General features: G+C 40.4%; 2 protein-coding genes across 2 annotated transcripts; both read right to left on the bottom strand.

Annotated features, from left to right (window-relative positions):
* Positions 1 to 10099: 10099 nt before the first annotated feature.
* On the bottom strand, positions 10100 to 38233 carry LMOD3 (leiomodin 3). Its single transcript, XM_063426796.1, has 4 exons — positions 37752 to 38233; positions 22160 to 23641; positions 10286 to 10367; positions 10100 to 10209 (listed from the first exon to the last, which is right to left on the bottom strand). The coding sequence occupies exons 1-3, from the start codon at positions 38043 to 38045 to the stop codon at positions 10341 to 10343; spliced, it is 1803 nt and encodes a 600-aa protein (XP_063282866.1). The 5' UTR covers positions 38046 to 38233; the 3' UTR covers positions 10100 to 10209; positions 10286 to 10340.
* A 31603-nt stretch (positions 38234 to 69836) lies between these two features.
* Positions 69837 to 258010, bottom strand: FRMD4B (FERM domain containing 4B). Its single transcript, XM_063426801.1, has 23 exons — positions 257849 to 258010; positions 236093 to 236158; positions 231415 to 231509; positions 228704 to 228796; positions 201363 to 201447; positions 184964 to 185020; positions 182486 to 182508; positions 137665 to 137748; positions 133491 to 133556; positions 130675 to 130732; positions 126005 to 126091; positions 85624 to 85700; positions 82793 to 82931; positions 82482 to 82614; positions 80713 to 80846; positions 80341 to 80460; positions 78248 to 78476; positions 77497 to 77550; positions 76988 to 77132; positions 75780 to 75899; positions 74295 to 75097; positions 71735 to 71867; positions 69837 to 70525 (listed from the first exon to the last, which is right to left on the bottom strand). The coding sequence occupies exons 1-23, from the start codon at positions 258008 to 258010 to the stop codon at positions 70402 to 70404; spliced, it is 3087 nt and encodes a 1028-aa protein (XP_063282871.1). The 3' UTR covers positions 69837 to 70401.
* Between the last annotated feature and the right edge of the window lie 30348 nt (positions 258011 to 288358).

Raw genomic sequence — 288358 nt, 5'->3', positions numbered from 1 at the left:
TAGTGGTGCCTTGCTGTACACTGAAGCCATATAGTTTAAACTATGGGCAAGCTAGATGACAATTTAAGGATGACTGAAGATCATGAGTTATCTTTTGATGATCTTGCTCATTGACTTCAATAGCTGTTTTGGAATTTAATCTCAAACCTAAAGGACACCCACGGTATTCCAAGCAATGCAAATTCCTACTTATGTTTTGAGATTACCCTGTTGTGTTCCAGTGTGTAAAATCAATGCATATTTAAATCAGTGGTGATACTCGAGACTTTTTTGAGACTTGTTTGTAACTCATCAAACACCAGATTAGATGGACAGATTTAGATCCATCAGACTACTTAATCCTTTGTGACTTTTCTTGTATTTGTTCTATAAGAGTACTGTGAGGTGCACACATTTTGATCTGGTCTGGTATCTTTCACTAGATAAAATTATCAAAAGACAGTTTTAAAGAACCAAAGGATGAAAAAAAAATAAATAAATAGAATCAAAAGACATTTTTTGAATATTTGAGAATAACATTGGTAATGACTCGATCTAAACCTCGTGGACGTGCAATTTACTGACAATATTCTGTGATTTAAAGGATCATTTGGATTTCTAGCTATGATGCATGTATAAATATACTCCTTGTGCAATATTTCACAGTTCTGTATAGAAGTTTTAGAGCTAAGTAAAGGCATATATTATTGAAATAAACCATGAAATGTAAAAAAAAAAAAAAAAAAAAAAATGGTGGTTGTAGCTTTGTTCTATCATGTTTTGGTCTTTCAATACATTCATTTTTTTAAAAACACTGTTGCAGATATTCTTATGAGGAAGGATTTTTAAAGCTATGAATTACAGGGCAACTTGAATTTATAAAAAAAAAAAAAAAAAGATACTGGTATATGTGTTACACTATCTCTCCCGTTTGTTTTTTTAATTTGGTGAATAGACTTAATTACTATTGTTCCCTTCCCATTTCGTGATGGAGAGCACCTCCTCTTAAAACATTATATATATATATATATATATATATATATATATATATATATATATATATATATGTGTGTGTGTGTGTAACTAGTGTTCAGTGGTGAGACACAAAAAACGAAGGTATTAAGTTATACACCCAATTTTTGTAAAATGACTCCAGTCAACCAGAAAGTTGGAGGGAGGTCACTCCAGGCCAATTTGATTGAGTTGATCAATTGGCTAAGTTTTATGGTTAATGTATTTGTCTGTTTTAAATTTTATGTAAACACATCGCTTTGGTTCTTGGGGGCTGTTCGCATGGAAGCAAAATAGTTAGAATGATAACAGTGAACACTCAGGGCCTTAACTTGACAGCAAAAAGATCATTGGTCTATATTTTTTTAGATAGGGAAAAAGAGATGTAGGCTACTTGCAAGAGACTCATTGGAGGGCTTAATATTAATATAAAGTGGGAAGAAGTTAGATTTCCAACTCTAATTTATGCGTCTATTAAAGATTTTTAAAAATGGAGGGTATCAATTATATTTTCTCGATCAATTAAACTCGATCTTATATACCAATATGCAGATCCAGAGGGAAGATACTTTATTATAGTATGTCAAATTAATGAAATTAAATACACATTGGTTAACGTGTATCTGCCAAATCTGTCGCCAGTGGTCACACTGAAAAAAAATTCTGGAACAAGTGTAACAAATAAAAACCGGCATTTGCCTCATTGCAGGTGATTTTAACTGTGTCCCGGACCCGAACAATAATAAGAAGTTAGCTAAAGATAAGACAATTAAACAAAATCTTCTTAAAATGTCCAAATCTCTTACTAGCACTATACATAAGTTTGACTATTTTGATGGTTGAAGATTATTAAATCCTGGTATACAAGAATTTATATATTTTCCACGAGTCCATTGCTCGCATTCAAGAATAAATATGGTTTGGGGTAATGCCTTGGCTGTTAATAATCTACAAAATGGCAAAATAATCGTAAATACATTTTCAGATCACAATATAGTTAAGTGGTCGATGAAAGACCAATGTTCAATTAATAATAATAATACTTGGAAAATTAATGATTCCCTACTATATAATTCTAAATATCTGGAGGTACTGGAAAATCAAATCAAATTATTCTTCAAGGAGAACAAGGCCAAGGACACTTTTCCATCGAATAATTGGTGTGCTTTCAAATCTATTATGAGAGGGAATCTGATTAATCTAAACTCACAGTATAAAAAAATATAACAAGTTAGATTTAGTGCCATTAGATAAGGCTTCATCTGAGAATAAATCTTCCTCCTCAAAGGTCAATTCAGACTTCCTGAGAAATATTCAAAATCTTATAAATCAGAAAATCTTGAAAAATAATGGAGAAATTAAAGATGAAATGTTACAGTATGGGTAATAGAGCAGATAGGATACTAACTCAGAGATTAAGGGATAAAGTAGCAGATAATAAAATTAAGAAAATTAGAAACAACATCAATGAGTTTTATATTCCAAAATCGATAGGCAAGTGCTTTAACTCATTTTGTAGTCCGTTATATGATCTGCTGCCTTCTAACAGTCAAAAAGATAATTCTTTGAATCACATAAAATTTCCGTCAATATCGGACATTCAAAGAAAACAGCTTAATGATCCAATCTTGTCTCAGGAGGTACTATAGGTGATAATTAAAAAAATGTAAAAAACTCCAGGTTTCAAATCTTTTTTTATAAAACATTTGCGAAAAATATAGCGGAACATATAGCAGGTATCTTTAATCATATTGAATTATCAGGTCGTTTCCTTCTGAAATGCCTACAGGAAATATTCTACCTATTGTAAAGCAGGACAAAGATCCTACTAGGGTAGAAAATCACAGACCTATTTCCTTGATAAACGGGGTTGTAAAGATATTGAAGGAAATGCTAAACAATATAATTGATTGAGATCAACTAGGCATTGTGCCGGGTAGAATGGCCTCAAATAACACCAGAAGAATTATTGACATAGTGGACCATGTGCATAGGAAAAAACTTCCACATGTACTTTTAGCAATAGACGCGGAGAAGGCGTTTGTCAGGGTCTGTTGGGAATTCCTAAGTAAGTTATTCATAAGATAAGAACTGTTGCCCAAACATATGCGAGGACTGGTTTAATTGACATAACGGTACAAGACAGGGTTGCCCGCTGTCTCCAATTCTATGTATAATAACTATGGAGGTACTAGTGATTCAAATCAGAAATAATACCCTTTTAAAAGAGGTCTCCATCCCTATTTAAATTGGAATCATTGAACAACCAAGTCCAATTCCAATAAAAAAATGTAAGCTTCACTTTATAGAGCACAAGGATTAGATCCACGGGACCAACGCAATTGTGAACTGTGGAATAAAAACACATGTGATATGGGTAATACCTGAGTGTCTAAGTCTAGGCAAAAACCAAGAACCAAGGCGTTGTGTATATTTGTCCTTTTTTAATTGTAATGTCTTGGGTTAAATATGTCTTAAACCCTTAAGGGGTCTGAATTTTATGAGACCGCATGGTAGCCCAGGAATGAGAATAACTCCCATAATGGCATTCCATTTGCAAAAGTAGACAACCCAAGGTATTGCAAATGGGGTATGTCCAGTCTTTTTTTTACTAACCACTTAGTCAGAAACACTGGCCAAAATTGGCGTTCAAATTAGTTTTTTTTTTTTTTGCATTTTTCACACACAAACAAATATTAACGCTAACTTTGGCCAGTGGTGTTTGTGGCTAAGTGGCTGATAAAAAGGACTGGACATACCCCATTTGCAATACCTTGGGTTGTCTACTATTGCAAATGGTATGCCTTCATGGGGTAATTTTCATTCCTGGGCTACCATACAGTCTCAAAGACAACATTTCAATCTGAAAAAACTGAGAAATGTAGCATGCTATATTTGACCCTGTAACTTCCCAAAACACCATAAAACCTGTATATAAGTGGTACTGTTTTACACGTGAGACATCGCTGAATACAAATATGTGTATTTTATTGCAGTAAAAGCAAACAGTATTATGATATGCACAGTTAAAATGTCATGCAGAACTAAAAAAATAAAAATTTCTTAATTTTTCACTTTTTTTTATATTTTATTCATAATAAATTATCTTTTATAGCTAAATATTTGATGTTAAATGAAAGTCCTATTTCTCCTTAATAAAATGATATATAATACGTGTGGGTGCACTTAATATGAAAGAGGTGAATTACGGTTGAACAGACATAGTAAAAGTAAAAGTTTTGTTTACGTTTTATTTTGATCAAAACGTGTACATTTGGCTCAGTCCTTAAGGGTTTACCCCTTCAGGACGGAGTCAATAGTTCACGTTCTGATCAAAACAAAATGTAAACAAAAACTGGAATTTGCGCTACGTGTCTGTTCAACCGTAATTCACCTCTTTCATATTATATGCACTCACACTTATTATATATCAGTTTGAGGTTTCAGGAGAAACAGGGCTTTCATTTCATATACATTATTTATATAAGAAACATAATTTATTATGAATAAAATAAAAAAAACTGTGAGAAATTGTAATTTAAAAAAAAATAAAAATGTGTAGTTCCGCCTCACATTTTAGCTGTAAATGTCATAATAAAAAAAGCACATATTTGGATTCAGCAAAGTCTAACGAGTACAACAGTAGCCCCCATTAACAGTTTTTACGGTGTTTTGGAAAGTTAAAGGGTCAAATATAGCACATTCCATTTTTCTGTTTTTTCACATTGAAATTTGCAAGATTAATAATGTTACTTTTGAGACCGTGTGGTAGCCCAGGAATGAGATTTGCCCCCATGATGGCATACCATGTGCAAAAGTAGATACCCCACTTGCAATACCTTGGGTAATGTCCAGTATTTTGTAGTAGCCACTTAGTCACAAACACTGGCCACAGTTAGCGTTCATATTTGTTTTTGTGTGAAAAAAGCTAAAAACTAATATTTGGCCAGTGTTTGTAACTAAGTGGCTACTAAAAATTACTGGACATACCCCTTTTGCAATACCTTGGGTTGTCTACTTTTGCAAATGGTATGTCATCATGGGGGTAATTCTTATTCCTGGACTACCATACGGTCTCAAAAGGCAACATAACCAATCTGGCAAATTTTAATGCGAAAAAAATGAAATGCAAGCCTTATATTTGACTCTCTAACTTTCCAAAACACAATAAAACCTGTACATGGGGGGCACTGTTTTACTCAGGAGACTTTGCTGAACACAAATATTAGTGTTTCAAAATGGTAACTTGTATTACAACAATAATATTGTCAGTAAAAGTGCCGTTCGTGTGTGAAAAATGCAAAAAAATTCACTTTTACTAAAAATATCATTGTTCTAATACAAGTTACCATTTTGAAACACTAATATTTGTGTTCAGCGAAGTCTCCCGAGTAAAACAGTACCCCCCATGTACAGGTTTTATGGTGTCTTGGAAAGTTACAGGGTTAAATATAGTGCTTGCAATTCAAATTCTCTGCACTTTTTGCCTGGGTTGTCAGGCATGTCAATCAAATTTTAACTAATTTAAATCACATAATTATGTTAAAATATTACTTAAATATACACGTAGAATTTTAATATATACATATATATGTATTTAAAGTCTATGTGTACACTTATGTAGTTATTTATGTAATTATATATATTTATCTGTATATATATATATATATATATATATATATATATAATACACATAACCGCAAATATATATATATATATATATATATATATATTTTTTTTTTTTTTTTTTTTTTTTTTTTGCGGTTATGTGTATTTTATATATAGGTAGAGAGATATAGAATGTCATTCTAAGTGTATTTTGTTACAATACAGTTAGAATGAAATTACATATGTATATATAATTTATTTAATTTAAAAAATATATATTTATTTATTGTAATTATACGTTTATATATGAATATAAAATATATATATAGATGTATTATATATATATATATATATATATCTTATATGTAACGTCATTCTAAGTGTATTTTAATACTAATATATGTACTTATATTAATATTAAAATACATTACGTATTACGTTACATAAATATAAGATTTATATATATATATTATATTTATATATAAATACATTTAATTAATTTTAAAACATATATTTTTTTTTTTTACACTACACACCAGACATTTCAGACAGTCCCCCTGCTGGCAGATCCACAGCCAGCTATAGGGGGCCATGTGATCGCTCTTTGAGAGCGATCATATGGCCCCTGGGGGCCTCATTTGCTGTGGGAGGACTGCCTGGGCTGTCAGGCAGCCGTCCAGAAGAGGATCGCGGCGGAGGTGAGTAAATAGGAGCTGCTGGGGCCTTAAGCCGTTACGGCATTCTATGCCTCCGCAACGGCTTTAAAGCCCATTTAATGCAGGACAGCATAGAATGGCTGAAAAAGTAAAGAATCAAGGTGTTGCAATGGCCCAGTCAAAGTCCAGACCTCAACCTGATTGTAATGCTGTGGCGGATCCTGAAGAGAGCTGAGCATAAACAAATGCCAGCAAACCTCAATGAACTGAAGCAACGTGTAACGAAGAGTGTTCCAAAATTCCTCCAGAACGATGTGAGAGACTGATCAAGTCAGACAGAAGACGATAATTTAAAGTTAATTCTGCTACAGGTGGGTCTACAAGATATTGAACTATAAGGTGTACTTAGTTTTTCACACATGGATTCTCCATTTTGGCTTTATTTTTGTTAAATAAATCATGACACTGTGTAATATGTCATGTGTTGTTCATCTGAGGCTGTATTTACCTTATTTGAAAACTTGCTAAGGGACAGATGTTATGCTCTGATATGTAAAACCATAGAATTTAATGTGGGTGTATTTTCTTTTTCCCATTACTCTATATGAGATTTTATACAATGGTATACATTCTAGATGGGTGACGATTCCCCTTTTAAGGATTAAATGTTCCCTTTGCCATCATTACAATTTAGTCACTAGATACAGATCTAGATATATTATTATGGAATGCCCTTTTTATTATGCTTTTAGAGCACCATTTAATCTTCCAGTTCTTATCCACGAGGGGTTTCATTTTAGAATGGAATCCTTATAGAACAGATGACTATGAGGTACAGACAGTCGTCGTCCTTTTGGAGTTAAAAAAATACAATTATACAGCATAGATATTTTATATCTAAATCTCTGCATTTGATTTGTACTCTACTGAGGTTTTATATCGTCCACCTGTTTACTGTCTACCTACAGGCGAACCCTCCAAGCTGTGCATCTGCAGTGTACTTTGAGTATGTATCCTTTTTTTCCGCCCTAGTTCATTATATAGCTAGTTAGATAATCTCATAATGTGGAAGAAATGCTTTTGACATTATGTAGACTTTAATTTTATACCCATGACACTTCAGTTCTGTGGGCGACAGGGTTAAATCCCAAATATTTTAATAGATATAATACTATTTTTTATTTCTTATCAACTCGGAAAATGCATCAGCAGATGAATGCATAGATTACAAATTTGTAGCAAATTAACTTCCTGGTCTGACATTAGGAAATATTACCTTTCAGGCAGCTCCTGTTTATTATCAGACTCTAGAATCTCTATGGTGCCTGGCACAGCTGTAGATCCGATTTTATACGTGCTATGTCTAGCTCAGTTCTTGGTAATCTGCCTGGAAGAATATTTTTAAGTAATTGCTTAATGAAAATGTTGAAATTGTCAGTGTTGTGATATTTTAACACGGAAAATATGTCTTTAATTGCCTAAAAGACTAAATAACATGGTTGAGTCAGGGATGTGAAAATGAATCAAGGGTATCATTGGGGGTGAGGAGAAATTGGGAATACTGCAAATTTTACTGTTTCAGAAATGTATTTTACAGCAAATTATAAAATCCACAGATTTTCTCTTTGTTAAGATAAACAAACAAAATGTCCCTTTAGTTATTTGGATATGTTGCAATACAATATGCTATTATATACTGTCTATCACTAATAAATTATTTACTAATATGCTATTATTTGCAGTATGCTATTATTTACTTAGATTTTAAAATATGTATATTAAACTTTACCTGCTACTAGTCTATGATTTTCAACATGTCAAGCCAAATGTCCTTCCTACAACTGTCAATATTATTTAAGTTGTAGGCAGGTGACAATCAACTTGCAAAGCTGAATGGAAAATCTCTAGTTAGTTTGAGATTCTGTTTTTGTTGTTGTCACTCCCCCCCTCACCCCCCACGCTCCCTCTCTACTTATCTACTGCTATGGTAAAATTCATACACAAAAATTGAGGGTTTTACCTTTCATTTCTAGTATCAATTACTTAAAAAATACTCCAGGACTCAGTGGTGGAACTAATGTATAGAGGGCCCTGGTGCAAGACATTTTTTGGGATCACATGTAGCGCAAGGATGGTTAAAATGTAGTATTGTTATTTGTATGCATTTGTGTGTAGTGTTGGCGGTTTAATGTAGGTGTGCATTTGTGTGTTGTGATGGAATGTGAATGCAGGTGTGTAATTTGTTGGTGTTTCAATGCCTGAATGCATTGCCATATACAAATACACTGCTACACACAGCTATACAAATATACTGACACACACACAGAGTGACAAAGATATGCATACAGACTGACACACATATAGATACACACGCATACTGACACACAGATATCCACATATTGACACAGATACACACACGGACACACAGATATACACAGATGCACATACACGTTAATACACACACATACTGACACAAATACACATATACAGTTATACACATACACACACTGATAGATACACATATACATACACACTGACAGATACATACACTTTGTGACCCATATACACACTCTGTGAACCACACAGTGACCCATACACACTCAGTGAACCCCCCTCTCTCACACACACACACACACACAGTGACCAATACACACACTTGGTGACCGACACACACATTGACCTATACATACACAATGACCCACCAACACACAGTGATACACACACACACAGTGATCCATACTTACACACACTCAGTGACCTACAAACACACAGTGACGCATGCAGTACCACCTTCAGTGAAGGACTATGCACATGTACCTTATGACATGCCACTCTGACCAGCACCGCAGAGGGGGAAACAAGTCAAACCTTAAGGGCCCTTGTGAAGGACAGTTGATGGGCCCCCCGGTGCTGTTTGTGCCGTCTCCTCCAGCCCGCATAGCTCTCTCTATTTAAACTGTGAGGCAGTGATCGTCTGTCACTCCCTCCCAACCTACCAAAGTGAAAGACCCAATAAGTCACGCTGTACAGTGCCCTAATTGTATGGACCACCCGATGGACCTGAGTGTGCGGCGGCGATAGTTCTGCCACTGCCAGAACTGATTCATATCAAGAAGTCTTTAGTCTTTGTAAGCCCAGGAGAAAAATCTTAAACCAGGAGAGTTAAGCTTCTAGCTCTCTTCCGTTTATAGTGGAGCTGGGGAGTGGTGCCCGGCAGACACCAGATAACAAGTCAAACCATTCTATAGGGCAAGTTGTAGTGGTTATGGTCCTTGGGATTTTTCTTTAAAATCACAGGAGGTGAGAATGCGGTGAGGTGTTGCTATCCTTATCCTTATGCATTCCTTCTTTGACCACATTGCTGTGCCAATCTATTTCTCTAATAGGGCATGTCACTATAGCCATACACACTCTCACTGTGGGACTCCACATTTTCTCTGAACTCAATCCATTTTCAAAGAGACCATCAACTTTATTTCCTCTGTATATATTTGTGTATCCGTATGTCATTGTACCCATGCACTCTCTCCATTATCTTATCACAGGGCTGCATTCTGACATTTATAAAAGTAATGCTGTCTGTAGTTTTATTCCTCCAGGCATGATTACATTTAAAGAAACCTTCAGAACTTGTATTCATAGTGGGGCAAATTTCGAAATGTGGAGCAATCACCATAGAAACCAATGGAATGTTTCTGCTGAGTCAACTATTTCACATGGCGATTGTTCCTCTAGAACTTTGCTGTACTTTGCAGTTGGCTACACTCATAAACCTACCCAAATGTATCATTTTTTTGTCCGATCTATTGAAACTCACCTCTTGAGAAAAACACTGGATGAGTCCATTAGTCTTTCAATACACAGAATTTATTTTTTGCTTTCATACAAATATGTGCTATTTTGATCCCATACAACTGCAACTACAATTTTCCATTTCTTCTCAGAAGTTATTTAACCCCTTAATGACACAACTTCTGGAATAAAAGGGAATCATGACAGAATATATCCGTCGTCTGTCCTTAAGGGGTTAAAAGTAATAATTGAACAGTCTCATTTTCAGAACTTATTTTATGTTCAGATTTCCTTTTACTCCAACTCTTTAGGTAACGGTACCTGTAAAAAAAAAAAAAATTACTATTAGTTTATGTATTTTCCACTGTGTTCTTCACAGTACGATAGATAGGGGAGAATATAGAAGAAATGAGAGATGCTACAAGTTTAAAAATTGTGACATTTTTCAGCTTGTGATTTTTCTCTAGTAGAGTTAAAGGGATACTTCAGGCAGTATAACAGTGTCATCTCTTTAAAGTGGTTATAGTGACCAGAGTTGCCTGGTGCCATATTCTGTTCAGTGTTAATATATTTTAAATATTTTAATGTTAACTTAGAACCCCCAGCAGCTCATAGTGCCTCCAGTGTTCCTTTAAGGATCAAAAACTCATCTAGATGAAAATACCGCTGGGCTCTCTTGCATTTTTTGAGCTGTACAAGTTAAAGTGTAAAATATGAAGACATTTTCTAAGTCACTTAACTATGGAATCTCTGACAAATTATACTTGATTTCAGCTTGTTTGGGCATTCAGCTGGGGAAGCCCAGGGATGTTTAGCAACCAGTGTGTGTCAGTCACCCTTAATCTCATAATTTGCACAAATCCTCTAGCAGCTATGTCCAAGATCAGGGCTTTGTGAATATACCTTTTAGTGTATACCACAATCACAGGGTTCGCAGCTGTGACTGTAGGCCACCACAACTTCAGGGCTGGTGCACCTCCGCACGGGCCTGAGGCCTGTGATTGCCCGGTGACTGGCAAGAGGGGAGAGCTATGCTGTGCTGTAACATTCCTCCCTGTCTCTGCATATAGCATGGTCTAACAGGAAGTACTCACTGTCAGACCTGGTACAACTCGGCCACGCAACGCACAGAGCCAGAAGGTACAGGAAGGGAGGAGTGAGGGAGGGAATGAGACAAATGGGGAGGCTGGGGGGAATAAGAAACATGAGGGGCGAGGGAGAGGGGATAAGATCCATGGAGGAGCTGGGGGGAGGGAATGAGACACATGGGGCAATTTTCGCACAGTGGCCCGATAGTTTCTAGTAACGCCTCTGATTGCATGTCCTTTAAACAAACCTGAAGAATTGAACAGAAATATAGGTTTTGAACCACTTTCTTTCTCAAGACAACTTGAGACCCTGTTCACCTTAAAATCTTGTCCTTCCCAAATGCATGTATACTTAAATTCACAATTATTTTGCATTGCATTGTCAAACAAATCCAAGCCCATAAACCCTACTTAGTTTCTTTTGTAGTTAAGTTTGGCATTTTCCACCCTGCAAATCAACCAATTTATTGTGTTACACTCTTTACCTCTCAGTATCAACAATGTAAAATACAATCCCCTTTCCTTCTCCCACACTTCATGGAAATGTTGTCAAACTTATTATTTTTTCATTATTAAGTGTTCTTGCAAAGCAAGACCACTTAATGTTATCTCACATATATATTATTAAGTGTTCTTGCATAGCAAGACCACTTAATGTTATCTCACATATATATTATTATTATTCTTATTATAGCCAAATTTTCCACCCTAACTCCTCCCACAGTTTTTACACTACATAGACAAAAATTTACCAAAACGTGCAGTTTGTTCCCGATCGGATTGCTATTACTTTGTGGAACATTTAGCCGAATGGTTCACGGAATATCGTCGTTCTTGTGGCGAAATTTGTCCCATAGGAATGAATGGCAAAGCTAGAGTGGGAGCTGGCAAAAGCTGAAAAATCAGGACATGATTTCTAAACTGCCACCACTCCCTCATTTTCAGGACCACCTACACAAATCTTAAGTCAAAACGTTCAGCTATCACTGCTGCCACTAAAAATGTCCACAGCTAAGCCATAGTCCTGATAGTTTTCACAATATGACCATTTGTTTGCAACTCACGCCGTCCATTGACATTTATTGAAACTCCACTCTGCAAAGCTCACATTTGAAGGGCAATTTCTAAACTGCGACTGTGCCTTCATTGTTAATATCTCAGAGACATACTATACATCAAAATGTAGGTCTGCGTCTTGTGATTCTCACAATATAAATCTATTCACTGTAGGATTTATAGTTTTTAAAATACAACCATTTGAAGATGGCAACCGCCAAAATACTCTGACCTGTGCCAGGATGCAGCAGCAAGTGATGTCATAGACAAAGCCTTTTCTACACCTGCTAATGTTTTTATAAATGTATGGTTTAATGTAACTGTGCAACAACGTTGCAATTAAATGTGCTATATAAATGATAACAGTTACTCTGCCCACTCCAGTTGTAGACTACTGGTGGAGGCAAGAACACTTCACACAATTTCCCCAGAAATTGTAGCTTTCCTAGTTATTAAGTGTTCTTGCATAGCAAGACCACTTACTGTTATCTCACATATATATTATTATTATTAAGTGTTCTTGCATAGCAAGACCACTTAATGTTATCTCACATATATATTATTATTATTATTATTAAGTGTTCTTGCATAGCAAGACCACTTAATGTTATCTCACATATATATTATTATTAAGTGTTCTTGCATAGCAAGACCACTTAATGTTATCTCACATATATATTATTATTATTATTCTTATTATAACCAAATTTGCCACCCTAACTCCTCCCACAGTTTTTACACTACATAGACAAAAATTTACCAAAACGTGCAGATTGTTCCCGATCGCGTTGCTATTACTTTGTGGAACGTTTCGCCGAATGGTTCTCGGAATATCGTCGTTCTTGTGGCAAAATTTTTCCCATAGGAATGAATGGCAAAGCTAGAGTGGGAGCTGGCAAAAGCTGAAAAATCAGGACATGATTTCTAAACTGCCACCACTCCCTCATTTTCAGGCCCACCTACACAAATCTTATATCAAAACGTTCAGCTATCCCTGCTGCCACTAGAAATGTCCACGGCTAAGCCATAGTCCTGATAGTTTTCACAATATGACCATTTGTTTGCAACTCACGCAGTCCATTGACATTCATTGAAACTCCACTCTGCAAAGCTCACATTTGAAGGGCAATTTCTAAACTGCGACTGTGCCTTCATTGTTAATATCTCAGAGACATACTATACATCAAAATGTAGGTCTGGGTCTTGTGATTCTCACAATATAAAGCTCTTCACTGTAGGATTTATAGTTTTAGAAATATGACCGTTTGAAGATGGCAACCGCAAAAATACTCTGACCTGTGCCAGGCTGCAGCAGCAAGTGATGTCATAGACAAAGCATTTTACACCTGCTCATTTTTTTATAACTGTATGTTTTAATGTAACTGTGAAGCACTTTGGGCAACAACATTGATATTAAATGTGCTATATCAATAAATAATAACAGTTACTCTGCCCACTCCAGTTGTAGACTACTGGTGGAGGCAAGAACACTTCACAATTTCCCCAGAAATTGTAGCTTTTCTAGTTATTATTATTAAGTGTTCTTGCATAGCAAGACCACTTAATGTTATCTCACATATATATTATTATTATTATTCTTATTATAGCCAAATTTGCCACCCTAACTCCTCCCACAGTTTTTACACTACATAGACAAAAATTTACCAAAACGTGCAGATTGTTCCCGATCGCGTTGCTATTACTTTGTGGAACGTTTCGCTGAATGGTTCTCGGAATATCGTCGTTCTTGTGGCGAAATTTGTCCCATAGGAATGAATGGCAAAGCTAGAGTGGGAGCTGGCAAAAGCTGAAAAATCAGGACATGATTTCTAAACTGCCACTACTCCCTCATTTTCAAGCCCACCTACACAAATCTTATATCAAAACGTCCAGCTATCCCTGCTGCCACTAAAAATGTCCACGGCTAAGCCATAGTCCTGATTGTTTTCGCAATATGACCATTTGTTTGCAACTCACGCAGTCCATTGACATTCATTGAAACGCCACTCTGCAAAGCTCACATTTGAAGGGCAATTTCTAAACTGCGACTGTGCCTTCCTTGTTAATATCTCAGAGACATACTATACATCAAAATGTAGGTCTTGGTCTTGTGATTCTCACAATATAAAGCTCTTCACTGTAGGATTTATAGTTTTTAAAATACGACCGTTTGAAGATGGCAACCGCAAAAATACTCTGACCTGTGCAAGGCTGCAGCAGCAAGTGATGTCATAGACAGGGCCATTTGCACCTGCTAATGTTTTTATAACTGTATGTTTTAATGTAACTGTGCAAGAACGTTGCAATTAAATGTGCTATATAAATAAATAATAACAGTTACTCCGCCCACTCCAGTTGTAGACTACTGGTGGAGGCAAGAACACTTCACACAATTTCCCCAGAAATTGTAGCTTTTCTAGTTATTCTTATTCTTATTATAGCCAAATTTGCCACCCTAACTCCTCCCACAGTTTTTACACTACATAGACAAAAATTTACCAAAACGTGCAGATTGTTCCCGATCGCGTTGCTATTACTTTGTGGAACGTTTCGCTGAATGGTTCTCGGAATATCGTCGTTCTTGTGGCAAAATTTGTCCCATAGGAATGAATGGCAAAGCTAGAGTGGGAGCTGGCAAAAGCTGAAAAATCAGGACATGATTTCTAAACTGCCACCACTCCCTCATTTTCAGGCCCACCTACACAAATCTTATATCAAAACGTTCAGCTATCCCTGCTGCCACTAAAAATGTCCACAGCTAAGTCGTATTCCTTATAGTTTTCACAATATGACTATTTGTTTGCAACTCACGCAGTCCATTGACATTCATTGAAACTCCAGTCTGCAAAGCTCACATTTGAAGGGCAATTTCTAAACTGCGACTGTGCCTTCCTTGTTAATATCTCAGAGACATACTATACATCAAAATGTAGGTCTGGGTCTTGTGATTCTCACAATATAAAGCTCTTCACTGTAGGATTTATAGTTTTAGAAATATGACCGTTTGAAGATGGCAACCGCAAAAATACTCTGACCTGTGCCAGGCTGCAGCAGCAAGTGATGTCATAGACAAAGCATTTTACACCTGCTCATTTTTTTATAACTGTATGTTTTAATGTAACTGTGAAGCACTTTGGGCAACAACATTGATATTAAATGTGCTATATCAATAAATAATAACAGTTACTCTGCCCACTCCAGTTGTAGACTACTGGTGGAGGCAAGAACACTTCACAATTTCCCCAGAAATTGTAGCTTTTCTAGTTATTATTATTAAGTGTTCTTGCATAGCAAGACCACTTAATGTTATCTCACATATATATTATTATTATTATTCTTATTATAGCCAAATTTGCCACCCTAACTCCTCCCACAGTTTTTACACTACATAGACAAAAATTTACCAAAACGTGCAGATTGTTCCCGATCGCGTTGCTATTACTTTGTGGAACGTTTCGCTGAATGGTTCTCGGAATATCGTCGTTCTTGTGGCGAAATTTGTCCCATAGGAATGAATGGCAAAGCTAGAGTGGGAGCTGGCAAAAGCTGAAAAATCAGGACATGATTTCTAAACTGCCACTACTCCCTCATTTTCAAGCCCACCTACACAAATCTTATATCAAAACGTCCAGCTATCCCTGCTGCCACTAAAAATGTCCACGGCTAAGCCATAGTCCTGATTGTTTTCGCAATATGACCATTTGTTTGCAACTCACGCAGTCCATTGACATTCATTGAAACGCCACTCTGCAAAGCTCACATTTGAAGGGCAATTTCTAAACTGCGACTGTGCCTTCCTTGTTAATATCTCAGAGACATACTATACATCAAAATGTAGGTCTTGGTCTTGTGATTCTCACAATATAAAGCTCTTCACTGTAGGATTTATAGTTTTTAAAATACGACCGTTTGAAGATGGCAACCGCAAAAATACTCTGACCTGTGCAAGGCTGCAGCAGCAAGTGATGTCATAGACAGGGCCATTTGCACCTGCTAATGTTTTTATAACTGTATGTTTTAATGTAACTGTGCAAGAACGTTGCAATTAAATGTGCTATATAAATAAATAATAACAGTTACTCCGCCCACTCCAGTTGTAGACTACTGGTGGAGGCAAGAACACTTCACACAATTTCCCCAGAAATTGTAGCTTTTCTAGTTATTCTTATTCTTATTATAGCCAAATTTGCCACCCTAACTCCTCCCACAGTTTTTACACTACATAGACAAAAATTTACCAAAACGTGCAGATTGTTCCCGATCGCGTTGCTATTACTTTGTGGAACGTTTCGCTGAATGGTTCTCGGAATATCGTCGTTCTTGTGGCAAAATTTGTCCCATAGGAATGAATGGCAAAGCTAGAGTGGGAGCTGGCAAAAGCTGAAAAATCAGGACATGATTTCTAAACTGCCACCACTCCCTCATTTTCAGGCCCACCTACACAAATCTTATATCAAAACGTTCAGCTATCCCTGCTGCCACTAAAAATGTCCACAGCTAAGTCGTATTCCTTATAGTTTTCACAATATGACTATTTGTTTGCAACTCACGCAGTCCATTGACATTCATTGAAACTCCAGTCTGCAAAGCTCACATTTGAAGGGCAATTTCTAAACTGCGACTGTGCCTTCATTGTTAATATCTCAGAGACATACTATACATCAAAATGTAGGTCTGGGTCTTGTGATTCTCACAATATAAAGCTCTTCACTGTAGGATTTATAGTTTTTAAAATACGACCGTTTGAAGATGGCAACCGCAAAAATACTCTGACCTGTGCAAGGCTGCAGCAGCAAGTGATGTCATAGACAGGGCCTTTTGCACCTGCTAATGGTTTCTATAACTGTATGTTTTAATGTAACTGTGAAGCACTTTGGGCAACAACGTTGCAATTAAATGTGCTATATAAATAAATAATAACTGTTACTCCGCCCACTCCAGTTGTAGACTACTGGTGGAGGCAAGAACACTTCACAATTTCCCCAGAAATTGTAGCTTTTCTAGTTATTATTCTTATTCTTATTATAGCCAAATTTGCCACCCTAACTCCTCCCACAGTTTTTACACTACATAGACAAAAATTTACCAAAACGTGCAGATTGTTCCCGATCGCGTTGCTATTACTTTGTGGAACGTTTCGCTGAATGGTTCTCGGAATATCGTCATTCTTGCGGCGAAATTTGTCCCATAGGAATGAATGGCAAACCTAGAGTGGGAGCTGGCAAAAGCTGAAAAATCAGGACATGATTACTAAACTGCCACTACTCCCTCATTTTCAAGCCCACCTACACAAATCTTATATCAAAACGTTCAGCTATCCCTGCTGCCACTAAAAATGTCCACGGCTAAGCCATAGTCCTGATTGTTTTCGCAATATGACCATTTGTTTGCAACTCACGCAGTCCATTGACATTCATTGAAACGCCACTCTGCAAAGCTCACATTTGAAGGGCAATTTCTAAACTGCGACTGTGCCTTCCTTGTTAATATCTCAGAGACATACTATACATCAAAATGTAGGTCTTGGTCTTGTGATTCTCACAATATAAAGCTCTTCACTGTAGGATTTATAGTTTTTAAAATACGACCGTTTGAAGATGGCAACCGCAAAAATACTCTGACCTGTGCAAGGCTGCAGCAGCAAGTGATGTCATAGACAGGGCCATTTGCACCTGCTAATGTTTTTATAACTGTATGTTTTAATGTAACTGTGCAAGAACGTTGCAATTAAATGTGCTATATAAATAAATAATAACAGTTACTCCGCCCACTCCAGTTGTAGACTACTGGTGGAGGCAAGAACACTTCACACAATTTCCCCAGAAATTGTAGCTTTTCTAGTTATTCTTATTCTTATTATAGCCAAATTTGCCACCCTAACTCCTCCCACAGTTTTTACACTACATAGACAAAAATTTACCAAAACGTGCAGATTGTTCCCGATCGCGTTGCTATTACTTTGTGGAACGTTTCGCTGAATGGTTCTCGGAATATCGTCGTTCTTGTGGCAAAATTTGTCCCATAGGAATGAATGGCAAAGCTAGAGTGGGAGCTGGCAAAAGCTGAAAAATCAGGACATGATTTCTAAACTGCCACCACTCCCTCATTTTCAGGCCCACCTACACAAATCTTATATCAAAACGTTCAGCTATCCCTGCTGCCACTAAAAATGTCCACAGCTAAGTCGTATTCCTTATAGTTTTCACAATATGACCATTTGTTTGCAACTCACGCAGTCCATTGACATTCATTGAAACTCCACTCTGCAAAGCTCACATTTGAAGGGCAATTTCTAAACTGCGACTGTGCCTTCATTGTTAATATCTCAGAGACATACTATACATCAAAATGTAGGTCTGGGTCTTGTGATTCTCACAATATAAAGCTCTTCACTGTAGGATTTATAGTTTTTAAAATACGACCGTTTGAAGATGGCAACCGCAAAAATACTCTGACCTGTGCAAGGCTGCAGCAGCAAGTGATGTCATAGACAGGGCCATTTGCACCTGCTAATGTTTTTATAACTGTATGTTTTAATGTAACTGTGCAACAACGTTGCAATTAAATGTGCTATATAAATAAATAATAACAGTTACTCCGCCCACTCCAGTTGTATACTACTGGTGGAGGCAAGAACACTTCACAATTTCCCCAGAAATTGTAGCTTTTCTAGTTATTATTATTATTCTTATTATAGCCAAATTTGCCACCCTAACTCCTCCCACAGTTTTTACCCTACATAGACAAAAATATACCAAAACGTGCAGATTGTTCCCGATCGGATTGCTATTACTTTGTGGAACGTTTCGGCGAATGGTTCTCGGAATATCGTTGTTCTTGTGGCGAAATGTGTCCCATAGGAATGAATGGCAAAGCTAGAGTGGGAGCTGGCAAAAGCTGAAAAATCAGGACATGATTTCTAAACTGCCACCACTCCCTCATTTTCAGGCCCACCTACACAAATCTTATATCAAAACGTTCAGCTATCCCTGCTGCCACTAAAAATGTCCACGGCTAAGCAATAGTCCTGATAGTTTTCACAATATGACCATTTGTTTGCAACTCACGCAGTCCATTGACATTCATTGAAACTCCACTCTGCAAAGCTCACATTTGAAGGGCAATTTCTAAACTGCGACTGTGCCTTCATTGTTAATATCTCAGAGACATACTATACATTAAAATGTAGGTCTGGGTCTTGTGATTCTCACAATATAAAGCTCTTCACTGTAGGTTTTATAGTTTTTAAAATACGACCGTTTGAAGATGGCAACCGCAAAAATACTCTGACCTGTGCCAGGCTGCAGCAGCAAGTGATGTCATAGACAGGGCCTTTTGCACCTGCTAATGTTTTTATAACTGTATGTTTTAATGTAACTGTGAAGCACTTTGGGCAACAACGTTGCAATTAAATGTGCTATATAAATAAATAATAACAGTTACTCCGCCCACTCCAGTTGTAGACTACTTGTGGAGGCAAGAACACTTCACACAATTGTTCCCGATCGGATTGCTATTACTTCTACTTTTGTGTAAGTGGGCCTGAAAATGAGGGAGTGGTGGCAGTTTAGAAATCATGTCCTGATTTTTCAGCTTTTGCCAGCTCCCACTCTAGCTTTGCCATTCATCAAAATGTTCAGCTATCCCTGCTGCCACTAAAAATGTCCACAGCTAAGCCATAGTCCTTATTGTTTTCACAATATGACCATTTGTTTGCAACTCACGCCTTCCATTGACATTCATTGAAACTCCACTCTGCAAAGCTGACATTTGAATGGCAATTTCTAAACTGCGACTGTGCCTTTATTGTTAATATCTCAGAGACATACTATGCATCAAAATGTAGGTCTGGGTCTTGTGATTCTCGCAATATAAAGCTCTTCACTGTAGGATTGATAGTTTTTAAAATACGACCGTTTGAAGATGGCAACCGCCAAAATACTCTGACCTGTGCCAGGCTGCAGCAGCAAGTGATGTCATAGACAAAGCCTTTTTCACACCTGCTAATGTTTTTATAAATGTATGTTTTAATGTAACTGTGCAACAACGTTGCAATTAAATGTGCTATATAAATAACAGTTACTCCGCCCACTCCAGTTGTAGACTACTGGTGGAGGCAAGAACACTTCACACAATTTCCCCAGAAATTGTAGCTTTTCTAGTTAATTTTGTTACAGGTGTAGTATAGTTGTGGGCAGTTGACAATAAGGTGACATACGCAATAAGATTCAGTATAGATATACATCAGCAGGGTATTTGAGCTATTTTTTTTTTTTTATTCTTTATTTTTTCTGTGCAAAGGTGGTTACAAGCATATCACAGGTGCCACAACAGCACTTATCATGTAAGCATCAGGGTTGTCACAGTGACATTGCCGGAAAATGCACATTTTTAGTTTGCAGGTTTAAGATAAGCTGGGTGTAGTAGGAACATCAAATTAACTGGTAACCGTTTGGTACATCACATTTAAAGCGAAACATTCTCATGACATGGAGCTGTAGTGCAGCGGGAATAGCGCTGGTGTGGGGGGTATTAGTGGTCGGCCTGAGCATTGGTAGTTTAGTCTGTAGGTCTGGGGTTTGATGGCCTACAGTGCCGGTTCTGGTGTGTTAGTGTCTATCCCCCTGATGTTGAGCCGTAGCGGGTGGCCTAATGTGCCCGTCTGCTGTATTCTATGTGACCCCTGTTACCCCTGGGGGGGATACTCAAATGAGCTTTATGTGAGTCGCCATAGGGTGTCCATGGCTACAGGTGCTAGTGCGGGTGCTCTATATCAGAAATATAAGCAAAAATAAAAGCAACAATCCGAAAGAAAGAGAGAAGGAGAACAAAAGCAAAAACAAACTGTCAACGACATGGTAGATTTATGAGTCCAGCAGATGCAGCAAGTGGTGCTGCTGAGGTATGGTGGTCTGGAAACCCGGAGATTTCGGAGCCGCCTCAGGTTTTGGCTGCTGATTTGGTTGCCGTCCCTGCTCCTCTGGGGACAAATGGGACCACCGTCGCGGGGTGATTTAATTTTGTTCCTATGTTATGGAACAAATATTATATTTTTTCATCAATATAAATATTTCAGACCTTGAATTTTATATTGAAAGATACATGATTACTCATCAGTGTCTAAAAAAAAGTTAGTCTCCCAATATGTCCAAACAAAGAAAAAATAATATAAAAAATAGCCATATTTGTTATTCCCTTTAGCATATATGCTTGGTCTTTGTATGAATTGTAATAAAAACATATCATCCTTTTTTAGTATCGCAAGATATGTCAGTGAAAGAGTTTAAAACTTAAATGTGACCAGGATCATAGATTTGAAACAGTGGTTGGAATATTTTGTACTGTAACAAATTGTTATTGTATCCTATAAATGGAGGGCGGTCCAACAGTTGATGAGTTATTCCATGTCACTAATGGTTACAATAGTAATAGGGAGATATGGTGGGTCTGTTAGTATTACACCCTGCCATGAGAAACAATAGGTTTATCTGGCCCGGGAAAAGTTTGATAAATTTCTACCTATTGTCTACCTTTACCGGCAGAGGAATGTGGAGTTCTTCCCTGGTGGTCTAGTAAAGGAGATTTGTCCCTTTGTTTCAAGAAGCAGTGCATAGACAGCAAAGGCACATATGACTTACCATTGCTTACAATCACTTCAATTTATAAAATTAATTAGACACCCAAGAGAGCAAGGCAGGCTTAAGTTCTCGTGGTGGCAGGTGGGTACTAATGCTCCCACCTGTTCTGTCTGCAAATATCCTTAATGAATGCTACACCTATTGATTATGTGGTGTTGAAATTCTTTGCTTTACAGTACAGATTTTAGTTACATGAATGGCACCCAGAAATTCTTTGCCTGACAACCACATCGATGAACTGTATTGATTATGATGAAGTTTAGAGTAAACCATTAATATATTATAGCTTGTGGAATAAGAAGAAAAAAGTAAAATTAAGTTTAATGCTCACCGCTTTAAGATATGCCACATTACTCTGACGGATATCTTTGAGAAGTTCATCTCTGGGAGTGAGATTTACAAGAGGAGGTGGACGATTCCTGGGCACGGGTTTAAGGGTCTTTATTACATCTTTGAGATTTGTTTTCTCAGACGTTTGCGAATTTTCTGATGTACTAGATTTGGGTCTTGCTCTTCTGAGTTGTATCATGTCTCGGAGGCTGGTTTTCTCCTCTTGCTCCCGTAACTTTTGAGCTATGGATTTGGTTTGTGGCTTCTTTAACTTCACAGCTTGGAAAGGTGGAGGCTGTGCAGGTTGACTCTGGCTTTCTGGGATCTTCATAGTATTTTCGTTATTTTTTCTTAGTCTTATACTTTGTAATACCGGAGGGTTTGGCTCCTCTGGAATTGTTTCCATTTGCGCACTGGGGAGAGGTCTACCTAACATCTCCCATAGTTCTGGTGGAATATCTACAAAACCATTCTCCAGCAAAGATATGATCTCTTCTTGATCTTGTTTCTGCTGTTTTTTTTGCACTTCCTTCCTCTTCTGCCTTTGTTTGTCTAAATTTCTGGTAAGCAAGTTGGTAACAACCATTCTAGGACCTGGTAGCTCAAAATGATATCCCATTTTCAAAAGAGTATGGTTGGCTTTCAAAAGTCTTGAAATCTCCATCTCTGCATGGTGGCCAAGCATGTGTCTTTGATTGTGGAATCTCAGCTCTGTTAAGTACTCATTAAACTGCAGACATCTTATGATGGCTATAATCCCTTTGCCTGAGATGAAGTTAGACTCAATATTTAATGTTGCAATGCTTCTATTTTCCCGCAACATGTTTGCCAGAGCAAATGCCACGCTGTCGTCTGCACCAACGTTTGTCATGCTGAACATTTTTACGTGCTTGTTTTTCTTCAGGGCATTGACGTAGTTAACTAGCATTTCCTTGGGTATATTCTCAATATTATTCAAATTGACTTCTTTTATGTCTGGGTTGTTTTCTCGTATGTTATGCAATGTCCTATCTAAATTGGTTTGATTACCTGATGGCCTTGCGCTCATCTTAATAAAGCTAGCATCAACTGCCAACTTCTTTGGGATATTCAATTTGGACACCTTCTCGACAGGCTTTTTATCATCACTTTTGTCAAGAGAATCTGAAATGTCATCTGCTATCTCAATTCCATTGGTGCTAGGCTCTGAGCATGGCTTTCTTGTGATTGTGTTAGAAGAGTCTTCATCCTCTATAGGGGCTGGAGGACTTTCACAGTTTTGCTCAAGAACTTCGGTATTACACGTGCTTTCTGGTTCCTGGTCTGAACTGTTGCTTGTTTGTGATATTTCTTGATCATCTTTGGTCTGATTTGTGATTGTTTCTTCTATCTGTTCTTCTTGCTCTTCAGTTTTATTGACCAGTAGTGTTTCTAGCACATCTTGTTTCTCTTCATTGTCTTCTTGGCTTATTGCTTGTTCTGTCTCGGCCTTTGCTATATTTCTCTGAAATTAAAAACAATACAAACAATAAAACATTTATACCGATTGTTTTAATATACTAGACAAACTTGTAATAAAATAAAAACAAAACAAAAACACCTAACAATGAGTTGTGGTCGACTTGCAAAATATAGGATGAAGTAGATAAACTGAGAAATATTCTAAGATCCACCAATGTGGAGATTTTTTTTTCCCTTCTCCCTTCTATTGCATATCAGTTGTACTTTATATCTGTTTGTTTAATGAATAGATGTCTTGGCAAACATTACAATCAGTGCCATTGCAAAGTCTATCTAATATTATGATTTGGGATAGAGAGCAATCAGATATTGTTCTGTTCTTATCGTACATCAATAATAACAATACTGGAATAGCACACATAGACTTCCTAAATTTAACTGTAATGGGGACATCTAAATAATTGACCACTAAAATAAATACAAAACAGTGAATGTTATTGGCTACCTGACAGATACCAGTGTGAACCACCCCTAATGGATTCAAAATGTCTCTCTTGGACAATTTATACAAATTAGAAAGTGTACACCCCTAGACTCTGATAAAGAGGCCCTACCCTGATTTATCACTTTTAAGAGAAAAGCTACCCACCGTTTGATTTACGTAAGGCTTATGTTAAGGTGGGAGGGAAGGATAGAAGATAACATATATTTCCAGATATTGATCCAGCAGCAACACTGAATACCATCTACATCATAAAGAGAAACGCCAAAACCATTCCAGTTATGTAAGGAGGAAAGTTCTAGCTCTTAAAATAATGGTAAAGAAATGGAGAAGAACATTGGTCCAGTGTTTGTAACTAGATTTAATTCTAAATATGAACATTTTAACATGTTAAAGACGGAGACAATTGTACTGACGAAGTTTTGACCAAAACATTTGGAATTGACCTGACATATATTGTTTTGCTCAAGAGAAACAGGGCTTCGTTTTCACATCAAATATTTATATATAGAACACTAATTAATATGAATAGACTATAAAAAAAGTCTGAGAAATAAAGAAATGTTATTTTTCAAGTTCTGCATGGCATATTAACTATGAATGTCATAATACTGTTAGCTTTTACTGTAAACATAAAACCCTGTAAACATAAAACACACATACAGGGAGTGCAGAATTATTAGGCAAGTTGTATTTTTGAGGATTAATTTTATTATTGAACAACAACCATGTTCTCAATGAACCCAAAAAACTCATTAATATCAAAGCTGAATATTTTTGGAAGTAGTTTTTAGTTTGTTTTTAGTTATAGCTATTTTAGGGGGATATCTGTGTGTGCAGGTGACTATTACTGTGCATAATTATTAGGCAACTTAACAAAAAACAAATATAAACCCATTTCAATTATTTATTTTTACCAGTGAAACCAATATAACATCTCAACATTCACAAATATACATTTCTGACATTCAAAAACATAACAAAAACAAATCAGTGACCAATATAGCCACCTTTCTTTGCAAGGACACTCAAAAGCCTGCCATCCATGGATTCTGTCAGTGTTTTGATCTGTTCACCATCAACATTGCGTGCAGCAGCAACCACAGCCTCCCAGACACTGTTCAGAGAGGTGTACTGTTTTCCCTCCTTGTAAATCTCACATTTGATGATGGACCACAGGTTCTCAATGGGGTTCAGATCAGGTGAACAAGGAGGCCATGTCATTAGATTTTCTTCTTTTATACCCTTTCTTGCCAGCCACGCTGTGGAGTACTTGGACGCGTGTGATGGAGCATTGTCCTGCATGAAAATCATGTTTTTCTTGAAGGATGCAGACTTCTTCCTGTGCCACTGCTTGAAGAAGGTGTCTTCCAGAAACTGGCAGTAGGATTGGGAGTTGAGCTTGACTCCATCCTCAACCCGAAAAGGCCCCACAAGCTCATCTTTGATGATACCAGCCCAAACCAGTACTCCACCTCCACCTTGCTGGCGTCTGAGTCGGACTGGAGCTCTCTGCCCTTTAGCAATCCAGCCACGGGTCCATCCATCTGGCCCATCAAGACTCACTCTCATTTCATCAGTCCATAAAACCTTCGAAAAATCAGTCTTGAGATATTTCTTGGCCCAGTCTTGACGTTTCAGCTTGTGTGTCTTGTTCAGTGGTGGTCGTCTTACCTTTCTTACCTTGGCCATGTCTCTGAGTATTGCACACCTTGTGCTTTTGGGCACTCCAGTGATGTTGCAGCTCTGAAATATGGCCAAACTGGTGGCAAGTGGCATATTGGCAGCTGCACCCTTGACTTTTCTCAGTTCATGGGCAGTTATTTTGCGCCTTGGTTTCTCCACACGCTTCTTGCGACCCTGTTGACTATTTTGAATGAAACGCTTGATTGTTCGATTATCACGCTTCAGAAGCTTTGCAATTTTAAAAGTGCTGCATCCCTCTGCAAGATATCTCACTATTTTTGACTTTTCTGAGCCTGTCAAGTCCTTCTTTTGACCCATTTTGCCAAAGGAAAGGAAGTTGCCTAATAATTATGCACACCTGATATAGGGTGTTGATGTCATTAGACCACACCCCTTCTCATTACAGAGATGCACATCACCTAATATGCTTAAATGGTAGTAGGCTTTCGAGCCTATACAGCTTGGAGTAAGACAACATGCATAAAGAGGATGATGTGGTCAAAATACTAATTTGCCTAATAATTCTGCACTCCCTGTATGTGTAGAGATTGGTGTTTTGGAAAGTTACAGGATCAAATAAAGAGCTTGCCAATTTCAGTTTTTACCAATTTAAATTTTCCAGATTGGTTTGCTGGGCCTATATTGCAATTGAGACAGTATAGCAACCCAGGAGTGAAAATTACCCCCATCATGACATACCATTTGCAAAAGTAGACAACCCAGGGTATTCAAATGGGGTATGTCCAGACCTTTTAAGAAATCAGTCACAAACTCATCTAAAGTTAGCATTCATATTTGGGGGGTTTTCACACAAAAACTGCCCTTTCAATGATGGTATCATCATCTCTATATGCTTTACTGCTCTAAGACACTTATATATGTGTTCAGCAATGTATCACGAGTAAAACAGTACCCCCATATACAGATTTTATGGGGTTTTGTAAAGTTACAGGATCAAATATAAAACTTGCTAATAAAATCCCCTGGTATTTCTGCCTGGGTTGTCAGGCAGGTCCCCAATATGTATTTGGTAAAATAATATACCTGTATATAAATAATATATAAAATTAATTTGAATCAATTATATATATATATATATATACTCTGCTCCTCGTGACCAGGGCCGGCCTTAGGGTTGTGCGAGCTGTGCGGCCGCACAGGACGTCATGGCAGCAGGTGGCACCATAAGACCGAGACAGCTCACACACTCCCTGGAATGACAGGTGTGAGGGGTGCTCAGAGCACTCCTGTAATGCTGGCTGCGCTGTGTAGCATGGCCGCGCAGCACCCGGGTGGAGGATTTCGGGTCTATCACAGAAGGCAAAGGAGGCGGAGCTAAGCTGCAGGTGGGGCGGAGCTAAATGGCCGAACCCTTGAAGGGAAGCAGGATAAGTCCCTGCTCTCTCCACTGTGCCCCTGCTCCCCCACGATCCAATGTGCCCCTGCTCACCCACCCTCCTCCACTGTGCCCCTGCTCTCTGACACTCCTTTACTGTGCCCCTGCTCCCCCACCTACCCACTGTGCCCCTGCTTCCCCACCCTCCTCCACTGTGCCCCTGCTCCCCACCTACCAATACACTACCCCTGCTCCCCCACCTACAACTACACTACCCCTTCTCCCCCACCCACCTCCACACTACCCTGCACCCCACTGTGCCCCTGCATTTCCTTCCAGCCCATAATGGAAAGCGGTAACTGTCTGTAACTGTGTGTGACTGCCTGCAAATGTGTGTACGACCAGGGGTCAAGTCCTGGGGAAAAAAGTGTGGGAACTCACCCAAGATCCACCCCCCATAAAAAAATTATACACTCGTATGCATATATAAACGCATGCACACACACACTTACTCACACACACTCATAGATGCACACACATACTCAGACACTCACAGACACACACACATACACTCACAGAAACACACAAATTATTCATATTTGTAACATTTACAAATGTCCACCCAGTCTCCCTATCTGGAGAGCTGACGTGGACCTATCCCTGGGGTCCAGTGGGGCTTCAATGAGGTGGGCGTCTGTCTACCTGTCAGACGTGGCGAGGGAGCTGGCACTGCCCGGGCTGTCTACTGCTGCCGGGAGCCGGAATATGATGTCATATTCCCGCTCCCGGCATCAGCAAATGGCATGCGAGCAGATCAGAGAGAACACAGCTCCCTCGCCACGTCTGACCGGTAGATAGCCTCCCGCATGGGGGGTCCATCCGGTGGCCATCAGGCCACCACTTGCCCCCCCATGACAGGGGGAACATGGGGTACATTTGGGTTAGTGTATGCGAGATTGACAGACTTCCTCGAGTCCAACTCTCTGCCAGACTCGCTTCAGTCTGGTTTCCGTGCTAAGCACTCTGTAGAAACGGGACTAACTAAAGTATCCAATGATCTATTCACTGCAAAATCTCGTGGTCACTACTCTATCCTAATTCTCCTTGACCTTTCTGCAGCTTTTGACACTGTTGATCATCAACAGCTTCTTCTCATCCTCCGCAATATCGGTCTACAAGATATTGCTCTCTCCTGGTGCTCCTCCTACCTCTCCCAGCGCTCTTTCAGTGTTTATTTCTCTGGTTCTGCTTCTTCTCCCCAACTCCTCTCTGTTGGTGTCCCCCAAGGTTCAGTCCTTGGCCCCCTACTGTTCTCCATCTATACTGCCTCCCTTGGTAAACTCATTAGCTCTTTTGGCTTCCAATATCATTTCTATGTGGATGACACGCAAATCTATCTGTCCTCTCCTGATCTCTCCCCGTCCCTCTTGACTACTGTCTCTGACTGCCTCTCTGCTATTTCTTACTGGATGGCTGCCCACTTACTTAAACTCAACTTGACCTAACTGAAATTATGGTCTTTCCTCTCTCAAGTGTTGCTACTCCTGTGTCTGTCTCCCTCCATGTCAACGGTGCTAACATCAGCTCCACCACACAAGCTCACTGCCTAGGTGCTCTCTTTGACTCCGACCTCTCCTTCACGCCTCATGTTCAGTCTATCGCCAAATCCTGCCGCTTCAATCTCAAAAACATTGCACGCATCCGACCCTACTTAATGCCAGATGCTACTAAGGTGTGGGTCTATTCCACTGTCCTTTCTCGCTTTGACTACTATAATCTGCTTCTCAGTGCTCCTTACGTGCTCCCAACGTGCTCCCAACTTGCATTGTTACAGACCATAATGAATGCGGCGGCGAGGCTCATTTTCCTGTTGCCTGCACCGCCCACGCCTCAATCTCTACATTGGCTTCCTGTAAGATATTAAAATTCTGGTTCGTGCTTTCAAATCTCTACATAATGCTGCTCCCACCTATCTATCCTCCCTAATACTCAAGTATGTCCCGTCTAGGCCCTTACGTTCTGCTGAAGACTTACGTCTATCTTCTGTCCATACTCCCACCGCTGATGCTCACCTTCAAGACTTCTCGAGGGCTGCACCGTTCCTGTGGAACTTACTTCCCTCCTCTGTTAGATGCTCTCCCAGTCTCCACTCCTTCAAAAAATCATTAAAAACCCCACTTCTTCATAAAAGCGTATCAATTAAACTGTTAATAGCGCCCAACTGATTCCTCTCTTGCAACTGTCATTAGTCTAATACTATCCTTACCTTTTGTGTCACTTTATCTCACTAGCTCTAGCATGTAAGCTCATTGAGCAGGGCTCAATGTTCCTGTGTGTCCAACTTGTCTGGTTACAATTACATGTTTGTTCGTCCACCCACTGTAAAGCGCTGCAGAATTTGTTGGAGCTATATAAATAATAACATAATAATAATAATGTTTATATTTTCTATACAAGTGTAGAAAAAACCTTAACACACAAAGTGCAAGTGAGGTGAGGTGTTTCAGTTGCTCTCTTAATAGGTGCGACTTCCCCAGTGTTTAAAAACCACTTAAAAAACACAAAGTTAAAATATAAAACAAAAACAGGGGGCGCTCCAAATAGTGAATCAAGGCAATAAAAATACTTATACAGACTGGTTCTTCAATTCATATGTACACCACCTAAATGTCAAAGACAATAGCACATAGCATAATACTGTATGGTGGAAAGAATTATTTAGAACAGTATGTCAATTGCCAACTCACAATCTGCAGAGCCACGTATAGTAGGCATTGAGAGCGGAGGTGTATTTCCTGAGACATCAGAGCATGCGATTATAGTCAGAGCCTACTATACGTGGCTCTGCAGATTGTGAGTTGGCAATTGACATACTGTTCTAAATAATTCTTTCCACCATACAGTATTATGCTATGTGCTATTGTCTTTGACATTTAGGTTGTTGTACATATGAATTGAAGAACCAGTCTGTATAAGTATTTTTATTGCCTTGATTCACTATTTGGAGCGCCCCCTATCTGTTTTTGTTTTATATTTTCTATACTTACCGGCTGCCTAAGTGACTTTATTGGCAACTCGTCAGCTCGCCTAAACTTCATTATTGTTGTCTGGTAAAAAGAGATTAAAGGGATACCATAGTGCCTGGAATAGACAGCTGTATTCCTCGCACTCTAACTCCCTGTGCTTCCTGCTCCTCCTCCACTGCGTCGGTGAATATAGCGTTAAACACCCTTTATTTACTTACTTGATCCCAGTACTGATGTCCCTTGGCACAGGTTCTCGGCTCCTATGGGGAAATAGCATGGGGAAAGAGCATGAGGATGTCCAGTGTCAGTTACCGGACCAAAAGTCTGGTAACATTCCGGAAGAGCCTCTAGTGGCCAATAGCAGTCTTAGTGCTGCAATGCACGCATTTTCTCTAAAACTGCAATGTTTTACATTTTACATTGTATCTAAGTGCCATCAGAAAAGTCAAGATACCCATTAATGTCCAACGATCACACCTTACACTGCTACTAATAAGAAACCAACCTTAACACCTGAGTCCTTCTAGCAATTCTTCTCCTGATACAATGCTGTACCTTCTATGGTAGAATGATGAGAAATCACAAGTCTATAAGGAGGATGTGTGTTGGAAGGGAAGGGATACGTTTATTCTGGTAGACCTTTGTGCTTTTCCAATGTGATTTCGTGGATGCATGTATATATTCATAGAATGTTGTAGGGTTTTTTTTTTGTGTTTTTTTCTATAGGTCCGTTAGAAGATGTACATTCCTACGGTGAAAGTCAAATATGTAAATACTATGCAAGTCTGCTAGTTAATATCAGATATTTCTCATGGTTTTTATAAGAATGTCCATGTTCACTGTCCACTCAACATGATACAATATTGTCCCTTTTCAGCATATATCTATTAGCCCCAAGCCCCTCCAGCCACTTTGATGTATTAATATTGACAAAATGGTTTACCAGGATCCTTGCCATGCTATTATTATTATTATTATTATTATTTTATTTATATAGCGCCAACAAATTCCGTAGCGCTGGACAATGGGCTATGTCCTACCATTTGTCACCAGCAGGAGTGATCTAGTTAGCTATCATATAAAGAACTTGGCCCTAATTCAAAGAGAGCACTGCCCATATCTGTGGTTGAACTTTCTATCACAATCTGATTCTGCATCAGAAACAGAGAGAGAACTTCCCTCACTGAGTGATCTGTAGTATTTTTGGAAAATCCCTCTGCTGAAATGGTTAAGGGGTACTAAGAGATACTTCGGGTTAGAGGACTTTGTATGTATTTATGGGTAGTAATGGCTTAAGGGTTGAGAAAGATAATATGCTTTGAACTGTAACATAATATTCTCAGACTGACACAGATGCTGTGAACTTTGTAACGCTCAATAACTTCCAATAAAATACATTTACCCAAATGTAACTTCCAACAAAAATACATTTACACAATAAAAAGTTTGTATCTGTTCTACATATATTATTAATATTATCATAATTTATATAGCACCACTATTCCTCAGCATGTTACGGTGTTAATGTTGGGTTTTATCAAGACAAATGTATTTATTAGTTGTTGGTTTTTTTTTTTTCATTTTTAAATGTTGTCTTATGTAATCAAATAAAACTGTCATGGTTATTTACCAAAATAAGAATTGACAAAAATTTTAAGTAATTACAAATTTAAGGCAGTTTTGGAATTGTAAGCGCAGTTGGCTAGGAGATTTTTTCTCCAATGTTTTGGCCTTGAAATTCACTTTGAGATTATGACAATTCCCACTTTAGTGAAAGGACCATGTGAGTGTTGTATTGGGTTACTGAATAACCTAATGAAAACAACACATGATGTAATAAACACATAGGACAATGATTTAAAGAGCATGAGGTCCCACAAACCATTTGTCTGAGCAAATGTTCCACTGGACATATGGTAACCAAACTAAACGGCATTCTACAAACTTGTACCCGGCTTTAACGTGTCTTTAGGAAATCAGTCCCACATAATAGCAAATTTGTGCAGTATTAAAAATCAAATTACAAAATGTTATTGCAAAATTACTGTTGCATTAGATTTTTTTTCTTCAAAATAGCTTATCATTATAAATGATAATTATTGTCTAAATTTTGCAATTTGATTTTTAAATTACTGCAATTCAGTGTTTTGCAAATGAACCCTAAAAAGATTTGCCAAATTGCAAATTTTAGTGCAAAGTTGCCAAATTAGGGAAATACACCAACTTTTCAGCCAGGCTTATTTGCAATTCCGGTGTCAATTCTACGTCATTTCCATTTTATTGAAAAAACCCTAATATTCTCCCATGCAAGTAACTGCAATATCTCATTATTATTCCAGTTCACAATTCGGTAATTAGTGTATTTATGTGCACTAATGACAGAGACAGCTGTACATATTTAATTACTGTTAGGACTGGATTACATTAGATACAGGATAGATTTAGGATTTTAGGAAAAAGGATTTTCCATTTTTTTTTTTTTACCGAGAAATTAACACTTTTTATCCAGCACTTTACATAAATCCCAGATTTGAAAGGGTTAATTTCAACATTGACTTTCTTTTCTTTTTTATGCTTTGAGGTTTATTCACTAAAGGTAATATGTATTGTAGCTCCAATGATACACCTTTCCAGGGCAATCAAGTTGCATGTCGTACTGAAAATATGGACTTTGTTCACTTCATTGAACAAAAAATGGACCAAGCGAACTTCTGAAATTTATTTGAAAGTAGTCCACAAAATTCAACTGAATGCTGTAAGTAAGGGACCAGATTATGGATATGGGCAACAGAACTACCTGTTTCAACAGAATTAGCCACTATCTGCCTGCATATTCCGTTCTACAGAACTTACACAAGTCGGTTGGCCCAAATCAGCAGACAGCCAGCCTATCTTAAAGGGGCACTCCAGACCCCTAAAGCATTTTCGCTTGCTGAAAAGCTTTATGTGTGAAGTGTGTCCTCTTTTTTTTCATTTTGCAAAAAGTGCAGATTTCAATAGAAATTTTAACTTTTTTCTGCCTGGAGATAATTGAGTTAATACAGTATCTGACCCAATTATCTCCCAGGAGGGGAGGGATTGTATGTTTGCATATGGGAGTGTCATGCCTTTAAACACTGTTGTAATTGGTCTGTGACCTTATACTATAGTTCCCCACAAGGTCCATGTAGGAGTAACCCTTGCATGGGGACTTGCATAAAAGGCCAATGTGGCTACTAATAAATCAGTCCACTTCACCCTCAACACGCAGCCTCGTCTTGTGATTGTAGGGAACAGCTATACCAGCTATAGCTGCTTCGGATTACTATACAGGCTATAATCACTAACTCTTGTAAGAGCTTTACAGCTATACCTTCTAGACTCTCTTGGAGAAGAGGCCTTCCCACTGGGAGCTGGATCCAGGAGTTTTGTCCAAGGTGGGAAGGGACGGCGAGACCCCAGCCAGGCTGCGGCAGCTAATGGGCTACAGTGCTTATGGTGTGTAGCGATTGGTGGAGGCACCCAGTCGGGGTGCCAGGCTGTCCGTCACAGGGTATATTTATTAAATAGGGATTTTTATTTATTTTGTATTTGGGGAGTGGAGTGTCCCTTTAATACAAGTTATCATTACAAACACATGTCATTGTCACCAGATTGACCCCTAAATTCTGGGGAGAAAAAGAAAAGGTTCATTTTGTAAAGAGTAAAACATTTAAAGTAATACATTTATAGTATATCAATTAATATAATCGAAAATGTATTATTATTTATTAAATGTATACTCTTTTTATAATTTCTTTATTATTATTTTCATCATTTGCCTCGTAGTTGCTTGCACTGATGGTGGGCAAATAATACAGAGGTTTGTAGAACAGGTGAATTTTTTTCCTTTTAATTTTAACATCGTGTTTCTTTAGAGTGAAGGTGGCTACAATTCTTCAGTGATAGATAAATATGGAATCCTTTTTTTTTTTTTTAATATAGGATTTGTGTATGACAATTGCTTATACTCGTATTTTGCTGATTGAGGTGCTTTTCTCTTAAGAAGCAAGGCTCTTTTTTTTATTTCGTAGTGGACATAGAATGCAATAGCATCATCTATACTAATTTGGTCCGAACAAATTACGATCTGTTTGCAATTCAACCCTTTTGTCTGAATTCAGAGAATTCTGTTGGCATACAATCTTAAAATATAAATATATGACATCGAAACATAAAATAGAATTGATGTTCCTGTCGCTAAAAGACCGATTACAAAGAAAAACAAAACACATTTCACAGGTATTTACTACACTGAGAACAGAACAAGGGATGGCAAACCTTTTGAGAATAGTTATTTTGGTTTAAAGGACCACTCTAGGCACCCAGACCACTTCAGCTTAATGAAGTGGTCTGGGTGCCAGGTCCTTCTAGGGTTAACCCATTTTTTCATAAACATAGCAGTTTCAGAGAAACTGCTATGTTTGTGAATGGGTTAAGCCTTCCCCTATTTCCTCTAGTGGCTGTCTCACTGACAGCTGCTAGAGGCGCTTGCGTGCTTCTCACTGTGAAAATCACAGTGAGAGCACGCAAGCGTCCATAGGAAAGCATTATGAATGCTTTCCTATGTGACCGGCTGAATGCGCGCGCAGCTCTTGCCGCGCGTGCGCATTCAGCCGACGGGGAGTCAGGAAAACGAGTATGTTTTCCTGGCACTAGAGTGGTCCTTTAATAGACAAAGTCAGGGCTTGCAGTAAATTAAAATCTGAATTGCAAAATATAGACCAAAATAGCCAAGCTGTAACATACAGCTCAGCTAAAGAATGTTTCCCAATCCGCTTTTATTGCTAAATATTTTTACCTCTGGCTTTGCAACAAGCCAGTGTTTAGTAAATAGCCATCCCAGTATATAACTTTTTTTTCTGAATATGAGAAAGGTGACACCAATTAAATAGAACATAGAATTAAATAGAACAACGAGAAAAGCTGTTTGTTTTTATGAGTTCTTCTGATGTCTTTAATTGCTTGTAAAATATTTTACAAGGTACATCTTTATTTGGCCATTAAGTGCTTGAAATAAAAATGAAGTTGGCGTATTGCAGTAGGAGTTGGGAATGTCCCAGTAAATGTAAAACTGAGCTGAAAATAAACATTAAAAGATGTGTTGGACAGATCTGACCTACTTTTGACAGCGTTCTTATTATTTTACCATAATTCATTGTTTAGTGAATAAACCCGATAATATATCAGCTCACAACCTTCTAGCACCTAAATTATTAAAATGGCCTACTTTAACCCTTTAAGTACACATGACATGTGTGACATGTCATGATTCCCTTTTATTCCAGAAGTTTGGTCATTAAGGGGTTAAGCTACATGCTCATGTTTAGCATAACTGGGGAAAATAGGACAAAAGAATTACACAGTTTTAGCTACAATTGTCAAACATTCATTCCCTTTCCAATTCATGAACTACAAAACAAACTAAATAAAACAGTTACCTTTAATTCATGGCAATGAGATCATTTATATATATATCAGACATTTTAACTCTTTGGATAATGAACGTCTGGGAGTCGTTACAAAGTAACACCCATTGGGGTTTATCAAGTAATCTCCAAATGGTAGGGAATTGAATGGCAAGATTTGGACAAAAATTGTTGATAGGCCCATCTGCCATAGTCACAGATTGGGCCACTATGAGGCGCAACCTGTTTCTTGTTTGTTTGTTTTTTGCTCACTATTAGGAACAACAAGTTTGTTGTTTTGTTTTTTTTCCCTCTAAATTAGGCGCAACCTATTTCTTGTTTTGTTTTCTTCTGTTCACTATTAGGTGCAACCTATTTCTTGTTTTTTTTTTCCTTTTCACTATTAGGCGCAACCTGTTTCTTGTTTTTTTTTTTTCTACATTATTTTTTGTGGATATTTCAGGGAGCTTCCTAATTGCCGGTGTGCTGCCACTGTCTCCTGCTTTTTGTTCAGTTACATAACACTTTTCAGTTGTTTTGGGTTTTTTCCTTCAGAGGTTGGGTGTTGTAGTCTACATTTTGCTGTTCAGATTTAAATTTGCTACAGTTTTGAGATTAGTTATTAAACCCCATTGTGTTTATGTTAATACTAGTAATTTTCTGATTACATTAATTTAATCAGCTCCAGCACCCCTCTAAAACTAGAATAAAGAAGGAACATTTAATGGCCTGTATGATTTTGTTTTGTTTTTTTACATGTGGTTGTGTTTGAATAACTTGGTCTATAGTGATGTCCCGAACTGTTCGCCGGGAACCGTTCGCCAGGAACCGTTCGCCGGCGAACATAGCGTGTTCGTGGCGAACGCGGCGGGCAAACATATGCGATGTTCGGTCCGCCCCTATTCGTCATCATTGAGTAAACTTTGACCCTGTACCTCACAGTCAGCAGACACATTCCAGCCAATCAGCAGCAGACCCTCCCTCCCAGACCCTCCCACCTCCATGACGAATAGGGGGCGGACCGACCATCGCATATGTTCGCCCGCCGCATTCGCCACGAACAAGCTATGTTCGCCGGCGAACGGTTCCCGGCGAACTGTTCGGGACATCACTATTGGTCTATCAATCACCCCAAGCAGTATCCAACATGTGATGTGAAACTATTTGCACGCATGTGTCATTCTAAGCACACCCATAGTGGTCTCATTTGCTTGTTGCTCCAAACCTCGGAAAGGCCCTATTGCTGATATTATTTATAGCAATTACTGTCTGTCTTGTTTTCGGCACTCTCCCCAGGTATGTTTGTATTATTGAATATATACTGTATTATTAAAGCACTTGAGTAATTATTAGGTACGTACTGGGTATATCCTCAATAAATCAGTAGTTGGAGATATATCTATCTATATGTAAACATCAGTAAATAAAAATAAACACGAAAACAACAATTGCGCAAAAATACAGAATCTAATTATTCTATAAAATGATTACGGTATATCTGCATACAAGTTTTAAAAGTGAACATCTTTATTGCACAGTTTCTGACATTCTCTATAAAACGATAAAAGTCACAGTATACAAATACATATTTCTAATTGTGTCCCATTTGCTTCCCATATAAAACCTACATATCTAACTATATCTTTAAGTAGGCATACTGACAGTCCAACAGCAAATGAAAATTCGGAGATGTCCAATAAAAAAGCAGTTCTGGCAATCTTAGTTAAAGACATTTATTTGAAATACCTAACACAAGTGGTTATCAGACATTCTTAAAGGACTTCTAATGGTAAATGACTTAATGCTAATCTCATTCTGTTTCAAAGAGGACATCAATAATAGCTGGACTTACGCTGGTTCTTGAGGACATTTGAGAACCTCTGTCACCGACCATATTCAGATGCAACTATACAACAGAAGCCAATGCTACATTTTATAGTGAACAAGTCTTTAACTTTAACTTGAACTTCAAGTCTTTAGACCTATGAAAATGAGCTAAAAGTAGTTAGTGTGCATTGAGCCACTGAATTTTAGTAATAACTTGTGACTTTTTAAATAATCCCACCTTACATCAAATATTGTTCTCCTTTGCATAATTCCTCTCTCTGTGTTTGTCACAGATCATCACAATCAATACAATTTACTTGTAATTTATAACATTTCCAGTTATTGCTTACCTCAGATGGTAATAGTGTTACGGGAACCCGTTCTTCTTCCAACATTCGAGTAGATTCCTTCTCCCAATGCAGATAACCAATAAGTGATCTATGATCAAACTGTCCCGTTGGCACTTTTTCCGTCTGGTCCTTCTGTATCATCCCAACAGGTACTTTCGGATCAGGTGCTAGGACCTCCATTTCACTCTGAAGCTCTCGAAGTTCTTCGGGAGACAATTTTGCCAAAATTTCATCTTCATCGATATCCTCAAACAATTCATCAAGGTCAGAAGAATCTTGGCTATGCTGAGACATTGTAGCAACTACAGTTTAATTGTTATGTTCAATATACAAGAGACCAGAAGCAAAAAGAACTAATGTGTACTGGCAGCAAACAATTTACCAGATGAGACAGATACAAAAGTCACTAGCTCTTCAGCTGATGCAGGATCTAAATTAAGCTGTGTGAAGCTCTGTAGAGAATTTATGGTCCTCTTGCCATGTTCTGTTTTCAGCAACTTGTGTCAGCTGTGCAAAGGCTTTTGACATTTGAGTACAGCTGGTTCCCCCTCCTCATTGTGTAATATTTTTGTCGTCATTTTCTAGAGGATTCAATCAATACACTGGCACCTGTAGAGCTTCCTGAGACTTCCAGAGCCATGTGTCACTATTTTACCAAAACCCAGATCAGGGGCCTTCGTAGTCCATCTTTAACAGAGAGAAACTAGGTGCATTTTAAGGTTTCATTTCACCCAGACCAAATCTATAAAATGAAAAACTAATTTAAAAAATATGCACATGTATTATTTTCACAATATGTTTTAAAAGCAAACAAGAATAACCTTGTAAGATGCTTTTCCTAATATTATGGAAAATAAAAAGATTTTAACCTACATGTGTCTACTGACTGATCCTTTAAACACAAAGTGCAAAATTCTAATTTTTCATCATGGAACTGAACGAGTTAGACCTGCTCTACCTTTTCTCCAAATCAGGGCTAAAAGTTCACTCATTCCTTCAGTCAGTATCATTGTGTACCAGCTCTGTAAGAATTTCCTTAAGTATGCAAGGTGGTCTGTTTCAACAAAACCTGGAATGCAGGAAAAGCAATTTCAAGAAAATCCTTGCAATGCTCCAAACCCACCTTGTTTGTTTAATATCATGCTCATATAATGTCATCGCTACATCGTTAGCATTTTGATACTGCATACCACACACTGTTAAATGTAAAAATGTGGTGAACACTGTAAAACACTCACACATGATAATAACTAAAAGAAACTTAAACATCAGTGCAGCTTGAGTTCTGAGCGGGGACCTACCGAAGGGCAGGCTATTTCAGTTGCTGTCCGTTCTCAGAATACTCTTGCGACCCGTTTTTTCACTCCATAAGTTTAAAGGGTAATCCAGACGTGGACCCCTTGCTCACGGTGCCTAGAGAGATATTAGCTATGCCTCACTGATGATGCCTAACAAGGCTGAAACGATCGTCTGGGGTTGCTGTATCTCTCGTGCAGAGAGAACTTGCTGGCATTTCGGATCTGGACTACCCGTATGGGTGGGACCAGTCTGATATGCTTCAGATATGTTCTCTCTGTAATGGCACAAGATGAGCTAAAACCAGCTTGAGTTCTGAGCGGGGACCTACCGAAGGGCAGGCTATTTCAGTTGCTGTCCGTTCTCAGAATACTCTTGCGACCCGTTTTTTCTCTCCATAAGTTTAAAGGGTAATCCAGACGTGGACCCCTTGCTCACGGTGCCTAGAGAGATATTAGCTATGCCTCACTGATGATGCCTAACAAGGCTGAAACGATCGTCTGGGGTTGCTGTATCTCTCGTGCAGAGAGAACTTGCTGGCATTTCGGATCTGGACTACCCGTATGGGTGGGACCAGTCTGATATGCTTCAGATATGTTCTCTCTGTAATGGCACAAGATGAGCTAAAACCAGCTTGAGTTCTGAGCGGGGACCTACCGAAGGGCAGGCTATTTCAGTTGCTGTCCGTTCTCAGAATACTCTTGCGACCCGTTTTTTCTCTCCATAAGTTTAAAGGGTAATCCAGACGTGGACCCCTTGCTCACGGTGCCTAGAGAGATATTAGCTATGCCTCACTGATGATGCCTAACAAGGCTGAAACGATCGTCTGGGGTTGCTGTATCTCTCGTGCAGAGAGAACTTGCTGGCATTTCGGATCTGGACTACCCGTATGGGTGGGACCAGTCTGATATGCTTCAGATATGTTCTCTCTGTAATGGCACAAGATGAGCTAAAACCAGCTTGAGTTCTGAGCGGGGACCTACCGAAGGGCAGGCTATTTCAGTTGCTGTCCGTTCTCAGAATACTCTTGCGACCCGTTTTTTCTCTCCATAAGTTTAAAGGGTAATCCAGACGTGGACCCCTTGCTCACGGTGCCTAGAGAGATATTAGCTATGCCTCACTGATGATGCCTATCAAGGCTGAAACGATCGTCTGGGGTTGCTGTATCTCTCGTGCAGAGAGAACTTGCTGGCATTTCGGATCTGGACTACCCGTATGGGTGGGACCAGTCTGATATGCTTCAGATATGTTCTCTCTGTAATGGCACAAGATGAGCTAAAACCAGCTTGAGTTCTGAGCGGGGACCTACCGAAGGGCAGGCTATTTCAGTTGCTGTCCGTTCTCAGAATACTCTTGCGACCCGTTTTTTCTCTCCATAAGTTTAAAGGGTAATCCAGACGTGGACCCCTTGATCACGGTGCCTAGAGAGATATTAGCTATGCCTCACTGATGATGCCTAACAAGGCTGAAACGATCGTCTGGGGTTGCTGTATCTCTCGTGCAGAGAGAACTTGCTGGCATTTCGGATCTGGACTACCCGTATGGGTGGGACCAGTCTGATATGCTTCAGATATGTTCTCTCTGTAATGGCACAAGATGAGCTAAAACCAGCTTGAGTTCTGAGCGGGGACCTACCGAAGGGCAGGCTATTTCAGTTGCTGTCCGTTCTCAGAATACTCTTGCGACCCGTTTTTTCTCTCCATAAGTTTAAAGGGTAATCCAGACGTGGACCCCTTGCTCATGGTGCCTAGAGAGATATTAGCTATGCCTCACTGATGATGCCTAACAAGGCTGAAACGATCGTCTGGGGTTGCTGTATCTCTCGTGCAGAGAGAACTTGCTGGCATTTCGGATCTGGACTACCCGTATGGGTGGGACCAGTCTGATATGCTTCAGATATGTTCTCTCTGTAATGGCACAAGATGAGCTAAAACCAGCTTGAGTTCTGAGCGGGGACCTACCGAAGGGCAGGCTATTTCAGTTGCTGTCCGTTCTCAGAATACTCTTGCGACCCGTTTTTTCTCTCCATAAGTTTAAAGGGTAATCCAGACGTGGACCCCTTGCTCACGGTGCCTAAAGAGATATTAGCTATGCCTCACTGATGATGCCTAACAAGGCTGAAACGATCGTCTGGGGTTGCTGTATCTCTCGTGCAGAGAGAACTTGCTGGCATTTCAGATCTGGACTACCCGTATGGGTGGGACCAGTCTGATATGCTTCAGATATGTTCTCTCTGTAATGGCACAAGATGAGCTAAAACCAGCTTGAGTTCTGAGCGGGGACCTACCGAAGGGCAGGCTATTTCAGTTGCTGTCCGTTCTCAGAATACTCTTGCGACCCGTTTTTTCTCTCCATCAGTGCATATTAATCGAGGACCAGTGATGGTCTCTCCCATCAGAATAATCTGTTCTTTTAGTATCCAGTTCCAACATGGAATGACCATATGAGTTAATGGATTATGACCAAACCAGGGCATTTAGGGGCAGAGCAACCCAGTATGAGGGGAATGGGGTCAGAGGGAGGGGGTGTCATGTAATCATCAATGACAAGCATGCCCCCCAAACAGGGTTTGCCAGTTTGATGCCATTCCAGCGCAGCCCATATGCAGAGTTGGATGGTGAAAATGCCTTTTGTTTGTTTAGAGCAATGCCAGTGAATTTAATGACACGCTTGCTCACTTTTTGCAGGTGACTGGTCTCTGGTTTCCTCAAATGTGAAATATCAGAGGGCAAACGAGGGATGGGGTCTTGTATCTATGTGTTTACATAGAGCTTGCATAGAGTGGCAAAATCCTTATAAGGGGATTCTGAACCCAGGTCCCATGGGGCTCTCATGGACTATTATATTATATTATATTATGTTTTTATTTTCTTTTTTTTCATCTGTCTTTTTTCTTTTCAATAGTTGTGCCTCAAGATTTAGAAGAAACAAGACATCTGATGTTATGTTTGGTATTTATTCATTTTGCAAATAAAATTTTCAAAATCTGCACTTTTTTAAACTAAGGATGTTACACCCCCCTAACTGTCAATCAGTTCTGTTACTTCATGGTAGTTTTGCTCTGTGGAGCTAAGTTCAAGAGGCCACAATTGTCCTGAGCACATTGGGAAGTCTGTGATTGGACAGTCACAAAAAGTCTGGACTGGGGAAGATGGGGAAGGCTTGCAAAGGCTTCCGATAAGAGATCTGCAATTTTTGCAATCTTTCTTTTAGATATACCGTTAAAAAAATACATAATTAAATGCATGATGTTTTCATTAGGGGTATGTTTACTAAGCATAAATTTCCAGTGGTGTGTTCCTTTAAAGCCTCCACCTGCCACCCATGTCCCTTCCTGTTTATTACTAGCACCCAAACCTGCTGATCACAGATTGGGGCAGTTCTCCCCCTTCATATTAGATAATTATAGCATCACACACTGGCCACGGGAAGGTGGGTAATTTGTCCCCCCACTAGTATTTATTTAGAATGATCCCCACTGTAGAGACATGGGGTAGACATCATGACCTCCCTGTTTGATTTTATTATACATTGCCTGGCCAAAAAAAAAGTCGCCACCAAATAAAAAGGTCCCACTCTAATATTTTGTTGGACCGCCTTTAGCTTTGATTATGGAACGCATTCGTTGTGGCAATGTTTCAATAAGCTTGTGCAATGTCACAAGATTTATTTCCGTCCAGTGTTGCAATAGTTTTTACCAAGATCTTGTATTGATGATGGGAGAATCGGACCACTGCGCAAAGCCTTCTCCAGCACATCCCAAAGATTCTCAGTGGGGTTAAGGTCTGCATTCAATCCATATGTAAAAATGATGTCTCATGCTCCCTGAACCACTCTTTCACAATTTGAGCCCGATGAATCCTGGCATTGTCATCTTGGAATATGCCCATGTCATCAGGGAAGAAAATAATCCATTGATGGAATAACCTGGTCTTTCAGTATATTCAGCTATTCACCTGACCTCATTCTTTGGGCACATAACATTGCTGAACTTAGACCTGACCAACTGCAGCAGCCCCAGATCATAGCACTCCCCCACAGGCTTGTACAGTAAGCACTAGGCATGATGGGTGCATCACTTCATCTGCCTCTCTTCTTAATCTGTTGCGCCCATCACTGGTGGTTCCCCACTATCCTTCCAGTTTTTGATAATGCGTCGGACAGTTCTTAACCCAATTTTTGTATTTTCTGCAATCTCCTTAGATGTTTTCTCTGCTTGATGCATGCCAGTGATTTGACCCTTCTCAAACAGACTAACATCTTTTCCATGACCACGGGATGTGTCTTTCGACATGGTTATTTAAGAAATGAGAAGCTACTCATTGCATCAGTTAGGGTTAAATAACTTGTTGCCAGCTGAAAGATAATCGCCCATGCAGTATCTATCCAATAGGAGGCTCTTACCTATTTGCTTAGTTAAATCCAGGTGGCGACTTTTTGTTTTTGGCCAGGCAGTGTATATAAGCCCCAGCGTGGAGGGCATGGGGTTTGGACAGGGATTTGTCCAGTTCCTGTTCTTTAAATAGAAGCCATCGCCTGATCCCCATTGGTGAGGGTATGGAGGTGTAAAGTAAAATTAACAACTAGCTACTGAGCAGCAGTAGCTGCCCAGTCACTAGTTTGTTTCTCACAGTAATCAGCCATTGGCTGCTCGCTGAGCAAGTCCCTTTCATGATATTCTTTTTATTCAAGCACCTTTAGAAAGGTTTTCCCACCTTGGAAGCTAAGTCTGCTCAGAGCCCTTGTAGGCTCATTTGGATTTTTTATTTTTTTTGCATGGTTTTCTGTAATCCGGCCTGGAGGCTGTCAATCAGCCTAGAGTGCATTTACACTTGTTTTTGAGTACATTACAGTCCTGCACTAATAAAGCTAGCATCACTGGAACACCAAATCACCAAGCTGTCTGACAGCCTACAGACACAGAAGACCACCAAGCAGAGTGCTGAATCATTCTCTGCATAACCCTAGTGCCCTTTGCGCAGTACAAGCATGTCTAATGATGTGCTCATGCTGTACTGGCTGATGCCAGGGCGGACAGTCAGGATCCTGTAGGATTGTCCCTCTGAAAGTGGGACTATTGGGACTCCTGAGTAGGGTTGGCCAAATGTTCTGCTGATTTAGAGGCTATCAGAATGCACAGGAAGCTCATAATGTTCCTTAAGGAAAATCTTGGTGTTTCTTGAATGAACGTAATGGACTTCCAGATTTACTCTGTACCAGTGATCAAACCTAGAAACTTTATTTTTGTATTACTTGTATCAGTTTATCATCCACTCATGCTTTTGAAAAATTTCCAGTTGTACAAATATCTTTTACTCCTTTAACTCGGCTACCAGTACTGCCATGATCTTTGTAATACTCAGAATTGGTAATACTACACTTGTCTTTGCATGACGACTTCCAACCACCTCATTTTCCTGTTTGGAACAAAGATGATATTGTGACATTTAGACCTGGTCCACCGACTTGCACGACTCACTGCAACTTTGTGCATAATGTTGGGGACATTCATGGGGGGTAATTCTCATTCCTGGGCTACCAAACGGTCTCAAAGGCAACATAACCAATGTGGCAAATTTAAATGTGAAAAAAAGGAAATTCAAGCCTTATATTTGTTTCAGTAGCTTTTAAAAACACCATACAACCTGGACATGGGGGGTACTGTTATACTTGGGAGACTTTGCTGAATACAAATATTAGTGTTTCAAAATAGTGAAACGTATCACAACAATTATATCGTCAGTGAAAGTACGATATGTGTGTGAAAAATGCATAAAACAGAATTTTTACTGACAACATTATCGTTGAGATATGTTTTACTGTTTTTAAACACTAATATTTGTGTTCAGTGAAGTCTCCCAAATAAAACAGTACCCCCCATGTACAGGTTTTATGGTGTCCTGGAATGTTACAGGTTAAATATAGGACTTGCGTGCCAAATTCTCTTGACTTTATGCCTGGGATGTCGGGCCGGTCCGTCCGATTGTAATTAATAAAATAACTTAATTATGTAAAAATATTACATAAATATATTTGTAGAATTTAAATATATAATTTTTTAATTATTTTTATTTATATATAGCTATATATGTGTGTGTATATATATATATAAATATATATATATATATATATATATAGAGAGAGAGAGAGAGAGAGATACAGATACATATATGTATTTACAATGTCATTCTAAATGTATTTTGAATTTAATATAAATGTTTAATAATATCAAAATAAAGTTAGAACAAATTAAAACCGGTATCCAATTTTTTCTAAATTTATTTTCATTATTTTTTAATTGTTTTCAATTTATGTATTGATTATTTTTATTATATATATATATATATATATATATATATATATAAAATTAATGTCATTCCGATTGTATTTTAATATTATATATAAGTATACATATATATATATATATATATATATATATATATATATATATATATATACAGTATATATATATATGTAAATGCACTTATTAATGATGTATGTATGTGTATAATTAATTAATATACATTTATATTAAATTCAAGATACATTTAGAATTACATTATAAATACATGTCTCTCTCTCTCTCTCTCTCTCTCTCTCTACATATATATACACCAACACTACATACAAACACACTGCTTTATTAAAATACCAATATTATATGTGCAGGGATCACTGGGGGGAGGCAAAAAAAATATTGTACCTGGACCCTATTTACATTAGTTCCACCCCTGCTTTTCAAATATTGAACATTGACAAATGGGCACAAAGAATTAAGAATCTTTTAAGACTATGGACAAGGGATATGTGGCCAAGATTTATTTGGTTTCTGTGACCCCTTTCTAACCCCTGGGACCTAGGTGGCTGCCTAATTTCATAATTTCACCTTATTGCTAACCCTGCTTGTTGCAGTCTGTCTTTGAATGGAATTTCTTCTATGATGTGCTTTGAGAGTAGCTTAAGAACTTCTATTTCAGGATGCTACAGAAATAGTGGACTGAATAGATTGAGAAATATGAAGGAGCGTGATCTGAACTCTCGTAACTGAGAACGATGGTTTGGATAACCCCTGTGTCTAGTGGAACTTCTCTAGATGTTTGAGAAATATTTTTGTTTCACTTATTGTCCATTGTATTTAGAATATTTTAGACTTTCCTTCATGGAACTTCCTAAATCTATCTCTATAATTGTTAGGGTAATTAGATGTACAGTTTTGCTTATTCTTGAGAAACAAAAGGACCTTCTACATTGTCTGTTAGAAGAGAAAAATCCCGTTCCCTCTCTTTCTCTTGGCATCTGCCATTGTTTGAGTAATTCATCCATGGAGCTTCCAATGACTTGAATGGAAATTCACATATAGCATCGCAGTTGATTCAGTTGATCATGACTTCAGCCATACTGCCCCACATCATGTTACAAAACATGTTTGTAGCAATTTGCATATTTTTAAGGATCTCTTCTGGTGCATTCACTGAATTGTTCGCTACCTCCAGTGGAGGGACTGCATCTTTTTGGCATAAATGGAAATTTTAGTATATTCTCATTCTCTTTGAAGTCATAGTTAGTTTTGCATGAATAAGCAAGGTGCTACATTTTTCCACTTTGGGGGTGAGTGGTCTGCCTGAACCATAACCACCTTAACCTCTTTCACTAACTTACCTATCCTCTTCGTGGTGGAGGATCTTTCAAGTTCTCCTTCCTCCGGTGAGGATCTTTTGAGTTTGTTATGGATTTAGATATGAATCAGATATGGAAACAGAGTTCGATCCAGAATTTGGATGCTTTCTTTTGCTGGAACTAGTGGTCTTGGTTTGGATAACTCCATGACAGCAGAATGAAAATCTACAAAAGTCTGCTTTAAATTTTCCTTTAGCCAGAAGGTGCCCACACCGTGCATGTGCAGTTGTAATAGGTGCACTTTTGGAAAGCAGAGCAACCCATACACAGCTTTACAATTTTAAATTCCATTCTGTATATGCAATGCTATGTATGCAAATCATTATCTGGAAGTGTCTTATCGACACTATACACTCCACTAAACCCACTAAGGAAAGCAAAAAGCAGAGGCAATGCACCCAACATGCCACCCAACTGTGGGAGGGTTTTAGTGCACCAAGAGAGATGCAACCCCTCCTCCTTGAATGCAAGAATGGCACTCCAAAAAACATAAAAAAGATATACCTATCAAGCTACTGGAAAGGCAAATATTGGAGGTCTTGGTGTTCTTATTTCGTTGTGTCATATTCCTAAAGGTAGTGAGTTCCAAGGCATGACTCGAGCTTCTAAACATTTTGTGCAGTCTTGTTAGTTGGTACCTGGTAGCTCTGAAGATGGATGCAGCTACCGATCTTTAAGTACTGTCACTCTATGTATGAAAGAAAACACAAAAGAGTAACACCCACAAAGTGGTGGTGAAAAAAAGAGAAAGTATATGGGAGCAATTTCAAGTAAGTTAATTTTTCCAAAAAAGGTTCACTTTAATGGCACGATTCAACCACATAATTTTTTTTAACAGGTTAGTTGATTACAGTAAATTTAGTTTTTTGAGGGTAGCTTTGGACATTTGGTGACTGCTATCAACTGACCTAATCAACTCTGTAGTTGAGCTTAGCCCTGGGATATTACGATGGAGAGAACAAGATAAAACCTTGGTAGGATGTTTACACTTTAAATATTGTTACTATAGTTTTGTGTTATTATTGCTGGTCTTAACTTTAAGGTAGGTGCCAACATCCATAAACCACGTACGGTTGTTCGAGGTAATGTTTATGCGTTTGTTGTGACGGCTGTTGTTTCCAAATGACTATCATCTCCAAGTGGAAGATCAGCTATAAACCTGTAAGTCCTAAGAGAATACTCCTCTTACTTTCACTTGAGAGTCATCTTACCCATTGCCCCCAGAGAGAAATATAATTTCACAGAAGTGCCTTGATATATTGGTATATTCCGTATTTCCAACTATTTTAATCAGTGGAACGAATAAAGTTAACTTTTTGCAGAAAATTGTTCCTTCTTCGAATATTAGAAATCTTTCAGTCTCATACCGTGTCTTGGTGACAGGACGAAATTATAAATAAAAGAACCGCGCACCTGTTGAGATAACACGATACCAGCTCCCCCAGGATTTACCCTGATACTGGAGCCCGGCGCATTTAAAGGTACAGACCTTCTGCTGGATTTAAAAAGGATTATGATTATCATGCAGTTTACTATAATGCAGGAGCATGAACTTTAAGGTTTTGGACAGCGCAACCAATAGCATTCATGATCCATGTCTAGTGTTCTGGGAACTAAATCTGTGACATTTAGAATGAATGTTATGACTGATACCGTGACCCACATGACTTGGCATGGAGTCATTTTCATTAAAGAAACAGTCATTCCAAAAATATCTATAGTAGAATTAATGAAACCTATATATATATATATATATAAATGTAACTTGTACCCATTTTTCCAACTTATATTGCACATTTGTTTCATACACAACACATCCTCTGAGTTGGCTATTTATTCTGGCTTTTCATGCTGAAAAAAACTGTATTCGCAGCTATACAAGCATTTGGCAATTACCCGTAGTGTTTCAGTAATTTACTTTTGGTTTTAACAACACATGAGATATTTGCATTGTTTCTTTAGTAATGGATTAGCCAATCAACACAACTACCATTTTAAGGCAAATGATCATGGGAATTGTTCTTCTATAGCTTGAGAACTGCAGGCTACCATGTAATGAACACAGGTTTGAAAAAATTATAATTTCTTTCATTTCCAGCATATCTGCACTTGGTGATTTAGCCTTAGTTGATGTGATTTGGTGGTTGTGGATTTTTAGATAGGGATATCTTCTGGTCTGGTAGGTTGTCTCACAAGCCAAGATTGAGATTGCGAAAGTTCTCAGGACACAGCTTGTTTATGCTTTTCTAGGGAAGAAACTTTATAGTCCACTATTAGTGATCATTATAGAACACGGTGTTATTTTCCTGATTACTTCTTTTGAGTTTTACCTAGTAGCCCTTTCCTAGCTATAATGTTCCCTAGTGGGATGATAGTAAATTATAGCTTTTACAGCTGGGGCTGTCTCTCAGTGATAGGCGTAGCAGTTGTTTTGTTTCTCTTTGACCATATCATTCTATAACTTTATAAGTAGGGCTGACTCACAATGTGTCAGGATTATAGTTGAGCCAGCATGCAGAATAGTATCACACCAAGGACTAAGGATAACGTCTTAACCGGACTTAACGTACCTGAGCATATTCAAAATACTTGCCGAGGTCAGGGACACAGAATGAGACACAACGATGAGGAAAGCCCAAAAGTCAAGGATACCAGAAAGGTATGTTTTGTTGCAACTACTTGTTTGTAGGACTGACAAACAAGTAGTTGCAACAAAACATGCTGGACATAGGGACAGAGGGTGTGAGGTGTATATGTATGTTTACTGATCAGCCACAACATGAAATCCACCTGAAAATATCATGTAGGTCCTCCTTGTGCTGTCAAAACAGCTCTGATGCATCGAGGCATGGACTCCAGAAGACCTCTGCATTTATCCTGTGGTATCTGGCACTAAGGTATTAGAAACAGATCATGCAAGTAGAGGGTCTGACATGGATTGGATTTGTTGTTTAAGCACACCCCACATATGCTAAATCAAATTGAGATCTGGGGAATTTGGAGGCCAGGGCAACACCTTGAACTCTTTTGTCATGTTTCACAAGCAATTCCTGAAATTTTTTTTGCAATGTGGAAGCATACAATAGTGGCTGAAAGAGGCCACTGGCATCAGGAAACACTATTGCTATGGAAGGTTGTACATGTTCTGCAACAATCTCTAGGTAGGTGATACACGTCAAAGCAACATCCACAAGAATGCCAGGACCCAAGGTTTCCCAGCAGACCTTTGCCCAGAGCATAACATTGCCTCCCCCAACCTGATTTCTTCCCATTGTGCATCCTGTTGCCATATCTTCCTCAGGTAAGTGATGCACAGGCACCAGTCCATCTACCTGATCTAAAAGAATATGTGATTCATCAGATCAGGCAACTTTCTTCCATTGCTCAAGCAAATTGCAATCCACTGTGTGTTCTGACACCTTTCTGTCATGGCCAGCATTACGTTTTTTAGCAATGTGAGCTACACTGGCTCTTCTGCGTGATCATACCAGATGGGCTAGTCTTCGCTCCCCACATGCATCAATGATCCTTGGGCACCATGACCCTGACCATTGTCCTTTCTTGCATCACTTTTCATAGGTACTAACCATTACATACTCGGAACACTTCACAAGACTTGCTATTTATGGAGATGATCTGACACCCATCATCTAGCCATCACTATCTGGCCCTTGCCAAAGTTAGTTGTTTCTCTTTGCTTGCCATTTTCACTACTTCCAACACATGAAATTAAACAACTGAATGTTCATTTGCTGCCTAATATATCCCACCCCTTGAGAGATGTTGTTTTAACAATATAATTAATGTTATTCACTTCATTGGTAATGTTGTGGCTGATTAGTGTACAGTATATGTATATATATATATATGTATATATGTGTGTAAATCTTTCTATCTATAGATAAATATATATAGATAGATTCAGGTATATAGATAAATATGTTTTTAATTTTTTACAGTTGTTTTTGACATATTAAGATATTACTTTACTCTGAGATTTCCACCCAAATGTCAAATAAAGGTATCAATAAATCAGTGACCAGATGTTAAGTTTAACTGAGTATTCTTACATAATTATAGCACTGACTTCCTGCAGCACTATCTGAGCTATTAAATGCAGACTGCTCCCTAATGTCACTAGAAGAGCCTTTAATGCTGGAAGGTGCACCTACTGTGCAATTACTATAAAGTTTTTTGTTTTTATAGTTCTTGATTGAAGGATTACATTTGTTAACCTGGGTGTTTTTTTTTGTTAGTTTTGTTTTTCATTTTTTTTTTATGTATAATTCATTATGCAGTCAACCTTTGCTACCTCTTCCAACCTGAAATGCTTCCCATCTTATGCCAAAATTACTGCTGATATCATAACTGTTGTATTTGGTTTTCCCATGGGCAGTAATTTATGGATACATACAAAATCTCACTAGCAGCCCCAAATGACATTTCAGAGAAAGACCAACAAACCGGCCACATTCTCCACTTGACATTGATCTACTGGTCTCATCCATTGGGGCACGTGGGAGAGGACCAAAGAATCATAGGTGGGGATAATACCACAACGCCTTATACATCGAGCAGTCAGCCTGCTCGATAAAATGTAAGTACATTTCTTATACTGTTTATCATCCTATGGTCTTAAAGCTACAGTGAACACTATATTGTTTCCATTTTTATCTTCTCAGTTTGGATTCCTATTACTGTCATAACATTTGAAGAATTTACCTACCACATATATCTATGTTTATGTTTTTCATTCACTACTGGAATCACAAGCACTTTACCGTCAAGAATTTCTGATTTTACCAAAGTCTGACTGTTCCCTTTCAAGTTCCCCTTTACATATCAAACTTCTACCCATTGGAGATAGCCTTTTTTATATTATTGTATTTGGACTATCTTATTTATAATATTTGTCCTTTTATACCTGGTATATTCTAGTTTAATTTCATTAAGGCGCAACCTTCTCTTCCTTCTCTTTACCTTTAGGGCAGACCTGCACAACTTGGCAGTAGGAAGGTGCCAAAACCAAAAATAAAATAGGCTAAACTTCTTCGGGCCGCAGATAGGTTTTTAGCGCCTCACTTTCAAAGTAAAGGCATAAAATCACATATAAAAATACAGATACATACTCATACACACTGACAGACATACAGATACACAGACAAATACACTGACAGGCAGACATACAGATACACATGGACACACATACAGATACCTACCACAAATAAGCAGACCTACAGATACACAGATACACACACACACACTTTCAGAAATACACACATACAGATTCATACATACTGACAAACAGACAGACATATAAATACACACACACACTGACATAAAGTTACACACCACAAATGAACAGAAATACAGATACACACACTGACAGACATACAGATACACAGACAGACAGACATACAGATACACACACAAACATGCAGACATACAGATACACACAATCAGACAGACACACAGACATACAGATACACACCGCACATGCACATACATACAGATACACACAGACTGACAGACATACAGATTTATACATACTGATTGTAACGGACCGTTTCAGCAGACAAGGGGTTAAAATCCGTTTAGGCGATATGCCCCTTTCTGAGAGACAGGCACAGCTACTGCAGAACACCAAACTCCAGAACTGGATACAAAATAGCACTCCAAACTGGAACCTCACGAATAGCTGCTAGCAGACGAACAGGAAAAGCAGACATCAGCTTACACTCCTAGCAATCAATCTCCAATAGCATACAGTGAATCCCCCCAAGGACGAGACAAGGCTCCGTGTTGAGGGTCAAGCAGTGGTCTGAGGTGCTGGAAGACCCAGCCTGGTTTTTATTACAAGTGTACACATACAGGCCACACCCAGGGGGCGGCATTAAAATAACCAATGACATAGATGTTACCTCCCACACATCCCCTCCCCTTAGTGTGACACATAATCCCATTATTCATACAGTTTAAAATATACTTTTTACACAATATTTATAACTTCAAAACCATACATCAAATTCACACAAAATTACATATCCACAATCAATCCATTCAGGGGAACAACATATTAAAAAATGGCATGGATCAGACCAGGGGTTCAAAAGTTAGTAAAGTATCTTTTAAAACTCCTAGCTTTCCAGCTCAGACCGGTTTAGACAGGTTTTACATAGGCCTCTATCCTGGAGACAAAGAGGAAAGTAATCCAATTATCCAGGGCTAGAAGCAGACTCCATTAACCACATGGTTACAGAAAGACATCAAACACTTTAAAATACAGAAAGTTACTTTTTATCCATAACACACAGACATTTCACATATCCCCAGATAGCTGGGATCTGAGCGCACAAAACTACCGAATAGCGCGCAGATCCTATTCACACAGTACAATTGCCATGGAGCTAAAGTCTTTCCCATAGTCTTTCATTATATGAATAGGCTCCATGGTATAGCTATCTGGGGTATCACATTCCCATAAAGTCTGGTCCATAGTCCAAAGGCAAGAGGCGGGCAATCAGCCCCCTCCAAGGACACGTGGCGAGGTCGGTTTTGCCACCCCCAAATGTAAGTTTTACAGGGCAATATAGTCCAGGGCCATAGTCGCAGGGGAGGAGGCAGGCAAGCAGGCCTCTCCAGGACAAAGTGGCGAAGGGCACTTCGTCACACTGATAGACAGACACATATACTCAAGATATACTATTTTATAGCGATCCTCCAGTTTCCTACCTTTGGGTGCTGGAGAGTGGCTTCACTCCCTGGGAGGAAGTGACTTAAGACACACACTTCCTCCCTGAATGCAGGAGTGGATCCAGAACCGAATCTCGGGAGGGGCATTTGGAGATTATTTACAGGGATAATCCTGCTCTCTGTAGTAGTTTTGGTTCCAGGAGTGCCATGGCACCCTCCCAGACTAAGTAGACAAACTATTTAAGAACAGTTTGACAATTTACCTAAGGTTTGCCGGATAGGGGCTGTAGTAGGGGATAGGGCCTGTAGTAGGGGATACAGGCAGTAATGTGTGTTTGCGAGGGATGCAATGTGTGTGTGTGATGGGTGAAGTGTGTGTGTGAGAGGTGCAGTTTCTGTGTGTAAAGAGTGCAGTGTGTATGAGGGGTGCAGTGTGTGAATAGAGGGCAGTTTGTGTGTATGTGGGTGTGGCTGTGAGAGATGCAGCCTGTGTATGGGGGGTGCAGTTTCTGTGTGTAAAGAGTGCAGTCTGTATGAGGGGGCAGTGTGTGTATAGAGGGTAGTTTGTGTATGGGGGCAGTGTGTGTGTGTGTGGGGGGGGGTTGTGTGGGTATGTGAGGTAGCAGTGTGTGTGTATGGAGGGTAGTGTGTGAGGGATGCAGTGTTCGTGTGTATGGGGGGCAGTTTGTGTGTATGGAAGGCAGTATATGGGGGGGCAGTATGTGTGTGTTTGTGTTTTTTTTGAAGGGGCAGTGTGTGTGTGTGAGGGAGCAGTGTGTGTGAATGTGTAGAGACTTACTGTGTGTGTGTGTGTATGTGTTTGAGTAGCTATTAAAATAATACTAATACTTTTTATCCCCCTCCCTTCTTACCTTAACTCAGGGAGGGGGGAGGGGGGTATTTCTCCTAGTGGTAGTAGGTCTTAGTGGGTAGTGAACTCTAGCTTGCAACTTCTGAGGCTAGAGTTCACTCTTGCAAATTCAGGAGCGATGCCATGATCTCTGATCTCCCCTCCGATCACATAGCAGGGCTGGCGCTGCGTAGCACCCCCTTCTCTTGGATCTGCCACTGCCGGGATGGCGATAAGAAAGGTTACTGGTCGAGCTGTTAAAGGGCCACAGCGCTCGACCGGGCCCCTGCTGACAAAGGCCCAGTGGGTGGCCTTAAGTGCAGAGGTGGCTCCTAACTTTCTTAGCTGGATTCTAAACAAATTTGTCAAGACCTGCACTAAGGGACACTGGGAGACATGGGGACACTGAGACACTGGGACACAGAGACAACGGGGGAGCACTGATATACTAGGAGATTTGGGGATACAGGGAGACCTGGGGACAGTGTGGCCCCTAGGAGACATGGGACACTGAGAAACTAGGACAGGGCAAACTTCGTCACTCCAGATGTTTTGGACCACAGCTCCCATTATGCTTTGCCAGCATTATGGGTGTAAGAGCATTATGGGGGATTTAGTCCACAACATCTGGAGTGCCAAAGGTTGCCTATCCCTGCACTAGGGGGACACTGGGAGACATTGGGACACAGAGAGACGCTGAGACATTGGGGAACACTGATGCACTAGGAGATATGGGGACACAGACACATGGGGACACAGGGAGGTCTGGGGACAGTGTGGACACTTGGGAGACATGGGGTCACTGAGAGACATGGGGACATTGAGCCACTAAGGGGCACTGAGTACACTGTGAGATATGGGGACACTGAGACACTAGGAGACTATAGGACACTAAGCGACACTGGGAGACACTGAGATACTACGGTATACTGAGACATTAAGGGATACTGGGAGACATGGGGACACACTAAAACAATGGGGGACACTGGGAGACATGGTAACACTGATACACTAGGGGACACTGGGAGATATGGGGACATAGAGACACTAGGGGACACTGGGAGACATGTGGACACTGAGATACGAGCAGGGCCGGTGCAAGGACTTTTGGGTACACAGACGAAGATGATTTTGGCACCACTCTCTTCCCCCCCCCCCCCCAAAAAAATGCATCTTCACTTGTGTGCCTCTTAACCTGCCTCTTGTTTCTTATCCCCTTTTTTAAAAGTCTTACCCCCTTTAGTGTATATTATGCCCTATTTTTCCCAATGGTTTGTCTTGCATCTCCCTTGTGTTTCTCTTTCACCCCCAGTCCGTCTATCTCCCCCTAGCCCCTCTGTCTCTTTTTCCTCTTCTCCAGCCCCTCTGTGTCTCTTTCACCTCTGGCCAATTTGTATTACCAAACTTAGGCCCTTCTGTGTATCGCTTTCATCCCCACTCAGGCCCACCTGTGTGCCACTCTCCCCTCCGTGTCCATTAGTGGTCCTCTCCCTGTCCCATAATGCCATAATGGTCCTCTCCCCTTCCAATCCAGTATCAGCTCTTTGCTGTGCATCTTTCTCACCCTCAGGCCCATCTGTGTGTCTTTCTCCCCACTCAGGCCCACCTGTGTGCCACTCTCCCCTCCATGTCCATTAGTGGTCCTCTCCGCTCCCCGTCCCATAATGGTCCTCTTCCCTTACTATCCATTCGTGTTACTCTCCCCTTCCTATCCATTAGTGGTCCTCTCCCCTCCCTTCGCTGTCCCTTAGTGTTACTCTCCTCTCCCTCCCATATCCCTTAGTGTTCCTCTCCCCTCCTTCCCCTGTCCCTTAGTGGTCCTCTCCTCTCACTCCCCTATCCCTTAGTGTTCCTCTCCCCTCCCTCCCCTGTCTCTTAGTGCCCCCCCCTCTCTTAGTGTTCTTCTCTCTTCGCCCTTAGTGTTCTTTTTCCTTTCCCTCCCCTGTCCCTTCGTGTTCCTCTTCCCCCCACCTGTCACTTAGTGCCCCCCCTTGCCCTTAATGTTCTTCTCTCCCCTCCCTCTACCCTCTCCCCTCTCTTTTAGTGGTCCCCTCTACCCAAGTGTTCCTTTTCCCTTGCCTCCCCTGTACCTTAGTGCCCCCCCCCCCCCCTTAGATAGAAATAAACACCCATGAAGCATTAACATAACCACCAATTTTTTAACAAATTTAGTAGAGTGGTTGGGATGTATGTCTTTCCCTCGAGGGATTAATCTGTTTTGGTGATTTGCTAATTCTTGATTGGATTCTTGATTGGTAAAGAGACTGGTAGTGCGCAGTAGAATCTATTTAAAATAAAAACATAGTAAAGTATGGATAAAATAATTTGCAATATATAGACCATGCCTCAAAGGGTGACAGAGCGCAAATTAGTTTCTTCATCTGCAAAATGAACACCTTAACAAGACTGCACCATTTAAAGTATTGCACAAGCCTACAAGTACACATATATACTCATGTGTGTTGTATGTACATGCACTAGATATGTTCTTCATTGGCTTTTGCAGAAATAAGTAGTACCACCATAACAAAATTGCTAACTATTGTGGCTGTTAATCCTAACTTATTGTCCTTACTTCTTTCTTCTTTACTTTCCTTTTTCCCACAATCCCAATCACTGTTACCCTAAACCAGGCTTCCCCAACTTCGACCCTCCAGATGTTGCTGAACTACAACTCCCATGATTCTATGAATAAAATAGATGAGAATCATGGGAGTTGCAGTTCGGCAACATCTGGAGGGCCTGAGCTTGGGGAAGCCTGCCCTAAACCATCTCTCAGCCAGTCTGTTCTCACACCATCACTACCCAGTATCAGCTCTTTGCTGCCCTAATCCCATCTCTTTAGGATCTGTGCCTGCACAATGTCCCCTCTAGTTATGGAATTGTGCTCAAATTTCCTCTCTGTGGCATACAGCTTCTCAAATGCTGTCAAGACTTCTTTAACCCCTTAAGGACCAAACTTCTGGAATAAAAGGCAATCATGACATGTCACACATGTCATGTGTCCTTAAGGGGTTAATGTAATATTCCATTAGACCCTTGGATTTGGCTACTAGCACAAACACACATACTTACTAGTGGTTACCCCCTGTCCTTGGATTTGGCTACTAGCACAAACACACATACTTACTAGTGGTTACCCCCCACCTCCCGGTCTTCTCCCTTCCCGCCCCCCTTAGTGATCCTCCCCCTCCCCTCCCCGGTGTGTCTCCTACCTTTCTTGTAACGTGGCCGGGTGGAGAGGACCGCGGTACAGGAGCTTCAGTTTCAGGAAACAGATCCTCCTGCACCGCGGTCCGCTCCGCCCGGCCACACCACACAGAGTAACTGGCAGGAGGGAGCGCTGTGCGCCCACCTCCTGCCAATCTCTCTGATCTAGTGCCCCCCAGGCTGGTGCACCCTAAGGCGGCCACTTGTGCCGCCTCTTTGGCGCACCGGCCCTGACACCGAGACACTGGGGGACACAGTTAGACACTAGGGGACACAGAGACACTGAGACACTAAAACACTAGGGAACACTGAGACATGGGGCTACTGAGAGACTAGGGAACACTGTGAGACATGGGGCTACTGAGACACTAGGGGACACTGAGACACTAGGGAACACTGTGAGACATGGGGCTACTGAGACACTAGGGAACACTGTGAGACATGGGGCTACTGAGACACTAGGGGACACTGAGACACTAGGGAACACTGTGAGACATGTGAGACACTAGGGGACACTGAGACACTAGGGAACACTGTGAGACATGGGGCTACTGAGACACTAGGGAACACTGGGTGAAATGGCGACACTGGGAGACACAGAGATGTAATGTTTGTGTGTATAATGACAAAAAGGGGCTGTAAAAGGAGGCAGGGGGCTATAGAAAGGGGAACAGGGGCTGTAGAAGGGTCATGGGGCTGAGATGGGACACAGGGGCTATAGAATAGGAGGGCATGGGCTGACAAAAAAAATCCCTTACCTTAAGCCAGGGAGGGGTGGGCAGGAGCCTGGAGCCTGAAGCAGAAGCCTGCAGCCATGGAAGTCGGCCGACCTCTACTGATGATGTCAGGAGGAGGGGGCGTGACTTCTACTGCTCTTCTCCTAGACTCCCCAGCTGATTGCTGGGGAGTCTGTAGAAGAGCAGTGGAAGTCACGCCCACTCCTTTGACACCATCAGGAGAGGCCAGACGAGCTTTCTGCCTGCTTTGTGATGGCTGCAGGGAGAGAGAGGTGATGTGAAAAATTCGAGTCCCCAGGCCACAGGCCTGAGCCGCCTTATGGACGCGCTGGCCCTGAGTGAATGCAGCGTGTGTGTTTGTGTAGTGGATGTATTGTGTGTGTGTTTGTGTTTAGTGAATGCAGCGTGTGTGTTTGTGTAGTGGATGTATTGTGTGTGTGTTTGTGTTTAGTGAATGCAGAGTGTGTGTTTATGTAGTGGATGTAGTGCTGTGTAAATTATGTATAATACAGGGGCTGTAATATGTGGGGGGGGGGGGGGGGAAATGTGCACTTTGTTATTTATTTTGGTACATTTTATTTATTCCCCCCTCCCTTCTTCTTACCATTCAAGTAATGGGGAGATTGGATTCCCTGGAGATCCGGTTCTATGGTGGAAGGAGCCAGTCGCTGTACACCGCAGAGGGGGCCTAGCACACACCATCTTACATTTCCAGCTCCTCTGTCTCTAAATCTTGCAAGCCTTGCTTGCATGTCGCACGGAGCAACTCTCTGATGCCCGCAGGGCGTGCGAGAGTTAGCGACAGAGGAGCTCCCTCTGCGGTGTACAGATAGAAGGGGTCCTGCGGGTGCACATATATATAGCAATAATTGCCATATATGTGCACATAGAGAATGTGGGTCCGGGACTCCCAGGACTGCATTTAGCAGTGCTCTGTGTATTGTCAACCCTGTTTACCAACCCCGTCGCCAGGTAGCCGGCATCTTGATGCTCATGATTGTGAGAATGAAATGCCTCTTGTAAGGGTGGGTACATTGCCAAACTTGGCAACTATGTTTTTTTTTTTTTCCAAAGCTGCACTTTAGTAGCTGGAAGTACAGAGTTTAGCTGCTCAATGGACATTCCCACAGTGAGCTGGACAAACAACAGTAACCTTAGGGATCCCTTCCTTCTGTGTTATGTAGTTTCCCCACCCCTTGGGTGTAATATTGGACTCTTGCGGCTGCTTTCCTCTGGTCACTTGTGATACACCCAGTACTGTTAGTAAAGGAAATGTGAACATACACTGATAATAAACAAGTCATTTTTATAATGTGGATTACATATTAAAAAAAGGCGTTTTTTACAGAATTCTACAATAATCTTTGCTTTTTTTTTTTATGGCAAAACTGCAAAGAATTGAGCATGCAATGAAAACATCATATTAATTAAAGCCAAAATGCAAATACAAAAAGTTTTTTGCTTCCGGGTGTACGTCTATTACAAGAGTGCTGCAGATATATATGTAGTGAGTTGAAAACTAATTTGCATAATTTCAACCAAACCCGTCAAGTTAGAAAAAAGTCCCTTTGCCTATTTAGGCCAAAGCATTTCAACGTACCATGTACCATTTTTCCTTCTACATTAAACAGTTCAAGAAGTCACATAGGAGAAAAAGAGTCGGAGGAGACAGTTCAAGAAGTCACATAGGAGAAAAAGAGTCGGAGGAGACATGAGAAAACATAACAGATGAATCATGCAGAAGTAAATCACTAGCAAGGTTATTCACTAAATTGAGAAGTCAAGGTGAATTGAAAGGGAATTTTGTCAAAATAGCTGTACTGGAAAACTTAAAGGAACACTATAGTGTTAAAACCACAATTTAAGTGGCTCCCCCCCCCCCCCCCCTCTCGGCAAGGGCGCGGGACAGGGGGCGAGGCCAAACTCCGGCTTGACCAATCACCTCCTCATAGAGATGCATTTCACTTTGAATTCTCACTTTAGTAAATAACCTCCAAATTCAAAGTGAATTTCACATTTAAGGCAAAAGTAGCTGAACTGGAAGTATAACTCACTTAGGTATTTTTTCCAGTTTGGCTATTTTGACCTTAAATTTGAAATTCACTTTGAGTTCTCCATTCAGTAAATAACCCTGACAGACTGATGATACACTCAGAAAAGATAATACAGACTAAGGAGACATTCTGCAGGAAAAAGACAGACTGGAAAGCACTGATACGAAAATAAAATATTGACTTAAGGAGCCATGGTAAATAAAACTGACTGCAAGTCTTAGAAAATAAGTAAAGAGAGACTGACTGGGTAAACATGAATGGAAAAAAGATAATACATTTGTGGAAAAACAGACACTTTAGACAGAGATTTAAGAAATAAAAGATAAACTGATCATATATTTGGCAATAGAGAGAGTTAAGAAACACACAGACAGTAAAAATAGGCAATGTGGACAGTCTATTTTGCCCTAAATATCTGCCCAAACAGTTGGGGAAAATTACAGACTGGGCTAGACATATGAAAATAACCAATTGGAAGCCATATAGGTTAAAAAGAAAAAAAATAAGAAAGGCTAAAGGGAATGAGGGGAATATTTCAGATGTATCCTTAATGTTACCACCTACCCTTAGAGAACACTCCAGGTGCGATAACCATTTCATCTCTTTGAGTTAGTTATAGCCTCTAGTGCCCGGCACTGCCCCTCCATTCAGAGTTAAACCATTTGTACAAAGTTTAACACTGAATAAGGGACTCCGGTTGCCCATCTCCTGGCCCCCACTAGGGGTATGGTAAACTCATAGATTGCACTCTTTCCTAGCCAAATAAATTCATACCAGCATTGGGTTTCACTGACACTCTTGTTGGGTATTCTCATTTTAGGGTTAAACCATTCAAAAATGATTTTAACGCTGAATTGGAAGACGCGGCCAGGTGACTCTGGACCAAAATGTAGAGCTGCTAGCGACTGAGTCAGCTAAACAGGTACAGACAAAATGCTTACTTGAGTAGCTCAGTGCACACTTGCTGGCCATGGGTGACTTCTGAGTTCCTGAAAATGCCTACAGCATCTAAGTGTAGTTGGCACACCATCTGCGTGCCTTATTCAACTTAAGGCTCTGAACATATATTAAGTGGTAGATTTATAGCCACTGATAGCCAGACCGTTGGTTGCCACTGGCTAGATTGTAAATTAGAACCTGCCATGTGCTTCCACTTTGAAAGAGAGTATAGTGAAGGGCATTTAGTATATATAGAACTTAATGTATTTTTATACCGTTCTTCCTTTTCTGTACTTACATAAGTCTCAATATTGTAAAGCACTACGGAATCTGTTGGCGCTATATAAATGGCGATAATAATGTATGACTCCCTAATGATTCATTTAACCCTAAAGCTTGTCTATTGTGTACATACCACTTTCTACCACCAGATGGCAGAAATACTCAACAATGCACCTTTTTGGGGGTTAGTTTGCTTCACTGTGAAATGTGATGAATTGATAGCCAAATTACATAATTGTAAAAATTCTAGTTTTGGCCTAATTAAAAAAAAAATAAAAAAAAAATATCCAAGTTGCTATAAATCTTTGTTTAGAAAATAAACCTTTGTTTAAATGGGAGTTACTGTAAGTACCATAACCACTATAGATTGTTTTAATAGTTCTGGAGCTAAACGATCTACAGGCATCGTTCCCCAGGTCTGTGTCAAACTGTTTTTGAGTAATGAAACATAAAAAATATATATTGATTACAATTATCCCTTCATGTTTTGTAAAATCCATCTTATATAAGAAAATATAGAAAAGGAAAAAAAAAACGTATATTATAATGGACCTTTATTTTCTGGATTGTAATCATTTTTTTTCTAGTACGGACTGCTTATATATATAGCTCTTCTTTATTGCCACATTATTGTCATACCGCACATGAAGGGAGTACAGATAAGAATTAGCATTTCAAATTATTCATGTTTAGAATTGGCATTTCTTAAAAGAAAATTGAGGACATTGTACCTTGAATTTACACTACTTCACTAAATGCAGAAGAAGCCCAGACCTCATTTGCATGGCATCGCAATTTAATAGTCGATTTTGGGCCTTTTTCTTTACTTTTTTTTTTAAAGAAAAGATGTATTTGCAAAAGGTAATTTGCATAAACAGTTCATAAAGTAAATTAATAACTGTGGGGAACTGAAAATGGAATTGCACATTTGCTAAACAACTTATGGAAGCATAATTAAGTTTGAGAATAAATTTATAAATTTGAATAAAAAAAAAAAAGTCTTTCATCATTTCTTTCTATTTCCCAGTTTAGTGAATTAAACTGAGTTTTCAAGTTGTTGAGTCTGCAAAATAAAAAAAATAATAAACCACAAACAAGAACAAACACTAAATAGTACCTGTAACAAAATGCAAATATGCTTAGACAAACATTCATCACTTAACAATGTTGTTGTTTTTTTTTTTTTAACCAGCAAGAGAACACACTTACACAAGTATGGATGATTGTATGGGGCGAGTGTGACAGGGTGACAATGTAGGACGAGTGTGACAGTGTGACTGTGTGGGGTGAGTATGACAGGGTGACTGTATGGAGTCAGTGAAGCAGGGTTATTTTCTGGAGTGAGTTGGGCTTGGGGTGACACTGCTCTGACTAGAGGCTGGCCTATGTCTGTGAAAAATCATTCATGCCCCCGTCAGTGCCATATACCGTCATGCAGCCATTAGGCATCACATCCACTACACAGCGCTTGTTTTTAGAAGCCAAGCTTAGTGGAGGTGCCCCCTATTGCCTGCAGGACATTACAGGGCACATCCTGAAAGAGGTATGTATGATTTTGTTTTACAGATGTTAATGCTGAGGTTTTAATAAAGCAGCATAGAAGTGTGTACTACCATCAGGTTTTGTGAGTGGCCTTTGTGACGTTATCGTGCGTCGCAACGCAATTTGATTTTCTTCAGTTCCTAGGGATAGGACACTGAATGGCTGAATCCGTTCCCTGCTCCCCCCTCAAAAGGTGTGGCAAACACTGGGAAGAATGAAAAAAAAATCACATTTACCTGTTTCTCAGAGGAATGCACGTCCCTTTAAATATACAAAAATCTGCATAATGACATGTCAATATTAAACCATGACCACTGCTGCGGCTTTTACCAGTGTGGGAGCTAGATGCTCCTGTTAGGATCCCATTAGCTCTCCTGAATCATGCCCTTTAGTGCCGGGAAAGCTCATTGGCTGAGAGCGTCTGCCGATTGCTCTCATCCAATGAGCTAAGATCTGCATCATCTGGCTTAGTTCAGTCGGAGAGCTGCTGGCTCTCAGACCAGAATAAAATCAGTGCCCGGTATGCCGTAAAAAACTTTCTTAAGCACTCTGTAATGGATATGGGCTTTGAGTGTTCTTTTAATTTATATATATTCTTCTGATCTTAGGAGTTAGAAAAAAATTAATTTGTTGTCTAGTTCAAACAAATTAAGTTAATTTTTGTGATACCCTTAGCCAAAGTGGGTAATGTTTATGATCTAAGGTTTAACAGGTCCAACTACATTGCTTACAGAACAGGTAAAACTGTGCTCTACACACACAGAATAAACAGGCTGCATAGTGTAAACAGAAACGGCTGTGTTTCTCGTCTTTAATAAAGTTGGCACCCAGAGCGTAAACATAATTAAAATGAGATGTTTTGGTTTTATGATTTGGCAAACGCTCAAACAAATTTCACAGCCACATCTTACTCTTAATTTGAGAGAAGAGCAACTTAAGTAAATCAGATAAAAGGGGTGAAGATTCCCCTAAAATCTCTATTGAAGCAATACCACAGGCTGAAGATGAACCCCAATCTTAATGCGCTATATAATAGCAATTAGCTACAGATGGCCCCTCCTGGACTAGGATGAGTCTGTACTTATCACATCTCACTCTGGTGTATGGGCTTGAGTTTATCACATATCATATTATGGGATATGTAGCATGGCTTCACCTGCAGTACCACTTATCTGATCTAATAAGTCCAACAGCTGAAGGTGGTCATACCACAGCTGTTATCAATTTACTGGTAGCGCAGTTACATTTTGAGAACACAGCTGTGCACAGCATTCTACCGAGCCACCCACAGCACATGCTCACAGCTACAGCTTGTAGGGACATTAAGATTTGTACGACGCATGCTTGTTTTGTTGCACTTGAACGTCAAAGGGGAAAATACAACTTTACTCCTTTGTGGTCATAGGGAAAATTGTGAGTCTTAGATCTGCAGAGATTTTGCTAATCACTGTAGTAATAAGCAACATTTGCCGAGGGAAGGGGACAGGGGGTCTCCTTATCTCTTAATATAGGCAATGACCATTAGGTTGTAGCACCCAGTGTCTTTTTATCTCACACTTTTCCAGGTCCAGATCTTTTTCTTTTTCACCAGTCTTCCTATTGGCTCAAATATCTGGAAGTGTTGTTGGTGTATATTCGCATGGAATTCATAAAATAAATACCAAGCAATATATTAATACCAAGGTTCTGAGACTGTCTTTAGTCTTTCTTGAAATTATGTTAATGCGGATCCTGGACTGTGTGTAGAGACATAGTTAAAGTTAGATTGCCTGCGGAGGTGCTCTCTGGCTTTCTCCAAATGTAAACCTATTCAATAAACAGAAGACAAGGTGAACGACAACTCATCAGATGATGGTATGGTTCCAATGGTTAATCAATCCCTTTGTGCTCCATCTTTGTGCATTGGATACACGGTATTACTGCTCATAAATGCCAGCTCTGTGAAGCTTCCAACAATATGTTTTTGCTGAGATTTAGTCAAAGTGGAGATGGCCCTGTTGTGTGAGCTTTTAAAGGCCATAGTTTTATGATATTTTGCAGCTATCCAATGATATGTAAGCTTTGACTTGCAAGAACTCTTCCTCTTTGTTGGTGCAGTTTATCCACATAGAACCTTGTATTTACAAAAATAATTATTTGACAGATTAAACTATTCATGCAATTCTTGTGACTGATGCACCGTGCAGTTTAGGCATAGAGTGCCTGAATTGCATCAACTTTGTTGCTTTTTGTGAAGCTTGGTGATAAAGAAAGGGCAATCTTAAAACTCACCCTGTCTTGGTAGATTGATTTTTATGTGAAATATTAACCACATTTACTAATTTACTGTTGAAGTAACAAGTAACATCTGAAACAGCAAATTGCAATCAAAGAAAAATACGAGCGGTAGCGGGTCATATGATTTATAAGGTTAGTGAAAGAACATTTGTATCTTAGTGGATCAATTGCATCCAATATTTCAGTGTCTAGGAGTACATTATATCAAAGGTAAGCATCCACCTGATCTATGAGCAGATCCATGATCCAAGGTAAGCATCCGCCAAATATATGAACAGCTTGGTGGAGTACTTACCTTGCTAAGACAGTAGACATTTTCTTCTGGATAGGACCACAATGGGAGATATGTTGAGCATTATATGTAGATCTTCTCAGATAAGATTATTCAAAATGTCAACTGTTAGGAATTCAAAGTGAAATTCTTTCAGTCACCTAAGTTTCCGTATTCACACTTCAATGAATAATCCTGAGAATCTGTCAGTTTAGTGAAAGGCTTAGTCAGTGCTCAAAGCGATTATCGGATTTTCAGTAGCATTCTATATGTGGCGTTTCTGCAGAACTTTGCGTTACACACACACACACACACACATATATATATATATTTGTATGTTTGCTCCAATTGTTTATTTGCTATAGCTCTCAAAAGATGGTTCTGGAAATATTCTATCCCATTTATTTTTTTCCCCAGACACTTTATATTTTTCAAATTCATACCAAAATTATTACTGTCTGTTCTACAACTTATGTGTAGTTTGTGAAACAATTTATTTTTGTTTACATTTTTCCAAAAAAATTGCATCCCTATGCTAATGCCATCAGTGGCTGAACTAATGCAGAGAGGGTTCAAGAATTTGCATGGGTGGTCAAAAGGCAGGTCCTCAACTGTTAAGCAACTCCCACAATGCTTTGCAAGCTGGGGATCTACCATTTGCCCATCCTTGTAAAGTTGTATTTGTGAGCAGTGTTAGTGTACCATTTACTAAATGCACAGACACTTTGCACACACATATTAACATAAATACATATACACACTGAGAAACAGAAATACACATCTGACACAAATACCTCCTCCCACTAGCATACACACGGACAGTCACACACAAGTCATTGTGTGTGTTTGTTTGTTTGTTTGTATGTGTGAGTTTGTGTCAGTGTGAACTGAACCATGGAGCAATGGAAGAAGGTTGCTTGGTTGGATGAATCACATTTTATTTTAGATCAGGCGGATGGCCAGATGCGTGTCTGTCATTTACCTAGGGAAGAGATGGCAGCAGGGTGCATTATGGGAAGGCAGGCTGGTGGAGGCAATGTTCTGCTGGCAAACTTTGGATCCTGGCATTCACGTGTATTTTACTTTGATTTGATGGTGTGGCTGATCAGGGTATAGTTGTGTATCAAGGCTAAAGCTACCATCATGGCATTTAGGATTGGAAAGACGGAGTCAAAGCTTCATGGTATTGTATATTTTATATATATATAAAAAAAAGTCATTGCGCCTAAATGCATCTGAAATAAATTGGTTGAAGTATAATTTGCATAACCCTTCTTTATATGTAGGAAGACTAAACTACCTAGATTTTTCGGTCTACATGGAGACCCTTTGGATTTTTACAAACACAAAATTCAGTGTTACCAAGCAGACAATAAACAAGAGAATTAGAAAATGTATGACAAAATGGCCAATATGAAAACATAGCCAGGTTTTTCAGTTCAGCAGTTATTGTTCTTTGGCGAATAATTTCTTGTTCGCCTTTTTGATTCTTGATATTTCCCTTCAGGTTTAGTAAGTAAACCCGTGTGTTACGTTTTTCACTAGTGCAAAATTCAGGCTAGCCATGTTGTGACTATAGCAAAGTTGGAGGATTTCTCCAAATCAGATGTATTCTGCCATTTGAAATCTCAAGTCGCTACAGTTCAGAAGTTAGTGTATAACCCTAAATGTTAATGTGTTAGAGAGTAAGAAGTAAACAGACAATTTAGACCACGAACACAACAGATTTGTAACAATTTCTCTTTTATTGCACCCATACAAAAACAGTTCTCGGAATACAGAAAAATGTGAAAGGGATTCTTTACAGAAATGCTCATCTAAAAGAAATAAGTTATATATTTTTTTCCTGTCCTTTTTATTTGATTTTCTTCTAAATCCCAGTGTTACAAACGTCTAAGAACCAGCTTGATTTTCCAAACTTTATACACAATATGAGTTTAAAAATGTAAAAAAAAAAAAAAAGTCCTGTACATATAGTAAAAAAAATGTAATATATAAAACTTTTGATAGAAGTGATAGTTTCACTGAATTTCTGCATGCCAGAGCTTTAGATCAGAGGAAGCTTTGCCATGCATCGCACTGGCCTCTATGCCCAGAGGGTTAAGGGTTTTGTTAGCCAGATAAGAGCAAACAATAGGCGTCAGACCAGGCGTGCACAGTCTTGTGAGAATTGAGTCTGTTACATTCTGTATTATGTGCTCATTTTTCATTTTGGAAATGAGAAAAGTCATGACCCTTTTAGAATACTTTGCAATTTAAAAGCGAGGGGGGGGGGGGGCTCAAAATAACAAAACAATAAGCCTTTCAATGTGAACTGTGAATCTATCATCTGTTTTATAGTTCCTTTTTATGAACTAACACTCACAGAGATGGCACAGTTGTCTTCTGAATAAGCTCATATTAAATTATATTTCCAAAGTATCCTATCACCTCTCAACAAAGAAATGACCAAGTTGAGCTCCCATTAAGACATCATGGCTTAATCTCTTCCTCTTCTCGTAACTTTTGGGAGGAATTGTGAGGCGGGAAGTAGGTTGATTTAAAGGGTGATACAATGTCAATGGCAACCCCTTAAGAACACAGCTTCAGAATTAAAAGGCCAGCATGACGGGAAATTTCCGTCATGTATCCTTAAAGGGTTAATTATTGAAAATAACATTGCTGGTTTAAGAACCAAGATAATAAAACAAAGAAAATTGAAAAAGACCATACAACCTACCAACTAGGTTTGTGCATTAGACCATCATGTTGCCACAGAAACTCTTGGCAAAAACCGCAGCTGGTCATAGCTCTCTCTTCAGCGGCATAATTCCCACAGGTTTCAAAGAGGTTCTGCAGCAATGTGTGCCGTTTCGTTTACAGACAAAGTTTTTCAACTAACTATAACAAAGATCTGTCCTTAAAACCACTGAATATATCTTAAACTGTGCTAGAGGTCTGTGTTGTCCTCCTCTTTATTAATATGTGAGCCTTCAAACAGAAGCATAACAAAGGAAATTCAAAATGTTCTAATTATGGTAAAATTATATTTTATCTGGAACAAATAAAACATGCATGCAGAGGTTCTGTATTAGCTTAATTGGAGATCTGCAGCATATATATATATTAATCTTACATGGTATCAGAGTAATGATCCAGTCCTTTTATTTTAAAGGGACACTATAGTCACCCCAACAACTACAGCTTAATGTCTATAGCATGTTCCTGCAGGCTTTTTAATGTAAACACTGCCTTTTCATAGAAAAGGCAGTGTTCACATTACTGCCCAGGCCCACCTCTAGTGGCCATCACACAAAAAGCCACTAGGGGTGCTTAATGTGTCAGTGCTGAAAAGTGTGCAGCACTGGCATTAAGAGTCCCCACGCTCTGCATGGAGACGCTAAACGTTTCCATAGAGATGCATTGATTCAATGCATCCCTACGAGAAGATGCTGGTATGCATATGTACTGACTGCTGCGCATGTGCAATGGCATCCAAATGCTTTCCTATGGGAAAGCATTGGATTGGCTGAGATCATCAAGTTTGAGGAGTGATAATCTCAGGCACGGAGGCGGGGCCAGCTGCAGTGAGACTGGCGCCATGTTGGAGACACTGCTCTGACAGGGGGCCGATGATCTAAATAGTGGTTTAATACTATAGTGTTAGGGATACATTTTTGTGCTCCTGACACTATAGTGTTTCTTTAAAGCCTTACTGTGGCAAAGAGTTGACAGTACATTGCACAGTAAAACATCTCAGGCACCTGAAGACTTATTTGAGTTATGGAAATGAGAAATGGAAAATGAAAATAAAAACAATAGAAAATTCCATGCATACTCTCCAAATACTGATTTTTGTGTTGATAATTGTTCTGTTGCTGGGATATCCAATTGGACTATGCCAGTTTGAGAATTCTGGGAAATGTTATCTAACTCTTGCTGAAGGACCAAGTTTGGATATCCTTAGAACGGAACAATGGGTGATGAAGCAAGGTTAGACATACCTGTCCTATAGCAAAAAAGATGAGACTGTTGTAATACCTGACCTGCAGAGTATATAAATTCCATATAAAAAAGTTAAGTGATCATTTATAAAAACAGAGCTGTACCATGGAAAACCATCAATGCATTTGACTAGTGGAAGAGTCATACAAAGTTTAAAGTACAAGGAATTAGAAAGAACCCCAGATCACATATGTACATTTCTAATATTTACAAGTCTGATTACAAAATTAAAGGATTTTTTCTTTTTCGGAAGCAACTTGGTATTTAAAAAAAAAAAAAATACACAAAATATAAGTTACACTCATTCAACATCCATCTATTCACACATTAAACTCCTTCATTTGAATGTTCCAATATTAATGTCAAACATATTTTCATTTACAAACCATTTTCTCTTTTAAAATTTTCTATTTAAGTAGCCTTTACCTCGGAATTTTCTTGGTGTTCCAATAAAAAAATGTGAAGGAAAAATATTTTTAAAAACCAAAACATAGAACACACTCCTGGAGAACCAATGTTGGCATAGACTACTTAATGTGTTGGTGTCACCTTCACAGTTTGGCATTTACCCTATGTCAAAACTTCCACAAAGTGCTTTCCTACTATATTAAAAATAAAAAAATAGAAATAAAAAAAAGCGCCAAGTGCTATTTTGTGCCAGAGAACAAAACAAACATATCTTGCGAAACTTTCCAGCTGAATGTTAGATTTTTTTCTTATGGACTTGTGCCTTGATGGAGTTCGGTTGATCAAATTTCAAAACTTTGGAGGTATGGTGGTAGAGAACTATGTGTAAAAGGCACGTAAGGTGAGGGCTCCAAATTAATACATCGTCCATTCAAACTAAAGTTCCTGGTTTGCCATCTTCATGCCACAATAGCTCATGGTCATCTGGAAGTTGGTCATCGTTTAACGGAATGATGTTCGAGTCGTCCAGCTGGGAAGGACAAGTGAAAAAACTTCTAGGAATCAAAACAGAAAATAACGCATTTACAAAAATAAAAGGTACCTACAACGAACATAGACAGATACAATAAGGGTTGACTGGGAGATATACAGAGACAGAACTGAGACACATACAAGAAGTGACTGAAATGCTAATTGAGAGGACAGTACAAAAGTAGTGTTAGATTTTCCAGCCCTACTGGTATGATTTTTTTTTTTTATTATTATTTTGGTATTGCTGTGTTGTCAAACAACAACTGTTTAGCCATGACACTATTAACAGGTCACATAAGTATCCGTGGACTCAAACAGGTCACAAAAGTAAAGATGATACAGTTTTGCAAATAGGAACTTTAGGAACTTCAAATGTATCTTTATTTTTGTTCTGCATTTTTTTTTGTTTTTTTTTTTAAAGGGATACCAAGTACCAACAGCAGTTCATCTTAAAAACGTGTTTTTGTGCGAAAACGAGGCCCTTTTGTAGAATGTAAAACATTGTTGTTTCTGAGAAATTGCAGTGTTTACGTTTGGATAGAACCATCCCTCTAACAACTGCTGGCCACAAAATGAGCTTCACCCTTCAAGTTTGGCTACGTAAAGCAGAGCATGAGGATACAGCATGTGTTTTATGTTTCTCATTGTAAAGCATCAGATTAAATGCTTCTCTATCATAAGCAATGGGTTGCACTGGATTCGACCAGTGATCATTAGGATTTAGGAGGATCAGTCACAGCAAGCAGCTGCTGTCTTCATTATTTTTTGTTTAGATTATGGGCTCCTCTTGTTTATATAAATTAAAAAAAGAATAAAATCAATGAAAATATAGATGAAATCTTCCTTTAATGCAGTAGCTATACAATGCATTAAAAGGAGGTTGCCAGTATAACAACACTTCCAGGAGAGACTCTGTAGTATCAGACATAAATCCAAGTGACACTTTTTATATAGAGGTATTTGTGCCTTAAAATAGAGCCCAGCCCTGTGACCAAACAAGGAAGGAGAATCATTTTTCATTTTTTTTTTCTTTTATGCCTCATAAACAAACATTTGGCAGTCTATAGAAAAGGGCATGAGTGAGAAAAAACTGAAGAAGAAAGCGAGAGAAAGAATGTGATTGTTGTATGTAGTTCTAAAGAGAACCAGCGCTGTCATCACCTTTCAGGTCTTGTGGAGGCTTAGAATGCAGACACTGCCGACATGCAGGTTAGACCACAATTTTAACTCACCTGCTTTGCAGTGGGGTGGTGCTGTATGCAGTAGAATAGCCGGTGTAGGATGAATGAGGCACGCTCTTATATTCCGGATACCCCAGTGTGCTAGGCTGAGCTCTGCGGCTTCCTACTGTACTTGTAGATGATACTGGAATAGAACATTAATTATTCATTAACGGAATTGTCATGACAGAGTTTCGTCCATAAAATGGCTTTTAAAGGACTACGGAGACACGTGGGTGCTTTTATTTATTTATTTAACAGAACTGTGGGAATTATGATTTGAAATGGTAATCTCCTGACATTTAGTGGAGAGAAATTCTGCAGCCGTTGGACTTGTTTTCTATTTTATGTGGTGGTATTAAGATCTGTGACTGGTAAAAATTAAGAAGAATCCTGAAAATTGTAATTAATACAAAAGGAAAATAAGACTCCTGCACTTAGCATAAATAGTGCAATGGTGGTTTATTCAGCCATCCAACAGAATTGGCAACGTTTCGATAAACTGGCTTACTAAACATACATCCAGTTTCGAAACATTGCCTATTCTGCTGGATGGCTGAATAAACCACCATTACACCGATTATGCCGAGTACTGCAGTCTCATTTTCTTTTTTGACGACATGCCACACCTCTGGTGGACTGCAGAATAGAGCTTAGATACTCCGCCCCTCAGGAACTCCCACATTGAACAGCTGATGGGCATGTTTCATCAGCAATAGGTATTTAAATGGAACAACAAGCTGCTCATGTTCACAGGCTCCTGACGACGGCGTTTTGAACACGGCGAAACGCGCGTCGAGCGTTTTCTTTTTCTTTAATCTCTGCACTTGGTAGCACTTTTTTTTTATTTTATTTTATTTTTTTAATTTTTTTTTTAAATTCTTTATTTTTGCAGTGCGTATATTGGTTACAGACATACATATGGTACCCCAATGGCATTCCATATGCAGGTTTCATGACATTAGTTACAGTGGGGGTTATATAAACAATGCACTTTTTTTTTTTTTTTTGCTGAATACATAACACATTAATATAGTAAGCTAATAGGTGTCGCTTTGTGGCATAACATGTGAGGTCATACTTGCGAGTAGGTTATTTATGCTGATACAACTTTAGAGTAGTACGCTTTTGGTGCTCTAGGTGTTTACACCGCTAGTACACACTTTTTTATTTTTGTTACCACTATGGTTATTGATTTTTAGGTGTTTATTTATAACTTTAGTAGGGAGAGTTGGTTCAGGTAGACACTAGTGGTTAGACCACGGTGTCGAGGTAACTTTTAGGGTGAATTGAGAGATTTATTTATTTTTATTTGATTTTTGTTTTTTTGTTTGTGTGAGGCTTTTCATCTGTGTTTAGACCTGATTACCCGGTCCCTTGTTCTCTAGGGACCCTGTGCCTCTTCTCTCTCCCTAACCTCGTTTACACTACCTTCCTGTCAGTCGGACACTAGGGGAACTGGAACTTAGATGCTAGCTAGTACTCCAGACAATTGATCCCCTGGGCACCATTTAGTAGATCTCCCTTTTTTTCAAGTTATACTTTTTGTTTGCATATCCCTTTTTATCCTTAGATTGATTAAAGGTAGGGCCTCCCTTCCTCATTTTTTATACAGTGGAGCTCTCCTGATGTTGGTTTCCCCTAGTGGGACTCATCACCTACTCCTATTATTTTCTTTTTTATCATTGAAAGAAGGGTTGGACTCTTGGCACAGGCACCACAATTTGGATTTTCCTTTGTGTTCCTCCACACCTATTGTGTTTCAGTTTTAATTTTAAGACTGGTTATTCACTAAACCAAGAAGTGAAAAAGCAGACAAGGATTAAAAAAAAAAATTCTCAAGTTTGGCTTATTTTCGATCTTGAGAATTTTGTTCTAAAATGTTTAACTTCATTCTCAGTTCCTGGTGAGTAGGCATTAAATGGGGACTGTTGATCCCAGTATATTTAATATTATGTTTACCTATCCCCTATATTTAACAAATATGTATACAGGAGGCTTAAAGAAAAAAAAAAATCCATACTTCTTAATCCTGTAACTGGGCACCTCCATCTTATCTTCCTGTTAATCATTGTTATAAACTCTTTTATTTAAACCTGACTGCCAACATAGAGAAATTACATAGAGAAGATGAGAATGAAACAATGTTTCTATTTTTCCCTCTTCATTTGCAATGTGTGCCAGGCAGTGCCAGGACTGAGCTGGATTGAAATTTAATTTTGAGGCACAAATGCATTTCAGGTGCTACAAATATATCAAATGCCTTTTAATCTACACTCGACCAATAGATCAGTTCGGGATTTACCTGTTGAGTCTTATTCAATGAAGACAAAGACTCCATAGGTGAATACCAGATGGATCAATTTGTTCTGGAGCAGATTAAAAGGCATTTGATTTGTTCATTACATGCGAAATGCACAATCTACTAATTTATTTTATTCTGGGCCCTCTTCTTCCTCCCACTTCACTAAATACACAATTCAAAGATGTTGATGCCAGGCTGGCTCTATTTTCTATTTAGGTCACCTGCAGTGCTGGGTAATACCATAAATTAAGAAGATGTTTTCCGTACCTGAGGCGCAAGATGGAGCTCTGGAACTTGGAGATGCTGGGACTTGCATAGTTGCATAGCATAAGCTCCTCTGTGACCCCCGATCAGACTCAACCATTCCATGTATTCCATGAATAGGTTCCTTCTGGTAGGCAGCTCTGTTGTACCACCCCCGCAGATGTTCTGCTACAATTGCTTTGTTAATGTTTTTCGTAATCTGTTCAGTGGTTTTTGCATTTTTCTTCCTCGGAAGCCGCATTGTGGCATAGGGGTTGTGAGGCACAAACTGATCTGGGTCATATCGTGAATCCCTGTACTGGTCATATGCATAGTGTGCCGAAGAGCGATAGGTGGGGTTTACAGTATATTGTCCCTCTGTATCATTCTCATAAATGTATGCGCCATTGTAGTAGGGGTCAATGTCAGGGTAACCAGAATATCCTGCGATATAATAACTTGAGGTTGATGGTTGGTTCTGAGTCATTTGGTAAACACTGTTTCGTGCATCTTTGTGTGCTAAATTTGGCATGCTCCCAGAATTTGCTGCCAAGAAGTTCTGCTTTCTGTGCCGTCTCCTGTCCCTCGAGCGATTATCCAATGTCTGAGTGGTGTAACAAGGGTTTTGCTTGGGAGGAGTACTGTAGTATTCTGAACTGGACTGGCTAGTGTAAGATGAACCGTCATCAAGAATCTCTGTGCTGTTACTTCTTTGATTTTTCGAGATTGTAAATGTTGCCTTGGCATCAACCACATCAGAAAGGAGAGGGCCGTGGGACTCTAAGCTGCCTCTACGCTGCATGGTGTAGCCACTTACGCCTTCATTCCTGAAGATACCAAAAGAAACAGTGATTAAAAGCATAAAAGGTTAAGGACAGGAGAGAGTGCAAGGAGTAGTGGGAAATAGTGACTCAGTTCATGAATTTTACTGGTTCTTGTAGAATTTCTACAAGGTCTTTAAAACAGTCAATGCTAACTCTAAAAAGACAAGTTTATGACATTTTAATAGTTTACATTTGTCTGTAAATGTTTCATAAAGTAATCGGTAATATAGGAGTCACAAACTATGACCGTGGAAGGTTCATAAACTCATTTGGAAATGAGAAGCGATTCATACCAAGATTCAGTTACACATTGATATCTCAACACGTAGTCATGCTGTAAAGTACAGCCAAGAACATTAGTCAAACCAGAGAAACAATCATTTTATGGCAGGCATATTACAGCTATTGCTGGAATACAGATCTCACCACCCTCAGCTGACTTGTATAAGGGTGATGGCAATAGTGTTCCAAATACAACTGTAGCACATCTAGTTAGTAACAGATGCATATTTTCTGGTCATGGCCCACTATAAAACTCCAGCTGCCCTGATGTCATGTCAATTTTGGGCATGCTTAACCAGAAGGCTGTCTGGAACTACTGACCACATGTCTAACCTACCAGATTGCTGAGAATGGTAAATCGAGGGCAGACTGTTGTGTTAAGATTTCTAATATACTAACTTACTGAAGGTGGTTGCTGCTGTAGGCATTGCGTGTTAGAACAGGAGTGGAAGGCATGCTACGACCCCCATGAGATTTTCTCTCTGATGTTTTGTATGGGCTGCTGTGTGTCGATGTTGGCTCTCTGTGACTACAAATAAAATTGTAAATATTAGTTAAACAACAAAATATAATATAAACATAATTTACATAAATGTTGTTGTATTTTGAAACATTTGAGCAATTCACAGTTAGATTTCTTGCTTTTTATTTTTGAAGACTTTATAAGATGCACATTTACACACATACACACACACACACACACACACACTCTCTCTATCGTTCAAAGAATTAACTTTAAATATACACTGAAAGCTGAAAGCTTAGTTCTGGAATGTCACAACACCCCAATTTAGTTCCCTGGTGTCCCACATTGGGGTACACTAAGGAACTGTCCCGGGTAGCACAGCGTATCAGCCACATTTGCAGTGGGCACTAGGACCATGGTCCTGTATGTTGATGCCAGGCTAATGATATATCTCTTTAGTGGGTGGCTATGCCTACTTCCTGAACAGATCAGCCCATAGCAGATGCCGCCAGTGATACAAGTTTCTGTGTTGGTGACAGCCCCCTTGAAAGCACAGCCACCCATCCATATTCCATACTTCCCAGTATTGGGAGATGTGACTTAGTTTACTAACACATACATGGAAAAATATTTTACTATGCTATGGCTATTCATAATATTGCTTACACTGATTTAACACCTATATATTTCTATAATCTATATAGAGTGGCAGTCCAATCACCCAGTACTCTTTAAACTGGTTCTTTAAGAAGAATTATAAACACTGGAACACATCTAAAAACCTTATGGACTATAAACAGTGCAGCGTACTAACCTGAAAACCAAAATGTAATATTCAAACTAAAATATTCATGCCCTGACTAGTGCAGTTTTTTTGTTTGTTTTTTTCAGATTAGATATCTTAAGCTTGAATTTTTCAATTTGGTTTGTAATTCAATGTGCTGTTTAGCATTCTGCTGTTTAGTGAATAAACCCCCAAGGCTAATCGGCTTTAAAATACATAAATGCTACATGTGACTCCATCTGAAAGAGCGCTTAACAAGTAACTGGTGTGAGCTGCTTTGTTGTGGTTAAATGCGGTTTCAGATTGAGTTTATGCAAGTTGTATGCAGCATGGCACACGTAAGCATCTGGCTATTTCGTACCTCGACAGACGCATGTCCGAAAACTGATCATTTAGGGAGGATTTCCTGGAAAGGCTTCTCTCTACTCCAGCTGACTTTGGAGGTTGACCTTTTGGAGAACTGTGCACAGGGCTTGGCCTCTGGCCTTGAAACAAGACTGACTCATCTAGTGAAAACAAATAAAAAGAAATGGAAAAGTCTAAGTGTCCAAGTTAATACTTAACATGCAGATAGAGCAATGGTATAACGGTCAGGTACTTCCCTGTGCGGCTGTAACATTTATTGAGCTAAAAATACCAATAGATCATTTATCAACGGCAACTACAAATGCCACCTAATCTGAGAGATATCTGGATTGCATCAATTTTTCTAAAGACATTTCATAATACATTTATGAATAAGGGAATATTTTTTTTCCAGACTGGACTCATTACACAATTATACATTGTAATCAGTATGCATTAATCTATTGCTCAATGACCTGGAGGCCTTAGTCAATTTAAAGAGGTTTTAATGTTATTGGGACTTACCATCATCTAGCGTAGTTTCAGACAATGAGCTGCTCTCAGATGGTATAATATCATCTAGAAGAAGAATGGGGTGGTGTTAATAAAATGTAAAAAAAATATATATTGCATTAGATACAATTCTTCCAATGTCAGACCCAATCATTATTATAAGCGATGCATAGTATTACTTACAAGTGTAACACTTTTTAAATTATGGAATTTTACCAGATAGAGTAGATGTAGAGAATACAACTTATGTTCACAGAAACCCAACAGTCTAGTTTATGTGTCCAGTTTCCTTCCAGACATCACTAAAATATGCATTTAAAGGGAAACTATAGTGTCAGAAACAAACTTGTTTTCCTGGCACTATAACTTCCCACTCTGCCAAGCCCCCATGCAACAGAAGTGATTAAAAACCCATTCTGTCACGTAGACAGCCACTAAAGGATATTTTTTTTATAATAAAAACTGCAATAATAAGCTTTGCAGGGTTAAGGGTGCTGGGACAGTGCACCCAGACCACTTCAATAAGCTGAAGTGGTCTGGGTGCCTATAGTGTCCCTTTAATGCACAGATATCTGGACACGCAAGACTCCTTCCAAAGTGTCAATCATGATAACAGGAGAACACTGTTCTTTGAGATTGTCTTTCTAAGCAGAGCTGCTAGTTAAGTAGCATTGTTCCTTGAAGCCCCAACAAGACATTGCTGTAAGGTCGAGTTTGGTATGTAAATATTACTAGTTGAAAGCATCTAAACCAATAGTCTTACCCTGTATGAGAAGAGATGCTCTTTTTGTAGGGTCACGTCCGCTTTTGACGCGATATTCATTTATAGTACTCTCCAGCTCTTGGAGTTTTTTTATTGCATCACTATAGTCCTGCTTTCTCTTCTTCTTGACATTCTTGCCCATATCCGGCTCAGTTGCGAGTTTCTTTGTAGCTTCTACCACTTTTTGTTGGAGTAGGAATTTACGCTCTAGATTTTGCAACTCGGAATCCTGAACAAGTAGGAAAAAATAAATCAAAATCACAATTTTAGCAAAATTGGAATTTTTGGAAAAGAGTTTTGAAAATGACATTGCTAATATCGATATATACAGCGGCTTTCACTCTGCTTCTTGTGTTAAAGCAAAAAAACTTAGATTGAATATGGAGATTACCATGATTATCTCAATTATACATTTTCCTAGCTTTGTTACTCTAGAGAATGAAGTGCTTAACAGGAACGGTTAGGATAAAACAAAGTGTCTAACAGGGGCTACAAAGTAAGAGATTCCTCCATATTAAGTCACTATTGGAATCTATCAGTAGCACATCCATTCCTTACACACGTACTCTGATATATGCAAAAAGCTTTGTTCTACTGATGAACCAAATCCATTAAAGGGACACTCCAGGCGCCCAGGCCACTTCTGCCCATTGGAGTGGTCTGGGTGCCAACTCCCACTACCCTTAACCCTGCAACTGCAATAATTACTTTGCAGGGTTAAGTCCTCCCCTAGTGGCTGTCTACTAGACAGCCACTATAGGGCACTTCCTGGTCCATAGCACAGGTTTTCTGTGCTATAGCGTTGCTGGACGTCCTCACGCTATGTGAGGACCTCCAGCATCGCTAAAATCCCCATAGGAGAGCATTGAAAAGCATTTTCAATGCTCTCCTACGGAGAGGTCTAATGCGCATTAGGTCTCCCCAGCTGGCAGGCGGGATCAGTCTCCCCCCGCCGGCTGATGTAATGAAGGGGAGGAGTGGTAGCGGAAGAAGCAGCGACGAGGGCCATCGTCGCTGCCTTTGGTAAGTGCCTGAAGGGGTTTTCACCCCTTCAGCAACCTGGGATGGGAGGCGGGAGGGAGAGGGAACCTGCAGTGCCAGGAAAACGGATTGTTTTTCTGGCACTGGAGTGTTCCTTTAACAAAACCGGTTTGGTCAAAAGGAGGTTGAAAGTTAAATACACCAACAAAGATTCTATAAGAAACAAGTATACATGCAGAACTTAAGTTAAAACAAAATAAAAAATAAAAGTTTTTAAAGAAAAATGTAAATTTGTTTCCTGGTTTCAAAAAGGGGACTTCTTTATGAAAACAGTTATGGTTAGCTGGAATCGTTAGGGAATTTTTACATTTGTTAAATTTAGGGAAGACGTATCTAAACACCTTGTTTAGAAGCAGCACCTTTGAATTCTAGAATATAATTTTCTGTTTTTAAAACGGAAAAAACCTAGTAGTGATACCTATTTTTTCACAGCTGAGAGACTCTACCCTTCATTTCCTGCAAAACCTGTCTCTTCGATGGCACACCTTCTCCGTGCACTCACATAAACTGTTAAAGCTTTAATATCTAGTCCCAAGGTAGATTAGCGATCATGTAATATTCAAAGTCCACAAGATCATGTGGTTTCAGACAAATCAACTATAAGGATACAGTAATTGACATAGTAGGAAAGCTAATAATCAGACATCTGATGGGTTTTCCAATCTATACATATATTCCTTTTAAAGGGAACTATCAAGCAAAAAAAAAAAAAAAAAAAAAAAAATATGTTAAAGTTTTATATGATATTTTAATATATGCAATTTTTTATTTTTTGCTAATTGTCTTCCCTCCAGTGTCAGCTGCGGTGTTCCCAGAGAACAGCAGTGACGTGAGCTCCTGGCAGAGAAAGTACGAGAAGCTGAAGAAGAACACCTACAATTGATAGCTTCAGTTAAGTATCCTTGCTCTCAGATTCTTCCCTGGCCACAGCACACCTAGCGGGTTTGTCACCTTCAGGGGTCTCTGCTATCTTCAGGGTTTCTGCATATCTTGCCAAGTCACTTTCGAAGCCTACTTTATTTATAATATAATAAAAATAATAATTTGCCTACCTCATCATTGAGAAGAATGTCATCATCCAGTTTAAAGGCAGTGCCCATTCTTCTTCGGACCAAAGGAGGTTTTTCACCAGGATTCAAAGGATACTCATCAGGCAATTTCCCTGTTATTACCTAATTGAGAAAAAAAAAATACAGTTTATAATTACTTTAAAAAAAAAAAAGTTTGTACAAAACCAAAGTCAATAAATAGTGACTTGGATTTCAAGGATACCCGGTGAACATGAAAGACATAAAATCCTATTGAGCATTGAAAGGAATATGAACCCAGCTCGAGGAGCAAGAGATTATTTTCTGTGGTTGGGTCTAACTTAGCAAGAATCCAAAACGATTGGTTATACATATCTGAAAGAGTGTGTTACTTACTGCTTCACGTAGGCAAATTGCCTTTAGTTCTTCAATTTTTTTCAGGAGGACTTCTTGTAAATCCTTCTCTTTTTTCTTTAATTCCTGAATTTTCTCTACTTTTTGGTCTTCACTAACTTCGGAGTCATGAGAACCTGTCAAAAAAAAAAAGAAGTTTTAAATAAATAAATAAATATATATTTCAAGAACAGTCTAAACAACAACGCCATTTGTTGCTCAGCTCTAAAAAAAAAAATTAAAAAAAAATTCAAGATTATTTTGTATACTCCTTGTTGTATTCACCTTGTGTTCAATTCTCAGCTATACAGATTTATCTCCAACTTTATCATTTTTGTTTTTTATTTTAATGCTTGTGTGACTACAGGTATAATAGTATCCCAATATTAATGTTTAAAATTACCCCCACACAAGACATCAATGACAATTAATGGTTTCTACTTATGCAATGCAAATCTGTGGGTAAGAACTTCACATTTCTAGATCATTTGTGAAGGGTGCTTCTAACAGCTCTTCGTTCCTGCACTAGGTAAAAAACAATTAGCTGCACACAATTAAAAGGATTAGTTGGACAAGACTTTCAGGAAGTTGTCGTCAACTGCATGCTGGGAAATGTACTAAGCTCAAGAGACACATAATGCAAAGTGCGCAGGTGTTATTCAATATATCATAAGAAATAAACGTTTAACATAAGATGTTAACATTTCAGATAGTTTTATAGGCTCAAGTGAATAACGTAAAAGTTTTATTTTCAGCTAACACGATCCGCGATAAACTGAATAAGATTCAGTGATTCGTGGACTGTGGGTTATAAAATTATAAAAAAAAAAAAAATGAAAAAAGAAAGAGACTAATCTGCTCACCTCTATGACACACTGACTTTCAAATGTTTAAAATTGTAATCCGATCTTAAAGGACCACTCTAGGCACCCAGACCACTTCAGCTTAATGAAGTGGTCTGGGTGCCAGGTCCAGCTAGGGTTAACTAATTTTTTTATAAACATAGCAGTTTCAGAGAAACTGCTATGTTTATCAATTAGTTAAGCCTTCCCCTATTTCCTCTAGTGGCTGTCTCACTGACAGCCGCTAGAGGCGCTTGCGTGATTCTCACTGTGAAAATCACAGTGAGAGCACGCAAGCGTCCATAGAAAAGCATTATGAATGCTTTCCTATGTGACCGGCTGAATGCGCGCGCAGCTCTTGCCGCGCGTGCGCATTCAGCCGACGGGGAGGAACGGAGGCGGAGAGGAGGAGGAGAGCTCCCCGCCCAACGCTGGAAAAAGGTAAGTTTTTACCCCTTTCCCCTTTCCAGAGCTGGGCGGGAGGGGGTCCCTGAGGGTGGGGGCACCCTCAGGGCACTCTAGTGCCAGGAAAACGAGTATGCTTTCCTGGCACTAGAGTGGTCCTTTAATAATTGTAACTTAAAAAAATGTAATAACACACTAACACAGTAATTTAGGTTGAAGAACGACTAGTTCATCTAGTTCCAAATTTTACACACCCCTGTCACTGCCGTTTATTGAAAAGGAACCAATAAACCTGCATTGAACAACATTTCTAACTGGTCCTTGGAAAAAACAAAACAAAAAAAAAAAACAGAAATAGCTATGTTTTGGGTCGAAAAGAGATTGATATATAGACAGTCTATAGAGAAAGACATAGAACAACATGCTATAGTATGTCGGAGTAAGTACAATGTGAGGTCATGAAAAAAAAAATAATAATATATACAAATTCAGCACAATGATATATTAAATGTAGTTCACACTTACCAGAAGATATTAAGCTGCCATTGCTCGCCATGATTAATGGATTTTTTCCCTCAACCATTTTTGTAACTTTGGTTCCTGATTCAGTTAATTCCATAGCAATGCTGTCCATACTCCGGGCTGTTGGAATTTTTGCCTGCAAAAGATCAACAAGTAAACTAAATAAACAAAAGAGGGAAACCATTACCAAAGACAAAGTCTAACATGTTTTTGCAAGCTGTATTGGAGCAGCCATTTTGTATTTGAGGTCATAGGGAGCAAGTGAGGAATTGGTAAAATTATTTGGAAATCTCAAAATGTAATGGTGAGTTTACCTTGCTCTGCTTTCTGTCCAAGTAAAACTGATGTTGGCTAATTGCCATAACCCATATGGACTTGATTAGAGAATGGTTTGCATACCAGGTTTGAACTACAAGACTGCTCTGTCCAAAGGTTCGTCTTGACGCAGATATTCTGAAAATTCAAGAACAACACTTAGCAGGTCATCATTTAAAACATTTAACATTAAAATGACTAGGAGTGATACGTAACACAATGCAGGTACTGTAAATGCAACTAATACAAGGTTATTCAAATAAATACATTTATATACATTTAAATACAATATCAGATATTTACACACTGGCACATTTTAAAATGGCTACCCATTCCTTGAGCATTTATAATTAAATATTCATTTCACTACAAGAAATTATTGTATATGACCTAAAGCAAGTAAACTAAATTCAATTCTGTTGATTCTGTCCATGATTCAGCTCCAAATTGTATTTGTTTTTGTAGAACCAGCAATTTACAACATGAACTCATTTAGATATGCATGTCTCTTTTTGACAGCAAATAGATGTTGTTTCCAATGCCCAGTTTATAAGTGGTATCATCAATTAAAGCACTTATATTGGAATAGATTTTAGATCTCCATGCAGCAATATTGCTGCAGACTGGAATCATGAATGACCAATAGGCAATATAAACCATGGCGCAAGAGGTGGGGTTGTGATGTAACAAATGCTCAGACAAAAAGTAGCATAAAAAAAAAACATTAGGGGGGCGGGGCCGGACCGCCGAGCTTGAAGGTCGCACACAAGTTCAGCTCCTGCACTATACCCACAAATAAGCTTTAAAAATATGGCAAACGACCTACCTACTAACCGGCAGCAAGGGCCCTCAGATCAACGAGATTACCGGGTCCTGGGAGAGGCTGGCTCCCGCAGCTACAGTCCCCAGGAGGTGAAGCCCACGACTACCAAGTTGGGGCCTACGCCGGCGGTGAGAGGGGCAGGCGGCCGCTGCCCCACTATCCTGCCTAAAGGTACCAAGCCGGAGATCGAGACCCAGGCGGTCCTGGCCCTGTTCCCCCTCCTATGGACCGGCGGGGGAGATCCCGGTCATCACCCAGAGGCTACACATCCAGGGCCCGACGGCACCACCATCATACCCATAGGCCTGAACACGGCATCCAAGATGGCGATTACCATGTGCGCAGGGGCCGGGGAAAGGGAGTGCGCCCTCGCAGGGAGTAGAGCAACGAAATGGGTCTCTGGACAAGGGCCCAGGGGGCCGGAAGAACACCAGCTCCACACACTAAATACCGCAACCCCACAAGCGACTACTTGCCAGCCCACCACACGGACCTCGCCACAGGCGAGCAGCGGAGGAGGCCTAGCGCGAGCCACAAGGGCAGCGGAACCGGCCCACACTGCACCCGGCCTTCCACCACCAGAGACTGCTCACCTCGCAGCAGATAGAGGAACTCCCACAGCAAGGCCGACCAGAATTGCAACCTGCACTTACCTTCTGATCACGGGCGGCCATGGCAACAGTCTCATCCAGCAGCCAACTATATCACACAGTGCCCAAACAGCCGTCCTGACAGGCGCTCACCTCGGGAAATCCAGAAAATGTACGCATGGCACACCGCACAGCGACTACCCCTGTCAGTGACTTCCAACACAGCAGTCAAGCAAGGCACTTCCACAGCGAAACCAACGAAGAGCCCAACGGCACGCATGGTTGAACCCTGCTCAGATCCCTGCTCTGGCGGACACTCATGCACTGTCACACGGACACAGCAGAACGATCCACCCCTACCAGCGAGATGTCATGCCCGCCATGCAGTCAGCCCCTGGAGCCGGTATCAGTACATGCCCCTTAGACCAGCCAGGGTGATATTTTTTGCAAAGCTCACGAATTAGACCCAGCATGTTCATAAATTAAGCTTTTTGATCCAACGTATCAGTATAATCCCTTATTTCACTTACTAAGCTAACTAACCCTAACCCACTTTAACCTATGCAGCCTTTGGTTTAGCGTTATCTTCTCTATCTTGCCTGACCCACATAACTTTATATTTACCAACGCTAAAGTGTGGTTACGCTAGTCTAAATACCAAGCTAACAATGTATAACTATAGATATATGCCTGTACTAACCGTAGGAAACTAACCATGTATGCAGTATAGGTGTCTATGTTTAGTCGAAACTGCAATGCCGAAACTGCTTATACTCCTAGACCATATTCACAATCTACTAAGGTATTCGCATGCTTAAACCGGTTTTAAATGTAAAATTGTGCATGTTACTCTTGTGCCCCGGATGTTCCGCGTGGGATAAGCTGGAGGACTGCCTTTGGGGCACCTCTCGCCTACTTATGTTACATATATGCGCTACAAAAATAAAGAATTAAAAAAAAACAAAAAAACATTCATCTCTTTCTGCAACATGGAGAAGCGTGGATTCCCTGTCATGGTCAATGACTCTTTGTATAAATCAGTGATACGAACTTGATGCACAATCTTACAGACATTGGTCTGGGGATCACTTCATCCCATAAAGCTCATGGAAATCTTTGGCTATATGTTAACTTGGTAACTGTCTGGGAACCACAAGCCTCAGGAGTCCATTCATCCACCCTCTACTCTTCTTCCCCCTCCCCCCAAACTAGTTATTATTCTCTTCTCCCATTATGTGATTGAATGTATTCTGGTACTGGTGGCCCAATGTTTTGGACTCTGAGCAACTTTAATAAATAATTCAGCTGAATGGTTAACAATATATTCCAACTGGTAATTAGAATGGAATGTTTGATAAATATACCTCCACCTGCAGTGTGTTCACCCAAACATACTATGGTGGCAAACAAGACTCACCGGCGGGGGTCGTGAACTTCTACAGCAAATTTCTTTTCTCTGAAATACAAATTCTCAAGCTGCTTCCACTGAAATAGCTAGGAATAAAAGAGAAGGAAAAAGGCATAAATAACTGCATATTTTTCCATTTACTACAATGCATGTTTCAGATCCGATGTTTTACAACCACAGGGAATATGACAAAGCAATTAAACGTCTAAATCAAGCTCCAATGCCAACAACCAACATTATTTATGGTGAAAATAAAGAGCTGAAATACGCACGGAACACACAATGCAAGCTGCAATAAAACAAAGAAGGACACACCACAGTACACGGTCCTCGTAAAAATGTCACTTTTACTAAATAAAAACCCACTATCTTTGCAATGATTTTTTAATTTATTTATTTTTTATATACTTTTTCAGCACATTCTGTGTAAACATTAAAAAACAGATATAGTATACATGTCTTTCATAATCATTGCTGGTATAAAATCTGAAATTTAGTGTAACACCGACATAGGACATGGCTTACAATTACAAATCGGTATTTTTCTAAAACTTATGGGTGAGTTGGTTCGGTATTTCAGAATATGTTTTATTAATTATATGAAATATAAAAAAGGTCAAATTACTGTATACCAGCACCTTGTAATTCCATGCAAAGCAGCAACAGGGCCATTCTTACCAGCTGATTTGATTTTCTTTCAAATAATTACATTTTCAGCCAAAGCAGACAATCACCGAAACAGTCATAACATGCACAGACATATATATATGATTAAGTAATATTTATCTCTAAATATACTTTATATTCAGTACTCATCAAAATGGGTTTTCTTCACATACGTATAATCCAAGTGACCTCAAACTCTTGGGTCAAGACCGAAACCCACTACTATTTTATGCACGTAACAACAGATATACAAACTTCCCAAATAAACTGTTCATATCAAATTCATTTTCATATAAAAGCACACTGTTTAGTAAACACATACAGATATACTACATAAATCGCATTGCTGCATATGCCATTTGCTTGATTAAATATGTGTACATATGCAGTTATTTTACATTTGTAGCATAATTTACTCTTATTAGCAGTGCAGCCTGACTGAGTACACAGCATGTACCCAGAAACAAATTATGCTAAAAACACAATATTGTCTATTTCTATTAACCCCTTAAGGACACATGACATGTGTGACATGTCATGATTCCCTTTTATTCCAGAAGTTTGGTCCTTAAGGGGTTAAAAGAAAACAAACCTACACTAACTATACAGACCAGCAACCTTGGAACTGCCTATGTTGTAGAACTACACTTCCCACAATCCTCTATCAAATAACCATAATACTACTTGTTGGCTTTCCCTGCTGTAGATACACACATTATAAACTATTTGTGTATTTTGATCTTGTAAAAAGAGTAACACGTTAATAAATTGGCACCCAGCCACAACACATGCTCCAGGCATTTCAAATCTGTATATTGTTTCTAAGTCAGCCTAAATATCCCAGTTGTATCTTGTTGTAGCTTTATAAATCCCATTCATGCTACCCTCATTACTAGTTACTTCTTAGAAACATAACTATTAATCTGCAACAATATAAACAAGATACAATAGCTAACTATTGGTAACAAATACATAAAGTTATGATAAATTACACAAAGTAACACATTCTCAAAAAAAATAAAAAAAAATACACAACAACTCTTGTCCTCAGAGTTCTAGAAGGGTGAGCCCTGTATCACAGCCCTGGAAAGCAAATAATTACATGGATCTCATCTTCCCAGAGTCTCTTTCCCAGAAAAAAAAAAAAATACTGCAAAGCCAAAGGACAAAACAGATCAATGATCTCGTTCAATGTCAGCATAGCTGCTGAAGCATGAAGTTAATTCATTACCTACTACTTCTTGTCCTCCAGGAAAAAAATAAATAAAAATAAATAAAATTAGGTCCCCATTTTTGCCTGATAAATCCACACAGTTTGTACACTCCAAGTCAATGCAGTCGTGCAGTGTTGGGAGAGCTTACTTCCTGGGTCTCTCCCTAAGCTGTGAGATACTAGAAAGGTGAAACTCCAATTTCACTCCCCAGACCAACCCACTTAGTGACACAGCCCTGACATCACGCCTGGAATCAGGATATGCAGCTAGTCACTGACACTCCATTTGCATAGATAAGGCCAAACCTTTTTATCTATCTGCTGGAAAAGACCTTACATTACAAAAACCGTGCCCTTGGCTAGTCATATCACTAAATCTGGTTACTTGAACAATAGGTTCTCCTCCTACCCCCAGTGCACATAATGGAGTCAAGCTGATATGTTGGGTTTAAAAAGATTAATTACTTAGAAAATTGTCAGTAAATTCTGCAGTGTTTTATAAACCAGGGTTAGAAAAAACATGTTGAAACCTATGCAAGCAGTGCAAGTACTTTCAGCAGGATTAAATTATGTATTGCTTGGTTTTTTTCATATGCCTGGTGCTTATATTTGTAATTATTAAAAAAAATATTATTTAACATTTACATTTTTAAATAATAGTAATTTTTGTAATAAAATTCCGCTTTTGGAAGCAGTTTTCTTGTGCGCGTCCATTACAAACAAATACATATACAATGAATATTACATTGGTGAATTGAGACTGCTTTCTGTTTGGTTATTTTTTGGCATTGAATTTGAAATTGACAATTTTCCCTTTAGTGAATAATCCTGCAAAGGGTAGTGAACATGAAAAGTATACTGCAAAATGTAGGCAAACCCTAAATTGGTTACGGTTACATCTGAACTATTTTTTTTTTTTTTTAATTCTTTATTTTTGCACACGATAGGCAAGGCAAGGATAATACAACTTGAAGGCTTGCGCAGAAGCCAAAATACAAAAGAGCAGTCTTATAAAACACAATAATTGACATCAGCCCATATGACAAGCCACTTTATAAATTCTATACAACTTGCCCCCCATCGAGGATTTTGTGTTTTTATATAGCTACATTATCTAGATTCCTTATTTTTGTACACGATAGGCATAGCAAGAGTAATACAACTGTGTGGCTTGCGCAGAAGCCAAAATGTTAGAGACCAGAGTTGAAAACACAAAATTCGATATCAGCCCATAAGACAAGCCTCTTTATGAAGTCTATTCCACCTGCCTCCCATCGAGGATTTAGTAAGTTTTAATCAGGCTATGCATCCTAAAAAGGAGCCCTAACTCGATCCATGTGAGGCTGTACTTCAGGCATCCTCAATTCTCCGTCAGTATACTCATGCCTGAGTGAGGAAAGTAAATAATGACAACATAGACTGAGACAAAGAGAAATATTAGAAGGTAAAACAGAAATGATACCCTTGTAAACCAAGGGTATAGTAACAAGATGAAGAACGTGAAGAAGAAAAATAGAAAAAGAGAAAAAGAGATGAAGCAAGGAAGATGAAATGGAAGGAAGAGAAATATGTGGGTATAGAGGATGGGGAGGAGAATCTCATTCCAACAATGACCCCGCAGTGTCAGATCCTGATTTAAACCAGATATCCATCCCATCAATCGTTACTGGAGCCCATTACACTATTGTCCCATGGTTCCCATATCCTCTGGAAAGCCACGGTTGTTCCTCTTAATCTAGCAGTCAGATCGTCCATGATTCTGCTTTCCTTTATCCTAGAGATCACCCCCCCAAACTCCGGGCCTCCAGGTGAGAGCCACGCCGTTGCTACCGCTCTGCGTGCACTTAAAGTTATCGCCCGTACTAGTTTCTGCTCTCTTCTCGTCCGTCCCTCCCTCAATAGATCTATTTAACAGGTAGATCCATGGGTCCAAGGCCAGGGGTTTGCCAAAGGTCTGTTGCACTAGGTCTTCGACAGACTTCCAGAAACCGTGGATTTTCGGGCAGTCCCACCACATGTGGAGATATGTGCCTCGGAATCCGCATCCCCTCCAGCATTCGTCCGTATCTATCTTGCGCATTTTGTGTAAGGTGATTGGAGTAGTATACCACCTAAGCATGGTTTTCCATGCCTGCTCCTGTTGCGTGACACATATAGAAGCGCTCTTGGTGGCTTCCCAGATCTCCTGCCATTCGATTCCTTCCAGTTCCTCCCCTAAGTCCGACTCCCATCTATCAGTGTACTTCAATCTACCCCATTCTTTAGTTACATCTGAACTATTTTACCTACGTTTTGAAATATATCTTTCAGATTCAAACAATTCAATATGAATTTGGTAAAATAATTCCATCAAAACCAATACAGGGTTTCATAGCTACAATGATCATAAGCGGTGACTATAGCCAAGTTGGACAATTTTTAAATTAAACCATTTATAGCTAAATGTTGCAATTTTCTTTTCAATTCCATAAATTTTGGAGAATAGGCAGACAACATTTCAACTTACTGAAGAGTCTTCATTAGCATAGAGGCCTTTGAATGAGAAGTTCTCGCTCTAGGGCGAAAGGTTACTTGTTGTAGGGATCAAATAAAACAAACCTGTATTATATCAAGTTGTGTCGGACCATTTAATGTTACTAATAACTGGTTTTGGCAAAACTGGGGTCCACGCATGACCTGCAAAGGATGTGATTCTCTTTTATCCTAGTAACTGGATAGATGAACAGTGAAGACTGGTCGTTACATATTTTAGAAGCCTAACCGGCCCAGGTTTAACAGAATCTTCCTCCCATGTTAACAGTACTGATATAGATAATATAGAAAATGGAATAATAAATTGGTCTTGTATCTTATTGTGATATATTACAAACCAGGACACACACATGGACAAGGTTGGCTTCTGTACCATGCATTGTCAGCAGCAGCTTTACTATGATGATGAATATCAGCGTTTTGTGTAATTAGATGTAGGCTATTTACCTTTCTTTTGGCAAGAAAACAAATGACTTATGAGCCCAAGGCTGCTTGATAAGGACACTCCCTAACACAGGGGAGTCAAACAGAATCCCACAGGTGCCTATGGAGTACAACTCCTATTATGCTGCTGTATACTTCCCAACATTTCAAATGGACAAAGAAGGACACAGAGATATAAGTAGTGACAAGGTATAATTCCACCTACAGCTGCATCATGAGCCAGCCCAGAGCAAGACTTTCTTGATGAAGGCCTCTATGTAGGCCGAAACGTTGCAGTTTTTGTTACATTTAACTGGCCTTCCTGCAGCAATCCTTAGTGTGTGGACCCAATTTATTTTATCTACAGAACAAGACTTCCGACCTGGCTAATGTTAATTCTGTGTATATTACACGTCTGTCTGCACAGAAAGCATGCTGGCAACAGACAATCAATGGCACCAAAGACCTCCCCCCTCAGCCTATCCTCTCTAACATCCAGCCCCTCTAGCAGAGGGAGGTTGACAGAACCTGGCCTTGTTACTGGACCGCAGAACTGTTTTAGTTTTATTTTGTTTTCAGTTTTGAGGTGGTACAGGACAGCAAGGGTTACTCTGACAGAAAATGGTTTTATTAAAAACTTTTCTTTGGTTTAAGTAACCCTCTAAAGGGCAGAGTTCTGTGAGTTTTATGGCTTTGGTATAAATTCAGACATCAAGAATACTGAGCTCCTAGAAAAGAGGAACCTTAGGAACAGCAGGACAGAGGGATTTGGATCTAAAATAGGGACTGTCCCTCCTAAATAGGGGCTATTGGAAGGTATGCTACCGATAGACCATTATGGGAGTTGTAGTATAACAATATCTCTGAAGTCTGCGTTATGACTCCATAAGAGCCTTAAAAGACTCACTTTGGTGTTTATTCACTTTTACACGCGATTCTGAATGTAAAGAAATGTGGATATTTGGTAACAAAATTTAAGTTTCCCCTTTGAAACAAAACCTGGTTTCTATTTACACTTACATTTTTTCAATTTCAGTGTGATTTCAGGAACTTTTTTCCCATCTTTCACTTTTTAAAACTTTGTCATATTTTTTCTCCTAAAATGTAAACAATGCTGTATGTGTATATTAAGCAGACTTGTAAAAATCAATCGGCCTTCGGATGCTGACGTAGTTTGTGCTAATAGTGGGGTTTAAATGAGGAGTAATATTGTTTAAACCACACCTTGCCTGCTGTGTCATTCATTTCTCACAGGCTGAGTAATCAATGAATGCATTCCAAACATGCATAATGACAAAACCTTCCCTGAAATTAAACTGGTTTAATCTTCGCCGTTTTGGATCAACCATTAGAACCATGAGAACCGTAGAATTATTAATCTGATTGCTTGTCCCTCTGGCTCTCAAAAGGTAATCATTCACTAAAAATGTGGATTATAAGAGCTAGGAACACACTACAAATTACATAGACAGATAACCAAAACGTAGGTCAAAATATCCAAGCCAGAAAAACAAACAAACAAAAAAAAAAAAACGGATTATAAACAAAATACATTAGCATAGGATACTCCTACCTGATAAATATGTATAATAAAACTGCAAAAAAAAAAAAAAAACTGGCAGGACATTTTTTATTTTTTTGTATTTGTATTTGCATGGATGTGGTTGTCCTGAAAAAAATTAAAAATAAGAAAATGTGAAAAGTGAAAGAGCGAGAGAGCTGCGGAATAAGTTGGAGCTATATAAATACCAATACGTAGAGTGGCTGATGTGCCATAAAAGGATGCCAGTGGTAATCAGAGAAAAGGACATGGCTACAGTGAGTTCAGTTCACATTGAGGAACAAAGTTTACTTAATTCAGAGGGAATGGAGGGGACTGATGGAAAGGAGACTAGATGGGCAAATGTTTCAAATGTAGAAGAAAGATTGTTAATGTTACAAAGGGTGGTGGAGATGTAGAAGGAGACTTATAATAAGGAGCAGGAGAGAAAACACATTAAAGGGGCACTCAAAGAACTGTAACTGCATCAGCTCATTGAAGTAGTTATAGTGCGCCTAAAGTCTCCTGGGGCTGGCATTCTGTTTAGTATTAAACAGTTTTTGAATAGCTTAACACTAAATAAGACTCACTGGCAGCCCACCCTCTTTATACTGCTTAGAATAATAAGGCAGTATTAGCTCAAACAGTGGCGGTGATTGGCCAAGAGTCAGCTGACTGCACACAATGCGGATTGCTGGTATGTATTGGTATGTCTACTGAATAGTGTCTGTTTTAGACATATCTCTAGCAGGGGGTGGGCTGTGGGAGGCCAGGCACTCTCTACATTCAGATTTAAACTGCTCAAAAATGTTTTAACACTGTATGGAATGGTTAGTAAGAATTACATGTCATTTTTTCACAATGCCATTTCAAAAACAGGAAAATGAAAACTGAATGCATGCACATTCAAGATTTTTTTTATCGAACCACATTTTGCTTAAATTAGAACATTTGACTGAACTTCCCCAATGCTGACATCTTTAGTGACATCACAGCAGTTGTGACAGGCCTGACCACAGGAGAAATGTAGCATGCAGTGGATGATCAAGAAGCTACATTTAACAGAACGTTATCAAACTTCCTTAAATCCACTCCGGAAAAGATCACTCATTCATATGACACTTTCTTAAAGTCTTCACATGAGCAGGAATGAAGCAACCAGTCTGATTACTACTGAGCAATGAAACGCTGGAGGCCGGGCAATGTGCCAACGTAAAGGGGTTAACCAACAGGTTGCCAACAGATGTTCCCAAACCTTAAGTCCCAGGATTCTCATTTTGCCTTCACTAGGAAACAGTGTGATTCACTAAAGGGAGAATTATCAAAATTGGGGAAAAAAAAATAATTAAATTTTCCTTCCAGTTCTGCTATTTTGGTCTGAAATTTGAAATGGATTTAGAATTTCTAACAATTCTCCCTGTAATAAGCAAGCCTGACATTATACCTAAGTAATCAACATTTTTGATGATCTACCAATTTGTGTTACTCAATCTAAAAAGAATATGTGTAAAATGGAAGCGTTGCACTGCTGCAGGTTGTTGGTTGGCCAAGCATCATGGGAAGTGTAATATACAAACATCTGCAGTACCAACATTAGCCATCAGCGATCTAAGATGGGGTTAGTCGTTCGAGAGAGAGTTTTTAGTGATAATGAGTTCCCAAGACATTCCAAACTATACAATTGCCCAATATATTTTGTTGTACCAGCTAGTTGATGTATTACTCACCCTGGTACTATGAAACTCGTTCTTCTACAGAGGACATGACATCATGGGTCATGTCAACATGAGTGGGCTAAAGCACTGACTAGAACCTGTCACAATACAGTGCAGGGTTCAAGAGAGTTTATATACGGAATCAAAAGGCTGTGCAGAGTTCACACACTAGCAGGGGGTGTTGTGATCCAAATTTAGCCATACATGCCCAAGAAATACCACGAAATATAGAAGGATGAATTTCTACAATAATAAAAAAAATATTACCTTATCTAATTTGCTTCTATATAGCTCCCCTGTGGCTGAATCTCTTTATTTTTTTTCCCCCTGAATGCTCAAGTTTTCATAAAATACATAGGGGCTACTTTCCATTATGTCTAGCATTCCAGTTGATAAAACCTGTCAATAGGTGGAATGTAAGCAAGGTTCTGTTTCAGTTGCCAATCAAATTTACCCACAATCCTAAGTAAAATCAAAACCACAGAAGAGCAAACAGCAGGTATCATGGGCAGAGGAATGGCAATGCCTAGGTACTGAGATCCAACACGGAAGAAAAGAGGATACAGGGGACACAAGGAGCGGAATTATTACTAATGAGAGTGGGGACCATATAGAAATCTCCACAACGAACTAAACAACCGATTTTCCGCTAGCATAATCTGAAAGTTGCATATTCTTAGACAGCACTTTTCACGTTCTGCCCATCAACACACGGATGTATATGCCCAGTAAAATGGTTGAGGTGGAAACATAGATCTGACGATAGAACAAGCAATCAAACAAGTCTAACACACACCACCACCCCCGAAGTTGATTCAAAGTAAACATAAAATCTAAGGCCAGAGTAACTGAAAGCGAAACATTTTCTAATTCAGCTATGCTTCCAGATTGGCTACTTTGACCTTAAATTTGAATTTCTCTTTAAATTCACCTTGATTCCCACTTAGTGAATAAACCTGTTAGAAATGTAACCAAATTTTGAATTAACAACACATTCAATTAACAACACATTCAATTAACAGCACATTTCCTTGAAAGTAGCCACACTAATCAAGTACTAAGTATACACAATGTGTACACAATGTGTATTGTATACACAATGTGTATTTTGTTACTTACCCATGTCTGGGAGCTATTGTTGATATTCTATATAAATAGAGGGTTACGAGATGCACCATGTTTTGATGGACGCATATAATTTTGTTATATTTATGAAAATGCATGAAAAGGGTTGCCCTGCTGTATGTATAAAGCATATTCTGCAGGATTCTTCATTGCCAAATTACTTAATCGTTTACAACCTCTTCTGAATTCTACATACTACAGGGCAACCCTTTTCATGTGCTGCCCAACAATATGTGATATGTGTCCCAGAAAACATGGTGGATCTGGTAACCCTTTTTATAAAGTGCCAACATATTTTGTGCAATGTGTAGACAGACACACAAGTAATCATGAGAGAAGTATTTCAGCGTACAGGAAGAAAAAGCGATGCGGGCCTTGCTCAAATGAGTTCACAGTTTCAGGGAAGTTAGTTAATTACACAATGATAAAAGTCAGATTTACAGTAAAAAAGAACTAAAAAAGTAAAAAAAAAAAACTTGTTAAGTGTATCATATACATGTATGATCCTTTCAGGCAGTACACAGTCACTTGGCCTACAGTTGTATTTCAATGCTACAAGCAGCAGTTAAGACAAATTAGTATATACAGGGCCACCAGCTTATTCTCTTGAATAACATTTAAGTTGTTATGGTTATAGATGTAAAACACTTCCTGGTGGTCTGTTGCAAGGTGGAGCAATACTATTTTATAGTAATATTTTCTGCTAAACATAGAAACATAGAATGTGACGGCAGATAAGAACCATTCTGCCCATCTAGTCTGCCCAATTTTCTAAATACTTTCATTAGTCCCTGGCCTTATCTTATAGTTAGGATAGCCTTATGCCTATCCCACGCATGCTTAAACTCTTTTACTGTGTTAACCTCTACCACTTCAGCTGGAAGGCTATTCCCTGCATCCACTACCCTCTCAGTAAAGTAAAACTTCCGGATATTGTTTTTAAACCTTTGTCCCTCTAATTTAAGACTATGTCCTCTTGTTGTGGTAGTTTTTCTTCTTTTAAATATAGTCTCCTCCTTTACTGTGTTGATTCCCTTTATGTATTTAAATGTTTCTATCATATCCCCCCGTCTCGTCTTTCCTCCAAGCTATACATGTTAAGATCCTTTAACCTTTCCTGGTAAGTTTTATCCTGCAATCCATGAACCAGTTTAGTAGCCCTTCTCTGAACTCTCTCTAAGGTATCAATATCCTTCTGGAGATACGGTCTCCAGTACTGTGTACAATACTCCAAGTGAGGTCTCACCAGTGTTCTGTACAATGGCATGAGTACTTCCCTCTTTCTACTGCTAATACCTCTCCCTATACAACCAAGCATTCTGCTAGCATTTCCTGCTGCTCTATTACATTGTCTGCCTACCTTTAAGTCATCAGAAATAATTACCCCTAAATCCCTTTCCTCAGATGTTGAGGTTAGGACTCAAATATTCTGTACTCTGACTCTGCTAAAGGGAAGCTATGCATTGGAGATCTTTGCCATCAAATACTATGGGAGCTACAGGTGTGATGTGAAGGCCCAAGCAAGGATGGCATGGATACAGACTAATATACCTGATAAAATATCACCATGTCAGCTACTTTGATTTGTAGATTGACAATAAACAGAAAGACCTTGCAAATCAGGTCCTTATGCGTTCTCTGTATTTCCTTCAGAGTTTTAAGGTGCTGTATTTTGTTACTTTACTTAGGAACCCATGAAGTCTTATTCTGGTCATGCTAGACATTGTGCTTCAGTTTCAACTTTTTAAAGATTCTGTGAGGACTGGGTTGAGACCATCCAGCTGAAACAAGATTGATCCTGCAGTTGTTTTGGTTTCCACATTCATTTATGTAATAGTTCCTTGCGTTGGATTATATTGAAGCCCCTGGGAATGATCGTTGTTTATTTTCCAGAACAGATTCTAGTGACATGTCTGGACTCTTCCATATCCACTAGCACAGTGATGGCGAACCTATGGCACGCGTGCCACAGGTGGCACGCCGGGCCCTTTCTGTGGGCACGCGGCCATAGGTTTGCCATCACTGCAGAGTAGGCACCTGCCTGCCCGGAACGGCAGGCGCTTACTCTGCTTCCGGTTCGGGAGGCAGGGGGAGGCAGGGGAGGGATCTTTGAAGCAGCTCCCCTGTCCTCCCACGAGCAAGCTGTGTGGAGCGTTGCCGCGCGTTACCATGGCAACGCCCCACACAGCATCGCGTGGGAGGACAGGGGAGCTGCTTCAAAGATCCCTCCCCTGCCTCCCCCTGCCTCCCAAACCGGAAACAGTACTTGCCACCACCGGACCACCAGGGATGACTGTGTCCCCCCCCCCTCCTTCATTAAAGGTAAGAAGGGGGGGGGGGGGGAGAAGATAATAATTTAACATACTTTTTAAAAAAAAAAAACACACACCCCATCCCCCCACTCCCCTAACCCCCAGCAGTACCCCTACCCCCCACACACACAGCACCTCTACCCCCACAGTACCCCTACCACCCACACACACAGCACCCCTACCCCCCAGCAGTACCCCTACCCCCCACACACACACAGTTCCCCTACCCCCCCACACACACAGCACCCCTACCCCCCAGCAGTACCCCTACCCCCCCACACACAGTACCCCTACCCCCACACACACAGTACCCCTACCCCCCAGCAGTACCCCTACCCCCCCACACACAGTACCCCTACCCCCCACACACAGTACCCCTACCCCCCACACACAGTACCCCTACCCCCCACACACAGTACCCCTACCCCCACACACAGTACCCCTACCCCCACACACAGTACCCCTACCCCCCACACACACAGTACCCCTACCCCTCAGCAGTACCCCTCCCCCACATACACAGTACCCCTACCCCCCACACACAGTACCCCTACCCCCACACACAGTACCCCTACCCCCCCACACACAGTACCCCTACCCCCCAGCAGTACCCCTACCCCCCACACACACCCAGCATCCCTCCCCTCCCCCTACCCCCCACACACAGCACCTCTACCCCCACACAGCACCCCCACCCCCCACACAGCACCCCCACCCCCCACACACAGCACCCCCACCCCCCACACACAGCACCCCTACCCCCCACACACAGCACCCTTACCCCCGCCCAGCACCCCTACCTCCCAACACAGCACAGCACCCCTCTCACACACACACACCACCCTTTACACACACACACCACCCCTCACACACACAGCACCCCTCACACACACACACAGCACCTCTCACACACACACAGCACCTCTCACACACACACAGCACCTCTCACACACACACACACAGCACCCCCCCACACACACCACCACACACACACACACACACACACACACAGCACCCTCACACACACACAGCACCCCTCACACACACACAGCACCCCTCACACACACACAGCACTCCTCACACACACACAGCACTCCTCACACACACACACTACCCCTCACACACACACACTACCCCTCACACACACACACAGCACCCTCACACAAACACATGCACTACACCCCTCAATGCAGTATGTGTGTGTATTCAGCAGGCTGTGTGTGTGCGTGTATTCAGCAGTCTGTGTGTGTGCTTGTATTCAGCAGTCTGTGTGTGTGTGTGTGCTTGTATTCAGCAGTCTGTGTGTGTGCTTGTATTCAGCAGTCTGTGTGTGTGCTTGTATTCAGCAGTATGTGTGTGTGCATGTATTCAGCAGTCTGTGTGTGTATTCAGCAGTCTGTGTGTGTGTGTATTCAGTAGTGTGTGTATGTATTCAGCAGTCTCTGTGTGTGTACTCAGCAGACTGTCTATATGTGTACTCAGCAGACTGTCTATATGTGTATTCATCAGTCTCTATATTCAGCAGTCTTGTGTGTGTGTGTATTCAGCAGACTGTGTGTATGTATTCAGCAGTCTTTGTGTGTGTATGTATTGCATTTGTTGGAGATACTAATAAATATAAGCTTAATTTTATCTATTTATATCATTATTTAAAATTTGTATCATTGAACTTTCTGTTGTTGTGTTCTTTTGAAACAAAAGTTGTTAATTAGTTCGGACAACAGTACGAGTTGTTTTTTCTAAAAGTAAACCTCAATATTCAGGTTTAATTGCCGTGTTGGCACTTTAAGGAAAAACAATTGGCATGTATTGCGGTTTGGGCACTCGGGCTCAAAAAGGTTCGCCATCACTGCTCTAGCATGTAAGCTCATTGAGCAGGGCCCTCAACCCCCTCTGTTCCTGTACGTCCAGTGGTCTGATCTCAATTATGTGTCTGTTAGTCCACCCATTGTACAGCGCTACGGAATTTGTTGGCGCTATATAAATAATAAAATAATAATAATAATAATATCCATTTAGATAAAATTAGGGCTTTCCAAACTCGTGTTTTGAATTCATTCTTAATTGTACTCAAAACCAAATAGTATTTTGGCAAATGGCAAACAAACACAGCAATGTTTGCTTATATGTAGAGGAGTTTGGTAAATGAATATCTGAGACCGGAGGTTGAAAAATTAAAAACCACGCAGGCTGCAGCGTGTCTTTGGCTAGTGAGCAAATACAGGCTGTAACGTGCCTTTGGTTCTATTGCTAGTAAACATACTTGTGCATAAATGCCAAAAACATACACTAAGTGCACATTAAGTGTATACGACTACTGTTAAATGATCCAGGCACACACATAATAGGATGCACTATATTTACTGTGACAGAGGGCAGAAGAGCCAAGTGTTCTCCTGCTATCACTTGTCAATTAGATCCTGGCGATACAACATCTATTAATTGATCTGCAGGTGAGGGGAGACCTTCCTTGCTCACTTTTTTTTTACTAAACACCTATACATTTGCTGGTAATTCAGCTTTTAATGTGTAGATTAATTTGGTCTCATTTATCATTAAACACAGAGTTGTGGATAACCATGACAGGCACACTTGAGCCGATAATTCAAACCGTGTCTATACCAGTGTAGGAGCCACAAAATTCCTTATTTGGTTGTAAAGATATATATGGCGCTGCAAGACACCTTATCTAGCTATTTTTTATATCAATACCTACTCGGTAATTATTGTACTAGTGCCATATTAATACCATTCTATTGAGTGCAGTTAGAAAAAAATTAAGTAGGTTATATAACAGTCCAAATAGTAAACAAACTTGAACAATTGTAGCACAACAGTCAATTTGGAAAAAAAACAAAAAAACTAACAAATGAAACTGCATATTATTTGAAGCTGATTTTTTTGTAAACAAGCCTCAGAAAAGAAGGTATGTTGTGCCAAAAGGGGTCTTTAATATAGATTATAACAGATACGGAGTCTATATATTGTACTTTCAATGATGCAGGAATATATTGAGAAAACACATAGCTTTTTTTATGACTGCAGTTGAATACTAAAATCCAACTCTGACCTTACAGTTCTGTTAGGTTACCTAGTTGCATAGTTTTTTGTGTGTGTTTTTTGTTTTTTTTATAGACAAAGAAATGTAAGCTCCTCATCAAGTCCAGCCTTTTGCACATCTGAGTTACCACTGTTGACCAAAAAGAAAGCAAAACACAATTTGAATTGATTTCTAATTTTGTCACAACTTGGGGGGGGGGGGGGGGGGGGGGAAATCCTTCTTAACTTTCTTACTCAAAATAGCAGTCATATCTTAACTTGGTTTAACAAACTATCCTTCAATTTTATCCAATGGAGATTGTACATGCAACCAGATAGGGTAGGCGAATCCCACGTCTTCTCAACCATCAACAAACTCCTATGCAGTCTGACTAAAATAGTGAGCAGACTTTTATTGTAGCAACACTTTGACTCAACAATGGACACTTATCATGCATCAAAGCTTTATAAAGACTATTGTTGAGCCGAAGCATTGCTACAATAAGTCTGCTCACTAATTGTATTAAGTTCAAAGGAGTTTGTTAGTGGCTGATTACTGTATGTTACCGTGTACAACACACAGGCACACTCAGCCTCCTCCAAACGTATAGCACCTGGTCCCCACTCCAACCCCACAAATTCACACAACATTCACAGAAACAGAGCCCAGGGCTCTAGGATGGGGCCCCATTCAAGCACCCTGTCTAGGGCCCTGAGCAATCTTAATCCGGCTCTGGGCAGGACTGTCAAAATTGGAGAACGGTCCTGCCAACCCATATTAGTACCTTGGTATCCTGCATCTGGAACACCAGGGGAACAACCCAAATCTGGGTAGTGCAAGAGTATTACAAGACACCTGTTAAGACACAATCCTTTTTGTCTAGTCAAGCGGTTTGTTCACTAAACAGATTGGTTACACGTTTTCTCAAACTCAGACTTATTCTCTCTAACCTATTTCAATAGTTCAAAAAATACATTGTGACTGTTTAGAGAGTAAACCCCCAGGTATTCTCATTAGTAACTATTCTTTAGGAGCTAACTAGGCTTTTGTAAACCGCTGGAGGTTCGTAAGGTGAAATGTGCAGTAGTTATTGATCAGTGATGCTGGAGAAAGGAGAGAGATCCATACTAGGACATAGAGTTCATGGATACTCCTGATAATTAGTCACTTTCCCCAGGTCTTCTGATAAAGTGGAATGCATGTAACCAAAGCATATCACATAACAACAGGTTACTCAGCACAAGACTGGAAAAGCATTGCAAAACACAGCTGGTTATCAGTCAGGAAATTCAAGCTCTGAGTGTCTGAGTTTTTTAAGAAGGATGACTGAGTGGCTGCTAGACGTGTTGTGTCAAAACAGGACAGGAAAGAAAACATACATAGGGAAAGTTGCCAGGCCCACCATGTTTTTCTGGACACATGCCACTTCTAAATGCTGCCCTGTACTATATGGAATTCATATACAACAAGGGTAATCCTTTCACATGAGATTCCTTTTTATTCATTTCCCTACACACGGCCCTTTTCATGAAGAGGTCAAAAGAATGAAGAATGTTTATTAAGGAAAATATTCTGGATTTAGGAACCCCGTCTCTGACCATATATCATTTTTTTTTTCTTTTATGGAATGCTCATGGATCTATGTGACAGTCCTTAACCATCCCTAACAAGGTGAAATTCACAGGGAATCTATTCAATAAAAAGAGTTTCAAATGTTATGGCACAGTTGGATATTGTTGCTCCTGCTCTGCTATTGTGAGAGCTGAAAGATGCTAACAAGATATTGATAGCTGACGCCTGAGTAGGACATTAAGTTTTATTAAACAACTGCTGCAAAGATTAGATTTTTATTTAAAAATCAATATTTGCTAATGTCCAATTTCTAATTATAAATTGTACGGAATATGCTGGAATTGTATTGCTTTATATATAAATAATATTGACTCCCGCTGTCCAAATTTTATGTACTGGTCATGGAACACAAGAGTTACTTTACTATAAACTTAAAGATGCCAGAATTAAATCAGAACATCGTGCTAGCAGTAATGCAGACAATTTGAAATAAATTAGTATAAAGATATGGTGTTCCGAACAGAAAGAGATCGGCCAGCTGTACAGTCCTCTAGGAGTCAAACTGGGTGACAGGGGACAACAGGGGAACCCTCCTACAGGCATTTTCTGCTCTCCATCACAGCAACTATAGCGCATGCTGTAGCGTCTGTGAGTGCTAGTAATAAAACTAGCATATCAATGTCCAGGTGAGGGGTTACCTGTGTCCTGCTTGGTAAAGTATGACCTTCTTTTGCCTGTACCCCTTTTTCCTTATCTGGTTTCCTTATATCTGGTATTTACCTGAATGACCATGTTAAAAGGGTGCCGTTGGATGACCAAAACATATGCATAATACATGGGGCCCTCAATGCACTAAAACAATAAATATTAACAACCTGTACAACCTGACTGCTCTGTATGTTTTACAACAGGGCAGTAAAATAATTTGTAGGATAATAAAACACTACTAAAATGAATAGCTGATCCAGGCATGCAGATGTTTGGGAGCTATATTCCCCATGATGACCCCTCCAGCCATCACGGGGACTTTGCTTCACACATATCTGCAGTGCCAAGGTGAGCAATTAATACACTAAACTAGTTCTGTCCACCCCTCAGCTGATCACTGACATAGTTGGTGTCATGGATTTCAAACTTTTCTTGAGTTTCAGATACTAAAAACATCATCTAAGATAATTTTTTGTACTTAGATAGCAAAAAAAAAAAAAAAAAAGTATGCCTGAGCTATGGTATATGGGAACTAATCCGATACATTCTAATAATTATTAGACTGTAATTTCATTAGATCCTGGCCCTGATCACCTATTGTTCCTGTCAAACTTGGTCTACTTCAGTCTTAAATGGTTGCAGGTCTCCTCAGTGATAAATAGTAAGAAAGCCACATAGTACTATCAAATAGGAGTGTCTTTATTATACTGTGAACTGTAATCCAAGAATAAACAGAAAAGATGTCCAGATCGCCTTATTGTGAAAAGATCATATTCCTTTATTGGCAAAACAGCAATGTTTCGTCTGTGTGTCTTTATCAAACAATGTGCTCAACTAATTACCACATTTAAGCAATGATAGCCCAGATATGACAACAGTTGACTTAAATAATTTTTCCAAGTCAGCTATTTTTGCCTAAAATTTGCTATTCGGATTTCTAGTTGCTACTGTTTGACGTTTAGTAAATACATTTCACACTGTCTCTTTAAAAGGACCACTACAGGTCACCCAAGTTTTAACCCTGCAGCTGAAAACATAGCCGTTTCAGAGAAACGGCTATGTTTACATTGAGGGTTAATCCAGCCTCTAGTGGCTGTTTTCCTGACAGCCACTAAAGGTCGCTTCAGCGATCCTCAATGCGAAAATCGCATTGAACTCACGCTGGACGTCCATTGAATAATGCTTTCCTATGGGTGGTTTGAATATGCGCGCGGATCTGGCTGCGCATGCGCATTGAGAGCGGACGTCGGCAGGGGGAGGAGAGGTCACCAGTGCCTAGGGAGCCTGGCGCTGGATTAAGGTAAGTGGCTGAAGGAGTTTTAACCCCTTCAGCCCAGCAGGAAGGGGGCTCCGAGGGAGGGAAACCTAATAACCCTATATTGCCAGGAAAATAAGTTTCTTTTCCTGGCACTATAGTGTTCCTTTAAATAATGTAAAACAAATGGTAAGCTACCCATTCATTCAATCTGAAGGTAACATGTATTGTTTAGAAAGCTTTTTTCTTTTAATTGGGGTTTTATCTGGTCTATATATCTAACTAGTGGCCATCTGCTATTCTACTGACATCACTTTTCTTGATCAGTGTTTAGTATCTGTGAGAAAAGCAAACAGAGATCAATAGACTTGGCAGTAATGAAACCATTCTGCAGAGGGATAGGTGAGAAGCCTCACTGAAATTAGCACTAGGCTGGAGCCATTCTCAAGTGACACAGAGGGAATTTCCTCAGTTAGAAGTCCATAATATTTCTTTAGGAGACAAGTTCAAGTCCTAAATAGAATTGACCCTGAAAACTTTCAAAATATTAACCATTTACTCTGGCTTGCCTAGACGTATCACCCCCAAACACAACCTTATTTAAATAAAAATAGATTTGTATTGTACATACTTTGCACCATTAGCCGGTATTAAATTGGAATGGAAGATAATCAAGCTGTAGTGGTGGAGGCCAGACAAATGCATGCTAATTATGAAATTCCCTAGTGGCACATGTGATGGTAAGGGGGACATGTCTTTCCAGCAAACATGCTATAGTATGACATGTAGGCCCACGTGCGGACTGACAGTGTCCTGGGCCCCCGGTCAAATTAGGTGTTTGTGTGTATATTCACTGTATGTGAATTCAGAGTATATTTAAACAGATCAAAAAAACGGGTGGGTGTACCAGCGCTAATGTGGATAACCAGAATATTATGTACCAAATGGCTAAAAATTAACACGAGAAGCTGCTAAATCACCAAAGTCTTATCTTAAAAACTAAGGAATAAAATACGGAGTGATGGTGAAGCGCTATATTAAACTCAAGATGTGGAAACAGGAGATAATTCTAAAGGAGTGTAAATGTACCTGAATATAAACGTTTCTTGGAACCTTAACCTTGATATAATTTCCTTAAAAATATAAACATAAAAAACATATCATAGCGTAAAACTGTAAAATACACAATGTAGTATGTATAAGAGAATATTCCCACTCACACTCTGAAGAGCTAAAAGGTTTTAGCTCAATTCTTGCGCCTGCAGGGTCCGTAAAGGCGACCCTCTCCCTTCTTGGGGAACCTTTATCCTTCTTATTTCCGATCTAGGATACAGAGCATATATAGTGCAGTACCTTTGAAGTTCTTTAAAATAAGTAAAATAATAGATGTGGTACTCACAAACCCAGAGCCTTCAGAATAGGCTCAATGGAACAGCATATGTGGTTAAGGACCACAATCCTTCTTTCTTGTAGCAGGAAGAATTGCCCAATAGTATTTTGGTAAAAAATATTTATTATACTATTACTTTAAAACATAATCTAATCGTATAGCTATAGTTCCTTCCTAACACAGGCATCCATTGTGATGGAGAGACGGGGATCCCTGGGGCTCCTCCTACTTCAGGTTGTCTCTGGGCTATTGCTCGGGACATAGAACATGTCTAGTAGTACAAAATACACGTAGAGAGGCGGATAGCCTGGAATACCGGAGGTGGATAATGTGTAGGAATGATATATAATTTGAGCTCTGGAAGAGGTTATTAATTATTGTTTACTACTGCACGGGATCTTTCATCACGCTACTTTTAGATATGCCTCTCCTATATCCTAATAAGGAACTTAATTGATGTTACTATAAAATAGAAAAACCCTCGAAGGGGGGCGAGTGATACAGACTGCATAACGTGAGTTACGGTATTTGCTAGAGAAGTTATATTTGTATTTAATTGTATGTTCCTGCATATTTTGGCTTCTGCGCAAGCCTACCAGTTTGTGTTGCTCTTGCCTTCCCTATCGAGTGCAAAAATAAAGAATTTAAAAAAAAAAAAAAAAAAAAAAAACATAATCTAATACAAGTAAATACTATATAGGCAAAAATAAAAGAGTCCAATAATTGTAGTCTCCAGGACGCGTTTCGCCTAATAGGCTTCCTCAGCTGGATCAAAAAGTCTTTATGAAGATCCTTGGACTGGTTCCTGCTTTATATACCTTTCTCTTTGTTCAAATAATTGTTTTGTGGGCTCTTTAATTTCGCGGGCTATCGTCATGGCAACGTTGACGCCCTGCGTGTCAAGCCTCTTTTTCGTTTCGCTTCCGTGTTTGTCACTTCCGGTGTGACGTGTTTCCGGTGTTTTCATGCGTTCCACCGTGCGGTTCATACGTAGGTTATAGAGAGAGAGAGGATGAGAATATATTCCGAAAAAGTTCACTAATATGTTCTTTCCTTTTAACTTTATATCAGTATGGTACACATTAGTCTTTGTTTCCATATTTTATAATTCGTTCTATTTAACAATGGTACACATTATAATACTTTAGATTTTATTAATGTTCGTCTCACTAAGTATATATATATAATTTTATTCCACTTTGAATAAAGATTGTAAGCTCTCATTCTGAAAGTCTTTCTATACGTTTTACAAATCTTAAAAGTATCCATTTATATATTTCTACATCTTGATATTGAAAGACTACATGAGAATAAACCACTTGAAGTGTATTTTATGTACTCACAATAGTACCAAGTTAGACATAAATCATTCATAAGCACCTGAGGTATTAATAGATCATGCAGATCAAACTACTAGGGTGATTGGGGTACAGTATATCGAATAAAACATCACTAAAATTGCTTAGATTAAAACAAACCACTTAAGGTGCTTAGCATGAATTTAAAATACAAAATATTAAAAAGTGAAACCGTGATGGCCATAGTGACATATATAAGAATGAAATACTTCCCCTAAAATGCTTCATAAAAATCAGAGTCGTCAGTATAATAATATAAAACCATAATATAAAACCATATAGGTCTAAAAATGTCTCTCAGCTTACGTTGATATTGTAAAGAATATGTAGATACCATATTAGGTGTATAAACGTTATTTAAAAAAGTGTATACAAAAGTGTATAAAAAATTGTATAAAAAAATATATATATGGGTAAGAATATAAAATTGAAAATGAGAATAGGGGAGAGGGGACAGGAAGGTGGGGATCTATCTGAGGAAATGGCACATCTCAAAATCTGCGTTCAACCCGTTTGGAATTAGGGTATTAAGTTTAAAAATCCACTCCATTTCTTGCTTGCTCATTTTTGTATCAAAATTGCCTCCCCTCCAGTCCTTATCTACTTTTTTTATGCCTAGGAATATCGTGTTTTTAAACTCACAATTGTGGAAAGATTTATAATGTAATGAGACACTATGGTTCTCAAATCCTTTTGTAATATTCCGGCCATGTTCCTCTATTCTGATGTGTAAGGCTCTAGTGGTTTTTCCCACATAGATTAGGCCACAGGGGCATATTAGTGCATAAATCAAGTTTTTCGAGTGGCAGGTTAAAAAATCTTTAATAGGATACTCTGTACCATCTTTCTTCACAAACGTTTTTATATGTCTTTTTTTTTTTTTTTTTTTTTGTGGTTCTTTTGCAGACCAGGCATTGGCCACATCCAAAGAAACCTTTATCAGAATTTAAAAATGAGTTCTCTGTTTTTTTCTTTCTTATGAAACTTGATGTCAGGGTTGTGCGCAAATTTTTTACCCCTCTATGTATGAACCTGGGCTTCTCTGGAAGAATTGTTTTAACACTCGGGTCCTGAAGTAGGATTGGCCAAAATTTAGAAATAATCTTTCTTACTTTAAAATTATCCGTACTAAAATTACATATGAAGGGTATTTCTTTCATTTTGTTTTCTTTTTTCTCTTTATATACTAAAAGACTGTTTCTTTCCACTCCCTTCACTTCCTCTCTAGCTTTTTCTAATTTTATGTTCTTTATATATATATGGTCTTTATATAAAAACGTTTGTGAAGAAAGATGGTACAGAGTATCCTATTAAAGATTTTTTAACCTGCCACTCGAAAAACTTGATTTATGCACTAATATGCCCCTGTGGCCTAATCTATGTGGGAAAAACCACTAGAGCCTTACACATCAGAATAGAGGAACATGGCCGGAATATTACAAAAGGATTTGAGAACCATAGTGTCTCATTACATTATAAATCTTTCCACAATTGTGAGTTTAAAAACACGATATTCCTAGGCATAAAAAAAGTAGATAAGGACTGGAGGGGAGGCAATTTTGATACAAAAATGAGCAAGCAAGAAATGGAGTGGATTTTTAAACTTAATACCCTAATTCCAAACGGGTTGAACGCAGATTTTGAGATGTGCCATTTCCTCAGATAGATCCCCACCTTCCTGTCCCCTCTCCCCTATTCTCATTTTCAATTTTATATTCTTACCCATATATATATTTTTTTATACAATTTTTTATACACTTTTGTATACACTTTTTTAAATAACGTTTATACACCTAATATGGTATCTACATATTCTTTACAATATCAACGTAAGCTGAGAGACATTTTTAGACCTATATGGTTTTATATTATGGTTTTATATTATTATACTGACGACTCTGATTTTTATGAAGCATTTTAGGGGAAGTATTTCATTCTTATATATGTCACTATGGCCATCACGGTTTCACTTTTTAATATTTTGTATTTTAAATTCATGCTAAGCACCTTAAGTGGTTTGTTTTAATCTAAGCAATTTTAGTGATGTTTTATTCGATATACTGTACCCCAATCACCCTAGTAGTTTGATCTGCATGATCTATTAATACCTCAGGTGCTTATGAATGATTTATGTCTAACTTGGTACTATTGTGAGTACATAAAATACACTTCAAGTGGTTTATTCTCATGTAGTCTTTCAATATCAAGATGTAGAAATATATAAATGGATACTTTTAAGATTTGTAAAACGTATAGAAAGACTTTCAGAATGAGAGCTTACAATCTTTATTCAAAGTGGAATAAAATTATATATATATATACTTAGTGAGACGAACATTAATAAAATGTAAAGTATTATAATGTGTACCATTGTTAAATAGAACGAATTATAAAATATGGAAACAAAGACTAATGTGTACCATACTGATATAAAGTTAAAAGGAAAGAACATATTAGTGAACTTTTTCGGAATATATTCTCATCCTCTCTCTCTCTATAACCATGCCGATCCGGAAACACCTACGTATGAACCGCACGGTGGAACGCATGAAAACACCGGAAACACGTCACACCGGAAGTGATAAACACGGAAGCGAAACGAAAAAGAGGCTTGACACGCAGGGCGTCAACGTTGCCATGACGATAGCCCGCGAAATTAAAGAGCCCACAAAACAATTATTTGAACAAAGAGAAAGGTATATAAAGCAGGAACCAGTCCAAGGATCTTCATAAAGACTTTTTGATCCAGCTGAGGAAGCCTATTAGGCGAAACGCGTCCTGGAGACTACAATTATTGGACTCTTTTATTTTTGCCTATATAGTATTTACTTGTATTAGATTATGTTTTAAAGTAATAGTATAATAAATATTTTTTACCAAAATACTATTGGGCAATTCTTCCTGCTACAAGAAAGAAGGATTGTGGTCCTTAACCACATATGCTGTTCCATTGAGCCTATTCTGAAGGCTCTGGGTTTGTGAGTACCACATCTATTATTTTACTTATTTTAAAGAACTTCAAAGGTACTGCACTATATATGCTCTGTATCCTAGATCGGAAATAAGAAGGATAAAGGTTCCCCAAGAAGGGAGAGGGTCGCCTTTACGGACCCTGCAGGCGCAAGAATTGAGCTAAAACCTTTTAGCTCTTCAGAGTGTGAGTGGGAATATTCTCTTATACATACTACATTGTGTATTTTACAGTTTTACGCTATGATATGTTTTTTATGTTTATATTTTTAAGGAAATTATATCAAGGTTAAGGTTCCAAGAAACGTTTATATTCAGGTACATTTACACTCCTTTAGAATTATCTCCTGTTTCCACATCTTGAGTTTAATATAGCGCTTCACCATCACTCCGTATTTTATATATTTAAACAGATAAAAAAAAAAATTCTACAGTCAAAACTAGGTGGGGGGTCGGGTAGAAATTGCAAGGGGGATAGTGGGTGCAAAGGTAATAGGGGCTTTAAAGGGCCACTATAGGCACCCAGACCACTTCAGCTCAATGAAGTGGTCTAGGTGCCAGGTCCATCTAAGGTTAACCCTGCCTGCTGTAAACATAGCAGTTTCAGAGAAACTGCTATGTTTACATATGGGTTAATCCAGCCTCTAGTGGCTGTCTCATTGACAGCCGCTAGAGGCGCTTCCGCGCTTCTCACTGTGATTTTCACAGTGAGAAGACACCAGCGTCCATAGGAAAGCATTGAGAATGCTTTCCTTCAGCCGATGACGTCCGAGGAGGAGAGTCCCCAGCACCGAGGGAGCCCGGCGCTCGAAAAAGGTAAGCGTTTAACTCCCTCCTCCCTCTAGAGCCCGGTGTGAAGGGGGCCATGAGGGTGGGGGGACCTATTAATACTATAGTGGCAGGAAAACAAGTTTGTGTTCTTGACACTATAGTGGTCCTTTAATGAATGCATGGGGTAATAGGGGATGTAGTGGGTGCAGGGGACATGGGGGCTGCGGAGGGAGATAAAGACTGTAGTGGGTGCTCGTGGCATAGGAGCGATCGTGATTATAGGGGCTGTAGTGGGGGCAGAGGCTATAGTGGGGCAGTGGGTAATAGGGGCTATAGTGGGGGCAAGGGGTAATAGAAGCTATAGTGGGTGCAGGAGAGGGATATGGGTAGTGGTAGATGCAGGGGTGGGATAGGGACTGTAGTGGTTGCATGGGGTTGGAGGCTGATGTGGGTGCAGAGACCATAGAGCCAATAGTGGGTGAAAAGGGCAGTAGTGGGCATAGGGCTGCAATGGGTATGGGTCTGTAGTGGGTGCAGGCTGTAATAGGCCTTTAGTAGATGCAGGGGGTATAGGGGCAGTAAGGGATATAGGGGGTGCAGGAGTATAGGGGCTGTAGTGAGTGCAGGGGGTATATGGGCTGTAGTTGGTGAAGGGGCTTTTAGTGGGTTTAGAGGGCCTAAGGGCTATCGGAATTAGAGGGGTTGCAGTGGGCACAGGGGCTGCGGTGGTAAGTGGGGCTGCAGAGCTGGAGTGGTTAAATGGGCTGCAAGGGAGAGGCTGCAGTGCACGGGCTAGAGGGCCTGTAGTCGGCAGAGGGGCTGCAGAGGCTAGAGGGCCTGTTGTGTGAAGTGGAGCTGCAGGGAGTAGTGGGGCTGCAGAGCTGTAGTGGTTATAGAGACTATAGTGGGTGCAGGATGTAGAGGAGCTATAAAGGGTAGAGAGGTTGTAGAGGTTGCAGGAGGTAGAGGGGCTGTAGTGGGTAGAGGAGCTGTAGGGTTAGAGGGCTTGTGGGGGGTAGGAGGGCTGTGGTGGACAGTGGAGCTGTAGGGGGTAGTGTGGCTTTAGAACTGTAGTGGATAAAGGGGTAGAGGGTCTTTAGTGGGTAGAGAACTGTAGTGGGCAAAGGGGCTGTAGGAGGTAGAGGTGGGGCTGTAGTGGGTAGTGGAGCTGCAGGGGGTAGTGGAGCTGCAGAGCTGTAGTGGGGAAATAGGCTGCAGGGGGTAGAGGGGCTTTAGTGGGTAAAGGGGCTGTAGTGGCAGAGGGGTTGCAGTGGGCAGAGGGGTTGCAGTGGAGCTGCAGGGGGTAGTGGGTAAAGGGGCTACAAAGGAATGGAGGAGCTGCAGTGCAGGGGGCAAAGAAGCTGTAGTGGGCAGAGGGGCTGCAGAAGGTAGAGAGGCTGCAGGAAGTAGAGGGATAGGAGCTGTGATGGGGCAGTAGAGGGGAGCATTATATACATTTTTAATAAAAAAAAAAAATAAGTGATTTATTCCCCCCCTCCATGAGCCTTACATTTGGCCAAAGGGGTGGGGAATGCTGTCTCTCCCTGAAGTGCTGCCTGTGATCAGTGATCAGGCAGCTCCGCAGGGCTCCCTGAACTTTTGACACATTATGTCATTTCCTCTATAAGGAACCGCAGCACATTACAGACAGCTCTCCTGCTGTGTTGATCTTCCAGGCAACTGAGAGGCAGCCTAGTGGGTCTTTGTGAGGAACCCTGTCTCTCAGTGTGCCCAGCAAGGGGAGAATGTATTTTGTAACAGGGGCCAGCAGAGTGCTGTGCAGGACCCTAACTGACTGCAGGCTGGCTGGGGAGATTTTTAACACCCCAGTTAACCTGTTACTTTCCAGCAGCATGGGCAGGACCCCCAGAACCTCGGGCCCTCGGTCCATGACCGATTTGCCCGAGTGCTCAGTCCGCCCACCTGTGTAGGCCCAGCAATGATGGCTCTTGTGCAGACTAACACACACAGTAGGCAGCCAGCACTCTCAAAATACTCACAATTAAAGGGACACTCCACACACCTAAAGTATTCTAGCTTGCTGAAGTGCTTTATGTTTGAAGAGTGTGTCCTCTTTTTTTCCATTTAACAAAAGTGTAGAATTCAATAGAAATTGATACTTTTATAAATTAACCTTGTTTGTCAATCAGACCACTCCTGTTACTTCCTGGTTGATTCAAGAGGCAGACAATTTTCCAGAGCACCTGCCTTGCAAAGACTTCTCATTAAGCTGCGTTGGGAAGTCTGTGATTGGACAGCTACAGAAAGTCTGGGCTGGGGAAGAAGGAGAGGGGGGGAGGAGGCCTTGCAGACAAGAGAACTGCAGCTTTTGCAAGTGGTTTTGAAATATACCACCAATAAAGAAATGCATAATTAAAGGGATACTATAGACATCAAAACAACTTAAGCAGTTTTAGATCATGCCCCTGCTTCATTGAACTAAAGTTGTGTTGCCTCATTATGCCTGTCGTGCTGACAGATGTAAATTTTGCAAAGAATCGATATTAGGCAGCCCAGAACAGAATTACGGGCTGAATAAGTCACGTGTGCCAGGGGTGCAACAAGCCTCTGGGACAAAAGTTTATATATCTCTGTATGTGCAGCATTTCAAGCAGAAGAACTGCACATACAGATTCCTATCACAATGACCACTTATAAAAGCAGATGTGTTTATGCTTCACCCTTCAAGTAAAAGAAAAGAAAAATTTTAATTTATTTAGAGAGCATACAAATAAAAATTAAAACGGGCATTTGTGAATGATAATATGTTTAATGGATTTTCAAAAGAGTGAAGGAGGTGGATGAGTGATAGAGGAATTTTATGCTATATATTCAGAAGGTTAAAGCTTTCATTAAGACGCATAATTAGTTAATCATTTGATGTCTAGACAATGAATAATACTGGCAACAGAGTACTGAAGCACTAACCTGGAAACAAAGCTTTTTATAACTTCAAGAAGCACTTGTACAGGGAGTGCAGAATTATTAGGCAAGTTGTATTTTTGAGGATTAATTTTATTATTGAACAACAACCATGTTCTCAATGAACCCAAAAAACTCATTAATATCAAAGCTGAATATTTTTGGAAGTAGTTTTTAGTTTGTTTTTAGTTATAGCTATTTTAGGGGGATATATGTGTGTGCAGGTGACTATTACTGTGCATAATTATTAAGCAACTTAACAAAAAACAAATATATACCCATTTCAATTATTTATTTTTACCAGTGAAACCAATATAACATCTCAACATTCACAAATATACATTTCTGACATTCAAAAACAAAACAAAAACAAATCAGTGACCAATATAGCCACCTTTCTTTGCAAGGACACTCAAAAGCCTGCCATCCATGGATTCTGTCAGTGTTTTGATCTGTTCACCATCAACACTGCGTGCAGAAGCAACCACAGCCTCCCAGACACTGTTCAGAGAGGTGTACTGTTTTCCCTCCTTGTAAATCTCACATTTGATGATGGACCACAGGTTCTCAATGGGGTTCAGATCAGGTGAACAAGGAGGCCATGTCATTAGATTTTCATTAGATAAACTTCTTTTATACCCTTTCTTGCCAGCCACGCTGTGGAGTACTTGGACGCGTGTGATGGAGCATTGTCCTGCATGAAAATCATGTTTTTCTTGAAGGATGCAGACTTCTTCCTGTACCACTGCTTGAAGAAGGTGTCTTCCAGAAACTGGCAGTAGGACTGGGAGTTGAGCTTGACTCCATCCTCAACCCGAAAAGGCCCCACAAGCTCATCTTTGATGATACCAGCCCAAACCAGTACTCCACCTCCACCTTGCTGGCGTCTGAGTCGGACTGGAGCTCTCTGCCCTTTACCAATCCAGCCACGGGCCCATCCATATGGCCCATCAAGACTCACTCTCATTTCATCAGTCCATAAAACCTTAGAAAAATCAGTCTTGAGATATTTCTTGGCCCAGTCTTGACATTTCAGCTTGTGTGTCTTGTTCAGTGGTGGTCGTCTTTCAGCCTTTCTTACCTTGGCCATGTCTCTGAGTATTGCACACCTTGTGCTTTTGGGCACTCCAGTGATGTTGCAGCTCTGAAATATGGCCAAACTGGTGGCAAGTGGCATCTTGGCAGCTGCACGCTTGACTTTTCTCAGTTCATGGGCAGTTATTTTGCGCCTTGGTTTTTCCTGGTTTTTCCTATTTTGAATGAAACGCTTGATTGTTCGATGATCACGCTTCAGAAGCTTTGCAATTTTAAGAGTGCTGCATCCCTCTGCAAGATATCTCACTATTTTTGACTTTTCTGAGCCTGTCAAGTCCTTCTTTTGACCCATTTTGCCAAAGGAAAGGAAGTTGCCTAATAATTATGCACACCTGATATAGGGTGTTGATGTCATTAGACCACACCCCTTCTCATTACAGAGATGCACATCACCTAATATGCTTAATTGGTAGTAGGCTTTCGAGCATATACAGCTTGGAGTAAGACAACATGCATAAAGAGGATGATGTGGTCAAAATACTAATTTGCCTAATAATTCTGCACTCCCTGTAGTTTTATGCAATCTTAAAGGACCACTATAGTGCCAGGAAAACAAACTAGTTTTACTGGCACTATAGGGTCATTAGGTTTCCCCCCCTGCCCCCACTCTCAGGGCTCCCCTCCTGCTGGGCTGAATGGGTTAAAACCCCTTCAGCCACTTACCTTTCTCCAACGCTGGTGACCTCTCCTCCTCCTGCCGACGTCAGTGCCGAATGTGCATGCGCGGCAAGAGCCACATGCACATTCAAACAGCCCATAGGAAAGCTCAATGCTTTCCTATGGACGTCCAGCGTCTTCTCCCTGTGATTTTCACAGTGAGAATCGCGGAAGCGCCTCTAGCGGCTGTCAGTGAGATAGCCTCTAGAGGCTGGATTAACCCTAGTGTAAACATAGCAGTTTCTCTTAAACGGCTATGTTTTCAGCTGCAGGGTTAAAATTAGAGGGACCTGGCACCCAGACCACTTCATTGAGCTAAAGTGGTCTGGGTGCCTATAGTGGTCCTTTAAGGTGTTCAAAATGTGTCTCTTTCATTGTGGTATGAAAATGAATCAATATCAGCTTGCTACTTTGATACAATCAATAAAAGGTCTGGTATATACTGAAACATTGTTGTGAAGATACACAGTATCTTAATGTGATAATCCACGTTATGTGTAACAGGTTAGGTTTCAATATAATCATCAGGTTTTTTTTTCTGGCACCAAAAATAAATCTTATCTAATTGGCTTCTACAGAGCTTCCTGTGTCTGAATCTCTTTATTTTTTCCTCTGACTTTTTTTTATAAATGTTTTCATAAAATACATAAGGAAAAGTAGAGAGCTGTTTTCTTATGTATAGCAGTCAGATTGGCAAAACTTGACAATGGGTGGAACTTGAAGCATGGTTCCAGGCCTCCCAGTCCAATGGGTGGACACGACTCTAATGGGTGGACACAATTTAACATGACTCACGCTACGCTCAGGACACTAGGATCCTGCAGAGAGTGCTAAAACAGCACTCTGTGCTTGGCCTGCCCTTAGTGGGCTGGATTACATGATGGCAGGCAACCTATCGTGCAATTATAGCAGGCTGATCTGCCAATTCTTTTGGTGGCACCACTTTCTGGGTGGCACAATGATGAAAAAAAAAAACAACCAAACAAACAATAAAACAATGACTGTGCTGCTTTAAGTGTCAATAGTGGAAAACTGAAACTGACCTACAACTCTACGACACCCTTAAACTCTTGCTGCACCCAAAAAAGCTATGCTATGGAGGGAGTTGTGGGATAAGCTTAGCACTGCTATGAAAGTTTCAGAGAGTACCATGAATGTCACTTTCTAGCATGAACAGAGGAATGCTAGGAAAATCCCAATCTGTCACAATATCCCTAGAGTTCCCTCATTAAATGCAAAACAGAAGAAGCACAAGAAAAGAACATGCAACGCACCTTCGTACTGTGGTTTTAATAAAGTACATCCGTAAATGTTTCTGGTCGCAGATCCTTTATCAATGTGAAATGCCCTTCATTTCCCATTGATAAAGGGTCTGTGACCAGAAACGTTGTAATGTATGTCCTTCATTAAAACCACATCATTAAGGTGCCTTGCATGTTCTTGTATTATGCTTCTTCTGTTTTGCATTTATTGGTTTTACTGTTTGGAGCTATAGTGGGCTTAGAACTAGCTGCACAGAAGTGAATGTATGGAGTTCTATTTTTTTTAATTTCTTTGATGGTACCTTATATTGTGGTACTGCAGTATTCTTTACCTACATTTTTTGTTTGTCTTTATATAAAGTTCCCTCGTGAGGTATACCCATTACAAATGTTTATACACATACTGTAGCAAAACTCAAGGTGTCCAAACCCAATTAAATAGAAAACTACCTTATTTAAAGTAAAACATTACTTCCCTAGTGGAGCCGAAATCTCCATGCAGAGGCATACCAAGGTGATCTGGCACCTGGGGAGGAAATGTATAAATTATCGTTGTCTCTGCCACTAACACCATTTTGTTGAGGAAATTACAAACATATGCACATACCCAGAATCATATATACACACATGCAAAAACTCACAGAGACACATACTCACATTAATATAAACACACTCTCAAATTTATGTTAACATGCACATTCACACACACATATACTCACATTCATACAGCCACACATATTGACCGTTATCCCTGGGTTCTAGTGGTTTGCTGTTGTGAACAGTCTGTGTTGAACAGCATCCTGCAAATCTGTATGGGAATTGGGGCTGGGTTGAAGTTACATTCCAATTTTTGGCATTAGTACAGGGTGGTGAGGGAGCTGTGCAGTCAGAGCACAGACTGATTTCAGCAGCTCCTCAGGTGCTTATGAGGTCTGCTAAATGGAGTGACAGGCACATGCCGCGTGGCAACCCCTACCAATAGGCATGTGCCTGCCACCTGTCACTCAGGGTGGACCACCCCCCCACATTAGTATGATACTGGATCCATTTTTGGATCCATGTATGTGGAGCTCTCTGGCCCTTTTAACGACATTCATGACGTATGGTTTTATGGTGGTCTAGTTCAACAGAGGAATCCAATCTCTGCTGCTGTCTACTCTGCTTCCTCAGATGCAATGGTGTCAGAAATATTGGCTACAGTTGATATTCCGGATCTTGATTTCCATGATCTACATTGATGCAACCATTCTTTAGCTAGACAGCTGTGCCCTTGTTTGGCATAGATATCTCCTTCCCTAATCCCTTCTGCTATATTACACCATATAATGGTGCAGCCTAGAGCACATACCTCTCAATTTCCCACTAAAGACCCTCAACCTTACACACAAAGTTTATGAGTGGGGGTCAATTCACCATCATATAAAATGGTGTGCATAAGGTTATTCACCAGTTTGTGATGCCACAGCTCACATGGTGACACCATCGCAAAGGCTACAGACAAAAAGTCATGGTTATATGAGAATATCGTGTATTTCTTTCACAGGATTCTGCTAGACATCGTTTATAGATCACTTTGGTTCTTTGTTCATTTAGTTCAACAGATTTATTTGGTAGTTGGTGTTAAGATTATGTTTGGATCTGGCTGGCCCATTAACAATATGAACCTTCTAAACCTTTCAATGCATACAATACAATGGTTTCTACATGAAAGTCTCAGACAATAAAAAGTTTCCTGTTTATGTTATAATGTTCTGCATTTGCATAGATCTCATCTATGATTTCTCAGCACTCCCTCATACACCTTAATCTGGAATATAAAATACAGGTTCTTCCTCTATTCTGAGCCAATGTCACCTACTGGCAGGTCACAAGACATTTCCGACAGCCCAATGTTTCAAACACCTCTCACACAAGCAGGTTTTCACATACCACTCACTAGAATGACAAACTAAGCTTCGGGGCCAAAATTTACCTGTTGAGACTTTTTACCAGTCCTTTTAAGAAAATTTTTGTTAATTTTTTTTGTCATGCATAGGACAGTAGTCATGACAAAAAAAAAAATGATAACAGTAGATATATGAGCATTTTTATTGGTAAATATCACAGTATATTTGAAGAGTGTCACAGTCGTATAATTCAATTACAAATAAAACCATATCTATAAAATTCGTGAAATAAAATTCTCAAAGTATCAGTTGTTGGCAAACTCAAATGGAGGTTTCCAAAGAAATATACTTTCATTACAACATACGGGTACTATTCCAGCTAATTCCCATGATGCACTATGAGTTCCAATGGTAGCAAATATAATGGAATAGAACCAGGGCCGGACTGGGACAAAAATTCAGCCCGGGCAATTAAAGGCAGAGCAGCCCACTATTAGGGGCGGGGCCAGAAAGGGGGCATGTCATGTCACCACCATTGACACGCACACCCCCTTGCCCCCCACCAAATGAGTATGTTAATGTGACGCTCCTCCAGAGCTAAAATAAATGGCATGAGTTTTTTTTTGGGAGGGGAGAGGGTGGTTTGAGTTTGTGCTGCGTTTGCTGGCGATTCGTCTCTGGTGTCCTCAATAGTGGGATACCAGAGATCAAAACAGGAACCGGACTGTTAAAGAGTGTTGTGCATGTGTGGGGATGTTCCTTGTGTTGTTGTATATGTTTGGACGTTGCATGTGTGTAGAGCAATTGTGTATGTGAAGGGGTCTGTTTGTGGCGTACTGCATGTGGCTAGGGGCTGTAGTGTCTGTGTCTCTGGGTTGTAAAGTATGTGTGTTTGTGTGTGTGTATTTATATAGGGCCTGTGGAGTGTGTGTTGTACTGTGTGTTTGTGAGTGTATCTAGGGGCTCTAATGTGTGTATGCATATAGGAACTGTAGAGCACATGTGTATAGGGGGGATAATGTATGCATAGGTGGTGTAGTCTGTGCCCAGGGGGTGCAGAATATGTATTTATAGGGGATATAAATTAGTGTAGGTGCATGCAGGGGGTGTAATGTGTGTGTTTATAGGGGTATAACGTATGAGAGTGCAGGGAGTGTAGTGTAGGTTTATGGGGTATAGAGTGTGTTTAGTGTGTGTATGTGAGTGCCAGGGGAATCGTGTGTATATAAGGGGTATAGAGTGTGTGTAATGTGTTTGTGTGTAAGTGCAGGAGGTGCAGTGTAGATATAGGGATATAGAGTGTGTATTGTGTGTTAATGCAGGGACTGTAGTGTGTATGTAGGGGTATAGAGTGTATGCAGTGTGTTTGTGTGTTAGTGCAGGGGGTGTAGTGTGTTTGTGTGTTAGTGCAGGGGGTGCTGTGTGTGTAGTGTGTTAGTGCAATGTTTGTTAGTGCAGGGGAGCAGTATGTTTGTGTGTTAGTGCAGTGTGTGTTTGTGTTACTGCAGTGTGTGTTAGTGCAGTGTGTGTTAGTGCAGGGGAGCAGAATGTTTGTGTGTTAGTGGTGCAGTGAGTGTTAGTGCAGTGTGTTTGTGTGTTAGTGCAGGGGAGCAGAATGTTTGTGTGTTAGTGGTGCAGTGAGTGTTAGTGCAGGGGTGCAGTGTGTGTAGTGTGTTTGTATGTGTGTAATGTGTTTGTGTGTTTATGGCCTTAAAGTATTATTATTAAAAAGTAAAAAAAAAAAAAAAAAATCATTTTAACTTTGCAGGGGGGGAGGGAGCATTCACATACCTGGTGGTCCAGTGAGGGGGCTACGCCACACACACACATCCCTGGCGGTCCAGCGGCAGGTAATTCAGTCTGTACCCCGCAGGGTACAGACCATCTCTCTCTCTCCCTCTCGCGAGCGCCGTTTTTTTCAGAGCGTTGCCGCCGGTTACCATGGCAACGCTCTGATAATCTCGGAGCTCGCGAGAAGAAGATAAAGGAAGCTGCTCGCTCCCCTCCGGCCCGTGATGGGTTAGACCTCCATCTTGGGGCCGGTGCTGCTGCGCATGGGCCGGCAGGGGAGATCTCTTGGTCTTTCCTGCCGGCCTCGGCCCATGGCCATCGCGGCCCACCGGGCATTTGCCCGGTTTGCCCGATGGCCAGTCCGGGCCTGAATAGAACAACTAAATGGAGGAACCAATGCATTTGGGTCCATGCACTGCAACCTATATTAAATATACACAAAGCCATAGATGGGACTTGGAATGTGTTTCAAAGTTGTGTGAATGCCCTGTGTAGTTTGAGAAGGTGACTGTAAACATCAATTTATTTTTAGTGTTGGGAGGAATGTCTCAATATTTACAAAGGAGAAGTATTCAAGGGTCTGCGGGAACTTTTTTTTGTTCATTTCTCTTGAAATTATGCAATTGAATGAAACATTAAAACTGTTTGTAACTTTTCATGTGAATTTCCATTTAATTTTCCATTTTTAGCAAATTACATCACAGTCCTTTTCAGACGAGGAACACATTGAATATGAGGAGAAATTTAAACATTACCTAAATTCACCTCTTTTATAATCATTTATAACAATGGTTGACAGTGAGCCAAGAGGGAGACACCCAGCTTCATGATAAAATCTGTGGATTTCTGCATTTAATTCTATTTTTCACACCTCACAAACACATAGTTGTTAAATATATGGGATAATTAAAGAAAATATTAAACATCCTGACAAGTGACAGTTCCCTTTTAATTGTGGCTGCATGTGAGGTCTCCTCAAGGAAGCCCACCATATCTGAAGATAGTCCTCCTCTCTCCATGCATTTTGAAAACATTTCAAGCCAAAATAGCTTTAAAGGGACAGGTATCTCAAAAGTGATCAACAAGATGCTTTAAAATATAAAAAAAAGCAAAAAATAAAATAAAAAGTAATAATAAATAAAATAAAATAAAAAATAATAAAGTAAAATAAAATAAAATTAACCGGTAGTTAATAAACGACATAAGAAGAATATAAAAGAACCACATGATAAAAATGCCCGACTTTTTATTTATTTTTTTAAATGTGGGTTACACTAAGCCATATAAAAAGAATTATATTTAACCAAGTGGTTCATGGTTTAGGCATTTCCCCAATTCCTTTCTTAAAATGAGACGGACAAAAGCTTTATCGTTAGTGTGCCTTAACGGAACACTAATATGAAGAACACAAACCTGTAAAAATATAAAAAACACTGGGGCAGAACATGAATGCTCTGATGTTAATAACCTGACTAGTCTTTCACCCTTGAACCCAGAACTATTAGGGACTTATGCGCTGGTGTCAGCCTTATGTGCAATGTTTCAATACAAGTGCCGTTGGATACTGCAGTTTAAAGTCACCATGCCAGTATAGTTCTTGCAATTGTTTGTGGACTGTAACACGGTCATTCATTGGCACAGTGTGCAATTGTCAACGTGATTAAGGCAGTTGTAAATCTTATTATTATTATACCCTAAACCTTTGTGCTACGTTAAAGTGAAACAACCATTGGGATTCATAGGTAGATTTCACCCCTTAGATTTGTGCCAACATCTATAGTTTCATTAAATTAAATCTTATTCGAAATATGGGGTGTAAAGGTAGCATATAAAAAAAGGTTGACATTTAGGATCATTTTTATGCTCTGCTATTGCTTGACAAACTTAAAATTAAAACTCTCTAAAACACAAACATAAGCAACATTCCTCTTAAAATAATTTTTACTGTCAAATAAATGTTTTTGCCTTTCTTTTTAATATTTCTATTAGTTTATTTTTGAAAAACACAGATGAAATATGGTATATTACAATTAAACTCATTGAGCCGAGGAAGGACCATCTTGAGAAAGTGGATCGAGTATTGTTAAAAATGGCACTGCTGTGTTCCTTGCCCTAAATTCAGTCTGCATTGGTAAGCATGCTAAATAAGGTGGAGTACGATTGCCGAGACATCTGCAGAACAGCAGTTAAGAAACTGATAATCCTCCAAATGTTTTCACCACTGACACAATAGTCATGTTATCTCACCCTCAAATATCCAACTGTTCACAAGTAAACAGTGTGAGGCCACCAAGCCAGCTGTTTCCTACACAATAACCTTATTTAGCCCAGCAAGGGTGCCCAGTCATCTCTTCAAACAGCTCTAGAGCCTGTGGGATTCTAATAGCTCTATTTACATATAGAAAGAGACACGCAGTAAGGCAAATATAAACACAATATTCTATGGTGTTACAACTCTGTTTGAAATAACTACAAATATAACAAGAAATGCATACACAGTTAAAGAGAATAAGCCCTTTAACACTGTAATGGTAGAAGGGCATATTTCATTTATACCCACCTTGCTTGGCATAGTATAAACTTGGCATGCATGTGTTTGGATAACACACCTCCTTTGTAGCTGTGTAAGTAATCATAAAGCAGCACTGGAATAAAGGTGTGTAAATTACCTTTTACATTGATTTTTTTTTTAACTGGTGGAACCTAGCTGGAATTAATAGTTAATACTAGTTCCTCACTATAAAACACTTTCAGGGTTATTCAAAGTGGTAAATTGCTGGGAATTCAGAGTTCATTTAACAGTTTACGATAAAAATAGGCCAAGAGTTGTCACCAGAAATGACGAAATTCTAAAATAATATAAAATTTTAATTCAAGATAGATTGACTTACATTTTTCTCCAATTTGGCTATTTTGGCCTAAAATTTGAAATTTCACTTTAGTAAATAACCTTGGGATTAAATTAGAATATAGCGGACTATGAAAGTGTTTACAGTTTATTTACGGTTAAAATGTTAAATCAATTTGAATATCCAACAATTTCCACTGTGATTAACATTGTGAGAATCACGGCAGTCGGGAATTAGGACGAAAAGGATTTGGGTGACCCAGTTTCAAGAAAAGTGAGAGTTGGAAGATATGTTATGCTACACTGGACAAGTAGTCGAAGAAAGTGCTGAATCTATTGTGAAGGTTACTCTCCCTACCACTCCCTTGTAAATCCAGTAGCCAAGTAGGGGAGTGAAGCAGATCTTATTTATAGAAGAGGTGGAGAAGCAGAGCTAAGTACTTAAAGAGTTTTCCTTCAGCCCAGAAACCTATTAACAAGTCCACCCCAGTTTCTTATCATTAGAACCAAGACTGTGTGATAAATATAGACAATAAACAACAGGTGTAATAATGCTAACTTATTCATGATCATTTTGCAAGGTAAGTAATAAGGTGTGAGATGGAATCCCACGTAATATTTCTGCAAAGAAAAAAAAAGAAAAAACAAGCAAATAATGCATCTGGCATCACATAAACAAAGCCAGATGCATGAACGCACTGCCATTAATTATTGTAAGAGACTATTTTGGCATGATTCCTGATGTGATATTTACATATACACACACACATATATACATAAATACTCATACAATCTGGAGGCTCACATTCTGTTCATATGAGCCTAAACCTATCCCATACACGCCTGCCCAAAGAACCTCTGCAGTTATGGTGCTTGAAGCATCCCTTTAAGCAACTACATGATGAGATTTGCAAAGGGAATCTGCAGGGTTCCAAAGTGTTGCGTTCACTAACTATGCATTTTTGTCTGTCGCTCTTCTGATGCATATCTACTCCCTTAATTGTGCCAAAATATTTATTGCTGAGCATTTATCGTGTTACTTTGTGATTGTTTGGTGGGGAGGGGATTATAAATGTATCTCTGAGACGATACTGATTGGCACAGCTCAGTGTTTTGCTGCATGTACACATTAGCTTCTCAATGCTTTCCTGTGGGAAAGCAATGGATTGGCTGAGATTATTATTTAATTTTTATTATTATTTTATTATTTATATAGCGTCAGCAAATTCCATAGCGCTGTACAATGGGTGGACTAACAGACACGTAACTGTAACCAGACAAATGGACGCACAGGAACAGAGGGGTTGAGGGCCCTGCTTGATGAGCTTACATGCTAGAGGGAGTGGGGTACAGTGACACAGCAGGGGTAATTAAATAGGTTGCTAGAAAAGTATTCACTGAGAATGTAGGTTATTTTTGACAGTTGCAGGAGAGGAGCTTTGGGGGGCAGAGGGAGAGAGAAATCAGGATAGGACAGGTAGAATTGAGTGTCATCTGCATATAAATGATAATGGAAGCCAAAGGAGCTGATGAGTTTACCAAGGGAGGCAGTATAGATTGAGAACAGTACGGGACCAAGGACAGAACCTTGTGGAACGCCAACAGAGAGGAGTTGGGGAGAAGAAGCAGAGCCAGAGAAAGAAACTCAGAAAAAGCGCTGGGGGAGGTAAGAGGAGCACCAGGAGAGAGCAGTATCTCGTAGACCGAGATTATGGAGAATGAGAAGAAGCTGTTGATGAACAACAGTGTCAAAGGCAGCAGAAAGATCAAGGAGAATTAATTGTCGCGAGATTTAGCAGCAATTAAATCGTTAGATACTTTTGTCACAGCTGTTTCAACAGAGTGACGAGCACGGAATCCAGACTGAAGCGGGTCAAGCAGAGAGTTGGATTCGAGGAAGTCTGTCAATCTTACATGCACAACTCTCTCAAGGATCTTGGAGGCAAATGGCAGTAGCATTATAGGGCGGTAATTGGATGGGGAGTTGGGGTCAAGGTTGGGCTTTTTCAGAATCAGTGTTATGGTTGCATGCTTGAAGGGTGAAGGAAATGTGCAGGGAGAGATTGAGGAAGGGAAAGAGAGGGAGCCAGGGTGCGGATGAGATATTAGGGAATAGGACTGAGGGAACAGGTGGTGGGGTGGGAGGACCAGAGCAGAGCAGAAACCTCTTCCATTGTAGTAGGTGCGAATGAGTGGGGTTGGGTGATGTATTGGAAGATGTATTGGAAGGGGAGGGAGAGAGGTAAGAGATCTCTTCCCTGATTTTATAAATCTTCTCAGTGAAGTTGCATAGTTTGAGGTAGACAGGGTGGTAGAAGGAGGGGGAGCAACAGGGCGAAGGAAAGCATTACAAGTGTGAAATAGGCATTTGGGTTGGTGGGACGGTGTGCTTATGAGGGTGTTGAAGTAATTTACTTTTGCAGAGGAAGAGCCAAGTATAGGAGTGCAGCATAAATTTATAGTGAAGGAAGTCAGGTGCAGAGTGAGACTTTCTCCAACAGTGTTCAGCAGTTCTGGAAGATATCGGGTCAGCTTGGTGTGCCAGGGTGGTAATTGGGAGTGCCTGCTGCGTTAAGATGTAGGAGGTGCCATGATGTCTAGTTGAGATTAGAGAGGGTTGTAATTGGGAACGCTTGCTGCATTTAAATGCAGGAGATCATCAAGTTTGATCATCTCCGCCAAGTAGTTAGAATGGGGGCGAAGCCAGCAGTATCGAACCAGCGCAGAGCTTGAATAAAGGTGTGCAAATTACCTTTTACATTGATTACAGGGAGGCAGCCACCTAAATCGTGTTTACAGAGCTAAATTGTCAGGAAAACGTTCGTATTCTGGTGCAAAGAGACTGTGCCTACAGTCTCAGCAATGTGAACATTGCCTTTTCCCTATGGGAAGCACTGGATTGACTAAGATCATCGTCACCCAGGACGGAGAGGTGGCCACAGTGAATCCAGTGTACTGTGCGATATTCCGAAGACTCGGAATCTAAACAATTAGAAATACCAATGTGTATTTCAACATTGCAGTGTTTCTTTACGGCCTAAAGAGCAGAATTGGAAAAATTATCCAAGTCACTTTGAAGTCACCTTTGAATTCTCAGGTAAGTAAATAGCCCGGTTAAAGTCTCAGTTTACAGTTCCGGTTTCATTGTGCCCATATGGGTTAACCCTTTATGCACACACAAATACTCCAGCTGACGAGAGTTAACTAACCCCCCCATGGGTCTCACTCATCGTTTGTTAACTCATTTGGAGCCGGAGGGGATTCTTCCACCATACATGCCACAGTCTGTGAGTAAGAAGCTAGCCAACAAGCAACTCTGGCCGTTTCGATTACACCTACCTTTCTAGGTTTTATTTTATCTTGTATATCGTACTGGCCGATTCCTTTGAAGCTAATTCCCAACCACCAAGGAATTCCTTGTTTATCCTAGAAAAGAGAATGGAGAAAACAACTATTCAAACACAGGGACCTATGATGATGAGGACAGCAGAGTCATAGGACCATTCAGGGAACTCTGCTACAACATATAATGATGAAAAGAAAAACATCAAAAAAGCTTTTATCTTCCATAATTTCAAGATTACACCTTTCAGTCTATTAATTACCTGCATAAATTGTCCAACTTCCTAAATATCAATTCATATGAAAGCAGTTAATGTTTTTTACTATGAGTCTAAGTGTTTTATTTTACTCATTAATACATTACTGATTTTTATTTTTAGACTACATCAAAATGTCACTACTGCATACAAAATTGGAGTGGAGTGTATTAACCACAATGCCCATTGCTGTGTTATGGCACATGACAAATTTTGGTTTTATAGATATTTACAGAAAACGCAACATTTAATTTCTAGTCTAGAGCATATTACAATGTGCATATTTAAAGGGGCACTATAGGCACACGGACCATTTTATCTTATTGAAGTGATCTGGGTGCAGTGTCCCTATCCCCTTAACCCTGCATTGTAAAACATTGCAGTTTCAGATACACTGCACTGTATACATTATAGGGTTAAGACAGGTTCCAGACAGCGACTAGAGGCGCATTTTTTCAGAGTTTAACCCCTTAAGGACACATGACATGTGTGACATGTCATGATTCCTTTTTATTCCAGAAGTTTGGTCCTTAAGGGGTTAAAGGAACACTATAGTCACCTAAATTACTTTAGCTAAATAAAGCAGTTTTAGTGTGTAGATCATTCCCCTGCAATTTCACTGCTCAATTCACTGTCATTTAGGAGTTAAATCACTTTGTTTCTGTTTATGCAGCCCTAGTCACACCTCCCCTGGCTATGATTGACAGAGCCTGCATGAAAAAAAAAAACTTGTTTCACTTTCAAGCAGATGTAATTTGCCTTAAATAATTGTATCTTAATCTCTAAATTGAACTTTAATCACATACAGGAGGCTCTTGCAGGGTCTAGCAAGCTATTAACATTGCAGGGGAGAAGAAAATCTTAATTAAACAGAACTTGCAATAAAGAAAGCCTAAGTAGGGCTCTCTTTACAGGAAGTGTTTATGGAAGGCTGTGCAAGTCACATGCAGGGAGGTGTGACGAGGGCTCATAAACAAAGGGATTTAACTCCTAAATGGCAGAGGATTGAGCAGTGAGGATGCAGGGGCATGTTCTATACACCAAAACTGCTTCATTAAGCTAAAGTTGTTCAGGTGACTATAGTGTCCTTCTAACTCTGCTCACTGCACAGACGCATTAGCTCCTTCAACGGTGAAACGTTGCTGGAGAAGTAGATGGAACCAGTGCCAAGGGAGCACAGCACTGGAGTTCAGGTTTTTAACCCTTTCAACACATGGGGGGGGGATGGGGGGGGGGGGGGACAGGCGTGGATGCAGAGGGACACTATTGCTTTAGGAATACAGTTTTGTATTCCTACCACTGTAGTGTTCCTTTAAACACTGTTCTTAGACTCAAAACGTATGTCCTAATTGAATGCTCAAGATTGCAGGACGTTCTATTTTTTAATTGAATACATAGGTAAAACTAGCCTGCATACAGAAGATTCCAGGTTTGAAACATTTTCTATTTTTATATATTTTATGGCGGCAAGAAAGTGCTAATTTTTACACATCCATGGATATAATGGAAGATGAAACAGTCGTGTATATATTATAAACTAGAGACAATGTTGTAGTTATTCACTAGTGACTGTGTGCAAATGTCCCAAAGGTAGTAAAGCAGTAAAGGATTCAAAAGATTCCTCTTATATTATATATATATATATATATATAGGAGGAGACTGCTACACGCATGCCACACAGTCTTATTTCATTCTATTCTAGATGCTAGCAGAACCTCCCCACTACACATAGTACAACATATTTGTAGAAACCAATAGCAATTCTGGGTTTAAAGGACCACTTTAGGGTCAGGAACACAAACATGTATTCCTGACCATATAGTGCTAAACCCACCATATAGGTGGCTTGCCCCCCCCCCCCCCCCCTTAGCCCGTCTATAAAAGTTTTTACAAAAACTCACCTTATTTCCAGCACCGCGCGAGTCCGCTGGCGCTGGCTCCACCCCCTTTGTGACATCATCAAAACGGCAGATTTTTAGCCAATTGGCTAAAATTGGCACAGGGCAGGGTCATATGCTGTTTTGGACAATCAGGACTTCCTCATAGAGATGCATTGAATCAATGCATCTCTGAGGAAAATTCAATGTCCCCAAGCAGAACGTGGGGACGCGGAACGGCAGGGTGCTTACTGTGCAGCCCCGAGCCAGGAAGCCCCTCCAGTGGCCATCTGAGGGGTGGTCACTTGGAGGTGTCCCTAGGGGCAATGTAAACACTGCCTTTTCTCTGAAAAGGCAGTGTTTGCATGAAAATGCCTGAAGGGAGCTATTATACTCACCAGAACAAATACATTAAGCTGTAGTTGTTTTGTTGACTATAGTGTCTCTTGTCTCTAATGCACAATTATTTATCAATCATCAATGTTTCAAGGCAAATATGTACATTAGGGGTGCCCAAAAGGTAGATCCCCAGATGTTGTAGAATTACAACTCCCATGATGCTTTGCATGCCTTTAGAATGCCTTTAGAATGACAAAGCATCATGGAAGCTGGAGTTTTAAAACATCTGGGGATCTACCTTTTGGGCACCCACGATATACCTCATCGTGAGGTCATATAATAGTGTATTTGTTCCATGTATAATAAGCTTGAATGTTCCAATGATGTTGCATCAGTTTGTCTGTAATGAAGTATTAATGACAGACAAAGAATTTTGGACTTAGTATGGATTTCTAGAACTCTAGTTCTGCCTATATCTGTATTTGGAAGTCTATTTTATTATACGCTATATAAAACCTGGCCAAAATTTCAATTTAAAAAAACAATATAAAAAATAAATTAATTCTATTTTGTTCTTGTATTTTCATTTTTTTTTTTTTTTTTACCATGGTTAAAGGAATAGAAAGCAGACAGCATGAAAGCGTCAGTTTAAGTGACACATGCCTTAATGCAATCAGTAATGGCTGTAAAAGGATAAAACTGCTTTAGTATTTTTTCCTGGAATGCTACACCTATTGTTTAAAAAGGATTTTTTTTCTCCTTAAAACACTTAAGGGATCTCATGGAGTTTAGCTTGTCATGCTTCAATTTCCACTTTGAGACGGAACTCTTTGTTCACAAATACGGTCAGTAAGAAATGGATCTCAAAAACAACTTTCAAAAGAAAGAGGTCAAACACAGTCGAGACTGAATCTGCTGTTTGCACTAGCGCAGGTAGAGGCCATTGAACATGGCTCTTTTTCAGGAATAACCAAAATTAACATTGAGTTGTGCAACAGCAACTTACCTAGACAATAGCCAGAAGACATTTTAGGCAATGATGCACTACCGGGTCAGAAACTAGTAAAGTAGATAATGTCCTGAATTGCCTTGATTTGAGTCTAAACAAGGCTTTAAAAGGAGAACCATTGCTTTTCTAGGAATTACACCGTCAAATAAAAACATTGTAATTCAACTTGCGTTGACCTTTTCAAAGGAACTCTCCAAGCATCATAACCACTTTAGCCTTCTGCAGTGGTTAGAGTGTCAGTAGTGCCCTATCGCCCTCCCAGAAAAGTTTGCCAAGCCATTTTAGAACAGTTTGACAAGTTAGCTGGATGTTTTCACCGAGCTCTAATATAGGACCATGCTCATTGGCTTAGATCACTCTGCTGAAGCTCTCAGCCAATGACAGCGGCACTGCTTAGCACAGTGGAGCTAAACGTATTCTCCTGCAAAAACAAAACAAAAACCAAACAACAAAAGACGTGACGCATACCTGAGGCAGCACGCACATGGCAGGACCCAGTTACATTGGCAGACTGTTGTAAAGTGGTTTGAAATTACTTTAGAAGGGCAGAACAACACTCCTGGCAGCATAAACAACACAGCGGACCGCAGTTGCTATGATGCTTGGAATGTTCCTGTTTAAAGATTTTGCAACTGATGTCAAAATTCTACATATTATATAGTGATGTACAGATGGAATTGGGAGCTCTTAATAAGGGACCTTATCTTACCTGTCAAGCATGTCAGTATAGCGCATCTGCAAAGTCTAATTTAATGCAAATTAAAGGGACACTATAGTCACCTGAACAACTTTAGCTTAATGAAGCCATTTTGGTGTATAGAACATGCCCCTGCAGCCTCACTGCTCAATCCTCTGCCATTTAGGAGTTAAATCCCTTTGTTTATGTTTATAATAATAATATACGGAGTACTAGCTTTCACAGTCTTACTACAGTGCACGCAGCAAGTTGCATAGAGATGCAGTTATACAGAAATCACTGCTTTATTACTAAACAATCCAAATAACACAGAAAGGAAATGAAAACCATAAAAAAAATCCAGTGTTACAAACAGCTGTTCCTGTAGTTGACAATATTAATAAAAAAGATCAAACACTGGATATAGGAGTTTTTAGTCTTAGCAATAAATTCCTTATACAATAGCATAACATGTTATGAATGTATTCATGTAGATTTCATAACTGACCTTTACTTTGTAGTAATGAACACCATATGTAGGCAAAGCTTCTACAATTTTCATGTACCTGCAGACAAAAAAAAAAAGAGATAGATCTTGTAAGCAATCTTTTCTGTGATTGATAGACTATTTTATGGAATAGTCTTGTAGGGAAAATACTTCTCATGATAAAACATTTATTGCTAGTGATTTGTGAACAGGCTGTGCCAGGGTTGCAAAATGTATTATTTTTCCAGGTTTCCCTGAAATACAGTGCTTTTTTTAATATGCTGTATGCATGGTTTAGTTATGTGTGTTTAGAACTCTAATCGTCTACTTATCCAACAAATATACATTCAGACTACACTGGAAATTGATGGCACACAAGCTTATAGTGTGACCTCTGGATCCCTAAGAAAATTAAAATCTCAAATGGTGGCCCTTTGTACTTTAATTATTTTTCCTTTTCCCTTTTTTAAGCTTTTCCACCCTAAAATGTTGCAAATGTTCATCATCCCTGTCTATTCTCTACAGTTGTTGGTTTAGTAAATAGCGCCGCTACGTTTTATCTGCTTGTACTTAATGAACAATATCAATACAATATCAACAATATCAATTTGTCAGTAGACAAATGCACTATCGAATGTCTAAGGATAAACAGTCTGTGACAAAAAAAGAAAGAAAGAATAAAATAGTCATAAAAGGAGCAATGACAAACAGCCACTTTTAATGTTAATACAGAACTCCTTTCCTTTGGCGCTCAGCCATTCGTGTACTGCAGTGATCTCAGAAAACCAGGAAGTGAATCAGCCAATAATGACGTTCATTTAACTTTCTATAACCCCAGTTTGAGCATTCAAAAAACACGAGTGGCCCCAAATAGAAAGAAAAAAAAAAACCTACAACTGTACTCTCACATAATACTGTTTCTACAGCCAATTCGGTTTTCTTTTGTACACCACACATGCTCTTTAGTAGAATTCAGATTTACATTAGCTATCAAACCAGAAACTTTTATGTTTCAGGTGAATACACTCCCAGGGATAAAAACACTCCCAGGGGTATTGACGAAGGTTAGAATTTCTAGGAATTCAAAGTTAAGTTAAGAGTTTCAAAAGTCAGACCAAAAAAGGTTTGTTGCTTCCCCTCAAATTCAGACAAAGTCTTATGAAACAATTCCAGTTAGGGTACAACTTACACTGTTTGATATTTCAGTACATCAAAAATAGCCCTATGGCAAACAAATCATGATTATGCACAGTAAAAAAAAAAAAGCTAAAAAAAAAAAAAAAAGAAGAAATCAGTAGCTACGAGTACAGACCCACTGTAGCAGAAATGTTTAGTTCTTCTTGCAATGTTTTCCAGTTATTCCCAGTGAATACAAGTTTTTGTTTTGTTAAGATCTGGTAGTAACAGATTTCTCAAAATGTATCATTTCACCTAATGCAATGTTCAGTCCATCAGGGTATAATCAGATACAAGCTGTGTTGAAACATATCAGCACTTTAAAATTGTGTCAACTAAACTTTTCTATTTGATTGGAGCTTCATTTACCATACAACACATTGCCAGTGTCAAACCATGACATTCATGCTTTTTCTATGGATACAATTGGGACGTTTGATCACTTCTGTGCACAATTCATTAAACCTGTCATTGCCCTCCATTTTTGATATATGCAATTTCTTGGAGACGTAACGGATTTCTCAATTATTCCGCCAGAAAACAGTTTGGTCTCATTTTTCCGCCACTATAAATTTGGAGGTCTCCTGCAATGGAAACTGTCATATTTTAGTTCACTCTTATAAGACTTTAGTAAATATGATCAAAATACCAAGGGGAGTTAACAGACAACTTTCAATGTTCTAAGTGTAGGGGCAATACCTATGTAAACCAATGGAATACCACTGGTGGCTCCTCTACTAGGAATGCCCTATTTTTACACAAACCAAAAGATTCTAACAGGCTGACAGTCATGAATTCTATGTTTAGCAGTGCAGGAGACGCTGGGTTGCTTTATAGAGCAGAGTAGGACCTATGCAAGACTATGTTCATTGGCTGAGAGCATCCGCTAAATGTTTAGCTGTATTCTATAGGGACACCAGGCTTCCTCTGCATGAAGGTGGGTGCTCTAGGGAACCAAGATAAAGTCGTCAAACTGCACACGTGGTTTGATTACCTAGCGTGGGATGGTTCCAAGGCACCCCTGGCATTAGAATCGCGACAGAGGACCATTAATCACATTTTGGTGTGAGTACCTACATTAACAAGAGCATTGCTTTCCTTTGTAAACTAGTTAAAAGAAAACTCCCTTGCCCCTCCTCCCCAAAAATTATTTTAAAAACACAATTGAGTAGATATACCCAATCTTTTGGTCTTTTCTGCGGAATACTCCAATCAGGGGCCGCAATTGCGCACATGCATGCTATCATGGCTTTCCGATGATACTCAACACACCTCATTACTACTGCTCTTCGAGAGGGGAAGAGGAAGGCTGGCTCTAGCACAGCATACCTGCCACTTGTGTTAGTTCTGTGAAGCTAACAGAGCTGAAAGAAAACCGCTCTGGCTTCCTGATCGACAGCCAGGGAGGTGTTTCTGCTCACAATTAGATAACTGCTGAGTTCTAGTAAAATAGACACTTATCAAATTGACCGGCTCCAGACACATAAAGCATTTCAGCCAGACACACAAAGCAAATCAGCCAGCCGGAGTGCTCTATGTGTGTGTAGTGTTCCTTCAATATTGGTCCACTTTTACTAAAGTCTAAATGATTCTGGCTATTTCTACAATGATTAAAGAATTTCCATAAAAATAAAAAAAAATCCCAGTGGATAAGCACTTACCGGACAATTGCTTGCCCTCTGGTGACACCTTTCAACCTCTTACAGTGTTCAATTACTCGATCTTCACTGCAAGAAATCAGAACACGATGATTAATTGAGCGGCACATTCCAGGCATGTATGAAAATACTACACAGGGATTGCTGAAAATGGATGTTGAACTATAACTCTCAGGACTCAAATGCAAGCTTCAGCCAAGCAACGTCTACATCAGATCCACGAAAGTTCTAGAATAACAGCTGTGTATATGTAATATATGTATATGCTGAGTATTTAGAGTAATGTATTGGTTTCTCAGTGCAAGCTGGTCCAGTAATTGTCTTTCACAATCAGTTCTTCCTTGGTTGGGGATGCTGCAGAGAAGCTAAGGAAATAGTCATTTACATATATGCTGAGGTGAGTTTTAGCGATTTTTTTTATAGTTTTGTTTTTTATTTGGGGGGTGGGGAGCTGGATAGGAAGGGTTACGTGAAACACTATTTTTTGTTTGTAGTAACCCTTCAAGTAAGACCACTTAAAAAGCAGTTGTTGTTTACCTACATATACATATATATAGGTTTATAGTGTTGAACAGAGCAGGACATCTAATTGGTTGAGGGATTAAGTTATTATTATTATAACTATTGCCATTTATATAGCGCCAACAGGTTCCATAGCGCTTTACAATATTCATGGGTTTAGTGGTATAGTGGTTATGGTGCTAGGAATGCCCAGACACCCTCCCAAGCTAAATAGTCAAACAACTAACTGAGGTAAGGCACCTCCTCTTTCCACCAAGCTAGTTCGGGAGTGCATGGCTTAGCTCATTAGTTATAAGTGCTCAGCTGACACTCTCAGCCACTGGGTTTCACATAGCCTCCAGAAGACACAGAACCTTCTGCATAGAGCTTCTGCTAGCCCATTTATCACCTAGTGGACCCCAGGTACATTGTCGAAATGTTTCCAAACGATTGACTACCAACTCTTGGAGAGTGCAAAGGCACTCATGGGATCATAAACAATACAGCCCATTGTTATGGTGCTTGGCGTGTTCCTTTAAGCCTGAACCAGAGTTGGAAAAATAAAAAAAATCACAGAAATTTAAAATTGATTTTCAGATGTATAAATTTGGCCTGCAGTTTAGAATTCAAAGTTTAGAGAATTGATGCCTAGTATGCTTCTAAAATCACTATCTAATCTGCCCAATTAGGAATGCAACCTTTTTGGCATAACTTGTAGCAGAAGAAGTTATTTACAAAGGCTTTATTGCCCAAATTCCAGGAATTCCAATTTGCTGTGTTCCCTGCCCCAGGATAACTCCAGTTCACTTCTTAACTGCATTCCCTAAATCTGGTAACCAGGATGTATCAAGTCTTTGTTGTTGTCACTCAAGTGAACAGATTTTAGAAATAAATATACTTGTGCAAATTGGTGTGACCAAAAACTTTGTTTATGTGGAATTAATTTATCCATATGGTGTTTCAGTTTGGACGGATTTCACCCATATGATCGCTTGGGTAAAAATAATTTGAAGGAACCAATAGGTCATGAGAATGAGCCAGTCAGTTTACTGAATAATATATACATTATTATTATTATTATTATTTTATTATTTATATAGCGCCAACAAATTCCGTAGCGCTGTACAATGGGTGGACTAACAGACACATAATTGAGATCAGACCACTGGACGTACAGGAACATAGGGGGTTGAGGGCCCTGCTCAATGAGCTTACATGCTAGAGGATACTATTTATATTTTGTACATGTTTTGCAGTAAACTGATAGGTGCATTTTTTACACTCAGATCAAGTGAGAAGAAGTAACCAAAAGAAATGAGAGGGGACGTAAAAATAAATAAATAAGATAATCTATATTTATAGATTAGATATTCATTAAAAATATAAATAGATTTTTTTTTCTTACTGCTTTTACCCCGCCTCCCCCCCCCCTCTTTATTGGTCACTTGATCTTTGAATAAAATTAACATTGAGAGGCTGTCCCCAAACCATGAATAATACCCTTCAATCATCTCTATTTTTGGTGTCACTCCTGGAACTCAAAATCACGAAACAAACAAAACAGTTTGTCCATTTTAGGTGTTTCATAATATATCCATATGGTGCTTGCAGGTTATGGAATTCGGACGATTGCCAAAATTCAGACAAATTGCAATTAATTTGAAACAGAATGTCTATAAATTAATCCTTAAAATATGAACATTGTTATCAACACACAGCAGCAATGGCCAATGATGTAAACAGCTAGTTGTAAAAAAAACAACAAAAAAACACAACACTACAGATCCCTTAATGTTTTGCCAACTTTAATGCCAGGCCTAACTACTGGGTGCTACATTTTACTCATTCATTGAGATGAAAATACGGTCTTAAAAGTATGAATTTTGACATGTTTCATTAAAGGACCACTGTAGTGCCAGGAAAACAAACTCGTTTTCCTGGCACTAGAGTGTTAATAGGTCCGCCCCCACTCTCAGGATCCCACTCCCGCTGGGCTCAAGAGGAGTTTAGGGGTTAAACACTTTCCTTTCTCCAGTGTCGGGCTTCCTCAGCGCTGGGGACTTTCCTCCCTCTTCCGACGTCATCCGCCGAATGCGCATGCGCAGCAAGAGCCACGCGCGCATTCAAAAATCACAGTGAGAATCACTGAAGCGCCTTTAGCGGCTGTCAATGAGACAGCCACTAGAGGCTGGATTAACCCTAATGTAAACATAGCAGTTTCTTACAGCTGCATGGTTAACCCTATATAACCTTGAGCTGAAGTGGTCTGGGTGCCTATAGTGGTCCTTTAACCCCTTAAGGACCAAACTTCTGGAATAAAAGGGAATCATGACATGTCCCACAAGGGGTTAAGGCGGCACCACCCCCGAACCCCCCCCCCCACCAGCACTTTGTGAAATTCTCATATTGACTCTGTTGGAATTTCCCATAAATCCAACCCAGTCAAAAGATATACTGAGACAAGGTAGGGACTACTTTGCCTTAGTATATTTTCTCTCAATGCTGTACTCTTACAATGCTTTGCTCTTAATGCTGTACTCTCGCGCATGAGCACAGCAGTGATGTCGGCTCCTGTCACTGAAGCGCCAGGAGCAGAAGAGGGCCAATTAGAAGAAGATGGGACAGGTTCAGGTAAGTTAAACTCCCGTTTGCCTGGCCCCCGGCCCCTAGGTCCCCAAATTATGCAAAGTCCCAGACGGCGAGAGTTCCGCTTTAAAAAAAAAAACCAAAAAAACATTTAATGCACACCTAGCCAGTTATGTAGCAGAGAGGGTTAATGATCACAAATTTGATTTTTGAAAATGCCATTTTGCTGACAGAGCATCATGGGAATCACAGTCTGCAACAGCTGGACTGTCGAAGAGTAGCCATTACACCACTGACCAGTGTCACACAGCCAGGCTATTGACCTATTTTTAAATGACATACATAATGTATCAATGCAACTCACTGCAACAGTTAAGTTACTTCCACCCCTAAAACAGCTATGAAATGGCAATACATTGTGTGAGTTACTACAAAGAGGACATAATAGCTGTTCACACAGGTGTACAGATGCCTGTGTTCTATAAACCCTGTAATCACGTGCTGACTGGTAAGAAGGAGAGTGGTTGCACCTGTCGTAAGGTCAGCTTTAGGAATTTTGGTTCATGCTGCTATGAATGATAAGTGTACTTACAGTGAACCTGTCATGCCAGGTTCACCTGAGCGGCTAAAGTCTCTTTAAATAAATATACATTGATAAATTGATCTACTGATGTAATAAAGGGGGTAGGAATACATAAGTCACAATTGGCTGGTGATAGCACCTCAAACTGGGCACATCACCCCCACAGTGAAAATTATTATTACTACTTTTAGTTATAAAGCACCAACATATTTCACAGCATTGTACATTTGTGGGAAAACAGTATAATATACACAGACATATACAAGGTAAAGAGGGCTCTGCGTGTAAGCGGAGATCTAACTATTGAAGCTCTTTTATACAAAGTGCTTAGTTAAATAGCGCATGAGCTTACATTCTAAAGTGCGCCAGCTTTACTGTAGTTGTGATTACCATTTCTGGGTCAATTCCCAAGATTTCCAGCATGAATATTTATGGTCTGTTTGCTCCTACCCAAGATTAAACAGTGCTATGTTTTGAAAATTACCAAAAGGTCACGGTGAAACTTACCAGTATGTAATTGAAGGGTGCTCCTGTAATGTTCTGGTGGGCAGAGCTGGCAAAAGCTTCAGATCTTGCCTTGCATTTTCCTCACTAGAAGAATAAAAAAATAAAATAATGAATGGTTCAATTGCCCAGAGTATGCCAATTATACTCCAGCGTGTTACTTTACACTAGCATATCAGGTTTCAAGACAGTGTCTCACATGGAAAAACAATACAAACGATGAGGTTTCAATACACCTCTAGGTATAACAGGAGGCAGTCCACTCCACCCAGTGCTTCGAGACAGAAACCAAGTTACCAGCCTACAACTAAGGGAGTTAAAGGGACAGCACGACTGAAACTTGAAAAGGGAGTGCATTTAAATATCCTATATGCCATATCGTCATACTAAATGAGATTTGTAGTGACAAACGTTTAGGAGTTCCTCCCTTTTTAAGTATTATTTTGCATCAATATAACTGGGCAAATATGGCAACTCAACTATCATGACTTCTAAAGGGACCTTATTGTCCTCAAAGCTTGAAAAATATAATTTTTTTGTTAGCCATATAGGCATCACCTATACAATTTTTTTTATTATTTATTCTCAATTAGAGAAATCCAAAAAGATACATAGATAAACCTAACTCTTTTTCTTATACAGGCAGTTATCATTGATTACTGTGTTTATCAATATTCACACACACAAAACGTCCCAAGAAGATAATACATTATATAGAACGATAAAAAGACAAACAAAAGTTAGGCTGAAGTAGTTAGTCAAGCTGTAAACATTATCACACACCAGCATCTTTATTATTTTGTGAATAAACTTGTAACAGTCATTACTAAAATATTTACTTTATACAGATACTTATTGGGAGAAAATGATATTTATATAATTTTTAATTACGGTCATCTGTAGAAAATACTTCTCCATAAGTCTAGTTTTGCCTCTTGTTTACAGGAATACTTTATTTTATACTGGAAGGATATAAAACCAACATTGTGAATGGTAGCATTTACAAGCTACGTTATAAACAAATTTAACCCCTTAAGGACATGACATGTGTGACATGTCATGATTCCCTTTTATTCCAGAAGTTTGGTCCTTAAGGGGTTAAGAGATCAACATGGCACCCACAAACTCTCTTTTGGCACCCTGAGTCATCCATCCTTGAACTAAATATAATGGACAGGCCCGGACTGGCCATCGGGCAAACCGGGCAAATGCCCGGTGGGCCGCGATGGCCATGGGCCGAGGCCGGCAGGAAAGATCAAGAGATCTCTCCTGCCGGCCCATGCAGGGCAGCACCGGCCCCAAGATGGAGTCCTGTCTCCCATCATGGGCTGGAGGGGAGAACGCCGAGCAGCTTCCTCCTCTCCCTCTCGCGAGCTCCGAGATTATCAGAGCGTTGCCATGGTAACCCGTGGCAACGCTCTGAAAAAACAGCGCTCGCGAGAGGGAGAGAAACATGGTCTGTACCCTGCGGGGTACAGACTGAATTACCTGCCGCTGGACCACCTGGGATCGGTGCGTTGCGAGGCCCCAAACCCCCTCACTGGACCACCAGGTATGTGAATGCTTCCTCTCTCCCCTGCCAAGTTAAAAGGGAGGGAGTAAATGGTATTATCATTTTTTTTTTAATAAATTAATAATGTGAAGAAGTTGAGCGTTGGGCCAAGCCAATTGAAGGTCTCCCCAATGATGTACAAATTTTGGTGAACAAAATCGTATATGGCCATATCATCCACTATATACACCCCCCTCACATACACACACTACACACACACACACACTGCACCCCCTGCACTAACACACAAACTGCACTAACACACTACACACACTGCACAAACACACTGCACCCCCTGCACTAACAAACACACTGCACCCCCTGCACTAACACACAAACACACTACACAAACTGCACTTACACACTGCACTAACACACTACACACACTGCACAAACACAGTGCACCCCCTGCACTAACAAACACACTGCACCCCCTGCACTAACACACAAACACACTACACAAACTGCACTAACACACTACACAAACTGCACTAACACACTACACACACTGCACAAACACACTGCACCCCCTGCACTAACAAACACACTGCACCCCCTGCACTAACACACAAACACACTACACAAACTGCACTTACACACTGCACTAACACACTACACACACTGCACAAACACACTGCACCCCCTGCACTAACAAACACACTGCACCCCCTGCACTAACACACAAACACACTACACAAACTGCACTAACACACTACACAAACTGCACTAACACACTACACACACTGCACAAACACACTGCACCCCCTGCACTAACAAACACACTGCACCCCCTGCACTAACACACAAACACACTACACAAACTGCACTAACACACTGCACTAACACACTACACACACTGCACAAACACACTGCACCCCCTGCACTAACAAACACACTGCACCCCCTACACTAACACACAAACATACTGCTCCCCTACACGAACACACTACACACACCGCACCCCCTGCACTAACACACAAACATACTGCCCCCTGCACTAACACACAAACATACTGCACCCCCTGCACTAGCACACACACTACACACACTGTACCCCCTGCACTCACACAAACATACTGCTCAACTGCACTAACACACAAACACACAGCACCCCCTGCACTTACACACAGACACACTAAACACACTCTATCCCCCTATATACACACGGCACACACTCTATAGCCCTATATCCACACTACACCTCCTGCACTTACACACAAACACACTTCACACACTCTCTATACCCCTTATATACACACTATACCCCCGGCACTCACATACACATTCTATACCCCCTAAACATACATTACACTCCCTGCACTTTTATGCGTTATGACCCTTTAAACACACATTACACCTCCTGCATGCAAACACAGTAATTTATATCCCCTATAAATACATATTCCGCACCCCCTGTTCACACTACACCACCTATGCATACATCACTGCACCTACACACATGTGCTGTACAGCTCCTATATGCATACACACACTAGAGCCCCTAGATACACTCACAAACACACAGTACAGCTCTTTACATGCACACACTACATCCACTAGGCCAGCACACTCCACAGGCCCTATATAAATACACATACTTTACAACCCAGAAACACAGACTGCAGTCCCTAGCCACATGCAGTACGCCACAAACAGACCCCTTTACACACAATACAACACAAATAGTCTGTTCTACACACATGCAACCTCCAAACATATACAACACCACAGGGAACATCCCCACACATGCACAACACTTTAACAGCCCTGTTCCTGTTTTGATCTCTGGTATCCCACTATTGAGGACACCAGAGACAAATCGCAAGCAAACACAGCGCATGCTTGCGCCCCAAAAGAAACAACATGCCATTTACTTCATCTAAGAGCACTAGATGCTCTGGAGAAGCGTGACATTAACATACTCATTTGGTGGTGGTGACATGACATGCCCCCTTTCTGACCCCGCCCCTAATAGTGGGCTGCTCTGCCTTTAATTGCCCGGGCTGAATTTTTGTCCCAGTCCGGCCCTGATAATGGATAAATACTATCCCCTAGATTAAACTGATGAGCCATAGCATTAAAACCAGTGACAAGTGAAGTGAATAACATGGATTATATTATTACAATGACTCCTCTGACTGATAAGGTATATTAGCAAGTGAACAGTCAGTTATTGAATCACATGTGTTGAAAGCAGGAAAAATGGGCTAGCAAAAAGATCTGAGTAACTTTGACAAGGCACCAAATAGTGATGGCTAGACAACTGGGTAAGGGCATCTCCAAAACAACCAGAATTGTGGTGTGTTTCCAGTATGCAGTGGTTAGTCCCTACCAAAGGTGGTGCAAGGAAGGATAACCAAGGCCCCCAAAGGTCATTGACACATATGGGGGGCGAAGGCTGTTCCGCTCACACAGAAGAGCCATTGTAGATCAAGTTGCTGGAAAGTTTTAAAGGAACACTATATGGTCAGGAACACAAACATGTATTCCTGACCCTTTAGTGTTAAATTAACCATCTAGCCCCCCTGGCTCCCTCTTGTCTCCCTAAATATAGTAAAATCTTACTTGTATCCAAGTCTGCAGCTCCTTGGTCTTACCAGTTTGCCTGTGAACTGCCTCCGTCTGCTGACATCATCAGAAGTGGTGGTCTGAGCCAATCACAATGCTTCCCCATAGGATTGGCAGAGACTGTCAATGAGGCAGATCAGGGGCATAGCCAGCATAAGTACAGCCCTGGCCAGTCAGCATATCCTCATAGAGATTAATTGAATCAATGCATCTCTATGAGGAACATAGGCGTGCGCACGGGGTGTGCCGGGTGTGCCCGCGGCACGCCTGTGAGTCCTGCAGGACGCTGTTCCTGAAGGTACTCTGCCGACCCCAAATGCCCCCCTCCTCCTCCCCTGTCATGGGGGGGGGGGAGCAAGAGGAGATGGACACCCCCCCCGTCGGGCGTCTCTCTCCATACAACAAGCGGCGAGGGAGCTGTGTGTTCTCTGCTCCCTCTCGCCGCGCGCCGTTTGCTGATAACGGAGCCGGAATATGACGTCATATTCCGGCTCCCAGCTACAGCAGACAGCCCGCGTGGCGAGAGGGAGCAGAGAGCACACAGCTCCCTCGCCGCTTGTTGTATGGAGAGAGACGCCCGACCCACTGGACCCCAGGGACAAGTCCACGCCAGCTCTCCAGGTAGGGAGGCTGGGTGGACAATTTTTAATTAAAAAATAATAATTTGTCAATGTGTGTGAGTGTCTGTGAATGTATGTATGTGTGAGTGTCTGTAAGAGTGTTTGTGTATGTGTGTCTGTGAGTGTATGTGTCTGTAAGTGTGTGTGCATGTGTGTCTGTGAATGTGTATGTGTCTGTAAGTGTGTGTGTCTGTGTGCCTGTAAGTGTGTGTGTATGTGTGTCTGTGAATGTGTAGGTGTCTGTAAGTGTGTGTGTCGGTGTGCCTGTAAGTGTGTGTGTATGTGTGTCTGTGAATGTGTATGTGTCTGTAAGTGTGTGTATATGTGTGCATCTGTAAGTGTGTGTGTCTGTGAATGTATGTGTGTGTGTGTATGTGTGTCTGTGAATGTATGTATGTGTGTGTGTCTGAGTTTATGTGTCTGTAAGTGTGTGTGTATGTGTGTCTGTGAATGTATGTGTGTGCCTGTGAATGTATGTGTGTGTGTGTCTGAGTATGTGTGTGTGAGTGTATGTGTGTGTACGCGTATATATATATATATATACATACACACACACACACACACACACGAGTGTATATTTTTTTTTTGGGGGGTGGGAATCTTGGGAGAGATCCCACACTTTAGTCCCCACACTTTAGTCCCCAGGATCTCCCCTGTCGGCTCATGCAGAGTTGGCGCTATCTGAGTGCCGGCTCTGCTCTTAGCCTCCATGGGCCGGCGGGGAGATCAAAGATCTACCTCACCAGCCCACAGCAGCATGGAGGGAGGCAGGAGAGGACCCGGGGAGCTCTAGACAGAAGCTCCGCCAGGTTCCTCTCGCGAGATCTGAGCGCTGCCACGGCAATGCTCAGATATCGCGAGAGTGAACTCTAGCCCCGCATGCTAGAGTTCACTCTCCCTTGGACAGCAAGGATCCCCCCTCCCTACATAAGGTAAGAAGGGAGGGGGTTATTTACTAATCTGCCCTTACCTTCACAATCTCTCCAAACATACAGCACACACACACACAGCACCTACACACATACAGCACCCTAACACAAACAGCCCGCACACACGGCACCCTCACATACACAGCACACAAACAGCACCCACACACACAGCACACAAACAGCACCCTCACAAACACACACAGCACACTCACACACAGCACAATAACAGCACCCTCACAAACACACGACACAAACAGCACCCTCACACACACATATCACACAAACAGCACCCTCACACACACATATCACACAAACAGCACCCTCACACACACATATCACACAAACAGCACCCTCACACACACAGCACACTAACAGGACCCTCACACACATACACAAATACCCTCACACACAGCACACTACCAGAACCCTCACACACAAACCGCACCCTCACCCACATAGCACACTACGAACACCCTGACACACACATCACACTAACAGCACCCTCACACACACACACACACAGCGCACCAGCAGCACACACACACAGCAGTATATGTATGTGTGTGTATATATGTATATGTATATATATATATATATATATATATATATATACACATGCGGCGTGTGTGTTGTGCTTTAGGGTGCACACCCTAATGCAATAGGCTGCGCACGCCTATGATGAGGAAAGTTCAGTGTCTGCAGGCAGATGGTTGAAACACTGAATGGCAGTGCTGCTCACTGTGCAGCACTGCCCCAGGAAGCAGCCATCTGAGGAGTGACCAGTGGAGTTATCACTAGGCTGTAATGTAAACACCGCATTTTCTCTGCCAAAAGCGCCTTCAATAGGGATGTGACCATTAGAACTGGATTATGGAGCAATGGAAGAAGGTTGCCTGATTTGATGAATCACCTTTTCTTTTAGATCAGATGGATGGCTTGGTGCGTGTGCATCACTTACCTGTGGAAGAGATGGCAGCAGGATGCACTATGGGAAGAAGGGAGAGGCAGAGTAATGCTCTGTGCAATGTTCTGTTGGGAAGCCTTGGGTCCTAGCCTTCATGTGAATGTTACATTGACATGTACCACCTACCTAGAGATTGTTGCAGACCACGTACACCCCTTTATGGCTATGGTATTCTGATGGCAGTGGCCTCTTTTAGCAGGGTAACGCACCCTGCAACACTGCAAAAATGGTTCAGGAATAGTATGAGGACATGACAAAGGTCTTGGCCTCCAAATTCCCCAGATCTCAAGCCGATTGAGCATCTGTGGGATGTGATGGAACAACAAATATGATCCATGGAGTCTCCACCTCGCACCTTGCAGGACTGAAAGAATCTGCTGCTAATGTTTTGGTTCCTGATACCACAAGACACATACGGAGGTCTTGTGGAGTCCATGCCTTGATGAATCAGAGCGGTTTTGGCAGCTAGGGGGACCTACAGGATTTTCATTGTGGCTGATTAATGTATAAACTCCACATTTTTCTCACCACATGTGTGTTTAAGACTATCCTATCTTAAATAAAATATGAAGTCACTGACAAAACAGGTCTCAGAAAAGAGAACAAGAACTGTGCTTTTTTTTTACTCTCCAAACAACAGGTGAAAAACATCATGTTCTGATGAAGTTACTGTTAATGTATGATTTCTGTGGAAAAAAAAATAAATAGATCTTTGGCACGGATAGCAAAGATTTTTATTTTCATTTTTTTCACTAGACAAAAGTACCTAAAGTTTATTGAGCTTTCCCAAGCCATTTGCCCCACTGTTGTTAGCTGCAGCGCTGTCCTGAGCGGAGACCAATCCCCAATTTTCTTCACAGATTAAAAAAAATCTATCATGACAGATACTTGAGTTTATTTTACTTTGTTTCATTTTGATTGACAGATACATACATCAGTAGTTAGCTCCTGAATATTTGGAATTTCAAGAATGTAGCATAACATTTGAGCGATTGTGATTCATAAATAAAAAATTCTCACTGAAAATTCCAGTAATTCTCTAACTTTAAACATAGAGGGAACAAGAGTAGCTTCCTTAAGGATATCTGTACATACACATGCACGCACACACGCATGCATGCATGCACACACACACACACACAATCTCTCTCTCTTAAAGGAACACTCAAGTCAATTTAGGAACTGGATTCCCTTTTAGCCTATGGGGATAAATCACTTTGGAATGGTTTAATCCCAAAGTTACTCCCTTGGTGCCCGTCAGAACTGCCTCCTCTGGCTGCTGCATTTATCAGAATGGTTAGCTCTTGGATGCCAATGGTTGGCTGAAAGCGTCAATGTATGTTCTCAGTCTATCACTGGTCACCTTTTGTGAGTAATAGTATGTAATACTCAACCCATCACCCTGCTTGCATTGCCTGGACGCTGGTGACTGTTCCTATACTCACTAACCAGTGCTGATAGTTTCCATAGCAATCACAATGCATGCGCTGTGGTTGTTAAATTTGGGGAGCAGAGGGACTGCTTGTGGGAGATCTCTTCTGCTTTCCCAGTCAGTTCATCCTTTAACACAGAGTCTATGCCAGGTGTGAGAAAGACCTATTTCTAAAAAAAAGGTTTCTCTCCCAATCTATATTTGCTAGCAAATCTGATAGCAAAATGTGTAGATAAAAATGTAACATATTTAGAAAGACTACCATACATTAAATGTACCATGAGAGGAACAGGTACTGTGTAATGCCAGAATTGAGGAATTTAACATTACATCTTTGGTGTGAATACTTCATTCATTTTCAGAGATGGATGGTACTGGTGGGAACAGTTTGTTTTCCTTTAAACCTGTTTTGACTATAGGGTTGATATACACATGCTTGGTACAGAAGACTTCAACAATATAAATAATCATTAAAAAAAAAAAAAATGTTTCCCTCATTTCCTTATTTTGCCATGAATTTAATATTACACCAGAAAGCAACGTTTTAAAAAGGGACAGAATGTACTGTGTAGTTATGTTTTTCTATTTAATTCCAATTGGTTTCTAGAACCCTTGAAAAAAACAAACATTGTGCATTTTGCAGTGTAGGCATTTTGCCAGACTGTGATGGGAGATGTTTAGAGAAGTTGGAGTGCCAGAGGGTGCCTTTGTCCCTGACTCGTGCCAATGTTTAGGGATAGACATTACCAAAGTAAGTAAGTCTAGACTTAGTTAGATAAACAGCCATCAGTTGGTTATACGACAGCTTATTTTTAAATATAAAATATATAAAAACGTGAATTGTCAGGAATCAAAGTGAATTTCCGATTTTAGGCCAAACTTGGGGGCAGGGGGGGAGAATCACTGTAAATTAGCCAGGTTTTCAGTTTTTATTTTTTGGCCTAAAATTTGAAATTCAGTAATGGACAAATAAGCTAATAGTAAGAAAAAAAAATTAAATAATTGAAGTTCTGCAGGAAAAGGAACAGGCTACAAAACCAATATTAGATGGTCATTGAAAGGCGCAGGAAGCTTTGTTTACACTGCTGTTTATGGTTTACTACTAGTAAACATACAACACATGTTCTGCAAGAAACAAGACAGCCTGTTGTAGCTGTGGGCCTCCCAGCGATCTTTGACACGAGCTGTTCCTTGCATTTAACCGTGTTTGAATTTTAAACACAGGAGCACGACTATGACTGAAACTTGGTGTTAGAAGCCAGATAGACGCTCCCTGCTAGGCAAGCATGTGCTGACATTACAAAACTCACCTAATTAGAAGCATTTGTCACCGGGCAACCAAACCTGTGCTAAGGCGCACAGTGCCTGATATCAGCTTATTAATGTTATTGAACGGCTAATTCATGGTGACAGAAAGGGCTGATGAGATGGAATTCAGAAGCAAGGAGGTTATAAGTGAACATATGGAGTCAGCAGGCTTTTATTTGGCTATTCTTGTTCCCTAAGATTTACTTTAACTTAACCTCATACACAACAAAAATAAAATGAAGATGCAAAGCTTTGTGCACCATTTTAGTCTTTACTGTTACTAATATAGGCCTCTGTTTATTTCTATCAGATAAGCTTTTCAAATGATCAGAGTCTGTTAGAAAAAAGAAACTTCTCAAAACGATTTATCTACAAGACTTGAAGACCATAGACTTTAATGGTGACTCCTGTAGATACATTAATTTAATTTTTTTTCTAACAGATTGTGATCATCCAAAAAATAAAATAAAGTCAAGGCCATAGTCGTTATAGTCCTAGGAGTTTTTGAGCACAGTCCCAAAAATAGGAGAATTACAGTATCCAATGCCAGATTCTCTGCGAGAGACATCATATGGTTCTGTTCACTTCCTCTTTATCTGTACAAAATATTTGTACAGAGGGAGAACGCACTGTGTACCAACACTGTGCAATCAGAGTAGGGACTTTGGAACAGAGGTAAGTGCAGCATTATTTAAAAAAAAAAAAAAAAAAACACAAAAAACTGAAAAGAATGAAATGGGAGAAAAAAAAAAGAAAAGGAAGTAAAAGACTGGTAGAGGCATACACGATTTAATAAGGAGAATGACGGTAAATATGGTATCCATTGGGGAGCAGCAAATTGTATTTTTGCCTTGGGGTGGTAAAATGACCAAGACTCAGGCAGCCAGTCTTTCTCAGTGCAATGGACATCCCTTTGACAGAGTAGAGTACAACCAAGAGGTTATTCAGAAATAAGCTATATATTATATTACATTTGAAGCTAATGCTGTGAACACTATATAATTTCCTGCCAAAAAAAATTCCAGAACTTTTTTTATTATAAACACCTTCTTTCTGCTGAACGCAGTGGTAACCCCCTTTTTTTAATTTATAACAATTAAAACACAGAGGTAAAAATAAATAAATAATTAGTTGTTCTTATGGGAAAAACAAAATGAACTTTGTTTTTTAACACATGGAATTAATTGTTTTTTTTGTTTGTTTGTTTTTTACCTACTTATGGATAATGTGGGAAAAAAAGGAAAAGCAACATTTACTTCCTGGTCCAGATGGAAAACCCGTCCGCTCTAAAATATCACACATGGACCACACACACACACAGCAGAGCTCACAGGTCAGAATAACCGAGAGACCGTGTCAGGGATACCCTGCTGTAAAGTAAGACACTACTACATCGGAAACAGTAGCACGTTCAGTCCAGTAGAAGAAGATGTCCAATCAGCCATATGGGATTGACAACTAAACATGTATATCTAGAAGACACAGGCTTTCCAGACATACTCTAGTTTTGTCAGTGAATTAATATGATTCTTGTTAAATACACATTTATCAACATTCATGATTTAAATAGCAAGCACAAAAAAAAAACACACCAAGATTGCAGGTAAATAAAATAAAAAATTGCTACCCCCTGTGGATGTTAAATGTAACTACAGGTTAATAAAATAATTTCTTCAGAGACCCTAATCCAGCAGCAGAGATAATAAAAGGAAGAGTGTTGATGGGCGAGAAAAGGACATTGAAATAGGAAATGTAACCAATTTCAGTCCTGAATGAAAAAAAAAAAATTGAGGGGGGCGTGGTCTGGACGCTGACCAAGATGGCCGCGTGAAAGAAGAGCTCCGCTCCAGCAGCCCTTTAAAAAGCTAATTACAGCGCATACCTGAGCCAAATGGGTCGTACAAAACGCCCGGAACATCCCCAGACCCCGAGGAATACGCAACAAAGGCATCTGGACGACTACCTGCAGCCGCAATCCGGTACGAGCGGGGAACCGGGAAGCCCCAAAATGGCGCCGGTGTCGCCGGCGGAGTCCAGCAACCCGACCCTCGAACGCATAGAGGGTGAGCTACGAAATCTAGCAGCCTCGATGGTCACAAAAGCCGACCTGCACATACTCATAACCTCCATCCAGGATACGATGAAAACTGAGTTGGCGGGAATCCGCTCTGAGGTCGCCTCGCACGCAGGCCGCATCACCGCCCTGGAGGAGGCAAATACGGCCCTCACCGCGCGCCTTACATCAGCAGACACCGCGGTGGCACGCCAGGGCGGAATCATACTGGCCATGAGACGGCACCTTGAAGATGTCGACAATAGGGGCAGGAGGTGCAATATCCGCATCCGCGGAATACCGGAGGCGGAGAATGCGGAAAACGTGGAGGAGACCCTGACAGAGCTCTTCCAATCCATACTTCAATCACCTACCCCAAGGCCCATTGAATTTGAGAGGGCCCACCGAACGCTGCGACCCCGAGCTCTGGAAGACGGACCTAGAGACCTTGTCTGTTGTCTACATTCTTTTCCTGTGAAGGATGCCATAATGAGAAAAGCACGCGACAGGCCGACCTGGCCCTTCAGGGGAGCACAGGTCGCCTTATATAATGACCTATCCCCTATAACGTTGGAAGCTCGTCGAGCACTCCGCCCAGTGACTGCCGCTTTGAGAGACCGAAATATCGCCTACAAATGGGGGTTCCCGTTCGCCCTCATGGCTCGACATAACAATAGCTGGCTGCCACTTAGATGGCCCGAAGAAATACCGGGTTTCATGGCCGCACTGAACCTTCCGCCACTGACGGTGCCCAACTGGGTTTTGGGACCACCAAACATGCCTCCGAGATCGCAGAGAGGGGCAAGCCGCAGGGGAACAGGACCCACGCCGGCCCAGGCGGCAGAGAGGCGCAGAGACCCGACCCTGCCGGAGGAATAGAGGCCCCTGCACACCCACGACGACGACCAGCACCACACAAATAGCGGAGATACCTGATCCACCTGAGGGACCCCTCTGCTCCAACTACTACGCTGGCACTTTTGGTAACTATCCGCCCCTGGTTCCCACCGGGGCACCCTGACCACCCCTGTCCGGGACAATGCATAATAGAAGCACACGGAACTCCGCCAGGTACGATGTCTAAACCCGACAGTGGGATTTGGGTGGGGGGCCCACGGGCCTGGGGGCAAACACCTGGGTTCCTTACACAAATAACACGAGACTCTCCCTTCCCCCCTGCGGTGCACAACCCGTCTTTCCCCGGGTGGGGCCATACCCGTTTTTGTTGGGCGGGGGATGATGGGGGTCTGTGGGGGCAGATATCTGGGTTCTCGCTGCCTGACTCCTCCTTGACTTTTGGGCCTTGAACCTGAACGCTGCATTGTGAACCTGTGAAGGCGGCCTCTAACAAATGGCTATTAATATTTAAATGCTCTCAGTTTAAGTATAGACACGAGCTCACAATGGTTTTCTCCGAAGTAAAATAAGCCCACGGGAAATAGTTGAGAGGTTCCGGGCACAGAGGTAGAGGGAGATCTGACGATGCAAAGTAGCACGAATGTCGGCCGACCCCTGTACTCTTCTCCATAGTATCTAACATGGCCGGACAACCGGCAATCAGCACCAACCGTTATTGGACATTGTGTTACTTACCCGTAATTCCTTTATGACCTAAAAGCAAATAGACAGTAAAGTATGGGGGGGACGGGGTGGGAGGGAATGATAAGGGGAGGGGGGAACGGGGAACTATACTATAATTGATTAATTAATAACAGAGAGAGGAGGGGAATGAGGGGTAAATAATGATACTAATAATTTAATAAAGGAAAACAGAAGGGAGGGGGGAAAGGGGGGGGGAAATTAAATTAAATTAAACTAAATTAAATTCAATTAAATAAATAACTAAATAAATAAATAAATTAAAAAAAAATAAAAAAAAATTAATACATAAATAAATAAATAAATACAGAGAAAAGAACGAAAAACAGCTGGGTATATCCACCGCTGTATAAATATTGGTCATGGAACACTAAGCACGGGAACACACTTTGTCTGGCCGGCTAACAGCGGGGGCGTAGTCCATACACCACTACGACCGGGGGGTGCTGTACACCATAGATACGAATGGCCCACGTACAATCACCTAGGAGCCTGGGCCCAATAGAGTACACTGATTTAGATCGGTGACCCACTGTAGGGACTGACGGAGGGGCCGGGGGTGGGGGTTGTGCGTTATCATAGGGAGATTCTAACTTCCAAGGCCTACTGGGTAGTGGGGAGGAGGTGGATCGGGGTGGGGAATATGTCTTGATGCAAGCACAAGATGGTCTGTCGTCTAGGGACTAGGCAGGGACAATAGGGATGATACCGGAGTTAGCAATGTTAAATGGTTTATTTACTGTCCATGTTGTAATATTCAAAGTTCAAATATATATGTAAATGCTATAAGAACATATGTTATGCACACGACCAACCGCACACGAAGCTGCTGCAAGCTTGGTAACTAGAACAGAGGGCCTGGGAAGAGCGGATTACTCTACTCTTCTTATTATACTTCTCATTCGCCGTCTCTCTTGGGCAGCGCCTGTACTGTGCTACCCACATTTTACACTCGTGCTCGGATTGCACGACCAGGCTGTGGGTCCCCTCGATCTCTGGGCAGGTCCCGGGTTGAATACCTACTGGTGCTGGTTGTGGCACGAGAACCCCCCCCCCTTCTCAGGACGGGGGGCTTAGATTCGGGACACACCCGATATCTACGAGGATCTCCACCTCTCTGAGGGACTCCTCTTTTTACACAACATAGCCCTCTTTTAACTCCTTCTGATAAGGCTTCCAACCCTGGTGGAACCCCGCTCCGGCACTCCACTCACTACTCCTCCCTCCCTTCCCCTCTCTTTTCTCTTCCCTCTCTCTACCCCTTACTCCCCACCCCACTCTCCCTGTACTGATCTGTGCTGGGGACCCGAGAACCACACGACACAGGGTTAACAGATTCCCACGACTTGGGACGTCTTGCTGTGCCCATAGACGCTATGGCCTACCGCGACACGCCCCTGCGAGTGCTCACCCAAAATTGCAGAGGCCTGAACACCCCTGAACGCAGGACAAATCTTCTTAGAGAATTGAAGAAAAAGCACATCACGGTAGCCATGCTCCAGGAAACCCACTTTAGAGAGGGTTCTGCACCGAGGATGCGAAATAAACACTACCCGGACGCATACTTCTCCAACCACCCCTTAGCCCACAAAGCTGGAGTGGCCATTGTCCTAGCTGCCGAGCTATCATTCAGGGAGCTAGAACGCAAACAGGACTCACTGGGGCGGTACCTCTTCCTAAAAGGCATCATAGCAGATAAAGTCTATACGTTAGCGACAGTGTATGCTCCCAATAGGAATCAAGCTTCCTTCCTAAGGAACGCATTACATGCCCTAGACGAATTTACAGATGGGATACTCCTGGTAGGGGGTGATTTTAATGCCCCATTAGACCCAACGCTAGACTCATCCACGGGACATAGTTGTCTCTCACAACGCACCATCGGAACTATACGTCGAGCGCTGGAATCTTTGAGGTTAGTCGATTGCTGGAGAACACTTAATCCCTCCACTAAAGACTACACATATTACTCGCCACTCCACGACCGCTATTCTCGCATTGACTACCTCTTTGTTACACAAGAAGGACTCTCTCACCTTCAAAAAGCAGACATCGACCCAGCCACATGGTCAGATCATAGCCCGGTGAGAGTCGAACTGGCGTCTCCCCTATTCCGGCCTTCAATGTGGACCTGGCGTCTCAACGAAACACTCCTGATGGACCTGGATAACAAGACACAAATAAACAACGAGCTGGAACAGTACTTCCGGGAAAATGACACCCCAGATATATCCCCAGTATCCATTTGGGAAGCCCACAAGAGTGTCATTCGCGGCACAATTATACGCATCGCCACGCAAAAGAGGAAAGCAGCAATACAGGAAATGACTGACCTATATCGCTCTATAGCACACTTAGAACGCCAACACAAGAGATCCCAACTAGACACAATCTATGGCGAATTAATGGAACAAAGACGTGCCCTCAAAGTTCTTATTACCAAACGACACCTCAGAACGATGCAACGCTCGAAGGACTTTTACTATGTCCACGCGAACAAGGGAGGTAAGTATCTGGCGAGACTTCTGAAGGGATCTGCGCCCCACAGACAAATACACAAAATACGTCTCGCATCAGGGGAAACGACCCCTTTACCACAGAAAATCGCTGACGAATTCCGGTCTTTTTACCAGGCTTTATACAACCTACACCCACCAGGAGAAGATGACGAACAAAACACGCTCCGACGATCACAAATACAAAAGTACCTAACTGATACGATCACGAGCAGGATACCCCAGGATGCGGCCCAGACCCTTGACATGCCGATCACTGTGGAAGAACTAGCGGCAGCACTTAAATCGTCTAAGACGGGTAGGGCGCCTGGCCCGGATGGCTTCTCGGTCGGGTACTATAAAAAATTCTCGAGTACATTACTGCCATGGCTGACTAAGGCAATTGCTGCGGTAGGAGACGGGGGAACCCTGGGTACGGAATCCATGACGGCGACTATAACGGTTTTACTGAAACCGGGAAAAGACCCGCTGTCATGCGGCAGCTACCGACCAATATCCTTACTCAATGTGGACACTAAACTGTTTACCAAAGTGTTGGCGACCAGGCTGAAACATCTTCTCCCGGACCTGATCCACGCAGACCAAACGGGCTTCATACCCGGAAGAGAAGCTAGAGACAGTACCCTCCGACTCTTCTCAATCCAGCACCATGCAAGACGGACGAACACACGCCTGATGTTACTCTCCACGGACGCAGAAAAGGCGTTCGACCGTGTCAACTGGACATTTATGATGGCAACACTGAGACAAATGGGCTGCGGACAGAAACTCCTCACGTGGATCTCCGCACTATACGATAAACCACGCGCCACACTTAGGGTCAACGGAGCCACGACCACTGACTTCATGATCAATAACGGCACTCGACAGGGATGCCCGCTCTCGCCCCTGCTGTTCGCAATATCCCTCGAACCACTCCTGCAGGCGATCCGACTGAACCCGGATATTCAGGGATACAACTGGCGAGATACGGACCACAAAGTAGCCGCATACGCAGATGATTTACTCTTCTTTATACGCAACCCCAGGATCACTATACCTTGTCTCCTATCTGAATTTGATCAATATGGGAAGATCTCCGGATTTAAACTGAACCTTTCGAAATGCGAAGCCTTGAACATCACACTAACCGCATCAGAATACTCATCCCTGAGCTCGCAATTCGCATTTCATTGGTGTAAGGACAAGATGAAGTACCTTGGCATCTGGATGCCCACAGACCCGGCCGATATATATAAATATAACCACCAGCCGTTACTTAAGAAGGTTCTGGACGACCTGACTAAATGGTCCTACCCACACGTCACCTGGCACGGGAGGATAGCAGTTCTAAAAATGAATATTCTCCCGAGACTCTTATACCTCATGCAGACCATACCCATCACTCTACCAGCAAGCTTCTTCTCACCTTTAAAGTCAGCTGTTATCAAATATGTCTGGCGTGGCGAACGTTCGAGACTTCGCTTTGACATCTTATGCCGGCCGAGGGGCCATGGGGGCTTGGCGTTGCCAGATTTCAAAAAATACTACCAAGCTACGGTACTACAGCGCATCCTGGACTGGCACTCGGAGCCTCCACGGAAGCAATGGGTGGAGCTCGATAGAGGCCTTATTGGCCCTACACTAGAAGCGAAGATATGGGGCGGTGATGGAACTTGCGTCTCACAACACCAGAAGGAGGGGACGATCCTACAGACGATACACAGCTGGATTTCAATGAGGGATCAGAACCACATATCACCCACGCCGAGTCCAATGATCCCCCTTTCACATAACAAAGCTATGGGTGGCGGAATTCCCGCTAACACATGGCCCACCACTGGTCCCGGGACCTTTGTCCCCATACATAAGGTACTGAGAGATGGTGGGTTACGTACTCTGGATTCGCTCCTGGAAGGTGGGCCCAGAACTCCCCTCACCGTCTTGCGTTACCTGCAATTGAAACACTACTATGACTCAATACCCCACAAAGACCGCATGCACAGAAACCTTACGTGGTTCGAGGACCTCTGCGACCGAAACAGCACCCTTGAACATGCAATCTCAATACTCTATCAACACCTCATAACAGCTGGCGCAAACACTGCCAATACGTTTAAACGACGATGGGAGGAGCAACTGGGGACAACTTTCACCACCTCGCAATGGGATAAAGCCCTGATCTGGCAACAAAAGAGCTCTATGAGCTCGTACTATCAAGAGATGAATTATAAAGTGCTCTCTTTTTGGTACAGAACGCCAACTCTGTTACACAGGATATTCCCATCAGTACCACCCACATGCTGGAGATGCCAAGCAGACAGAGGTACCCTGGTACATATATGGTGGTCGTGCAACGCCATAACCACATTTTGGAACATGATCAGGGACGTGTTGACGATCATCCTAGGGGACATCCCGGACTGGAGCGCTGAATTGGCCCTTCACCACGTTTCACCGCAACCAATCTCACTGTACAAGAAATCGATACTTCGTCATCTCTTAAATGCAGCCAAAGCTACTATACCGGTACACTGGAAGACAACGACAACTCCAACAAAGACGGAATGGATCCGTAGGGTAGAGGAAATACAAGAGGCCGAAGCGACATACGCTTCCCTGACAGACCGGAGTAACAAACATGCGGAGATGTGGCTACCATGGTTTTTATACATATCCCAATATCGGCGAAATGGGGATGCCGCTGGGAGTGCTGGGGGAGTGCCGGTGGGGACAGGATCCACATAGCACAGATCGCTACACAAATTTCAACCCTTCCCTCCCATACTTTCCTGCCCATTCTTGTTGCACATTGTTGGTTGGGGTCCGGAGTGCAGGAGCGGGGAGATACGGGGAGAGTCCGAGGAGACCACATTCAACACACATAGTGCATCGTGATCATACTGAATTTAACGCAAACACCAACGCCATAGCCTGATGCCCGCACTCTACCTCCTGTGAGCAGTAATATCAACCGTAGATCACCAGGATTACTGGGAATACACAAATAGAACTGACACGCGATACACATAAAGCTTCATGATCCCCGACACACTGCTCTTCCACACGAATCACCCTCCATATGGATTCTACGACGCCCGCAGTTAGACATAGGGGAGATGCGAGCCCAACTTATCCCTGACCCTCAGAACCAGGAAATAGTTAACATGTAAATTAGTCTTTAGAAAGACACCATCAGTCACTACAATCTCATATACACAACAGCCCACAGATACGCGAAAGAAGACGAGCCGAACCCAGGACACAATACCTTACTGTGACTCTCGGGTCCGACAAGTTCAACTGAACACGTATCCTCTGACTTACCAAGCTTGCACCCTTCTTGGATCACTCCAGTAGCACAGACGACACATACGGACACTTCACACACCACTACTCTGGGCCCGCAAGCCTAGAGGCTCACACTCAAGATATGACACTGCTCCTCGAACACATTGGTAGAGGACTTGTATAATTTGACCTGGTTATTCTTCGCTCACTCACAGTGTTCTATGTGTACTACTCCTGACTTCCTTAACTTGTTAACTTGATCAAAAACCACACAGAGGACTGGAAGATGTCCCTTACACCAGGTGTTAGTTGGGAACTAAGATATATATCCCTATGAAGTTTCTAGTTTAAAAGCAATGTCATCGATTCTAAGGCATACTCACCTGCTGGGTAATTTCTCACGTTATACATTTTTCATTATGTCTGAGTATCTGAGCCATGCTATGCTTCATACTGTTACATACTGCGCTAAACTATCCTTAAAATGTTTGACATGTTAAATGTAATATACTATTGCAAAAGCTATGCATGGAGGCCTGCGCGCCTTCCATTATTTCTCTTTTTCACTCCCATCTTCAATAAAAAGAGATTTACAAAAAAAAAAAAAAAAATTGAGACAGGAAATCCTGCCTTTAGGATCACAGGAAGTCATTTTATTCAAATATATACCAAGACAGCGATTTTACTTGGTGTACTCCATTTACTATGATAAAAGGCATTTTAGTATAGTATTTAAATAGGCTATTTTTGAAAACCTGTCCTCTAACACAGAGTCTAGCACTTAAGAGTAAAAGAAGCCTATGGGAGGCAAGTTATGACAAGTAAAGTGGCTGTAAGAAAAGCTGTGGTCATACGTGGTAATTATCTTTTGTCTAGTTCAAATTCACTTGTTTTGGTTCAATACATATCTAAGCTGATCAGAAGTTATCAGTGTCTTTAATGATTAGCAAGGGTATTGGGATAGAAAGTAAAAAGAGTCCGTAAATGCATACTGGACATTTTCAATGCCCAAATTAAAACAAAGACCTCCAACTGTTACAGGTCCAAGGGATATTTGGTTTGAACCCAGATGTAACAAATAAAGGGGCATTCTAAGCACTGTAGCCACTGGTGATAAGGATGCCATTCTCTGGATCTATATGTAAGTATTTTAGGCACAAATCAGTTGTCCTGTGGCCCAGCAACACTCACTGCATATAGCGAATGCAAACTTACACTCATTCATTCCTTCCATATTTGGATGGCAGTTATTGACCAATAGCATCAGCTGACACTCTCTGCAAACTAATGGACAAAATTATTATTCCCATAGCAAAAGTATTGGAATGGGTGAGGGCAAACGCTGACTAGGCCAATTAGAATCTACTCATAGGGATGCATTGAAGCAATGCATATCTATAGGGAGTGTTCAGAGTTTCCATTCAGAGCGCGGAGACGCTGAACGTCAGTGCTGCACACTGTAGCACTGCCCCAGGAAGCACCTCCAGTGATTGTCTAAGGAGTGGCCACTGGAGGTGTCCCCAGAGGGCAGTGTAAACACTGCAGGGACAGGCTATACTCACCAGAACATCTACATTAAGCTGTAGTTGTTCTGGTGACTACAATGTCCCCTTAATGTGTAGTGTAGCAGTTTATCCACGAGTTCCAGCGAAGTATGGTGTTTTTGGCTGTATCACGCAGCTCCACAGAAGTAAAAATAAAATTACATTATTAAGCATCATAGTCCTTAAACACAAAAGGGACAAACCCCACTTGTCATCCACTTCCAATCCATCCTATAATATCCTGACTGTAATACTGCAGAGCTGGGCATGCACAGACCTGAGTACATTTAAATATTTGTATAGTAAAGAGACTACACCTCTCAAACCAACAGTTTGTAAACAGGATAACAACTCACGAATAGGGATGCTCTGAATAGGTTTGCCACATGAATAATGTACAGTATTGACTTACTGAGTAATGCAAACAATCATCTTTACAAGGCTTTGTATCTTAAATCCTAAGTACATATATAATGGGAAACAGTAGTACTTATTGCCAGCCAAATCTTATGACTTATGTTAAATTATATAAAAGTGGTGCAGTATATAGTGTTAAAGGTGAATTATAGGCATAATAGTTATCGTAATCATTTCTTAAAGGGGAATTGTAGGCTGTTGTAGACCAGTTCCTTCTTTTAGTGCATTACATAAATAATGCATTGCAACAAAAAGGTAAAACAAACAGTACTCGTGTGTGAGGTTCCTGCATTTGCTGTAAATACTCAGAATGTGTAGCTTCTGCATTGAGCTTGTGCTGGACCAGTAAAGGAACACTCCCAGAACCATAGCGAATACAGCTTGGTAGTTTTGGTGCCGGGAGTGCTCAGTTCCGCCATTGTAAGCAGTCACAACATTTCTGAATGGTTTGATTTCATATGTGGAACGGAGTCTCGTGAAATCTATTAGTTTGCCCGCTTCAAAGACATGAGACAGGTGTGTGGCCCCCTTTTCTTTCCACGGTGTAGCGTGGAAAGTTGGGATGCAATAAGTTATGGCCTCTATGGGTGTTGCTAGGGAGTTTAGCCACCTCAAATTTGTGTCTGTGTATATCCCATAGTTGCATTGCCAGTTTAAGTTGTGTAGGCATGTGTGGGGTGCCCGGTCTAGTTTTCTTGTCCAGCCATATCAAGTTTGTAGTGGTAAAGGGTCTAATTGCTAAATTTTCCATTGCCACCCACTGTGGTTGGTTGTCTTTATTGAGATGTGTCAGTAGGGAAGTCAGCACTGCTGCCTGATAGTAGGTTTTTACATTTGGGAATGCCATTCCACCTTTATGTCTTGGGGCAGTCAGTACCTTGTTAGAAATTCTTGCCCTCCCTGCCCCCCAGGTAAATTGTACCAGTTTTGAGTGTATGGCCTTGAAATAGGATTGTGGTGCCCGTAGGGGGAGGTTCCTAAACAGGTATTGTAATTTCGGGATAATGGACATTTTGATCGCTATTATACGTTCTGTCCATGTAAACGTTAACCCTAGGTATTGTATATCGTTTCTTCGCCATTCAAAGTGGTATTCCGTACGTAGGTGTGCTAGCATTAGTGGGTCTAAGCGGAGCCCCAGCGCTTGTGTTTTGCCGGTGTTGAGGGAATAGTACGACATATTCCCGTATTCTTTAATTATCTGCATTATGTGGATTAAGGATTTTTCAGGTTGGGAAATGTACAGGAGGATATCATCTGCAAATGCACCCACTTTTATCTGTTGGCCATGCCAGTTTATACCACTTATGTTTGGGTGGGTTCTGATCATTGTGAGCAGGGGTTCTAGGGCTAGCACATAGAGCAGTGGGGACAAAGGGCACTGCCTCGTGCCATTCGTAAAATGGGTCCGATTTAAAGCCTGCTTGTAACACCTGTGCTGTAGGTTGTGAGTAGAGAGCGAAAATCTGTCGGATGGGGCGAACATTTTTACATTGGTCAGGGGGTTTACCAGGCTTGGGTAAGGTAACTATCGTCGCTAAGAGCATCTCAGGTGGGAGTTCCCCAGTGTCCGTCGCTGTCTGGAATACCTGCACTAAGTGTGGGGCCAGTATGTCTGCGAATGTTTTATAGTACGAGTTCGGTAGGCCGTCTGCTCCCGGGGATTTCCCCATGGGAAGATGTGCAATGGTTTGGGTCGCCTCTTCCAGGGTGACAGGCTTGAGTATTGATTTGAGTTGGTTTTGGGTCACAGTGGGGAGAGGTACGCGGGACAGGTAGTCCCGGATGGGCCTTTCTTCCAAGGGGGGAATGTTTGGGTCATCTTTAAGGTTGTACAATATAGAATAGAATAGTATGTTGCAAATTCTTTTGTAATATCTTGGGGGTTCTGTATTTTATCTCATTTTGGCCCTTGCAGGTAAGGTATTTTGGAGGCTGCCAATTTTTCCCTTAGTCTGTTAGCAAGGTATTTGGTGGCTTTCCCGCTATGGTGGTAAGAGGTTGCCCTCATTCTGTGTAGGAAATGTGCAGTTTTTGCGGCTTGTAGTTCAGCAAGTCTGTCAGTTACTGTTTGGATTTGTTTCAATGTGGCTGGGATGGGGATATTTTATTTTTTGTGGTCAGGACTGCTAGTTGTTTCAGGCATTCTAACATGGACTGTTGACCTAGTTTTTTAATATACGAGGATCGTCTGATTAAAAGGCCTCTCCCCACTGCTTTGTGAGCTGACCACACTGTTGACCCTGCCACTTCTCCCGTGGAGTTTGCGCGAAAGTAGTCTGCAAGGTCTGTCTTCACTTGGTCTACAAAAGAGTGGTCATGCAAGAGGGATTCGTTTAATCTCCATGTCCCTTTGCCCTTAAATTGGAATGAGTCATGTAAGATTAGGAACACTGGGCAGTGGTCGGACCAGGTAATGTCTCCCATGGTACAAGTGGAGACTTGTGCTAATGTGGGTTGGTCTACGTAGTAGGTGTCTATGCGGGTGTACGTGTTGTGTACTTTTGATTGGAAGGAGTAGTCTCTCTCCATCGGGTGGAGAACCCTCCAGCTGTCGTATAGGTTGTGTAGCGTGAGTAGTTTGGACAGGGCCTTACCCATGGACTGCATTGCAGCTCGTCTATTCCCTGTTGGGAGCGCTGTCGTGTCTACATCTGGGGATGTGATAAAATTGAAGTTGCCACATAAAATCAGTCCTCCCTGTTTCTGCCTTTCTATCTCTTGTAGTAACTTGCCAAGGTACTTCTCTGTGCCAGTGTTGGGGAAGTACGCCGAGACTAAAAAGTGTACTGGACATTGTTAAACAGACCGATAAGAATAATGAATCGACCCTGTGGGTCAAAAGAGATGTGTTGCATTTAACCCCTTAAGGACCAAACTTCTGGAATAAAAGGGAATCATGACATGTCACACATGTCAAGTGTCCTTAAGGGGTTAAAACGCTGTGTTTTTATGAATAAGTATGGATACCCCTTTCGGCTTATTCTCCGAGAACATGGAACTGGGCATGGAACTGGGTCGGGAAAGTTTTTGTAAAAATCTTCAGAGTCTTAGTATTATTAACCCCTTAAGGACACATGACATGTCTGACACGTCATGATTCCCTTTTATTCCAGAAGTTTGGTCCTTAAGGGGTTAAAGTGTGTTTCCTGTATGCATGCAACGTCAATCCCATGTTTTTTGAGATCCTGTAGTAGTAATCTACGTTTACCGGGCGAATTTAGCCCTTTTACATTATAAGTCAATAATTTCATACTGGTCTGGGGTGGTAACAGTTGGAGCTTTAGTGTGTTGAACTGTTCCTGGGTGGGCTGTATTATCGTGCTGTTCCTCAACAAGAGGTGGGTCTGACTGTTGTACCTTTGGGTTTGAGGTTTTGGGTTGTGACTGTTTGTGAACACGGTCAGGCAGGGGGGAGAGATGGGGGGGGGTAACAACTTTTGGGTGGTGTGCCCGTACAGGCTCCCCTGTATGGAGCCTCTTTACGTCGCCCATTAGATAGGCGCGTCTCGTGGGGGTAGTGGGGTGAGTACTTCACTTATGGAAGGCGCTCACCGAAGAAAAAACCCTCAGAGAAGTTGTAACATAATCAATTAGCCTTAAAACAGAGTGGCCCATAGAACAGATTAACTTAGCAAAGTGTTAAACAGCAGAGTATGAATTGTACATGGTAAACACTAATGTTAGGTACATGACTGTTGCTGCAGAGCTGTGCTCATCCATTTATATATACGTATGTGTCCAAGGGATGTGCCCTGGAATGCTAGATGGGCAGAGACAGGATCTAACCAGCGGTGTGACGCTGCCAATGAGTGGACATTGTGTTGTTAAGACCAATCGTTATGTAAGGGTCTTCTGACCTTAATACTGATCACAGTCATATAAACAAAGTATGCATATTGTACGTGTAACTTGTAACTTGAGGGGGTTCTGCTACGTCACTGGCTTGTCCACTCCGGAGACATCCTGGGTATTTTAGCCGATTTGGAGGGGGCTTGGGCTGTTACCGGGAGCCCCCAGCCTTTGAGCGTGTGTATTCCGTTTTCTAGGCTTGTAATGGAGTGTAGTGCTTCTTGATGAAAAACCAGGAGCTTGGCTGGGTATCCCCATCTGTATGTCAGGTTGTTCTCTCTCAGGGTTGTGGTAATGGGTGCCAGCGTCTTTCGGAAGTGTAGTGTGTCCGCCGACAGGTCTGTAAAGATTTTAATGGATCTGTAGGTCTCCGGCATGTCTGTGTTCCTGCTAGCACGTAGTATCCTCTCCTTAGCATGGAAGAAATGGATCCTTGCGATGACATCTCTCGCCGCCGTTGTAGGCAGGTGCTTAGGCCTGCGCAATCTGTGGGCTCTGTCTATGATTACCGTATTTTTCGCTCCATAAGACGCACTTTTTTTCCCCTCAAAAGTGAGGGGAAATGTCTGTGCGTCTTATGGAGCGAATATGAAGCTTTACTTACCTGTCTTGCAGCGTTGGCCGGCAGCACAGGGCGCACCGCGGTAGTGGAACTTGAATTTCATGTTCTGGTTTCCGGCGGGACTGAAAGGAAGTGTGCACAAGCTGAGTGCGCACTTCCTTTCAGTCCCGCCGGAAACCGGAACATGAAATTCAAGTTCCACTACCGCGGTGCGCCCTGTGCTGCCGGCCAACGCTACAAGACAGGTAAGTAATTATGGGATAAGGGGAGGGGGACAGTATGGGAGAGAAGAATATGGGGAGGGGGATGAAGTCTATGGGGAGGGGGGGATGAAGTCTATGGGGAGGGGGGGATGAAGTCTATGGGGAGGGGGGGGATGAAGTCTATGGGGAGGGGGGGGGATGAAGTCTATGGGGAGGGGGGGGATGAAGTCTATGGGGAGGGGGGGATGAAGTCTATGGGGAGGGGGGGATGAAGTCTATGGGGAGGGGGGATGATGTCTATGGGGGGGATGAAGTCTATGGGGAGGGGGTGGATGAAGACTATGGGGAGGGGGTGGATGAAGACTATGGGGAGGGGGTGGATGAAGACTATGGGGAGGGGGTGGATGAAGACTATGGGCAGGGGGTGGATGAAGACTATGGGCAGGGGGTGGATGAAGACTATGGGGAGGGGTGGATGAAGACTATGGCAAGGGGGTGGATGAAGTCTATGGGGAGGGGGTGGATGAAGTCTATGGGGAGGGGGTGAGTGAAGACTATGGGAGAGAGGAGAAGACTATGGGGGGGGGACACTATGGGACAGGGGAGAAAAAAATATTCTGTACAAACTGTCCCATAGTAAGAAACACTATGGGGCAGTTTGTTCAGAATATTTTTTTCTGGGTTTCTTCCTCTAAAAACTAGGTGCGTCTTATGGTGAGGTGCGTCTTATGGAGCGAAAAATACGGTAGTTGGTCTGGGTGAGTTTCTGGCGTTAGGTATTGGAATAGGTCAGAAAGATATTTCTGTAAATCAACGTTCAGGATGGTCTCTGGTACGCCGCGGAATCTTAGATTGTTCCTTCTGGATCTGTCTTCTATGTCAGCCAGTTTGAGCCTATGCGCTTCCAAAATGTCTTCAAATTCTTGAACTTTGTCTGCTAAGCTGTTATGTGCCACTGCATACTCATCCATTTTGGATTCAATCTGGGCTGTGCGATTCCCTATGTCTTGGATTTCTTTATGAAGATCTGGGGACAGGTTTTAAATTTGAAGCTTGATGGTTTTTTGCATGCTGTCCGAGAATTCTGACATAAATGCCCTCATGTTCCCCATTGTTAGAAGTTGTTCGTCCGCAGTGTGGGTTGGGGATGTTTGGGGTGAGAGGGAGTGTTCCCTCGATCTTGTGTCGCCGCCATCTTGTGACTGCTCTTCTTGCCGTTTCAAGGCCACGGTTTTTGTAAGGAAGAAGGAAGCCCGATCCGCCTTCCCCCCTCTGGATTTCGGTCGTTGGGACATTGTGGAGTCTGTTACCAGCGAGTCTGTGGTAATTCTGCTCGGTACGCCGTTTATTTCTTGCTCTTTTGGGTTTGTCTGCCGGGAGCAGGTCTCACATGCGGCCGTTCAGGTCCGGCGCTAGACCACGCCCCGATGTATTGAATTTTAAAGACACATTACTGTGAATATTATTGCTGTGGAGGTCTGGTATAAATTTAAACACACCAAGAATACTAAGCCCATACAAAAGAGGAACATAGGAATTTGAGCCAAAACAAGCACTGACCAACTTAAATAGGGACACTTTGAGGGTATGCCACAACCTACGAAAAGGAGCAGATGTTGTTTTCAATATACACTTTAAAAGGTATACTCCAAACACCATACCATCTTCATGCACTGCTGTGAAAATGCCAAAAAAGGACAGAAATATATCTTGGCTGGCAAATAAACATTTTATGGTTTAATGACATAATATTGTTAATTTTAAGTGTGTTCCTCCTACACGGATATTGGATGTTTACAGACATAAGAATTTTACCTTTACACACGTCAAGTGGGTGCCTCTTACACTTTTTGTCTGCATGTTTTATGTATGTGACCAGATCATATAAAGATTTTAATAAGACTATGAGAACTTTTAGTATTGCTATGACAACGCAGTGGTAAAATCTCACCCTTTCAGTTTAGTTAACCTTTGGTCTTGCTATGGATATAGAGCAGCTAGGAGCCAAATGGGCCATTTAAAAGAGACAGAATTATCACCAGGAGTTATACCAAAGGCAAAATATCCTTTTTTATTTTTAAAAGAAATGCATGGGAAGTGTATATCTACTTATTTGTCAAGGAAACAGGCCAACGTCATCTTGCCTCTGTAACCTAGCAGTAATACATTGGCTGCATCAATATGTATCATGCAATCAAACAGTGTCTAATACACAATTACATTGAATCATTTAAAGGAACCTCATACTCAAACACACTTATGTGATTGTCCTTCACCTTTATTTATTTCACTGCTCTGGTGAAAGCGGATTTGTCCTATCAGCTCAGATGAAGGTACACAAATGAATGAGTGTAGGACAAGTCAGAGTTTTCATTGATAAAAGTCAAATAACACCACTAAAACCTATGCTGCTGGAAACGCATATAAAGAATATATAATTATTTTAAAGGTAAATTAAGGGAGACAAACTACAGTGTATTGTGGTGGTTATGGTGCTCGGAAGGTGTCCGTGCAAACTTACAATATTTAAATCCTTTGCATTTCATAGTGAAATCTCTGGAATCCAGGCTTCCAATTCTTTTCCATTGACATCACCTATGAATGCATCACTTTCTTGCATGGCATTAACGGACGAGCTTTGCCCATGCCATGCAAGCCAGCCTTTTCCACTGTGCAGGGAATGTGTGCACACATAGCAAGGTTTCCTGCCCAGTGCATAGTGCCCATACTGTACAAAATTCTTGGCTGAATGGACATGTAATACTTCCTCTACAGACATCAAAAGGAAAGAGGGGTGGAGTCTGGGAACTGCACCACAACCACTACAAAAAGCTGTAATGATGAGTGTCCTTTTAATGATTCAGGTTCTTTCCTATACCATCTTTTGTAGCCCAGACAGGAAAAATGATTGGGTTAATGCCCCACCCCTGAGATTTATGGTGTCATATTTACTAATATTATCATGGGTGAGTAGAGATTTCGTGGAAACGATAAAAAAAGCAAAAAAAAAAAACCCTGTTACTACTGCACTGTCATGTCCTTCCTGTTAGCACAAACGCAAGTTAAGCCACATTAGCGTACACTTCAGTACACAAACCCAGGCCTGTTATTACAGCGGTCTGATTAAATGAAATAATATAACACGCCTTTGATAATTTAACAGTGTCTGGATTTTTAAGCTTTCTGTTTATATATATAAATCTGGGATATAATAAACGAGGGATACAACAGCACTACTAAGGGGATCAACAGAAGTCATAGAGAATTGGTTGCTCAGTAGTCAGCACCATATAAAAAAATGATTTTAAGAGGAGCATTTTCATTTCAAAGAAATGAAAACTATTGATGTAAGACAATGGGAATTAGAATACATATTGCTTTTTAACTACTTAAAGACCAACTGCGTTAGCAAACAATAGCAAGCCTATTATTGCAGTTAATATAATAATAGTTATTATGTCCACTTTGGCCCAGACACAAGCCAAACGAACCAAAAATATAATACCCATGTGAATTCTTTATTTCACGATAAGCTAACAAAATACTATGACAAATATTGCTTATCTACACATTAAAATTAAATCTAGCTGATTCCAGCCAAGAAATGGCAAACAATGTTTTTTTTTAAAGCAGATCTGTTGAAGGCTGAGACTACATCTGTTCCAACAGGTCTGGTCATGCTTGAGATATTAAAAAATGTCATATGTTGGCAAGGACAGGTAGATCTATGATCAAAATAGCCCTTTATAAAGGCACACTCCAGACCCACAAAAAACCTTAGCTTCCTTACGTGAAGAATGTGTCCTGTTTTTGCATTTCACAAAAAGTGCAGATTTCATTTAGAAGTTCAAGATAAAGGCTCCAAGTTGCAGGATAAAATGTGTTAATTTTTACATCTCATAAGTACATGCATTTGGTAAATATATTGAATAAGTAAACATAGTTTTAAAAATGCGGAGAAGTGATAATTCCCCTTCAATTTAATTTAACTTGGAAACAAATATCTAGAACTAATACAGTTTATATAATGGTTCTAAGTCTCGGGGCATTACTGCTGTTGCTGCTTTGCATGTCTTACTTCTTCAGTGGTTCCCACAGCAAAGTATCCAAGGATTATTAGACCTATGAAGAAGAGCTTTGGAAACTACATTTCCCATGATGCTCCTCAGGTTAGTATTCACCTGTCACTGAGACTTTGCCAATAAGTCAGGGCTCATGACAAGAAGGTCTAAAGCAGAGATGGTGAAACGTAGTCCCCCAACTTTTGTACAATGAGAACTCCAATTCCCTTAATGCCACCAAGACTGTTAAAACATCAGGGGAGTTGTTGTTTTACAGCAACAGTGGATCAACCTTTTGGCCACCAATTCTTTAGATCATCCTCAGATGAACCTTGTCAAATAGTGGGTTACTTTCGGATTTCAATGCAAATATTCCTTTACTTATCTATGGGAGGAACCTCCACCCCGCCAAAAAATAAATTAATTGTCTATGGAGCCTCCCACGTTCTCACAGGATCCTTCATAGACATCAGTGCTGTACTCTCGTGCATGTGTTAAGAGTTCAACACTGACATGGCTTCTGGCAGATGAATCAGGAGGAGCTGAACTCCCTACGGATGGAAATGGCTAAAACTTCAGTACTCTTGGGCCACTTCAAACTAAGGGATGATGTCACCATGGGTGGTCTCTGCAAAACATGCCAATCCCCAGATGGTGACATAGCCCCTTTAAAGAAGAACCAGCAATGATGGTGGACCAGACCAAGGACTGAAAGGGAAGGATATGCAATCCTTATACATGACGGATGAGCAGCTAAAGGTAATAACACCCTTTTTAAACAAATGTCTACGGTACAGTCATATTTCTAAGTACTGAGACTGATATTAGAAAGTATGGTGGACACCTCTGGCAGTCACATGGTTAACTGGAAATTTTTATAGGAAAATCCCCTGGCTGCTAAACTGTAACAATGTTCAAACATGATATGGAAGAATGAAAAATGTAAATAAATGAATTAAACTGAAGTTAAGCAAACAACTTCTATCTGCTATCTGTGCTTCTCATCAATGCGATGATAAACCTTAATCTCCATGAGTTATGCTGGGCTGGTAAATTCCTTCTCCCCAACACCAATTCTGCAATAGAAATCCCACTAGTCAGCTCTTTAATAGAAACAACCTCCCCTCTGTACCCCTTGGAGCTTCATTTCAATTTCCACATTACAAATGCTTGTGTAGACACCGTAATTGGTTCTATTATTCATTGATGGAGGCCTCTCGTAGCAGTACACCATTAAAAAAAAATAACTAAAAAAAAAAAAATAACATGAACACACAAACACGAACATCAAAACAGAAATTAAAATACAGATACAAACAGTGAACAATACAGCTCTGCTATCTGGCAATTTTACTATGTGTTTTATGTAAACTATTAGAATCTTAAAGGCACATTCTAAACACCATAACAGAATATGCTCTTGGCTTTTATTATCCAATTACAGACTAATGGCGCTATATGGTCTTATCTGTTCTCCTGCTGGTATGAAGTCATTGTAATGAGGTGTTGATTGTAAACACGGTTTTCTCTTACAGTGGTTCCTATTCCACTCCTAGATAATGCATTCCCTAATTCTATTCCAACGGGGATACTGACAAGACACTGGTGGGTCTTGAAGACGGAGTAGACAACCACTGAATGAGGATTTATGATGAGCAAGACTAGTGCATACTATTTACACATATTTCCAATATTATTTATTGACATATTGCAATGCATTTATATATTTAAAGAAATGATAGATGTCAAGCACCATCATACACTCCAAACTATTCTTGGTAAAGAGGGATATTAGGATAGATAGGAAGAAACAAGGGGATTGGATACAACATATGAAGTGTTCTAACGCTAACAAATATCACAACATAAAACTCACAAAAAGCAACCACATAACATGTAATAAATTATTTCTACATTTCTTATATAGGGTAACAGATTCTGTTCCAGCTTGTATTGGCTAATTCAATGAGCATTTATCCATATATATTGAGACGATAATTGCCATTCATTTAAAGGTACACTATAGACACCAAAACAACTTTAGCTTAAAGAAGCAGTGTTGGTGAAAAGAGCTTGTCCCTGAGGTATATCTGCTCAGTTCTCTACCATTTAGGAGTTATATCAAATGTGTTTTTGTTTTCTGTAGCCCTGTGACTGACAGCCTGCATGGAAAAAAGGGTTTCATATTCAGTCAGATGTAACTAAAAGTTTGTATCTCCTGCTCTTTACATTGAGCTTTAATTACACACTGAAGGCTTTTGTAGGGACTAGCAAGCTATCAACATAGCAGGAGATAGGAAATTCTAAATCACACAGAATTTGAAATAAAGGAAGTGTAAACATTAGAGGACTCTTTACAGGAAGTACAGAAAGGCTGTGCAAGTCACATGCAGGGAGCTAAGACTAGTGTTGCATTTAACTCCTAAATAACAGAGGATTGAGTAGTAAGACTGCAGGGGCATGAGCTATACAGCAAAACTGTTTAATTACGCTAAAGTTCATTTGGTGACTAGTGTCCCTTTCAGGTCATACAATCCAAAGTGTTCAAATGAAGAGAATAAAACTCCTTTAACTAGATAGAGAGTGTTAGGTGATCACTTTCAGCCAATGAGTTCAGGAGAGCCACGTGAAGCTTTTGTTAGGAAATGGGTAGCCTAACATTTGACACTCCAGATTTAGTGGACTACATCTGCCATGAGGCTTTGCCAGCGTTATGGGTGTAAAAGCATTATGGGAGATGTAGTCCATGACATGAAGAGTGCAGATGGCTCTCCAACGTTGCACCCCAGTGCACCCGAGATAAGGAATCAAACCAAAAAACCTGTGTGACTAGTTATAATATGGGGGATGCAAGGACTAGTGGTTATGTCAGGAGTGTTCTTTTATGGTGTTGCTTGTTTTGGTTCAATATATATATATATATATATATATATATATATATATATATATATATATATGCCATAAAAGGTTCTAGTATGTGCAACTGAATAATAAGTTAAAAGCCAATTTATGCAACGTTTGCTAATAACTCCACAATGCCCAACAGCCTGATACATATATTATAGACTTGAAAACTTCTATCTTGCTGTGTTTGTTAGAAACCAAAAATATCAGCTAGTAGTACAATCTTTATGGATAATCAGCAATCCACACAAGTAGAAGCACTTAAAATCAGCAGCGAAACCCCTTCTAAATACAGCACTAATTGTTCTCGTTATCTAAAATGCTTCTGTATTGAGCAGTTAAGCAGTGCTGAGATGTACTGTGCACATAGAATTCTAATCATCAGGTTAGCTTCAGCATTGCTGCACACACTGCAGATGGACTCGTCAAGCAAAACAGGACGAAATCTGAAAATTAATGGCAAATGTATAGCTATGCAGAGATCGTTAAAAAAAAATCCAACAAAGGTTGAAAGCAGGCCACACGAGGCTGCAACAAGGACATCGTACAAACCGGTTTGCTTCACCTAGCATCTCTGATCTTTAGCAGTATGGTTTCTTCCAAAAGATCAGATAAATAGTTGGGTAAATACAAGATTCATGTAGATACTTGCTGCTTGGATTGCTAGTAATAATATCTATATCTGTATATTCTTAAGGACATGGATCACCTCCGCATACTGATGACTGACACATGAAAAGTGCTACCTTGTAGTACATAGTATTCAATTAACCCCTTAAGGACCAAACTTCTGGAATAAAAGGGAATCATGACATGTCACACGTCATGTGTCCTTAAGGGGTTAAAGGACCACTATAGGCACCCAGACCACTTCAGCTCAATGAAGTGGTCTGGGTGCCAGGTCACTCTAGTTTTAACCCTGCAGCTGAAAACATAGTTTCAGAGAAACTGCTACATTTCACTGAAGGTTAATCCAGCCTCTAGTGGCTCTCTCACTGACAGCCGCTAGAGGCGCTTACGCGATTCTCACTGTGAAAGGGGGTGGAGAATTCCTCAGCTTCAGCCCAGCTGGAGGGGGGGGGGACCTAATGACCCTATAGTGCCAGGAAAACGAGCTTGTTTTCCTGGCACTTAGTGCTCCTTTAATTTCTTTGCAATACAGACTTGAGAGTTTGTACATTCATATTACATCACCTTGATGTGTAGTGGAATGCCCTGATTATTAATTATTATTATTTATATAGCACCAACAAATTCCATAGTGCTGTACAATGGGATGTGTATAGAATTCCAGATACATGGCGTTCACTGCCCATCACTGTGATATAGTGCTACATTGTTTTTGTGGCACAATAGTTTTCCTTTAACAAATATGCTGCACTAGGTTATTTTGCTTTTAGTTTAGTTTTTCTGGCATTGCGGTAGCCACATTCTAAGATATATTTTTTTCTTCAAACTTAATTTAGACATAGAACACGATAAACGCTTCTTATCTTATTAATGCTATTTAGGCAAGACATAGCTACAACAGGTTGTGTAATAGCTTTAACATGCTTTCAGAGAAAGTTCTGTTTATGAAATCACCAAAATTACTGAGAAAATCTACAAACAAGTTGTAATGCCCCTCGTTTATAAAATCATTACTCGACTGTGATAAATTTAGCAGACTGAAAACGCACCATATCATTTTAGTGCCAAGTAGCGTACCAATTAAAAAAAACAAACAAAAAAAAAAAAAACTGCTGACTTTGGAATCCAGCGAGCTAAACATCCCTTATTTTGTTGTGTGGGTTACTAATCCTGGCCTGTGGTTTGGATCAAAGCCAGCATCTCGATGGTATGGTGCAGACCCCACTAGAAACGACCTATTTTCTTTCAATTTATGCAGGTCGGCAGTTTGTCAAATGATTACTGTACAATAGATCAGAGCAAAGAAAAGCTTTTATTTGCAGACAAACTACGTAGCTCCCTTAGCGGTGTCTGACACCAAAATAAAATAAAAGCATCCCAAGAAAAGTAGATCACATCTCTGACTATCTGTATGATGTCATCGTGAAAATGACTACTGTGAAAAATAAGAATTATTCTCTATATTTTAGATGGACTTGCCAGACCTTACTATATAAAATCACAGCCTAGAACATAAATTACATTGAATAAGCACATACTTTCTACAGAACAAGAGTGATCATTTTATAAAGCGCTACGGAATTGTTGGCGCTATATAAATGGCAATAATAATAATAATAATAATAATAATAAATTTTGTCACATTGTAAAATAAAAAAAAAATAGTTTGAAGCAGTGGAGGTTGGCCCTTAGGGACACAACCCCTTAAAAACGTGATTTCTGATATCAGCCATTGAATTTGCATGAGGACACCAAGTTCTGGACACACTAACAGACAGACTGTCCTATTTTCTAGATATGTCAATGGTTAACAACATCAGTAGTAATATTAGAGGCGCTGGACTTCTATAAAGTGGTTGAGGTTTCCCAAAATACAGAAGTTGTGTCTCTTTTTGTCTTGGTGCCTGGCCATGCGGTCAGTGGCCACTCATGGATTTCACAGTCAAGGTATTTTCACTGTACAGATTACAATCCAAAATGTATACATTTTATACAATTATACAATTTTATACAATCAACTGACATTTAATTGTCCCTGCATTCTGCATACTAAAGATCAAATCAGATACCAGGAGTGTTTAACACACATTTCACTATGTAATTCTCCCCCCCCCCCCCCCATGAAAATATCCTGTTCCTTAGCAATACCGGAGCAGTAACTTTCACTATCAATGATTATTTTTCTGTATAGTTTTCAGAGTTTACAGACCTTGAGATTTTCAGTAATGATGCATTCGCTAACACACACACACACACACACACAGACACACACAATGAATGGAGCCATTGTTGATGGATTCCAAGTAGTCATATAAATCTGCCAAGTCCGATTTAAAAATTAATCTGAAGTTAGGTTATTTATTACAAAGTTGTAACAGAACCGCATGAAGAAAAATAAAACGTAGTATAGGCTTCTTAACACTGATCCGTGTATTTTTCCCATTGTTTGTTCTTCACCTAATTCTGTTAGTTATTTTTCGTCCCAATGTGTCCCAGACAAAGTTATTGTTGTTTATAATCCAGCATTTAATTTATTCAGTGAGTTGTGAGTGGGGCGTTGGTAGGGCGGCTTGGAAGTGCACTCAAGTGCATGTTAAACTCACAGACCTCTATTGGGATGGACCTGCATAGCCTGGGCAAACATTGGGGTTGACAGGTGGAGGTTGCTGAAGATGTAAGACATGACACCATATACCCCTGAAACCTCCATTAGTTTGACCAATGCAGTATGAGGGAGCATTCACAGAAATATGTGCATGCCTAAGTGTCTGATTCTGTTTCCTGTGACTCCTTTGATACCAATGTCTCACCTTACAATGTAGCCACCTGCAGACACCTCTACATCATACATACTCATCATAGTCTGGCAGCCTGAACGACCTCAGATACTGCAATCTTACTAGAAATATCACAGTGGGCCAGTCCAAGCCTGGAGAGAACTGTGACTGACAGCAACCATCCTAATCTCAAACACAGAGTGCTGGGCAGGAAAACAAACAACACACATCCCAACATAAACTCAGCTGCTTCTAAATTAGCAGATCAATGGTGTAGTAGGGAAACAGCAAACCGCAAACCCTGTATGGTAATAGTATGGTTGCTAGCAAAACCTGTGTTTGGAGCTATAACAGTCAAGACGGTTAACATGCCCACTTCTTCCCGATCTACAATATAGTCTGACTAGTATGCATTTGTACTGGCTAGTAGTTTTTAGCAATCTTTTCAGTGGACTGCATGTGTGGATACAATGTATACTGCCTGGAGAATTGACTATTGTAAAAATCTGGACATCAAAGTCATTGTTGAACTATCTTTCCTGAAATCCTCTGCAGACGCAATCACTATTGCTAATCCATCCACAAGGGTTAAATCAGCACTGCTGGCAAGGAGTCTCATATTGTTTAATATAGTGACATTGCTCCAGTTTTAACTGGAGTGTCTTGAGTTTGGAAGGATTCTCCCATTTTAAACTGGTTGGAACATCAAATTACCATTAATTGGGACCAAGTCTGTAACTCTGATCACATTCAGCAATAAGATGGTGTAAACAAGTCATGCACGCAAGGAAGATTAGCAAATTGATAGAAAATATTACGCTGGGCCATTTATCTCTACTAACTCATTATCTGGGGATAAAGAAACATTATAAATATTTAACGCAAACTAGAAAAGTTACTTCTTCCTTTACATGACATCAGTCACTGCACAGCAGCATATAAAAAATATATACTAGTAAAGCTTTTGAAGTTTAGTAATTGCCATGTCAGATGTACAACTGTCTGTGATGAGTTCTAATAGAAGCCAAAGTTTTCAATATTACTTTAGCTTGAAGAAACTTTGATAGGAACAACAGTCAATTAGGATCAGTTGTCTAACAGGATTCAGACTGTATTTATCAACTCTGAAACTTGGTAAAAAAAAATGAGTTTGAGCAGAGGCGTTACTAGAAATCACTGGGTCCTGGAATGCATCTCATTCCCTCCCCCAGCCCCTACATGTGCCACATTCCCTCCCCCCAGCCCCTACATGTGCCACATTCCATCCCCCCAGCCCCTACATGTGCCACATTCCATCCCGACCCTGAACTCCTCCATGTGTGTCATAATCTCCCCCCTCCCCTCCTGTACATATCCACCGCGGTACCAGGACTACAGGAAGTGCTCTATCTGTGAGCACTTCCTATCAGACTGCAGTCCACTCAGCCACGCTACACACAGCGACAGGAGGGGAGCAGCACAACGCTCCCATCCTGCCGGTAACCCGCCAACCGCAGGCATAGTCGCAGCTGCAACCCCTGCGACCGTGGTAATTCCGCCACTGATTTTGAGGGTTATCAGCTGAGACGGATCTGGTTAGAAATGTACTATATTTAAAGACAGATGTAAGGTGGTATTGTAAAAACTATGTGTTCCTGACAAAGTGTACATAATATTAGCATAACAAGTAGGGCCAGTGGCCTGCAGTGTAGGCAACTATTTAAAGGGACCCTGTATGCACCAAAACAAGTCAATGCAGAAGATTTGGTTTATAGATCATGCCCCTGCAGTCTCACTGCTCAATGTTCTGCTATTTAGGAGTTAGCTAGAGCTCCACAAACATAAATAAAATGGATTTAACTTCTAAAGGAATTGAGCAATGAGACGGCACGGACATGAGCTATACACCCAAACGGCTTCATTAAGCCAAAGTTGTTTTGATGCCTATAGCGTCCCTTTAAGCAGTACCAAAAACAGATCTGTATAATGTGACTCTTTTTTTTTTTTTTTTTTAACCAGCTGTATGATTATTATTATTATTTTATTATTTATATAGCGCCAACAAATTCAGTAGCGCTGTACAATGGGTGGACTAACAGACACATAATTGAGATCAGACCACTGGACGTACAGGAACAGAGGGGGTTGAGACCACTGGACATTTACAATTATGCACTTTTTTTTCTGCTAACAAAAAAAAAAAAAAAAAAACGGTCAGCTTCTGCAAAAATAATACTTTGGCATCTATAACATGGCAATATTTTCTTTGTATGTGAGAGTAACCCTGATCATCATTTTATGATTAAGCTTTATAAGTAACTGGGATGATGCAAATAAAAATAATAACTCCTGTTAACGTGACAGTTTCTCTTTAACTGAAAAACAGGATATAGAATTTCCAATGTCAGAACTATGAAAATTCTGGCATAGTAAGTTAATATAGCAAAACATCTTTTATTGCAAGAAGAACTTGGGTGTTCATGTCATCCTTGCAACATATTTTGAGTGTGCGTGCTGGAAAACAGACATTTAATATCATAGTGCACTTTACTCTACATGTTCCAGGCCTGATATAGGACACCATGGCTGAAGTTCAGGTAGAGTGTAGTTACTGTTCGACTAGTTACAAACATACACAGTGAATAACAGATTTAAAACATTTTTTTTTTTTAAATCCGCCTTTACATAGGGATTGAAAGAGGTGAAAAAGAAAGTTGATTATTAACAGACTGGCAAATGACCTTTCCTGGTCCGTGTTTGTTCAGTGACTGGTGTCTAATAGATTAAGCACAATAACTTTCTCTAAAAGTTAAGTTCCTATAAAGTTTTTGCAGAGGGGAAAGTGACTTCAAGGGCAAACAGTATGTTGTATTGCAGAGAATAGATCCATCATGCAGAACCTTAAAGCAACACTCCAAGCACCATAACCACTACAGTACACTGACCAGGCACTCTCCCATAGTAAGTAGTCAAACAATGAGCAACTTAACAGGAGGTCCAACTGGTGCCCATTCTACCTCCTCTTCAGACAGAAGCTCATGCACTGATCTAAGCCCAGGTTACATTTTCAGCTAATGAACTAGTGATGTACAGTAGATCTTAGCTCAAAGGGGTGGAGTTCTGAAGAGCAATATAGTGGTTATGGTGCCTAAAATGATCTTTAAAATCTATTGTAGCCACTATAACTATTGTAGCAATTTGCAGCAGGATATTCTTCATATCAAATGTTGGTAAATAAACATAATAAATAAATAAACTTAAAGGGTTCAAAGTGAATTTTAACTTTAAAGCGGCACTGTCATGCCGAATCCCGTTTTTTTTTTAACCCCCCTCCCGCCTCCACTACATCCAATTGACCCCCTAGTCACCCCCAAATGCCCCTAAGCCCCCCAGATTACCTATTTTTAAATCTGTATCTTCTGCCCCGATCTTTAGTCAGGGCGCCGCCATCTTTGTGTGGGTAGGTGAAGTCCCTGAGGGACACGTCATCTACCCACACTAGACAGACTGTGAGATTCCCGCACATGCCCAGTGAAACACCTGGACATGCGAACGGGAATTTCATCTATTCATTCATTCATCAGACAGACGAATGAATGAATAGAAAAAATCAGACGAACAAACTAACACTGAGTATCAGTGTTCGTTTGTTCGATCAGTTTATTACAAGGAGGGAGCTACCGACGTGCAGCTCCCTCCTTGTAATATGTAAAGACAGAAGCGGTGGGGAGCTGTGCTCCCCACCACTTCATAAGCCCCCCAGGTCCCCCCTCACTCTATGGGGGTCAATATGACCCCCATAATAGCACAAGGGAGATTAAAATCTCCCCAATGCCCCTACTCGCTATACCGCGAGTAGGGGCATGTCCACTAAACAGTGAGCAGCCTGTGGCTGCTCACTGTAAAAACATAAATGGTAATAAGGGGGGGGGGGACCTACTGTCCTCCCCCCTGACCCCCACCCCTGCGCGGTGGGTGGGGGCCCTAATAAAACAATAAGGGGGGGGGACCTACTGTCCTCCCCCCGGCCCCCACTCCTGCGTGGTGGGTGGGGGCCCTAATAAAACAATAAGGGGGGGGACCTACTGTCCTCCCCCCCCCGGCCCCCACCCCTGCGCGGTGGGTGGGGGCCCTAATAAAACAATAAGGGGGGGGACCTACTGTCCTCCCCCCGGCCCCCACCCCTGCGCGGTGGGTGGGGGCCCTAATAAAATAATAAGGGGGGGGACCTACTGTCCTCCCCCCGGCCCCCACCCCTGCGCGGTGGGTGGGGGCCCTAATAAAATAATAAGGGGGGGGGGGACCTACTGTCCTCCCCCCCCTGGCCCCCACCCCTGCGCGGTGGGTGGGGGCCCTAATAAAATAATAAGGGGGGGGACCTACTGTCCTCCCCCCTGGCCCCCACTCCTGAGCGCTGGGTGGGGGCCCTAAATAAAGATAGGGGGGGGGACCTACTGTCCTCCCCCCTGGCCCCCAACCCTGCGCGGTGGGTGGGGGCCCTAAATAAAGATAGGGGGGGGGACCTACTGTCCTCCCCCCTGGCCCCCACCCCTGCGCGGTGGGTGGGGGCCCTAATAAAATAATAAGGGGGGGGACCTACTGTCCTCCCCCCTGGCCCCCACCCCTGAGCGGTGGGTGGGGGCCCTAAATAAAGATAGGGGGGGACCTACTGTCCTCCCCCCTGGCCCCCACCCCTGCGCGGTGGGTGGGGGCCCTAATAAAACAATAAGGGGGGGGGACCTACTGTCCTCCCCCCTGGCCCCCACCCCTGAGCGGTGGGTGGGGGCCCTAAATGAACCCCCCCCCATCAAGGTGACTAGGGGTCCCAAGCCCCTAGTCACCCCCCCCCACCCCCCCCACCCCTGAGCGGTGGGTGGGGGCCCTAAATGAACCCCCCCCCATCAAGGTGACTAGGGGTCCCAAGCCCCTAGTCACCCCCCCCCCACCCCCCCACCCCTTATATAGCCTTGCCCCGCCCTGCAATTCGGCTTAGAACACACTGATTGGTTGGTTTAAGCCAATCAGAGTGCTCTGTGTCATTTTAGCTGGTCAGAGCTGGTCAAGCGGAGGAATCCTCCATAAGGCAAAGAGTCCCTACTTTGTCTTATGATTTTAAAGAAAACTAAAGAAGATAGGAAGAAACGAATAACAGATACCGAGAGAGGGGGAGAAGAGGAAGAGATTGAGGAAAGGTAAGTTCGGCATGACAGTGCCGCTTTAAGGCCACAGTAGCCGAACTGAATACACAGCCGACTTAGAGAATTTTTCAAGCTCAGCTATTTTGACCTTAAGTTTGTAAATCTCTTTGAATTCTCACTTTAGTAGTTAACTATGTTATCCACTGTGTCAGTTCAACTAAAGGGTTAACGGAGATTTGGAAGTGCTGATAGTGCTATGTCAATTTGGTACAGCTGAATCTTTATACCCCACAGTGCTCTGAGCCTCCAATTGCTCACTCAGTATGAGCATACAATGCATAATTACACAGTACAAGTATCTGCACAGACAACAAGGATGTGAAACTCACTTTGACACCTCTTGCTCAAGGAGGTGGGCTTAGTATCCAGGGGAATCATCTCTTCTTTGTCAAATCCCCTGTGAAAGGTTTGACAAATCAGAGGTATACACCCATGGTCTCCAAGGGCTAAAATCACTACCATTAACTGTAATTGCCAGGAGCTACCCTATAAAGTGGAAAAACATTAAAACAGCTCGGGCACAGCTACCTGCCAGCCGTTTCGGTATTGGATGGCACGCAGAGCAGGATAAACCATACGGCGACTTTAGGCAGTCACCTAAGGCCCAGGGGTTAAACAGGTGCCTTAGAACAATGAATTTGCTTGGCGCTCCGAATGTAAAGCATGAAAGGACTGGGTCCAAACTGGAATCTGAATCTGAATACTTCTCTGACTGCCCATGTGGATGGGATCATACTGATCAACAGCTGGTGTAGATTCAAGCGAATAAAATATTTTTACGATCTACAAGGAAACTAATTTTAATGCAGCTATTCTGCTTTATTTACCCCTTTCACTTTTTTCATATTACATATGGCACCCTACTCGCTGATATTGCCAGACACGCACTTGTAAAGAATGATGAGCAACCAGTTTTAGAAAAGGGTTACAAGCAGATGATCAGATTTATCACTCGAAAACACCAGGGAATATTGACACATTTTCCTAGCATGCAAATGCATGGACATATAAAATGTAAATATTTGTATGCACAGGCACTACAACCTATAATGTTTTCTATTACAAACAGCATGATCTTATTCAATAAACAAATGAATGTTTTAATTACACACAGGGATATTCAATACAATGTGAATTGATGGAAATTTAAAGTTAAAGGACCACTATAGTGTCAGGAAAACAAACCTTTTTTTCCTGGCATTATATAATACTTTTTTCCTGGCATTATATAATACTTAGGTCCTGGTGACCTCTCCTCCCCCTCCGACGACAGCTCCCGAGTGGAGCCGAATGTGCATGCGCGGCCAAAGCCGTGCGCATATTAAAAACGCCCGTAGGAAAGCATTTCTCAATGCTTTCCTATGGACGTTCTGTGTGCTCAATGCGATTTTCGCATTGAGCATCGGGAAGTGCCTCTAGCAGCGGTCAGGAAGACAGCCACTAGAGGCTGGATTAACCTTGGAATGTAAACATAGCAGTTTCTCTGAAACTGCTATGTTTACATCTGAAGGGTTAAAACCTGGGGGACCTGGCACCCAGACCACTTCATTGAGCTGAAGTGGTCTGGGAGACTATAGTGGTCCTTTGGGTATTTCAGTCTAAGCCGAAATACCCAAACTGGACTAATTCTCCAAGTCAGCTGTGTTTTAAGTTTGTCTATTTTGGCTTAAAGATGAACGGTCAGTTCTTCAAGTTTAGTACAACCGAATAGGTAAGTAACAGTTATATTTAAGATAATATGTGTATTTAATAATTTTAATTTTATTTTAATTTTACATGCATTGCCAGGCATGTATGTAAGTAAGTAAATTAGATAGCTGCTGGAGAAAAAGCTGACTGCTCACATAGTCACATTTCATTTCTCTATTTGATAGTGATACCCAGGCACTGAAACACAGATAGCAAAGGTTTTTCTTTTTTCTTAACACTTCCTGCTGCTGCGTTATTCATCCCTGTAAATGCTGAAATACCATTAACTGGGGTAAAGGAACAGGTACTGCCATTTCTCAAAAAGTGACAGCTCCACATTAAACTTTGAAATCACTTTCCATTTACTTTGAATTCCTGAAAACTCTGCAAATATACAGGACTAGCTCTCTTGACATATCGAAGAGCAGACAGGTTCTGCAGAACATTCACTGTTCAAAATCTTTTTTTGTAAATTCCCAATGGCCATGGACAAAAAGGACAGCTATTGTCAATATAAAATGCAAACTCTTCAACCCAATTAGATCCCCAATACACCCGCAGGGTGAAAGAGAAAACCCACCACTCCACACCTAGTTTCTTTCTGTGACAATGGCTCTTTAAATCTCCCATTGTGTAGGCTACTCGTTTCTCATTACTCATTTTCCTCATTACTGTGTATTTGTCACCTTTGAGATTTTCGACTCCGTAACATTTTCTTCTAAACTCATTCGATTTCAAAGAATGTAATAGTTTTTGAGGCAATGGGGAATATTTGTGCTCTGCAAAACTGCACCTTGTGCCTTTATTTCAGTTTTTTACATGCCTCCCAATAATCCTGATTTTGGCAGGACAGTCACGATTTTCGGGTCCTGTCTCACAATCCTTACCTTGTTACCTAGTGTCATGCTTTTGAGGATACCAGGAAACTCTCCTCAAAAAGTGTGAGGCAAGTGCTTTAAAAGCACAGAAATGCACTAATGCCCACCGGCATCCCACTTATCAGGACGCCAATGCTGGGGGTCTGTCTTTTTATAAAATTTACTCCCCTAGCCAAAGCTTCCTTTTTTATTAGTGCTAATCTACACAGTAACTGTCAGGGGTATCAGACTATAAAAATCAAGTGTAAATGGCTGCCTCTAATATGATGGGGTTTCAGGGATGTGAAAAGCCCAATTTTAAACCATAGTCTAATTCTTTCTACTTTCTATTAAACAGACAGTTTAGTCATTTAGCAAGTTATTATAATGACAGGTATAATAGAGCATCCTTATGCGTAACTTACTGGATTTTTAACTGAATCAGCCTTTTCCCAGTGGAATTAGCGAGACATTCACTATGGAATTTAATTTTCTAACTCTTAGCACATGAACCCTTCTCATTGTGAGAGCTACAGTCTAGAAAGACATTTGTCCTATTTCCCGAGTCACTGCCATATAGAGAGACAATTATTTGTGTATTAGGGGCCAAAACTCATCTGTCCATCTTTTCTATCCTAATGCTCTGCTTTTTTTTTTTTACGAGTTCCATATTGTTGCGGTTTCTGAGTGTATTCTGAGCTCTACCACAATAATACTTACAGTAATGTGTCTTTAAACTACAATAAATGTGTTTAGAAATCAGTTTGTGTAAATAAATTACATTGTCCTAAATTACATTTGTTTAAATTATTAGTAAGTCACCTAATAATTTCTCAGAACAGCCCAGCCTCTGCACACACCACCACTCAAACTTCCAAAATTAAAGTACCCCTCTTTGTCCATTTGAAATATTGGGATGTATGGGAGTTATCCCTGAGATAACACGAGGCCTGTTCTCCAGAAGAATCCTGCCTTGTTAGAAGAGTGTGGAAAAAAAAATAAAAAATTAGAACAGTAGGCCTTTATTAATTACGTCTCTGGGTGACAGACAGCTCTAATACATTCTGTGTCTCAGTGAGTTGATGTATTTTGGGATAAAAAGTGGATGATGTTATGCAAAGCTATTTTTGGACTTTATGCGCCTTCGTTATCTCGCCTTTGTCTCAGCAGGCCTCCCCCTCTCACTGTCTCCCTTTCCTTCAACCCAGACAGTAAATCAGAAGGCCTGGGGGCTAGAGTCACAGAAACGTACACACTTTGGCAGCAGTGCCTACCATTCAAAAACCAACAGTGAACATAAACGTTCAAGAGACATGCATGCAAGAGTGAATCATTGTTACCTGGTGTAGTCTCCACGAGCCTCCTGAAATGGAAAAAAATATGAAGTAATGTTAGATTAGACTAGTGTCGGAAACAAAGTTATGTTTGTATTGATCTTTTGGAAGATGTCATCCTGGGTACAAAACCCAACCCTGACCTAGTACGTGCTAACTTATCTCATAGGCAACGTTGTGCCAGAATACTTCGTAGTCACCTGCTTCAGTGCCCCTAACATTCAGTGCCAATCTTGAATTTTAAGCAGAAAAGGTAAAAATGTCTACATGGCTAATATAAACATTATTCTATATAATCAATTTACAGCTGCATATTCATAATAAAGTACAGCCTGTTGAAAGAGTGCCAGTCTGTTAGTTGGAACTTTTTCACACCAAGTTAAATACCAGTAATTTGAAGATCTGTAGGTGAATCTTAAAATATATAGTTAGTTTTCTTTAGATAGAGATAACTTTAACTGGTTTTGATTGATATTTTTCACAAAAAGTTATTTTAGCTGTGAGCCTCAGACAGTTATATCCTGGGCTTGTCAATGGGGCCACAGTCACGTTCAGGTGGCTAGACTAAAATTATTAAAATTACATTCACAATCAATTGCAAATGGTTATTTGTATTTTGAAATTCCCCGGAGAGGTCTGCCCATGGGGTGTATTCAGTAAACAGTGAATTCTGGTGAACTGAATACAAAAATTCAGGCAACATAGCCAAGCTGTGACTATAGGTGAGTTACCGATTCCCCCTCCCCTTCCCAATTAGCTATTTTAGCCTAAATTTTGAAATTAAATGGACACTCCAGGCACCAAAACGATTTCATCTAACTTAAGTTGTTATGGTGCCACTTATACTTCAAGGGGCTAAGCCATTTTCAATGATCTAACCAATCCGGCGGCAATCTTAGCTCCCCCCAGGTGTCATTCAGTTTAGTAAATTTTACTTTTAGGAAGCGCCGAGTGCCGCTGACTCTCTCAGCCAATCAATATCTCCCCATTCACAAAACTGGCTAGGAAACAAACATACCTTTTCCCCAACCAGTTTTGTGAATGGGGAATCACTGATTGGCTGAGAGCATCACGTCTCTCACGCTTCCTGAAAGTGAACTTTCACAAGCTGGATGCAGCCTGGGGGCGTGCTGGGATCTTGAGAGAACGCTTCAAGCCATTGAGGTAAGAGTGCTCCTGGGGGCATCCAGGCACTTAGATGAAGTTGTTTGGGTGCCTGGAGTGTCCCTTACTGAATAAACCCCTGCACAGAAATATGGCTTAGGATTCTGGGAGTTTGTCCCTCTACCTGTGTACTATTTATTATCAGCCACTGAACACTAGAGAGAATGCAGGATTATCTAGGAGTTAAACTAGGAAACGCCAAAAATCCTACCCTAGCAGGTAACCCCTTAAAAGTCTAGAATTAGCTTCTAGCATTATATTTCGAACATATTCCTACTGCATGGGTATTCAGAATAAGTGCAGCTCTTCAGCATCACATGGGGCATGGTTCCAAAACTGAAGCAATCACCATGGGAACCAGTGGAATGTTAATGCCGATAGCACCAATTATTTTTTTAAAAAAATGCACCGTCTCAGAACAGTTTTTATATGTAACAATCACTCATTTGTGCTCTAAAGTATGAATTAAAAGTATTATGGAGTAAAATGTGAAATTCACTCTGAAGTAAAGGGGCACTATAAGCAGCAGAATTAATGCAGCTCATTGTAGTGGTTACATTGCATAGAATGTCCAGGTAATGTCCTTGGCTCGTCACTGTGAATAGGGACTGCCCACATCCTGGGCTCACTGATAATGTGGAATTGACAGTTCCGCGTTATCAATGTCAATTTCATCCAACCTGTACTGGCTGAAAGTGCTGGGACCAAGTCAGCCATACTCGCTCAATGTGGAGTTATTTCCTCCTTATCAATGTGGGCCAGGAGGTGGGCAGCTCAGGGAGCTGCAATAATTCTAGGTGTATATATATATATAAAAAAAGATGCTAAACAATTTGATATTGAGTTAGGACACAGCACCAGGACACTCTAGGTAACATGACCACTACAATGAGCTGTAGTGGTTAAGCAGCATAGAGTGCTCTTTAACTTTTAATCTATGACAATTCACACTTTCGTGAATAGCCCTGCCAGACGTATCATTTACAGGTCAATAATGGAGGGGTGGGTGAGGAGGGGGGGGGGGGGGGGGGGGGGGGGAGAGAGCAGTGCTTTAACACTTCCTTTTACCACCGGTCACCGTAATCCCTAAATAAACTATTTTAGAGGGAATTAAATCCAGCAAATCACATTTTACTTTTCATTCTGTTTAAATTAAAATACAGTTTAGCAGAAAGCAAAAAATAAACCAGAAACAAACAGATTGCACAAATAAACAAGACAGTAAACACTTCCTACGGGACACAGAGTGCACCCAGGCAAACGTTTCTTGCAACCTGCAAAAAAAAAAAAAAAATGCATCAAATGTTAACAAATTCTTACCTGTACAATAAGTGCAGCCAATTTAAACACTGTTTCGCTGTCCACGGCAATCTGCCCCTGTTAACACAGCAAGAGGTGAAGTTAAACTTGACGTCTGAATGCTCTTAAAACCACAGATTATTAAATGTCTATCACTGTACATTCAGGTTCAACTTCAACAACAGATTATTCCATTCCAAAGCATAGGGGTGGCTTGTTCCTGGAGGATTTAATTACAGACAAAGGTGAGAGCTTGTTTACATTTAACCTGAAAAACCAGGTAACACGCTAATTTGCTGCAGGTACGTTCAGGGAGAAAAAAAAACTCACATATACAATGTTTGTAGTTCATGCAATCCTGTCTTTGGTATTTTTTGGGAGCTGAAAGGGAGCAGTTTTACCCTCTGTGGATGGTATTGCCCGATTCCCAAAGATAAGATTTCAGTGTGCAAGGCTGAGCCTTACACATACACAGACAAGTGCATATGGACACAAGCTACCTAATGTGAAGCCCTGTTGTTCTAGCTCTGTGTTTTCATGCATCAATAAAATGTTATTTAAACAATATTCATTGATAAGACTGTAATGTGCTTAAAGGGGCCTTAACCCATGATGAAAAGAAAACATTAATTTCAAAGAGGTTATTGTTATTCTTTCGTTTCTTTGTTTGGAAAAAAAAAACAAAAAAAAAAAACTTTCCTCCATTTGTAACATGGAGCTTAGTGACAAAAGCAACATTTCAGCTACTGAAATTGTTACTTCCACGTTCGGCTCTAAGTTTTAAAGCGGATTTTTAAATATTATTACCTATCCCCTGAACGTAACAAATATGTATTAGTAAGGTGTGGAAAATAAAATTAAATGTAGAAATCCGCCCAACTGGGCGCCTCCATCTTAGCTCCCTGTCATTCCTGGCGAATAAACTTAAATATTGTGATAGGTCTTTGTCATACTTCTATATATTTCACCCCTGCAACTCTTCAGAGTTCAGAGTTGAAAATGTTGACCAGAAATTGCTCACTCCCGTAACCCAGTTCTTATCATGAATATTAAATACTGGACTAAGAGATGCACATGAGCAGTTGATCAATCTATGACAGGCATTAAAAGTGTCAACTAGGCCCCAATTAGGGACACACAAAATGCCTCCCATTTCAGCCATGTTAAAAGTTACAAGATATGCCTCTAATTGCAAATCACCTACGGGGTATAACTAAAAGGTTCCTTCCCTGTAAAACCTTTAACCCCTTAAGGACACATGACATGTGTAACATGTCATGATTCCCTTTTATTCCAGAAGTTTGGTCCTTAAGGGGTTAAAAAGATTTAAAATTTATCTTAATCTGATGTCACCCGACACTTGCGCGGTTCAACCACAGGCTTCTCATAGAGTGCACAGGCGGAATCTGAGCCTGCGAGGGGAGGAGGAGGCATATTATAATAAAAAAAACAAAAAAAACAACAACAACAAGTTCTAATACAAGTAACGGAGAGAGGTGGGAGGGAAAGCACAGTAAGAGGGATTGGGGGGGGAGCAATCTTCTCCTTGCTGGTGTTCTGCCTGCTTGGGGGAAGATTTGTATGTCTATCGGCAGAGTGCAGTGTAAAATATGCACAGAACTGACATTAGGCAGCCCAGAACAGTGTTGCTAATGTTATCAAGTCTAATCATCTGAGCTCTGTCTTTAGTGTCCCTCCCTGCAGTAAACTTGACATATAGCAGTTCTGGATATAGGTCATACTTGGGAACATGAGAGTATATAGCAGTGGGTTGGATTGGGGCCATGCCAGTAACGGAACTTCATAGTCGAAGTGCATCAGCAGAAAAAGAGGGCTTGACAACCAGGTCTGCCCATGTATTGAGTGTGCTAGGCAACACCTGTATAGAGAGAAATGTACTGTTCTGGCCTCATACAGACAAGGTGCAATGTAACACTTTTTTTTCTTGCGGGATATTTTTTCCTTGCAATTCACTATTGGAAAACCAGCAAAAAAAACTCCTCACTATCCTGGTAGAGGGATCGCAAATTAAGCCAGATACTGGACAATTGGCAGGTATGTCCTAGACCTAGTGTATGTAATGAAACCTTAAAATTCCTTTAAATAAAACACTAAAAAGTAAAATCATAAAACTATTTTTACTTGAGATTAAATGAGGAAAACGCATGACACCTAATTAATGTTTTGAGAAGTATCAGGCAGCACTTGTTAAGCCATTAACTGAGTATAATTGTATTATCAGCTCTAGCGTGTTAATCAAAGCCAATTACTGTACAGAGAACCGGTACAGGCAAAGATGTGAAAAAGTAGGGCAATAAAGTTAACTGCAGAACACGACATCATCACTTAGAGCAGTATAAGCACACAGATAGGTCATTCCTTAATAGTCACTACACAGGTGGGAAAAAGCAATACAAGCTATTCATTATACGTGTTTAAGTTCAATAATAGGTATATTTAAATGTGTGATATTCACATCAGCAAAAACAAATAGATTTAACAACCTGAACATTTCTTTATAGTCATGCACTGATTCACTTTGTTAAAAGTGTGTGCCCATAAAACAGTTAGTGAGGACTGGCTTTGCATCTTGGGAAAATATATTTCAAACGTGTTTGCGTTTTCAATATTAGATGTAACGTTCCAAAATGTATGTCTGAAGATTGACTAAGTGTCTTGGGAAATGTAGTTTACAAACGTCCCCCATGACTACAATAAATCAGTGTCTTATAAAAATGTTTCCTCTGACTTACTGCCATGTGTACCACTTTGGTATCATATAATACTTTAATGACGCTGGGTTTAAATTGGTTACATACGGGACACAAATATACCCAGAGACAGGTGCTATTATGAATAAAATGAGACATTCTCAATCATATTATAGTCCTATGAAATTGGAACAAAAATGATCAACAAGTTTAATAGATGTAAATAATTTACCAAGGTGTCATTGTTCTATAGGTCTTTCCTGCCTAAAAAAATGGGGTTATCCCTTCCGTATCTGAGTCTTTGTTAGAACGAACTCTATGGTTTACAAAGACTCCTTTGTCTTGACTCCTCTTCCATTAATTTTTACCTATGAATTAAATCTGGAAGAAATGACAAGAGGATTGCAAATTTTAGGCCAAATATCAAAAATGTAAACATGGGTGAACTGGATGTTTGTTGTCCCCCAACTCCCTACAATTATTTTGTTGTATAATTTGAAGTCCCCTTTTCTGCTTTCAATAATTTCTTCCTCCCAACATTTGGAGCCATGGGAATTGGTCAGCAAATGACAAGTGGGAAGACAGTGGGGCATCACTAGTGATGTGACACACATCACTGACGATGCCCATATTTGGTAGACCTGACCAGAAAAGGGGCAGACCGACAAATGAAGGGACCCATCTGACCTGCCACTTTCTGCATAGTCTTAGTGCCCATTCACAGCACAAACACGTCTAATGATGAAATTTCACTGTGCTGCCCACCGACAGCATACTTCTCAACAAAGGTAGTGCCAGAATTGTGATATTGGTTGGAAGGGAGTAAAGGGGGAAGAGAGGGATTCAACTACCTCAATGGCTCTGCCATAAAGTGGCAGACCTGCACAGAAAGATGACTGATCTGCCCCTAAAGACGGTGTGTCAACCCACATTACTGGTAGGTCAACATGATGTGAATACACACCAGGCTGCTTGTCAATCATTTTGGACGGCTATGAGGGCTAACCATGCAGGGAGCACTGAAACAGGGATGGTTGGGAGGCAGACGGAACAAAATCAGGACTGCCCTGCTGAAATAAGGACTGTTGAAGGGCCTAATAATTATATGTTTATGAACCTCTCTATTTTTTTGAGTTGAGTTGCATTTTTTTTCCTACGACATACCTTTGAAAAGATAAAACGACAAATAAATAAAGGAACACTATAGGGTCAGGAACACAAACATTCCTGACCCTATAGTGGTAAACCCACCATTTAGGTAGCGTGCCCACCCTCAGCTCCCTTTAAAGGAATTCAAACTCACCTTATTTCCAGCGCGGCGCGGGTCTGCCGGCGCTGGTCATGCCCCCGATCCGCCGCCATAAGAAAAGCATTGGATTGGCTAACATCAGCAAGGAGGTGGTATGGAGGCGGGGCCAAACACTGTTTTGGCTAATCAGCACTTCTTCATAGAGATGCATTGAATGAATGTGCCGATTTTAGCCAATCCAATGCTTTCCCTAAGGCAGTGTTTAGATTGCTCCTAGGGACACCTCCAAGTGGCCTCTCCTCAGATGGCCACTGGAGATGCTTCCTGGGGCAGTGCTGCACAGTAGGCTCTGCATGGTGACAATGAATTTTCCTAAAAGAAATGCATTGATTCAATGCATCTCTATGAAGAAGTGCTGATTAGCCAAAACAGTGTTTTTCTCAATGCAGAACGTGGGGATGCTGAACGGCACGGCTGCTTACTGTGCAACCCCAAGCCAGGAAGCCCCTCCAGTGGCCATCTAAGGCGTGGCCACTTGGAGGTATACCTATGGGGCAATGTAAACACTGCCTTTTCTCTGAAAAGGCAGTGTTTACATGAAAATACCTGAAGGGAGCACATTAAGCTGTAGTTGTTCTGGTGACAATAGTGTCCCTTTAATTTTTGTTATGATATAAAAACCAAACAAGAAATAGTAACATTTCAGATATGTTACCAGATATGAGACACATTTGGGAAGATCTATCACAGCTTTCCATATATATCAGAATTTATGTATGTTCAAAACTCTCTCTCTATCTCTATCTATCTATATATATATAAATACTGCAGGAATTTCAGCTAGCACAGGTCCATAAGGAGTTAAAAAGTTATGAATCTAGTGTCAGCTTTTATTCTTTACAGAAAGAGTTCATTTGAGTACCACACCCTCATAACAAAAGGGAATTAAAAATAGGTGTGTTAGTCTGCTTTGTGACCTGAATGACTGGACCAAGAAGTTGATCAGAGTTGCAAGCTTACTTTGCCTGCCTATATATGAATAGAAAACCATTAAAGGACCACAAACCACCCAACATTTCAAATGGACAAAGAGGGACACTTTCATTTTAGGGGTGTAAGTGGTGTGTGACCAGTGGCGCAGCTGTTCTGAGATATTTTAGATGCCTTACCAATAACAATTTATGCAGCTAAAATGTAATTTAGAAGAAGAACAATGTATCACAGACTGATTTCTAACCACATATATTGTAGTTTAACCCCTTAAGAACCAACATTCGGGAATAAAAGGGAATCATGACATGTCACACGTGTCATGTGTCTTTAAGGGGGTTAAAGACACATTACTGGGAGTACTATTGCTGTGAAGCTCTGTTATACACTCTGACACACTAAGAAAATAGAGCTTCTACAAAAGAGGAGCAAAATGGCCCAACTGCAAATGCCAAAATTTCAGGGTGGACTGGCGTTGCCTTCCTTCCTCAATTGTTATCAGACGACACATTGCCAGCACTTTGTTAAAATGGCATTGTGTTCGTTGGAGCTTACAGAAATCTCATGGCTTACTTTTTAGGGCATGGCTGGAAAGGAGGCTAAACTACACTTGTGGTCGGTTAATATCGTATAGTGAAGTACCTTGTGATTGGAATTAAGTCGGTGTGGTGTGCCGGAACCGACGTAGAGGGTAGGCCTGAAAAAGAGGGCCCCCCTGAATGAATTGTATAAGAGGGAGAGGTGGGTGGGGTGAACAGCGTGCGTACGGCAGGTAGGAAGGGGGGGAGTAGCGTTTATATGGAACGCTTAACTCCTCCCACAAATACAGGCCTTACGGCCTTAAAACTTGTGGTCGGTTAATATCGTATAGTGAAGTACCTTGTGATTGGAATTAAGTCGGTGTGGTGTGCCGGAACCGACGTAGAGGGTAGGCCTGAAAAAGAGGGCAAAAGGAAATGCCAGAAAAACACACTTATAGCACTATATAAAATCCATGTCTTGCTACTCCTGTGTTGGGAATGTTCCTGTATAATATATAGCCGATTCCTAGTGCCTCTAATGTTTGTTCCGGCGTACTGCTACTGGATGTCGTTCTTATAGAATGGATGTGAAAATAGCAGCTAGTGGTCCTACTTACTCTAATGACGGAATGTGAATGTAGAATCGTATTTAGAAGTAGATAGGGAGTGATTAGTGGTTAAGTGTCTCGATTGTCTGGTTCGAACGTTGACGTGACGCGGTGTAGTGTTTGTACCTTCTTAAATTTTCCTTGGGGAGACATGACTTACCTGTCTGATTAGTTGTGATCGTGGAGTTGTAGGGTTCCCGAACCCTTGTATGGTTGCAGGCACATAGATTTAAGACCTGGTTGTGTGGCGCGAATGCTGTTTAGGGAGTCTGATACTGCCCGGTATTCCCATCTGTGTACGTACGTTACTGTGAAGCGATAACCAATTATCTTTGATATCTTGTGTAAAAAATGGGGTATGGTTTGAAAGGCTTGTCAGAAACGTGTATGTCAGTTCGGAATAGTGCGATCATGTACGTATGAAGGTTTGAATAAAAGGTGGCAAAAATGTAGAAAAGACTACAGGGTGACCAGTATGCCTGTGGAAGTCCTGCTCCACTGCTTCTTGGAAGAATGTCACGATTCTGTTATATGTATCTTAGAGCAAACGAATAATGTTCTAGATGATAACTTGTGTCGAGCCCCAACAGCCGAGTGACCGGAAGGGGATGCCAAAATGCAGATTATGCCTGAGAGATGTGAGTTGGGTGAGGTACGAGACTGAGCGACTCATGGATAGTCGGCCCTAATAGACACGAAAACGCTGCAATCCCTCGTCTGACGTTGCGTATGTAGGACATCCTGAAAAAGAACATAACAACAACAATGAACTCAAACAACAACAATATGGTTAAGTAAAATGGAACTGGCTGGCTAACTAGTGCCGAAGCGAAAAGCTCACTACCCCGTGACAAGTGAGGCCCTGCTAGTAGCCAAGCGGCTGGTGAGAGGCTCTACCTATGATTTGGGCGTGGGGCTCGAGCCACTAGCGTGGTGGCGGGGTGGTGGCCTCTCGGTGACAGTAAAGATCCAAAACGTGTGGCCGTGTCAGGTGAGGCCCTAACTATAAACCCGATAGGTGGGTGAATGCGAGGCACTAACTATGATTTGGGCCGAGGGGCGAAATCTCTGTGTTGAGATTGGGGAGTTGGCCTCGCGGGACCAGCTACGGTGTACAGCTAAGGCCAGCTCCTAACCCTAGATAGCCAGTTCTCTGACCCTAGACGGGGGCTTGATAAAGGGGTAACGTAACGTGCTTGGAAACCCAAGTTGTAGTAAATGATAGATACCCGGATATTCCCAGATAGAGACAGAGGAAACGAAGGGAGAGAAAGGAGGAAGAAAGAAGAAGGAACTGAAGTCGAGGGAAGGAAAATAATGTGCAGTATAGTGAAGTACTATGGAGATATAGCTGATAGTGCAGTATCGATAGACCCTGAGGGTGCTGAAGATTCTCATGATGGTTACTATATAAACCTGAAAGGAGATGAAATGAAGGCGTTGTGCCAAGAAAACGTCGTAGCAGCTGACGGAGAGAGGAGGGTGAAATTAGCAAGGTAGTGAGTAACAAAACGATTGTTACGGGTAGTGAGTACGAATGAAGAGTTGTGGAGTGGAGCCGTGGCCTGACGAGGCAAGGCAGGAATCAAGCCCCCGTACCCCAAACATGTAACAACGTGGCCTGGTAGAGGCAGTTGTTAGGAAACACAACGAAACCAAACCTGATAGAAACAGGTGATAATCGTTTAACAAAGGCCAATTGTGTAACAATTGTAGGAAATGTGAACGAAAACACATTTATACCAGATAGAAACAGGCGGCAATAGTGAACCAGTAATTGTCTACTGCTAGCAGATGACAAAATGAAACAAATAGTAACTGTGATTGTCGGTTCGATACCTCATCGTGTAACAACGTGGCCTTGTCGAGGCGGTTGTTTGAAGTGTGGATGAAACAAAATTGTACCTGATAGAAATAGGCGATAATAGCGACCTAGTGACTGTCTAATGGTAACAAATGACAGTATGCAACATTAATAGAAATCAGCGGGGAATGTCAAATGGCGGTTACGCCTGAACCTGAGGTAATTCGATGCATGTATAACAGGAGATGCGTAAGTGTAAGCGTAATCTGGGAGATAAAACAAATCCAACATATACACAGTTTTTTAGTTAGTTAGATTAACTTGACGCAATAAAATAGTACATGCATAGCGTCAGGCATTTAGTGTTATTACGTGGGATGCACCAATAGAAGAATCACCATTAACAACCTGAAAACAGGACGGCAGAGAAGCTACACATTATACAGAATAAAACAGCAAATACCATCAAACCACTAGGTGGAGATACCAGCCGAATGACTAGGACTGTGCACTGATACATTAAAACATAATGGAAAGTATGCCCAAAACCTCCAATTTAGAAATATTGCGCTGATATACGAAAAACATTATGGAAGGTAGGAGTAAACTTACGTAGCCAATATGTCGTGCATGATATAATAAAATTACTGGCATCCCTTCCTTTACCCCCTCCGTAGAAAAGCATAGCCACTATAACAACATGAGTCTGAACCCAAGTGGATTAATATATAAATAACCATGCAAGATTAACGTTTGGACCGGAAATTAATGAGTCCGTGAAGGGGTGAGGGGGGGGTGTAGGACCCCGACTCCCCCAGACGGGTGATTGAAAGTGACCGCCTAGGTGCTGGCGAGAGGGGAGCGTGGGTGGTCCCTGGTAAGATTTATGTGACTACCAAGTAGCAACAAAATTCATAAAATACAACCTAACCTTTTAACAGCAGGTTTCAGGCTCTGCTAAAGCCCTGAATGCAGAAACCGGACTGACTCAGTTTAAGTTTAACAAAAGGGACAAACGGGCCTCACATTGGAAGCGTCGAAATAAAACGTCATCTGTATCAAAGCCACATATGGCACAGGACAAAATCAAAATCACTTTGTCACAATTTGCACAAGTGAAATATTGCACATATTATTTTATGCAATTTATTTCATAGTGCACTTTATTAATAGCACTTTATATAATTTGTATGCACTTTAAAATATTTTTATTGCCTAAAAGACACAGCACAGCTAGATATATAGTATTTGCATGTGTGTTCCGGTCCCCCATGAGACCACAGCGATGTGGAGGGGACCGGAATGAGACTCACGGTTAGCAGGCAAGCCGGACCGCTGATAATACGGCTGGAGGTTTGTCGAACAGCAAATAGCCCGAGCGCGGCTATTTGCTGATTACCTAGCATTCGGATGTTAGTTGCCCAAAAGGAGGAGCGGGGGGAACGGAGAGGAAGCCGGACCGGAAGAGGCGAGGACCGGAGGAGCCCGAGTGAGGACCGGAAGTCTGGCTGTCACTGAGTGAACAGCGTGCGTACGGCAGGTAGGAAGGGGGGGAGTAGCGTTTATATGGAACGCTTAACTCCTCCCACAAATACAGGCCTTACGGCCTTAAAACATGTCTAATGGTGCATCCATTTATAGTAGCAATGCGACGCGTGTGGCACAGTTTCCTCATTCAATATGGATTGTCCTTGCTACCGACCCCAACGACACTGCTACTAAATAGAAATTTTCCCGGCAGGGGAGCATAAGAGGGGATTCGCCTTACTACAGCTAGAGTATCCTGAGAGTAACTTGAGCTGGCTCCCGGACGGACACAGGGTCCTAGTCAATTCTATCACTACAGACAACTCACATTCACTTTCTCGCATCTGTAATCACAGCCTTTGAATCCCTCTGCATGGATGGCACACTGATCACCTGGGGAATTTCTATGTTGCAGCAGCAGCTGCTGACCAATAAAAAACTCCATAACCAAGGTTTGATGGACATCAGAATGTCAGAAGCACAATGGCAGAAGGTAATGATCCTCACTCATCTGAGCTCCATCTGCCCTCGCTTTCAGGAGATCAACTACAAAATGCTAAGCCAATCGTGCCAACTAACGACAACCCTTCAACCAATTTCCCTAGAGGCACAATGCTACATATTTCCTGGACCTCTCCAATATGGCGAATAAGATTGATTATATTGATACAGTGGCACCTGTCAAGAGGTGAGATATATTGAGCAGCAAGTGAACAGTCAGTTCTTGAATTTCATGTGTTGGGAGCAGCAAAAATGGGCTAGCAAAAAGATCTCAGTGACTCTGACAAATAGTGATGGCTATACGACTGAGTTAAAGCATCTTGTAGGAGGTTTTTTTTGGTATGCAGTGGTTAATACCTACCAAAAGTGGTGCAAGAAAGAACTGGTGAACTGGCTTCACAGTCATGTGTGCTAAGCACTTGTTTCTAAATGATGCACGTGAGGAGAGATGGCTAGCCTATTACACAGAAGAGCTACTGTAGTTAAATTGCTGAACAATTTAATGCTGGCCATGACAAAAAGGTGTCAGAACACACAGTGCATCACAGTTTTAGTTTAATTTTATAATCTTTTTAATTTCATTTTTTTAAATTTTGTAATACATTATTTGCATAATAAAGGTAGCAATTTTAAACTATGCAATTCCTTTAATCTCCCTATTTTAATATTAATGCCATGGATGGTTGAATGTCTACTAGACTAATGTCTGTTCATGGCAAAAGCTATCTTTATAACTGGACATAAGCATAACAATTTCCCATTACCCTATGACTTGAATACACATCACTCACAAACACTTTTGTGTATTAGTGAGAAAAAAACACCTAATGTTTAATATAATAGTATACAGTGATTGTAAGAACTCTACATATTAAGTTGTTATAGTGCCTGATGTCCATGGATGCTAGGTTCCACATCATTACTAAACAATTAACTCACTGTTTAGTATAGATTATCTGTTCCCAGCAGCCTGAAGCCCATTAAGAAATGGTTGAGGTGGATCTATGTTCTGCTTCATGCCATACCAGAGGTAGCAGGCAGAGATTGTCTAAGAGCCCCAGGTGACCACCCTCTGCCAATTACTGCCCCAATCTTTGGTATAAATTGGTATGATGTAAGAAGAAGGCATTGGTCCACCTCTGCCATATCGTCATTGGATGTCAGACTTCAGCTGCCAGGGACCGAGAATCTCTGCTAAAGGGTAAGTAAACAGTTTAGCAGTGATACAGGTGTATCTTTAATATCTTAATACTATTTATTGACTTGTGCTGCTCTAACCCAGTGCTCCACAAATGCCAAAGCAATGTGCTTATAGTGCCGTTGCTGGACGCAGGGCCACCATCGGGGAGTACAGGCAGTATACCCTTGTAAGTGGCCTCTACCTGCATGGCACCCTGCAGCGTTTATTGGTCTGGTTAAGGAGATGGATATATCTCCATGAACCAAACCACATTGCCCATCGGCATCAGAGTGTGCCTTTTATTAAATGGGAGCCATAGAAAATAGATACTTCTCCCTAGCAGCAGGCCTGCTGTTGGTATAGACAAATCCTTCATTAGCAGGTTGGAGGAGGGCACATGCTGAAAGGAGGAGAGGACGCAGTTGGTGAGGATGGAGATCTGTGTGCATATAGTGTCACCCTAGGAGATTAATTGGGACGATGGCTCTGTGGGATAAAGTGGTATTTTGAATGGGCACCTGGCTTGCTGCAATGATCGAGTAAAATTTGCTAATGAGATGCTGCAACCTTCATGGGAAAGTATTCAGTGCTTTCCAATGGGGAAGCTTGGATGTGCTAATAGAGCTCACTGTGCATGGGCATCAGTTCCTCAATGCTTCTCTATGAAGCCTTGCCTCCTCCATGATGCTGTGGGAGGAGGAGAGGTAAGCAGCACCGAGGGGACTTTAATGCTGAAAAAAGGTAAGTAAAAAGCTTTATTTTACTGTTTTTTATGGGAGGAGGCACCTATATAGCTAAGAACAGGGACACTAAAGCATTAGGAATGCAAGTTTGTATGCCTAATTTTTGTGTTCTTTTAATGTTAGTATGGTATAATTGCATTTCTTACAATATGACCTCATTTGCACAACTTACTAAACTCAGACCTGCCACATAATAAATACATACAGAAACCAAGGTTTATATGTGTTCTGAAACAGATTCCATTTATTATACTGGGACACAAACCATAAATCATAAATTATACCCTTCCCAACTTAGTTACAGTAATACGGTGTAATTCCCAGGAAGCAGTTTACCAAGCATCAGCAGTATTGGGTAATAAATAGAGCACTGGTTGTTAGAATGTTTATAATGTAATATGGTTAGATGTTAACTTAAATTAGGACACCATTGGAAAATACACTATTCAGGACTGTGTTAAAATCATGGATGCATTTCCTATCTAAAGGAAAAATCTGATCACAGAAGTTATGCCTTCACTTCGATCCCGATGCTCTGTCACCTATGTACCAAATAGGCCAGTACTATTTCATGAGTGGGAAACAGCTGTGTATGGACATTCTACATCAGAAGTGGTCAAACAGTAGATATCCATCATGATAATGCTTTGCCAGATCTATGCTTTGGCTATACCTGTTATATAAACTGCCTGCCAGCACATGAAAAGTGACTCCCTATATTACATTGTACATTTTATGTGGCCAAAATGAAAGGAATCCATGTATTAATCATTGTGGGGGATCTGAATAATCTGATTCCATTCTCACTAAAGACATATTTACAGGGCTATGCACTAAAGTGAGAATTCTAAGATAATTTCAAATATAACGCCAAACTTCTCTGTCATCCATGCTTCTACATCAGCTACTTTGGCCTTAAATTTGGAATTCATTTTGAAATCACTATGAATTCTCACTTTAGTGAATAAGCCTATTATTTACATTTATCTCTCATAGAGATGCTATTAATATCCAGCTCGATGGTACTCACTTTACTGATGTGGGCACAATTAAAAGCCGAGTGCAATTTGCATTTTTTTTTTTTTTTAATTTCTTTATTTTTCACTTGACAGAGCTTAGGTGAATACAGTTGCCTTACGGCTTTCACCGACATAAGTAAATCACAGTTGCAACATGGCTTACGCCAACATGAATATACACAGTTGCATCATGGCTTACGCCAACATGAATATACACAGTTGCATCATGGCTTACGCCAACATGAATATACACAGTTGCATCATGGCTTACGCAGAAGCCCAAGTAATCCCGGTTCTGGCCAACTTGTGCTTTTCCAGAATATAAACAGTAAGCTGTGTAGCTGTAGGTCCTCTTGTCTCTGTGTCAAGGTTTTTTTTTTTTTTTCAAAATAAACAATAACTGAATAGTATCTAATAAAGCTTGTAAGCGCTTTACCATCAATATGTTTAATCAACAATGAAAAATCAATAAATGTGTCACATTTTTCAGCCTCGAACGTGGGCTTTAGATAGTGTACAGTGTCTAGGTAGGTTTATAACCTACTTTTGCTTAGCATATTATAATTGATGCAATTTGCAGTTTTAACAAGCGCTAGAGATGCTGCAACTGGAGCATTAACCACAGATTTATATAAATACACATACAAATACATACATACATAATACAAGCACACACAAACTTTTCAACAGATAATATAGCAGTATGAGACAGGACAGAACATAGTTTAAAAAAGCCTAAATTGTATGATATTTTAAGGATATGATCTGTGTGTACCACGAAACAAGAAGCACTGTTTACATTTTCTTCTTACAATTCTGGAAACAATCACTCTGTCTCTGAGCTGTCAGAAAGCCATTGTATTTTTTGGTTTCTTTTCTAACCATTTCTATTTTTAGCACCATAACCACTGTAACTCACTGTAATTGTTATGGTGCAAAGTATCTTTGGACGCCATTTGCCTGGTTTCTGTCTAACTGTAGTGTTGTGACAAAAACGGTGTTGGCTGATGTGGGAATCTAGTTTTAGCTGAAAAATATATGTACTGTGGGTGGGATTGCAGGGGGTACATTTTTCCCACTACAGGCATTTTTACATTCTACAGCTGTATGGGAAAATAGCATTCCCAAAAATGCCTATAGGTTCCTTATGAACACACAAAAGTATAATTATTACAAATAATGTTATAAAAATATTTGTGATTGTCAAAGTTTGAAAATTCAAAATTTTATGCATATTCCGGCTCATGAATAAATAGTAGCCCAATTGGAAAAAATATTCCTTGTCCATTTAACAAGGTACGCAAACCTGCACAACTTGTCATCCTCTCAAGTTGATTACAACTTCTGGCTATGCCTTAGCTTCTGGTATAAGCTCAATATTGACAGTTAACAGGTATTATTGATGCAGTCATATAAAGATCAAAATCGAGGCATTTTTATTGCGTTTATTAAGGTCACTTCAATTTAGTGGTTTTATAGGCTTATAAACCCTGGTATATTTTTTTCCCAGACACAGAGATACACAATCTCACCCACTCACACTCCCCTCCACACGCACACTGCTACACACTCCCATACATACACAGCTGCTTTTCCACATACACACGCTGCTACACACTCTGCCTGGATCTCATGTCAATGGCGAGAGCCCAACACGGCAAGATAGCAGGATCCTCCGTAGCAAATGCCTCTTTCCCAAAGCTGTGACTATAACTGAGTAAATCAATACATTTCACCTTTCATACAATTTTTTTTAATCCCTAATGAAATGTGCATAGTACTCTTAAATTATGGATATGCATTGCTGCTGCATTCTAGGCAGGCATTGTTTTTTCTTTTTAATATCAAGGTGATTCATTTCAGTATTTTTGTACATTTTTATTTTCAGGCTATGGGAAAAGCAACATGGCTGCTCCCTGCACTATTCAGCTGTGAACACAAAAGAATGACTTGTTGGTAAGAGATATAGCACTTTTTAGTAGTTAATTATGCCTAACTTCTTTGCTTGGTATAATTTACCTTTAAATAATATTAAACAGACTGTAAAAGCGTGATCCCACATGTTCATTTTTTTAAGCACATCTTATAAGCTGTATTGTCAAGTCAGCCCACAAATTAGACAGATTTTCAAGTGGCTTTGTAAATAATTTTGTCTAATCATCAATACGCTTCAAACTCAGACTTAACTAGAGTTTAAAGGGACACTACATTCACCAGAACAACTACAGATTAATGTAGTTGTGCTGGTGAGTATAATAGCTCCCTTCAGGCATTTTCATGTAAACACTGCCTTCAGAGAAAAGGCATTGTTTACATTGCCCCTAGGGATACCTCCAAGTGGCCACTCCTCAGATGGCCACTGGAGGGGCTTCCTGGCTCCGGGCTGCACAGTAAGCAGCCCTGCCGTTTAGCATCCCCACGTTCTGCATGGAGACGCTGATTTTTCCTCATAGAAATGCATTGATTCAATGCATCCCTATGAGGAAGTCCTGATTGTCCAAAACAGCATTTGGCCCTGCCCCCATGCTGATTTTAGCCAATCCAATGCTTTTCTTATTGGCTAGCAACCTAAATGGTGGGTTAAACACTATAGCGATCCTTTAACCCCATCTCTACCATGCACCACTACCTTCACTAACCTGAACGTACAAGTATCCCTTTAATATAAATTTAAAAAGAAAACAGAGAATCTCAAGAAGGAAGGTTAGCACAAGTAATAGGTGATTTCTAATGGTTTATTCAGTGGTATAAATTCCAGAAGAGTTGACCGTACACCTTTAGATGAACACTCCGGGCACCATAACAACATCATCACAATTAGGTTTTTATGGAGTCACGAGATCCTGTGCATCATCTCACCTTCAAGAGTTAAACCGTTTATGAACAGTTTAAGCTCAAATTTGGGAAGATGGTGCCTGTCTGCTCTGCCCTCCTGGTTGCAAGCAATATCTGATAGGCTGAGAGCGTTGGACATTGCCAGACACCAGGGGCAGAATGGACAGTGGTCGTCTTCAAGACATCATAAATGGTTTAATCAGTTAATGTAAGACGGTGCCGAGGACCTCCTGGCCATACAACAACTTCAATGGGATGGAACTGTTATGTTACCCAGAATGCTCCTTTCCTTTAAATACTCAATATCTATAAGCAGTGAGACTTCAGAGGCATGATCTAACAAATAATTAAATTATTTTTGACTATATAATCATTTGACTTGTATTTGTTCGAAAAAGGTTCCACTGATTTGCACATAGCCTAAAAAAATCTAATGCTGTTCTGCATCCTGTTCATGTGTATATGAAAGGAATCTACATCAGTTATTAGAAATACAGATTCTCAAACTGCTAACACAACATAAAAAGTATATATGTGTGGCTATAATGTCATATACAGTAAATGTGTTTGTAATTATCCAAAGTTAGTTTTAAAACATTTCGTATCGCTGACACAACACCACTGCACAAACAACTTTGCCATTTGTTGTCTACCCGGTGAACACACATCCGATGACAGTAAGTACATTTGCATACATTTTTGAGACAAATGTTGAAACTAGCAATGCATTACCTTGAATACACAAGCCTTTGCATTCAGGAAAAACAATTCCACTGTTATATTCTCCCTCAGGAAAGTTATACTTTCAATGTAGAACCTGTAAAAATAATAATAATAATAACAACATTTATCACATTTATTTCTCAACCAACTTAAATATATATTTTATTAAGTATAGTCTTATTTATAGAGGTAACACATTGAGGATAACTACTGTGACTTGTCCTAGCTGCAGTGTACACATAAATGCAAATATTTCTAATTTGTCTTGTTTAGCTACAGGAAGTACAAGGATGACAAATAAACCTGTTGCAAAATAAAACTATTTTAACTATATGTGATCTCTTTGATATCAAAGTTATCACATTCAGTGGCACAAAATAAAATGCTAAGTTTTGAAGCTATTTTGATAATAATGTAATCAATAAAACTGTCCTTATACAGAGACTAACTTATTAATAATAATAATAATAATAATAATAATAATAATAATAATAATAGCTATTGCTAACGTTTGTCCCACAAATGGAATACATAAAATGCTAAATTGTATCCATCATTGCCCAATAGGTCGGTCTCTTCTTGAAAGCAACACTATAGGGTCAGGAACACTAACATGTATTCCTGACCCTATAGTGTTAAAAACACCATCTAGCTCCCCTGCAAACCCTCCCCCCCTAAATATAGCAAAAAATTTCATCCCAGTCTGCTGCTACTGGCTTTGTCCCTGATCTGTCTGCTCTGCCATCTTGGCCTACATCATCAGAAGTGCTGATTTAAACCAATCACAATGCTTTCCCAGATTGTCAAGGAGGCAATCAATCAAAGGAATCAATGCATCTCTGAGGAAAGTTCAGTATCTCCATGCAGAGGGTGGAGACACTAAATGGCAGTGCTGCACACTGTGCAGTACTGCCCCAGGCGGCACCTCTAGCAGTCATCTGAGGAGTGGCCAGTGGAATTATCCCAAGGCTGTAATGTAAACACTGCATTTTCTCTGGAAAAAAAACAGTATTTTACTGCAAAAAGCCTGAAGGGAATGACTATTCTCACCAGAACAAATACATTAAGCTGTAGTTGATTATAGGTGATTATAGTGTCCCTTTAAATAAAAGGTAGGCAACCTTTAGCACTCAGAATGTTCGGGACTACGTTTCCCCTGATGATTTACAAGCATTATGGCTGTAGGAGCATTATGGGAGATGTAGTGCAAAACATCTGGAGTGCTGAAGGTTCCCTACTCCTGCCTTAATTAGTGAGTTGTGCTGAGTGGAGAACTAATGTGCATAATGCAGGCAAATCGTTTCTGTTAGTATAATATTTGCATGTCTGTTCCCAATTCATTGCTCAGTGGCTAGACATTATTTATTTTTTTATTCATAAATGTAATATATGATAGGATGTGCATGCCATAAGAACCTATCAATATATTAGTCTGTCTAGTTACATATTCATCGATCTACCTATCCATTGATCAGTATATCTATCTATTTGTTTATTTACTTACCTATCATCTATCTATCTATCTATCTATCTATCTATCTATCTATCTATAATCCATCTATCTAGCAGCTGTGCATAATGTGATATAAATTAAAGACCCCTTACATCATATTGCATGCAATTTAGGTTAACAAATAATTGAACAATGCATTCTGGGAAGTTTTTTTTACCACAGAGCTACTGCAGGGCAAGGGTGTAAATGTAGAACCCTCGGCAGGTACAATGCATGGGTTTGCATGGTTCCATGGTTTCCATGGTGATTGGTCTGCCTTTTGCACTGTGTCCCAGAATTAATGACATAATACCCATCAAAATATTCTCTTTTTCCTGGCATTTGTGATTTTGAACATTAGTCTACAGTTGTAAAACTTGACTTGTGAAACCTTTGTGCCAATTTATGAAGCATTTTTCATTTTTCAGAATATTCAGAGAAAAAGGTAACAATTGGTGTAACAAATGGAATGATCATTATTCACTATGACTCAATCTTTGTAATAGGAAAATAAAGGTTTCCCGTTTAGGATATTATATCCGTAGCCTTTAATGTTGCTTAGAAATTGGATACAAAGTGAAATGTTCTGCTACATGGCTGGGAAAAGAACATATTTATAGGAGATAACATTTAATGTCAAGCTTTATTCCTCTAGCTGTAACAAGTGGTGTATTCATTAAACAGTAAATTGTGGAAAGTAGAAATGTGAATGGCAAAATTCCATCAAAAGTCAGTTTGTCTGAAAAAAGTCACTCCAAACAAACATGACCATTACAGTTTTGTTTAGTGGTCATGGTACTAGCAGGTTAATCCTGTTCTGGACTCAAGTTGGTTCAAATACTCAGTGCCCTGGAAAAGCACGCACACAAAGCATAGTACCCTAGCTGACTCACAGCATCAACAGGCTGACTAACACAGGATGAGCAGTTACTACGTTCTCCGCTGTACAAGTACTTGTACGGCTCAATGGTAAAGTGAAACTTCCTCGCATGACATTATTGAGAAGGGACTTAATAGAAAACAAACAAAAAATGCAAATTTCAGGTCTGTAGGACAGCACCACAACAAATAATCTGTCCCTCTAAATGTAGTTGTCAGCTCAACAACATACCTTATAAAAAGGGCTACAAAAAAAAAACTTTAACAGGCATTGCATAAATTAAAGATGGCAATTACCTGCTTATAAGAAATGGCCATCTAAAGTAGACTTTACCGAGAAACTGTTCTCTACTGTACTGGAACAACAATTCCCATAGTGCTTGCAATATCATTTGATCTCAGCCAGCTAGTCTACATAGTCTGGTTGGCTCACAATTCTTAATAATTAAAGGGACACTATAGTCACCAAAACCATTACAGCTTATTGTAGTGGTTCTGGTGTCTGTAGCATGTCCCTGTAGCCTTAGCACTGTAAACAATGCCTTTTCAGGGAATATGCAGAGTTTAAATTGCCGCCTAGTAACATCTCTAGTGGCACTCACTCGGAAGGCCACTAGAGGTGCTTCCTATCTCAGTGCTGCATGGAGATGCTGAATGCTCCCCATAGAGATTGATTTAATGCTGATTGGCACAGCACTGCGCTTTCTGTGAGTGCGCAATAGCCTCCCAATACTGTCCTTGCACTGGCCCTAGCTATTATAAAAATGTAGGCAGTGTTCCTTCTAGGTACAAATCCCAACACTGAGAGGATTAATGAGTTAATGCACACAGGAAAAGGAATTCTGAGGAAAACATACACTTTTTTTTTTCGGATGTGGAAGCAGACTATTTTGTAGGATGCTTTCAAAGTGAGAAATATAAACAGGAACTTGTGTTCGTAAGAAGCAGCTAAAAACAGCAACTCCTGTAGGCACAGCCTTGAAGTCAGCATGAGCACATAAATATGAGAAACCGCTGCCTGTTCTGCCATGTTCTGCCACACAGCTACTGGCAGCAAGATGGCAGCCAGCGTTTTCTGAATAAAACTTTGATTGCGGTCCGTTTTGATTTTTTTTTTGCAGAAAACAAATCTGCTAAACTCAAACTATACTTCCCTCAACTGGCAAAAATCCCAAAACACAGTCCCAGCTTGGGACCCACTTATTGCTGTCCTGAGTTTTTTTTCTATGGTGAGAAAACGTCCATTTACTAAAGATGCTCAGACTGCGCATAACCTACACAGGGAATTTCGAACCATAAAGGAGTATTTTTGGAATACCCTTCACTTGTAGTTCTGTATTTCAGGTTGCAAGGCTGACACACACCTTCCAGGCCATTACACCTTAAAAATGACAACGATAGACAATATGTTAAAATGAAAATTATGGAAACATACACTCCACATATATAAGTATATTGCTTTCCATGGCCTCATCCATGTTATCTGATAAGCAGTGTTCTCACTAAGAACCTATTTGAACTCCACTGTTCAGCATAAGAGTAGTGCCCTTTGGACTTTGTTTGCTTATGGACTGTCAGAAGCTGAAGGCACTGAAAGGGCCATACAGATAATCACAGTTTTGGGGTTTTGATCACTTTCAGGCCTTGTGTTTATACCAAGCAAACAATTGTATGACTGGAATATAAAGTTGGCAAATTTTGGTTAAACTGATGCCTTGGCCATTTCCCTCCTCCAAATTGGCAGTGTTTCTGTCATTTTGTAGGTTAATCTGCACATACTTCACATAGAAACATAGAAACATAGAATGTGACAGCAGATAAGAACCATTCGGCCCATCTAGTCTGCCCAATTTTCTAAATACTTTCATTAGTCCCTGGCCTTATCTTATAGTTAGGATAGCCTTATGCATATTCACATGGATATAAACAGTCATTGGAATATTAGAAGTGTAATTACGCATTGTTTAATATATTTGGGTAAAATGGTAGAATTTTCTTATATTGATTTTGTATGTTCTAAGGGTGAATGAGTGGTTTATCTGTGTTCCATGTTAAAAGAACAGTTACTGGGGGGCGGAGCCAAGCAACCAAGCGGCCCAGACGTGCCAGGCAAGAGCTCCCACGCCTGGGAACAAAAAACGGGGCATCTTACCCAGCCATCGAGACCCACTAGCTGCAGACCACGACAATCGTGACCGGGAGGGGCTACCGCACAAACCGGTGCCCCTCTCAAACTCTAACTCAGCCTAACGGATACGCCGAGGCTTGCGGCCTACCAGAAGCTGAGCCACGGAGAGACGGCCGCTCTCCGGGCACAACAACAGTGACTGGGACCCCGACAAATCACCCCCCCCCCAGGACCGGTGGGGGATATCCCGGTCCACCTACTGAGACTGAGATACCCAAGCTACAAAATACCCTTGAGTATTCAAGCAGATAAGCGGAGACCACAAGGCCCGATCAAAATGGCCGACAGTGGCGCTACCCACTCAGACCGACAAACTCCCAGCAACTGGGCAGCAGACTTCAACGCCAGGTTCGAGGCTGTCTGCGACCGTTTCTGGACACGCCTGGAGCAGAAACATAAACCCACACCACCAACACTGGTCCATGCTGGGCCCAGAATACACAGGAAACGACAGCTTGGCAGAGGGGAGGACTCTGCAAAGCGCAAGAACAGAGTGCGGCAAACAGAGACCCAAACAGGCGCACTTCCCCACACAGGCCCACACGGCATCAGAACCACAAGGGGGGAAACTTACCCAAGCTACCTGTGCCAGCGGAAACGCCTGTGGAGGCCCAAGTATGCAGCCCGACGCAATCACAGGCGAAGACACCAGCCACAGACACAACAGCGGGGAGACGGAAGGAACAGGGGGACACCCACGCCGACGAAGAGTGGCAACTGCCGCCCTGACCCTACGGTAACAACCCTAGGACTCTTGAGACTTTTAACCCATGGGAATGGAGCACTGCTGTCCACGCAATCCCCAGACTGGAGGACCCACCCGCCACCACAAGGCTGCGCAGCCCCCCACAGAGAACTGAACCCACCTGTGAGTAATGACCCACGACAGGGCATTGGATGACCGACCGAGGCATGCACAAGACGGGCTAGCCACACCAACCGTAGCCCCAAACCTCCCCCTGACTACAGGACTCTTGGCGTCGGAACAGCCGACACACAAAAGTAAATTGCCTAACTTCGTATTGCAATACATACACGGTCATACTTGACTAACACACTAAGCTGGATACCCTCCGCTTACCTAGGATACCCATCACAATTAACAAAAGGATACTAGCAGCACCATACGTTGGCCTCCTCACAACACGTAAAGGGAATATACTACCTTAGGAACCACTCAAGATACGAATCTCAGTCTGATGTTAGTAACAATAGATGTTGGCATAGCATGTTTACATACCACTAACACCGAAGCTTTAAAGATACAACTACTTACACACCTATACATTTGAAAAATTTTGTGCACGTTAATCGTTTGCCTCACTATGTAAAACGTTATGAACGCATGGGGATTGCCTTTGGGGCACCTCAGGCATGCTTGTATATTTCTCTCGCACAACAAAAATAAAGAATATAAAAAAAAAAAAAGAACAGTTACTCAAGAGTGAATAGGCAGCTTCTAAGTGAAGGTAAATGGACAATTTCTATGTAAATTACCTGACTCGCAGATAGATTTGGCACTTTTTCACTGCGAAAGCACGAATGGACAGATCTAAAAAAAAAAAAGGCGTAAGGCCGAACAGGGTTTCTAATTAGGACTACCATACAGGAACCCGGGATAGCTCGGAGATATTAGTAGGATCACATTATTTTAAATAGGTTATTATTACATTTTGGTAATTTGATGTCTCAAATTCACCACATTTATAACGTTCCCAAATACGGCTACCCTGATCCCGTAGTGACGACCAGTTTCTCCTTATTTCTTTACCCATTATGCTTATCTCTGCTGTAGTTGTTTGAATTGAACGAAGCCACTATTATTGGGGAGACAGCTAATTCAATTCTTGGTGGCATCACAACTATGATGAACCACCCACTCCTAAAAGGAGATTACATTTTAAAATTAAATTAAAACCCCCTACTTGTTAAATATCATTTGCTATTGTATTATGCACTTGTTAAGCAACGTGTTCATTTTACAGCTTAAACAATAGCCTACTGGGGCATCTCTCCGTTTTATTGTTATAGACATAAAGCCACTGGGGGATAATTAAGATGAAACATTTGATGTTCTCTTTGTATTTTTTCAGCTCACGAAGCTCCTGCCTGTCTCAGATTTGTATTGGCATTTCTCTCATGTCAATGCTAAGACTGACAGAACTAAGCTTCTGTTCAATAGAGATAAGTGGTACTGCAGAACTGAAGAACGACAGTTGTGGTCCACTAATAGAGATTACAGGATGCTGCTTCCGTTTCCTCTGACCTGCTCCTTTAATTAAAGAAAGTTCTCTAATGAAGCAATGTGCTATTACCTGATAAGATAAATGTCACCCACTGTGTGTCATTTAAGAGAAAAATCCAAAATATGAGCTGAGAAATGCGTTAGCAATGTATTCATCTGATGCATGCTAGCATAAATAGTAATATTGTAAAACACTGCAGTTATATTGGTAAAATCAACAAATGTTAGATAAACTTTGATGAGTACCATACTTAAAGGGACTCTCCAGTGCCAGGAAAACAATCTGTTTTCCTGGCACTGCAGGTCCCCTCTCCCTCCCACCACCCATCCCTGGTTACTGAAGGGGTGAAAACCCCTTCAGTGACTTACCTAAGATCCCCGCCGATGTCCCTCGGCGGTGGTTTCGGGTCACCGCCGCTCCTCCCCTTCATCACGTCACCCGGCGGGGGAGACTGATCCCGCCGGCTGAGCACACCTAATGCGCATGCGCAGCAATGCAAAGGGACACTCCAGGCACCCAGACCACTTCTGCCCATTGGAGTGGTCTGGGTGCCAACTCCCACTACCCTTAACCCTGCAACTGTAATTATTGCAGTTTTCATAAACACGCATTAGAGCTCTCCATAGGGAAGCATTGAAAATGCCTTTCAATGCTTTCCTATTGGGAATTGAGTGACGCTGGAGGTCCTCACACAGCGTGAGGACGTCCAGCGACGCTCTAGCAAAGAAAACCTGTGCTATGAATCAGGAAGTGCCCTCTAGTGGCTGAGTAGTAGACAGCCACTAGAGGAGGAGTTAACCCTGCAAGGCAATTATTGCAGTTTATGAAAAATACAATAAATACAGTTGCAGGGTTAAGGGTAGTGGGAGTTGGCACCCAGACCACTTCAATGGCAGAAGTGGTCTGGGTGCCTGGAGTGTCCCTTTAAGTCGTAAGCTGGGAAGAAGGAAATAAGCTTTAAATAGGCAAATTCTACGGAGCCAACGGGAAATGGAATTTATGACTTGATTATCTCCTGTTGGTTGAGGATGTTCTGATTTAGACAGCTGCCATGCAAACACGGACCATTCCAGTTTTATGTATGTCCCAACAAATATAAACAACACATTCTTCAATATGGCTTGATGTGTACTCATGGCACAAACTGAAAATTATACAGAAGCTTTCTATATGTATACTGCCATGGGCATGATATACATTTAAAGACTAATTAATAACATATTGTTTTATTATTTTATTATTTTTATTATTGGCACTAGGGTTGTCATGATCTGCTCTGCTCTGTTCTGATGTCTGGACTTGGCTTCTGGTATCCAGTATTCTTGTTTCAATTCTTGTTTGGTTTTTCTTGGTTTTTGGTTTTCCATTCTATGTCTGGTTTTCTTTATGCTGGGATTTCTGGGTTCATTCCTATAGTTCGTCCCTGGATTTCCCAGTCTCCAGGTTTCCTTTAAATGTTTGTTTTATGTTGCCACACCCGTTTGTTTTCCATCATTCCTTTCTGTTTCAGAGTCCTGCAGGCAGCTGCTCAAAGCTTCTGCCCTTTCTTGCAGGTAAGTGCTATATATGTCTACTTAGGATGTTTTAGTATACATTAGGCAGTGTAGGACCTACCAGATATGGGGTACATTGGCGTTGTTGGTAGGCTTATGCAATGTATGATCATATAGTGTGACTAAATCCCCATGATTTCCATATGTAGTACTTAGTTATTTCTCCTCTTGTTTTGCCTATGTTATCTTGTCTTGTTTTAGTTTGTATACCCAGCCCATATACAGTCCTGTCTAGTCCTGTCCAGTCATGCCCATGTTATGTTCATGTTTTCCTCATGTCTTGTGTATATGTTCTGGATTTAGCTTACTATCCTTCTCTGGTTCTGGGCTCTACTAGTTCTGTCTTGTTTTCATGTTTGGTGCCTATCTCTAGTCTTGCTTTGTTTCTATTACTGGATACAATCTTGCTGCAGAGCCTCCCTATTCAGCTCCTGGAAGGTCTGCTTAATTTCCAAGCTCCTAGTTCCTGTTATCCGCATAAACTGAATCAGGGTCTTGGTATGTGGCTGCACAAACGCTGGTGCTCAACACCAGGGGGCGTGCGGTTACCCTGCACCAGACCCTGCTAATCCACCTCCACGCTGAAGACTCCCACTTAACATCAGGCATATTGGGTCCCGGTCCTGCACCACCGCACAGACAGTGTCTGGGTCCCGGGCACCGGACCGCCACCCTGACAAGGGTAAATTAATTTCTTAGCAGAAAGTCTTAACCACCCATTCAGTTTGTGAGCAGAAATCAAGATGATAACAGTAGTTAGTTTTGTTTACAATATAGGTAGAGGTGGTTTCAGAAAAATGAATCATCAAATAAATAATCCATAACTGAATAAAGGAAACGATAGATTAAAAAAGAAAAATTAAAAAAAAAATAATAATAATTCCACTTACAATACATATGTACTTAGTTATTTGAAAGTGACTCTGTAGGCACTGGAACTGCTTCACTGAAGTGGCCAAAGTGTCTAGAGTCCCCTGGTGCCATTATAGCATTCAATCTTACAACATTTTTAATATTTTAATGCTATATGGGAGATCCTAGCAGCTCAACCCCCTGTGCTGCTCTAGCTAATAAGGAAGAATTCGCATAAGAAGCAAATGGGCGGCTGTGATTGGCTGGAACTCTCAACTGACCGCTGTCAGCCTATCACATTGCTTATTCGGGCACTGTGATAGGGATAGAAAAAAAAGTGTGCAGGGCTACAAGGAAGCGTGTAATCTCTGCCACAGTCACACCCCCAGTGGGGCAGGGCTTTAGGAAGCCAGGAACTCTCATTCAGTATTAAAAATGGTTTAACATTGAACAGTACCAGAAAATCTCAGGCATTATAACCAATTCAATCCCAGCTTCTGAGACCTCTTTAGAGGTGGCCACAGGTGTGTATAAATAGGAGGAGTTTTATAGTCTTGTCACTTTTATTATTTTCTTCATGCAGCACAGATATTATCTGCAAATGTGAGTATACTCATTTAAGCACCAACACTTTAATTGTTTAGTTGTTACACTGTTTTTAATTGCTTTTATCACTCTTTATTGTATACTCACTTTGCTCTTACAAAGAAATTAATTTAATACACTGTTGCTTATGTTTAGCACTAGTACTATTTAATTTATCTCCCACATTTTTGTTATTAGCGTAGGACCCACTGATATTGGGGTACTTTGAAGCAGTAGTGGGCTTAACATCATATGGCCATATGGTGGAACTAAATCCCCATATTTATTCTCTTAGATAGGCGTTTTAGAGTAGCCTTCTTAGTTGTGAATTTTTACATGTCTGAGTGCGCCGTAACTAGTTTTTCTGTAATCTCTGCCACAGTCACACCCCCAGTGGGGCAGGGCTTTAGGAAGCCAGGAACTCTCATTCAGTATTAAAAATGGTTTAACATTGAACAGTACCAGAAAATCTCAGGCATTATAACCAATTCAATTAAATGAAATAGTTAGTGTTACAGTGTCCCTTTAAGACAATGAAGAGTGTTTACTACTGTATGTGTATGCATGAACCAATATGTACTCATATATTATGTTATAGTAATATTATGCAAGAAACTGAAGTGAGAATTCAAAGTGGATTGCAAATTTAAGGCCAGAGTAGCTGAAATAAAAGCATAGCTGATTTTTTTCAAGTTCAGCTATTTTGACCTTATTTTTTTCCAAGACCATTGGTTACTGGCTGACTATTGGCGCAACCTTTTGGCTACAGAAAAAACACAGAAAATGTGTTATCCTGCTAACACGTTTCTTTTCCCTGATCTGATCTGTATTGCTGATACAATAAAATTCACGTTTGTCACTTTTGTCATCAATGTTTCCCATCAGCAATGAAGACATTTATTGAAATGTGGAATTAATGATGGCATTGTCATATGGTCCCATAGGATCACTGGATAAGTTTATACATTTACGTTTCCATTAGCAGTTGTTTTATTAATAAACAGTCCCGTATACAACATATAATGCCATAAGCATGGGTCATGTTAATATGCTAATTAGAATTCATTCTTACTAGAAATGTCCTGCTCCTCCATAAAAGCAAAACTAGCTGGTATTCAATATGTATCAACTCACAGAGTTGATCACCCGACCTTTGGTTCCAAATGCTTTTCTGACATGGTTGCTCTGTGATTTGCAAGGTATGACTGCATGGTGTCCTTAACCCAGCTCACTGCTTGATGCCCGTATAACCCAGTTATTTAAATAGCTCTCATTTCTGTGCCCTAATCCCGGCTAATATGCTAAGTTATACTACTTGATCCCTCTAGGACCTCTGCCTTGCTGTCTTCTCTCACTTTGACCTTGATTCCACGACCACTCTATAAGCTTATCATTGTGAGTCATTCCACTTTTCTACCTGCTTCCAACACCCAGTGTTCTACTTGCAAACAGAGAATGATTAAAACCCTGCGAGGCCCTAGGTAGGTTTCTAGTTTGAACCCTCCCCTCCCTCCCCCCGCCCATTCATTCTTCACATAGGGATGCAAATTCATGGACCCAAGACATGTCTAAAGTCCAGGAAATGTGATTCATGGTGAATGACCTTGAATAGGAATTTCACCGTCTAAGGCAGGCATCTCAAACTTTGCCCACTCCCCTCACCCCCAGTTGTTGCTAAACTTCAGCTCCCATGATTCTCTGGGAGTTCGAGGCCATCATGTCTGGTGTTCCAGAGTTTGAGATCCTTGATCTAGGTCATCAAAGTCAGAGGAATCTATTACCAGATCCAAGATTACAAATCACAGTCTCATCAATTAAAAGTCTATAAAAATACCTGTCCTATTTCATACGTTGTTTTGATTATCTTTAACTGTACTGCATTATTTTCTATACTTTTAATGATAGACTCTAACTGATCTAAAATTAATTGTTCATGTGTTGTGGAAGGCAAACGTTTAATTAACTTAATCCTTGTAAACATTTCTGAACCAGCAATTAAACAAATTAGAAAGACTTAAACACACAATATTAGCAACCAATGAGAACTTGACGTCAGATGCACAATGGTTAATTTTGTGGGGGCTGTGTTCAAAGAACACGTCTTAATTAAAGAGACACTCCAAACACCATAACCACTGCAGCTTATTACAGTGATTATAATGCTAAACTCTTCAATTATCAAAGCGCTATATTCTAAAAAGTGTTCTAAAATATTTAAAGTGGAACAATCACCATGAAAACCATTGAGGACTTCTCCTTTTTTACATTTTAACACCAGTATTTAGAACAGAACGCTTTGATAAATCTTACCCTATGAGTTGAGTTCCATTGTTTTTTTGTAATTTTTATTGTCAAACTGTTTCCCCAATTCTTCTGTACTTAAATCAGATCTGTCATCATTTGAGGAATAATGCACAAATAGCCCCGGCGGTGACATAATTGCTGGGAGTCCGGTGGCTGGATGGGCAGGAAAATTTGAGTTTATTTATCTGAACCTATCCCTCACTGACACCACCACCATATTCCAGTTGCTCCTCTTCTACTACTAGCATGCAAGATTACAGTATTGAGGTCTATGCAGGATCCCACGGATGTAATATGCCAATTAAATTTTATTCTTATTAGAAATATCCAGTTCCTCTATGAAAGCAAAAGTTGCTGATATTCAATATGTATCAACTCAGAGTTGATCACCTGACCTTTGGTTCTAAATGCTTTTCCGACGTGGTTGCTCTGTGGTTTGTAAGGTATGCCTAAATGGTGCCAGTAACCCAGCTCACTGCATGATGCCCGTGTAACCCAGCTCACTTAAATAGCCCTCATTTCTATGTGCCCTAATTCCGGCTAGTATGTTATATTATGTTGGCTGTTCTCTTTAGGATCTCTGTCCTGCTGCCTTCTTCCACTTTGATGTTGGATTCCTTGACCACTTTATAAGCTCATTATTGTGAGTCACTCCAATTTTCTGTCTGCTTCCAACACCCAGATTTCAAGTCAGAGAAATGTATTACCCAATCCAAGATTACAAATCTTCTCTTCTACTACTAGCATGCGAGATTACAGTATTGAGGTCTTGGCAGGATCCCGCGGAAGTGCGTGCTCCTCCATAGAAATAGGTACTGAGCTGTTTTTACATAATACAATAACCTGGATTGGCCATGCTGCTTAGACTGTGCTTTTAAGGTAAACACAAAAATATTTATTCAGTTAAAATAAATCCATGCCTCCCGATGTTATAAGACCCTTACACAGCATGTGGGTTGGCACGAGTGGCTAAAGGGGTATGTAAAGCTGACAAGATCTTCTCATATAAAATATCAATTGTTGGTAAACAATTTACTCCACATGTGGAATTACTTGGGCAACAGCCACTTGCAGACCAATAAATAAGCTTCTCATCCAGGCGTCTACCAGGGAGAGAGTATCTAGAATTCCTGGTGTGTGTTAAAATTAAAACTGGCTCCATGAAAGATTAGTTGGCACAATCGGAGTTAGCAAAGAATGTGCTTTAATGGATGTTCAATTATGTATGTATGCGTTCACACCACATGAGTTTTCTGAGGAGCTGCCAGGTTTCGAAAAGACGAAAAGTGGAAGGTTTGTGAAAATTTTTAATTTACGAGTCTGACATTAATCTCTATGCTTTTAGTCAATTAGAAACAAATTGAAAAAAGCACAAAAGACCACATTTATACTTAGGAATGTATCTTCTAAAAAAACAAAAAAAAACTCAGATTCTTAAAAAATGCATATCATTAAAAGTAAAATCCTTAAATGACACTATTTTATATATTTTTTAAAGTGACATATACTAAATTTCCCAACATACCATTGGTTGATTGTGATATCACTGACTAGCATTGGAAATCCAGTAATATAAACTTACATAAGTAGTCGTTTCCCTGTGACAATTCCAGTACTGGCCAAACAGGGACTTTGTACATTTTTATAAGACAATGTATAGTTTAAAGAAATGAATAGTGCACTAGTAAAATAACATCCTTCACCTTAATGACTATATCATATTTGCAGGGCTCTAGTGCAGCGAGAACTTTTGGAACTCCGTTACCTTACTACAGGGAGTGCAGAATTATTAGGCAAATTAGTATTTTGACCACATCATCCTCTTTATGCATGTTGTCTTACTCCAAGCTGTATAGGCTCGAAAGCCTACTACCAATTAAGCATATTAGGTGATGTGCATCTCTGTAATGAGAAGGGGTGTGGTCTAATGACATCAACACCCTATATCAGGTGTGCATAATTATTAGGCAACTTCCTTTCCTTTGGCAAAATGGGTCAAAAGAAGGACTTGACAGGCTCAGAAAAGTCAAAAATAGTGAGATATCTTGCAGAGGGATGCAGCACTCTTAAAATTGCAAAGCTTCTGAAGCGTGATCATCGAACAATCAAGCGTTTCATTCAAAATTGTCAACAGGGTCGCAAGAAGCGTGTGGAGAAACCAAGGCGCAAAATAACTGCCCATGAACTGAGAAAAGTCAAGCGTGCAGCTGCCAAGATGCCACTTGCCACCAGTTTGGCCATATTTCAGAGCTGCAACATCACTGGAGTGCCCAAAAGCACAAGGTGTGCAATACTCAGAGACATGGCCGAGGTAAGAATGGCTGAAAGACGACCACCACTGAACAAGACACACAAGCTGAAACGTCAAGACTGGGCCAAGAAATATCTCAAGACTGATTTTTCTAAGGTTTTATGGACTGATGAAATGAGAGTGAGTCTTGATGGGCCCGTGGCTGGATTGGTAAAGGGCAGAGAGCTCCAGTCCGACTCAGACGCCAGCAAGGTGGAGGTGGAGTACTGGTTTGGGCTGGTATCATCAAAGATGAGCTTGTGGGGCCTTTTCGGGTTGAGGATGGAGTCAAGCTCAACTCCCAGTCCTACTGCCAGTTTCTGGAAGACACCTTCTTCAAGCAGTGGTACAGGAAGAAGTCTGCATCCTTCAAGAAAAACATGATTTTCATGCAGGACAATGCTCCATCACACGCGTCCAAGTACTCCACAGCGTGGCTGGCAAGAAAGGGTATAAAAGAAGAAAATCTAATGACATGGCCTCCTTGTTCACCTGATCTGAACCCCATTGAGAACCTGTGGTCCATTATCAAATGTGAGATTTACAAGGAGGGAAAACAGTACACCTCTCTGAACAGTGTCTGGGAGGCTGTGGTTGCTGCTGCACGCAATGTTGATGGTGAACAGATCAATACACTGACAGAATCCATGGATGGCAGGCTTTTGAGTGTCCTTGCAAAGAAAGGTGGCTATATTGGTCACTGATTTGTTTTTGTTATGTTTTTGAATGTCAGAAATGTATATTTGTGAATGTTGAGATGTTATATTGGTTTCACTGGTAAAAATAAATAATTGAAATGGGTATATATTTGTTTTTTGTTAAGTTGCCTAATAATTATGCACAGTAATAGTCACCTGCACACACAGATATCCCCCTAAAATAGCTATAACTAAAAACAAACTAAAAACTACTTCCAAAAATATTCAGCTTTGATATTGAGTTTTTTGGGTTCATTGAGAACATGGTTGTTGTTCAATAATAAAATTAATCCTCAAAAATACAACTTGCCTAATAATTCCCTGTATATTTGCAGAGGGAATGGAGTTCCTATATTTCTTACTGTGAAGGAATGATTTCTGCTTCCAGTACAGGATCATTCAGACAGGGCAAAAACATTCTTTTCCCCCCTGACGAAGGTGTACATGGAATTGCACCGAAACGTGCGTCGGGTAGTTGCTATGTTTTAAATGGGCACTTCACGGTTTTGTTTGTCAAATTTGGTGACAGTTAAGCATTTGGGTTTAAATGATGATTTAATTTACGTTTCTATTTTATTCCTAACCTCCTATACCTATTTAGTTTCAGGCTATTTAGTTAGAATACGTAGATGCTACGTAGAATACGTGTATATATATTTCTTTGTTACTTTTTTATCTTTTTGGATTTACATATATTTGGCTACATCTGTTTATTTACTAAATTCATTATTTCATTATTTACTCACTAAGGATACTGTTAACCTTTTCCAGGTGGCATTTGTTTCACAGTTTGGGAAATGAAGTGCTCTTCCTTCTTACTTTGAACTCTGCCTTGCGATGGTGAATACAGTTGAACAGCCAATATTAGAAGTATCATATCAGTAGAATGCCCTAGGATACATAATAACAGAAAACGTGAATGTGCGTGTGGATGGTTTAAAGTGGGATCATGTGAGCTCCTTAAAGGAATACCTCAAACCCTCAACGGTTTGCTGAATTATTTTAGGGGTTAACAGTGCCCCCTGTTTCTTAATTTATAAAAGTGCAGTTTTCAAGAGAAATTCATGAAGGTGGCTCCCTTCCAGATGTCACTCAGATTGTTGGGAAAGAGATCTTCGTGATTGCTTTGCTCTAGGGTACAAAGTGGAAAGCATGCACCTTGCCTAACAATGCTTCTCTATTAGAAGCTTTCTAGTGGCCAGTAGATCATCAGTGCTGGTTTTGAGGTAACCCTTTACTTTTACAGTTATTGGGGGTGGGGGGAGCCCACTGGACTGTTTATTTAGAATGATGGAGCGTTCCTTTAAATGGTTTGTTTTTTCCTTTACGTATGCCTGCCGTGTTAATGATTATATTCCCTTCCTTGCCATTTGCCTTGTGCCAGAGGGACCAGCACAGAAGCAGATTAGATACAGTTTATTTTTGGGACAGAGACGCTTTATTGCATAGGAAGGGGTGGTAAACCTGAGGAGACCCCAAAATACCTTTTTAGGACTTGACCCTTCCATATTAGTCTTGTATTTGCAGGGGAGATAATACCTAAAAAAATATTTAAATTGAAATACATCTTTACCTGGTAGAGTTAAAAATATGAAGTAATAGTAAAGATTATTTTTGCCTTCTTTTGGTTCAATAGCCACAATGGATTTGACAAATACAGAACTTGAGGAACGAAAGTCTTTGTTCAGCATATATAATAATATTCTCTGAATACGAGTATTAAAGGGACACTATAGTCACCAAATCAACTACAGCTTACTATAGTGGTTCTGGTGTCTATAGCCTGTCCCTATAGGCTTTTCAATGTAAATTCTCATAGAAAAGGCAGTGTTTACATTGCTGGCTAGTAACACCTCTAGTAGCAGTCACTCAGATGGCCACTAGAGGTACTTTCTATCTCAGTGTGTAGCACGCTCTGCATGGAGGCGCTCAATGTTCCCCATAGAGATGCATTCATTCAACCCATCTCTATGAGGAGATGCTGTGCATATGCAAGAGCTGCCCAATGCTTTACTATGAGAAACCATTTGATAGGCAGAGATCAATATTGATAATCTCTGCCAAGGAGGAGGGTCCACCTAAGGCAAGACTGGCGTGGGAAAAAAGTTGAGTAAATTCACCTTTTTAGGGCGATCGGAGCGTGGCCGGTCGCCTAAACAGCCACACCAGCACTATGGTGTCAAGTATACATGTTTGTATTCCTGACACTATAGTGTTTCCTTAAGGGCAAATTATTTTTTGAGAATTAAGGGGATACTATAGGTGTCAAAACAAATTTATCTTAATGAAGCAGTTTTAGTGTATAGATCATGCGCCTGCAGTCTTACTTTAGAATTTTTTTATTTCCTGCTCTGTTAACTGAACTTTAATCATACACAGGAAGCTCATGTAAGGTCTAGAATGATACTCACAGAGCAGGAGATAAGAAATTCCAAAAATTTGCAGTAAAGGAAGTTTAAACATTAGATTTCTCTTTACAGGAAGTGATTAGGAAGGCTGTGCAAATCTCATGCAAGGAGGTGTGTCCAGGGCTGTATAAACAAAGTGCTCCAACACGTAAATGGCAGAGATTTGAACAGTGAGATATGATCTATACACCAAACTGCTTTATTAAGCTAAAGTTGTATTGGTGCCAATAGTGTCATGGTTACAAGCTGATCACAACAGAGCTTAAAGAGACACTCTAAGCACCAAAACAACTTCATCCAAATGCTCCAGGTGGCACTCTTACACCAAGGGGTTAAACCATTCTAAAATGGTGTAACACTAGAGTGGCCTCCAGTGGCGATGTCCACTCCCCCCGGCTTCTGTATTTTCAGATTCAGAGAATGCAGAGTGCCAAACTGAATTAGAACTAAATGTTGTAACAGAGGGTACCAGTTGTAAAACCCCTTTAGTGCATCAGTGAAAAAACATTTACAAACTTATACTTAATCAAATTATCCTTGGTACCACAAAGCATAATTTGTGGTACAATGGATACTTTGATTAATTATAAGTTTGTAAATATTTTTTTCACTAAGGCACTAAAGGGGTTTTACAACTGGTACCCTCTGTTACAACATTTAGTTCTAATTCTATATATATTTATTTATTTTTGCTTTATTATCTTTAAATGCAGGGGAAGCACCTTATATATCAGTTTGGTATTTACTTGAACACTTATTTTATATATACTCTATCTGTTTTAGAGTTGCCACCTGTTTTTCTTAAGTAAACTACTTCAATCGCTTATATAGCCGGAGGATTCTTGAGCTTTCCTTCCTTTCAGGGAGTCTCTATTTGTAAAAAATACATACCGTATTTTATTTTGTTACAGCATGAAAGAAGTAATGTTTCAGAATAAATCAGGTTCTTCTGCAAAGTCTTTGTCCAACCAGTACAATTTGATCTGATACAAACACACTTGTTTTACTTGAATAACAATAATATTAGACTAGGTTAATTTTGTTATGCTCCATTTAAAGCACAAATAACACATTGGCCAACATTTCACCATCCAATATAGGATTCTCTAGCACCCAACAATTACCCTCTACGTCTAGGACAGCATGTGCAGGCTATCCTCTCCTCATTATCCACGCAAAAGATTCTTATAGGTTCAATGGATTCGGCCATGACTAATGAAAGTCATTACCACTGCATTAACAGGCTGTGTCCACAGTTAACAGCACTTCAGCATGGTCTTGGTACTCTAGCCCATACAAATATTTAGCTTGCATGATAATTTTCTTTCATTATCATATTATCTTCTAAATATCTTATTTATTTTTAGTTAGCAAATAATGATTTATTTTAGGTTTGAATATTGCTGCAGACACAGGTTATACATACTGTACTTTATACAGGGCCTACCTTGTACAATACTAACATAACAGTCGTTTTAAATATGCCGAGATTGGGGTAGGGTTAATCTTTATTCTACCTCCGCAACACTACCAAAAAATAATTTGCTCAAGGAATTGAGTGGTCTGGCTTCTAAAAAAAAAAAGATTTAAAAATTTGGCGTAATTATTTTTTAAGTATAGGAGATAAAAAATATGTAATAATGTAAAATAATTAGATGATTACTATAAAGATAATATACTATAAAGATAATATATATCCAAAAAGCTCTTGCACTCCAACAAAACAGTTATTCAATACCTGGTGCTCTGGTAGCTTGAACATATAAACAGAAAAAATACCGGCACTCCTAGGCTTTCCAAATGAGGATTCTTTATTCCAGAGAATTATATCGACGTTTCAGCTCCATTGTAGAGCTTTCATCAGGACAATATATATATATATATATATATATATATATATATAGATATTTATTTTGTACCCAAGTTTAGAGGAAAAAGATTAAATGTTAATTTTAGCTGATTTTAACATTCAGCATATATCTATGAGCCAACTGGATCACTAATTTGCTGCATCGATGTCAAGTGTACTGCCCCACTGTCTGCAGTACCATTTAAGTGGTTAACCTTACTAAAGTGCTTGAAAGTGAAGTCTACAAACTGAAATATTAAACCACTTGCTTTATTTTCTGGAGTTTGAATTTGAAGGTGTCAATTTCGGATAAGACTGTAGGGCATCAGGCAACCACATTCTTCTGCCTGATTTAAAAGCTGATATTGCAGACACACTGCTTTTTAATTTTTTTAATTTTTTAAAACAAAAGCATTCATGTCTTATTATGACATCTGAATTATTATGGGGTAAAGTGATATTGCCTATGAATGGCTGATGTAAATTTATTTAACAAACAATATTGGCTGAAGGACACACACTCATTGGTCAACTACGATAGTTACATAATACTACTAATATCAGTAGCAGTAACTATATTTCTTTCTATTTTTTTCAGGGTGGGAGTGAGTATCAGGTATCGGCAACCTCAGGCTTTAAATATTTCTAAAAATGTTCCTGTTGTAATCCTGAGACTCGTGGCATTTTACGGTTGTATGTCAGTCTGTAAACAATGAGAAGTATTGCTGCTGCACTGCAGATGTAGTACATTAAACCGACCTGATGGAATACTGGTTCTCTGGAGTCTATGTAGGAAAATGCTGGAGAAAGTTAGGATACAGTGGAGGAGCTGCAGAGAAGGGACACTGCAGCAGAATCAAGACAAAAGGGGTTTATTCACTAAACAGTGTAATGTGGTGAACTAAAAACAAAACAAAAAAAAATCAAAATTATGGCAAACTAGAAAAACTGTCTGAAATTTGTTTTGGCCTACAATTCACAATTTCTCATATAATTACGAGGGTTAAAGTGCAAAAACATGTGGGGTCATAGTATGATGCACCCCAACTAAGGTGGATTTAAAGAGGAACTAATAGTAGAATACAAAAATGTTTTTCTAACGTCTGAGTTTTCACCCGCCTATTTATATTTACTGACCCTCTTTGTAAGAAAAAAATACAATTTACTTTTACACCACATTTAGCCGGTCTCGACGATTATGGCCACTATTTATTTTTCAGTCAGTGTAATGTATTTAACAGAGATAGACTGGCAATGTGATATGGGAGATGTAGTTTAGCAGGTGAACAATTTTTTTGTGGCTATTTTGTTTAAAAAACTGGGTACTTTTTTTTACCATAGCATAGCCAGTCCTCTCACATGAATGAGGTGTGTGCCATTGGGAGCACAATCCTTGGTTGACACAAGGTCACAATTAGTAGTAGTTGATAAATGTAAATGACCCCCCAACAGGCCAACCATCACGAACCTCCCTTTACACCACTGCAATGCAAGAAGTATACAGTCACACTGAATCTTCAGATTGGGATTGGGTAATGGACCAATGCAGACAATGTCATGGAGCAGCAAAGTGGTCCTTCAACGTTATATTTTAGAGGTTGTCATATTTTAATTTGTGGACTAGAATTTTTGCTAAATTATGAATTCATGCAAAGGCCCCTGGGCTGTAATCGAGGCAAAGACAGGCACTATTCTTGGAGCAATCGTTGTAGAAGCCAAAAGAATGTCCCTATTCATTCAACACTTTGCTTCAGAAGAACATCTGTTTTGACTTGATAATTGCGGCCTTGCGTGTTCTCCAGTTTTTATTGCGTTGTAGGGGTTAAATAATATCTTTGGCAGAGACCGCAGCTGACTCACTTTGAGGACAACATGTGGTTAATGACAGACATGCAGCACTGAAAACTGATCATACTTGTTTAACAGGTCTGTTCATTTAAACAACATCCCCTTTGCTCCAGATATTATATAATGTTTTTTTTTTCTGAATGTTCTATGTGAAATACCGAAACATTTGAGAGAAAGTCTTTCCAACTCCCCCTTCTACACATACACACCTATACACCCTAATATATATATATATATATATGAAGAAAGAATATATATATATATATATGAAGAAAGAATATATATATATATATATATATATGAAAGAATATATATATATATGAAGAAAGAATATATATATATATATATGAAGAAAGAATATATATATATATATATATATAAGAAGAAAGAATATATATATATATATATATGAAGAAAGAATATATATATATATATATATGAAGATAGAATATATATATATATATATATAAGAAGAAAGAATATTGCACTCCACCAAAAATCACTTTAGTGACCGGTGCTTGTCCAGCAAAAATACAAAACTCAATTACAGAGGATAGCACTCCAAGGACTTATAAAATATAACTTTTATTTACCTTCCAGTTTAAAAAATGGTCAACGTTTCAGCTTGATTCCCTCACGCTTGAGGAAATCAAGCTGAAACGTTGACCATTTTTTAAACTGGAAGGTAAATAAAAGTTATATTTTATAAGTCCTTGGAGTGCTATCCTCTGTAATTAATATATATATATATATATATATACACACACACACACATACATACATACATACAGAGTGTGATCATATGTACGTTTTTGATATGTGTATAATGTGGATGACACGCGGCCAATTAGCCATACTTTCTCTTGAATACACAAGACATTTTCACATGTACCTACCTAATTACTTCTCACTCTCTTTGCTAATACTATCTCTCTTTCTCCCCAACTTACTCCCTCCATCCATATGTCTATCCATTCTGTTTGTCTGCCTACATGGGTCAACATAAGACTAATAGCTTAGTTGTTGCCTGCAGAACATGTGGCCTTAATGGTCACAGAGATCTTTGGAATTTCTCCAAGTCCTTATCACACAGACCAGCCTGAAAGTGTGGCTACTCAATCACATCTACTGACATTAAAAGGTTAAATAACCATTTTTTTCATCTGCCAATATTTAAAGAAAAGTAATGAGACACCCCAACATCTGATGAGGTTGATAACATTAGACTTTTGTGCATGCATGTCTTTGATGAAATAAGTAGCAGGCTGGGATAGTAAATGACAGCTCTCTCTTTATTGAAGTTTCCATGGTAGGTAATCAGTGTGCAAAACACTATATTAGAAGAAATATAGTCCTCTACCGAGCTGTATGAACCTCTTCCTTGATAAAGTGTGTGTGTACAGTTTTGCAACAGTATCAGGAAAAAGTCTTTAAAACTGCATCTAGAAATATCTGCTTGAAAAAGCTCAGAACAAGAGAACAAGATGCATTTTATATTATATGTTAATTGTTTTGACAGACAGGTGGGGGAGCCAAATAGCAGCTGCACCATTCTGAAGATGGGCTGCTGTATGAGCTCAGTATTCTGAGATGTTTTGGAATGACCCCCAATTGTGTGTGTCAGTGAATGTGAGTGTGTGTGTGTCAGTGAATGTGAGTGAGTGGGTGTATCAGTGTGTGTGTGTGTGTGAGTGTGTGTGTCAGTGAGTGAGTGAGTGTGTATCAGTGAGTGTGTGTGAGTGTGTGTGTGTCAGTGAATGTGTGTGTGAATGTGAGTGTGTCTGTCTGTCAATGAATGAGTGTGTGTGTGTGTGTCTGAGTGATTTTGCGTGTCTGTCAGTAAGTGGGTGCAACTGTCAGTGCTTATGTATGTCTGTCAGTGTGGGTCGGAATGACTATATATGTCTTTCAGATTGTATCAAATCAGTGAGTGTATGAGTGTGTGCAGATCCGTGAGTGTGTGCGTCTGTCAGTCAAAAAGTGTTTGTTAACAGGGAGAGAAAGTGGCGGGTAAATTTAAATTTGGGGGTGCCACTTATGTTGAGATAGAGGTGCAAGTCTTCCATTTCACATTTGGCACTGAAATAGTTAAAGAGACACTCTAGTCACCAGAACAACTACAGCTTAATGTAGTTTTTCTGGTGGGTATAGTAAGTCCCTGCAGGCTTTTTAATGTTAACACTGCCTTTTCAGAGAAAGAAAGTGTTTACATTACAGCCTAGAAACATTACAGCCTAGTGACCACTCTTCCCACTAGATGTGCTTCCTGGGTCCTGCAGTTCAGCATCTCCGCACTCTGCATCCGAGACAAGGTTTGATTCAATGCATCTCTATGCCCGCCTCCTTAGTTGAGACCATCCCTATGGGAAAGCATTGTGATTGGCGGAGATCATCAATTCTGATGATGTCAGTTTAGGAGGTAAATCAAGGGTGGGACCACACACGAGGAGCCCCGAGCGGTGCTGGAAAAAGGTGAGTAAATCACCTTTCTAACCAAAGGTAAGGGGGACCGAATACCTAAACGGTGGTTTTAGAGAAATAGTGTCAAGAATACGCACTGTGCTCATGATACTATAGCGCCCCTTTAAGTAATCTGAAGTATTACACATTTAACTAATGTAGGCTTGTCATAGAAAACAAGCAACCATACGTTAACTAACAGAATATAAAAACAATACATCTAAATTTTAAGAAACATTTTTTTTACACATTTAATAATTATTTCCAACTGGCTCTTCTTCTTTCCCCAGCCCAGATTATCAATTATAATACAATTTAAATTAATTTTAACAGAAGAAATGAGCAACCTGTCATGAAGGGGAATATTATGTTCTGAACACGGGAGTCTGTAAATTAAATATAACTACTTAATGAAAAAGATCTTTACGATGGCTGAACATTTTTATTAACATAATGATATAAAAAAGCTGATCAAATAGTTCATTTTAGACGGCTGATAAAGTCAGGCGCTGTCAAAAGATAGACTGCAAGCTCTTTCTGAGTTACAACTACCATAATGCTTTGCCACATTTAGCAAAGTACCAACCATTTTGCCACCCTTTGTCTCCCTGATAACGCTTTGTACAATGTAGCTTATGTACTCTATCCAAAAGTATTGCTAAATTGTGCTGATAATATTTAATTAAAAGACAGTAGCTTGAAATGAATAGATTAACACCTCTAACCTAGTTCACATGGTTTTTTTACGAGCTGACTCAGGATGGTAACAGAGAATTTTTACAATTATCAGCTGCTAACACCCACAAGTTGCATGCGAGTTCGGTCTTTACTCAATTATCTGGTGAGTTATTTAGTGCACACTGCACCCTAGTGGCTATTTTTTTGCAGAAGGGAGAATGACAGTAACCCTTATAGTCTCCAATACATGTTTATACCTGAAAGCCTACGTCAAATAAAAAAATTGGGGTTTTAAGAATGTTTAATTCTGGTGGGGTGGGGGGAGGAGCCTTACTGCCGACCTGACTGGTCGTCTTAAAATCGTCTTAATCGTCTTAATCATCTTAAAAATCTTTGCAGAAATCTTACTGCCGCAGTGTCATGAAGGTGACAGGCCCCCGCAGTATCGAACTTACTCAAGCATCTGACCGAGATCGGCAGCTACAGCCAGGGCAGACTTGCAGCCTACAAGAGACCCACGCACAGCGCAGACGGGGGGAGGCGGCCAAAGTCTTTCCCTCACTCCCCCCCCTGCGCCCGCAGTTGAGGGATATCCAAGAATCATCTAGGTGTGAAGCGGTGGTGAGTCCAGGACGGAGGAACCCAGCAATCCATTCGGCTCATCCCAGATGGCCACTGCACTGATACTTCAGCAACACCGCACGAGCCAGACAGGCCAGACTTGGAGAGAAGCCTTCGAAGCAATCTGCCAGGCCTTCTGGGAATGTCAGACACCTACCCCTCCTTTGTTACAAACGATTTGTGAAGCAGTGTCTGTCCCACGTTCCTTTTCTGGACTGGGGCCCAACTGAAGGTCCCTCCAAGGCACAGTCGAACTACCCTTGGGCCGGACCGAAGGCCGGAAGACCCTGGGGCCCATGATCCTGAGGCCCACAGCATCAGGATCCATTGACTAAGTGCACTGGCTCCCTTTACAGCCGAAGCTACAGGGAACTATGGCACCACAGACTGCCGACCACTTACCTGCTCACGTACAGCACTACCTGAAATGCCCTGTGCCAGGGAAGAGGCACAAGAACAACCACCCTGCAGGCTTTCACGCTTCCCGAGGTCAGGTGTCGGCTGAATGTGGACTCCCTCTCCTATACAGCCATGCTGCCCAAGTCTCACATCCACGTAATATGAACGGACTCCATCTTACCCACACATCTTGTTGCATACAGTTTTCTCTGAGATGTCCTACTCTCTTTCATTTTTATTTCTTAATTCTCTTAAGGGCAGTGTTTCAAAAGGAATATTGGTACCAGTGGTCTCTTTCCCCACTCTTGTTCAGCAAACATGTTAGAAAGCAACACCACTCAAAATCCTTATAGCCAGGTTAAGGCATTATTATTAGCTTGTATCTTACATCTGCCTAGCCTGTATTTCTACCACCAATTGCTATAATTAGTCTATGCTCAGGTTAGTTAGTGTACTCTTGCCTATATACAGTTCTACATAGCCAGCTGACTGAAAACACTGTTCTTCTGTTTTATTTACCAACAAAAATGTGCTGTATGTATGACTGCCTTAAAGTGACAAGTCCGTCTTTTGTCTTATAACTTCCCAGTACTCTGACCATATTTAAGCATAAGTATGCCATATTACCCCTACCCTGATAATAATCACCATGTCTAACACGCCTCTCGAGCCTACCCGCTTAATCTTATGGTTTTAGACATATGTATCCAGCCTGTACTTATATACTAAACAGTGTGCTGTTAATGCATGTCATGAAACTGTTAATCCTGTAATATCTCATGAGCTTGTGCCCGATGTTGTGGCGACACGAGCGTGTTTGTATTTCAAAGCTTAAGAATGAAAAGAAGAATGTTTAATTCTGGAATAAAATGGAGGAAGAGAATCCAAAGAAAAAGCTTCTACTTAGTGGTTCATTTTCATTCCTGCCCACTACTATTCTTTATCACATTGGCAACAACTAAACAGTATAGCTCCACATGTGGTTAGCCCCTTCAATCTGAATGCTGTTCCAAATTGGTCACGAAAACCTATCCCTAAATGATATGTTATGGCCTTCACAATAATATCAACAACAACAACAACAACAACATATTTAACCAGGAAAGGCACATTCAGATTACTCTGGTTTTAAAGTACATCCGCGGGATGTTACCTTAGCCCAACATCCAGGGGTTGTTACTATTAGCCAATTTAACGATACTCATTTTATCTAACTCGGAAGGATGAGTCAACTCTGCCGAGATTCAAACCTGCAACCCAAGGGTTGAACAGATTCTGCCGATGATGCATTAGTCCACTGAGCTATCACCAAGTATATATAGATCCTACCTGATCAAGGACTAGAACAGTTATGATCTGTAACTTACTAGGCATTTCACAACCTTCATTGCAAACTGTACACATACACTGAGCACAAATAAACGGCTGCCTGTGTCTGCACTGCAATATAATGCTGCCTGTGTCTGCACTGCCAGCCTCATTATCACCCACAATGATTGTAAGTAAGAGGGAGTTTTGGAGATCAAAGCTGAAGTTACCCCATTCATCTCCATTGTACCCAAATGGGCCCTTATGCTCAGCCCACCATTTAACTTGTTTGCAAATAAGTTCTAGAGTGATGAAAGGGGATTACATGTCCTTACCTCACTTCCGGGGTGAGAGGGAGGCCTGGAATTACATGTATTTATTTTTTTCAAAATATAAAATCATTAATACCTGTATTGTAAACCGATTGAGGAGACCCAAACATATCACAGTGATTGTGAGTGATAGTGAGGCTTGGGGGATAAATAAAGACAGTAAAAATAAATAATCAAAATAAAATAAGTTAAAATTGTGTTTGATGAAGGTGTTTATTTACAGCGAATATACTGAAACTTTAAAAAAAAAAACACTTTATGATGCTAATTAAACATTTTCAAACATTATATCTAAACATCAGACTGACTTTGCACATTTACACTCAAACACCTCAAGATGAAAAGAAGAAGGTGACTTACCTTACAACAAAATAAAGAGTTAGTGGCCCAGATTTACTTGGAAAGTCATGGTCAAGCACCCTTTGATCCAGCTGAAGCCAGGCATATTGACCCCTGCAAGCATTAATTTTGAAATTATTTCACAAACGATGTTTAAAAGCTTGAGAACACTAATGTACTTGGGAGGAAATGGGAGGCAAGAACCAGAAGACCTATCGCAGAAAGCCCTGCCACTCAAAGGACTCTGAAGAACTTCTAGAAAGATGTTCTAAAGACATAGAAGAAGCATGGACATGGTCTTGCCTGTTCAATGAGAGTATTGCTTCCATTACCAGAATCATGTCATCTATTCTATTAGTTGGAAATTGATTGAAGAAAATAAATCAGCAGCTTTAGGCCAATTACCAACATATATATCCAGTAAATGCAGTGTTTTGAGCTTAAACTGGAGAACTGTGTCTTGTACGTGAATTTGGCAGAAACTATTGTGCTACTAAGAACCCACCGATTAATTAAAGAGGGGAGCATTAAAAGGTATATAGGGCTTTCAGAAACCTTTTGGCGAAACCTATTAATTGGAGAACACAACTTTCAACAAGCACACTTTCAGCATATAAAGAAACAGGACAGAATCAATGTACTCCATCATACAAGCAGCACAATGGTGGGAAACGGGTGACAAATAAGGACTCTCCTGCTGTATTTGGGGTATGTGATACATTAGATTTAAACTTTATAAAGAGAATGAATGACATAGATACGTCTAATTTTAATATTCACATTGGAACAATTTTTACTCCCCATCTATATTCATTTGATTGGGCACATGTGGCGGGTTATAATAAAAAATCTGGAACCTTTGGAGTGGCACCTCTACATATATAGTGGCTTGGTTGCATTAAATTAGATTCGGGCTTGGATTAATTGCCTCTGTTGGCCATCATTGATATCAAGTTCAGCTTTGTTCAGTTTCAAAATTTTAATATTAGCTCAGGAATTAATTATTCATCTGTAATACAACATACAACACAAGCAATTCTGCAAAACACTTTCACTGGACTCTATCTGGTGACAAAGGCAAAGTGGTGTACACTGCGTTGGAGAAGGCATTTAGACTGCCTACATTGTTGTGGGCAATTGCCTAAGGCCTGGTCACTATATAGAAGAGCCTTTTGTAACCATTGTGGATCCACGGAAACAGCACGAGGTCCCAGTTTTAGATCCCACCATAGAAGCTATCAACAACTGCTGTTTTTATTCTTTAAAAGATCACCATGGTTAATTAAAAAAAATCTGGGTGTTCTACACTCTAGTTACAATAAGCTGGAAATTTTACAGGTCTAAGAATTTAATTGTAAATCACATCTATCAAGAAAAAAAAAATCTAGCCTTAGAACAATACCATAAAGGAAATCTAACTTTCTCAAATTCATAGCAGTTCTCTATATCAATTACAGGAAAGGGCTGTCAAAAGGCAAGACTGGTCTTATAGGAAAATTCCGACAGCTCATGTATAAATAGTTCAGCACTAAATTACAACCGGATGGCAAAAACGGGATGTCTGGTTCATTAGTTTGTGTTAAATAATTTAAAGATGTAATTATAGAATCCTGATTTTACATAATATTCTTCTAATTGATTCATCGTTCTCTGTTCTAGTCATAGAAGTGGAATGTTAGGCATTAAATATTAATACAGTATGGTAAATGACATAGATATTCATAGCCAATGGGTAAGCCAGTAAGAGGTCAAAACGTGATTTATGTAGAATTGCCTGTAGAATTTTCATGGAATCGATAGTAATGCACGCTAATGATGGTTTATGCAGATCGGCCACTTCTATCTTCCTTTGCATAATAAAATGTTTTGTTTTTTTGTTTTTTTTATTCTGTCTATACATTTATTTATTTTTTTGTATTAAGGTGCCCCATTTACAAAATATTACTGAGAAGATGTTGGGACAACCTAACTTCAAGGGTGTTACTTCCTGCAATTTAAGGCACAATCAGATATTTATTTCAGTTTATTTAAAGAAACATTAATACTTGACATTAAAGGAGCAGGGTAACTGCTACATCTCATGGAAGTGGTTATAGTGTCTGAAGTAACCTGGACCCTTCCTTCCATTCAGTGTCAAACCTTTTTAAAATGTTTCAGTGCTATAACCCCTCTGTGTTGCTGGGGCTAACGAGGAAGCATTAGACTGAGTAGCAATGGATAGCTGTGACTGGTTGAGAGTGTCAGCTGACTGCTTTGAGCCAATGACAACACACATTGATGGTATGGATTTGTATGGCTAAGGAAGTGTGTTAAACTGGTTGAAAATGGTTTACCACTGAATAGAGAGAGTGTGCCAGGGAACTCCAGGCACTATAACTTGTTCTATGAGATGAAATAGGTATAGTGCCTACAGTACCTCTTTAGTTCAATTTATATTAAAGAGCATGTCTACAGAAGTTCACATGTATGTGTCAAAGCTGTATAGGGATCAATGTCTGTTACCTGCTCATTGAATTGCTGGCTGACCTCATAAATCTCAGCCATTTATTAATTCGCAAAGCAGCAAGTCAAGTAACATTTATATTTATAATATTCCACGCTACCAGAAGAAATGTCTGTGTCAATAAAAAAAAGAGCAGTGAAGGAAATAGACAGACAATCAGACAGACAGATAGACTTGTTTTGTCCTGTCCAACTCCTACTTATGTAATTATAATTTATTTTTTACTTACGTATCATCCAGGAATGAAATCCCAAAATATTCCTTCTCTTTTAGATTGAAATGAGAGGCGACTAGATCCAGTAATTCACGGGATAAAAGTTTTGGCTGTCAATAAAAAAAAAAAAAAGAAAAACAATCTCACTATAACTCTGTTATTACAATATGTCATACTGTTTTTACAGCTGTGCACGTACAAATCTTACTAAGGTAACAACATTTGCAAGATCATTAGTTGGTAGCGCCATCAACAGGTGTTGGCATCAGACGTGTCCTTAATCTAACTACCACAAGAGATGGTCATAACAATAGACCAGGCTAGCAGAACCCTATAACCTGAATATAAAGAATGCTTATAATTCCTAAAACGGGGTAGGCAGCCAGATGTTGTGGACTACATCTCCCATAATACACCTGCAGCCCTAATGCACCTGACACTCAGCACAAAAAAAACATTCAGAGAAGAGAAGACATTTTTCAATTTCTCCTCATTTGCATTATATGCCCTGGCTATGCCTGAACTTAACTTGTTAACAAAGGTAGTGTAACAAAAACAAAACAAAAAGACAAGATAAAATAAGGGTCAGGAACATTGTTTTCATTAAGGAATGTAAACGTTTCAGTATTATATCTCCCTATGGAGAAAAAGTTTTAGATATCATCTGACATTCTAAAATAGGGCAAATGTCACTTATCAAATCAACAGAAGGCATGCTAATGTGAATGCTACACAATTATCAGAAAAAAACCCTGAAGCCCAATTAATATAATTTATTATGAATGAATCACAGTGAATTTAGTGTTGCATTTGGTTGTAACCAATCAACACTGGCAATGTGACAGGGTAAGAAGAACAGACAGGCGTCCTTCTGTTTCATGAGGCTGGGATTGAGATTACAATAAACTGGACTTGATTGACAGTTCTGTTGCTCCAAGAGATTCTGCTAAAACTCATTTATGTCATTGAAAAATTAATGGGTTCTCACAAGTTCTCGCTGTAGAAAAAGTAAAAAATGGAGGAGCGCAACTGCTATCTGGGAAATATGCGGTATTGATTCACTGCTTAGAAATGACAGCAGGGACATTTTGGCAAGTAGCCTTAAAATGACACAGAAGTTTTCTTTTAACCCCTTTGACACATAATTGCACTGAAGGCTACAATACACTGCGTGCAGAATTATTAGGCAAATTAGTATTTTGACCACATCATCCTCTTTATGCATGTTGTCTTACTCCAAGCTGTATAGGCTCGAAAGCCTACTACCAATTAAGCATATTAGGTGATGTGCATCTCTGTAATGAGAAGGGGTGTGGTCTAATGACATCAACACCCTATATCAGGTGTGCATAATTATTAGGCAACCTCCTTTCCTTTGGCAAAATGGGTCAAAAGAAGGACTTGACAGGCTCAGAAGAGTTAAAAATAGTGAGATATCTTGCAGAGGGATGCAGCACTCTTAAAATTGCAAAGCTTCTGAAGCGTGATCATCGAACAATCAAGCGTTTCATTCAAAATAGTCAACAGGGTCGCAAGAAGCGTGTGGAGAAACCAAGGCGCAAAATAACTGCCCATGAACTGAGAAAAGTCAAGCGTGCAGCTGCCAAGATGCCACTTGCCACCAGTCTGGCCATATTTCAGAGCTGCAACATCACTAGAGTGCCCAAAAGCACAAGGTGTGCAATACTCAGAGACATGGTCAAGGTAAGAAAGGCTGAAAGACGACCACCACTGAACAAGACACACAAGCTGAAACGTCAAGACTGGGCCAAGAAATATCTCAAGACTGATTTTTCTAAGGTTTTATGGACTGATGAAATGAGAGTGAGTCTTGATGGGCCAGATGGATGGATTGGTAAAGGGCAGAGAGCTCCAGTCTGACTCAGACGCCAGCAAGGTGGAGGTGGAGTACTGGTTTGGGCTGGTATCATCAAAGATGAGCTTGTGGGGCCTTTTCGGGTTGAGGATGGAGTCAAGCTCAACTCCCAGTTTCTGGAAGACACCTTCTTCAAGCAGTGGTACAGGAAGAAGTCTGCATCCTTCAAGAAAAACATGATTTTCATGCAGGACAATGCTCCATCACACGCGTCCAAGTACTCCACAGCGTGGCTGGCAAGAAAGGGTATAAAAGAAGAAAATCTAATGACATGGCCTCCTTGTTCACCTGATCTGAACCCCATTGAGAACCTGTGGTCCATCATCAAATGTGAGATTTACAAGGAGGGAAAACAGTACACCTCTCTGAACAGTGTCTGGGAGGCTGTGGTTGCTGCTGCACGCAATGTTGATGGTGAACAGATCAAAACACTGACAGAATCCATGGATGGCAGGCTTTTGAGTGTCCTTGCAAAGAAAGGTGGCTATATTGGTCACTGATTTGTTTTTGTTATGTTTTTGAATGTCAGAAATGTATATTTGTGAATGTTGAGATGTTATATTGGTTTCACTGGTAAAAATAAATAATTGAAATGGGTATATATTTGTTTTTTGTTAAGTTGCCTAATAATTATGCACAGTAATAGTAACCTGCACACACAGATATCCCCCTAAAATAGCTATAACTAAAAACAAACTAAAAACTACTTCCAAAAATATTCAGCTTTGATATTAATGAGTTTTTTGGGTTCATTGAGAACATGGTTGTTGTTCAATAATAAAATTAATCCTCAAAAATACAACTTGCCTAATAATTCTGCACTCCCTGTAATGCTTGCATTAGAGCAGTGCAAAACAGGTATGCATTCTTAAATCTACCAAAATCCATACACAAATTAACAGATAGCTAGATAGATAGTAAGACAGACAGACAGAAAGGCAGACAGGCCTATTGATTGCAGACAGACACTGCCTAAGTCTGGTTATGAGTCCAGTACTGCTATCACATTGAGATAGTTTTTCGTTCATAGAATTTTAGTAATAGTAACATCTGACTACGCTTATATTTGTTATGGTATCATTGTCAGGATGTACATCCAAAACCCAACCGTATAACTTCTCTTCTCTTCCCTCTTCCATTCATATATTTATATTCCCACGTTTTCTCTGCATATCCAAAAATAAACTTGATAACAAGGGACCAGTACAAACCATTATCTGTAAGTCTATACATAAGCAGGGCTATACATAGGACACAAGGTCACACATTTAGGCTGGAAGAAAGGAGATTTCATCTAAGGCAAAGAAAATGTTTTTTTTTTACAGTAAGAGCAATAAGGATATGGAATTCTCTGCCTGAAGAGGTGGTTTTGTCAGAGTCACTACATATGTTTAAACAGCAATTGGATAAATACTTACAAAAACATAACATACAGGGATATAATTTCTAATAAGTGGGGTAACAGCTGCTTGATCCAAGGAGACATCTGACTGCTATTTAGGGGTCAAGAAGGATTTTTTTCCTAGTTTGTTGCAAAATTGGAAGCACTTCAGACTAGGTTTTTTGCCTTCTTTTGGATAGACAGCAAAAACATATGTGAGGAAGGCTGAACTTGATGGACGCAAGTCTCTTTTCAGCTATGTAACTATGTAACTATGTAACAAAGCACAATTTCAGTGCAGAAGGTGCAATGCTTAACTAAAGAAGAAAAAGTAAGAAAATAACTAAGCATTGTGGCGATGAGTAATTAAAAAGGCTTGTAGAATGTAACTATAAACAATAAAAGCGATGTAACATTATCATGTATGAATGCAAGGTAGAAGAAGGTGAGTTTAGAGGAGAAGATGGTCTTCGGTTAGACCAGCTCTGACACGTCATAAAATGATGGCTAGAGGTTCTGTCTGTTCAAATTTGTGATAATACATTGCTAGAAACGCTTGCAGCACTAGGAAGATAATAATTAGCTAAAGAAAACCAAATGAACCAAAATGAAAGCATTGCAATGGACCCCTACCTCCATATAACCTGAAGCAGACATCTGGGTACCCAATATTTCGGAAACTGATTTGCATTTCAGTCAAACAATTTTGAAGGAAGTCAAAACAGAGCATACATTTCATAGGTGATAAAATCAAAAGTTATAAATCATAGCTAAAATAAAGATAATGTGTTATCATTTAGCTTCGTAGCAGTAGTTATGGCCCAGGGGACTTTATTTGCAGAGGTGATAACTTGAGGGTGTCATAAAAGCATATTCATATTTTTTTCCCTCTTTATTTTCTACTGCAATCGAGCAGAAAGATCTCTGCTTGAGATGACACATCTCCTTCTACCTCAAGTCTACATTGGTTGACTGCAGTGATGGCATTGGGGGATGACATTAATCAGGGCTTTGAATGAGTACTCCATGGACCATGACCACCTAATGAAGAATTGATATAGATGGGGGTCTTTTGAGAATCATAAATGAATCCGACATATTACTTTGTAATGCTTTGGGCACTGAAGATAGTAAAAGGGTAAACAATGAAAATACTGAAAGTACTTCACCCAGACTTTAAATGGACATTTATAGTCACAGACATCACCATCTCGCAAGTTGGGATAGCAGAGAAGACAAGACATCCATTAGTTCTTCCAGTTATCACTATACATTGCAGGCTGTCCAATTAAGCTAAAATAAATCTAGTCGAGTTATCTCAACAGAGCAGAAGAATTTTCTAGCAACAGAAAGACATCACCAATGAGTCCATACTAGCACCTAACGACCATGAATTATAGTAAGACAATATGTGCAAAGAAAGAGATTTAGTATACCTGGACAAGGAGCTCCAATTTTCGGTCGTCCAGAAGATGTACCTTGCAATGCCGCCCTTCTGCCATCTGTAGAAACAAACGGTTTATATTTTATTCAAAGTAAGCACATTATTTTAAAGACCACGCTGCAACAATGTGTCTGATTATATTTTACTGAATCACGTGGAGGCTGAATGGCTATTGCATGACCCAGTGTGCAGCCATTTCTCTTTTATCAAAACCCTGCAATTTATTTAATTTCAATAAAAAAACGCTACTTGCCACAATGAATATCTTATACAACTAGTAAGCAATTCTAGCAACTCTCCAGGAATATTATCAAGTCTGTTAAGCAGAGGTGGGATAAAACAAATGATTCATTTATTGATTGACATACAGTAAGTATATCTTTGGATTGTTGCTTAGGAGTGTTTTTTAAAGCCTAAAATTGCAAATATCATATTTTAAAAAAATTGCATACTCGCTTACAAGGCACATTAAGCAGGATTTGATAATATAAAGAGACCTATGCTCCTCCAAATTATAACTCTATTTGGATTTTTGGTTTGGAGAAGGTTTTTGGACTGTGCTCATCAAGTCACTGGTTAGAGCAACCACTCTTGTTAACCCCTTAAGGACCAAACTTCTGGAATAAAATGGAATCATGACGTGTCACACACGTCATGTGTTCTTAAGGGGTTAAAGGGACACTATAGTTACCAGAACAACTACAGCTTAATGTATTTGTTCTGGTGAGTACAACCATTGCCTTCAAGCAATTTCATGCAAACACTGGCTTTTCAGGGAAAAGGCAGTGTTTACATTGCACCTAGGGACACCTCAAAGTAGCCACTTCTCAGATGGCCACTGGAAGTGCTTCCTGGCTCAGTGCTGCACAGTAGGCAGCTCTGCCGTGCAGCGTCTCCACGCTATGCATGGGGACGCTGAATTTTCCTCATAGAGATGCATTGATTCATGCTTTCTCCATGGGGGTAAAGGGGTTGGGGTAAGCCACCTAAATGGTGGGTTTAGTACTATAGGGTCAGGAATACATGTCTGTGTGTTCCTGACCCTTTAGTGTTCCTTTAAGGTACATAGTTGAGTTAAAGGAGCACACTAGACACTATAAACACTATAGCCCTCTGTAGTGGTTATGGTTCAAGAGGCTACCCATTCCACTTGATGAAGACAGGCCTATGCACTAAAATTAGCATTCATGTTGAATTCAAAGAGAATTTAAAATCCAAAGTCAAAGTAGCTGATCTATAATCCTTTTCTCAATCAGATATGCATTGCTACTCTGGCCTTAAATTTCAAATTCACTTAAATTCTACCTTTAGTAAATAAGCCTGGGAGGGTCAACTGATGCTTTCAGCCAATTAATGATCTGAAAAGTTGCACAAAACTGACATCGAAAAACCAAATTATAACACGGTTGCAGGGGGGACGCAAATAAGTGTCACACCATTTAAATCAGTTTGACTACTTGCCATAGGATGGCACAAGGGGGTCTCCTGCTACACGGGGACTCCTGCAGGCAGTAGTGATTATGGTGTCTAGGGTACACTATTAAGCCTCCTCATTAACTAGAAGATGCTCAGAGCTTCCAAAGCCATGTAGTTAGTTACATAGCACTTTATTTATTCTTTTATCAATGTGTTAGCCACCATCTGCATCCAATTCTAATTTCCCCCCAGTCTAGAACAGTAGTCAACAAACTGAATACATATTTAACACAAAGCTGTTTACTGCCACAAGCATCCTGCTATTTATTCACAATCATTTATTTAAAGGTTCCAGTTATTGCAAATATGTTTGCCAAGGCTATAATAACGGCACAGTTAAAGCTTAGATTTAAGTATTATTATTATTTTTTTTTTGTGTAATATCTTTGTCAATAATAAGTACCGGTTAATATTTGCTAGTTAGTCCCGTATTTCTGATAACAGTGAAATTAAATCTGTTTGCTCCGCAATACAAAGAATGCAGGCACGACTGGGAGGGAACAGGAGAAAAGCAATATCATCTTCATATCAACAAGAGAATACAATGCATTGTACAGCGCTACCGAATTTGTTGGCGCTTTATAAATAATATTAATAATAAGAAGACTACCAGGGCTATTTACTAAAGTGAGAATTTAAAGGGAATTTCAAGTTTAAGTCCAGAGTATTCAAACTATAAACAAAGCTGACTTACAGGATGATTGTCAATGTTTCATTCAAACGTGTACCTTCCACAGAAGTGACGGTCCCCATTTAAACCAGCAGTGAAAGGCAAAATTCTAAAGCCCAGAATGCATTGTCATTTAAAGACGCAGTACTAAGTATAGTTATTAAATAAACTACTTCTGACCCTAGGAGGCGAAACGACAACAAGTCTAATGAAAAACAATTTCTTCACGTGGTGTTACTGTCATTATTGACTCTTGTACCATTATAGCACACTGACAGCCGCTCACATACTCTTGCTACAATGTTGGAAAACACTTGTGAAGATGATTTATTATTTTTTCCAACTGTTACACTGAATGCAGGCTGCAGGGAGCTCTCACTCTGTTTCCATAAAATGTCTGCTGATATTTCCCCGCTCATCTGTTGAATAGCGATTTCAGTGGAGCTGCTGTAATTGTATTACTGTGTGCATTATTTATTGTTACCATCTAGAACAATCGGAATCTGTTCGACTGCAGAGTTTGGCTTGTCTCTATATCCATTGTTTGTCTGTATGGTTTGTTTTTTCAGTTATTTATTTTTTTACAGTCACATCGTGCAATTGCAGGATAAAAACAAAAATAAAAAAAAATTAAAAAAGGATAACTGTCTCAGTGCCATAAAGATGAATAAAGCATTATTTTGTAGCGTATTCCTTTAAATTACAATGGTACGTAAATGATCAAATTCTTTTCTCTCTCTCTTTGTCTAGTTTAAGAGATCATCTGCACGATCCAATATTTTTACATATTTTTCTACGATATTATCTTACCACTTTCATGTCCTCTCAAATAACACCTCATCGCTTGTTTTTCAGTCTTTCCAATATTGCCTAAATCCAATTTCCACTAAGTTTGTCACACAGTTCTCCTCAGTACTATAGAGTAATTATAGAGTTCTGTAATGAATGTACAATAATAGGAATTGCAATAGTGTAATATTGTAGGGTTACAGTGAATATTAAAACAAATAAGAAATGCACTCACAATGGTGGAGCTTTTCTCTTAAGCTCAATATTTCTGGCATAGGGTGGTCTAAATCCTCATCTTTAGGATGTTTCTTTGTTACACTTTCTCCAACAGCATAAGCATAAATGTAGAACAGAAAAAAAGCACAACATAGTGCTCTCTGTTAATTTGAGTACATAAAGAGAGGTTAGAACCATAATCACATTTATTAGAGCAGCCAAGTCGCTCAGTGTATTCAGCATAGGTGGTATTGTCCCCACCAAGAATCAGTGCATGAAGTATTTCCCAAAAGATGCCAGGAACCAAAATAAAATCAAATAGAATGAAAACAATAAAAAAAAAATACATGGCCAAATTCCAATAGAAGTAGAAGTATAAGCCAAATTTTACTTTATTGTACAACTAAAACCAAACAATAAAAATCCTCAATGTGTTTCATCTGTAGAATAGGCTTTTTTTTTAAAGTGAATTACAGGAGTATTGGGTTATATACGGAATCTGATGGCGCTATATAAATAATAATAATAATAATAATAATATAATATAGGGCAATGACATTTTAAATACATAACATGATGACTAAATGAATACTTGCCGCATTTAGGAAGAAAGCTTGTTTGTGACCTTTAACATGCAGGTATGATATCAAGATGCCTAAAAAAACGTAAATCCGAGCATTGTCGCAACATAACTGGAGGGGTGGTAACATAATAAAGCTGTTAGGTTGCAAATGTATGTTAGTCCACCTATTGTACAGCGCTGAGGAATATGTTGGTGCTTTGAAAATAATAATAATAATAATAATAATAATAATAATAATAATAATAAACTGGGCTTTCTTTTTACATCAAAAAAGGCTAATTTCCAGTTACAGTTAAATATATTTTGCGCTAACAATTGCATAATTTTATTTGTTGGAGGAGGGAATAATAATGCTCTTTCAGACACTTTAGTGCGGCCTACAAATCATTAGGCAAACAGTAAAGAATTGAGTTTTTGGCGGAGGTGGTAAGTAGTGATAAGACAACTGTCTGCTTTAGTTAAAAAACAGGTGTCATGCTACAGTTCTTGGGGAGCAGAGATCCACACAGATTTCAGGTTCAATGTTCTTTCATTTTCTATGTTTTCAGGATGATATCTTAGAGCGAACAAAAAGAAGAAAGCTGGAAGCCTGGAGAGAGCACTCAAAACAAAGGGGGTAACCCTAGGGGAACTTCCAAGGTAGTTGATATGGATGATATCTTGCACAGTCTCCAGAGAAAAACTGAAATGTACAAAAGGAGTCAAGATTTGACCTTTCTGGAACACAGACCAAAGAGTTAAACGATTGAATTCAAGCCGGCTGCCATTGGTTAAACTAGACAGACACAGGGTTGAAGGTAAAGGAACATTGCGCTCAGATTTCATCAAGGCTTATATAATTAATAATGGATACGAGACAGAAATTCCACTCGCAGGTTGTGATGTTCCTGTAAAATGTTCTTGAATGCTCTTGTTTCTTAACATACAGTAAACAAGAAAAAAATAAAAATGGGTAAAACAATCTAGTGTATAATTAGTCACCCACAGCCAGTCTGTACTGTAAAGCTGTCAAGATCAGCCTTGTAGTAAGGGCAGAAATCTATTAACAACATCGATTTTGTGTCATATCTGCACAATCATTTTGAGACACTTATAGATGTTTCTCAGAATAAAATGCTCAGTGGATTAACCCTTCCAATGCACGATGCCTTCCAACAGTGCGTGCTGGCCATAGGGTAAAGGAATATCTTTTACTTTGCAATCCTTCTGAAAGATATTTGGTTTAAAAACAATTACATATAAGACTACAATTGCAGCAAGTCTGCTAAAATTGGGACTGTTGGGGTATGGGTGGAGTATGTTGTATGTGACAAAAACAGGACCTCCACTAGGGGGTACAAGCAATACTCTCATAAGCAGACTACAGAGGAAAGGACTTGTTGGGAACACTTAAAGGGACACTGCAGGCACCGTAACTACTTACTCTCATTGAAGTAGTTATAGTATCTAGAGTCCTTCCATTTGGTGTTAAACTGATTTCATGTTTTAAAGGGACTGTAAACTCACCTAAAAAACTTTGTTTGTTGAAGGGTTTTATGTGTGAAAAGTGCAGAATTCAATAGAAATTGATACTTTTAACCTCCTTACACCACCCCTCCCCCTGCTGTCAATCAGACAACTGGTCCTGTTTGTTACTTCCTGGTTTGGTTAGCTCAATGGAACTAAAGTCAAGGGGCAGCAATTGCTCACAGCACCTGCCTTGCAAACCTTCTCGTTGAGCTGCATTGGGAAGTGTGTAGATCGATAGAGAGTTACCAAATCCACTATGTTATCAGGGAAACATATCATGTATACATGAGGATGGGCAGTATTCATAAGAAGGTTTATTAAGTAATTAGGCAATGAAGAATGCTTCAGAATATTCATTATTGCAGGGCATCCCTTTTCATAAATATAACAAACATACCGTATGTGTCCCTGTAAACATGGTTGATTTGGAGAGAGAGAGAGAGAGAGAGAGAGAGAGAGAGAAAGTGTATATATATATATATACCATCATTTTAATGCTTTGCATAAAAAGTAAGGGGTACCAGACTCCAGGCAATGTATCCATAATTTATCTGTATATCTTGCTGAGTAAATTAATGCTTTCCTGTAAACCACTTATTATTCTGATTGGCCATGCAATCAAAGCAATATCTGGGAAGATAACTAAAGTAAAAGTTTGAACACATCACATTTTTAGGTTTATTATAAGAGTAGAACAACCTAGCAGAATGAATAAAAAAAATTACTAGAAATCATATTATAGTAAACCCCCACAAGTGCCAATTGGAATGAAAATCAGGAGGAAAGAAAGTACTGTTCCTGTGCTATAGAAATCCAAAGTAAAATTGCTAGACAAAGCTTTGCTAAGACTTGCACTGTAAGGGTTAATTAGCAAGCCTAATCACTATAACTTTGAGTAGCAACACCCCCTTACTTTACTGGTATCATCAAGCACATTGTTCATAAGTCAATGAGATGAATTTCAGCACAGTGCAATTTAAATGCCTTGATTTCTAAGAAACGCTTTAGTTCTCATCAAAGGGCTCTTTACCAAGACAGTAAATGATTATTTTTGTGTGTGATGTATATAGAATATATTACCAAGAACACATTAGAATGATACAACTTATGTGCACAACAAGTATACACAGACAGTACTAAATGTGTGCCAAGCTAGGCATTATTCTCTAACAATGTGTGCTTGGTATCATGGGAAATGTAGTCAACAAATATCTGCAGTGCCAAGATAAACCATACAATTTGTGAATCGATAAACAGATAATTTATATTCCAAAATGTTCTCTCGTTTAATGTAGTGACTTTGGTGCATACGTATTGTCCCTTTATTTGGGCAGTATGAAACACTGCCATTTCTCCAAAAAAGCATTGTTTACATCCGTCCAAGAAAATACAGACAGGCACTAAAAGCAGTCCCTTTTTTTAATTTTTAGACCTGTAAGACCTTCAGCATGCAGATGCCAAACACTTTTAATGATTGTCATAGAGCAGCTTTGGCTTTAAAGAGTTACTTCAGTCGTTCCCAAACCTGTCCTTAGGGCACCCCTACCAGTCCAAGATTTAGGGATTATCCAGTTGTGTCTAAAGTGTTTGTAGAAATAAAAACACACCTTAGACACAAGTAGATAATCCCTAAATCCTGGACTGGTAGAGGTGCCTTAATGACTGGTTTGAGAACCATTGGGTTACTCCAACCACCATTACTACTTCAGCTTTTTAAAGTAGTCATGATGGTAGGAGTCTCGATGTGCAGTGTTTCAGCAGAAAACACTGCACATCCAGAGACATTTTTAATTGTGCGCTGGTGGCAAGTTGCACCCCCAGCACATATGACTTAGGCAGTCTGACACAGAGTTCTGGGCTGCATAGGTCATATGTGCTGGGGGTGCAACTTGCCTCCAGCGCACAATTAAAAATATCTCTAGATGTGCATTGTTTTCATGTAAATTCTGTACACACATTACGTCTATCGTCAGTATGTGCTGTCAACAGATGTAACTGCTTCTCCCTCCCACCCTGTGTGAAACAAACCCTCCCTTTTCCCAAACCCCTCCATTATTTTTTGAATTACCCATCCTCCCTCCTCCTTTACTTACCTCTGTCCCACTCCCCATGCCAGCTCAGAGCGTGTGCATCTACTAATCAATGTTTTATTTTTGTGTGTATTTGGACAGTGGAGTGTCCCTGTAAAATCCCTATTACATGGACACTCCAGTGGAGGAGTGGAATTCTGGAATTATTTAGATTCTATTTAATCTAACAGCAACTTTCAAATTATGTTCTTTTTTGTCAGGGCTGGCGCAATCGCTAGGAGGATTAGGCATTTCCGCTTAGGGCTCACCTGCTTGGGGGCGCAATGCCCGGGTGACAGGCAGGAGGGGGCGCTGTCCTGCGGGTCTTTGTGATTTCCATTATATTGTGTATGATTTGTGCCCCCTAACATTCCCATATTACCATAGGCCTGGGCACACCCTAATCCTCGCGGCACGCCTGTGAGTCCTGCAGGAACGCATAGGAACACCGTTCCCACTGTTCCTGCAAGCACTCTGCCGCCCCCAAATGCCCTCTTCCTCCCTGTGTTCCCCCTGTCATGGGGGGGGGAGGGGCGAGAGGTGATGGACCCCCCGCCCCCGGTCGGGTGCCTGTCTCCATCTCAGCTGCGGCGAGGGAGCTGTGTGCTGTCTGCTCCCTCTCGCCACACGCCATTTGCTGATGCGGGGAGCCGGAATATGATGTCATATTCCGGCTCCCAGCTACAGCAGACAGCTCACGCGGCGAGAGGGAGCAGACAGCACACAGCTCCCTCGCCGCTGCTGAGATGGAGACAGGCACCCGACCCACTGGACCCCAGGGACAAGTCCACGCCAGCACTCCAGGTAGGGAGGCTGGGTGGACTATTTTTAATAAAAAAATTATAATTTGTGTGTCTGTGAGTGTATGTGTGTGTGTCTGTAAGTGTGTGTGTGTCTGTAAGTGTGTGAGTGTCTGTGAGTGTATGTGTGTCTGTGAATGTGTGTGTGTGTCTGTAAGTGTGTGTGTGTGTGTCTGTGAATGTATGTGTGTGTGTCTGTAAGTGTGTGAGTGTCTATGAGTGTGTGTGTGTGTATGTCTGAGAATGTATGTGTGTGTGCCTGTAAGTGTGTGTATGTATGTGTGTCTATGAATGTATGTGTGTGTCTGTATGTGTGTCTGTGAGTGTATGTGTCTGTAAGTATGTGTGTGTGTCTGTGAATATATGTGTGTCTGTAAGTGTGTGTCTGAGTATGTGTGTGTACGCATATATATATATATATATATATATATATATATATATATATATATATATATATATACACACACACGAGTGTATATTATTCCCACATGTAACGAAGAAAGTTCCACCCGTGAGAATGGGTCCCAAAATCGGAACCGTCTTGTTGGTGGAAGTTCACCTTTGTGGACACTCCAGGGGTGTCCTGGGGCTTGACCCCTATTTAGGAGAGAACAAATGAAATACTCAAAAAGCTGGAATGAACCAGACTGGCTGAGTATTGTACTGGAAGTAAAGAATATTAGATATAAATGCTGTGTAATAAAGAACAAATAATAATAATAATAAATGAATAAATAATAGAACCAAAAATAAAGCAAAGTGCAATCTTGCCTTAGTGGCTCACCTCTAGAAATGCCTACTACTACCCGTATTCCTACTAGGCTCAAAAAATGCGACAGGCTAGTGACTTTATTAGGCAATATGAATGGTCAAGTCCTGTGGCTTTGAGCGTATTTGGTAGGTGAGTGTTATACAGCTGACATGGGTATCTGGGATGTGGTTAAGGAGTGCCGTGTGGCTAGTGATAACACTAATGTGATTTGTAGCCTAAAAATATATACAGACTACAGCACAATGGTTACCCAAATAGTCCAAACAGGCGTTAAGGGACAGCATGTGACTATTCTCTGTCGGATAGGTGTCTAGCATCTATAGAGGATTGATAAATCCCTCTAGGAACTGGTGCTAGATTGCTGTAACTCTCAACATATACTAGTTACAGACATAAATTACAGAGACGTATTCAGCATGCATATTAGGGTCCCAGTATTCTGTCCGAGGGAATCACCCTTTACAGGCAAACATATTGTGACCACGGAACAAAAGGAAGAGGTGAAAAGCAGAGATTAAAGTGACTCTATGTGCAGAACCATACTTAGGATGTTGGTTACCTGACCATAGTGATAGATAGCCCTAGTGAAGAAAAGTGAAGGGAAAATGAGCCCAATGAGCCCGACGCGCGTTTCGGTGCTTGCTATGATGCACCTTCGTCAGGGGCTGACTGGAGACTGATTCCCAGTCTCCTTTTAAATGTATTCAGGTACCGGTATCTTGTAGACTGTCCAATCATAAAGCTGATGTCATGCGCATTCGGGCGCCAAATAACCACGTGATCGTTATGCTAATGAGTTGGATTGTACCAACCAATCGCGCTATTGCTGTACTGACGTGTCTCCAAGAGCTGCTTAACCAGCTGGGTGCCGAAGGAAAACGAATCCGTTTATGTGCACGCTGTGGGAAACGAATCCGTTTATGTGCACGCTGTGGACGCTGTGTATATTATTATTTTTTTTTTGGGGGGGGGGAATCTTGGGAGAGTTTTCACACTTTATTCCCCAGGACTTGACCCCTGCCGGCAGGGGAGATCTCCTGATATCCCCTGTCGGCTCATGCAGAGCTGGCGCTATCTGAGTGCCGGCTCTGCTCTAAGCCTCCATGGGCCGGCGGGGAGATCAAAGATCTACCTCACCAGCCCACAGCAGCATGGAGGGAGGCAGGAGAGGACCCGGGGAGCTCTAGACAGAAGTTCCGCCAATGTTCCTCTTGCAAGATTTGAGCGTTGCCGCGGCAATGCTCAGATCTCGCGAGAGTGAACTCTAGCCCCGCAGGCTAGAGTTCACTCTCCCTTGGACCACCAGGGATGGCACATGGCAGCAAGGATCCCCCCTTCCTACATAATGTAAGAACGGAGGGGGGTTATTTACTAATCTGCCCCCACCTTCACAATCCCTCCAAACATACAGCACACACACACACATATGCAGCACCCTAACACAAACAGCGCACGCATACAGCACCATCACACACAGCACACAAACAGCACCCTCACACACACAGCACACAAACAGTAACCACACACACAGCACACATACAGCACCCTCACACAAAGAGCATCCTCACACACACACAGCACGCTCACACACAGCACCCTTACAAACACCCTCACACACAGCACTCTAACAGCACCGTCACAAACACACACAGCACCCTCACACAAACAGCACACTCACACACAGCACACTAACAGCACCCTCACAAATACATGACACAAACAGCACCCTCACACACACATCACACAAACAGCACCCTCACAGGACCCTAACACACATACTCAAACACCCTCACACAGCACACTACCAGCACCATCACACACAGCACATAAACAGCACCCTCACACACAAACCGCACCCTCACACACAGCATACTACCAGCACACTCACACACAGCACACTACCAGCACCCTCACCCACATAGCACACTACCAGCACCCTCACACACACACATCACACTAACAGCACCCTCACACACACACACACACAGCACCCTTACACACACAGCACCCTCACACAGCGCACTAACAGCACACACACACACAGCAGTATATGTATGTGTGTATATATATATATATATATATACATGCGGCGTGTGTTTGTGCTTTAGGGTGCACACCCTAATACAATAAGCTGTGCACGCCTATGCATATTACTCATAAAACAGGGGCCCGGTCGGGTGCTGAGTGGGCCCCTTTAAGGGCCGACTGGGCCCCTGTGTTATTAGCAGGCAGGGACTTCCTCCCTGCTTCACAGAGAGCTGCCTAGGAGGACTGGAGGGAAGAGTAATCATAGAAGAACAGAGCAGCATGGAGGCAGAGGAGAGGGCTGGAGTGAGCTGCTGCTGCATGCTCACTCCCATTAGACTCAGCCAGCACCCGAACTACAAACAAACCACCCTCCTGGATTCAAAGGTAAGCTAACAGGAGGGCGGCTGCAAAACCATAAAGTATGACTTGTGTGCATGTGCCAGTATGCATTTTTGCATGTTGCAATGTCTGTTATATGAATTTATGTGGTTGCTGTAACAGAATTAAGTGCACCAAAAATCAATTAATTAAAAAAAAATTGTAAGACTTGACAGAACTGGAACACGATTTGCAAATTTTAGGGTACAAAAATCCATAAACTGGACATTTTCACTTAAAAACATTTTCAAATGGTTGGTGTATTTAAGCTATTTTGGCCTCTCTAATTCACTATAATGATGATCTGTGTGTACAATTATCTGCTATTAACCTTTGCTTCTGACTTGAGAAATATCTTGTTGTTCAATATATAATATAGCCAACAGTTCTATAGTCTATTGATTAACATAAACACTTTGCAGATACTAAGGAAAGGTCTCGGCCTACTACAAGAATTAAGGTGCAAGTGCCCCATATTGTATTGATTTACTACCAGCAATACATCTATACACAAGGAGAAATCAATACTGTGTTTTTAACGCAGACACTTTTATTGTGAATTGTATTTGCAATTGTAAGGATATTAATAATACAACCTATCAATGTGTTTCAAATTTCCCTGTTAAAATTGCCAAAGCCTTCTACACCCTGGTCTGGTTTGGATCAGAACACTCCATGCAGACGCACATCTTGCAGGTAATATTGGAGCAGCGTAGGGTACTGCACTCAAATTACAGTGATCTGTCCATTCATCTTGATTACATGGGTACACAGTTACACAACTGTCTAGGCTTAAAAATAAAATACTTTACTTTTAACCTGTTTCTGCTATTAATCCAAAACAAGATTAAAACAAACAAACAATTTGAAGTGATATTTATGTCACGAAAAGGGAACACATTCTTGTTAAATATAATATGCTTGAGCATCCTGTTTTTCCAAACAGTGTCATTACCCGTGTTGTTTTTTTTTTTTTTATCATACGAATATAACACAACCAGGCCAATATAGCTGAAATGAAGCATCGCTGATTTGGATAATTTTTCCAATTCGTCAACTATGGTCTTTCTAAACAATTATAACTTTATTGAATAACCCTGAATCTGTGTGTGTGCGTGTGTGTGTGTGTGTGTGTGTGTGTGTGTGTGTGTATGTATGTATATATATATATATATATATATATATATATATATATATATATACACACACACACACACAGCATAACACCATGTAAAATGTGCACATATAGATAAAATACCAACAAAACAGCAGCTACACTAAGAGAGTTCATCACTTAACTCCAAATTGTAGTGAAATTTAATCGGAATAGCAATATTTAGGCTCCAGCCAAGCTGTGACTAGAGCTGGGCTGGAGAATATTTCCAGATCAGTTTATTTTACCTAAATTTGACATTACAGATTTTAATGCTCTATGATTTGGACTTTAACCCAGACAGTAACATATATTGTTAAACCTCTCACCCTCTTATTAATTAAGAGTCCCTGCACAATTCGCTAAATCCAGTATAAACAAACACGACCCATTGTAGAGTTAAAGAAAAGAGAACCCCATTACCTTACAATTAGACCAGAAGGTTGGAGCGAAACAACGTGCAGATTGTCTGCCATAGACGAAAAGTCAGTGTAACTCACGCATTTCTAAAAATACTGACTAGTGGAAGTAAGAATGGAGCGAGCCCAGGCTTTTCCGCTAACATATAATCTTAAGGAAATGACCGTACTGTTGTTTGCTTTGATTACACGTTTGAAAACAAAAGGCATTTAAATTTTATTCAACAGTCTGTTGGCTCTGCAGGATGGTCAGTGAAGCAAAAAAAATAAAAAAAAAAATAAAAAAAAAAAAATATATATATATATATATATATATATATATATATGAGTACACAATATAGGCTTGTTTGAGCAGGGCCCTTAACAACCACTGTTCCTGTGCGTCCAGCTGCAAATTCATGTCAGTTAGTCCAACTATTGTACAGCGCTACAGAATTTGTTGGCGCTTTATAAATAACAATAATGCTACCACAGTGATTAGTGATTGTTATGCTAGGAGTATTCTGGCACCATTCCCTGGTAATGGGGCAAACAATTTGGGTCTCAAGTCTTTTAGGATTCCTAGCGACATGCAACTGGCTTCTACAGCCCACGAAAAAGCTGATCATTCATTGGCGGAAGGGTTAAACTCTGTATTACAGACACCACAACCTTTTCCATCGCTGATAATTGGTGGGGTCATTTTAATCTAATTCTGATTTTATGACATTTGTAATTTGCCAACTGCTTTCTATTTTTTTTTTTTTTTTTCATTTGCTTAGAGTTTCCTCAATAGGACATGGAAGTCTTCAGAAAAACATGGGGAATACCAAGCTATATGGGGACTTGATGGAAATGTGCCAGTCTGTTTTAAGGCAGGGTTCAGCGGTTTGCCATGCAGAGAATGGGTGGCACAACAGACTGTTCTGATACCCGGAGTAGACTTTTTTTTTTTTACTGGAGCCCAGCATTCAAACTAAGCCGTTCCAGGTTAAACTTGGCAAGGTCCCAAATATCATAATATTACATATTAATATGAAGACCTTGCAGCCCATATCTATGTATAATCCAGATTAAAGAAAGGATAATGGGATCCATTACAGAAACTTACAAATGTTTAATAAGATTAAACAAACAACAAAGTGTGGCATTTCCTCTACAAAGAGGGTAGCTAGAACAAAAGGACCTAATCTGACATCACAGGAAGAAAGACACAGAGGTAAACAAGAGGAAACACTTTTTATGTTTTTGTTTCTACAGAAAAAGAGTTTTAGATGCACGTCATCGTCTTTCAGCAGAGATGGTACAAACTAACGTAATAGAGCAATACAAGAAACTTTGAGATAAGCTCATTGCTGTTCTGAGCAAGAAACCAAATCAATAATAGATAATGTGTTTTAAAACCGCACAAGAGCAGACAACATGAGCCAGTTTGCTACTGGCAATTGGCCAACACTGGTTTCTGTCACTTTAACTAAGTGATCGTTCCACTTTAACGATGCGTAGCTAAAATGGTTGAAGAGAAAAGGTAGATTAACTGTGTGTATTAATAAAATATAAAATAAAAAAAACAACGGAAGAATCAACTTTGTTCTACAATTGCATAATAGCCATAATTAAATTAATCATCATTTCCTGCCACTAGACTAAACTTTATTGGCAGAACTTAACAGTAACTAATATCGTGTTAAAACAATAAACTCTGAGTATTCTGTCTCATAGCACATCTTGAAGACTTGACAATTGGTAATACAGCAGTGTCGTTTGAATAGATGTCTCTGTTAAACTTTGGCACACTATCAAGCAGAGGAAATGAAAATAGATATTTCAAATTGGGCTACGAATTGTTGTGAAAATTCGAAAGAAGGGAAAAACAACAAAAAAAAAAGCCTCTTTATCTTGTTACTAAGAATATGCCTGGCTTTTGAGGTTTTTAAAAAATAGCCAGATCAGCTCCTGTATAAAGATCTAACAATTCCGGAAGTTTTCAAGTTACGTAAAAACAAATATTCTCTCTACAGCTGTGTTCATTGGAGGATAATGGAAAGTTCAATTTTACAATATTTAATTTCTTACCAACTTATTCAGTGCTAGTAAAAATTGTGAATTGTAACTTTTTTTAAAAAGTAGAAAGTAATATTTTTCAATAGTTAAATTGACACTAAAGATACTAAGGCTACTTGATCTCAATGGGTGCAGGGCCCTTGTATTTCTGCAATGTGAAACCGCAAGTAGAGGTGCTTACACTGTGAGAACCGAGTCAGATTCTATCATAAGCTTTTCAAAGAGGGCATTTGATTGGTGCAGAGTGCACATTAGTGTCTCTATAAAGAAGTATTGGATTGGCTGAGATCATTAAGATTGATGAACTCCGCAAAAGGCGAGGAGGTGGGGTGGCCTTGGCAAGACTACGTGTTATAAGTAAAACATACCTTTAAACCCTCACAGGGGAATCAGAAACCTAAATAGCTATGGTGACATTATAGCATTAGGAATACATGTTTATATTCCTAACGCTATTGTGTTCCTTCAACTGCACATAGTTACTCTGAATTATAATATGCATGGTTACTGTGTTCTACACTCATAGAATATGTATTTTGTAACACATTCTTACATTGTATCCAAAGTGAGATCTCCTCCTCTCCTCTCCCTTCATTGATAGTCAGTGATACATCATTAGTATTCATTGCGTACAGATCATAATGTTTCCACGGGTACTGTGTGAACACATTTTATTCTTATTCACTGTATTTTTTTTTATTCAAAAGGAATAATGTGTATCTGGAATACTTTACTTTCAGACATTTTTTTTTTTTATTAAATCACTAATATTGTTGCAGCCTCTGGCTCAATAACAAACCCTGGACCTCATAATATATATGCCAATACATTCTACCTATCAGACTCATTAAAAACTTATGTAGACTGTATTGGTGTCAGGACCCCGCGGGCGGCTGCAAGGGGAGGCTGCAGTCCGCTCGCGGCACTCACCCTCCAGCCGTCCGCGGTCCCCTTCTCTACGTGGTCTCGGCGAGCGGCATCCCTCCAGCCTGGGATGCTGCCCGCATCTTCCTCCACGCCCCCCAGCGGCAGCATGCATGACGCTGCACGCTGGAAGACTGCCCAAGATATGTCACGCCGGGGTCAGTCACCTGACCCGGCATTAAAGGCACAGTGCCTCAATCACAGTGGGAGGTTTAGATATCTCCCACGTGTGATTGTTAATTCTGATTGGAAATTATCCAATCAGAATTAACCTGATGGTTTAAATACTTACCTTTCCTGTTCCTCCCTGCCCTGTTGTGGTCTTTGCTTTATAGTATTGATTCTGAACGTGTGATTTCTGGTTACGTACTCTCTGGCTTGTTATACTGACTTTGTGACTTTCTCCTACCCTTTGACCTTGGCTTGTTTCTCGTTATTCTGTTTTCTGGTTCCCCTTACTCGGCTTGTCTCCTGACTATTCTGTGTGTGCTTAGCCCGGCCACTCTAAGGACCGGTACTGCACACTTTCTGTGTGTGTGTCTGTGTGTGTGTGTTAGCGTGTTGGGTTCCCCGAATCGTGACAATTGGAATGCAGGTGAATGCTGGCATTTTGTGGCCTTTTGTGGCATTCAAAGCTCAACGATCCCGTTAGACCAATCAAGGCCTGGAGAGCATCGAGATCACAGGCCACCAAGTGCTGCATAAACCCAAACGCTGGTTGTGTGATGGAAGGCACCTTGACCCAAGGCTCAAGCTACAGATGACCGGATGTCCAGTCTGTTTTTACTTTCATGATATGCTTTGAACTTTTTATCAGTGGGCTAGTAATTGTCTGCACAATTCCTGCCTTCTGTGTTACTCCTGCAATACTCTGACAGACATCCCAACATACTTCCAGTTGCTTTAAAGGGAATCTGTACGGCTTACCTTGCCTCCACTCACCTGCCGTGATCTCAATAAAGAGGTGGGTGTTACATTTATCTAACACTCACTTCCAGTCCACCCACACTCCTCCTGATCTTTGCTGATTTGCAATGCCTGTGGATACTACCCTAGCAGCGCAAACCTCCCGGATGACCCCGACACACTGGCTTGTTTGACGGTATCTAAACGGAGTGATGTCACGTCACTCCGTTCCTATACGCCCTAGCTAAGTGCTAGCACCACGGGCTAGAGAGTTACCATAGCAACCACAAATGCATGTCCTGTGTTTGCTCTTGGTTGAGAGAAGGTTTTTGTTTTTTAAATATGGCCAGGGCAGTACTTAACCCCTTAAGGACACATGACATGTGTGACACGTCATGATTCCCTTTTATTCCAGATGTTTGGTCCTTAAGGGGTTAAAGCAACTTCTGTCACCATATTTTGCAATGAGCTTCTACGAACAATGTAAGGTGCGAAAAAAGATATCTTCTTATGCAATGCACAACAGATACCCACGTGTGGAAAATCCATATGTAAAGCATCCTGCGATCAAAACATTTTATTCAAATTCCAAGACACACATTGCTTATGGACGTAAGCATAAACAGCTGCTGGGCGCGCTGAAGGAATGTGATTTCAGAGCATATTTTCACATTTTAGAATATAGTGAATCAGGGTCCAGATCTCTATCTAAGGTATTGGGCAATGCACTCAGCGGATAGAATTTTTAATATGGGGCAGGCAATGCATCATAGAAATTGTATTTATAAAACCAATGGAGGGATACCGGCTATTAGTAAAACTCAGATTTATTATAATACATGCAGTAGAGGGTCACTTGCCATCTAACGTTGGAAATCTGTCTGACTTGTGGCATCTTTCACTTGTCCAATGATCCAAAAACACAGAAACTATTTCTGTTAATATGTAAATTATCACGTAATGGCTCGTTAAAATCATTAAACGGACACTATAGTTACTAAAACAACTTTAGCTTAATGAAGCAGTTTGGGTGTTCAGATCATGCCTATGACGTTTCACTGCCATTTAGGTGTTAAATCCCTTTTTGATTCTGTTTATGCAGCCCTAGTCACACTTCCCCTGGTTGTGACTGACTCAGCCTGCATGAAAACAAAAATGACTTTAAACATTTTTTTATGCCTTTCTCTGTAAATCTGTAAATTTAACTTTAATTACATACAGGCTGTAAGGTCTAGCAAGTTATTAACACAGCAGTAGATAATAAATTCTAAATTAAATAGAATTTGCAATAAAGGAAGTGTAAACATTAGATCAATTGTTACAGGAAGCGCATAGGAAGGCTTTGTAAGTCACATGCAGGGAGGTGTGGCCAGGGCTGCATAAACAAAGTGGTTTAAATTCTAAATGGCAGAGAATTGAGCAGTTAGACTGCAATGGCATGATCTATACACCAAAACTGCTTCATTAAGCCAATGTTGTTTTGGTGACTATACTGTCCCTTTAAACACTTCCTAATACACAGTTTGAGAGGTTTACAATGCAATAAATATTATATGGCTTTTCACATACATCATACACACCAAGTGCAATACTATAAGTGAAAACATGGTTTGAGCTATACATTAACAAGGTATTTGCTTGTATGGATCATCTTTATATTTTTATATTTTGTGTATAGTTACACCGTCCTGAGCAGAAATAGCATATTTCCACCTCAAGGAATAATGCTTACAGAGATTCTCGGACAGAACGGTTGGCAGTGCTTCTTTTATCTGTGCATTATATTTTATGGGCAAACAAAAAGAGGGTCCTGGTGCATCCAGACTTGGGGCTGACTAGCCCCACTCCACGGGTAAAAAACTAAATGTAGTCCAGGCACTTAGGATCACTTATGCAGCAGTTTTATTTAATGTTTAGATCTCAACTGAGATCTTCTTTTTCACTCGTATACACCTACTAGGGTTTGTCCACTTATTTATCCAACTCAACCAGATTTTACCTCCTACAGTATGGGTGGGCAATCTTCAGCACTCTAGATGTCATGGACTACATCCCCTAGTCGCAACTGGAGGTACCTTTTGGCTTTTAATTTGTGCATTACAGATTGCATCTAGGTACATATTGTCCCAGCGAGGATAAAGCACTTGTGCACACTGTCTGTTATCGTAAGCATTTCTGGTTGTGAGTGTGTTTTGTTTACATGATGTTTCTTAATCCTTGTGAATAAATTACTACATAGTGTGTGTGTATATACACACACACACACTCTGGACAAAATTATAAATGCAACGGTTTTGGTTTTGCCCCCACTTTTCATGAGCTGAACTCAAATATCCAAGAGCTTTTTCTATGTACACAAAAAGCTAATTTCTCTCATATATTGTTCACAAATCTGTGTGTGTTAGCACTTCTCCTTTGCTGAAATAATTTATCCACCTCACAGGTGAGGCATATCAAGATGCTGAATATTGCACAGGTGTGCCTTAGGCTGGCCACAATGAAAGGCCACTCTAAAATATGCAGTTTTACTATATTGGAGGGGTCCGGGGGGGTGTCCGAAAACCAGTCAGTATCTGGTGTGACCACCATTTGCCTCACGCAGTGCAACACATCTCCTTCGCATAGAGTGGTTTTGTTGTGTGTGTATGTATGTATGTGTATATATATATATATATATATATATATATATATATATAAATTTTGACATACATTCCAATCGATTTGGAGAAATTCCCTTCACCAAGAATATATTTTACATATACTGATGTATATTTTGATGAAATTGTTTTTTCACTTTTGTTTTGGGTGGGGGTTTTTTCCGAACTTTTTCTTTTTAGGTTTAAGTAATTTTTGTTATTTTTAGAGATGTACTTAGGAATTGGCTGCTAAGATCACTTTTTCGCACATAATTTACTGTTAATTCTCCACAGTGGGCTGCTAATTATCAACAGTTTCTGTGTAAACTGGAAGCAAAGCTGACTTTTTTTTAGGCCTTAAATTTGAAATTCACTTTGAATTCTCCATAATTCTCACCATATGAATACGTTTGTTTGTTTTAAAATCAGTTTTTTTTCTCTGCGTAGCTAGATTCTAACTATATATAATAAAATAAGAGCAAACCAAAATATTGTATAGAAGAGGTAGGAGGGAGGTTTTCAATCGATGAGGGAGGGCAGAAGCAGAGAACATCTGTTGCACATAGAATATGTACAAAATTTACATTGGGGGTCCACAGAGTTTCAACTTGCCCCTGGCACACAATTGCCAATAACACATAGGACGCAACTTGCCCCTGGCACACATTTCCCAATAACTCTGGATGTGGAGCGTTTCAAGCTAAAACACTGCACATCCAAACTCCTAACACCATGACCACTTCAAAAAGCATAAGATGTCATGGCGGGTGGAGTAACACTTTAATATTTAACTAGCGAATGTTTACATGTGTCTAAATCTGTTTTTGCAGTTATTTCCAAATATCCAAATGTATATGTTAAATTACACAAGTTCTTATTAACATCTAATTACCGTAGATAACCATGCATCACACCTTGTCTACCATGCTCTTCCCTCCCTACTAAGGCTTTTTTTTCTGCTTTTACACATTTGCTCCTTTTACATATGACAAGTTTCAAAAAGCATTTATTAAAAAAAAATCAAAAAAAGTAGCAGAACAGTTTGTCTTGTACAGAAGTACAAGTAATGACGTAATTGTAGGGATGCTCATGATTTCCAGGCATGGAATGTATGACACCCAATCTCTCAAAACTGTTGGAACTGTGTGCTGTCTGCATATAGCCAGTGGACAGGCTATCTCTGGAACGTCGGATTCTGCAGACTGAATCTCCTATCAGGCTCAGTCAGCTGAAGGCTGGGAGTTGCAAAGTGCCAGAAATTATTTTTTTATATTTTTTTTTTTTAGCAATGAGTTCTACATTTTCAAACAGAATGGAAAAGTAATAATCTGAGTTCAAAGCAACTAATATAGGAAGTTTTACAAAGCAGGTTGACAAATTGATAAATGGTGCAAGTGGTAATATCTGCCATTATAATGTAAGAGACCTATCCACTAAACAGTGTGTACGCAAAAGCTTGGTCAAAACAGACAAGTAAAACAAAATTGCAATCAGAGAATTATTTTCCAACTCTGTTATGTTGGCCGAAATTACAAAAACACACTGACAGAAATATTCATCTAAGTGTTAGATGTGTGAATTATTAGGAATTCAAACTTCATTTCAAAATAACCAGGAATTCAAAGTTAATTATAATAATAACTTCAAAATAAGTGAAAAGAAAATATGGCCTTGACTTGATTTATTTTAATCTAGCTATTATTATCCCTTTTGAATTTTATTTAATTTTCAGACAATGACTATATTAGTTCATAAACCTGTGAATGTTTCATGCACAGACAATGTGAACATGATATATTATGTAGTAACATCATTTTGATTAGAAAATACTTTTTGTTATACTGTATATAAGGTTTGTGTTTTTTTTTTTTTAGACCGTTAATATTGTTTAGTAGATTTTAGCAGACTTTGAAGAAAAACGTAGAAGAGTTTAACAAAAACTCAGCCAGATGGAAGAGTGTTCCAACTTTAATATATTGATCTAAATAGTGCAAGTTTGCAAATGAAATTCAACTTTCTGTTTAGCTAATAAAACCCTGTGCGCGTGTCTGTACTGTACATCTAAAATTGGTATTGTGTACATAACAGGCTGTTACCGGCTAGTATGTTAACTGGCTTCAGCTAAACACCTGCTCTAATCCCTTAACCATATGTCACTCACCAAAACCATCACCAAATTATGATATATCTTTATTGAGAACTGTGGTCTCGGAAAACGCAAACTGTAAATGATACTGGTTTGAATCCATCTAGTGTAATTTTTGTTATCCCCTTTTAAGCAAACTATATTCTAGAAAATGTGACACACTATCGCCTGGCATTTGAAAGGTTAACACAGACGAAGGAGGAGTATTGCTGTAAGACTGCTGTGTCCTACCTGGTAGACCGTTCTCGGTCTGCACCACGTCCTCAGCATGAGTTGACATGTCCGCACTCTACGTGTGTACCATCTTCTCAGCGTGGACACAGTCAGGTTCCACACCAGTCGGCTCCCATTACACAGCATGTCCTCTATTCCGCACATAAAACCCGAAGCCATTTGCTAGGGACAAATTGCATTCGGCATGTTATTTCTACACAGCTGGATCTGGCAACGGACGGTCTAGAATTAGTTTATCCTGTGCGCAGTAAAAAAAAAAGGGCAGAATGTAGCAAAAAGGAAAAAAAAAACAAAAACCAGGGTCAATTAAACAAACTCGTCTTTCAGTCTATTTCCTGGGCTGAATCCAAGTAGTTTTTGAAGTTTGGCCAAAAAAGCTGCAGCAGTTCAGACCTTTCCGATAAAAAAAAAAAAAAAAAAAAAAAAGCTACGAAACTGCCAGGCACCTTTCTAGCAGTTCATAGTATTCTATTGAACTTCAATAGTGGACAGCATACTTTTCATTAAAATGACCAGGATTTTGTAGGAAAAAATAGTAGCAAATGTTTGACTTCGGGTTCCAAGTGCTTAATAATTATGTCATGCATTAACGACAGTTGTTCAACCATAAACACCGATCTGGTCTAAGCACAGACAACCGCATCAAATGACTTGGATTTCTGGCTTGTTTATAAAACAGATGAGCCTGTTGCAGAACATATTGCTCTGTCAAAAATCTCATTACGTTTTTCAGTCCAACTCCTTTTTTTTTTTTTTCAAAAATAAATAAATCACCAAATGGGACGTAGGATAGATTTCGATTTGTGTCTCTAGTGAGAAAGAAAGACTGCTTCATACACCATCCACGGGCTCTATTGGTATCGTATCTGGGTTACTGATGATGTCAAGATCAAAGATTATTGTGCATGATCAAGGAAAAGCAATCTGTTTTCTGGACTTAAAGCCGTGTAATCGTATTAACAACAAGTTCATTAGCAGTGAGGGAGAAAAGTCAGAGCCTTCGACAATCACAAACAGAGAGAGATGTAAACACTTGCATAATAACCCACAGGAGGATTCTGCTATCCAGCCTCCGTACTTATAACTGAGAATGTGGCCCTTAGAGATGCAACTGTTTGCAATACCAGCACGTGTTGGTGTTAACATAGCAACTCTACCATGTCACTATATCCATGCAACAGCAATTCTACGGTACACTATAAACATGTTGGTGGGGCCATAATAACTCTACCAGGACGTTACAAATATGGTGGTTTTGCCGTGGCAACTCTACCTAGATACTTTAAGCAGGGGTAGGCAACCTTCAGTCCTCAAGATGTTGTGGATCACATCTCCCTTGATGCTTTGCCAGCATTACGGCTATAACAGCATCTAGGAGATGTAGTCCACATCATCTGCAGTGACGAAAGTTGTCTACCTTTTCTTGAACTGGTTCTGGCACTGCCAGCTTTTTTCCCCCATTTCAGTTTTCCTGTTCTTATGCCCCTTGTATCTGAATGATTACACACTTCCTTTGTTTCTTACCTCTATATATAAATGTTATTTTTTCTTACTTGCCTTTTTTTTTCTTCATTGTCCATAATGTCTGCAGTTTGCCCCACTGTGGCATTCTATGGACTGATGGATCATAACTAAATTGGTTTTGCAATTGAAATTGAACTCTGTTTAAAGGAACACTGTTGTGTCAGGAATACAAACCTGTATTCGTAAAACTATAGTATTAAACTAATTATTTAGTTGACTGCCTCCCCCCCCCCCCCCCTCGATAGCATTAAAAAGGCGATTTTATTATTATTTTTGTCTCCCCTTTTCGCCCTTGCCCCATTGGTCTTGCTGCGAATACTGATATAATCAAGTTAATGATCAGGCTATTGTGCTTATGCAGCAAAACAGAATCCAATCAGCATCTCAGAGGTCCATTGAATCAATCTATCACTATAGGGAACATGTAGCACTTCCATGGAGGGTGTGGAGACACTGACAGTAGGTGCTGCACATTGTGCAGCACTAAGATAGGAATCACCTCTAGTGGTCGTCTGAGTAACTGCCACAAGAGACAGCGTATCTATCTCAAGGCTATCAAGGCATTTGCCTTGGGTGGCCCTTTACCGCCCCAAACGCCTCAGCAACTTTATATAAATGCCTTGCTAGCCTCGTGCCATAGGGGGGCCCCAAGAGCCAGTTGACCACCTTAGGGTCCAGCCTAGATGGGCATCTGGCAGCTGTGAGCAATGGCGGTGGGCGGCGAGGGAGCTATAATCTTCCTGCTCTTCTTGCTCTGCTTCCTCACGCACCATGCTGTGATGCCAGGCGTCGGAATATGACATGACTCCAGCCATGGGATTACTAAACTGTGCGCGAGAGAGCAATTAGCAAGAGCCTGAAGATTAGAGGATCATAACCGCTCCATTGGACCCCAGGGAAATAATCCACTATAGTTCTCCCAAAGGTAAGGAGGCTGGGTGGACTTAAATTATAATAAAATAATTATAATTTGTGAGTGTATGAGAAAAATGTGTGTGTGAGTGTCTATGTGCTGTCAGTGAGCGTATGTGTGTGTCAGTGAATTTGTGTTTCTGCCAGTGTATGTGTCAGTGAATGTGTGTGTGTCTGTCTGTGAGTTAATGTGTTTGTGAGTCTGTCAGAGAGTGTATAGGTGAGGGTGTGTGTGTCTGTCAGTGAGTGTGTCTGAGAGTGGGTGCCTGTCAGTTAGAGGGTGTGTCACTGTGTGTCTATGTTGGCTAACCAGGGTGTGTGTCAATGATGGTGTCTGTCAGCGAGTGCATGTCAGTGTATGTATCAGTGAGGGCATGTGTGTGTTGGTCTTAAACAGGAAGAGGTGTGACTTTGACGGAAGGGGACAAATTTAGATTAGTGTCCCTTTAAGTTCTCCATTTGACAAATATCATGCTCTCCATAAGAAAACATGTAAATTCTCTTTACTATTTTTTTTTTTTTCAACAAAAAACAGGAGGATAAAAAAATGGATCAATTTAAAAACAAAACCAAGTGTTGGCTGGTAACAATGGAGGCAGATTTAAATAGTGTGTTCAAGACCAGAGTATACCAAAGAAACCTGTCAGTATTTTTAGTCACACTAATCTAAAGGCTGTTGGTATTAACAATGCTTAACATCTACATTTTTATTTTCTTTAAATGACATGCATGGAAATGAACCCGAAGTGCCCATCTGTGTTAACTGTCAACACATTTTATGTAAATGCAAACTCAGCATCATTATAATACACAATAGGGGACTGTAAATCTGCCCACCTGTAATATAAAGTGACTAAGTTTACATTTTTGGACAGCGTTATCTATAATAAAGGAATGGGGGGAGGGGTCTTTGTTACTTTCACCGAGGCATTGCTAACATGAAAGCAGACATATTTTTTGTTTTACGCCTAATTAACTAAACCTCTTTTATGAAAGCAATCCACCATTTTTCCGGTGGAATTGTGATTCCACCTGTTTTGCTGATATCAACACATTACTTTTGCTGATACAGGTTTTTATTTTACTGTTGTAATGTTTTGCTATGGTCAATGTTTTTTTAATGTGTTAGCTGCCAAAGTTTTAAACCGGAAGCCACATCCCAGCTGCCGAGAAGCAAATCATGAACTTTATAGTTTAGGAAAAGTGTCAACAGAATATAGTGCTGCTACATTAGCCTAATATATTTAATTTTTTTTATTTTTAAGTTACTGTATGTATGGCATGAAATGACTGGTTAGAGTAGTGGTAATGTTACTCCCTTAGAACCGTGAAACCCAGCTTCAAATGCAGGTTAGACTAGTTCACTAGTAAGTGGTTTGGGGCAAAAACGCCTAATGATACGATTATCCTCCTACTTTAAATACTCATTATTTACAAAGCACCAACATATTTTGCTGCACTGTACAATTTGGGGAGGGGGGGGGGGGGAAACTGTACAATATACACAGACCAGTACAATAGATAAAGAGAGCCCTGTCCGTGAGCTGCGATCAGCCAGCCAAAGGTGGGGGCGCCCAGAGGAACCCTGTCACAGTATGGCAGAGCAGGCACCTTCTTACCTTGATGACAGGTGCCTGTTCTGCCATCAAATGCCGGTGACCGGAGGAGAGAGGGGACGGAGCAGGAAGGCGGCAAGGAATATGACGTCATTCCGGACCCCGGCATACTAAACGGCGCGTTGGAGGAGTGAGGAGCTGCCCCACACTGGGAGGTGAGTGTTTGTCAGTGAGTGAGTCTTTGTCAGTGAGTGAGTGTCTGCCTGTGTGTTTGTCTGTCAGTGAGTGTATGTATGTCAGTGAGTGAGTGTGTGTCTGTCTGTCAGTGAGTGTGTGTGTCTGTCAGTGAATAAGTGTATGTGTGTCAGCGTGTGTGTGTCTGTCAGTGAGTGTGTGACATGAAGGGCGGCAAAATTTATTTTTGCCTAGGGCGGCAGAAATCCTTGCACCGGCCCTGATGGCAATGCGCTATGCAACACTTAGACTGGAAAGTTGGAGAGAGGAGCTGCCGGAAGATGAAGATTATGTTGGCTGGGCCCCCTCTTCACTACACAGCACCTGGCAGCCTGCACTATGCCACCGGACCACCAGGGAGTTTAATGTTCCCGCTCTCTGGCCACATAACTTGGGGAGCAGGCTGAGTGGGTGGGCTCAGAGTTGGGCCCCAGGGGCCCGGACCTTGAGCTGTGATAGGTGCCCCAAAATTTCTGATGGCAGCCCTGGTGATATTAATACCAGTACCACAGAGGTAATGAAACATGTCATCCCTTTAATTCACTACAAAACAACCAGGTTCTTACTTATAGTTCTACTGCAAGCGTTTAAAAATAAATTCTTTAAATATGAACCAAAATAATTTGCTAGATTGATGTCTTAATGAATAAACTTTGCAAATGAGTTGTCTTAAAATCTACTTACATAAAGCCGCATTAAACTGAATTATTTATCCAAAAGCGAATTAGCTAGCGAAATGTATACATTTAGTTGGTATTAATCATTTCTGCTAATAACACTCTGTCAAGATTTAATCCCATTATCCAGAAATCCAATAGAAGCATCTATAACCCCCGGCCGTTTTAACCAAACCTGTGTTTATAGAACAAATACTTTATCATTAGTTTTTAAGTAAGAGAATTCTAACAGCTTGACTAGCAGCTTAAACCACATAGGGTTTGCTGTACTTGCTTTATTTGGCATCAATCTTCCAAAATGCTTTTTTTTTTCCTTTCTTTTTTTTTTTTCAGGTCCACAACCACACCCTGGCATATGTTACGGTGTTAAGAGTCAGTTTTACCGAGGCAGGAAATGAAGTCAGATTTCCACTATGATTCCAAGAACCCTTTTCCCTCCTGTCTGGGCATACAGGCATAGAACAGATAAGCTTTATATGTGACTGGAAGAGGAAGCTGATTGGGTGCACCCATCAGCAATAAGGCACACCCTCTCTAAAAGTCAAATAGTGGGTTAGCATGGTCTACTGTTGTAATATGTGTATTACACTGTATATCTCCTTACATGATTATTAAGAAAGGGAAATAGGAAACTGCACAAGTTCACACAAACAAAATTGTTTTTCTTTTTGCAGTATTATATCAAAATAGAAATAGTTTTTTCAATGCATATTTCTTTATATCACCACCAACCACTAAACAACCAGGGCCGCCATCATGAGGGTACAGGCAGTAACCTTATAAGGGGCCCAGTCAAGCACCTGGGGTCACATGAGACTCTGTAGCGCTTGTTGTTGTTCCGATTGGGGAAACAACTATTTCTCCCTGAACCAGACTGCATTGGTCTGCTGCAGCATCAGAGTGGCCCTTTATTGAATATGGGCCTGCAAAGCTCCCTTGCAGGTGACCGCACTGGAGAATTTGATATCATAGATATCACTTACTCCCAGTGTCACCATAGAGCTTCTCTAACTGGCAGCTTGGAAGCTGATGCACTGTTTGGGGCAGTGTGTTGAGGGGATGGCATCAAAGGCGGCTCTCTGTTTAGGCGGCCGCCTAAGGCCTCGCGCTGGCTGGGGCCTCGCAGACGCCTAAACCACCTTAGGGCAGACTAATGACCGAGGACCTGACACCGGGAGGGAGCCCTGCGGCTTGCTCAGTATGCCGTTGGGTGCGAGGCCCCTCCTGGCTGCCCAGCCAGTGTGCGTGGCAAGGAGTGTGTATCTAGGTGAGGGGAACCGGACAATATTTTTTTGAAGGGGTCCTGAGATTTCTGATGGCAGCTCTGAATACAACTACAGGTGAGTTGCTACAAATGCTCCGTTCTGTGGAATGACCTGGAAATAGAATATGATGTAACAGATAAGGATAAGATAATCCTGAAGGATCTATAAGACTAGGGCTGTTAAACCTATTTTGGGGCATCCAGCTGTTATTGAATGACATTTCCCATAATGTTCTGATAGCTCGTGAATGTATGAACCATGGGGGATGAATCCTTCACCAGAATATCTAATGTAGCTTTTAAGCTCATATGTATTGCTGTTTAAGAAAGAAAAGAAAAGCAGAATATATGTTAAAAGACCTGGCTATCCTTTTCTACGAATAGACTTCCTAGTGATAATACATAATTTTGCTAATGGAAAACGGTTTGCCTTAATGTAGTTCCCTAACTGGTGGTTGGATTATTATGAATGACTGTCCCCCGTCCCACATTTAATTTTCTTCCTATGCTGATGCACTAGCTAGCAAAGTATCAGGAATTGTGTAACAACATTTAAAGGCCAATGTTTGGGCGCCTCTGTATTACATTGATAAGAGTGGGAGCTGTGAAGGCTGTTCAGTTCTGGAGGGCTGAAGGTCTACCTATTAAAGTGGCTTTGTCAAATTTTGAAATGCTCCTTCATGGGAGCATGCAAAATATATGACAATCAGCGTTTTGTCAATGAAAATTTCAATGTATTTCCTTCTCTAGGTGGGCCAAGGCTGAGGTCCACAAAGTAAACACACGTGTATTCATGATTATACAGGAATATTTTGCTGAATTAAAATGGTACTTTATAATTCTAACACCTCAGCTGTCCCTAAATTGTACACAGTTTGAATAATTAAAAGCACACACCATATAGAAAGCTTTTAAAATTAAAAAGACGCTATAGGCATCAAAACAACTTTAGCTTAATGAAGCTGTTTAAGTGTATAGATTATGCCCCTATAGTGTCACTGTTCAATTCTCTCATTTAAATCACTTTTGTTTTTGTTTTGGAGAGCCCTAGCCACAGCTCCCCTGGTTGAGACTCACACTGCCTGCATGAAAAAAGTTGCATTTTTTTCATTCAGATGTTAACTTGCTTTAGAAGTGTTTTTTCTCTTGCTTTGCAAATTGACACTTTAATCACACCCAGGAGGATCAGGGTCTAAAAGGCTATTAATGGAGCAAGAGATAAGACATTCTAAATTAAACAGCATTAGTCATTTAGCCTCTGGTGTTTGGTAAGGCTGTGCAAGTCACATGCAGGGAGGTGTGAGTACGTAGGGCTGTATGAACAAAGTGATTTAACTCCTAAACAGCAGCAAACTGAACAGGGAGACTGCAGGGGAACAATCTATACATCAAAACAGTTTTATTAAGCTAAAGTTGTTTTGGTGCCTATAGTGTTCCTTTAATCTAAAAATATATTCACAATATCAGCTTTGTAAATCTTGGAAAACGTTCTAGTGTAGCATGGTTGCCAAGGAGAGAATACATCAGACTCTAATGCTTTGGCCTTGAATGCCCACTACCTATTGCACTCATACCTTGAGGTGGTACATCATCATAATACATCTAAAGAGCCCTGGTCACAGAAATTGCAAATTTCCATTTTTTTGCTAATGCAGCAAAACACAGAAAAATGCTGAAGTAATATATTGATAGCTGGACTCAATCTGGCTAACCTCTCCCTTCCTGTACTAGTCCTCCCATCCTTTTCCATGAACCATCCTGGTGTCCCTGTGCACTGACAAAGGTGTAAAAATGAGAACAGGAATATTTATTTTACTGAGTTTTCTCTCTGCTGCAGTTTAGTATATCGAAATAATTCTCAGAACTTTACTAAGACATATCCAGCAAATCCTCAGAGTACATGAGCAGATTCGTGGGGTGAGTGAGCAGATTCTTAGATTCTACAGGTGTCAAGATAAATTATCTCTTTATCTTCCTTAATCTCTCCCCCTCTACCCCCCACCCCCCCCCAAAAAAAACCTCAAACATTAAAAGAAAATACAGACCTTCTCGTACTTCACAAACCAAAGGTCTTATTAACCCCTTAAGGACCAAACTTCTGGAATAAAAGGGAATCATGACATGTCACACATGTCATGTGTCCTTAAGGGGTTAAAGGACCACTATCGTGCCAGGAAAATTTTTTCCTGGCTCTATAGGGTCTCTAGGTCCCCCCCACCCTCAGGGCTCTAGGGGGAGGAAGGGGTTAAACTTACCTCTTTCTCCAGCGCCGGGCGGGGAACTCCTCCTCTATAGCGACGTCATCGGCTGAATGCGCATGCGCAGCAGGAGCCGCGCACGCATTCAGCCAGTCCATAGAAAAGCATTCACAATGCTTTCCTATGGACGCTGGCGTCTTCTCACTGTGAAAATCACAGTTAGAAGCGCGGAAGCACCTCTAGCGGCTGTCAATGAGACAGCCACTAGAGGCTGGATTAACCCATTTATAAACATAGAAGTTTCTCTGAAACTGCTATGATTATAGAAGAAAGGGTTAATCCTATCTGGACCTGGCACCCAGACCACTTCATTAACCCCTTAAGGACACATGACATGTGTGACATGTCATGATTCCCTTTTATTCCAGAAGTTTGGTCCTTAAGGGGTTAAGCTGAAGCGGTCTGGGTGCCTATAGTGGTCCTTTTATTTGGGGTCTCAACCCTACCCAGTTTTCTCAACCGTCTTTTTATCTAGGTTTTCCTATGTTCCATTTTCAGGCAATCTTCATTTGGAATATCAGATCCATAACATCTGATAATCTTAAGGAGCTTTTGACGAAGCATCTTGGTTGGATGTCCGATCTGTACAGTCTTTCCTTTTCTGTTTCCCCCCTTGTTTCATATTATGATTTGTATATTTTGTGAAATCATTTCTTATTGAAGTAATCATGGAATCATGTCAAATTTACTTTAACGAATTTGTATACAATGTTTTAATGGATTCAAGGAATTATCATCCATGCACAGCCACTTCAAGTTCCGGGTGTTCTCTTGCCTGTTCTACCTTTTTATTTACCCTGTCCCTTCCTTCCTTTTTTCTGGGCCTTTCTGCCCCTGTCCCAAAAAATTCTAATTCCTGCCCTGAACTGCTACACAGATGCCTAACCACCCTCTATTACAGCTCCCAAGGACATTCACACTGTTGACCAACTTCCACCTGTAAACTAATCAGTCATTTGGCATTAAAAGTAATACTTTCTCCTAATTGAAATATATATCTCTTTATCATTAGTTTAGGGTTTCATTGTCTGACGTTTAAAAGCTTGCTCCTTGCTTTGTCTTTTAAACCATGTTGACAACATTGTTGTATGTATACACTGTTCAGTCCCTCAATAAATGGTAACTCTAAGTAACATGACCACTTCCGTGTTTCAATATACTTGAAGTGTGTATGTACAGCATTTCAGTATGAAACATAAAATATGGAAAATGTTATTTTAAACTTCACTGTAACACATTATCTGCATTTCTCATGTAAAATAGTCTGCCTTGGCATAGCAGTTGCAAGAAAGAATTTCTCAATTCTCCCAGAATTCACACCTCAACATGCAAATGAGCACCAACAGGCATCATGTTTAAAATGCAATCCTTCATTTTTGAAATCACCTTGGCTTTGGAGAATTTTAAAATGCTGCCAGAATAGAAAGAAAAAAAACCTGAATTCAATGTGTTTCAGGTCATCGTGGACTTTAAAGGCTCAATATTTTAAAAATTCTCATTGTGGTACAATCACACCATCAGTGTCACTAGCCCATCTTATTTACACTTGGTAAATAAACCAAACAAATCCATATATTTCCCAAGGCAAATTGTAGAAGCAAGTAGTAAAAAAAACAAAAGATTAATTTTTTGCCATAGTTGCTGTGGTGCTAATGGTTATCGTGTTAGGAGTGCTCCTACAGACATTACCTGTGGTCTGGTAAATGCTGGTCTCCTTCTCCAGGCGAGTTAGGAGCGCTGCATTGAACTAAGCTGTCACTGCATGACCTAGCACAGAGGAGCTATAAGATGCTTCATTCAGGAGCTTCCGGTTCTCCTGTAGGCTGTGACCAGCACCAGGTTGATCCCAGATAAATTATCAAATTGCTTGCAAATTGTTTGACTACTTACCCTGCAAGGAAGCCAGGGCGCTCCTGACACCATAACCACAACAGCTAATGGTGCTTGGAGCGTTCTTTTAACCCCTTAAGGACCAAACTTCTGGAATAAAAGGGAATCATGACATGTCACACATGTCATGTGTCCTTAAGGGGTTAAATTTTTTTACTATTTTTGTTATACATATTCTATTTATCTGTGGATCAATGTGCTCTGGATCAAGGTGCAATGCAATCATGCATCTGGGGAAAAAAAAGTCTTATTGTTTGTGCATTTTTCAAAATAAAATTATAGCTCTTGAATTCTAATGAGATAACATTATACAGTACATTGAGATTTTATTACAAGTTCCCTTTGGGTGCCCAAGGATAGATAAGTACCATAAATGATCTAATCAGAAACTGATTAAACGGTTACTAGAAGCATCATAATTACTGCAGCTCATTGTAATGGTTATGATGTCTGCTGTACCATGGCCCCTTTCACTGGTAATGGAGCAGATTGTTTTGCAATGGTTTGGCCTCTTACCTGGGTTCCTGTTGAGTGATGAGGTCAGGGCCAGATTAAGATACGGACTAATGGAGCTGAAACTCCAGGTCCATGCAAAAGGCACGTTGATTTAAAAAACAAATTAATATTATTTATTTAAAAATACTTGTAATCACGTTTTTGCTTTTGTGCAGAGGGAATTAAGTATGGGAACTTATGAAGGATGTAGAAGAACAGAACTTGTGTGGACGTGCTGACCATAAATTAGTTAAGGTAAAGTTAATGTTGCATGCTGTACAAATGATCTTGCTGTTCTTAGTCTCACTAATAGTGAGGCATGTCCCCTTAATTCTACACTCCCTACATCCACCTTTTTCCAAAGGAATGGACAAGTGAGTGCTAGGAAACTGTGAGTAGAGTGAGCATCATTAAACGTGTATGCGCCATGCTCAGGGTTCTGAAACAGAGCTGTCTGCGTAGTCCACTCCTAGTTGGCCAGTTTGCATGATTGTGTGTATTCATGCTAGGCTGACCTTTCAGTTCTTCAGGCAGACCTGCTCCTTTTTTCTGGGTGGATCCACCCTTTTGAACAGTGCCAGTGACGTGATACATGTCATTTGCCCACATCCTTTTACCCCGCTCGCTGACATCCTGCTTCACAAGCGGGGGTATGGATTTGGTTGGTAGATGAAAGTGAGAGATTAGCATAGGGTATGTGTATTCTTATGGATGCTTTCTTTGTTCTTTGTTTCCCTCCAGGAACTACCACCACCAGATACATGATGCTTGGGATGGTTCGGGGTATTAAGGTATATAGAACTAGCTTTAGGAGGAGTTAAGTCAATATATGGGTGTTGCCATAAAATGTATCCTGAAGAATCTGGTCTTTTTGCCACCTAGCAAGGCCCCTGAAAGTAGGTGAGACTGGAAGTAGACCCCGCACACCACAACAACTTCATTGAGATATAGTCATAAAGGTGCCCGGAGTGCTCCTTTAACATGCTCCAGATTTGTGAACTACATTTCCCATGAGTCACATTCAGCCAGCTACAATCTTGTGATCTATGTCAGCACTGTTCTGTTAGATGAAATGAAACAGGAGGGACTACTTCCCTGTTCCTCACACAACCAGTTGTGTATTTCATAATTAAAGGGATTCACCAGTGCCAGGAAAAAAAATAGTTTTCCTGGCACTGCAGGACCCTCTAGTGACTTACCGGAGTCCAGCGCCGATGTCACTCGGCGCTGGGTCAGGCTCTGCCTACGCTCCTCCCCGCCATCGTCAGCCGTCTAGGGAGACCTAAAGCTCATGCGTGGCCATCGGGGGGGAGACCTAATGTGCGGCAATGGCCGCGCATGCGAATTAGACCTCCCCATAGGAAAGCATTATACAATGCTTTTCTATGGAGGTTTTGGTGACGCTGGAGGTCCTCACATAGTTTTAAAACACTTTTTGTGTTCTATGAACACAGAAGTCTCCTCTAGTGGCTGTCTAGTAGACAGCCACTAGAGGAGGACTTAACCCTGCAATGTAAATATTGCAGTTTATGAAAACTGCAATAATTACACTTGCAGGGTTAAGAGTAGTGGGAGATGGCACCCAGACCACTCCAATGGGCAGAAGTGGTCTGGGTGCCTGGAGTGTCCCTTTAGTCAGCAAATATGATTCCAATGACAATTGCCTGTTTATATTGATAATCTGCCATTAAAGGGGAGTCATACCTGGTATATTTCACACAATAAATGATTTTGTTGGTTTATATTATCTGCAAAAAAAGGAAGATTATACATTATTGTGCCAGGCTGCTGATAGACAAATAAATATATATTGTTTGCATCCCGAGCCAATCATGCTAGGAAGTATAATCTATGTAATTTCCTAAGCCACAAATGTCTCATGGGACTATTTCTACCTTCTTCTGCTGAAAAATATAACATTTAGGACTTTGTTAAGTCTAATCTATCTATGGGTACACTCTGAACAAGTGTAAATGAATATGTGTGGCTTTTCCATCTTGTAAAATATTAATCAGAAAATAATCTGACAGCAGCATGCCAAATGTTATGTGTTGTACTCTTCAGGACCCTCTGTAGCCAAAAATACATAACACAGAATTATGGCTTAAAATGCATATGTGAAAATAGCTCCATCTAGCTACCAATCAGTGATTTGCAGCTTGCTAGCACATGTAAACACGGCTCGTTAGCAAGCCCATAGCATATACACATCTTATTAAAAAAAAAAAAAAAAAAATGACAGCTGTTAAATGTTCTAATTGGTGATTGCATCTATTCAAACAGTAATTAGATATATAAAAAAGGGAGAGTAATGCGAAGGGGAAACCTCCTCCCTCCCCCCCAAAAAAGAAACTAAACCGAATATAGTGACTGGAAAAATATAAAACAGTGGAAAAGATTCCATGTTGGTGAACATTTAATTTGCCAGCCAGTTTATACCCTGGCATCATTTAACTTATTTCAACCTTAGACTAACTTTTTAAAAACAGGTCAGTTGGTAGATATGCTAGTAACTGTCAGGATTCTGGTCATTGCGTGTACCCCAATTTACTGATGAAAAAAAAAACCTAAAATAATGTCTATACATAGTTAAGTCTTGATTGGATCTCATGCATATCTTTAATATATCTAACAAAACTATTAAATTAACTGATCAACACTATCTGTCCTGCTGGTTTAATCCTTTTATAATTGGACATATTAGGTAGACATCTGCATCTTTTATTTCTATCCAAACAAGGAAGACAAATATTTGCAATATACTTTGAATAGTTTGGTAACTATCACAAGGCTCTACATTATTTGCAAGACGCAATCACAAGAGATACAGTAAATAGATAAAGCCTTGGGAAACAATTGTTTGCTGTGATGTGACAACATAGCTTTGCAGCTAATAATCGCTAAAAGGTGCTTTAGCTGGAAAGACCTGCAGATTTTAATTGTGGTTAATTTGCATTATTCCATCCCTGACTCTACGCTTGCTGAATTCAGCACCTGAGCATGTCTCATAGAATTAAGTGCCACTATTATAGCCAGAATGGTTTGGGTTCTCTAATTAACTTACTGTGGAGAAGAACCTAAAAATTTCAGCATGCACCAAATCAGTGGTCTCATCAGCTAAGATAATTGATATAGTGATTCCCTGTAGATGTGTGCGTGGTGAGAACATTGGGCTTGGCTGAACCATTTTTTTCCAAAACCAGAAACATCAAACATCTCTTCTTTTCATGGAATGGGGGAATTCAGAATCTGGAACCAAAACTACAATGCTTCGCCACTGCGCATTTTGGTTGGTTGGTTGGTATTTCAGCTCAGAGTTTGGTAATTCAACTGATCACCCTATTGGCCCAAATTTGGACAAGCTGCATGTCGTAATCTCCAAGTGTAATTCTCTGTTTCTACACTGCAAACAGGGGCACCATTCATTATTGGCCCCAAATCCCTTGTAATACTGAGAGAATAACACAATTGGATAATTTGTGATAGTGATTAACTGTGGGTGCAGGAAAGCATACCTCCCAACTACGGTGTCCAGAGAAAGAGAACGCCACTGGGTAAAGGGAGTGGGCCTGTGCTGCTATCATGTCAATGACTCTGCCCCAGAAAGGGGGAACGTCTGCCTGAATTACTGGTTGGTCAGCCTGGTATAAATGGATATCAGACTGCCTTATTATCCAAGTCCTGCCCGCTGAGTGTTGTATAAACCATAATGTGTTTTTTTTTACAACACAGAGTTTATGTTTGAACTTAGAGCATTGTATAAGGCTGTTTTTTTTTAAAGAGGCATAAGTCAATGTATGTGGCGTGAACATACAACTGAAGTCCCCTGACTGCAAATAATTTGACTATGAAGTTTATTTTTTTCCTTAAATGAAGGGAACAAAAAAAAAAAAACAAAAAAAAAGCAATGCTGCACCTTTAAAATGTCAGTAGTTCCACATGATAGCGGTTATTGTGCTGGATGACACAATAACACACCCTGGAATGTTACACAAATGTTCTGGCACTTGCTTAATCACAGCTGCTGGAAAGTCGACAGCTGAGTGAGCTCAAGAGATTGCAGAGCAGGCAAAAAGGGGAGAGATTTATAAACACCATGTCACTAACAGAGTTTAGCAAAGTTCTAAAACAGAACAACCACCATTTAGATTATCGGAGATTCAGGTGCTGTCTATGTTTACTGTAATACTTTTACAAACTGTTCTACTTTTTGTTTGCGAAAAAAAAATAGACCCTGATACTTAAAACAGCCCAAGTACAATTTCTTTATCGCTTTCATTGTCAACACTCACTCATTTGCCAACTGACACATGCCCACCATAACTTAAGCTACTCTGTTATATGATGCTGGAATTCCTCACGCACTGCATGAGGACTTCCAGTGTCAGATTTTTTCCCCATAGGAAAGCATTATTCAATTAGGGAAATCCTAATGCTGGGAAATCCTAATGCGTGCATGGCGGAGAGCCATCGGCGCTGGGTTCAGGTAAGTGACTGAAGGGTTTTTAACCCCTTCAGCGCCACAGAAGAGGGGCGCGAGGGCTTTGTTTTCTTGGCACTATAGAATCCCTTTAAAGATAATTGTGTCCAGCAGAAGACTAACCATGAGGTGACCTTAGATGGCTGCATGTGGTACAGGGGTCCGTAATATTGAGTTTACTTGGCCCCACTCGCCTTCCTTACATGAAAAATGAAGGGGACCCCAAACCGGTAAAATACTTAAAGCCCTGTGGGATATGAACCCGCCTCTGCCTGTGCCCGCACCACTTCTTATTGGTCAAAGACAAGGAGTACAGAGTGAATTAAAAGAGAATTACAATTTTTAGAAAGAAATAGCTGTATTTGGTGCATAGCGGACCAAAAGGATTCTTCCAGTTCAGGTATTTTGGTTTTAAATTTGAAACTTACTTGTAATTCACTTTAAAATCCTGATCATTTTTTACTTTGGTGAATAATACTGTAGAAGTCTCCATTATTAAAGAAGAGTGATAGGACAGTAACTGCTTATTCTGAGGTACATATTTTTATAGCCGTAAATTATACTGCCTTTTTGATTATTAAAGTGGCACTGTCAATTCCCCTGCAAAATTAGTATTTCATAAAGATATCATTTTTACAAACTGCTACTACTATACTACTATTGTCTCTCAGAAATAATGTAAATGTGAATTACCGGTAATCAAACTTTGCAGGAACTTGACTTTGGCTACTAAAACACTCTGTCAATATGAACTATCACTGCATGATGATTGGTCCGTGATTGTGAAGGATGCTCATGAGACATAGTTGCTGCACTGTCATTGGCTGCAGTGTTGTGCGTGGTTGCTTCACAGTCACATACACTATTCCGGGAAACTTAATATCCCAATATTTGTTTGAGATGTGACAAAATGGCTGGGGGAGATAAATGGCCACAGTCTTCTATCATTTGACAAATCGGTCCAAAAGCTTTGTATATACTTATGAAAGCCAGATATTACACATATACCAGATATTAAAAGTCCTCCCAACACATCTTCTTTTGGCTTTCAAACCAGCTTCTTAAGAAGATAATTCGGACAATGTAATTTGAAATTCTAGCACTACACTGGGGTAGTAGCCTGCACATGAAATGGATTTTTGGCCTACATAATGCCTGCATTATCACATTGTATTTTCTCGAAGGCTGAAACTTATCAGTCAGCCCCTGACAATGATATGTCTGTTCTACAGCCTGTCCCGTACAGTGTAACATAACCACCAGATGGCCCAACCTAAAATGAGGCATGTATACACTGAATGTATTTATCTGCACATTTGGGAGTTAATCATGAATATTACACAGAGATAAGAAGCTCTTTTCCTGTAGAGAAAGTCTTATCACGAAAACAGACCTTCACTGAGAGTATTTAACAGATTTGGAGGAGAATATGGATCACATCTGTCCTGCTCAAAAAAGAGATTGTCTTCTGTTGAATCGGGATGTTCATCCAACCAGCAGTGAAAATACATATGGCCAGACCATATGTTCCATATGTTTAATAATATCTTTAGTGTCAAATACAATTTTCAGGATTTTGGGAATCATGAAAAAAAAAAAAGAGAGAAAATTGTATAAGATCTGAAATCTCTTGTCATTTTGTTAACTACAAAACATTATAAAACCATGTATTTGTATTTATACAAGACTTATCTTTTGTAAAACTCACTTAACTAATTCATCATGGCATAGAAGGGCGATCAGCCTCAGGCACATTAGCTAACAGGGTGATATCTACGAGATTAACTATTTTGTCAAGAACACAAAACTACACAAAGTAACAGGCCAGCTTTTATCAGATAAAGATGAAACCAGAATTGGAAATGTTTTTTATTTTTTTTATTTTGTGTGTATATTTTCCAAGATGTATATAATAAAGCTTGTATTAGTGCTTTTTGATCTCTGCTTTTTATATTTTGCTGCACTTCTCTTAACTTTTGTGATTGGTGCTGAGGACCAGTTGGAAGCTATCTGGATTGAATGAAGCCTGGCACTGTAGGGCTTAGCTCATTGGCTGACAGCAATCAGCTAATATTCTCAGCCAATGAGCTGCACCTGCACAGGAGGGCTTTAGCTGAGAGAAGCAAATGGAATATTCTGATTCTGAATGAAGAAAATGACCAGCGCCCTGTGGCCACCGGGTGAGTTGTCAAGCTTTTAGCAAACAGTCTGACTACGTATAGGTGTAGTGGAGGGTGTGGGGGAGGGGTGGGAGGGCTGTAGTGGTTATGGTGCTTGTAATTTGTCCTTTTTTAGTAACCCTGTTATCGCAACTTAAACCGCTTTAAACCTCTGTTGTTAAGCTGTAAATTTGCACAAACTTTAATAAAATTTATATAAATGTTACGCTACTAGGGGTGATTTGGATTGGAACTCAACTGCAGCTTGTAAACTCCCTAATTACAATAGTGAAGAAATGGAGAATCCTTAAGTATCAATACTGTAGCTTTAAGAAAAGAGAATCTCTGGTAACTTGATTCAACCGAAGTTTTAATAAGTGTTACACTTAAATGAATTGCATTTAGGCAATAATCCAATAAGAAGAAGTGCAAGTAATCAACAACACAAAGTTCATTATTAAATTTCTTCAGAGATCCATTAAGTAACATTCTTTAAGTTCATGAGAATAATCTTCAATAGGAACAATAATCAAGTAGCTAAGAATATTTGCAAAGCAAGAACAGGTCATAGTGAATAAGCATGATGGGAGTTGTCCTTCATGTAATTAGTAGATTGAAGCACTGAATGTATTTGCAAAGCAAGAAACAGTTCATAGTGAATAAGCATGATGGGAGTTGTCCTTCATGAGATTAGTAACTTGAAGCACTGAATGTATTTGCAAAGCAAGAAACAGTTCATAGTGAATAAGCATGATGGGAGTTGTCCTTCATGAGATTAGTAACGTGTAGCAATGAAGGTTTAAGTAAGCAAGCATTAGTTCATTAATAAATGATTTTGTAGACAAATAGCTGAAAGATATACTTAAGGTTAATATGGGTAGTCCTCCAATAGTTCAGAGATATGGTCCACTTGTAAAGTAGCAAAGTATCCGTTCTCCAGTAATCCTTTATGGCATGCAGCAATCCTTGCATTTGCTCAAAGGCTGGAACGGCTTGTCTGAGCTTGTGGAGAGGTAAGTCTGGTGGAAGTAGATCCCAGTAGCTGAGCCCACGGTCTCGCGGAGGCAGCTCACACGTTAGCTCACACAATCAATCATCAAGCACCCTCCCTCTGGCCCAGTTTGCCTAAATACCGTCAGAGCTGTGTCAGAGGGGGGCGGGGTCCGGCTCCTCACAGCTGAGTGCTGAACCTGGAAGTGTTACTCCATGACAATAAAGGACTTAAAGAAAAATCTGAACTTCTTATGTAAACATTTTAGATTAAGGGTTGGGAATCGACAAGGGATTGTTTTTAATTGAATTTCTACTAAAGAAACCTTGAGAAGAAAACCACAACATTTGCTATACGAACATTGCTATCAAATACATAGAAAACCTGGAATGCATGGTGTACATATAGACAGGGAGAAAGGCATGATATAATCATAATAAAGCCTTCTGTCAAATTCAAGGTGATGAAAATGTTGTTTAAAGATGAATAGAGACTTCCAAGAACAGTCAATGGCTGTTGTAGCGATTAGTTTCAGAAGTCCTCTGGCGCTATTCCATGGTGATTTATGAAAATTGTTTTTGAATAGTTTGACATTCGAATCATCTCTATACTTCCAGTCGGCTTTCCTTTTCTGATAGCATTAATGCATTAGTAACATAAATTTTACTTGTGTTTGATTTGAATTAGTTGTCTTAATTCAGTGCATCAACTGATACTCCCAACCAATTAGTTTTGTCCAAATATGGACATAATTTCTATATCTAATGTGGAAGCCTAACGTCAGCAATGGATATAGTAGACATGAAAGCCAGATCAGAGGAACTCTGCAAACCCAAGTAAGGGTGAAACCATTTGAAAATGCTTCTATTATTGTGCTTGGCATGGGACAGAGACAATGGACTCTACTCACCACAACAGCAGGCTAGTGGTTATCATGCTTAGATTGCCCCCTCTAAAGTATATACATTTATAGAAGGGGTACAAAGGAAGGACTCTTGCAGCCCTTCTACCTCCTAAACAAACAAGCAAGGGGCATCATGCTGGATGGGATGTTTTGTCTCCCTTTAACCTCCATCGGCCGTAGCTTCAGCCACCAGCGATCTATTGATCAAATTCCAGAATGGCCAGGACAAGGCTGCCATCATGAACGCAGCTAGGGGGAGAAAACCCATACTAGTTCGAAGAAATGGACATTGCCTTTTACTCCAGTTTTTCCCGCATGACAATTCGGTGGCAGAAGTCACTTCGCCCCCTCACGTCAATTCTGTCGACTAAAGATATCAAGTACCACTGGGGATCGACATGCTTACTCCTCATTAAACACCAGAATATGGAGCTAAAGGTATCTGAAGCATCGGAGATGGAGGCTGTCCTGACCACTCTAGGTCTGAGCCACAACGCACCACCTGCACCACCAACCTGGGACCCAGCTTACATCGGTCCATTCACCCCGCCAATCAAGAAAGCAACCAAAAGGGCAGTTCCCTTTTCTTTTTCTATTTTTGGGCCCATGTTCATCATGGTGCTTGCATTTTCCATACTGGAACTGACAAATATTTAGTTTAATTATCGTTTAATTTACATTTCCTTTTGATTGTTGTTATGTACTACATTACAAGAAAGGGCCACTGAGGCCTACACGGGCCATGACCAGGATTACCCCAGTCTACATTAGCTCCTATTTCCACCTACGCCCCCAGCTCCACGCCAGTAATAGCGTATATTGACTCCAACCCCTGGAGCTGTTTTCATTTATCGCCCCGTTTTCTCTAGTTAAGCAAGACTCACCTCTCTCTGTTTGTTAAACCAATGCCGTGTACAACTTAGAAATCAACAGATCTTAACGTACACCCTTAACCCCTTAAGGACACATGACATGTGTGACATGTCATGATTACCTTTTATTCCAGAAGTTTGGTCCTTAAGGGGTTAAAGGAACACTATAGTCACCAAAACATCACCAAAACAACTTTAGCTTAATGAAACCATTTTGGGGTATAGATCATGCCCCTGCAGTCTCAATGCTCAATTATCTGCCATTTAGGAGTTAAATCACTTTGTTTATTACACCTAGTCACACCTCCCTGCATGTGACTTGCACAGCCTTCCTAAACACTTCAGGAAAAGTGAGATCTAATGTTTATCCTTCCCTTACTGCAAGTTCTATTTAATTTAGATTTTCTTATCCCCTGCTATAATAATAGCTTGCTAGACCCTGCAAGAGTATCGTGTATGTGATTAAAGTTCAATTTACAGAGCAAGAGATACAATTGTTTAGGTAAATTACATCTGATTGAAAGTGAAACCAGTTTTTTTCATGCAGGCTGTGCCAATCAGAGCCAGGGGAGGTGTGACAAGGGCTGCATAAACAGAAACAAAGTTATTTTACTCCTAAAGGGTAGTGGATTGAGCAGTAAAACCGGAGAGGCATGATCTACACACCAGAACAGCTTCATTAAGCTAAAGTTTTTCAGGTGACTATAGAGTTCCTTTAAGGTGCTAACACGGTGATAAGCTAAATTTAGTATAAAAACCCACAGTCAGTACTGCTATTACAAATGCGTATGTATTATTATCCTAAATGTTCTTCTCTGACATCTGTTTCACACCATGTTTAACGCAAATCTACCTGCGGAAAAATAAAGAATTTAAAATAGAAAAATTAGAAAATTCTTGACAATTGCCAATGTAGTGAATCAACCCGTCTTTTGATTAATGTACAATAGGAGCTAAAAATCTCCAAGGAATCAAAGTTTCTTTCTGGTTGGCTATAGGCATTAAAAACTCTTGGCAGCCATGTTAAAACTAATTGTCACGAGGGCTTAAAAAAATCTCATGTAGTTCTAAGAAGGCTGTAATTATAGCTCAATGTATTATGGTTTGACTACATTGCATTCATACATTTTAATATTTTTTTTTTTTTTTTTTTTTTTAAACTATCTTTGGAAAAAATAGCCACAAAAATACAGAGGGCCTTAGCTGGACAATGTTCATATACAGTAATAAAAATGGCTTGGTGTATTGATGTTCTTCCAGAAGGCCTATTTAACTGGCATACACGCAGAGCCATATTTCTAACATCTAACCCCAAGCTTCGACTGACAAGATAAAATGGTTCTGAGTACAATTAAACCATAATTCTGGAGAGGACAACTTTGATTGTAAAATCAATAGTGGCTACCTGCTGTTTCTTTAAAGGGCACCTATGTCAATTATTTAATGAGTATAATGGTTTGGGTTTAAAGACAAATTCAATGAAAAAAATGGAAAACCTTTTAAAAAGCTGTAGCTGAACATTTTTTTTTGGTTTGCCTAATTTAGTTACCTACATTTCTGAAAGATCTAAGACCCAGTTTCTTGAGACATGCGCAAGTTTACTTTCTAAATACAAAACCTCTCGTTGCATGTTTTACAAAAGTTCGCCATGCGCTCACAAAATCCCAAGCCCTTTAGAACTTTGAAGCGGTTTCTTTTTGTTCTTCTTGCTAAGCAGTTCACAAGGAAACACATATTTATATCTGAATCTTAGACACTTTTATTCTGTGAGATGATTTAAAAATAAAACAAAGAGTACATGATTTTGAAAGCCAACAAAATATAATATTTAGTATTAAGTCAAGTGTTCGTAAGGTTTGGTTTAATTTGGAAAATAATGTGTTTTAAGAATGTCAAGTCCCGATTTGTCCTTTCAGGTAAATTACAGAACACATTAGTGCTAAGAATACAAAGATGTATTCCTAACACTAAAGGGGTCCTCTGCCCCCCCCCCCCCCAACTACTCATAAATAAAACCTGATTCCAACGCCAATGTTCCCTCGGCACTGGGTTGTGCTCTTTCTTGAGCCCCACATACGCGTTAGGCCTTCCCCATAGGAAAGCATTGAGTCAATAATTTCCTATGGGCATTTAAAGGACCCTTGACATCCTCATGCAAAGGCAGTCTTAACCCCATAATGTAAACGTTGCAGTTTCTTTAAAACTGCAATGTTTACATTTCAGGGCTAAGGGGGGCAGGAACACTGCACCCAGACCACTTCAGTGAGATGAAGTGGTCTGGTTACCTATAATGTTCGTTTAAGGGTTTTATTGTCACTGCAGGTCCTCTCCTGTATGAAAATAAAATCCTCAATTCATTTGAAAAGACTCAAAAAAACATTAATTTATGCATCTCAAGTAAGCTAGCTATACTTATTTAAAATTATCAGAACATATATTATTCATCAAATTGGCTTTTTAATACGTGCGGTTTCTTATTTTGTGTTATTGTCCCTTTAAGCACTGTGTTGGTAGATTCTGCAGCCCCAGGAGGCTGAGTTTTAAGAAGTGGCAGCTGTCTATTGATCTTCTAGACAGTGGTCCTACCCAAAGGGAATGAATGATAAGAGGTAAAATGCTACATGCTGAGTTTTTCTAACCACATGATACTCTGGTCTGCAATCGTCATCACTTAATAAACTACTCATTCGTTAAACTACAATAGTAACAGCTGATATTTGTGGCGACAATAATTTATACTCTTATACCTTATATTTCTATTTACAATGTGATAACATTTTCATTACGTCTTGTTAAGAACCTATTGTAGTTCCTCATCAATACCATTTTCTTTCCAAATACGAAAGGGAAACAATTATTAGAAACCCATAACTAGCCAGCTCAAGACTTTTGTTCAAACAAACAACTTTTTATGATTTTTTTTCCTTTGGGGATATCTAAAAAATGTAAATAAGGTACAACTACAATTTAAAAAAAAACTTTGCAAAAAAAATGATTTTACTAGCCTTGTTATATACGTCTGATAAGTAAAATATAGTCAAGAAATAAAAATAGATGCCTTGCTCACATTGGAGATACACAGGGTTATTAAAGGACCACTATAGTGCCAGGAAAACATACTCATTTTCCTGGCACTATAGTGCCCTGAGGGTGCCCCCACCCTCAGGGACCCCCTCCTCGCATTTACTGGCTGCTGTAAATGCAGTATGTACAATGAGCCTAAACATATTTAGGGCAGAATTCTCTTAGCCGAGTAACGGATTTACATAGATTTCAATGAAGGAATTGTTATTTAGCAGCAAAGAATCCAGCCCATATTCTATTGTAGTGGAAAATTAATAGTGCACAATTTTAACGAAAAACTTTAACAAAAACATAAGTCAGGGCTGTTTTTATTTTTTTAAATTAAAATGGAGATCTGATAAGTCTAAACTCCACCTATGCATGCCCACTTTGTAATTTATGACAGTTGCCCATGATTAGAACTAAAAAAACACTAACATACACATATGATATTGGTTATTGGATATAAAAATTCAAGGGGAAATTGTGTTCTGTACGGTAATGGTGGTTGAGCAATCTTTTTCTACTCAGATACACAGGGCCGGTGCAAGGATTTTTGCCGCCCTAGGCAAAAGTAAAGTTTGCCGCCCCCCCCCCCATATGACATCACAATGCCCCATGTTAACTAACGCAAGTGCTGCAGTGCCGCCGTGTTTACATTAAAAGGCCTGTAGGGACAGGCTATAGACACCAGAACCACTACATTAAGCTGCAGTGGTTCTGGGGACTAAAGTGTCCCTTTAATGTGAGGTAAATTAGAGATTAGTGCCACGAATAATATACTAGATTGCCTACTTACAATCAGATGAGGATGGTGATGGGCTCTAGCTGCAGTCTGGCTCCACTCGTCTATTGTATAACAGGCTCTCTGGAGGCTGTTTGTGTTCTGGGAGAACGGAAAGCAGCTCCATTTTTTTAAAGGCCCTTTACACAGCTCATGGTCTGGGCCCCAAGGTCCACCTTCATGTTCCACCAAATAGTTTGTTCACAGGAGTAGGGGATGTCCTGATATGTGTGTAAGGAATGCATTGTGTGAATCTGTGTTTGTATGTGTTAGGGCTGCAATGTGTGTTTCTGTGTATGTACGGGATGCAGTGTGTGCGTCTGTAAGGGGTGCATTGAGTGTGTGTAAGGAATGCATTGTGTGTTTCTGTGTGTGTAAGGGATGCATTGTATGTAAGGGTTGAATTGCTTGTGTGTGTGTGTGTCTGTGTGTGTAATGCATTGTGTGTTTTTCTGTGTGCAAGGGGTGCATTGTGTGTGTGTGATGGACGACTCTCTTCTCTCTCCCCCCTTGTCCCTCTCTTCTCTCCCCCCCTTGTCCCTCTCTTCTCCCCCCTTGTCCCTCTCTTCTCCCCCCTTGTCCCTCTCTTCTCCCCCCTTGTCCCTCTCTTCTCCACCCTCTTGTCCCTCTCTTCTCCCCCCTCCCTTGTCACTCTCTTCTCCCCTGCGTGTCCCTCTCTTCTCCCCCCTCCCTTGTCATTCTCTTCTCCCCTCCCCACTCTCATTCCCCCTCCTAACCCCGTCAATTCCACTCCCTGTCAATTACTTCCCCCCACCTTGTCAATTTATTTCCCCCCCCCTTTCAATTTATTCCCCCCCCCTGCCTGTCCATTTATTCCCCCACCCTCCCTGTCCATTTATCCCCCCCTCCCTGTCCACTTATCCCCCCCTCCCTGTCCACTTATCCCCCCCTCCCTGTCCACTTATCCCCCCCTCCCTGTCCACTTATCCCCCCCCTCCCTGTCCATTTATTCCCCCCCTCCCTGTCCATTTATTTCCCCCCCCTCCCTGTCCATTTATTCCCCCCCCTCCCTGTCCATTTATTCTCCCTGTCCATTTATTCCCCCCCTCCCTGTCCATTTATTCTCCCTGTCCATTTATTCCCCCCCTCCCTGTCCATTTATTTCTCCCCCCCTCCCTCTCCATTTATTTCTCCTCCCCCCACTCTCTCCATTTATTTCTCCTCCCTCTCCATTTATTTCCCCCCCTCCCTCTCCATTTATTTCCCCCCCTCCCTCCCTCTCCATTTATTTCTCCCCCCCTCCCTCTCCATTTATTTCTCCTCCCCCCTCCCTTTATTTCTCCTCCCCCCCCTCCCTCTCCATTTATTTCCCCCCCTCCCTCCCTCCCTCTCCATTTATTTATCTCCCCCCTCCCTCCCTCTCCATTTATTTCTCTCCCCCCCACCCTCCCTTTATTCCCCCCACCCTCCCTACCTATGTTGTAGCGTGGCCGAGCTCTGTACTGTCCGCGGGTACAGGGAGCTTTTGTTTCCTGTACCCGGCCGGACTAAAAGGAAGTGAACACTCAGTGTTCACTTCCTGTTAGTCCGTCCGGGTACAGGAGACAAATGCTCCCTGTACCGGCGGATCATACAGGGCTGGCCACGCTACAGTGAGGGAGTGACAGGAGGGAGCGCTGAGCGCTTCCCTCCTGTCAGCTCCTCTCTTCATGCTGCGCCCGGGCGGTGCGCCCTCATGGACGCACCAGCCCGGGCAAAGCTGCAGCCGCCTGAGGCGCTCTACAGAGCGCTCGGGCGGCTGCAGCATTAGGGGGGCCGGCGCTCCTGGCGGCGCCCCTTCCTAAGGGGCGCCCTAGGCGGCTGCCTAGTCCGCCTTAATGGTAGCGCCGGCCCTGCAGATACAATCATATGAGGTTAACATTTGGTTTGAAAAATAGCCACATGTTGGCATATTTAAAGGAACACTATAGCGTTAGGAATACAAATATGTATTGCTAACGCTATAAAGCCCTAGTCACCGTTTAGCAAATAAATGGTTAATTAACCATTTATTTTCTTACCTTAAAGGGAAACTCCAGTGCCAGGAAAACAATCAGTTTTCCTGGCACTGCATGTCCCCTCTCCCTCCCACCTCCCCATCCCCGTTTGCTGAATGGGGTGAAAACCCCTTCAGGTCACTTACCTGAGACCCCGCTGATGTCCCTCGGTGGTGATTTCTTCTCGCCGCCGCTCCTCCCAGTCATTACGTCAGCCGGTGGGCGAGACTGATCCTGCCCACCGGCCGGGGAGACCTAATGCGCATGCGCGGCAATGCATGCGCATTAGAGCTCCCCATAGGAAAGCATTTTCTTTTCAATGCTTTCCTATGGGGAACTGAGTGACGCTGGAGGTCCTCACACAGCGTGAGGATGTCCAGCGACGGTCTAGCACAGGTTTTCTCTGCTATAGAACAGGAAGTGCCCTCTAGTGGCTGTCTAGTAGACAGCCACTAGAGGTGGAGTTAACCCTGCAAGTGTAATTATTGCAGTTTTTAAAAAAATTCAATAATTATACTTGCAGGGTTAAGGTTAGTGGGAGTTGTCACCCAGACCACTCCAATGGGCAGAAGTGGTCTGGGTGCCTGGAGTGTCCCTTTAATCCAGTGCCGGGCTCCCTTGGCACTGGTGACCTCTCCTCCTACATCGACATCAGCTCCCAAGTGGAGCCAAATGTGCATGCGCGGCCACAGGCACGCGCGCATTCAAACCCGCCCATAAGAAAGCATTACTCAATGCTTTCCTATAGGGATTTTTTTTGACACTGGACTCAGTGAGGACGTCCAGCATCAAATAAGTGTGATTTACTCCATGTAAATCGCAGAAGAGGCCTCTAGTGGCTGTCAGGGAGACAGCCACTAGAGTCTGGATAAACCCTCAATGTAGACATAGCAGTTTCCCTGAAACTGCTATGTTTTCAGCTGCAGGGTTAAAACTAGGGGGACCTGGCACCCAGACCACTTCACTGAGCTGTATAATGGTCCTTTAAAGTCAGATGAGGTTGAGAGTGCGCTTGGGTAGAACTGTTATTTGGACGGGTCCATAACACTAGCTGTGTAACAGATAATATACTTGACCCTAAAAGGGACATGTCATGCTGGCCCGCAGGTGCCAGAATATCAGGCAGTCCATGCTATTTTGGCTTACAATTTAAAATTAACTCATGAATTCTTGACAATTCAAGTTTTATAATTTTATAATTATATATGTGCTCTATACTATAGTGTATTGTTGGGCATTTAAAATAAATTTCAGGGGGGGGCAGAGCCTAGCAGCTGCGCTGACTGGTCACACATCGTGTGTGCTCCGTGCTAAACAGCTCCTTTGCACCCAAAATTTGTGAGACCAGCCCAAAATATAGCCTGCCCACAAGCCCCAGAGACGGGGAATTACTACTGTGGCAACAACCATCAGGATAAACTACCAAGATCTGCGGCTTTTTCCCGAGGATATACCCGAGGACTACAAGAGGCCTACTCAGGCAGCACGAGGGAGTCGGCCAATCCCTTAGCAGACTGCAGCATACTCAACAAGAGGTCTCCCCGCACACTTCCCCTCCACTACCTCTCGCCGGTTACAGATACCCCGGCAACCACATCCTGTGGGACGGATACAAAGTACCAATGCTCTCTCACCTGCACCACTGGACCAGCAAGATCGTCATGACGGATGCCACGTGAACCTCCACATCTAACTATTCGCCACTCTCTTGCTGAAAAGCTAGACCGCCTGTTAACTGATTTCTGGGCCAAGCTCTCTCACCATAAGGATACTCATGAGAAGGCTCCACCGGCAATGGGCAATGGCAAAGGGCCGCCGCTCCCAGACGGGGCCGAGGCACTGCACGAGTGGCGGGACGGAGGAGGTGGACGTCCTGACGAGAACATTAGTGCCAAAAAATTGGACCAGCGAGCTGCCATCCCCTCCCTAAGCAGAAGTCTATCACGGGACTAATGCCTTCAAGCTTCTCTTCCCTCCAGGAGATCATCACCTACCCCGTGAGAAGACAACATGCAGGGGGACCCAGAGTTCTACTGGCATGCTGCCATGGGGAAGCTGCTGCAGTTGCTCAGGAGTGCAGAAAGAATGGGACTGGGGGGGGTGCTAAAACTAGCCACAAATACCAATTCAGCAGCACCTTTCACATGCTGGGCGTAGGTTGAGACATAACGATACACTGCCTACATCTCCCTCGTTTGGGCACCATACTACAACCGATCTTACACTCTACATTACAGGGCATTTATTTAACGCACTTTGTGTCAGTTTTTCTACACTCATTCTTCTTGTGTTTAGCTCCAATCTGCCTATTTACATATCTAGCTCCTTTATTCTCTGCAACTATATACTGAAAGCCAAGTTTAGATATGTATATCAAGTATGTTCACACAATCTTGTTTCTATTATAAAAATGTGCATGGCTCTCTGTTACCCCGAATGTAATACGCGATGCTATGCCTGAGGATTGCTGTTGGGGTACCTCAAGCTTGTTTGTTAAAATCTTATGCACTGCAAAAATACAAAACAATTTTTTTTTTTTTTATGTTTTCAAACTGGTTATTTTAGCCTAAATTTAGGCATTCACCTTAAAGGAACACTTGCGTGTAATGAATACACAAATTTACTCCTAACACTAACAAACCCCTCTGCCCCCTCCCAGAATGGTAAAGGTTTAAAAAGAACCTTTACTCATTTACCCGATTCCAGTAATTAGGTCCCTCGGTGGTCGAGGTCTGCCTACTCTGATGTCAACTGAGTAAGGGGACCTAATGTGTATTAGGCCTTCCCGACAGGAAAGCATTGCCTCAGTGCTCTTCTATGGGGATTTTAGTGACGGTGGATGTGTTCATGCAGAGCGTGAGGACGTCCAGCGTCATTTCACAGACTCAAACGTTGTTAGAATCCAGAAGGTGCCTCTAGTGGCTGTCTGATAGACCGCCACTAGAGGCAGTCTTGGTGCTGCAGTTACTCTGAAACTGCTATGTTTTATATTGCGGGACAGGGACACTGCACCCAGACCACTTCAATGAGCTGAAGTGGACTGGTTGCCTGTAGTGTCCCTTTAAAGTCACTTTGGATTCCGAATAATTCACATTATGGTGTATAAACTTGTCTTTCTATGTATAAATACTGCATTAAGGTCTTCTTACATGAATCTATATATTGGTTACAACTTTATTTGCTGCTGCTAGTTCCATACATTATATTACACACATGCATACACAGGTGTTTTTGCTTTTTTTGTTTAGTCTCCCACATTTTTGACTTTCGGGATTGCCAACAGCTTTGTTAGATGCACTGCACCCACTATGGTAAAATATTATTTGCATGAATTCAGCAGACCATGAGGAACACAGGTCAAATATCATTCTGTTTATTTGCATTGATGTTGTTTCATGGCTCGAAACGAAACCCTGTATTAGAGAACGTCAGAGCACACAACCAATATCCGTATTCTTTTTATCTCGCTTTACATTTTGTTATATTATTAACACCTTTGATCTGCTAGCTGTAATTATAAAAGGGAAAAATACCTTAGGAGACCTCTAAATTGCAGCTGTGGGATTGCTGTGTTCAATCTGCTGTTATAACAACCTGCTTTAAAACCTGACTGCGTGTTACAGCGTATCTACATGTGATTTACAGAAGTGTAATGAAAGCTGTAGATCCTGGGTAATTTTAGGGTTAAACATTAAAGCATATCATAGATTTTGCCCCTTGCCTGAATAAGGCACCCTAGTCTCAGCAATAGTGCCTAATAACAAAATGGTACTAAACCTTGGATGCCCCCACAACAATTAAAATGTAGTGAAAAAGCTGACAATGAATGTTCCAGAGCTCTGGCCAGTGCTTAGTGAAAGCCTGGGTCTACATACCTGCCAACTTTCCCTGCCAAGTCCCAGACAGAGGTGGGTTCAGAAAAGAGCAAGCATGCACGAGGCATGCAGGCTGTCAAACTTTCATTAGTCCCTGGCCTTATCTTATAGTTAGGATAGCCTTATGCCTATCCCACGCATGCTTAAACTCCTTTACTGTGTTACCCTCTACCACTTCAGCTGGAAGGCTATTCCATACATCCACTACCCTCTCAGTAAAGTAATACTTCCTGATATTATTTTTAAACCTTTGCCCCTCTAATTTAAGACTATGTCCTCTTGTTGTGGACATAGTCTTGTAGCGTTGTTGTATCACTCATGCCGAGGGCATTTCATATCTGGTCTGCATTTTAGGGTGGGATCACTTGTTTGTAAGTTTAGTAAATTACTTCTAAAATTCGGTGTCTGAACTGCTTTATTTAATTTTCAATTTAATCTTTAGTGAATAATCTTGGATGGCTCTACCGAGACCTTAATCAAATTTTAGTTTCTGGTGAAGTCAAATACTATTATCGTACTTTGCCTCTCCGTGGTACACATTACCTCCAACCCATCTAAGCGTATCTGTATAT

This window comes from Pelobates fuscus, chromosome 7 (genome assembly GCF_036172605.1).
Source record: "Pelobates fuscus isolate aPelFus1 chromosome 7, aPelFus1.pri, whole genome shotgun sequence".
Classification (NCBI taxonomy): Eukaryota; Metazoa; Chordata; class Amphibia; order Anura; family Pelobatidae; genus Pelobates; species Pelobates fuscus.
This window is presented reverse-complemented; position numbering and strand designations above follow the sequence as displayed.

Coding starts and splice junctions, on each gene's coding strand:
- LMOD3 (XM_063426796.1), bottom strand. CDS start 38,045: ATGTCTCAGCATAGCCAAGATTCTTCTGACCTTGATGAATTGTTTGAG. Junction 23,642..37,751: donor TAACACTATTACCATCTGAG/GTAAGCAATAAC, acceptor TTTTAATTTCAG/AGAAATATAGCAAAGGCCGA. Junction 10,368..22,159: donor ATGTGGCATATCTTAAAGCG/GTGAGCATTAAA, acceptor TTTTTTTTACAG/GTACCGTTACCTAAAGAGTT.
- FRMD4B (XM_063426801.1), bottom strand. CDS start 258,010: ATGGCTTCGGGTTTTATGTGCGGAATAGAGGACATGCTGTGTAATGGG. Junction 80,461..80,712: donor CAATTTGCCTACGTGAAGCA/GTAAGTAACACA, acceptor TTTCTCAATTAG/GTAATAACAGGGAAATTGCC. Junction 77,133..77,496: donor TGAAACTACGCTAGATGATG/GTAAGTCCCAAT, acceptor TGTTTTCACTAG/ATGAGTCAGTCTTGTTTCAA.